This window comes from Pangasianodon hypophthalmus, chromosome 21, assembly GCF_027358585.1.
Source record: "Pangasianodon hypophthalmus isolate fPanHyp1 chromosome 21, fPanHyp1.pri, whole genome shotgun sequence".
Taxonomy (NCBI): Eukaryota; Metazoa; Chordata; class Actinopteri; order Siluriformes; family Pangasiidae; genus Pangasianodon; species Pangasianodon hypophthalmus.
In genome coordinates this window covers 3386633-3673228 of record NC_069730.1, presented here as the reverse complement: position 1 = coordinate 3673228, position 286596 = coordinate 3386633, and the positions used below count along the sequence as shown (strand labels likewise).

The following is a 286596-nucleotide window of genomic DNA, read 5'->3' as shown; positions in this document are numbered from 1 at the left end:
CAACATTTATTAGACTTTTTAAAAAATATATCTTAGACAAAATCACATCGTATAATTCAACCGCTGATGGAAAGCTCGTTTTTTGGTTCAAGAATAAATGAGACAACAGCTCCACCTTGTGAAGATTTATAATAAAGCATTTATAGTAATAGACAAAGCATGATTCATTCATCACTATACATATCCATCTAGAACTTTTTAGTTCCCAGAACAAAGCTTGAAAGTATGTCTTTGGTGTTAAATTTGTTATTTATGTAAATAAAGGTCACATTATCAGTTCATCCGTGTATTTCTCAGATGCTACAGCTCAGCAGTGTGTGCAGTAGGGGCAGTAGTGTGTAGTAGGGGCCGTAGGGGCAGTAGTGTGCAGTAGGGGCAGTAGTGTGCAGTAGTGTGCAGTAGGGGCAGTAGTGTGCAGTAGGGGCAGTAGTGTGCAGTAGTGTGCAGTAGTGTGCAGTAGGGGCAGTAGTATGTAGTAGGGGCCGTAGGGGCAGTAGTGTGCAGTAGGGGCAGTAGTGTGCAGCAGTGTGCAGTAGGGGCAGTAGTATGTAGTAGGGGCAGTAGTGTGCAGTAGGGGCAGTAGTATGTAGTAGGGGCCGTAGGGGCAGTAGTGTGCAGTAGGGGCAGTAGTGTGCAGCAGTGTGCAGTAGGGGCAGTAGTGTGCAGTAGGGGCAGTAGTGTGCAGTAGGGGCCGTAGGGGCAGTAGTGTGCAGTAGGGGCAGTAGTGTGCAGCAGTGTGCAGTAGTGTGCGGTAGGGGCAGCAGTGCGCAGTAGTCGTGGCCGAGTGGTTAAGGCGATGGACTAGAAATCCATTGGGGTCTCCCCGCGCAGGTTCGAATCCTGCCGACTACGACTCACTTTCTGTTTGTTCTCTCAACATGTCCAGATTAAGGGACTCACAGGGCCCTGGGGCTATGGTAATACTAAGGATCCCCCCCCCCAAATCAATCATGGGACCCTATGTAATTCAAAACACTAATTTCAAGCATTCACAAATGCAAATTACTTCTGGCAGTGTCTTGTCTTTTCATCTGAGGTTTTTGTTTTATTTATTGATTTTTTTTTTTTTTATATAATACATATGCTGGGCACTAGGGTACCAAGACTAGGGGGTCCTTGGTGTTAACATAGCCCCCAGGGCCCTGTGAGGTCTTAATCTGGCCATGCTGAGAGGACAAGCAGAAAGGGAGTCGTAGTCGGCAGGACCCGAACCTGCGCAATGGATTTCTAGTCCATCGCCTTAACCACTTGGCCACGACTACAACATACAAGAGCACAAGAAGCAGCAAACAGCAATGAAATAAATAAAACCAGTTAATAAATAAAACAATAACAATACGAAACCACAGATGAAAAGACAGGACAAAACGAAAGGCAAGATACTGCCAGAAGTAATTTGCAGTCTACCCTTTGGCTGTAATTGCATTTTGGTTAAATGTTTTACTATAACCTAGTATTTTATTGTATTTATACCACTTATATACAATACAGTTGAAGGTGTATAGGCTAGGACTATTAGAAAGTCTGGATTATACTGTAAAATACCTCACAGCATAAAGAGCACTGAGAAGCAGGGGCTAGGTACCTATAGTTTTTTTTATAATATACCCACTCGTACCTGAAATTTAGTGTTTTATTGATTCAGGGGGTCCTTGGTGTTAAAGTCCCAGGGCCCTGTGAGTCCCTTAATCTGGACATGTTGAGAGAACAAACAGAAAGTGAGTCGTAGTCGGCAGGATTCGAACCTGCGCGGGGAGACCCCAATGGATTTCTAGTCCATCGCCTTAACCACTCGGCCACGACTACCACACAAGACAGCCAAGTGCCAGGATCTGAAAATACACATGAACTGATCAAAGTAACTTTACTTACATATAAAACGAATTTAACGCCACGTGCCTGCCAAAGTGCTTTCCAATAAAATCAAAAGCAGCAACAGCAATGAAATAAAATCAATTAATAAACTAAACAATAAAACGACAAAACCACAGATGAAAGACAAGCTACTGCCAGAAGTAATTTGCAGTCTATCATTCAATGTCAGTCTGCTATTGTTGGAAAAGCATTTCACTGTGCACCCATTTTAACAGGAATCTGCCCAATTCACTACAAAGTGCACACAAAATGCTCTCAAAATCAAAAAATTACAAATTACAAATATATTACATACATACACATACACACTAAATAGTCCTATATTAGCGTAATTGATGATTGATAAACATGCCATCATAAGTTATGCTCTCTGTTCCATTCCAAGTAATACCTATCCCACTAACTAACATGAAGTTGTAGATTTGCCTGATATTTACTCTGATATTTGCCGACATGACTAAGACTGGAAAACCCAGCGCTTACTGGTCAGATCTCCTGCACAACTATGCCCAGGGGAAGTACCGGTTTACTACAGGCAAGAAGCCAGGCCTCAAGAAGTGGAAGGATGTGTTACAATGTATTGGTAACTGTCCATTACACAACCATTCGACATCTTCGGGAGTAGAATCCCTTGCAAATGTGGTTATCATAAGGTATGTAATGACTTACTTATATCACACTGGACCTGCCCTGGTGAATGTTGCTATAATTCATTTTGCTACAGTTGTCAATATTTTAAATCTCATAACAGGAAAATGCTCATCATTTGTGCTTGAATTGTGTCACTTTAAAATGTATGTATGAATGAATAATGTGGTTGACACTTAACTGGCAGTGTTTTTAAGATCTCAAGAAAACTCTTAACACTTATTTTCCAGACAGCTCAGCAGACAGGGTTAAGTTCAGGGAGTCAGCCTAAGAACCACAGAGTGAAAAGGAACAAATCCCACAGGCCAGTACAGGGAAGCACCCAGTCCCACAGGCCAGTACAGGAGGCAGCATAAAACCCCACCCCTGCTGACCAGTAGAGCGATTGTGCCTAGTGAGTCTGGTACATTAGAGTGCTCTCTATGTGGTAAAGAAGTTAATGCAGAGTGTTTCACTGAACAACTGTCAGACTATCTGTCTGGGGTGCAGTTTGTACGCTTCAACACATTGAGACTGACCATCTTTTGACTAGTCTCACAGACCCACACAGAAAAACTGTGGATCCACCTACAGATCCTCCCACAATGTCACTTGTGAATCATCCTGCAGGTGGCACACAAAATCCCAGTTACACACAAGAGTGGAAAGAAGGGCCACAAAATGCACCACACATCCACATACACACACACACACACACCACACATTAATATGAGGTCACCAGAAGTAAACTGGCTGAGTTTTCTTAAGCAGTTCTGTAGAGTTATTAAACTAGCAGACTGGAAGGGGATTGCACAGTGTCTTTAGGACAGGAAGGGACAGCTGAAGCAACAATTCTCACAGAACTGGTTTCATCCACCAAGGCCTTGCAAAGCCACATCATCTCCTCCTGATCCACACATTTACTTAAGACAGCTCATGTTTCTGTGGGCACCAATGCCAATATGGGGCATTCCTTTGAAATGCACACAGTGTGAAGATACACCACTCAGGAATCTACACAAAAGTGAGGGAAGTCACCAATATCGACTCAAGATATTACCTAGTTGGAGGGGTCTATCCCTGTTGCAGTAAGTGTATGATTTCCATCTGCCCTTGGAGTGTTGAGATTCTCAATCAACTCAATCCTTCCCATAGAAACAAATTCCCAGCTGTTCTCACCACTCAGCTTGCTCTAGACAGAAAAACATATGACTTTATTGAAACCAAGAACTATAGGGAACAGCTCAAGTTACTTGCAGCAAGCAATGAAGAAATTCATACTGAGGCATGGGCAAGACAGACCACAGACAACCTGTTGGATTGTGAGCTTATACTTTTTTAATTTTTGAAATCTTTCATATGTGGCCACCACCCTTTTCGCCCCCTCCCCGGCTGCTTGACCAACAAAAGAGAACTCCAGGACTCCTTGTGGCAAGGAGTGCAGCTTCCCCAGCAGGTCCATTTAGCAAAAGATTCCCTGCCAATTGCTAGGTGCAATCACCTGTTGAGCAGGTCATGGACATGCAGTCATGGAGTTCCAGGAGCATGAAAACCATGAGGGTGAGGCAATGATTTGCCAAGATCACTGTGGCAGAACTGGGAATGCAGTGTCTTCCACCATGCATACAGACACTGGGGTAGGAACAGCAAATGATGCTGGCTCCAGTCATGCAGTGTATGGGCATCTTTAATGGCCTGGGGCACAGGACTCTCCTATCTGTAGTCTGCATATACAGTATATAAAAGACTAAATCACATCCTGTAATTCAATAGCAAAGGAAAGCTGGTTTGTTGGGGTGAGAATAAATAAGGCAACACCGCCACCTTGTGGATATTTATGATAAAGCATTTATAGTAATAGACAAAGTACAAAGTTTCAAACTTTGTCATTATGCATATTATAGTTATATGATAAAATTTTCAGGCTCTCTCAGGTACAGATAAACATTTAACATACGCAGGTTTACAACTAGAGCAAAAAAAAAAAAAACAAAAAAAAAAAACAGATTAAGTATACTCTAGTAGATAAGTGGTATAAAGAAAAAGAAAAAAAAACCCAGTATGGCAGTGTATTAGAGTTACATTATACACAGAAAGCAACACCTTTTCAAAAAGTAAACACTAATGTTCAATTTTAAACTTTCAGGCCTTTATTCAAATAGGTTAACACTTGTTGACATTGTATTATATATAATCAGTTTATCAAAAACTGATAGCTGGTTTTTATAGTTTAGCCTGGTGAGCTTGAGCTCACAACATAACAGGCACTGAGAGGACAGACAGAAAATCTCTCAGTCAGCAGGACTCAAACCTGCATGAGGAAACCCCAAAGGATTGCTAGCCCCTCACCTTAATCACTTTGTCTTAGGTCCTCTCTCTTGTCCCTCCACTTTCTTTCTGCTTTTCTTTTCAGTTTCTTTTCTAATTTTTATTATTTTTTTAAAATCTTCCTTCATCTTTTTAATCCCCTTTTCCTCTTACTCTTACTCTTACTCTTACTCTTACTCTTACCTTGGGCAAGCCCGGACATACCATACCAGTCACCCCTCTACAAAGGCGCAACAAATAGCTGTGTCAAACGCTGGCCTTAAGTATGCTCCCTGGCAGGTGCAGGCAATCCAGGATGATCAGCCTGGAGAATTCTGGGCAGCTGAGTTCTCACGGATGACTCTCACTGTGCCCCACTGTCGCCCTCTGCTGGCTGCTGGCAGTGTAGCATGGCCTCTTACATTTGCAGATTGCAGCATGACAAGCTGCAATTTTTCTTTGAGACAGAAAAACAGAGGCTGGTGAGGAAACCAATGTTTATAGCTATTGTAACGTAAGTGATAACAGGAACTCACTTGTTTTGTTGACATTCCACAGCATAAAATGTAACTATAAGTGGATAAAAACTGACATGTCTTTTATTAATAAATAAAAAATTGTAATCATTGAAAAATTGCTGTGATATAAATTCCCAATTGCCGTGATATAATGTGATTTATAGAATAAAACACTTCAGAGTGATAAGAGTAACTGCTTTGTGCTGGGTCTCATCACACCACACTGTTGTGGATTATTTTCCTATAACACCACACATCACTGAGTGTTTTATTATTAGAGTTTTTAGTAGTGTTTTATTCCTTATCTAATGTAATACACAAAATTAGCCAGTCAAGTGAGAGTAGAGGAGACAGCATGAGATAGCAAGTGAAGACATGCAGCTTTTAGAGGTTTATGTGATAATAAAGAGATATTTGAAGAGGCCTAGTGACCCTGACCCACTGGCTCGTCCCCTCTCGCCAATCAAACAGAGATGGTTGTCTCTTATACTTCCAAGGTGCACTCAAGCACACATTAACCTGGCCGGACACACACACACAAACACACACCCTATAAGGTTTGTTGACATCCTCACTCTCTAGAAGCAGCGAAAGCCTAATTGCCCCTGGACTCTAGCACTTAGGTTTTGAAACCTTTCGAGTGCGACCCGGGGCACCATGAGGGCATCACTGATTATGACAGCGCTGCTATGCTAAATGCTTTGACCCACCACAGAGGTCAGCTGGCTATCACATGCTTATCACCCACTTTGCACCTGACTGGACAAGGAAGCCAGGCGGAGTGTGTATATTTCTAAAATCAATTTCAAACCTAAACACTTAAAATGAAAGGATTTGATTGAGGTTTTAACTTTGGACCTTTGGTCAGAGAATTTCCATTGTGTGTTTAAGGTGGTTTATTTGCATGTGCATTTGCTGAACGTATGTATGAACCTGAGCATGTGTGTGTGTGTGTATGTGTGTGTGAACATGTCACTGACTATTGCTCCACACCTCATTTAAAGAGAGAGAAAGGAGTGTAATACCTGTGAGAGTAATGACTCAGATAAGGCCTAACAACTAAAAGACTAATTTAGCAAATTTAATTAGACAGGGTCATATATGACTCTCGCACATCTTGCCCCACTTGTCAGTTTCTATAGTGACTCTGCCAGACATGATCCTTGATGTGTGTAGTTACAGGTTAACACGGAAGTACATATAGTCTTCTGTTACTGATTGTTTTATATACACCTTGAAATCCCTAGTTTTCAATGTGGGATCAATGGTTTTCCCATGAGTCTGTCACTAGGCATGTGGTCTGCAATTATTATTATTACTATTATTATTATTACTACTACTACATAATATCAAAGATGTTTTAGTTGTTACAGTTATTATTTTGTTATTATAGCTACAAGCCAAACCAACTGTTCCCTAAATTTTACTGGGTTAAGCCATTTTTTAAAATAGGAATTTCAACTTTTTTTATTTTTATTTTTTATTTAAGGTTACTTTGTGTTACATATTTTGTAATGCAACTTTGGGTGTTGGAAAGGCGCTACATGGTCTCTTAGGTCCCCCAAGGTTAGAAATGACTACTAATTAATTGGATTGGTTAATTTTCCTAACCCTAGAGTAATAAATGTTCACCTAACACATTTTAAGTGTTAAGCTAGCAAGTTAAGCTATGACAACAGTAGTCTGTTGACTTTATTTTATTTATTAATATAATTTACATGTTTAGAGATTTAATTCCTTTATTAAACTCAAGATAATGAAGTATTCATTCTGTTCATTCTTGCATGTAAAATAATGATTGGTGAGGGTGGGGAAAGTTGTCGCTTAGGTCTAAGAATGGTCAGAAACAGCCTTAAAAACATTACAGTGCTGAAAAGTCAACGCTTTGCATCGTATGAACAGCATGTTTCCTAGTTTTAGTAAAATTACAGATTCATTTTGTAATCTAAAGCTAATATACTGAAAGACACATATGAATGATGTCAAATTTGAAGTCATCATTTTAATAAAACTAGCAAAAGTGCAGTTCAGATGATACTTATTTAACACTGCCATTTTTGAGTTTTGGGTTTGCATGGAGTTTGCCTGTGTGTGGAGTATGCATGTTCTGCCCATGCTTCAGGGGTTTCCTCTGGGTACTCCAGTTTCCTCCCCCAGTCCAAAGACATACATTGTAGGCTGACTGGCATTTCCAAATTGTCTGTAGTGTGTGTGTGTGTGTGCAATTAAGCCCCTGTCCAGGGGTGTCCCCCACCTTGTGCTCCGAGTTCCCTGGGATAAGCTCCAGGCTTCCCCGCAACCCTCTGTATGATTAGCGGTACGGAAAATAGATGAAAGGGTAAATACACATTTGCCTAATGTGTATACTATTTTAATACTTCGATTATGTTTAAACAGTAAACCTCTGCTGCAGTCATAAGTGAAAAGGGTCATGTGTTTGCAAAAAATCTGTGGATACAAAAGAGTGGAAAAATATACAAGACAAAAGAGGCTAAAAACAAAACAGCCTATCCTGTTTTTGCTTCACCTTTTACGAGAAAGTGAATAATACTGGTTACTTTGTACAATACCATGCCAACACTAATAATAGAATATTTGTGCAATGACATGTCAACGCTGATAGGCAAGACCATGAAAAATTGCTTTTCAATGTTGCGAAGGTGTAACTGCTGCGTTTGCAGTGTGGGTGGGGGGTTATTCAGGACCGCGTTTCAGAACTACTGCTTTCAAGCTCGACTGATAACATGAGTCAGGGTGTTTTTCGATTTCTTTCTAATACAACATTTTTGTTCATATGTGGACAGTCTCAAGTAATCCCAACAATGATGCCATCTTTCAATGGGCTAAAAACAGCTGCATATAGGCTTTTAAAGTGGTATTTCATGTTGGTACATTTACATACAACAGATTTATTTGATATATGAGAATATTTGATGTTACCCATAAAAGCTTTCACTAGTTAACACTTCATTACCAGTTATTAGGAGGCCAAGCACTGAAGATGTGTAGTCACCCTATTGTAATTGTAGTTTTTTTTTTCATATTATTTATTATTATTATTATTATTATTATTATTATTATTATTATTATTATTACACTTTGATCAACCTGAATAAAACATACTTCTCATTTTTTGATATCCAGAACGGTTTGTCCTTAACACGCAATTTAACAGCAAAGTCGCCAAATAGGAAGTGAGGACATATCTTGGTAACAGCGTGACATACTATTCTTTATGATGATTCACTGGTAGGTGTTCTTGATGTAAAAACAGGAAGTCCACCATTTTAACAACACCTGCTTTCTTCCTCCTAAACCATAATATAATCTTTGGGAAATTTGAAACATTGCATTGTCTGACCATGCTGAAAAAAAAAAGTATTTCTTGGATTTTTGATATTCAACACTGTTCGTACATAATGCGCAAACAAATTTGATTGCAAATTCAACAAACAGGAAGTGAGGCCATATCTCAGCACTGAGCGTCCTAATGTCTTCTGGACTTTTACCATCACTAAGGGGTGGGGCTAGAAAGTGCTTGGTCCCTTACTCGCTGCATGCAGCTATATTTATTATTAACATTATTACTGAACTTGTTATTGGCTTAATATGAGTGCATGACTTTAAAGAATGCCTTGGAAATCCATATACACTTTAACACCCTCATTTCTGATATAATAATATTGGTTTAGACAGCCTTTATGCTGCAGCACTGTTGAATTCTCAAGATCAACTGATTAGAAGGTGCTGATTAATTTTCTATAAGAGCAGCTCTGACAGTAGTTGATTAGCAAAATGGTGTTGCTGAGCTAGAACGACAAGGCTAATATAGCTAACAAGTAAATGTTTGGCTAGTAGTTTAGCATTGTGCAAAATGCTAGACATGCATGCCAAACCATCACACTTGGCTGAAACATCTTTGTTAGTATTTCAGACCTGTTTATGTGACACTGTATAAGATGCTATTATCTACAGTATAAAAATGGATGTATAGCAATGCAGAGCAAAAAAACAGACATAGCTGCCATCTTGAATTCAAATCACTTTCTGCATCAGTTCATATCGTGGCATCAGACTCTGATAGGAGGTGCGGCCTAAAGTTCGAAAACAGAATTGTATGTTAGAAGTGATTTGGATGATAATTACTGGATATTCTGTTTTTTTTTTTTTAACAAAATAAATGGCTGTGCAGCATGTTTGTTTAGCATATCAAGTCTCATTGTTGCAGTCTCATTGTCCCTGTCTCTGTCTGATCTCTGATCTCTGTTTGACCTCCAGGTGGAAGGTCACAGGGCATGTCCACATCGTCTCTTCATTTTCATCCTTCATAGCTGATGAATTTTTCTCCCAGTCTTCCACTCTCTCCCTCTCTCTCTGTCCCTCAGCCTGCCGTACTGCGTCCTTCATCGCGTCTCTTTCTCTTTCACCCCCCTTTCCTCTGTCATCACTAAGACCTCAGTGTCTCCCTGTGACACCCCCACCCCAGTTCCCATCCTGTCTTAGGGGCTATCAGAGTCATCAGGAACTCCATCAGCAGCCGTATACATCACACAGCAGCTCTGCACCAATCACAGCCCTCCTCACAAACGCACGGCCCATCAACCCATCCGAGCACAGAGGCTCCTTCTGTGGTGACTAATCCGTTAAGACTGCTGTACATTTCTCTATATACACACAAACTTGATGCAATCATGATCTCTTGAAGATTAGCTGCAGAACCTGAAGTGTTCTTGGATAACTCATGTTCTAGGACAGGACAGGACATACGCCGTTACTGGAAAGTACATTTAGAAAAGAAATAAATCACAGCAGTAATGCGTCATCAAAGTGCCTCTTCTAGGCAATGACAAAGAACAAGAACCCGTTTAAGGAGGGTAAGAAGAGCAAATAAAGATTGCAGGAGCCAGAGTGTTTTCTCTGGTTGCACAACATGCACTAAATCAGTCAGAGATTTTCAAAATGGTGCCGTATTCCCTGAGCTCTAAACATCAACTGCACAAGAACTCTCATCATTTTTATTCCTTCTACAAAATGCATAGCATTCTGTCTTGTAGAGAAAATCAAGGATTTTTCATTGGGTTCTGGTGGGTGCAATACTATTGATCATGTAAAGAGTCTGTATGGTTTAACTGGGGACTCATTTTAATTCAATAGGATTAAAAGATGTCCTACAGGCATCTGGACTCAAATGTTGACATTTTTGACCCTGGAAACAATACAGTGCTGACATTTGGCATTCATATTTAACTGCCAAATATTCCATCAAGGTATGACAATTCAGTAAATTTCACACTGACTACTGTATATGCTGGACAATGAGTGGACTCTTAGATGAAGCTCATACTCTCGTGGAGTGTTTGGACTTTGACGTGTGTCCAACCCAGTGTCCTCTCTGACACAAGACTCACCTTCCTGCTGTGGTATCACCTTTCAGAGGGTCGCAAGGTCAAAGTTCAGCTATTACTGCTCCCCACTCAGCTCCTGACAGGGCTGCTAGGGGTCAGGCCGAGCTGGACGATAACACGGGCGACGGCGGGGCAGGAACCGTCATCACTTTTCTGCCGAGCATCAGTGGCCTCGGGGAGTTTGGATGCCCCTTTGCCCATACCAATCCTCTCCCTGTCACACATGACCCTATGAACTGAGAGCTTATAAATGCTTGGTAGACATTCTGCAGATTTTCTCTAATTTAATCTCAACCTTGATGAGAGAAAGTTTCAGACATGGCAGACTTGAAGACAATTGTTTTTACAATTGTAGATAAATTGTAGTAGTGAAATAGGACACGTGTAAAGCTGCTGGTGTAAATAGGTCAGTTTGGCCTATGAAAACATTTACACACTATTAAAATCTTGATAAGTGTGTCTCATTGTACATATCCAACCATGAAACCTATAGACAGGCAACCATACGAGTGATACATTTATTGCGTATTCTCTCCGTCATTACACTGTTATACTCCAGTGAACTACTGTGATTCTAGACACTCATTTCCCCACCGTATTAGTTCCTGATGGTTTTGTAATGATTGTTGATGGTATTTTGTGAGTTGCTATCACAATGTAAAGGGTCTTAATAGTAATCCATTGACTGATTTTAGACATGTCCAGTGGTTTTCTGGTGGGATTTGATAGTCCCACATGAGTCTGCTGGTTACTGTTTGAGACTCTGGTAATAGACTGTGGTTTAGTGGTGATATAATGGACTTAAATGACGTCTGAGATATTCACTTCGGTAATGAACCTGTACATAAAAGTGTTTTCTAGATAGATATTTATAGAATATTTTTAATATGTCGAATTCTCTATTCTGATTGGTCAGAAGGTGTTGATTAATTTTCTATAATAGCAGCACGGACAATAGTGAGTAAGCTTTATATCAATGCACTCATTCAAATATGTTATTATTCCTATAGGAACAGCTTATTCAGGGAATTATGGCAGTTTTACAACACAGAAAAGACTTCAAGAGCGAGAAGGAATGCCTGTTTATACCTGTTATAATATTCCACAACATTAAACGTAACTATAAATGAATAAAAAGTATGACATATTGTAATTTAATTAATAAAATATTGTAACTGTTGACAAATTGCTGTCGTATAAAAGGAATAAAAAACACTTCTGGATGTGCTGTTATTGGAATATAGTACTTTACAAGTATTTTGTACCTCACATATACAACTTTTTAATTAATTACATTCTGAATATTTGCTAGATCTGTAAATGAATCAAGAATGTTTGGAATATTAGGCACTATTAAAACCATTAGAATCAGATAGAAGCATGTTTACAACTGCTACACCATTTCCCATTAGGAAATACAACATTATTTTATCTTTTTCCCAGATGTGATTTAATACTGAATCAGTAAATTCCTTTCTTTCATGGGAAATACCCTTAAACATGCCACTCATTATCATATAAAAACTTAAGCTAAAATAGTCAATAAAATCCATTTAAACTTCCAAAAAATAGTAAAATAAAAACCAATTCCTAGTTCAGTAATCAAAATCATCACTCTCTTTTTTAATTAAAGTACATACAAACTGAATAAACTGATAATTTCCTGGAGTATTTCCTGGAGTATATAAGAATTTAAAAGACCCTCCTCTCACACATCATCCAGCCAAGTGAAGTGAAAACGTGGACCCATGATGCCATGTGAGTGTGAGCGCCTGCAGTGAAAGCCTTGTATCACTGGCCTGACAGCGCCGAGGTCCAGCCCTGATCTTTGGCTACAGTTTAATCTGGCCTCTAGGGTCAAGGAGGGGTCGAACCCAACGTAATGACTTCCTCCTAATAATAGTTTGATATATGGACTCTGTGATATGGTTTGCTGTTGACCAGCATGTCACCCCATCGGGTTCCGGGTTGAGGTGGAGGTCGAGGGGCGAAACTCAGGGCGAATAAGAGCACCCACTCATGGCTGCTCGTGCCCTCTGATTTCAGCCGGAAACACAAGTAAAGATGACTGAAGATGATAATAATGATTGATTCATTGGTTATTTTTTATTATATAGATCCTGTCAAATGTAAAATACAGCAAGTGAACAAACAAAAATGCAAAAAAATTTTGAATAATTACTAAAAATAACCATTAAATTCTAAAACAATGATGTCATTATTGTACAAGCTAAAGAATTCAACAGTTCCCATAAACACGGTGGTAATTCTGCCTCATTGCCAAAGTCCCTCTTATTATTAGGCAGAACAATGTGACTCTTGACAGGCCGCTTCCTGCCACCTCTGAAATACTCATTAATGTGCACGCACACACACACACACACACACACACACTCGACCCGCAAACAGTCAGATGTTTGCCTCAGCCAGTCCAGCTCTTATGAGTAGTGGTCTGGCGTGTGGCGTCATGCTTGTAAAGTTTTATCACTCCCGCGTCCAAGTGTGTGTGTGTGTATGCAGTTGCGCGGTGCTTGTGGGCAGACAGAGAGAGACACTGGACGCAGACTCATCACTCTGGCAGCCTGACTATTTACCAAGCATGTGATTACCCCCCAGATCTTGGTGTTAATGAGAGAGCCAAGGAGAAGAAGAAAGAGAGAGAGAGTGTGTAACAGATACTAATGAGGTCAGATGAACACAAGGCAGATGGCTGCATTTCCCAAAAGTGCCATAAGACAAAAGAGTGACATACGTTGGTCGAAAGAAAACTTTCGAAACTTTGAAAACTCTCTCAGTTAAGATGAGGTTAATATTACAGGAAATAATACTTGACTGGGAAGTGATATGATCGTAAATATGATATGATGGGATGCATGTGGATTGAATTACTGTTACAGGATGTGTATGAGTTTCCAGTAGAGGGCGACATGTCATCTCTCTCTCTCTCTCTCTGTCACACACACACACACTTTTTCTTCAATGAATGAATGGCAGACAGCCATGCTTGATTTGGCTGTGTGACTCCAACTGGTCAACTACCTGTTGAATGTATTCTGTTTTTTCCTGTAGTGTCAGAAATGCTCACACACACACACACACCTGCAACCACTCACAAGCTATAACACACACACACACACCACATGTTATCCACAGCTGTAGAGAAAGCCAGCCACATCCTTCTCCTCTTCCGCAGAAACAATGGCGGCGGCCTGAGAACACTGGGAGAGGCAGGTGCGGAGAGCAAGCGAGGGAGGACGGAAAAGAGAGAGAAAGGGATGGAGAGGGGGAATGGGGGATCTACTTCCTTCACCAAACATACAGATGGAGAACAAACGCTGTGCGAGAACACACTGCTCAATGTGTTGTGTGAGGCTTCAGGACTCAGTCTTCTCATGGGACAAAAATAAAATGTGTGGGACAGACGGTGGTGTTACAGCAGCCGAAGTCAGTTAACATTTCTGAAGGTCCAGATGCATATGTTTTTTTATATATACATATATATAATTTCTTGTCTGGATAAGCTACTTGACAGAATGGTGACAACAGTTACCTTTTAATGCTTAAACATTAACAATTAGTTCATGGTTATCAGTATGAAGATTTAAAGTGGACATGTTGTTTTACACTCGTGCGTCATGTTAGCGACTTTGACTAGGTGCATTCTTGTGATGAGACATTTGTTTTGAATGCATACTTCTTGGTCTAAACATTCTGTTTTCGTCGTCTACTCTTCTGTATACAAGCCATGTCAGCAGTTCGCTAATGAGATCAGAGAGTGTAAATAAAATGAAAAAGCTATGAAAATCTGTGAAAACGATCTTTTCTAACCTAATGCCTCAGTCACGTAGTTATTCTCTGGTTCAATGAGTTACCTTCAGCTAAACAATTAACATAAATTCATGCGATTGGATAAACTGCAATAAAGAATCTGCTACAGAACTAAATTAAATTAACTACATTTTCTGAAAATATCTTGAATATAGCCAAATTTATCTATTATTTCCTATTGTAATTTTACAATAAACCAAATATATTATTATTAAACCTATTAGACATTTTTTTTCCCTAATGTCAAGTTTGACATAGCATTTATTTCTAGAAATAGGCAAAATTATCAGACCATAGAATAAGACAATTTAAAACTTGAAATGGATAAGAACAGGCTGAATAATCACTTAATAAAGAAACTTGTTTTGCAATGTAGAACTTCTGCCAGTTTTTTTTTATAGGTTTATCAGCACTGCTACAGTGTGTGTTTTTTTTTTTTTTCCAAGTACTCTGGTCACTGAAATATTTTGCTGGTCCTCATCCAGACAGCAGTCTGCCTGTTGTAAAAACGTTGGGATTTAACAAAGGAGAATCTAAATCCAAAAATGTAGCCACATTAGAAAAATGCAAATGATTAACAAACTGTGTAGCATAGCTGAAAGAAATATTGCACCAAAATCTCTCAATAAACAGATAAAACAGATCTTTTCTGTCAAATGACAAGGTCTGAAACGTATTGTAGTCAAGTTATTATAGCGACTCCCATCTCTCCAAAGCCACATTTGACAACCTGACAATTTATTATATCATAAACGTTCAGGATACTTGACAGACAAAAGTTGGCACCTTTTAGGATTCACCAACTGTCTTTTGCATAAAACAACTGGAAATGAGGAACTAGATAGGAAGTTGGTGGTCAAGTGGTATGATTTGATTTGCATGATGGATTTGTGGATTTCAATCTGATTTGTGTATAAATGCATGTGGTTAAAAACCTTATCAGCCAGCAAGATACAAGAAACATCAAGCAGTCGGGTTGAAATGAGGTCAATATTGGACTGCTTATTGAGCAGAGACACTGAAAACCAATCACATACATTGCAGTTCTCGTGAAATTCTCATTAAAATACACACTTAACTGAAGAAATAGCAGACCTTATTCAAAATTTAGCACAGAATGATCTACTGTGGCTGCCTCGGTCCATATGAATGTATTTATTAGACTTTTACTGATGGCAAATCCTGATTCCAAGTGGAAAAAGTATCGGAGGGAAAACTAGAAGGAAGTAAAAGGAAGTAGGAAGGGAGAAAATGAATATACAGTCAGCATAAAAAGACCTCCACCTCTGTTGTGTCATTAGGACTAAGAGCCAGGGATTCAGGGGGAGAGCGAGAGGGTTGGGAGGAGGTGGGATTGTGTGTGTGGAGTCTGGCACTTCCTGGTTTGTTTATACTTCTCACACACTTTTCTTCCTGTGAAGCCTGGATTTAGATTTCCTCTTCCATTGATGCTATTTTGAGAGCTGTTTTTTTTTTTTTTTTCACCCTTGTTCACTTTCTGGTGCTGTGTGTGTGTGTGTGTGTGTGTGTGAGAGGGAAAAGGAGCCAGAGAGAGAGAGAGAGAGAGAGAGAGAGAGAGAGAGAGGAAGGAGAGAAAGAGCTATACAGCGGATGGAGAGTTCAGGAGAAAGGCACCAGGTGCTCTATAAAACAATTGTTCATAATGTGTGTGTGTGTGTGTGTGCCTGATATGCTAAATGCATATATAATGCTGCTAAGTCTTTTACTACTTGAGATATTTACTAGGAGCATCTGGCAGTGTTCTGTTTCCAGATCTCCAAAACTTTCCTTCTTTCCTTCCTTTCTTCTCTCTCTCTCTCTCTCTCTCTCTCTCACACACACACACACACACTGTCTGTCCCTTTGTCCCTTTTAACACACAAACACATAAAAAAGACCTTCACATACACCCTTGGGCATTACAGAACTGCCTTCCTGCACGTAAGAAGCATGTGTATCTGTGTTTGTGTGTATATCCACCTCTTGAAACATCTTTCTTCCTGTTTACCACTGTTTGCTCACCAGCCCAAGAATCCTCAGATCCCCTGCGATGGGCCTTCCTTTACGCTGAACTGTGAGATGTGTTAACCCATGTTAATAGGTTTTTTATATATATATATATATATAAAACCTATTAAACCTATTAACCTTTATTATATATATATATAATAAGAGAGAGTGAGAATTTGTGGTTAAGTGAAATAAAGCAAGGCATGCATTTTGTGTTGTTGAGAGTTAAGTTAAATTAAATTGCAAGAACTGCATTTTGTATTTGTGTGAAATAAAGTGATGAATGTGAGAGTTTTATGTTGTGAAAAAGAAAATTATGAATACAAGATCATTCTGTATTTGTGAGAAACATAAGAATGCAAGAAAAATGTCATTTTCTGAGAAGGAAAGCTATGAATGTGAGTGAATTATGAGTTTCTGCAAAATATAGTTATGAATATGAGAGCATTTCGTGAGAAATAAAGTGATGGTGTGTCACCTCAGACCTTGGGGTGTTTTGAGGTCATATAATATTTTGAGACGTTACTGTGAGAACATTTTGTGGTTGTACAAAGAAAGTGATGAATGTGAGAAAATTTCATATTTATGTGAAATAAATATATGAATGCAAGTCTTTTTTTCTAAATGTAATTTATAAAAGTATTAAAGTAAGAATTTTGTGTTTGTATAAAATAAAGGTATGAATGCATGAGAACTGTGTGTTTAAGAAAAATAAAGTGATAAATGTGAGAACATTTTGTGAGAAATAAAGCGATGAATGTAAGAGCATTTTGTGTTCGTGTGAAATAAAGCAAAGGATGTGAAAAAATTTGTGTATGAGAGAGATAAAATGATAAATGCGAGAGCATTTTGTGGTCGTGTGAAAGTACTGAATATGACAGCATTTTGTGTTTCCAAGAAATAAATGAATAGAAGAGAGAGCATTTTATGTGTTTTGATAGAGAACTTGATGACTGAGATAGCAGTTTGTATGTGTGAGATGTGAGCGCATTTTATTTGAATGTAAGAGTGATGAATATTACAAGCTATTTGATTTAAATCTCTATGTGGATGCGAAAGGTAGAACTGTTGTATGCAAGAGCATCTAGGTAATCTGACAGATAAAAAGATAAAAGTGACAGTAATTTACATGAATGTGAGAAGTAAAATGAGAGCATTTTCTGTGGATGTAAGATGTGGAGTATTGAGATAGTATATGAGAGCATTTTATGTGAAAGGAAGAAGTAATTAATGCGAGGCATTCAGGCAAATGTTAGAGCTAACATGATGAACGCAGACCATTGTATGTGTTTGTCAGAGATTGACTGATGAATGGTTGAGCATTTAATGTCTGTGGAACGGTCAGGTGATGTATGTAAGGGTATTTTATGTGAATGCAAGAGGGAGAATAATTTTACATAGGAACCCTTTTTATGTGTTTGAATGTGAAAGGTAAACGTAGTGAAAATTAGAAAATGTGAAATAAAATGATGAATGTGACGTAATTCTGCGTTTTGTGTGAAGTAACATAAAGAACCGGAGAGAATTTTGTGTTTGTGCAAAATAAAGTGAGGAATGCGAGAGCATTTTGTGCTTGTGAGAACTAAGTGTATGAATACAAGAGAATTTTATGCTTGAAAAATAATAAAGAGATGAAGGCAAGACCATTTTTGTCAACATGAGATATATATGACTGTGAGTGCAGTTATGTTCACACCTGAGTTGCGTCCATTTTGAACGTAACATGCTTCTCCGTTTTCTCGCTACAGCAGACTGGATATGGAAGTTCTAAAGAGAGACAGACAAAGCAGGACATTTTCTGTCCTGTGAAGTCAAAAATCCTCTAACCAGCCACATGAGCTGTGATGCCTTTGTGGTTTCTGTTTTTGAAAGCACTTCATCTGGGCAGATGTTCATGTTAATGATCATTTTCTGCTTCTTTTAAGAACATAAATACTTTATTGAAGAGGGGTTGCGGCTAGCCTCGAGTAAAAAAAAAAAAAAAAAATGAAAGCAAACGCAGGGCTCCTTCCAAAACCACTTGGTCTGTGAGTCAAATTAAAGCTTATTTTCACTCTCGTTTTGTTGAACAGTTCTGCGCACCAGTTCTGGCTGTCATTTGGATGACTTTTAATGGGACTGAGAATTAACAGAGTGACCGCCGAGTGGCCTTGCGACTCCTCACCTCATCTCTTCACACACTAATTACCGGCCTGGATGTTTGTGTGTCTGCAGGATCCTCCAGCGACAAAACAAAAAACCACAACAAAAGTTGTCCCCCTCTGTTTTCATTGAGCTCTGATGTTATTTATAGGCTTGTTTATTAGTCACCAGAGAGAAAGAAAGAAAGAAAGAGACAGAGAGATGGCACGGATTATGGATGACAGTTATAGCAACAAATTACTCACACGTTGAAAAAACTATATCATTCAACACACCCGTAGGACTGTTTAAGCCGGATAGTGACAATATTGCTAATCTCTGACGTTTAAATGTTGCGACATGAAAAAGTGGACCCACCTGAGGCTTGTATGTTTGCACTTGTTGACACTGATTTCGAAAGCTCTTGCTTGCGCTGACTCAGAGCCGCTCTGCACACAAACATATATTTATAGTAAACACCAGATCTACACTTCAGTCAAAAACACTGAGAATTTGTGCCATTTTTGAGGTTTTGGCCATCAAACGCTCCATTGAGAGTTGTCAAAGCGAAGCTGTGTGAAATAAGTGAGCCCACACAAACCGAGGGGCGTGTTACGGTTATGACAGCATGAATTCAGAACAACGGGCAAAGGCTCGCCTGTGTGTCATCCTGAAACAGAGCTTTTCTTCAATTCATTCCTGGAAATACCAATGACCACAGAGGCTAAGCTCTGGCTGCACGTCATTCCCGCAATGCATCGGGGGTTTACCAATTTGCAGGGGAAAAAATGTGCATTCGCATGCAGCGAGACTAGCAGAATATGTTGCAAGCAGCTCCGGTCATGTTTTTGAGCTTGTCATGTGGGCGGCAAAGGTGTTCCTTCAGGGTGTGGTATGGCAGACAAGCCGTGATTCAACGAGCAGCAAGAACAGCGAAAGCAAAGCCGTGTTTATTTTCCATGTTAAGTAATAGGAATGAGTGTGGGCTACAGAGATGACTGTGGAGTTAAGAGACAGGGAGTGTTTCCTATTGTCCATACCGGTGTGTTTTCTGTTGTGTTGCTTGGTGTGAAACTTATTTTTAGTCTAAAGGTAACCGAATGCGCCAGATGCCCATCATCCCGTCGTTCGGTCATTCCGTCATTCCATCATCGACTCCTTTTTAAACACAAAAAGAAGGGAAAATGGCAGGAAGGAAGTGACTTTTTTTGTTAAAAAAAGAGAAAGAATAGGCATATGGGCTATTTGACCAATTCTCCCCCTTTTACTGGCTCTCTTTATCTACTTCCTTACACTCATCATTATCGTCATCACTAGTATTTCTCCTATACCCAGAAACATTGCTCACTTTCCTTTCCAAGCTTTTCCTAAGATCCTTCTCTATATTCATTCTTCTGTTTCATTTCCCAGCTTCTTTTCAGTGTTACTCAGTCCATCCTTTTCCTCCCAACTCAAGTGGTCATCCTGTCTTCCAGCTAATCCATCCAGTAAGACACCCAGCAGGTAGCCGTGCACCTTGTCCCTTTTTTGTGATACACTCAGCAAACAAATACGTCAATTATGTATGACTCAGGTCGTATCATTGCTAGATTTATTACTGTTACCAAACCCAGAGTGCATCAATGACTGACGCTGTGATACGCTGGCCACTAGACATTCCTCGGCATCCGTAAGACGCATATTCTTGTATTTCAACACTGCTCCTGGAAGAGAAATGAAAAGTTAGTCATTATTTTCAGTCAGGCTAAATAGAATGTAAAAAAAAAAGCCATCTCACATCTGAACCACAAACACGAGCATAGACCAAACATATGACTGGCCCACACAGAGATGTCAGTGTTTACAGTGTCGCGAGTGAATTTCGGAACTGTTTACAGAATGGCAGAGGAACTCAGACAATCAATCCGGCCAAGTTTTGTTATTATTTGTCGGATAACTCTCACGTTGACATCAGGTTTTTTCCTGTTAATCAAGAGCCCATTAGCTTCTCAGAGTCCGAGACGGAAGCGTGAAAAGCGGATATGATTTATCTGGCGTCCCGAAGGACATCCTGAGTCATCTTCTTTTTAAGTGATGGCCTTCTTGAAAAGTGACGTTCACACTTTCAAATTTTACTTTCACATAGTTTTATTTCACAGGTGTGAAGTGACAAAATGGCAGCCACCACAGCATTCTCAACCCCTCTGCGGAGGCTGAAACGAGCCATCCCGAATCGTGGATTGAAAGAACGAGAGTAAAAGAGGTGTATGGGGGAGGGGTGGATTTGCGTGTTTGTGGGCTGGGGGATCTGTTGGAGGGGGGTGTTGGAGGGGTGTTAAAAATAACACACTTTTCAACAACTCATCTCCTATCAAGGACAATGACAGAGGGAGCGCCACTGAGATACATCATTCCTCCATGTGGGAAATCAAAGCGTCAAGTCACAGCTTGGTCAGGGCAAATATTGAACTTGGCGTGAACACACATGCACACACACACAGACACACACACACACACACAAACTGGCAGTTATATCGTTGGTGACTACTAATACATCTGAAAGGATGGCAGGCTGCAACTGAAAACATTGATGGGAACCTTTTAAGAGGTACACTCTCAGAGACACATCTGTGAACAAATGCGTGCACACACACAGACACAGACACACACACACACACAAATATCTCTCTCTATTACACAGACTTGCTTTGCTTTCCCACAATGAAGCACACTTTTTGTGTTTCCTGTAAATGCATTATTCCCAATTTCCTTCCTCCTAGCAAATAATAACACTTTCAAATAGTTGCTAGACTCTAACACACATACACACATTCACATAAACAAGTACACACATGCCCAAGCTGTCACAGGAACACATGCAGGCTTGTAATGTACAATAATTACCCCAAACAGAAACCGAAGATGACACACGCTGGTCATTTCAACACTGTCGGCTTAATCCGTTTTAAAACTCAGTCAACTGCAATGTGAAAAGTAAAAGGTGAACTTGGAGGAAAAAAAAAACAAACAATAATAGTAAAAAAAAAACAAAAAAACCCACGCAAGACAGCAGTGTTAATATTTGAACTCACTTTCATCCAAACAGAGCCTTTCCTAACCCAAACATACCAATCACCACCTTTGAGTTAACGCTCTGTATTGCATGAAATGTTTGCTGAAATGTGACTAAAGGAGTGCGTTCGTGACTTTCACACCTTTTTAAGAGTACAGTGCAGAAATATGAAAAGCATGGCCGAGAAAGAGAGGCGTGTGTGTGTGAGACTAAGTGAGTGAGTGAAAGAAATACAATAAGGAGAAAAGCAAAGAGAGAGACAGAGAGAAAGAAAGAGAGAGAGAGAAATTGAGGAAGACAGGATAGACATCAGGTTTCCTGTTGAATGATGATTACTGTCTACGCCAGGAGAGCTAATATTAGCCTATAGAGTAAACAAAACTATGGGCTGCACAGATACTGTAATCAAAGTCTGACTTCCGGAGAATCAGGGCCAATTACAGCTCGGAGAGACAGAAATACAAATAAGGGAGGTCGAGAGAGGGAGACAGTGAGGGAGAGACAAAGACAGAGAGAAGCCTTTAATTTAAAAAAGTGTAATACTTAGGCTGATACAGGACTTAAGAGGTCACGCTAATGACAGGAGAAGCTCTAATGGAGACGGAGCATGAAAGCCAGTGATTGGCAAGTGACAGCATCGAGTGACAGCTGAAACAGCCAGACTCGGTGGCACCCAGAAATACACGACACTCAATGAGTCATGCTTGCTAATTCATGGCCATAAATGTGCTTTTAACGAACACAACTTAAACAGCAGACCAAACAGACACGTGCCGTCCTAAGTGCATTAGTCAGGCCCACGTCCTAATCAGCATTCCACATCTTTGAAAGAAATGCTAGCACCTTTTATTGACTGTGATAGTCAAAGAGATTGATATTTGAGGGCCCGTGTGAGTGTGTGAGGTTGTGTAATGATAGGTTACGAAGCACGCAATGCATTCAGCTAAAAATCATGAGGCTTCGATCTGTTGACAGAGTGACAGATGATGTTACGTGTCTGGATCGCTCGACTTCCCTACGTACGGTAAACAGAAAGAAAGAAACAGAAAGAAAGAAACATTTGTAGTGGGAAGCCATGAAGCATGTGACCACACTGTATGCTTGGAGGAACTTCACATGTGACTTTTTGATTTCATGGGATATGTGACCTTTCGGTTTCGTGGGATATTCTGTCAACAATATTTATATTACAGTTTTACAATAAACCCTAGATTAGAGCAAGTCCTAAAGTAAAACTTTCTGTGGAGAATGTCTACAGACGGAAGTGTTAGGCTGAGACTTGAGCTTATCTGTGGCCGATATGGTGTTAAAGGAGGATATGGTGTTTAGAAGGATGTACTATTACTACTAGCTCTACAGTGATAGACCTGGGTGTAATATTAGACAGCAGCTTGTCTTTTGAAAATCATATTTCCAATATTACTAAAACAGCCTTCTTCCACCTTAGAAACATTGCCAAGCTTAGGAACATTTTATCTGTATCTGATGCAGAAAAGCTAGTTCATGCATTCATGACCTCCAGACTGGACTATTGTAATGCATTGCTAGGTGGTTGTCCTGCATCTGTCCTGCGTCCAGAATGCAGCCGCCAGAGTTCTTACTAGGTCAAGAAAAGATGATCGCATAACCCCAATATTATCATCCCTGCACTGGCTACCTGTTAAGTTTAGAATTGATTATAAACTATCACTACTTACATACAAGGCTCTAAATGGTTTAGCTCCCACGTATCTAGCCAGTCTTCTAACACGTCACAATCCACCACACTCCTTAAGATCTCAAAACTCTGGACTTCATGTAGTTCCCAGAATATCAAAGTCTACAAAAGGGGGTAGAGCATTTTTGTATTTAGCTCCTAAACTTTGGAATAGCCTTCCTGACAGTGTTCAGGGCTCAGACACAGTCTCCCAGTTCAAACGTAGATTAAAGACATATATCTTTAGCCAGGTATACACTTAACACTTAACACATACCATAACCTTGTACTTCAGTACATCTGATTAATTGCACATTATGATTTAGGGCTTACTAATATTATGAACAGCAGCTATGCTAATTCCTTTCCACTTGTTTCCCTTCTTCTACCCATTCCGAGGAACATAGAGATTGTGCCAGCTCCAGTAGACAGAGGCCAACCCTTTGGGTGTTCAAAGCAACGCTGCCAACCCTATGTGGACTTTGAGGAAGACAACAACCTCCAAATTAATATATACATAAAATTCTACATGACTATATATAAATGCAGAAAGGACATTGTTCATATCACACTCTCCAGTGTCACCCAAATGAGGATGGGTTCCCTTTTGAGTCCGGTTCCTCTCAAGGTTTCTTTCTCATATCATCTAAGGGAGTTTTTCCTTGCCACAGTCGCCTCAGTCGCCTCAGGCCTGCTCACTAGGGATAATTTTGTCTAACATCTAGGACTGTTTGCATGTTTTTGTTTCTGTTTGCCTGCTTTTTGTTTCTTATGTTCCGTAAAGCTGCTTTGAGACAATGTGCATTGTTAAAAGCACTATACAAATAAAATTGAATTGAATTGAAAAAATTTAACTAAATGATCTAGTAGTTAATTAATTGTTCTATGCATTATTATAATTAACTCTGATTTATTATATCTGAAGTAAAAGTAACTGTAAATATTGCAATTCCCTCTGTTATATACATGCTTTTATGTTATTGTATCTTATTGTTATTATCTTTTGTATACATGCTTTTTTTCATTAATGTAATTATAGAAAGCGTGCTATGTTTGTACATCAGATATTTAAAAGTTTATTTTATAGATAGTTTAATGAAAAAAAACCCCCACTACACTGCCTCCCTTAAACATGTGCAAATATTAATTTCAATTCAAGACAATATGCTACAGGTATTTTTCACCAGTTTTCAGTACTTAGCTTGCTACAAGCACCTTTGTCTTATTCTCATAAAAAAGGATGCAACCTTATTACTGATCATTACTATCATTACTATAATTAATTAAACCTGCCCTAATCATCACAATTTTACATTAATGATATTCAGTAAATCAGGATTTCACTATTCAGTTGCTGTTTCTTTCCCTAAAACTGCTTCTTTTCTTCTCAACAGCATCTGACTGAGTTAATTTGGACTGTCTGAATCAGTAAGAATCATAATTAAAATATTATAACTGCCTGTATTGTGTCTCACTTGTAAATGACCATTTGAATAAATATAATTATAAGGACGACGTTGAAACTTCCTGACTAGCACATAACTGCTGATTACACTAATAAATGACATGTTGATTGCTCTACTGTCTGATACTGTCTGATATATTGTATTTATAGCAACTAAATAGGTTAAAAACCTGTTTTTTGCTCTACTGACTGTTAAGCTGCTTTTATAAACAGTACTGTATTTACTATATTACAATTACTTGGCAACCTTAGACATACTTTCTTTTTCATGTGGCATCATTAATCTTTTTCATTTCTTGAACTTGTATCTTGCTTTATTGTGCTAGGAAGCAACTCCTGAGCCTTCAATTCATATAGTACATCTTTCATGCCACAAATAATTAAATCCATATTAAATTATTTTAACAGCTAAATTTGATAGCCACAATTGCATAGAGATTTAAACTGACATTGAGATAATCTGACATTGTGTCTCTGTTTCTACAATCAAGAGTAAAGGTTAACTTTAGAACTGATACTAAAGTTTCAGTAAAACTGATTTCATATTAAAAAAGGGGCGAAAAAAGCTGTGAACACTTACAGAGTTAATTTAAATCCACAACTAATGTTATATATCATGTTTTTGTCTTTCACCTACTTCCAGTGCTTTACTCTGCTAAAATATTTTAAGTGCCAGCATCTCATGCTCCTAAGTTATTAATTTATAAAGTAATTTATTAATTATTTTCATGAAACTACTTTACTGATTTGCTTTAGAACAAGTATACATCACAATTTTACTGTAGTTATTACTCAATAAATGAATTACTCAAATTATTATTCAATTTATTACTCAATTAATGAACTCAATAAATGAGCGAGTTTGCCACATCGTTATTACAATGTTATAAAGGACTGCTTTCTGCCGTTCTTGTAAATTGTTAAATAAATAACATAAAACATCAATATATCATTTATATTTTAATGTCAATGCCAAAATGCCTTTGCTGTATATAACTAGGAATACATGAGAATAAATGCTATTAATAGAAATCTATAAATATTATAAATAAAAATAAATTAATAAAAATTAATAGAAATCTATAAGTATTTCCATAACTGTATATTAGGTTTCACACACACACACACACACACACACACACACACACACGCGCGGAGTACAGAAAAGTAACTGGAGAACTCAAGCTGTGAGACTTCTTGATGTCCCACAAGTGACACAATGACCCTGCACTCAAACTTTTCAGCTGCATAGACCCCAAGCACACACCCACACACACCCACACACACACACACGCACACAGTGACACTGTACCCTTCCATTATCTGGTTTCCGACCAAGTTGTCTAGTCTCTCGTGCCGCCTGTCTGATATCAGTGCTGTGTATCAGTATCTGAAGTGTTTGTGTTTTGGTCTTACATATGTGTGTGTGTGTGTGTGTGTGTGTGTAAGGAGGAAGCAAGGCTGAGGTAAACTATATTTTGTCTCTCCTCAGCAAAGGGATATGTCGCCTGCGAGGTGCTTTTGATTGCCGGGCCTTTGATGTGTGGACGGAAGTGTTTGGGACGGAGGAGGAAGGCAGAGAAGGGAGGGGCGATAGGGGACAACACCGGCAATTTGGGCTACAGGTGTGCCCGCTGTTTTTCTGGAGAGACGCCAGCTTCAAAAAAGAAAGAAAGAAAGAAAGAGAGAGAGATAGAGAAAGAAGTGCTGCTGATGAAAGAGGGTCTTTCTTTAATTGTACGGTCAAGAGAAAGACACAACAAATAAAGACGACAGAACTTTCTAGTGGCTTTTTTTTTTTTTTTAGAAGTGTGTGTTCCTCACCACAACAGTGGGACAAAGGTATCAACACAAAAAAGCGATAGGTCCAGTCAAAAACCTACTACTGATAGATATTAGATTTTATCTTTCACGTTTATCATGATCATTATCATGAAGACAAGCATTAGTGCTAATAAGCAGAAGTGAGCAATAAAGCAATACACTCCCTCCTTTACATTTACTGAGGTAACTTTGAATAAACACTACTTGTAAAAGTAGATTTAATATAACTCTTTAGTCTTACTGAAGTAACTTCATGAAACGGTAATTACTTTCAACCATGCTTTTCCTGCTCTGCTCTTGTGTGTTCTGGTTATATAAATAACCATTGTTATTAATGCCAATTTTTTTTTTACCCTATTTTACTCTCCATTTCCTCTCTCATTCTTACACTGCAGTGAACTCATACCTTACACTCTTAACTCTGTTGTTTTAAAACTCAAAATATCGACAACAGCTGAGGGGCAACTTTATGAAGGAAGTGAGTAATTTAGCGCAGGCAGCTAGCTGCATAGGCTAGTGGAAATCCTTCATAGTTTCAGACAGTCAAAAACCAAAATGAGTATCCTTTATATTTAAAATAATTTTGAATAAACACTAATTGTAAATGTAGTTTTATTGATACTTCTTAGTCATACTGAGTCAATAAAATTTCTTGCAACTCAATTACATACAGCTGTGCTTTTCTGGCTCTTGTATGTCCTGCTAATTGTTAAAAAAAACTGCTATTGTTAGCATAGTCTTCTTTCCTTACTGAGTGAATTCATAGCTTACACAAGTCTGTTTTTTTTTTTTTTTTTTTTTTTTTTTTGCCAATCAAAAATATTAACAACATCTGAGAAGTGAATTTATGAAGGAAGGAAATAATTTAGCACAGACAGCTAGCCAAACTTGCAGACATGAGGCTTACTGTACTGTACATCATTTTCAGACAGGTCTTGGGTTCAAGATGTTATAGCTATACTCAAATCTGTATGTAATTAGTACATTTGACAAAGAGAAAAAGTTAATCGTACCTAACTTGGCACCAAATATCTTGCTAGGTTATCTATCAAGCTAGCTATGATACTAAAACCTTCATGTTAGCATAATTAAATGTTAAGATGATCTCTAAGAATATAAACTTAAAGGTTAAGTCAGTTAAATTAGTGTTTGATCCATGCATAAATTACTTCTGTGTGATGTCTTAAAAACTAAATGTGATTCATGGACTCCTTTAATCAGGCTTTCAGTTAGTTAAATAAATACTGGGCAGCTGTAACACCATGAGTATTCTTTGAAAACACACACACACACACAGCATTATAAAACCTTACAGTATTTGTCCAGATCATGTTGCACAATGAATTATTACTTTATTTCAAAAGGAGATGGTTACATACTAAGTGGATGAATACAAAAAATATATAAATTGGTAATCGTACAAATTTGCAATTAAGAGACTGTAATGAAGAATAAGGGATAACAGTGTCACACTCTTGGTGTCAAAAAAAAAAAAAGAAAAAGAAAAGTAAGACATGTCTTGGCTTGTTCCTTTAGCCAAAGAGCTGTGGCTCTAATCATACAGTCACCACGCTGCTGGAAACACCATGTGTGTCATCTCTCCTGGACAGTCACATGAAGACGTAGGTGGTCTGGATAGTTTGCTGAGCTTCATTTTATTGTTTCTCAGAAATGCTTCTTACATCTATGTGGAAAATCACAGGACCTGCACATAAGAAGTCTGGTTTACTCAATTTAATCACCATAAAAACTATATATTACATTATTACTATTTTTAATGTAATTTATTATATATAATATTTTATATTTAAATGTATTTTCAATTTATTTACATGATTCACTTCTTTTGCAAGCATGATTTCGATGAGATATTGCTGCTGCATTTGAATTATCACTAATTCATCACTAATCAGTTTCACCGTATTATGGTAACATGTGATTCACAGATCACACACAAATTAATGCCAAAAAATGCAATGAAGAAAATTAAGCTCCAAACAAACCATAAATGTGTCTTCAAGTAGACAGTGTGTTACTAGACTTATCTCACTCAGTGTTTGTGTTAGCTCTTATAAAACTTAAATGGCTTAAACTGTGTGGCCCAAATGAATACAATAGCAGCTTTAATCCTTTTGCTTCTGTTAGCAAAACACAGACATACTCCAAGCTTAAAGCGAGAACAGCAACAGGGCGACAAATCCCGACGAGCTTTACAGCTTAACAGCCAGACTGCGTGTACAGGGACGATTTTCAGGGCGTAGGCGTAGGGCAGTTCCACTGTGTCATTCTAGGGGATTTATCAGAGAGAAAGGCCACAACATCCTCCCTTCTGTATCTATCAGCAGAATGGAAAAGACACCTACTCATTACCTTATATGGCACAAATACTTTTTGGAAGGTAATCACAACAACACTGTTGATGAAATTAGCTAAACCAGTTTCTAGAAATGTTTTTAAGTCACTGTCTGGAGGTTGGAGAGTTTCAGCTTTAGTTGGTCTTGTCTGAAAAGTTGTATTTATTTTGTGCAACATTCCCATTTCCTATAGTCACTGTCTGTTTGACGCTGGTGACAGACTGACAGCATGTGAGTGACTTCAACGCGGAAACTGTCCTGATCAAGACCACATCTCCTTTTTCACGGAGAAGCCGTGCTAAATTAGGCAGATGCACTGATAATTATACACAAGCCAGGGTACAAAACAAGGGAGTTATGAAATGTAGGAATGAGTCATGCGTTTTCATGCTCGGGCAGCACGCGGAGAAATAAAACTCACTGTCTGACCTTAAATCAGACTTGTGCTCTTGAGTACACATTGAGTTTGAGTTATTGGATAGTCATTAGTGCATATAAATAACTGCGTGTGGGTGAATGAGTGGTTGTGTGTGTGTGTGGGGGTGTGTATATAAACCGTAAATGGACTTAGATGACGATAAATAGAACCAAAAGTATTTTCATGATTATCATGAGCAATGATGTGCAGAAACTGACAGGATATGGGCCAGATCTTCTAATGTACTAACTAAACCCACAGCCTAGCATTATTTCACTAGATAGAACCTTGAAACTTGTGACTAAGCAAGAAAACAGAGGAAAAAAGCTCTGTAGGACCTAAGTGGCATTATGGAGGTAAACGTTCTCCTCTCGGACATTCGTAATTAATTAGCATGGCATGTTCACAGCCTGAGATGCCTGCTGACAAATAAACACTTCAACATTGCTGAGATTAAGGACACTCCCTTTTGTCCACAGAGCCTTCAAAACAAATACTTGGGTAATGATGATGCCTGCAGAACCTTTCATGCCAAATGTTCAAGGCATGGCAACAAACACAGCGACTTAATTTGTGGAGGTTATTAAAAAAGGTGCTCATTCATTTTCTATAACAGCAGCTCTGACAGTAGTTCCGATTGCAAAGTTATATTAATACGTTTGTTCTAATATGTTATTGTTTCTATAGTAACAACATACACAGGAACTTGTATGGTGGATGCTCCATTTAACTGATTAAAACATATGAAATCATTGATATGGTGAAGTTTCTTGCCAGGAGACATTTATTTAAACATTTTTGGAAGGAGTCTCCAGTGACAGCACTTTGTAACAATCAGAAGGTAAAGTTGTAACTTCAAAAAAGTCTTCAGGCTTCAGTAACTTCAAGCCTCTTGTCTGGTAACTCCACACTTATTTGTCAAATACATTTATATGTAATGGAAATTTGTCTCAGTGTTTGTCCAAAAACAAGCAACATTCATTACAATGACATCCATAAATGTGGGATCTGTGTTATAGTTAAACATAGTTATAACTTACGAGTTAAGTGTGCAGAATTACACAATATACACTGACTAGCCACTTTAATAGGAACACCTGTTCCCCCGCTCATTCATGCAGCCATCCAGTCGGCCAATCAGGTGGCAGCAGATCAGTGTATAAAATCATGCAGATACAGGTCAAGATCTTCAGCTAATGTGATGTGATAATGTGATAATGAAGGCCTCCTTCACTTACATCAACACCTCTTTGGATCGCATATTGAGAGTTCCCATGAACAGCTGACAACTGCAAATTCAACACTTGGAATCAACCTTTTTTCTCCTTAATTTGTCATTAATTAATGAGAAAGCGGGTCACACATGGCCATGAAACTGCTTATCAGTCAATTGTCCAATTACTTTTGAGCCTGCGAAAATGGAGGAACTGTGTAAAAAAATGGCTGTAATTCCTAAACAGCTAATGCAGTATTTTTGTTAAACCACTTGAATTAAAGCTGAAAGTCTACACTTCAGTCACATCTTGACACATCTGGACCCTGCTGTATCTCTCTCTCTCTCTCTCTCTCTCTCTCTCTCTATATATATATATATATATATATATATATATATATATATATATATACATACATAGTGCCTTAAAATGACTGTGTGTGTGACTTAAAGTGAATTTTGAATGAATTACGGCAGTCATTTTACTTTGTAAATGTGTCATCATCCAGGTTTAATCTATGTCTGGAAAATGTTTTGTTCACCCACACACAAAATTCTGATTTGCAAGGAGTACTGAGTCAGAGTATTACTCTGCTTGGAATTGTGCCCAAAGCAGGTAACTGGTACACCTTAAATCCTGCCTCTCATCTGAAGGAATTTGTGTAACAAGTCTCTTAGTGCATGTAGTATTAGTGTAAAATTCCCTGTGAGACAATAAAGCTATGTGTTTACTGATGCTTAATGTGAGTGAGTGAGAGAGAGAGAGAGTGAATTTCATGCTCCAACCTGGAATTGACTTATGAGCGACAGCTCAAGGTTCACTAACAGAGCACTCTTTTGCTGTCAAGGCTTGTTAATGCTGTACCTTTTTATAGCACAACTGCATTTCTTCCACTTTATCACATTTTATTAGACTCATCCTTTGTTCAATACTGGTGCAAAAACTGGAAAAATATTAAACTGTCCACTACACAGGGACTCCTGAAATTAGTTTAGTAAACACCACAGTTGAGAAATACCCAGATTTGGATTTGAGAAGCAACCGAGGCAGAACTGACATGTCCCTCATCTTTTTTTTTAAACTAGGACCCTTCAGCCCCTCCTTCCTTTTGCCTCCATATCACCTGACTGTGTTTCAGCCCCATGATGCCTCTGTGACTCACACTTGACGGCTGGAAACAAACTCAGCTAGTGGAACGAGCCGGCCCAGTCTGAGACGCTGGGACTTTCCAGTAGAGCCGAGCTTTCGTTCATTTGGACTGACCCATGCAAATATTTGGCGGTGCAAAAATTTCAAACAGTGTTATAAGTGGTCAGCTTTTAAAGATCAAACCCATACTGCACACGAATTTGTGTTGTATTATTGAACTCAGGCATATGCTTTAATGAACTGTGAGATGTATATTTTTTTTATGTATAATTAAGATTTTTGTACATACTTGTACTGGAAATTCATGGCCAAAACAAATATCCATTAGCATAACTATAACCAATCAAATCTATACATCACTAAATGTAGCTATAAAGAGATAAAAAGTGTCATTCTTTAATAACCTGGCAAATTGTTGTGGTATAAGAGGGAAAAAACATTTTAGGACATCCTGTTATAGGAAACTTTGAGGTGGTATGGTTGTTCATTATTTTCCTACACACACACCATCATGTTTTATTCCTAACACATTTCTTTGTGTCATGAGCTTTTATCATGTACATTTATACAAAAACCATACAATAAATCTATTTGCAAATGATTAACTGAGTACTATGGAGTGGATGAGACATTTTACAAGGTGTATATTGAAGTTTGGTTGAAACACTTGGATATGGACATCTTTTTATAGTTTAGCTATAGGTTCAGTTATCATCAGTGCCTGACCTCAGTGCCTGACCTCACTAATGCTCTTGCGGCTGAATGTGCAAAATCCCCACAGCCACACATCCAAAATCTAGTGGACTGCCTTGCCAGAAGAGTGGAGGGTATTATAACAGCAAAGAGGGAATCTGGAATGGGATATTCAACAAGCACGTATGCGTGTGATGGTCAGGTGTCCATAAACTTTTGGCCATATAGTGTATCTTTTTTTTCAAAATATGGAAAATATGTAATGGTAAGAAAGACATTTAAGAAGAACTCGCATGGGATTATCTTTGCTAATAACATACAGTGTTCAGTCATCCATCTTGTATCCATCCAAATACTGGGTGATACATTTGGAGTCAATTATTGAATCACATTAAAGGCCAAAACCTGACAATTCAATTCAATTCAGTTTTATTTGTATAGCACTTTTAACAATGGACATTGTCACAAAGCAGCTTTACAGAAATATATAAATTCAGGATATAAATTTTACATTTAAAGATTTATTCCTAATGAGTAAGCCAGAGGCGACGGTGGCAATGAAAAACTCCCTGAGACCATATGAGGAAGAACCCTTGAGAGGAAGCAGACTCAAAAGGGAACCCATCCTCATCTGAGTGACAACGGATAATGCAACTATAAATAATTCCCTTCTATAAATGTGTACTACATGGTCAAAAAGTGCAATTGTGTAACCAGGAAATTCTTTCACATGAAGTCTATTTTGTTGAAGTTATCAACTGTTCACTGACGGAGACTTGAGTGTAAAACTGTTCATGGCAATTGCAGTCTTAAAGCTCCCATTGTAGCAAAACTGTTTGTATCAATGACAGATTTCTGACTGTTTCTTTAGACAGAAGTCTAACCTGCATCAAATGTAGCTGACATCCATTTGAATTGGTGCGTCAGGCCTAAAAGATATGAGCCTGTGTAAACTGTACAGAACAGACGGTCGCTATGCTACAGGTCTCCTGTGAATTCTTGACAGTGCAAGAATGTTCAGTAGTAGTGCTGTTACTGTAATGTTAAGATTTTCCTGTGATTATATAGTCTTCACTTACGGTTTTGGCTGTGCAACCCATTTTTTAAAAAAATATGTAAATATTAAAGTTACTGTGAGCTTCCTTTTTGGGTATAGAAATTATGTACAAACATATATATCTTTATACACCAAACTGAACCAAAAAGAAACTATTATAAAAAATGACCATATGTGAATTTCAATAACTTTCATATGTTAAGAAGCAGCTTCTTAGGAGTCCATTTTGGTTTAAAATTGAATTTACATTTTGCATTTACATTAATAGCATTTGTCGGGTGCCCTTATGCAGAGAGAATTACAGAAGTGCTTTATAGTCTCTATCAAAAACTCATCCCCATTCTACTTTACCAGGTCAGGGACTAAGATTAACATCAGTCTAAAAACCCTAGTGGGGAGTTTAGTACAGTGTGAATTGGTTTTCTGATACAACTTCAACCCGGCAAGTTTATCTGAGTCAGATCCAATGCTGATTTATAGAGTTAGCCAATTTTTTTTCGTTGTAGCCTAGGGGACAGTAGGAATGGCTGTCATCCAGTTGGCTCTATCCGTTAACCCCAGAGGTAAAGCAACACGTGTCGCATGATACATCTCCCCATTTCCATCTAGTGACAGTTCATCAAAGAGTTTATAACTCAAGCACTAAGGTCAATACGTGTTTGCATTATGCAAAAGCTTTTTGACAGCTCTGCTATAAAACTGATCAGTCAGCAGGATTTTTTTTAGTGCTGTTAATATTGTCTGGGGAGGTAGATTTTCTGACTCTGCCATCATGGCAATGATTTATTTTGGGAGAAATGACTCACCACAGCTTGAGATAACAGTTCCAACGTCACATAATCTTTCAAGATGGCTTGTTCAGCTGCTTTTTTGATTTAAAAAAATATATATATTTATTTATTTATTTTTTTTTTTTATTGAATCTGCTTCATAAGGTATCTCTCCAGCACACTAAATGTGATAATAAATCTTTACCAGTTAGGTAATCCCCAGCCATCCTTTTTGTCAGCCTTTTCCTGTTGGTTATACTGCTTTTTCTTAAGAAATTTAGTAGTTTTTTCCTTTCTTAGTTTCCTGTTATTTTGTCCAGCAACCAGATCTCACTGAAAATTCATAGGATACAAACCAGGGTGCTTTCATTGGTATTGTAAGAAAAGCAATGGTGGCCCACCAGCATAAATTAAAAATTTGGTAGGATTATATATATATATATATATATATATATATATATATATATATATATATATATATATATATACATACATATCTTGAAAGGGTCTCTCTGAATTATGTAGTACCTCTCCTGCTACTAATGCCTGCTCCCCTTTTGCTTTCTTCCTCTACCTGTTGCCCCCTCTCTTCCTCTCTCTGTCGTGGTGGGTGGTCTGTGCTCCTCCTTGCTTCCTGGCGACACGTTTCTGGGGGCAGTTACAGGACTTCCTCCTCCCCCTCACTTCCCGTGGAGCCCCTCTTGAAAGAACTGTAAAGCACCCACACAAACACATATGAGGCGATGTTTCTTCCTCTAGCATTTGGGGTTAACCACGAGCCGTCAGTATGGCCCCCACTCTTTCTTTTTACCCTGCCACCCCAAAAACCTGCACAGGACGCTTTCTAAGGAGACACATGTGGAGATTTTACATCTTATGCCATGTGGTTTCATGTCCCTCACCCAGGCTTCTCTTGCTCTGGCTTCCACTCTCGCCAGGGACATTAATAAAGTTTGGCACACAATTGCACACAACTGGCCTGATGGCATGAATAATAAAGGCAGCAGAGGAAACGCTTCAGATAAGCTGTTGACATCAATTTAGGCTATAGACAGAAAATATAAAGAGTGCGGTCGGATGACGTGTTCAGTCTGTTTGACCATTTAAATAGAGGAAATATGCTCAAGCAACATCAATGCCAGATGAAAGTGCCATGTGTCACATCCCAAACATTCAAATGTCCCAAACAGGATGTTTAAAAGCTAGCTGAGATTAAGCAACACAACATATATACATGAATAAAATAGTTCAAGGCTGCAAACAGTGCCAAACGCACAAATAAAAGAATAGCATCTTGCTGTGAGGAACTTCCAAACTCCAAATAAGAATAAATACCCAAATAAATCTAGTTGGGGCTTTAGCTAGAGCTGGATAATGGTCGGACAAGAGAACAATTCCACAAGGTGACTACATGATGCCTCATGCTGGAGGCATGAACGGTGTCTGGTGCAGACGAGTTTTCGCGCAACCTTCCAAGAATGAGGCTTTGTATGTCGGCCTAATCATTACAGAGGCTTTTTTTGAACACCCCCCCATTTCTGCCGGTGAACCAGACAGCCTTCTGAAAGAGAGAAAGTGGATATGCAGCGGTAGTGCTTTCACAAACATTAGTCAATCTGTCGTCCTGATGAGCTCATGAACAATAAAAGCTGATGTGGACTTTAAGTCCTTGATTACTTCACAAGCCATGGGAAACATTATGATGATAGTACATTTGCCTTTATTCCACAAATCTCTAAACTTAGATTAACTAGGGTGTGTTTGGTACATAGCATCAAAATTAGTTATACAATATGTTTAAGCAATGATTACAGAGCATCTAATGCTGCATTCTTAGAAAACGTTTGACTCTTTGGAGGAACCATTAAATGGTCTATGAAGACCTTACTTAAATAGAATCCCTTTTGGGAATCCTTAAATTATACAAAGAAGCCGTTTTTTTTCCCCTAAGACTGTATTTGCATGAGTATATATGTGCTATATGTGTGCTTTACTTATTTTTCTGTGGAGACACACACACTTTAATTGCAACAGCTCAGTTAGTATAGGCCGAATCTTCAAAGAAAAGTACAAAGTACTCTTCAAAACTTCTGCATTTGAGCTTCGACACAGAGTGTGGGAAGCAAAAAAAAAAAAAAAAAATGAATCAGACTATTTGGAGAGATGGCGTGAATGTGATGTCAGAACCGAGTTCCTTATTTTTCACACGCACAAGCCTTGTTTGGTCTGGGAACCGTCTAGCGGAATCACAACACTTGTTTCCCAATCCAAAAACTTGCGCCACGACTGCACTGGCCACACTATAGTTACTCTACTCACTTCTAACACACTTAAAATAAATAAAGTTAAGCATGTTTGATCAGCATGTTTTTGCAGCTGGTTTATTTATATATAAATGCATTACAATACAGTGCACTGAACTATAAGGACAGTTATACCACATAACTATTGAATGCTTGATTCTGATTGGTCAGAAGGTGTTGATGAATTTTCTAGAACAGCAAGGTTTATATTAATGCACTTTGTCCTAATATGTTATTATTTCTACAGTAACAACTTACACAGGGACTTGTATGGCAGAGCTCCACATGAACAGATTTTAAAAATAATTGTGTAATTGTTGTTATGGTGACATTTCCATGAGGAAAGGAAGGAGTCCCCAGTGTCAGAGCTTTGTAACTATCAGAGGTAAAGCTGTAACATTATGTTTAATGGGACAGGAAAATCTTCAGAGTTTGCGCTTTGCGGTTTTAACATGACAAGCTGAATGTGGAAACATCTGTTTACAGCTGTTACATTGTAAGGGATACTAGGACCTATCTTGATTGGTGGATGTTCCAAAACATTAAAGGTGACTATACATGGATAAAAAAAAAAATTGTTGGCAAAAGTGTTGGCAAATCGCTGTGGTATAAGAATGATAAAACCCTTGCGGATATACTGTTATTGGGAAATAATCAACTTTGGGTTGGTAACAGTAAATCTGATTCACACTGAAATTCATCATAGCACCCCATCACTGATTTTTTTCCCCCATTAAACACATCCTGTCATTTTTTTCTTTATTTAACCAGGCTGAGATTGATGTGATTGACATCAGTGACTCATGTAACTGGAGTAATTCTGTGTTATTAAGATTTCATATGTAAGTGACATCATTAAATCTGTAAATTGTCTGATGTCACTGTCCAGTGTTTGATGCACAATACTGCATGATGTAATAATTTATCGTATCAATTGGTGTGTTGATTATTTACAATCTGATGCACCAGAGTAGTAGCAATTTAAGTATTTTTTTGGAAGTCTAGCCTATTTTTTATTTTTTTTTTTACATCTCAGACCAGAATTGCGATCTAGAAATTCCAGATTTTGATGTAGTATGCACCAAGGTCTAATACTACAGCCATTTGCAATCTATGACTTGCCTACATGATGAAATGCTACTTGTTACATCTGCACTGTCAAAGTAAAGTTGTGCGCACATACACCTTCTTTCATATTTCCATCCGTATTTCGAAACATTCAGGTTTTTCTGAATTTTATGTTTTCATTATTATGCATTTAACACTCACTACTCTCAATATACAGAGTAAAAACATTGCAGTAGTTACTTGTGTGCACCTTTTACTTTTTTTTTGATCTCACGAAAGCGTATTGTGAGATAAAACATGAAGTGAAAATGTGAGAAAGTGAATCTTCAGCCGTGTCCCACTGATACACACAGGAAAAGTTCGCAAGGCTGTGGTTAAATCAAGGAAGCGAGAGTTGTCGTTCGTCAATGAAACGCTGACGTGGGAATGCTTTTTGCTGAATTCATTCTGTTTGGGCTATGGTCCAAATGTTAAAGTTAAATAATTATTGCCATAGGCAAGCTGCATAAGGAACAGCTTTAATCATATTTGTAGTAGAATAATTGTGCCACAGAATGAAGCATTATGAATCATACACCATGTGTTTTTTTTGCTTGGCCACAAATTATTTTATTAAGAATTAATAATAATAGTATTAGTATATTAATGTTATGCTTCCGTCGTTTTGCTTTTTTTCTTTAAACACTAAATATTTACGAGGTCTGTCCTGATTTTTGCCTTACTGCATGATAATGTGACCTAAAATTGTATTTGGTTTATCTGTGTTAAATGTGTATTTTAATGGTACTATCTGCATTTATTACTATTCCTAAAACATTACACTGCACGTGGTGCTTCTTTATTACTCCTGCTGATAGAGGACAATAATCAACAATGGCATGGTGTGATGCAGCCTGACATGAAGTGGAGCTACTGTTACCTCCATAAACATAATTATCTTCCTATAACAGCATGAACTGAAGTGTTTTATTGCTTTAATAAAACAACAACAAATTTTGAACAATTACAATGACACATCATGCATTGTATCCATTTATAGTTACACTTAATATTGTGGAACAGCCACAGAACAAGTTCGATCCTCTTATCACTTACTTTATAGCAGCTGTAACCAGTCTTTCCTTCACTAGCCTCTCCTTTTTTTCCTATTTTTTGAAGTTAAAAACTGCAGCTTGTCACAGAGAAACACCAATTCTCTGTCCTGAAGATGTCGAAAAGTTAGAGCTTTACATCTGACTGTTACAAAGCCCTGACACTGGAGACTCCTTCCATGAAGGTTATATAAACGCCACTTTAAAGAAAGCTTCATCATATCATATGAATCATGTATCAGGTTTTTCTTTGATAAATAACACATTTTTAAAATATGTTTATTATTAGATTTAAATTATGTGGAGCTTCAGAGATCAGATTTGAGAATTCAGCAGCACTGTGTGTTATAAAAATGACAGTAAGAGTAGTAGAAACAGGTTTTGACTAGAAATTAATGTGATCAGCACTCTTAATTTTGATATTTGAGATGTTAATTTTTAGGATCTCATTCTCTTTTTCTGACTCTGTCTGTCTGTCAATACTTTGTCATCCCAGAAACAGCACAATTTCCAAATTCTAAAATATTCAACAATTTTTTCACCCCTCAAAGATCAGACATCTTCCGACACATTATAAATATTCTATTAGTCATTTTCACTTATGGAAAACAGCCGAGCGTCACTATAAACCACATGTGCTATTTCTTTTGACTACTCATGTCCTCTTTTTGTTTTGACCATACTACAGTGTGAAAGACAAAAATCACTGATACGTCAAAGCTGTGACAAAGAAAAATTCACCAAAATTTCAAGGCAGTGTCAACTAACGCGTGAATATTAAACTGACCAATTCATGTTTGCTTGAGTATGCCTGTGTGTGTGTGTGTGTGTGTGTGTGTGAATGTGTGTGTGTGTGTGTGTGTGTGTGTGTACAGGCATATGCGTATATACATGTCCTGACACAATTGGGATTAAATAAGAACAACAGAACTGATTACTGTAGGATGTACTCAGGAAGATTAATTGGCTTTGGCAACGGATTGATTTGGCCATGTGTTGCCTTTTTGTTGAGCATATCTGTGTGTGTGTGTGTGTGTGTGTGTGTGTGAGTATGTGTGGGTGTGTGTGGTTGGGTGTCGGGGGATTTTTTTGGGGGGGTTTACCCATCTGTTGCACCCTTTCACATTGACTCAATGTTTGAAAACGTTTCGACCTGAAGCTTGACAGCACCATGCACACACACGCACACACACACACACACACACACACACACACACACTTACTTGAAAAGCCAAAGTCTATTATACTACTAAGTCTATTATACTATTATAAGGAACGCTCTGAAAATAGGGATTACATTTCAGCCAGAAGTGTGTGTACCTTGCATGGAATTTAGATTAGGGCAGCATGTCCTTGGATAATCTGTATTCATATAAAATAAACATGGAAGTTATTACTTTTAACAGGAATTTACTTGGTTGTAACCTCCACAGCACATGGCATAATATATCACAAATAAGCATTTACGATACCTCAGCCATTAGATATAAATTCTTCCCAAATTTGGCATTACTCACACAATTTCAAATGTTTATCAACATGCAATGTACATTCTACAGCTGGGAAACGTCCTGATCGGATGACGTGAGAAACCGAGGCACACGGATATTGCGTCTTCACGATGAGTCTAAATTTTCTCAGCAATGCAGTGGAGGAGCTTTCCCAGCAGGCTGTACTCACAGTTGATGATCAGCGTTGAGAAATCTCTGAAATTTCGGCCCCTTCAGCAGCACTGATCGACTGTTGCCCAACATGCCAAAGCCACACAAGGGAACTGAAAGCCGAACACTGCCGAAATCCGAACTCCTGGACGAGAGCCTAGATCGAATCCCAACTCCTAAATCATAACATCACACACACATACATCTGAACCATTTGTGCACATTTTTGCAGCCATCTGTGCAGGATGCCAATATTTTGAGGATATAAACACTTCTTGCATGCTGATATAAATCGATAAAATGCGATTTCATGCATTCCGAATTATGGTTTTCCATAAACAACACTTTTGTGCCTTTGTAATTGGTTTCAGGTGCTTGGTCAGGTGGCCAAACCATTGACGTACTTTTTTTTTTTTTTTTTGGAAAGCTTAACAAACAGCTGATTCTTTTGGCATTCTGGGAAAAACATTCAGCATGGGCAGGTTTACCAGAAAGTTAAGTAAATCACTATTGCTTCAGGCCACGCTACTTGTTTTATGTGTTACACACTTAAAAATACATAAAACAACAGCAACAATAATAATAATCTTTAAATTAGGTAAAAGATCACACGGTTATATATAGTTTTATATATATTATTTATATATTATTATTTAGTTATATATTTTTTTAGTTCGTTCTAACATGCTGTGCCGTGAAGAATAACATGACAGTTGTGCCTAATATTTTATAGTGATGAAGGAGTCCAGACTTGCACACCTGCACACACTTTCTTCAGTTTTTCCTCCTGTTCTTCAGGTATTCATCCTTGCCTCTGGTAAGACATCCCAGCCCTTTGTAGCTTCTCAACTTTTGATCCAACTTTTCCCCCAAAAAAGTGTCCCAGGCCATGTACATCCTAAACAAACCTTTTTATGCATATAAAGAACTGTATAACAGAAGGTTTTCCTATTCCTGAAGAATAGGAAATTTGAGGAAACTTTAGGTAATTGGTGCACTGATATGCTGTGTTAAAATTATAGTTTATTTTATAGTTTAGTGCTATAGTGTGAATCTGATGGACAGGCTGTATTCCCATCTCACATCCAGTGTCCTCAGGATAGCAACTTTTCCATCTGCTGCTCATGCTGTGTCACAGAAAAGTGCTATTTGCCCTCTTCCACATACGTGAGCTCCAAGTCACACACGATTGGCTAAAGCCCTGACTAAAAAGCAACATTTTTTGCGCCGGAAATTTCAACCCTAATCTTAATCTTTTCATTTAATTCTGCACTTTCCTGTTTCCAACATTCTGATTCAATTCAATCTTCATGTCATTTATACAAAATATATTGTACCAGAATTTTAAAGTTTTTTTTATGTATAATTTTAATGAAGTTTAACCTTGGCTTTTGGTTCTTAAAGTCTACAAGTTGTTTGCATCTTGTAATGGATTCCGCTCTTTGTCAGTGACTTTGTGCCTACACATACATACTGTGTGTCATTTTTCTGTTCACTCATCGACTAGTGTTTTTTGTCCTCATGATTATAGGTATTCATTTCACTGCTCTGTTAGATCATCTGTTACTGCCATGCGCCGTTTGCCTTTCAGGAGCTTCCTGACTCAGACATATTTCCTAAGATTTACTTAATTATAAGGTTTTAGTTATGCAATTTATTACTGACCTCATTTCAGTAAAACATCTGATCATTGTGTGTCATGTGTCAGGCCTGATGTGAGTTCATAATATATCATTTGAGAATGCAAATTGTGACCCTCTGGCCATAATCTAATCTATGTGCTGAAGAATATGTGTGTGAACATGTGTGATTGTGCATATATTGTACATACCTGTAGGGGTGTGTGTGTGTGTGTGTGTGCTTGGGGCAAATTTAGCAAATTATCAGACAAGTGAGATATTTATTATTGTTATATTACAGTTTTATTGTGTATTATAGCCAAACTGTGAATCAAAACCTTGTTTTGCCATTCCAATGTGCCTTTCTGAGCATTTTCTTTGGTTCCTGTTTTTTTACTTATTTGCTTCGCTCCTTCATTTTGATTTTACTTGCCCTGAATTGCTCTGTTTGCCTGCCATTCGATCCCTTTGTGTTTTCTGACCACAAGCTTGTCTTAATAAATGGCTTCCACTTACATCCATCTTCCTCTACCTCATGACAAATGTATCCAGTGAACACAGTGTTCAAAATTCTTGGATTCATTTCTCATTCAAATTCACCCGCTAGCAAAACTGTATTTCTACAGATTAATTTGCATGTGCACAGACTCAGTTTAGAAACTTCAGTCAATATCAAGTGGTTAGAAGTTCACTGAGTAACAAATCCTACATTAAATTATAATAATTAAAAAAAAAATCTAAAGCTATATACTGGTTATTGAGACAAAGTGGGCATTCTACACTTATGTATTCATGAATATTACAATTTAGATTGCTGGAACACAAATCCCAATTAGAATAAACAATCCAGATCGCACAGTATATTACCTCTATAGGACGCGTGAGCTTGAGGTAAGGAAGCAGTCCAAACATGGATATATTAGTGACATTTCACCATTGTCATTTAGTCACACATTGATTTACTGTCCATTCTATTATTGTGTCACTTTTCCTCCCTAGTTATTCACCGTACGGTAACTGCATATGAGTAGTGAAAAAGTTCATGATCGTCATCCTTCAGATGCTTTGTTTCACCTCATGGATCAACTCAAAGAAAGATCAAACATGCAGAGAATTTATTTCTCATCAAGATACAATGCACTTATTGTATCTGTAAAAGAAGTCAATAAAAGAAATCTCGTAAAATAATTCATTTTGATAAATGAATGAAGCGGCGGCATGGTGGCTTAGTGGTTAGCACTGTTGCTTCACACTTCTGGGGCTGGGGGTTTGAATCCCACTTCGAGGGTTTCCTCTGGTTCCTCCCCCAGTCCAAAGATATGCCTTATATGCTGTTTGGCATTTCCAAATTGTCTGTAGTGTGTGATTGTGCCCTGTGATGGGTTGGCACCCTGTCCAGGGTGTGCCCCGAGCTCCCTGGGATAGGCTCCAGGCTCCCTTGCCACTCTTTGTAGGATAAGCGGTATGGATGGAAATTAACTGATCAATAAATAAGCATTTTACTGCACTACAATATTGTGTGCAGTAAAATTGTGTGTAATCTTTATCTCCATTTCATATTCTCCGTTTCATTATTAATTATTTGTTTCGGTAGGATACTGAAATTCCATACAGCAAAGGTGTACACTTTTGTCTATAAAGAAAAAATGTGGTAAAAATAATTTAAATAGATAAATATTTGAATAAATAAATATACAGTAAATTTATATTTTACTGTATTACAGTATGGGAATCTTTACTCCTGGCACTTTCCATCCACAGGGCATGAGGGCTCACTGAATGGTTTGATGAGAATGACATTGAGGCAAATTATATGCTATGGCCTCAACCCAATCTCAACCCAAATAAACAATTATGAGAGATTTTGGAGAATTGTATTAGAGCGTGACAGCGTTCTCCACCACCATCATCAAAACACCAACTGAGAGAATATCTTTTTGAAGAACAGTGCTCCATTTTGCCATTTCATACAAACAACGTGCTGGTGTTTAAAAATCTATAATACAATGTATGTTTTGATGTGCGCATGGATATCAAATTGCGACATGCAGCTACAGTTTCTTTGTTGACAGCTCAGACTTTATAAATGTGTGTAATTATGTAAAGTTCGCATGAAATGTTGCAATAATCTGTGTGTACCACACTTCATGCAAAAAAAAGGAAGTGTTGGATGCCTGTATTTTTCCTTTTGTCCTTGAAAGTAGAGTTTGTTATTTATTAGTAAAGAAACTGAAACTAAATATGCATCCCTGATTCAACAGTTGAACTTTTAACTTAGTCAATAACCTGAATATTAGCTGTAATCCGGAAAATCATGTCTTCGATCTATGAATCAGAAAGTCAACATCAAAAGTAAAGTTTGCATCTGAGGTCATTTTTGTTTTGAGCTAATTAACAAGCTACACACTTCTCTAAAACAACACTGCAGGGCATTGTATTAACATCCATTCATTAGGTTAAATCAACGAATACAGATTTCAGACAAAACAAAGTAAATATGTCGCTGGCTGCATTGTAAATGTTTATATATGGCCAGTCATATTAATAAGATACTTTCTGTAGAAAGTAATACATTTCTTGTATGTTTCGTCTGAAAACGTCTATCGTTATTAATAACCGGAGATATAAATGTAGCATGATCAAAAAAGAATTTTATTTACACGTCCCTCATTGTGGCTTCGAGTGTAGCTAAGTATTTCTGGTTATTGTAAGAAAATAACTTCTGCTTTCGTTCCGTTTCAATGGTTAAGCTGGTTTTCTATGATTAGAAATACTAGAACCATAACTTACTTAAAAATCCAACATCGTCCAACAAATGTTTGCCAATAATCAAGATTCAATAACAAGATGTACCTTATCTATCTAGGTAAATCATAAAGTAAAATTAAAATGTTGGAGTGTCATTCTTCAGCATCATTCTTCAAATCAGTTCATTAAAACATCTGCAAACAAATGCTTCCAAAAATATTAAATAAACGTCTACTTTCAAAAAACATCACTGTATCAATGCTTATATGTTTCTCTTTGTTTAATTACAACACATTATTAAAATCTGTTTATTATTAGGCTTATATTATATAGACCATCTGGCATACATGTGCCTGTGTATGCAGTTACAATAGAAGCAATAATGTATAAGAACATTATAGAAAGATATATACACACTCTGACCAATCAGATTCAAGAATTTAACATTGCTGTGGTATAAATACCAGGTAAAGTGTATAACTTAAATAATTTGTGCCCTTATCAAGACTTGAACCATGTATTTATATTTTTACCTTTCTTTCAATATGAATTTTTTATTCTTTATATTATATATTTTGTTTTATATTTTCAATCCAATCTTAAAACACATACCCTCATCAACCCCGCCCCCCCCCCCCAAAAAATAAATAAATAAATAAAACCTATGTAAATACTAATAAATATCATATTAAAGTCTAAAATTCTTTACATGTATTCCAGGAATGATCAACAACCTTTTTTTTCACTAAAATCGATTAGAAAAAATGTATCCATATTGTATACCTGATATATTTTTTTCCCTTTGTAATGGAGTTTTGGGTGTGTCCTGATCTTTTTTTCAAGTGATAATTCATTGCATTAGGATGGGCAATGCTTTCACTAAATGATGACCCTGACCATGCCATTAGCACAGATATAATTTATGAACTACTGCTATATTACCTGACTCAAAAATTCTGTAAAATTCATGCAAATTTTTGACTGCTCCACCAGCACCCTTTCCAGCAAAGGCCTTTTATTATTATCCTGGCTTTAACAGGTTGGAGGTGTGAAGCTCGCAGCCACGTGCATTCCCCTGGGTGTTCAAGCTGCGATCAATGTACCGTGTTTGACTCAATAGAGCCGCTGTCACTTGGCGGGATCGTGTTCCTGCGGTGAACAACTCTCTCCTCCCATCTCACCCTCCTATTTTTTTCTCACTGTCTTTTCAGTCTTGCCCTCTTTCCATCAACTACTTGCGATGGATGAGTCTTATTGAAAAAGAGCAGAAGACAAACAGCTATAGAGTTACTCTCCTGATTCGGGCCGAGTTTGAATTTCCTTTATTGGTTTCCTCAGCTCTAATTAAGCACCGCGTCCTAATGGCTCCCCGTGAAATGAGATGAAAGCTAACACTGTCGGCCTCTTGGTTTACAAGCCGCTCTTTCAGTGAGGGTGGCAGTGGCGTGTGAGCCAAACATTGGACATGACAAGGATGAGCAGTTATGATCATTCTAAAGGAATACGTCACCCCAGAATGCTAATGGGGCTAATGGTGAATGACAGCTAATGAGAACCAGTTAGCATGACCTCATACCTCATCTGTAAACATGCTAAGTGCACAGTAAAACTTTCATTGTTAAAAGAATTCCTACAGTGAGAAATTAACTCCTGCCGAGTCCATGCTGAAAAAAAAATGTTCATTAAAAGTACAACTGAAGCTAAAACACTTTTGAACTGTTAGTTCCTCTTGGATTCTTAGCACTTATGAACAGATTCAGAACAGAAGTGGGTGGTATCTGGAAACTTTTTCCTCAGAATCTGCTTGCTAAGCTAGACAGCTAGTTAACTTAGCTAATGTTAGTGATAAACAAAATTTGTTACAGTTTGTTTCCACGGGTTTAGCTAGTGTTAAGTAAAAAGTTGAGAATATAACTATACAAATTGTGTCTCTGACCTGGGATCCATGACAAATAACTGCTAGCTTACTAGCAACTAGCTGGCTAGCTATTTTGGAGGCAGGAAAAACACTGGGGCTTTTATCAATTGCATATTCATGGACCGTGGCATGTTAAATAAGGGCAGAAATATAGACACGTAGAGATGGTGGTACTAGTAACTGTTTGCTTATTTGATTATTTTCCTATAACTGCACACTCTATTGTGTTGTATTCCTCACTTAGCGACATTAGTTTTCGTGGTAAAGCTGCTGATTATTTGATGTGGTAGCTATGCAAATATGGTAGCTTGGGCAAAATACATCTTCATCAGTAAGTAATTTCTGGGCTGAACACTTCTTATTGTTTTAATAGTGAATGTAAATAAGGAACAAGAGCTACATCTGTTAGCAAACACGGCAGTGTGGTATCTCTGTGGTGTTAACAGGTCACTGTCCGACTTTGACCTGAAGCCTATCTGAGGAAGAAAAGAGTGCTGCTCCATCTGCCAGCACCTCACACCACTGTCACACCCTGCATGAAAAATTCAGACCTATCGCTTACACTTAATGACGGCCAAATCGCTCTCTCATCATCAGTAACCTCGGTGGAAAGGCGAGAAGGAGAGAGAGTGTGATCGGCAGGGTGACAGGTGTGTGTGTGTGTGTGTGTGTTTGATGGAGTGTTTTAAACCAGGGTGGATGATGTTAGTTGTTAAGTCTGACTATATGATCCGGGATCATTCAGTGTATGGATAAGTGGCTGAATGTGTGTGCTCGAGGGTGGGAACCTGCCCTGTAGATAAACGTTTGGAAGGCTTTGTGAAAGACCCCCTCGCCTACTTAAGCCATAGCACAGTCCATGCTAACTGATAAATATATTTACTCAGCTATCCTTGTGCAATGCAAAAATTATTATACAAGACAAAAATAACACGGAAAAAGACATAAATGCACAAATATGTTTCTTGATGCAGTTTGTATGAGGTTGTTTAATGCAATTGTATTTATATCATAGCACTATTGAATTTACAATTCTGATTGGTCAGAAGTGTGTTGATTATTTTTTCATAACAGCAGCTCGGACATTAATTCTGGAGACATTTATTTAACATTTGTGGAATGAGTCTCCAGTGTCAGTCCACAAGAAAGTCTTCAGGAAAGAAGACTTTGTGCTTTCCAGTTTCTTCTTTGCATTTTTTTTTCCATCTTATTAACTTTAAGTGAAAAAGAAAGTCGGAGAATGACAAGTAAGTGATAACAGGAAATGTTTTATGGGTGTTTCACAAGATTAAATGGATAAAAAGTATGACGTGACTTTCTTTAATGAATGTAACTGCATATGTTTAACATCTTGATGCTGTAAAAGTAATTAGGTAGATTGTAACCAGAATGGGTGCTATTTCTGATACTGACACACACCAAATCTGCATTACAAAAAAAAAAATCTATAAAAATGTCACTATATATCCAACATGCTGCAAAAACTGTTCATTAAGTAATGTTCAATAAGTGTTCAAATTATTCCCAATGATCTACAGTGTAATTTCTTGCATTTTTATCATACTTTTCACTAGCTAGCAAGATCTCATGCTAGCTAGCATTATGTAGTCAAGATGTAGGAGAAATTTATGACAGGAAGTAGTGTTGGTAATACTTTAGAAACCAGACGGAATTGATTATTATCATGATTTAGTGTAGTTTCTGAAGTATAAATATCAAGAAGCAGCAACCAAATTGATTTTTTTGCCTTACTAGTTCCTTCACTGGGGCAGAGCAATAATCATGTGATCACAGTCACTCCTTGTCATATGATTTTTGCATGGAATGTTGTAATGCTAGCTAGCTATGTAATTAGCGTTTTGCAGATATGTGACAAGTGATATTAGGAAAATGGTGAGCCAAAAATCTGGTATAATAATTAGCTGTACCTCCATTTTGCTTTGACAAGCCAAAGACACCACAGCAGGTGAAATCTCAGGTATACGAACTTGTCTTGAAGCAAGATTAATTGCTAATGCAACCGTTTCTATTTTCATGCCCTACATTGTTTGGGCAAATAGACTTTTTTCGGCAAGCAAATTTTATTCACATTCACTCTGACTGCTGATGTAGAGTTAGCTATTATTCACCAGAATGCTATCATTACATTTCTTCTCATGTTACAACAAGTTTTTACGTATTTTCTGGAAAAAAAAAAATAAATTTGGTGTAGTTTTTTTTTTGATACGCTTAGTGTATTTAGCATATATTGTGATATATCCATCATGGAGTGTTAGTGATACTTTACACACTTCTTTACTGTCTTTCCAATTATGAAGATTGTAAAAAGAAGAACACACTAATTTGATTTTTCACTGTCAAACCACCCCTATTTCAGGCTTTTATTTTAGTCAGCATACCATCGAAGCAAAGAACTTTGAGGAACATCTATTCAGAGAGTCTTGCTTCTCCTTTCTCTCCTCTTTTTCTCCTTTTCATCCTCTCTTCTGTCCTATCCTTCCCCTCTCTAGGCATACGTGTGCAGCGTGAGGCCTGTGAGTAACGGCTCGAAGGAGGACTCAAAGTTAGTCACCTCTGAGGCATCACTTCCCCCTCTCTGCCTGAAAAATAAAAAAGGGAAGCGCTTTCTTCCTCTCCATGACCCTCTCCTTCTCCTTTCTCTGTCGCTTGGCCTAGGAGAAACAATGGCCTCCTCCAGAAGCTGACGGTCTTTAATATCGGAGAAGCGCAGATCAAAGCTGCGCATGTAACACGAGAGAGCCGAGGGTCCACGGGCAGCCAGCAAACAGCCACACGCGTTCAATGCAGTTCTTTATGATGGCAAGAGAGTGTGTGTGTGTATGTGTGTGTGTGTGTGCGTGTGTGCGTGTGTGTGGTGCGGGAAAGAGAAAGAGAGACTTCAAAGTGGCACGTCTCAGTCTTCACTGACTCATTGAGAAAGGGATGTGATGGGGGGGTGCACTCTTGATTTCTCATGAGATACTGAAGGTGGCATCACAAAGATACCATTTAGTGAGAAATGGTAGTTTGTGTGTGGGTGTGTGGGTGTGTGTGTGTGTGTGAGTGAGTGTGTGCGCATGTTGGTGGGGACTAAATGTCCCGACAAAGGGACATCTAGCTGGTCTGCGCATGAAAAAAAAGGTTTTCTTTCTTTTTTAATTAAAATAAATAAATAAATAAACTTAAATGTTAAATGTTAATGTTAGGGTTAGATTTTGGTGTAGTATAACATTAATTAGCTGCATTAAAATTATGTCAATGAAATGTCCTCACAAGAATAGCAAGAGACGTGTGTGTGTGTGTGTGTGTGTGTGTATGTGTGTGCTTGTGTGTGTATATGTGTATGTGTGTAAAAGAACAAGACAGTGAATCCAGGTGTGCAGCAGCAATGCAGTTGTGTGTCTGAGGAAGTGTGAGAGTGTTAATAAGTTTGGCAGGAGCTAACAGCAGAACTTGAGTGGGATGTGTGATAAAGAGGGCGAGATACAGCAAAATAGAGTGAGAGAGAGCGAGATATACACAGAGCTATCAATGGAAAGCCCCCAAATTACCCGGCCACAACAGGATGTTCAGTCAACAATGGTTAAGAAAATTGGATTGTTCCTACATACTCTGGAAATGTCGGGCGGATATTAATGTGGGAAAATCGAAATCATTTTCCCGGGATGAAAAGCGAAGGATTTAAAACCTTCTCCTGTGGAAAACGACTCATTTATCCTCCCCCCTTTCTCTTCATTGCTTTCTCTTTGTCAGTTCACTTTTACTTCATGAGAATTATTTTAGATAAAGAAATGTTAGTATTGGAAAAATTGATTAAAAAAATCATGGTCTTAATAATAAATGAATAAAGAATTTTCTATGATATGATTAAGACAATATAAGAAAGATATCTAGAAGATAGATAGATAGATAGATAGATAGATAGATAGATTTGTATATTTTGCAGTGGAATAAAAACATCTTCCAAACACTATTCTGTTTCAGATGAATCAGTAATATATATGAATACAAATGCATTTAGATCAAAGATGACATCTATGAAAATTATTAATATGCATACGCATGATATTAGCAATAAAACACTTCAGGACATACTGTTATAGGAAAATATTTATATACATATCATATAGTCATATACCAGCATGCTCCAAGTGTTTCACGCCTATGATTAATTTTTTTTAATTAAATAAAGAAAGAAATCATCATTTTCTATCCATTTATAGTTATATGTTATGTTGTGGAGTGTCCTCAGAACAAGTTAGTTCCTTTTATTGCTTATGTTATGGTAAGTATAAACATTCCCTCCCTGAACAGTTTCTCTTTTTTCTTTCGCAAGATAAAAAATGCAGTTTGTTACGTTACCAAGAAGCTGTAAAAGCACAAACTCCTCTCTCTTGAAGAATTTTTCAAAGGGCTGACACTGGAGAATCCTTCCATAAATGTTGAATAAACACCTTCTTACAGAAAACTTCACCAAGAAATACATTATTACATTAAATACCTTTATTAGCCTTAGATTATGTGAAGTCCCTGAATGAATGAATGAATAAATGAATGAGCTGTTACTATAGAAAACTATAGATTTATTGTGTAACGCTTTATTTTGTTTTCTCGGCAGCCTGGTTTTGCAACATCTACCCCCGCATAGGTTTGAGTAATCACTTGCCCTCTGCTTACCCTGAATCCTACTTCTCAGAACTGTTTAATATTCTAAATTATTAGCCAATGTTGCTATGTCTATCCAAAACAGCTGCTAGCCACTCATCACCAACGCTGGATTCTCCTCGGGGTCGGGTTGCCTCTGAGGATGACGGCCCGCATTGCCCTGTCGCTCTAGCTGTGCCACGGCCGTGACGTCTGTGCTTATTCAGGCCCCGCTGCCAGGCTCGTGTGGAGGATTAGGAGCTACAGTTTGGGGGTCGAAGGGTTATTGTGAGGGCCCATTTCATGTGGTCTGTAATGTTGGCCTTAGGTGTGACGCCGGGGATCAGGTTTGACCCGTGTTTGGACAGGAGCTGCCCAAAATGTCAGGAATCCAAGCGGCAGGAGGCGTCTTGTCATACTCTGACCCTGAAAAAACTACTGTTGGTGTCAGTTGTTGCAGAGGCCATTGTGGGGTTTTTTTTAGGTAGGTGGCTGAGGTGCCACAAAAGGGGAGGCTGGAGTGTGTGTGTGTATGTGTGTTTCTCTTTTGGCTTGGTGGGCCCTTGCTTGAGCTGTGTGGGTGTTCTCATGAAACCACCTCTGAGCATGTTTTGTTTCTCAGTTTTATTTTCAAGTTAGCTTCATGTGAAATACTCAGAAATTCATCCTGCATAAGCAGCGTTATGAGTCTGCAGACTCATAAAACAGATAATATACTGTAGATAGAGCTTTAGAAAACACATTACTGCAAATTGGGTTCCAGTTAAAATGTGTCAAGTGAGAGTGTGAAATATCTCGCGTTTAGCCCACCCACTCACTCAGTGTTAGCATCTTTAATAGAGAGCAATCATTAGAAGCTAGCTGCTACAAATAAGTGTCATTTTTCTGCTTCTTCTGCTTGGGGTAAAAAGCGGATTTTCTTTTGTATTTAAGGGAATATGTGTAATATAATGTGTATATAGTAATATTTGTGATGTGTTTAGTGATTGTGGTTTCGGTTGCCGCTGTATTTTCGTTTTTTTCTGTGAGAAGTTAGCGTCTCTGTGCAGCACTGACATCACAGGGGAGTGTCGTTATTGCTAACACAGTTACAATGGTGTTTAATAGGAGAAAAATACCTTAAATCTTAAACATAATAGTCATGATTAGATCAAAACAGTAAGATCTACGAGATGACGAACATAATTAGTATGAAAGTTGAAGTATCAGCATGAAAGCTGAAGCTTTGGCAGAGTGTACAGATGAGGAAGTGAGAGAGCTGGACAAACTAAAAAACTAAAGCTCTGCTGCATCACTCTCTTTGGGTAAAGGTGGAGTCACTGTCAGCAGTTAGTTGAACCACACTGTTGGTAATGTAGGAAATCAGTAAGTGAAAATGAAGTGAAAATAGAGCAAAATGTTGATGAGAAAAGTTTAAAACAGTAAAGTTAACTCAGAATTGAATCATAAAAGAAATCTTTTTGATTATAATATCAACCGAGTCATTCAGAGTGCATTTTCGAGAGTGGAATGTTGAAATGCTTGACATGGAGAGAAGCCGCACACACCCTACCTGTGTGTATGTGTGTGTATTTCTCACTGTCTCTGAGTGGTATAAGTGGTACTCGCTGTCTCAGTTTATGAACACAGTGTGTTATATAGTATAGTGCAGTTTTAGCCCTGGGCTGCGGAGACAGACTGCAGCAGGCGTTCCTCAGGTTACACAGCAGCCAAAGGTGAAAGGTTTATAGCATTGAAGTGCAGAAAAGTGAAAGTTGCCTCAGAACAAAACATGTGGGGAAAATATCAGCCTTGGACACCAAATGTATTTATTGAACTGGGTACAGAGGAAAAGAAAGTATTGCTTCACTTTTTCCACATTAACCAAGTAATAGACTATTCCAGGTCCATGCCTTTCATGGTGTTCCTTTCAGAAACCTTTTTTACTGTTAAGACCTGTAATTTGTTTTTGTCCCTGGAGCAGTCATTCAGTTCAATTATATATTTTAAAAAATATATAATTCCAAATATGTCATCATTTGATAGATTAAAGATTATAATTAGTAGATTACTGTATAATTCCAGTATTACCTTGTTTGGTGAATAAAAGTGAGTTTGCACTTTGAAATTAGCAGAAATTTGCATTGATAATAGAAATGTAAGCAATGAACTTCAGCAATGAACCTCAGCATTACCAAAATATAAAAAACTTTAACAAAATAATTAAGACTTGAAATGGTGTATATTTTTTTCAAATGATATATGAACTACACCAAATAACAAACACCCGAATTAAATAATTCTTATTATTTTCATTAAAACAAATAAGGCCACAGTGACCCATGTTAAGTAATGCCTTATGAATATGTTTAAGGTTGTTAATTTGCAAAATTAAGGATTATAGTTTGTTAATGCTAACTAGTGCAATAAATAATGTCAGATAAGGAAACCCGAATATAACTGTTACCATTATTGTGTTATAAAACTGTAAGAGAGAATTGTTATGGTCTCCCAAATCAAACTATTTGATGTTGTGGTGTTTATCTCTTTGTACCACGCCACATGGTTATTAGTATATCATAATGAAAGAAGCTTATTAATATTGTCTGATGCTGATTTCCTTTTATGTCTTTTAAAGGACTATTATTTAGTTTCGGTTGAGTGTAATGTGACAGCAGCTGAAGCAGAACAGGGAACACTGACAGGAAGAAAAGGTACTGTACCGGTACATTTTGGTACATTTTGGTACATTTTGTTCCTCAAGATACAAACAATGAAACTGAAGGTTATAACAGTGGTGCTTGAGGTTCAATTTTATAGCTTGATTGAGTTTTAATGGTACTTTGCCAGGTTCAAGATACTTGAGGAGACCTCAAGTGCCATAAAAGGTACAGCTTAGTATCTTTTTTGTACTAATTGCTTAAAACAACACAGAGGATGAATGCCAAATAACTAACTTACTGTGTATATACAGTGCACTATATACTGTATATGGTGGAGAAAACCATTGTCTTGTAGCCTGTATAGTGCCGGCAAATCATATTCTAAAGCTCAGTTCATTGGTGAAACCAAATTTATAATGTAACTATAATATGAAAATGTAGTCTCCATTATAAGTGAGACTTTTTTTCCAGCAAGTCCTTAAGAATTATTATAGATTAATGGAGTAGAAATAATAAATTAGTCCATTATATAATAAAATGCATTGACAGAGCATGTAAGACTAATGAAAGTCATGATTTAGAGAGTGCTGATGATCCTTTTTTTTGGCAATAGTAGAAAAATGTGGCTTAAACACCAAATGCACCAAATGGGGACTCCCTGTCTGTGGCTGACACACACACACACACACACTCATCTCATTTTATTCCTTGGACTCAATCTTTCTCCCCATACACTAATGGTAAAATGATTACTGATAAATAAATAAATAAATAAATAAATAAATAAGTGACATTCACTGAGTTGCCTTTTTATTAGGTTTTAGACAGATGGCAACTCAGGGTATAATAATTGACTGAGTGGGTGGGCTAAATGTCTGAGTTTTCACATTTCACACATCTACATGTTATCTATCTAGTGGATGAAGAGGTTTTGCATTATACACAAATTTCTCAAGAAAGAAAAATGACATTCTTCTGATACTCTAGTGGTTGTACTGGCGAATGTAAAGACTTCAAAAGGAAATGTTTTTTACTCAAGAAATTTGAGTTCAGAAAGTGAGCAACTTCTACATGTTTTACAGAAGTTCACATTACTTCCTTAATTTTTGTACTGGGTGACATTTGTGCCCACTGTCTATGTAAAATAATAGTAAAAGACATTCTAAACATAGCTCAAGAAAACAGTTAGAAAACTAAATTTATGCCTGTCCCATCCCACTATAACTACACTTTAACTTGAAGCATATTCTTTAAGATATTTTCCAAAAATCATATTTTTTTGCATTCATGTGTGAATCTGTATAACATCTCATGCTTGAAACATCCTTTTCCACGAGTCGTCTATTATAGGTTATGAAATGTTGTACATTTGAGTTCTACAACACACACTCACCCTTATTACTTGAACACATTCACTGATATGAAGAATTTGGAATATTTGGAGTATAAGTCAGATCTTTGTCAGCAAATTGCATTTAAATTTCCTGAAGATCATGGGAAGAAGAAAAGTAAGTTCTCTAAAAGTTCTCTAAAAAAGTTCTATAAAGTTATTCCTTTTTTCCTCTTTCAGTGACATTGTGATAATGACTGATGAGGTCACTTTGAAAGTAAAACCCCAAATTATAGTCAGAAAGTAAATTATTTCATTTTAAAAAATAAACTTTAAGTAAATCATTAGAACGTCCTTATTTGATAATTCTATTCTAAAAACTCAACCCTGTTACTCATTTAAGACCAAAATGCACCAAGGAAACCTTGTAAAAATGGGTTGTTGTTGCCTGAGATTTGTGAACACATTTCTGGAATAGTTAAATGGACACTTTCTTAGATTCAATGCTGGAAAAATAATTAAAAAATAAATAAAATGGGAAAATTTTACAAGTTACAAGTTACAAGAGCTCCAATCTTGGAATCACTCATAAACAAAAGTGAAGTAGAAACCTCCCCGTGACACAACACCAGAGCTATACCTTGTTTTCAGATGTCAATAACCCTGTGTAGTTATACATAGCGTTCTTGCATCCTTAGCATGTAGTTTCTGGGTGGCTGTTCCACTAGGCCGCTCTGCTGCCTGTCGCTCAGTAAGTGCACTGTTTACCCGGTACAGCCGAAGTGCTCGTAAATAAGCCTGCATGACAGGCGGAGATGAAAGCCTGCTTCTGTCGTCTGTTCCCCGCCAACCTCTTATTAAAAGGCTTTTACATGTAAACAGCCCAAAGAGGTGAGCTTGTAAAACACAAGTCACCCGGCCTTGCCTTTCTTTGGCTTTCTCCTCACTTCTTTATTCCATTGCTCTCTCGTTTTTGTTCACTGTCGTGACTTTCGGCATGTTGTAATGTTTGCTTTCCAGGACTCTGGGGTAAAGATACGGCCAGTGTGCTCTTGACCAACATGACACTGTTGTTAAGTCAAATTAAATCATGTGACAAAAGCATAATGTTACTGTATATGTAGGACTTACTATAGTATATGAATCAAATTATACAAAAAATACTTTGAAAACAATAAGCTAGTTTTGTTCTTTATGAGGTATGCATGCTTTATTATATCTCACGCATATCAACACTTATAGGACACAGATTAAACCTAATCTAGACACAATGGAGCCAAGTCCTGCACAGGGTCCTTTCTGTACTGCATAGTGTACAGTGCTGTTGATTTATCAAATCTGATAATTCAAAAGGTGTTGATTAATTTTCTATAACAGCAGCTAACAGTAGTTCTGGCAAATCACAGGTTTATATGAAGGCACTTGTTCTAATATATTATCATTTCTATAGTAACAACTCTTTTACAGGGACTTATAAGGTGGACTCGCCACATAATCTATGTCTAATAATAAACAGATTAAAAACCTGAGTTGTTATTTTACAAAAATAAATAAATAAATAAAATTGTACAATTGTTGATATGGTGACGTTTTCTGTGATGAGTCTCCAGTGTCAGTGCTCTGTAACAGTCAGTTTTCCGCCATGGGAAAGACTTCAGGACAGAGGACTTTGCACTTTCTGGTTTCTCTGTAACATGACAAGCTGTTTTTTTTTTTTTGCTTGTTTGTTTGTTTTTTGGTCTTATTAACTTCACTAGAAGTGAGGGAACGCATGTTTATAGCTACTATAATGTAAGTGGTACAAAGAAATATCTTGGATGGTCATGGATGATCAACAGTAAATGTAACTATAATTGGATAAAAAGTATACGTCATTTTTTTAAATAAATTGAAAATTGTAACTGTTGGCAAATTGCCATGGTATCTGTATCTCTGTTCTGCGTTGTTAATTACTAGTTAATTGTATAACATTTTGTATTGCTGTGTTTTATTCCTTACTTACACTTTGAGAACTGATTATGCAACCTCTTGGCTAATTTCTCAATCCATATATCTTGCATATAACTTATTAATAGATCTTAGATTACTGTAACAGTCTGAATAAACGTGTATGTGCAATGATTACATATAAATATGGGCTTTTTCCTTTAAATTGTCTACTCACAATGCTGGAACTAGTACCATTTTTCAAACTTCACTAAAGGCTATTAATGACATTAGTCTGACATTTAACAAAGCTACATGTCCTGCCAATCTTTACTCTTGCTCATTAGATTTATTAAGAAAACCATTCTAACACTGTCAAGCCAACATTATTTATCTCTCCTGAGTGCTCTCATGTGAAGCAAGTACAATGAAAGTTATTATACTGCACTTACACTTGATGTAAGATGTATGCGCACTGTTAAAACAAACATAACACGCCTTTGCGAAGTGAGCCGACTGGCAGCACAGCTTTTTTTTTCACCCTGATCTTAAGTACTCATCATGCTATATTGAGAAGAGCTTTCATTCTGTCACTCAAGGCTTCAACTTCAATCAAGAAAGTGTGCCCGTTTTCCATTAAAGTGCCTCAACACTTTTCCGTTGCTCTCAACATTGACCTTTCGCTTGCTATTCCCTGTAAACACTTCTCTATCTGTTTTTAACCTTTAGCTGAAGATGTTGGTCGGTAATTTGACATTCAAGACATGCATTTGATAAAGAAAGCAGTGATACTCGGTGAACAGGTTTCTGGAAAGCTACAGAGAGACCCAAAATGAGCCACTTTGCATCTTGGCCCTTTTCACACAACAAATGAGGCGAGAAAAAAAAAGAACTAATATGCCTTCAGCTTTATGCAAAAGACCTTGGCTAGGTTGAGAAATATTAGAAACTTTTTTTTTTTTTTTGCACTTTTTCTAACTTGAAAGCTCCAAAAGCAAGATAACAATCTCGCTGTGAGCACGTTTTTCTCCCAGCATCTCAGAAAGCGAAAATGCAGTTATTTCATGTTTTGGGGTAAGCAAATAAGCGAGGAATTAATGTTGAGAATGTTCTGGATTTCTGTTGATATCACTTCATTTGTGAAAGGGGGCCAGGCATTCTTTCAATCATTCATTCATTCATTCATTCATTCACAGTTTCATTAAATTATTCTTGTCAGGTGTTATCAGATGAAGTAGCTCATTTATCTTTTGCTGCTACCTTCCTTTTGTTCCAGATGACAATGGTGCGTTGAGGAGCAGGAAGGGTGGAGGTGGAGGTTGGGCTGGCTGTGAGGAAGGTGGTGCTCAGGCTGAGCTTTATGAACCTCGGCTCAGGTAAATGATGCCTTTCTCATGGGCTTTGTTTAGATCAGAAAAGGAGGGGGGAGTTAGGGCTATGAAGGGTTTCTGAGGCCCTGACCCTTCACCTTGCAGCACTGACCCCATTCCAACAACACACACACACACACACACACACACACACACGCACACACACCTATACACGTAGAAGCAGAAACGACCATGCATAGAGAAACCAATGAGAAATCGAATTCCATTGGCTTTCTTATCAACAGGACTGTATAATATAATAAAACCAGAGCAATTTAATATCACTGTGTTCTAGTGCACATTTTGTGTGTTTGGTTCCACTCATTGGTGTGTTTGTTTATGTTTGACCCACATTACCATGAAAGGGAAAGCATCCGTTCACTCACCTGTTTTGACCCCCAGCTACATTCCTCCCTCCTTCGCGTCTTTTCTCTTCTCCTGTCTTTCCTTTGAGCAAGTGTGTTAGCCTTTCAAGCCAGGGGCCTTGAGTCTGCTTTGAAGCAAAACAGTACCTGTGTGTGTGTCTGTGTGTGTGTATGTGAAAAAGAGTGGGAATTCTTTTCTCCTAGTGACCTGTGCTCCACTGAGCCTTCCCCCTTGCCCTAAAAAGCTAAAAATCATTGGACACTATATGAAAAGGAATTCTGAGTTAATCAGGCTATTAAAGAAGTTCTTTGTGTGTATAGACCCAGAGAGAAGTGTGTGTTTTGGAGGGGTGTGTGTTTGAGGGGGCAAGTTGGTGCCTCATTGTCACAGCATAATGAATGTAGCTAGTGTGTGTGTTCAAGGTGAGATCGTCAGCAGCTGAACTGATCGTAATCTGGAGTCTTTAACACTCAAATATTTGGTTGCAGGGAGAAAAAGTGAGGCTCTTCCTCTTTCCTCTTTCTGACCCCCCAGCCACAAGGAGGTCATCAACCACTCAGTTGTTCTTAGCATTAAGAGTGTGTGAATGCATGAAGACTTTGTGTGTTCCTGCGTGTGTGTATACGGTGAGTCCATTATGTGGTGGGGCTTCACCCTTGGTCTAAGGATGATTGGTGATGCCTATTTGACAAGCACAGGAAGTGGATAATGGAAACGGCGAGTTGGACAAGGAGGACATGACACACCTGCAACAAGACAATGTGATCAATTCAACATGGTTCATACCTTCCTTACAACTTCCTTTACATGAAAGTAAACAAAATCTAATCACATCTCTCTCGCTTGTTTGAGTTTCAACATTACCTCAGTTTAGTTTAATAAAAGAATCCTGAACTAGAAATGAAATATAAAACAAGTAGGAGGACATTGTGTAATTTTCATCATTTTCATAGCTTGCAACCTAAGCTAAAAAAAACACTTACTGGCATGCTTTATAGGAAAATTAAAAAAATTAATGACAGGGTGGTGTTGCCAAGGATTACATTTAATTATTAATGAATGAGAGTCATGTTTGATCTGTTTATAGTTATAATGTTTAATAATGTTTAATATTTAATGTCCATGAAACAAGACAAAAGAAATAATAAGACAGAAATTATGTTGTCTATTTAACACGTCTAATGTTAGCGAGAAACCGCTAAATGGAAAGTTCTCCATCCTTAGACTTTACCATGGCTGAAAATTTAGTTACAGCTTTACCTCTGACTGTTACAAAGCACTGACACTGGAGACTCCTTCCATAAATGTTAAATAAGCATCGTCTATATCTACAGAAAACAATTATACACATACACCACATCCATGACATACAAGCCCCTGTATAAGGTGTTACTATAGAAACAATAACATATTACAACAAGCTGCTGTTATAGAAAATTAATCAACATCTTCTGAGCAATCAGAACTGAGAATTCAACACCACTGATATATTGCACATATTCTATAGTGTATTAAATGATTAAAATTAGCTGATTTTATTTTCCTATTTAATCTTGTTGACATAATCTCTATATTTTTCTCTTTTTTTCTTTTTCTTGCTTGGGTATGCTGACAGCAGGAAGAGAGTAGAGTGCGATGGATGGATGAGGGTCATGGAAGCAACTGAGGGAGGAAGAGTAGAGGAAAAGAAAAAGAGAGGTGCTCTTTAAACAAACAGGTTGACAGGAGACTGATGGGCCAACAGATAGAGGTTTACTCGACACTTTTGAGACAGGAACTCATCTCCCTGTGTGTGTGTGTTTGTGTGTGTCTGTTTGTGTGTGTGTAAATCTTAATGCCTTAATGATAAATGACAAAACACAATCATGTATATCATTAGTAGCAGTTCTAAATGTCTCTGAATTTGCATTTGTACCTATGTACATAATTAATGAATATACACCTAAGCAAGTTCAATATGAATTTTATGTGAAGATAAAATACTTTTATGCATTCACAAAGATTACACTGTCGTACTATGTGTGAGTTAGATAATCACACATTTATTATTTAGACACAAGTGCATGTGTAGTATTAGAAAAACTGTGCATGTAAGTAAGTGCAGTGTATGCCTTGGCTAAGTGTGTGTTAGTCTTTATGCGGAAGTGAATGTGTGCTGGCCTCTTATCTTAATGGAATCTGAGGTTGGCTGTTTATCTAGCTGAAGGCTGGGGTGTGGTAGCCCCCATTATAGTGGCTTTGTCATGCTAACCTGTAGCTCATTGCTGGGTGTCCCTCCTGGCTCACCCCTGGGCCCGGGACCCATTGTATGTATTCCACTCTCAGCAGGACTGTGTCTACACTGCCCAGTGGGGTCAGGCTGGGGGGCATGGCTGCCCATGTCAGGCCTCCAGGCTTTTTTTTTTTGACCTTGCATGCTCCATGGGGGAGCCCCATTAGATCTATAATTACCCCACCCCCCCACCCCCCAGAAAACCTACTGTCAGCCCCAAGTGCTGTCTATCTCAGACCACCAGGATCCCCCTTCTCATTTAATTCCTTGTGTATCCATGAATATCCCAGGCATGGATATCTCTTTGGTATCTGCTTCTTGTAAAATACACATTACATCTTATATTAATTTCTGTTATAAGCAATATGAACAGCATTTATTTATAGAAAATGCACAAAATGAAATAACATGCACTTCCTGTTGGCAGGTGATAGTGCACAGGTGTGAATGCAAATAAAAGATAAAGAAAATGTAACATGAACTTAAAATCTTTCATATTTATGTTCCTCTGATACGGAAATTGGGTGAACATAATATTTGTGGAATTAAATTGATTAAAAAATTGTTTTCATGTTTTCTTTTTTTAAATTAGGGTGGACATCTTAACCTGGCCAGAAAGTTCCATGTGTGTGTCTAGAAAGTAACGCCTATACAAAGTAGTGTTGAACAGACAGGGACAGCATTTCTCAGACTAATTTGAGTGGCTTAGGGATTTGATGGTAGCTGGACCACCTTCCCAGTTCTTCTTAAGGAAATTAGCCTAATACAGTATAACTCGACCTTCATCATGATGGAACTTAATTTTAATCTGGCCCAGACAAATACAGTTTCCGTTACTATAGCGTGGGCGTGCTATCTCCGTCTCAATCTCGTTTTTTTGCCCTCTGGTCAGAGGCGCTGGCCTTTCTCCACTTCCCAAAGCTCTTCCTAAAGTCAATGTGGCTTTTCCGGGGGCAGTTACACTGGAATAATTCTCTGTGTGGGTTTTGAAATTGCTTTAGTTGTAAGTTTCCTCTAGCAATTTCAGCTTCTAATGGTAACACCTACAGAACCTCCCTAATTGTAAATATGCAGCCACTATTGTGTAGCATCACACTGTTTCTAGTTGTGTGAGACAGAGAGAGATAGATAGATAGATAGATAGAGAGAGAGAGGGAGAGAGAGAGAGAGCGTCAGACGTTTAATCCGCTGAGATTCTGGATTACACTGTTTGTGCAGGAACACCAGAGGAAGTGTGTGTGTGCTCTGAGCCCTTTGGGACTTTGATTAACTCCATTGTACTAATCATACACCCCCATAATGAAAGGTGTGGTCTTAACCCCTCCTACCCTCCACGGGGCCCAGGGTGGAATTTGTTGGGCAGATTTGAAAAAAGGATTTGAAAAGGGTGCAGACACTAAAACATATGTCTCCACCGAAGAGGCCATAACACTCATTGAGCCACAGCAGCACTGTTCCAGGTCTCCGTCCTGTTCATGCTGACTTTATGATGACCCAGAGGCATTCTGCAGACGGCGCTGGTCAATAAGTGCCAGAAACAAAACATAAGAGACGGAGAGTCAGCTGTCATGAAAACAAGTGGAAGAGCATGCCTGTTGTGTAATAGTATGATGAAATTTGCACAGGCTCAAACACCTTCTCCTGTTTCATTAGTTACTCTTTTGCCCTCTCGACCTGTCACCCCGGCCTTCTCCTTACCTCTTCGTGCTCCGATACACACTTTTTTCACCCTCATTTACACTCCATCCTCACCCCTACCTCATATGCCCAGGTCCTCAACCCCCTGGCGGTCTCCACCTCTTGCTGTCTCACCCTCGGGCACGCTCTCAGCTCTGATGGATTAGGGGACAGAGTGGTTCTATCCTGAGGGCTCCATGCAAGCCATCACATTGATTCATCTATTTGTTTGCTCTAATGTCCTCGTCTTACTACACCCTGTAGGGCGATGAGAGGGTCAGCGTCCATCTGAGAGTTATGGAGGTCAGGAAAACCTTCTTCACACCTTAAAGGAATAATTCATTCAAAAATGCTAATGTGGCACAGCATAAGTCCGTCTCAAATAGTATAATCCCATTTGCTTACTGCTAACTGGACCCAGTGCCTTCTATTCATTATACTGGATGATGGATAATGTTGCCTTCGGATTTTTTGAGACTAGTTCTGAGAAGACATCTTTTAAGTTTTAAGGAAGAATGTAAAATGTGGTTTCCTTGCCCCCTGCAGATGGATACAACTAAGACCGTTTATTGTGGTGTAACATCTGAATCCAGATGTTAGCAGACATAGGAGTAAAAAGACGAAGCAAGTCAGCTTTTGCCTGATTCTGTGTCACCCACACAAGAAGGCAATGATATGGTATAGAATACCTCAAGGTTCAGAATACCTCAAGGTTCACTTTGGCCCTCAGAAGAATTCCTAGTTGTGTGGGTGCACATTCCCATGGTGCTGCTCTCGGGAAATCATAAGGAGCTGTAATAAAAGGGATAGGCTTGGCTAACTACCCCTCCATATACCAAACTGCCCCTCGGGAATGCTAATGACAATAGGTTGGACAGGTAGGGTTTGTTATCTGAATTCCTCGTCCTACTCTTTCATTCATTAATTGAAAGAGTTTGTGAAAGGGAATGGCTATGAGAATTTAGGGATTTACTTCCACCATAGCCATGAATACACACACCACAGATCAATGGTTTCCATCTCTGTAAAATTTCCTTGCTCTACATTATATCAGAAAGGGCTGGTTAATTAGTTAGGTGAGTCAGCTGAATCAGGGAAGGTATCAGAGAAGGACAGGGTTTTGTCATGAACAGAATTGAACGACTAACATCGATGGTCAAAGAATGGAGATGACTCTGTTTGACACTGGACCCAAAAGTATTTCTGCAATCTTCAAATACTGCAAATATTTCAGCTAGCCCATTTGTTCCCAGCTTGATCACCTATACTGATCTTACTATACTGAGAATATTCCTTAAAATCTTTACAACTAAACTGATGGATGGACTTATCAAATTGTACAGGGTAACTGGGAGTGCTTCCTCACTCTGTCCAGGCTTGCAGATGGTGGATCATTAACTGACACTGCTTTAGGTGTAATTGCGTGGTATATTTGCCATTGACTGGGTGGTGTCCACTGTGTTTTGTTTGCTTCTTGTTGGGTATCAGAGCTGTCTGTGCTGTTTTACCTTTTTTACGAGCTCTGTGGAATTTACAGTGGAGCCACTCAGGATGGTCCCCCTACGCTTGGCTTTGTCACTCTCTCCTCTCTTATCTTCCCTCTCTTGGTCGCCGATCTCTTTCTGTCTCTGAGGCTATTTTTACGGCCTGATCTGCTCCCTGCTGGGGGGACAGCTTGTCCCAGTCTGGGTCCACCCTGTCTTCCAGAGCTGTGATTGTCCGGCACTAATCGGCAGAGGATTACAACTCTTTTACTGCTCTCCTGGGCTACCGTCAATGCAGTTCATCAATCAATCAACATTGTTAGCTGATCTACCAAATCAATGAATCTTCCAGTCTGTCAGAAGACAGGGTATAAAGTAAGGTGTTTTGCATGCAGTGGTGACTTGAATATTGTTCAGGAAATGCACATAATTTGCCAGTGAAGGAATCTTGCTTGACCAGATGCATAATTACAGTATTCTTTGTAGAGAGGTAGCCGTGCTGTCTGCTTCTGTGGCAACTGAATGTGCGCAGGACATGATTTGTACAAAGCTTCGGCATCTCTGTTTTTTCGCTGACTCTGAGTAAACAGATCACAGTATCAATTTCGATTCATTGTTTTATTAACCATCTCTGACTGTAATTTTTGTATAAAAAGAGAAGCAAATAAACAGAGGAGCAATCAGTTCCAAGCAGGCCCTGACCTTGGAACCTAGGGCCAATTTGAAGAGGAAATGCCTGTGGAACGAGCGAAAGATGGTATCATGCAAACAGCAAGCGTGGGAACCAGAGGAAAAAAAAAAGAAAAATCCCCAGACAGAAATTTCAAAGAAAGGAATCATAATGACGATCTCTCTTGCTGCGGATGTTCTCCTTTCACATACAGCTCACTTTCTTTTTCTCTTATTTCTTTATCACCCTCCAAAGTATCCCCCCCTCCTCTATCCAGTCCTCAGGTCATCTATCTCAGTCACTGGGCCCTCAGGTAAAGCTTGACCCCCCCATTGCTCAAGCCTGGAGCCCTCCATTAGTGCCGGTTTATCCACTAACCCCCCCTTGCTGCTTCAGGCTCCAGCTGTGGCGTTTATTTGGGGTTTGTTTGGAGAAAGGACTCTCTTAACATCCCACTCAGTGCAAACAAAGTGACATCTGATTTATTGAAATTAGCAATGAAGGAAATGCACTTTTATAAATCAATTGTCTCTCTCTGTCTCCCATCCTCCCTCTTTTACCTGCCCTGGCTTGTGCTGGGAATCCCATTTTTTTCCCCATGTGATGCACACAATGACAGACACACATGCACACACTCACACTTTTTGGCTACCTGTGTGCAGAGATCACTAGATGCCAATGTGATGGTCTGTGAAACAGCTTTAGCCTAGCTCATGGTCACCATTCTCTCTTTAAGCTCTAAGCCTCTTAACAGCTTAGCTCCTCTTTATCAGCCTCCCTCTTTCTCTCTTGCCCCTATCTCCCTCTCTTTCTCTCTCTTTTGGCCCTCGGGGTGCTCGGAAGGCACAACGTGCTTCCACAAAATACTCGCCCATTCCCAATGCCGTTATCAGTGAGATTGAAGTGAAAAAGACTTTCTTCGAATGGAACAAATCACCTCCATCAAGGAACTACATTGCCAAACATCTTTTATCAGTGTACTCAGAGACTTCACTTAAGAGAAAGTGCTTATTGTAGATGAATGAATTAATGAATTTATGTAATGCATATACATTATTGCTCTCATCTAGTCATAGTCATAAAGTCAACCAGCACTGAGTCTTTCAAACAGTGCATTATCCACAGCAACATGTAACACAGCTTTAGGTGTGTTTCCACTGGAGAAACCAGATTTTAGTTCCTAGTTCAAAGCTCCAGGAACATTTTAGGTCAAACTCAAGAGTAGATACCTTTCTGCAGATGGACTATTGAGTTGGAACTTGTCATACTGAAAGTATTTTGTGCATTAATTGTGGCAGAAAAGTAAAAAAAAGTACTTTCAGGATATGGGGCAAGTGAATGGACAACAGGCTCATGGTAATTTGAGGCTTAACTTGGAGGTTTCAACTACAGGAACCTATTCAGGAACACAGAAACTTTTTCATGATTGGTCTTTCCACTAGTGAAACCAGAGCTTATACTAGTTCCTAGGTCAAAGCTCCAGGAACCTTTTTTAGGTCCCACTCCAGAGTAGGTACATCTCTGCAGACTATTCAGCTTGCCAGACAGAGTGTTTTAATATTAACCTGATATTTGCATCCTATTTCATGTTTCATCATGGCATTCAGTGTTGTGCAAAACAAGAAACTCATACAGGAACTGTGTAGTTCTCATTCAGAAGACTTCCGGAACACTTTTATTTCCTCAAAATATTTAAGAGCCCTCGCAACTCAGTTTAGCAGCACACAGAATAAAATGTTGTAGTTTGTAGAATGTTGTAGAACTGTTGTGGAATAAACTTTTAAAAACTGGCATGTCTGATGTTTTGATTGGCATTTACATTAGAAGATAGGAGACTTTGTCTTTGTATCTCAACACTTCTTTCCCTGTTCTGCTACAGGCTTCCCAAATTGTTCCACTCTCTTTTTGTCTTTCACCATCTCTCATTATATTGTCTCCTACACACTCTTGCTCTCTCTGCCATACATTTGTTCACACGTGTATATATGTACACACGTCTGAACAGTGGAGACAGATCGGATGTGCTCAGGGTTGGGATGGGTAGGTGAAGTGAAGCCCCTTAGATTACGGGGCCATTCGTTGGGTTTAATCAAGGAAGGCCTTGTACTAGAAAAATTTGTGGCCCCCTTCTCTAATTCATCTGTCCAAGCTACGTCCTTGGGCTGTCTCACACACTAATGAAACAGTTCACACCCAGTGAAGGCCAACAAGGGCTGAGACATCATTCTCTTCTCTTCTCTTCTCTTCTCTTCTCTTCTCTTCTCTCTACATTGTTTAGCGTTAAGCTTCTCAATCTTTTTAAATTGGGTCTTTTCTCAAATCTTGTTATTTAAAATCTTGATGAGGATCTCACACCTTCTTATGTTGATGGTCTTATACCAGCCATAGTTACAATTTTTAAAAGTTTCTCATCAAAAAATAAAGAGTCAATGTTTTCTCATAAAAAGGGCAAGGAGAAAAAAGTGATGGAAGGAGAGAAAGGTGGATGAAAAACAGAAAGGTAGAAGTGACAGGGCAAAAAAGATTTCCCCTGGGTGCAGTTTTTGCCTTGATGTACTCCTCAGGGGAGACAACCCCTCCCCAACACACACAGACACACACACACACACACACACACACACACACACACACACACACTTGGCTTGAGTCAGTTGGTATGAGCTTGAAAACCATGGCCCCTTCTGTTGCAGCCTAATCAGAGCTCTGACTGCCAGGACGCTCCTTTATTTAATTAAGGGTAATTAGTGGCTGTCAAATAGCAGACAGGGTACGTTGTCCGAGAGAAGGTTGGAGATTTAGCACTGGAGCTTAATGTGTAACCACGGTGGTGCAGGAATACTGGTTGAGAGAAAGCTGTGTTTTCTGCTTTTACTTGAAAAACCAAGCGAGTCAGGATTTTGCTATGTTAGATAGTAATAAACAGCTCCATCAGGAAAATCCACAGTGGTAGAAAGTAAGTGTTTGAGAATGTGTGTCCTGGTTGGTGAAAGGGTTCTAGCATCTGTGAAAAAATGAAACGTCATCTAATCTCGGTGGAACATTATTAGTGGGATCAGTTCTTGTCTTCGTCCAATTTATAGTCGGGAGGTGCGTGTGAGCATGTGTGTGTGCTTGACCTCTTTATGACAGCTGAGATACAAATGAAACATTTGTCACGTCTGTGTCAACCTGCATCCTTCATCATGGCAAGAACATGTCTATAGCAGGAGATGGGATAGTCATATGATGTGCACACGAGTAGGTGTGTGTGTATATGTGTGTGTGTGTGTGTGTGTGTGAGTATACACATGGATGTGGGCAGGTCAAAAGCGATGCTGACGCAGGCATGGTTTTGTCAGTTGCTCAGTAGCCTGGGCAGCTCTAAAATACCAGCCAGGAGAGTCAAAAGACTCCCTGCGGTACCGCACACTCATTCACAACAACACACACATACACACACACACACACATACGCACACACTCAAAAACCTGGTAGCAATCGATTCTCTTCAGCAGCTGTTGTTAGGACAGGTGTCTTCACCACATTCGCCTCATACATAAAAAGAACTACAGGAATTCCTGCAAGCTCAAAGCTTTCCGCTCGCCTCTCCTCTTCTGTTGCGTTCCCTCGTTCTTTCTATCTTTCTGTCTCCCCTCTCACCTTGAAAGCTGGATTCGGTTTCAGCTTTTACTGCCTCTAAAAGTGGCATGGTGCTCCGGAGACCTTTAACCTGCACATTACGAATAGAGTCACAGTCAGGGGTCAGGTAGTGCAGAGCTTTCGTGTGTGTGAGTGTGAGTGGGTGTGTGTGTGTGTGTAGAGGGGGCTAATCCTCTTCTCAGATTCATTTGAGATGGCATTCTGGATTAAGCCTTGTTTCAGACTAAAGTGTAATTTCAACATTCAATTGTCTATCTAAGAAAATCACACTTTCAGAGTTATGTATTTATTTACTTTAGGGCCATATTTATTATTTAAGCTGTATGCACAGGCAAGAGAGCTGTTGTAGTGAATCTCAGCATGGTTGTGATTCGGCCATAGGCACAAGGCCGCAGGTAGTCACAGCCGTGCTGATATTCAGTACAATACAGCATGAACAGCATGATAGTGAGTGTGATATTGCTTTTAGACAACAGTTCTATAAACAAGTAATTAATATCAAGTAACTGACATTTCACAGACAATATGGCCAAATATTTTGGCTCCGCCAATGGAGATAGTTCACAAAGAAGCCACAGCTGGATAGAGTGTTGCGTTTATGTAGCGAACACAGACAAGCCGAGTGCTTGTTTACAGACTCTTGTTATTTTCCTCTTGTTCCGTGTAAAATGTAAAATGTTCCATTGCACCACTGGTTTTGCTAGTAAAACTATTGTCCAGTATTGTAGTATGATATTTTTGCCATATCACACACCCCTACTCAAGAAATCTGACCTATCTTGGATAATCCCTGTCATAAAAATTACGCAATTAAGAACATATTTGTTAACCTGTGTGTGTGTGTGTGTGTGTGTGTGTGTCTTCTACAGTATTAACTAGCAGAGGGGTGGCCCTGAAAGCTGATCCCTGCTGTGGCAAATAATGGTTAAAAAAAGAGAGACAGACACAGAAGGAGTGTAAGATTGTGTGTGCATGTGTGTGTGTGATCTCCAAAAAAAAAAAAATGACAGTGGCTGAAAGGTAGCAGCTTTCACTGCCCTTAAACAGTGCATGTGAGGGAGGGAAAGAGGGAGTGGGCTAAACGGGTTGAGTTACCGAGCGCAAGAGTAAGAAAAGGTCCAAGAAAAACAATGACGGCCGTTAAAGGGGACAATGTGAGTGTGTGGCGAGTGTGTCGCGTGACCCCTGACCTCTCAGCTGTTGCCTCGCTTGCTTTCCGCACGCCGCCGGCTGACAGGTGCCACTCTAATGTTTGCCAGCTTGGAATGGCTGGAGTGACTACACAAGGACAGGGTCATATACACACACACACACACACACACACACACGTAAACGTATACATGCGTAGATGAACACTTTCTACATGCGTTGTCACAGGCTTAGCAACACACACTAAAAATACAAAGGAAAGCAGGTGTGCGTGTTCTGAACGCTTTCAACCTCTCTCAACCACTGTGCGTTATGTAAAGTGTAAAGGGAGGGTGTGTAAGTGCGAGTAAAAGCCCTCATTCAGTGAGCACGCACATGTACACACACACACACACACACACACACTCTTTGGCAGGCATCCAGTGAATACTACAGCTCTGAGTGATAACATTATCACATGCTTACCACTCTCACCTACTGACACTGCCAATAAATGAGTAGGATTTCAGTTCGTATGTGTGTTCCTCTGTAATACCTCAGCGCTGTTGAATACTCAATTCAGATTGGTCAGAAGGTGTTGATTAATTTTCTTTAATAGCAGCACTGATAACAGTTCTGGCTTCAAGGCATTTATCGTGTCTATAATAACAACTCTTTCACAGGAAATACAAGTTATTTAACACATAATATTTCCACTTGTGGCAGTAGCGCAATGCATAAAGTCATGGAGATACAGGTCAAGAGCTTCAGCTAATGTGCAAATCAAACATCAAAATGGAGGATACGTGTGATCTCACCAACTTTGACCATGTGTCAGACAGGCTGATTCGAGTATTTTAGAACCTTCTGGGCAAAGAATGGTGCAAAAAAAAACAACTAAAAACATCCAGGGAGCATCAGTTCTGTGAGTGGAAACTCCTTGTTGATGAGAGAGATCAGAAAAGAATGGCTAGACTGTTTCGACCTGAGACAACCACTCTAACCACTCTTTAGAATTGTGGTGAGCAGAAAAGCATGTCAGAATGCATAACATACCAACCACTGTGGCAGGATGGGCTAGAACAGCAGAAGACCACAAGAAGAAGAATCTGATACTACAGTGGGCAGTGACTCACTGAAAATTGAAAAAAAATGTCATTTCAAGGCGTTCCCTTAATTAAACAAAAAACATATTAGTAAGAAACGACAAAATGCAACATCCTCTCAGTGTTCCAAAATGCTGATACTGGAGACTCCTTCCATAAATGTTAAATAAACATCTTACAGAAAACTTCACCATATCAACGATTGCATGTATCTGTTTATGCTGAGCATCTACCATATAAGTCGCTGTGATTTAGCTGTTACTATAGAAACAGAAAAAGGTATTATTAAAAGCAAATAAATATAATTCAGCTGGAACTACTGTCAGGGCTGCTGTTATAGAAAATTAATCAGCACCATCAGAATCAAGAATTCATCACTGCTGCGGTATAATCGAATAGAAATGTTGCGTTTCTCACATCACAGACTTGTGTCCTTTCAACATTTAACTCGTCTCTGTGTGTGTTCTGCGGTGGTGTGTGTTCCAGTCTGTGTGTTTGCTTCAAACAAAATCAATTTGCGAATTCAGCTGCTGATGGCACTCGGGCAGCTGCCGGTCAACATACACACGTCTCCGAGACGCTGTTATTGCAGGATAGCTTTGGTCAGTGTGTGGGGTAGAGGCAGGGGGTTTTGTCTGTGTGTGTGTGTGTGTGTGTGTGTGGCACTGTCTTTGACACCTTGTTCTCTAGGCCAATGGATTATGGGTGTAGTTGACCTTTCTATGATTTATCAGATGTGGACATTATCAGACAAAAGTAAAGCAGTGGATAGAAATGCAGTTCAGCAGTACCAGGCCAAAGGGGTGTGTGTGTGTGTGTGTGTGTGAGCATGTTTTTTTGGTGGGCTCCAAATGTCCCCACAATGATAGGAATATCTGGCAGTTTTGACCTTGTGTGGACATTTGGCTAATCCCCATGAGGAAAACTACTTTTTTTCCCTCATGAAAGAGGAAAAAAGAGAGGCTGGTGATTAAGTAATAACAGGACTTAAATTGTTTGATGGATGTTCCATGATATTAAATGTAGCTATAAATAGATAAAAAGCATTATGTTCCTAATAAATAAAATTTGTAATTGACAAATTGCTGTGGTATAAAATTAACAAAACACTTGGGGATATGCTTTTATAGGAAAATACCACCCTGTCTTTGATTATTTTCCAATAAAAGCATGACACAGATTGTTTATTCCTTTCATGCGTCATGATCATAAAAATGTTTCTCAATATTTTCACCCACCTTTGCACTCGTAAGTGCAATCTTCAGCTCCAATTCTTTCCAACTCAATAAAATAATTAGTGTGTGTGTGTGTGTGTACAGCACATGGGTTTCACTCATACTTAGTCATGTGTGTTTGCCTATCTTCATACTTTTATCTGCATCACAGCTGGCTCCAAGTGGACAAACACACATTTAGGGTCACATAGTTTTTTGTGTACGTGTGTTTGTGTGTGTGTGTACGGGTGTTTGTGTGTGTGTGTGAAAGAGAGATTGTCTCCTGTACTCCAGGTCACTGCTTCTTCAGGACGTTGTTGTGGTGAGTCACGCTAATGATTGCAGGTTTGGCTCTGCGACTTCCTGTGTTATTAGGCCTTGGCTCGTGTGTGTGTGTATGTGTGTGTTTGTGTGTGAGTGTGTGTATGAGTGTATGGCGTCATGGTGCCTCTCAGGGAGGGGTGTGAGTCATTCAGGTAAAGGTGTATTTTAAACAGAGTTACAGTGGCCAGTCAAGCGGTCTCCAGATTTGTTTGTCTTGGGTTGTCTTCTTACAGCAAACTCAACAGAGAGATTAAAGTTTGAAAAGTCTGTGTGTGTGTGTGTGTGTGTTTTCACATACCAGGTTTTCAGTTTTCACAGCTGAATATAGATACGAAAGTGTTATTGTGTACTCATGTACTCAGGGTTTCCTTGTGAACATGCTTTCTCTCTCTCTCTCTCTCTCTCCCTCTCTCTCTCTCTCTCTCTCTCTGTGTGTGTGTGTGTATATGATTCAGTGGTGGTAGATGAGTCTCAGAGAGATTGGGACATCCGCTCCTCCCTGTCCCGCGGGGGTAGTGTCTGTGTGAGTTTGTGTGTCTGAGCAGTGTAGTAATTACAGGCCTAATGTCAACGTTCAACAAATTAGAGGATCACACTCTGCTCTCTCTCTCTCTCTCTCTCTCTCTCTCTCTCTCATACATACAAATAGCATAAATATTCACAGTCTCTCCTAAATGATACTTTCTTACTTTCATATGTGAAAATTGTTGTCTCAGTTCTAATTATAATATTTGTGCATGTGTGTGTGTAGTTTAAAGGCAGGGTGTGTCTGTTTTGCATCTGAAGTCTGTTCTTTTTACAAAAAAATAATGTATTAATATCAGGGGCACGACTTGGCATGCTGTTATAGGAAAATAATCAATGATGAGGTGGTGAGATGAAGTAGACTTGCCCAAAAGTTTTCCTATAATATAACTTTCCTATAACAGCACATCCTGAAGTGCTTTACTCCTCTTCTACCACAGCAATTTGTCAGCGCTAACATTTCTATCTATCTATCTACCTATCTATCTATTCATCCTTAGTAGCTGCCTGGTCAGGGTTGCAGTGGTTTAAATTAGCGTTTGTTTATATTTTGGGGAGCCAACTAAATTTATTACACATTTATCGACAGATAGAAACTGTAAAAGCGGTATTAAAACCAGTCCTGTGTACATCTCTATTTTAAAAAAAAACCAAAATACAAAAAGAAAAACAACAGTTATGGTTCAGGACACGCCTAATTTGGGTTGAAATCTGACTACAGATATATATAAGAATATTTGGTGCACTAAAAAATGCTAAACTTCAGCTTCTGTCTCTGATTAGGAAAGAAAGAAAGCTCTTCATTTTGTTTCAGTCAGACTTCATGAGATCACATGCTTCTATTCATACACTTCACTAGACGCCTCATAGGTTCTGGTTCTGGTTCTGGCTCTGTTTACGTCCGGTTTTTAATCTGGCACAGAAGGACAAACATTCCTCATTTATGGCCATTTTCAGACAGACAAACTGCTTTCTGTCCTCTTTATTCTTGTTCTGGTGTTCCGGCCCTTTCCCCGATTCCTGCTTTTGCCTTTGTTCTATTGTGGTCTGTCTGATTTGGGAAAAGAAAAAACAGCAGGAATGTGAGCCGATGAGGAAGGAGAGAGTCATCAGTCCTCATGCTTTGCTGTCTCGATCTCACAAGCTATGCTCCCAACAAGTTGGAGGCAGCGTGCCCAAGTGTGCGCGCACACACACACACACACACACATACACACACGCACACACTCTGTACTACACTACTACACTAGCTATAATTAGTGCCGTGGAATGTAGTGACATAAGAGAGATGACTGCATCGAGCTGGCTTCCGCCTTTCACTATGGAAAGGGAAAGCAAGATGGAGAAGAATAATCTCATTAGAGACAAAAGTACTACTCAGTGAGAATTTGATCAAATCAGCACAATCTTCAAAAGTTGGAATGCTGCCATATTTTCTCCAACATGAAGTGCTTGATTGGCGTGAACGCTGCCAGTGAATGCTGGATGCCCGCGATAGGGGCAGGGACCTGCTGAGGTCATGTACAGGGCACACAGGGTTCGACAAGGGGGGGTGTGGGGGTGTATCAACATGCTGGATCATTCACGTCGGCCACTCCGGACACGCTTGCACGTTGACGGATAGTGTCTATTTGTCTCCATGGAGGCAGGAGAGCTCCTCTCCATTTCCTGCAAATATTTACAAAACGAAGCCTAATCAGACGAGGACGTCGCCATTGTAGCCTCAGAGCGGAGTGGAGGACATCCAAGACATCCAGCCTGAGAGCCAGATTAGCATAGCAGCACTGAGCTAACTTCAAACTCTGTGTATGATGAATAAGAATCAGTTTAATGAACACAATAAATGATTATGAATAAGGAGAAGCGTGATTTTTTTTGGTCTTTATTTCATCATGAACCAAAAGCTAAATTATTATGCTAAATTTCTCAAATATCAATGTTTGAATTAATAAAGGTCAAAAAAATGTACATTAGATTATTAACATTGGGCATCATTTAGCAAAGTGGATATGAATGATTGATCCACTTCAAATGCTATAATTAGGGAAGAGTTACTGCAATTTTATACACTGATTACCTGGTCAAGTTTAAATCACCTTATTTCAATGATGCGATTTTAGTGAAATTGTTGCGAAACTCAGTCATTTCATATTAATGAATGAAAGCAACAAAGTACAAATCAATACATTAACACAAACAAGATATAGAAGTTCAATTAGGAAATAAGTAAAAGCGCCCTATGAAAGAAGGAAGAGTTAGTGGTAGCTGAAGCGCTGCAATGGCTGAGCTGCATTGGAAGATTTAGCACTCGCTGAACATAGGATGCGCTCTTTCATCATTTGGGTGTAATTTTATTGTTTTCAGCTTTCTGTGAGCTTTTCCCTTACGTGGTGTTTTATATCACTATATACAAACATGCTTGGTAATTTACAAGTGATTGGCTTATATCAGCAAACAAACATGAACATGAAGAAAAGTGTGTTCAATTCAGTTGAATTCAGTCAATACTGCACAATCATTTACACACAACTTTACTAAAATATTGATAAATGAGGCCTATTATGTGTTAGGTAAATGATAATTATGGCCACACAACAATTTGGAGAAAAAAGCGAATGGTGTGAGAATAGGATATTCGGCTCGTAAATTCACACAGTAAATCCACAAAAATGAAATTGTTGCATTTTAAAGGAAGGGATTATTACGCAATAAGGTTCAACTAAGTATGAGTGTAAAGTGATGGCATCAAAACAGGTCTTGTTATTGGACTCTGCTGTAGGGCCACATGATGTTGTGAATATAGAAAAATGTGGCTGCAATTTCCACAAAATTCACACCATGATCAATGTCAGGAACTCAGAAAGACCCCTCAACAACAAAGTCATGTTTTAGCAGTTAAAATGGCTGAAAGTTGACGACCTCCCAGTTAAAAACGCTTAAAGTGAAACAGGAATGAGGTTCTTTTCAACTCCTCGATGGATCTAGAAATTTCCATCTTCTTTCATAAAAAAAGAGCCTAGATCCACAAAAAGGGAAAGTGCCATGTATTTTTTTTATTCCCCCAACACTTCATTGGGATTTTTTCCAAAATAAATGAGTGAAACATGTTGAGGTTGTGGAGAGGAAGTGGCTTTTAAACAGGCGAAGAGAGAGAGACACACACATGGCGGGCCACCATCGGAGCCAGCACTGTTAAACATACTTACTCCAAATCCGACTGTGTGTATTCTAACGGATAGACCACTGTTACTAAAGATGTATCTGTAAATGTGTGTGCGTGAGACACAGACAGAGTCTGACGGAGAAAAGTACAACAGTTGTCACAGTATGAGCAGTCCACTGACAGCAAGTAATCCACTCACAGAGTCACTTAAGACTGAGTAGTAAGTAAACACACACACACACACACACACACAGACACACAGACACACACACTAGGTGGGGTACATTGGATTGGGGGTTTTCTTGGCAAGTGGGGCAGAAATACAGTAAGTGTGAGGGACCTGACGCTTCCACAGACAATAGAACTGCATGAGACTCTCTTCAGGAAAGGAGGAGGAGAAAAAAAAGAGGGAAGAGAGTCGAGATAGATGAAAAAAAAATCCTTAAAATCTCAAGAATTCATTATATGTTATAGTAATATTCAGTGGTTATTTAAAAAAAAACATTATGAATCAGTGTTTTAACATTCTGCGTTAATAAAATTAATATTATACATTTAATTTAGATTTTATTACATTTTAATGAACTGTTTTTATGTTTTAATGTCTTATTGACTAAAATGTATGAGAGTGTGAATTAAATATTATTATTATTATTATTACTATTACTATTATTATTATTATTATTATTATACATTTGCATCGAAATGTTCTACTTTATCTCACATTTTTTCCTAATTTTTTTTTCTTTTCTAGATTTTATTTAACTGAATTACTAGTGTCATTTGTATTCATTTTACGTTTTTGATCAATTATATAATATCCGGGTCATTTTCTATTTTGTCTATGAATAGATGAAATAAAATAGAATTGTATAATATTCTCATCACTTGTATTCTTTTTACATATTAACTAACTGTATAATATTTGAGTTATTTTTATTTGTTTCCTACATTTTATTAATTAAACCTATAATATCAGTGGACTTTAAAACACACACACACACACACACACACATATATATATATATATATATATATATATATATATATACATATATATATATATATATATATATATATATATATATATGAATATCACGGTCAGTGGAAACACACAGTCCAGAGAAAACCTGTTGATGAAATCTACAGCTGCTGACAAATAAATGAAAGAATTATTCCCCAACTCGATTAAGTCTATCTTAAAGAATAAATCATTAATCAATGAACTGACCTGGTGGTAGGTGATCCAGCGGGCACGCGTGTCTGACCGCATGAGCACGTGGCGTGCATGCGTTTGTGTGTGTGTGTGTGTGTGTGTGTGTGTGTGAGACGGAGCAGTGATTGAGTGTCACTCATTAGGGGCCACCAGTAGGTTAAATAGGCTCATTGTCCCTCTGATGCTGATTAAGCAGGGACTCCGGGATAGTGGGGTCTCCGCTCCCCTCTCCTGTCATATCCATCCAAGACGTAATTTATCACCCAGTTTGCAGTTGAAACAAGCCCAGGATGGGCCACAAAGAGCTTAGGAAGGACATGGAAGACTTCATGTCTCAGTCTAATTTATGTCCAGGCTCCTTATAATACAAAAATCAATAATTTTAATTCAGCCTGTGTGTCTTGTTGTGGCTCTCCAGCTGGCAGTTACAGTGCAAATTAAGCTTCATATGTTTAATCAGGTCAAATAAGATAAAGACAGTTAATCTGTATGTAAATGAGTCAACGCTGATGACTCGCACCTACAATATATCGATAAGAGCATTACACACTCAGATTTAGCAGATGATTTTATGCACACCACAGCAAAAAAGGATCTTAGCAAGTAAGAATATCTTAAATACAGGTAAATTCATCAAATATTTCACTTTATCAGATTAGAAATATAAGATTATTAAGCCTATTTCTACAGATTGCTACTCATTTCAAGTGTTTCTAGAAAGAAGCAAAATTATCTGCCAATAAAATAAGATAATTTTAAGCTTGAAATAAAGTAAATTGAAGTAAATATGTCTAGAAATCGGTTTAATTGCCTTATATTTGTTATATAATAATCTCATAATAAGAAATATTAAATAATTTTTCTTTATTCGAGATATCTTCACTTGCTAAGATATTGTTTTTTTTTTTTTTTTTTTTGCAGTCAGGCAGAAAACAATTCAGGCACAGAGCTGAGCAGTTGAGGGTTAAAGGTCTTGCTCAAGGGCTTATTGGCTCTCAAGCAAATTTGACTCACTCACAACTTTCTGGTCACTAAATCAGAACCATAACCACAGAGCTACCAAACAGATTTTCTTTAAATGTGGCCATAAATGTGCGCTAAGGTTTGTGTGAGATCCAGAAAACAGACTAGCACCATAAACGACTTTTATTTTTTCAATTTTATTTATATAGCACTTTTAACAATAGACATTGTCACATAGCAGCTTTACTGAAATCCAGATGTAGATTTAGATCCTGAAATGAGCAAACCAGAGGTGACAGTGGTGAGGAAAATTCCCTGAGATGACACGAGAAGGAAACCTAGAGAGGAACCAGACTCTTCTGGGCGACGCTGGATAGTAGAATTATAAATCATTACAATATACAGGTGTCGAAGAGTAAAGATAAAGATTACTGAGTGTGCTGAAAGGATGTTCAATAAGACTCCTGGGCACAGGACAGTTTTTATGATTACAGCAGCAGCTCCTAGGTACAATATTACAGTATGCATGTAAAATGATCCACTCAAGTTAGGCCGTAACCAGCCCTCTTGCATCTCATGTATCCATTTTGCAGCAAGGAAATGGCATGGCTGAGTCAGCAAACCTTTGTATGAACTGAGCTGAATGTTTACCAGATTAAAATCCAAACTGTTATGTAGGGGAGACTGGGGATGGTTGGAAATCGTTGTAACACTTTTGAAAATCGTTTTACAACCAACCCCCCTTACACAAACGAGTAATAAATCATTATCTAATGCTATCATAATTAAAATATTATCACCCTATGCATATACAAAAGGAACATCATATGTACTTTGTTCATTTATTCACTTTTTTGTGTCAGACCTTTGAAATACAAGGTTCTTCCACTAAGCCAGTAAATCTGTTTGTCTTATGTGTTGGAGAGATGAAACAATCTGGCTTTCATTGATAACAAAAGGATCACCAAGCATCAATATATAGAAGCCAAAGGGTTCATTCAGCATGCGTGCCCTGACGCTAAAGGCTTCTACCCATGCTTCAAACTTTGGCGCAGTGGGAGTGAGAACAGGTTGGTTCAAAAGGATCAGCACCATGATATATTTAACAGTCAAAGACAATCAGCCCTGGTTTCCCCTAATGTTCTTTGGATATTGCAAGTTTCACTTCTGAATTTCAGACCATATTTTCCCAGGTAGCTCCCACTTAATTTCTTGCAATTGCAACTGCAATGAGGGTGAGTCAAATGAAATTTACGACAGAAATTAGAAAAGAGAAATCTGTGCACTTGTCAAGCGCTGGATCACATGCACTGAATCAAACGGACATTATGAAGAAAAATGATACACTTTTTTGACACCCATTTGCAATAAACAATGCATTCGACTCATATTTGTTCTCGTTGGAAATATTAATTTAACTCATTCTTCCAACAATGATGGTCATTCCTTGTGGACTACTCATGGCTTATTTTATTGGATGTCATATAAAAAAGTTGGCTTTTGTTCTCTGTCATGGTGATTAAATGACACCACCTTTAATATCACCAGTTCTTGGGTCCAGGTAAGATGGATTTTAGCACTTAAACTGAACCCCTTTTCCTGGCTGAAGGCTTAGCTCTTTTAAAACAGCTACCGGAAAACACTAAAGAACATTTTAAAGGAGTTTAATTATATATAAATGACAGATTGTTATAGGGTCTACATATCTTCCACTATGTAATACACCTCAAATCCAGAAATACACGTTCCAATATATACTTTATCTTTTTCTTTACCTCCTTCTAGCCAAAATGCTGCAAGACACAACTTTCATTTTTCCTCCTGCCAAATCTTAAAAGATTTTTATCACAAGTTCTTCACACATTGCTCTAACACACACTACGCAACTCGATCGTGTAGTTCTCTGGTTCAGGTGAGATCTGATAGCAACGTGTAAAGCGGTTTCTTTCCAGATGAAACATCTATTACGTCTATTATCTAGCGAAAGCTTCCATAAAAGAGCCAGTTTGTAACACAAACCCAGTGACCTCGAAACATATGAAAGTGAAATTGCTTTATTGCACTTCTGCGCTCTCCTTCGGGTTGCTTCATCAGGAGATTGAGCCGATAAGGTCTCGGAAAGCAAGGCCACCTTCCTCTGTTCACACACAGATAAAGAGAAAGGTAGAGGGATCGTGTTGCATGAGACACAATGCTGAAAGGAAGCATACAGTAGAGCTTTAAAAAGTCTCTGAACCCCTATTGTTTGTAATTTTCTATAAGTTGTTTATTAATAATCTGCGATGCAGGTGTTATTTGTATCTGCTGATCCTTGTTGATAGACACACACACTGTAGCGCTGGGCTGTGTCGGCGCGTGGCGCGTGGAAGGGCTGAATACTTGGCAGCTTTTGCTAAAGCTTTCTGGCAGCAGGCCAAGCCAAATATTTCTTCTGGATGAGAGCATACTCATACAAGTCCACAGAGCCACAGGGCTTCCCTGTGTTTGTGTGTGTGTGCGTGTGCGTATGTGTGTGTGTGTGCGTGTGTGTGTGGAGGGGGGGGTGTCTTTATGTGTGAAAAGATAAATGAAAAGAAGAAGAAATGTAAAAAAAAAAAAAAAACAGAAAAAAGTGTGCATGTTGAAGTGGGTGATTAGAAAAACGTGTGTGTGTGTGTGTGTGTGTGTGTGTGTGTGTGTGTTTTAATCACATTCAGACTTTTTGTGATTAGGAGGAAGCATGTCTGCTCTCAAGATGATAATTTGTTGCTCATCCCACACTTTACTTTGATGAGATCTTTGTCATCTTAATCTCTGTTGCTCCCTCTGCGTGTGTTTGTGTGTGAGTGTGTGTGAGTGTGTATGCAGTATGTGTGTATTCCTACAGGTCGACCTGTTAATGGAGATGGTGAGCTTTCGCCAGTACTAAAAAAGTAGTGCCACTAAGACAGATCAACTTTCTCGTTTTCTCTCTCTCTCTCTCTCTCTCTCCCCACAGTGTGTGTGTGTGTGTTACAGTGCTATAGGTATCATTGATCAGCTCTGCACCACACTCTTCAATTCTTCCCCTGACACAAACCTTCTTAATGCATTTAGACTATTCACACACTATATTATTTACAGTACACAAGATACTTTGTACAATTTATAAGAAACAGTAATCACCAGATGTAAATGCAGATGTGTAGATGAATCTGGATAAATGAAATCTCCATGTGTAATATGCCTTTAGAAATAATGAATAAAGTGCTATATAGCTTTGAGGCGTTCTTTCAATAATTCCAGATGTCTACAGAGATAGAAACTAATTTATTACTCTTTATTTATTCATTTATTCATTTACTATTGACTAGCCTGATTGTATTTAGGGAAGAGACACTACACTTCGTACAGTGAAAACACAAAAATAACCAAAATAATGAATAGATAAGACAAACAGCATGAGCCATTTTAGATCATTAGAATTTCAAAACAGACTCATTTGCGTAAAGTTCACATTAGAAATGAAGGATTTGAAGGGAAATTAAAGTCTCATTGAAATTTGACTGTTAAATACTGAAAAAAAAATCATCAAAAGGTGAAATTAGGCTGAGGAGCGCTTTTAATAAACGGATCTTTCAGTATTAGGTTTACACTCAGAGGTTATTTAAATTCCAGCCAAGTCGCACCCGCTTGTGAGAATGGTGCCAAACGAAATGTTGCGCGAGGTCGGGCTGCAGATCTGCAGGAATTCATTCATGAAATGGGAAGTTGTCCTAATTAACTGACTAAAATGGGAATTTTTCCGTTAGTGGAATTCACATTGATTGACAAATTAACGGGCCGATTTCGTTTTATTCCTATTAGCGCAGTGCGGGAAAAAAAAAGCTCACCTTTTATTTTTATATTGATTATTTATTTATTTATTTATTCATTTATTTATTTTAATCTTTGTATCATGCTTGCTTTAGATCTCCTGTGGTGATTAAATTGTTTTATGAGAACCCATACAATTTATGCAACAACAAAAAAAATTCTATAATTATTATTTTTTTTATTATTATAATTTTATTATTGTACTTCGAAGAATGGCAGAAAAACTGAGTACAAACTTTTTCACATTTATTCTCGTTTTGTTTAGTTGTTTTTTCCACACCTATCACCTCATCAGTTATATATTTTTACTCTCCATGCGCGTATTTTCACGCGCAATGCGCACGAAGGTTTGCGGTGTTAATTAGTGAAGTGTTGATCTTAATTACGGCGCGCTGGGAGGAGCTGTGCGTGTGTGCGCGTGTGTGTGCGTGTGTGCGCGCGTGTGTGTGTGTGTGTGTGTTATCCCTCAGCTCCTTCCTGGACCACAGTCCTCCTCTTCTTCTAAAGCTCTATAATAATCAGTGAGGTGCTGAACTGAGTTAAGACTCGTCCGGGATTTGAGACTTTTATGGAAATATCGACAGGTAAGAGTTTTTACCGGTGTCATTTGTTTATTTCTTTTTTTGATTTTGCTCATTTATTCTTTTCTATTTATGTATTTTTGGTATTTGATTTGACTGAATACACACATCAGGCAGCATATGCTGTTATCATCCGCGGACAGGGGGAAACAGAGTGGAGGTAGGCTAAATATATCAGTGTTTGTGCTTTTGGTTGATGAAATAAACTTTTGCGCGTTCGTTTCCGCGCGCGGTCACGTGTCTGAATCGATGCTTTGATTTCAGATAAACGGAAAGTTCAGAGGTTTGTCTGACTTTCCCCTTTTCAAACTGTTGAATCGATTCTTAAGTTTATAAAAAAAAAAATCCATGGGGGAGGGGGGGGGGGGTTGTGTGTGAGAGAGAGACACCGCTGGACTTAGACCTGGCTCACTAATAGGAAAATAGACACAAAAATATACTAGCTCCCCTCAGACTCGCTTCAATTTCATTACATTGGGTCAAACAAAATTAAATAATAATAATAATAATAATAATAATAATAATAATAATAATAATAATAATAATTTCTTTCTAGAATGTATTTTATTCGGCACCGTCTTTATCAGCGTTTCCCTGTTGAGCTCGAAGTGCGTGCGTGTGTGTATGTGCGCGGGCGCGCGTGTGTGCATGTGCATGTGCGTGCGCGTATATGTGCACACTGTGCGTGTATATATGTGTGTGTGAGATCCAACGCTGGGTAAGGTAATGTTATCTACAGTGTATTATCGACGTTTTGTGTGTGTGTGTGTGTGTGTGTGTGTGTGTGCAGAAACACACACTCGCAAAACTCACATGGCCATGAATGCTATGAAAAGTACACAATGAACGGAACAATTCCTTGTCGCTGGTCAGCTTATGCGCGCACCTTTTGTACCTTTCATATGTCTTTTACCAAGCAATATGCATGAAGTGTCCCTATAGGGCTTTACTCTGAAGGGTAGGGTGCTCTAAAAGCTAATATCAAAGGTACAAAAGATATCAGTACCCTTCCAGCAGCAAGGAAAGGTACAGTATAGGACCCTTTAAAAGGATCCAGGTGACCAGTTAAATCCAACATTACTGTGCAGCTTCTTCAGAAACCAGGTAGGGTACTGGGGTGCTTACTTTGTACCTTGAGTTAGAAGACCTAGAGGATGTGGTGAAGGCACAATTTGTAGGTATCCAAGATACAATGTAGATGTATTTTCCAAAGTACAGTAATTCTTAAGGTCCAATTATGTGTCTCATGACCCATGAAGAAACACTCCATCCTCTATCTAAAGGTACAGTTTAATACTTTTAGCATAAATATATAGCATATAGTGAAGAAAACAAATATATAAAAAATATATTAAAAAAAAGACTTCCCCCAGCTGTTGGTAGGTTACTGGTTTGACACAGATGTCAGGTATCACATATGTTCCTTGTTCCTCCTTACATGCACAGTAATTGTTCTGAACCCTGTACACTAAAGTCTGAGTGGCTAACCACATGCTCTGGTCTGTTTACTGGATAATGAACAGGAAATGGCTTATTTGGAGCTGTTGGGTCAAGGCCCATCTTTTAACAAAACGGTGTATCAGCCTCTAATTTTAGATTTCCTCTGTGATGATACAGTTAATGAGTGGTGTCCTTCTTATTTGGTCTGGGCTGTAGCTTTTGTTCAATCACTTTTTTTTGTGTGTGTTTTATGTGACGTCACAGTATATAATTGCAGCCATTTTGAGGACCGAATAGGGGATGAAGATTAACTTTCATTTATATTGATAATCAACTGCCCTAACACACTAGGCTACATGCAGCAGTTTCTCCCAGTCATGCTGCCTCATAGTTATGCTAGCTAGCTAGCTACTAGGAAGTTTATCTCAGCAAGTAGCAAGTAGTGCGCACATTAGCAAAAGTCGCAAAAGTTCACTTCATACTCACATTGTGCAAAATATGGAGAAAAATCATGTGACTGAAACGCTAGGCTAAGATTAGAAAGTATAGAACATGTATGTAAGAAATGCCTCTCTTGTGCCTAGTAGTTCAGCATCATATTTAGCCTTGATGAAAAGTAGAAGAACATCTTTTATGACAAAGTGACCATAATGCCAATGGGTTATAGTTGACTAAATGTACAGGGTGGACAGATTTGGCTAAGCAGGTCACATGTGCACATGTCCAAGAACATATGCAACGTACAACCTATAAACAGATCACATATAGAGAGGAAATGAGTAGAAGTGAAATACAAGTGTATGTAGATGAGGTGTAATACACCAGCAAGTGATAAATAGAAAAAAACTGACAAAAGAAGCATATTGTCCATAGCTGACTTGAACAGTGTCCCCAGATGGTGGGCATGGATTGGCAGGATTATAATCGAGGCTGGGGCTTTAGCCCTTCAAATGATGACATAAACTAGGGGGTTGGGTTTCTGGGGTAGCTGTCCTCACGCAAGGCGTGTGTGAAGCTAAACGTCCACAGACATTACGCTACCATTGTGGATTAACTTTCCCAGAACAATGGCCATTTCCCCCCACTTATCCACTCCTGAACACACACACACACACAGTCCCCCCCCCCCCGGTTCCAGAGCCACCACCTCCAACCTCATCCTGGGCTCATATCGGGAACGAAAGAGTCTGTTAAACTTTAGTGCTCCTACACATCTGCAATGCAACTCGGCAAAAAATTTTCTTTGAGATAACGTACAGTTGTAAATGTATTTGGAAAAGGAGGGGTGTGTGGTCTGGGCGTGTTGGGGACTGTTTGCTTGCAGGGGGGTTGGTTTAAATATAAATGCAAATAATCCAGTTGAGATATTTGAATGAAAAGGAGTCAAACGAGCACTTTTTTTACAAACATCATAAGACACAGATGGGATGTGGTTTGCCCCTAAAATGCCCACTGGCAAATAGATTGCACTGATACCTGATAGAAAAAAGTTGTTAAATGTTTTTTTTTTTAAATTTACAATGAAAACATTTCTATCAGAATCTCACATGCCAAACCCTCACTTCACGGTGTTTGTTTTTCACTGTCACTCACTCTCTCACCTGTGCTTGGAGCCCTACAGCCAAAGCCCAGCAGTGGGTTTGATAGCGACCCTCTGCAAAACTAACAAAGCTGCTGGAAGTCTTTCTGTCACTTTTGTTTGGCTCCTTTCTTTCCTTGCAGGCATGTAGGCCACATTAAAACCCACTACAGAAGCCAAAAAAAGCCCCATTTGAATTTGACTTCAGAGCTGAGAGACCCCCCCACCCCCGGCCTACTCTTTCCTTTATGACACGGGTAAAAAGAGAGAGAGAGAGAGAAAGAGAGAGAGAGAGAAAGGTATATCAAATGGTGGTAGGAGTTGGTGATGACGATAATGGTGGAAAACGCAAACTCCACTCTTTGCCAGATTGTTCCCAGTCGCCGAGTCCAGACCACATGGCAATTTCAAAAGGAAGCGCTCGTTTTTCGCTCAAAAATCTCAGAGCTTTGTTGTTGTTTCTCCTCTGCGGCTTGTTATTGAGTCAGGGCCCAGCTGGAGGCCAGATTCGGGTCGAGGCTGGAGGAAGAGACGGGCCTGCAGGGCCTCGATCTTATATGTCGTCCGCTGCCAGGAAGTAGGAGGCAGCAAACGAGCGAATGATGTGGTCAGATCTTTGTCACCAGCAGAGTTTGGGTGGGTTCTTGTGTATGTGTGTGTAGGGATGTGTGTTTCCATCTAGGTTTGTTCAAGGCTTAACCGTCTTCCATTCTCTTGTTGCAACCAGGCCAGTTTTTTCTTCTTCACCGCTCTTCCTCCCACAGATGGATAGATGGAAGAGGGGTCTAGGGGATTCCCAGGTTTTTTTTTTTTAAACAAAAAAGCATGCACAGCTTTGGGAGAGTCTTATAGTGGCAGGCTACCATAGATCCTTTCTGTCTGCTGTTTGGACTTTGCTCAGATTTTTTTTTTCCAAACAAATCTGAACTCTTTCATCTGAAGCCATGGTTAGGATTGTGTACAAAGCTTCACTTCAGTCACTTCACTTAGGGAGAGTGTTACATCCTTCCCTTTTATGATTATGGACCTCACTACCATCTCCTTTCTGATAAAACTGTATGGGTGTAGATGAGTTGAGAGGCAGAATGTAGCACCCCCTAGGGGATATCAGAGAGGTTCCAGAAGCTGTGGAACAGGAGGAGGAGGACGAGGAGGAGGAGGCGTGAGGAGAAACACAGCCATCAATCTGCAGTTCCGCTCTTAGTAAACAGCAACAGGTTATTGAGTCACTGGCGCAGGATGTCCTTCCTTCTCAGGAAGAGAGCCAGAGGAAGAGGGATCAACACCACCCTCCTCCTCTCCTCTCTTTAAACAAGACCATCTCTCATCAGCTTTGTTTCTGCTGCTTGATTTCACCTACTTCATTAGATATGACTCCTTTACTTTTATTGAGAATGAGTGAATGGATTATATAAAACATAGATTTTTATTCATGTGTGTGATGCATGTGACATGACCTTGGAGGGTGGAGAAAGACAGAGAGAGAGAGAGAGTGTGTGAGAGAGAGAGAGAGAGAGAGAGAGAGAAAGAGGGAGGGAGTGGAGGAGGGAGTGAGGGAGGGTGGAGGAAAAAGGTGGGAGGAGCCAACAAGGAGGGCTTCAACAAGTCAGAAAGAAACATGCTCAGGCAGTTAGTCAAGCTCGAGACACTCAGAGGAGAACACAGTTGCCATCTGGACTAGCGGCTGGACAAGAGAGGGTGATCTGCACCTGTCCCACGAACACAGGCTCTTTCTGCCGCGCACACACACACGCACACACATACACACACAGGCACACTCAGGGGAGAGATCAGACGGCTCTATGTGCGGCTGGAACCAGAGTCTGTCGGTGAGTGAGACTGCTTGACTGATTTTTCTCTTGAGCTTTGTTGAGGCACTGTTGGTGTTTATTGGCTTGTTTAAATTACATTGTTATGTTCTTTTGGTCAGTTTGGTCAGTAGAAAGAAATCTTTTAATTTAATGGTCACAAAATTAATGACATTGATATTTGTTTTCTGATTCTTCTATTTGTTTGTTTATTTATTTATTTTCGTACCAATTTGCATGTCAGTTAGCACACTTTATTTTTTTCTTCTTAGTCTTTTCAGGACTGCAAGTTGAGTTAATAAGTCTATTAACTTATACCGTGTAGTGAGGTTTTTGTGTGATTAGCCTGGAGAAAATATTGTTGAAAACAGTGTTTTATCTTTATGCTGTATAAATAGAAGTGTTACATTTTTACCATTTAAGATGTACTTTAAATTTAAACCCAAAAAAATTGTAAACATTGACTTTTATATTTTTAATGCTATATATATATATATATATATATATATAAATATATATATATATATATATATATATATATATATATATATAATTTTTTTTTTCTGTAAAGTTCATAGAATGCAAATGTCAAATTTAAAACAATCTTAATGAGGAAAAAAAAACTCTTTAGTTTTAGGTAAATTCTTAGGTTAAGTTTGGTTCAGTTTAAATTGGGTTTACTTGTCAGAAAAAAAAGAAAAGAAAAATAGAAAAAAATATGGTTGCCCAGTTTGTTCATGTTCAGTTTCTCGGTTTCAATATTAGTTTTGATCTTGCAGCTGTCCTACACAGAGAATTAAATGACAGCTTGCAGGATTTTTGTCTCTTTATCTTTTGACTCATGGAAATAGGACTGTATAAATAGATAATTTGAACGCCTGACAAATGTGAGGATTATTTTTTACAGGTAATTTATTAAATCACTTTATTTAAAAATGTTAATAATAATAATATTAATATTATTATTATTATTATTATTATTATTACTACAACATACATATTGTGTGTAATAGACGAAATGAAAATTGTAGATTTTGAAATAAGACGTCTTCATAACAGGCACTGGTGAGCGTGACAGGGTCTCTTGGCTCAGCCTGTGTGTGGGACTATCTTGGGTGGGAAACGTTTGAAGCTTGTTTGCGCTGCTGTGGCCCCCTTATGGAAAAAAGTTGTGATTCTTCCCCTTTTTTCTTCCACACACAAACACAGTTATTCCCTGGGATGTTTTATAGACTCCGACGCTTTACAACTCCGATTCCAATTTTAGCTCCATTCAGACGCAGACGACACTTCCTTCCTCTGTCGTCCCTGTCTGTGAGTTTTTTTTCCACGAAGTGGCTGTGATGGGAAAGGATGGAGAGAGTGAAAGGAAGACCTAGGCTAGGTGTACATAGAGACAATAATAGCTTTGTGTAAAGAGGTGTGTGGGATTGTTGTTGGATTTGTTTTTTTTGTTTTTTTTTTTTTTTTTGAGTCAGCATGATTTTGCTTTGTGTGTATTTTTTAAAACTTTTTCTGTTTAACTCAGCTGTGAATTTCCATTTTGTTAGCCTTCCATTACAAATGAATATTAGATGAACTAATTACTCTGGCAAATTATGACTTGTTGGAAAATTTGTAAGTGTTAGTATTTTGTTATTTCACTCAATTTCAGAATATGAATTTCCACTCATGCTTTCTCTCTTTCCTCTCCCTCTTTTTCTGCCCGTGTTGGGTTCTATCTTTCTCTCAGGCCGCCTCTCAGCATAGCTCCGTCATGTTGACCACTGAGGGCGCCCCGAACACTGCTGACCAGGTGGAACCGAAGATGACTGTCGAGGACGCAGACATGTCCAAGTGGACAGAAGCCGAGTTTGAAGAGAAGTGCACCTACATAGTGAAAGACCACACGTGGGATGGTGTGGACAAGCCAGATTTGCCCCGTGCCCAGACTTCGCTGCCGAGAAACCTGGCATTCAGATATGCCTCTGACTCCAAAGAGGTATGGCTGTAATGACTCACTGCTGCATCATGCACTCACAGACTGAGGAACTCATTGCCTGCAGCATGGCGTTTGGGTTTGTGGTGTCATATTCATGCGTAGAACTGTATACACCATCTGCTTGTAAAAAAAATGTCCGTGAGTGAGTTTACCTATTATTAGTGCGACAGCTCATATTGATGCAAGAAGTGTAAATTTATCAGCCATGAGAATAAATGAGAGAAAACGGCTGGGGGGGGGGGTCGGGGGGGAGTCCACGTTTGCGATTTGTCTATGATGTCTCTCAAACACATTAATCACAGAATTGTAATTAATCTTCTTTATCTACACTAATTGTGCTCTGAAAAATAGGAGCTCATCCTCTGTACGCTTGAGTGCCTCTTTGTGTCATTTCACATGTCTCTGTAAGCAGCACGACTCCCATCTCACATCACATCAATCGCCTGTTATCTTGGACAGACAGTGATGACTGTAGTAGTGACGATGCGCAAACTTCCCCTTGATTTGAAGCGAGGAAACCTTTGAACACCTTTAAGCACTGTCCTCAGATCAGCTGCATAGATTTTCCTCTTTTTTTTGGTCTTCTCTTTCCCCCACTTCTCAAGACACAAAACCAGCGATCCCACTTTAGAGATTCATTTATGATCTGATGAAAATGGGTGGGACAACAAGGGAAAAGAGAGAGAGAGAGGATGAAAGAGAAGGTGGAAGCGTGGCAAAAAAAAAAATGGTGAGAGGGAGCTGGCGCGAAGCTCGGGAGCCAAGCTAAATCTCTGTTAATGAGTTATCAAAAAGACGGCCTAATCTCCCCACTGAACTGCTACTCTGCTGTAGGCTTTCGAGAAATGTGAGGGGATTTCCTACTGCTTTATCCGCATGGCTGTTTGTGTTTCGGGGTGTATATGGAAGAAAGGTGGTGGGGGGAGGTGGAGGGGCAGTTGAAGAGCGGATCTTGGTCGAGGAGATTAGATTGAAGTCTGGCTGTTGTAATCCAAAGGGCCAGACAGCAGTGCTTCACTCCATCCGCCTTTGGGCTTTTTTGATGCCGTTTACCTCAAAGGAAGAAGCGCAAGCTGTAATCGTAGGTGTGGATTTATGCTTTGAGGGTTGTAGTACTGTTTGATGTGGTGAGGAAGGAGGCCTGGTAATGAGTACAGGAGGGAGGGTCTGGGCACTTAATGAGAGGTGAGAGAGGACAAATGAGACATCTTTTTCTCAAGCCTAAATGGATGTCAAGACAGAAACCGGTTGACCCCTGACTTCCTAGAGCTGTGAAAAAAATGTCCAAAAAATACAACACTTTCTGACTGCATCTTTAGTCTTATGAGATGTTATATAATTTGATTTGGATCTCCATGAATTTCTTTTTATTGATGTCATCCATCCTCATAAATGCTCTTGACCGCTAAATAGCACGATGGAATTTAATGTTGGGTCATAAAATTGTTGGTTTTATCTCCTGACACATTTCTTTTTTTTTTTCTCCACAAGGTGATTGGTGTTGTAAGCCGCGAGTACATACCAAAAGGAACTCGCTTTGGCCCTCTAGTGGGAGAAAGTTACACAGCAGAGAATGTCCACAAAGACGCCAACAGGAAGTACTTCTGGAGGGTGAGTTGTTTTTTTTTTCAGAAGCTTCACTTTCAGTAAAGGGGGAGCAAAAGAAATACGAGAGAAAAAAACACAAGCGAACAGGTCACTTCCTGTTCCACTGACTTACTTCCTGCGTGACATGACGGGTGCACGGCTTAAGCAACAGCAGAGCGTGCTTACAAAAAAAAATGCTGAGTTAGAGTGTAGTGTTTTGAGAACCACTGCTTGCGTCTTGCGTCGGCGGCTCTGGCTGAGTGAGAGAGTGAAGATTTATTTCGTCTTGTGTGATCTTGTTTTGACTGTGCTGTTTCTGAACGTCGAGAAAGGGCGAATGACTTGGCGGCACTCAATCTTGAGGTTGATGTCTTTTGACACGGGAAGATGTCAATCACTCTGTTGTACCACAAAGTTTGGCTGTTTTAAACCACTGGCTTATAAAGCTGTCACATCAGGTTGTCACCAAGCCACTGCCAGTAAGGCATGAGGTGTGCTCATACTCTCTTCCCTGCCTGTGGCTTTCAGCTGTTGCATACAGATGTCGTCATGGCGAAAGTGTCAAGTCATCCTAGTGCGATCCAAACCATGACCGTAAAATTTTTTTTTTTGCTCAGAATTGTTTTTTTGGTCTTAAGACCACAGAGATCCCCTTGTGGAAAGATGCTGCTCTTTAGCTGCTAACAAACACTGACATCTTTCCTACATTACTGGAGATCGGAGTAGTACTGACAAGAGGGCGGTGTGTGTGGAGGGGGTGGGATGGTACAGTAAAATGTGTAGCAGAAGCATAACATTGGTGTCACCGAGGGAAGCCTTGCCGGTGATGTCAAGGGTTCCTGGAAATGGTGAAGTTAGTGTGAACAAGACTCTAACCTTAGAACTACCCCAAAACAATCCGTTCCACTTCATAAGCCTGAGAGTGCAAGCGAGGGTGTGTGTGCATCTGCGAGTGTGTATGAGTGAGAGAGAGAAGACATGCAGATTCAACATGAGAGTGTGAGTATTGGTGGGGGTGTGCTTACTGAGTCAGCCATGTGGCTTTTATAAGAGATTGTAGCATGAGTGTCTCCCACTTGTCTGTCTGTTCGTCTCAAGGGCAAGCGTTTAGACAACAGTGGGAAACTGAGTAAAGATGATGTGAGATAAAATAATCGCTACCAATGTTAAATCACTGAAACCTCGCTTTTCGTCTGATTTTTCTCAGATTTATGCAGAAGGAGAGTTCCATCACTTTGTAGACGGCCTGGATGAGGAGAAGAGCAACTGGATGCGCTATGTGAATCCAGCCCACTCACAGCAGGAGCAGAACCTTGCTGCTTGCCAGAACGGCATGAGCATCTACTTCTACACGGTGAAGGCCATCCCTGCTGACCAGGAGCTGCTGGTGTGGTACTGCACTGACTTCGCACACCGTCTCCACTACCCTCCCTCAAGAGATCTCATGATGCAAAAGCTCAGTAAGTAGAACAAAAAAGGCCTTAATACAGTATAATGATGGTTAAGTTGTTTGTGTTGGTCCTGGGGATATTTTCCTGTCCCTTCTTACTTCAGAATGAACCAAGAGGAAGCGTGCTGACTTGGTCCGAGTCTGTCATTATCATACCAACAGTACATGCTCTTCTCCCTTTCATCTCCTCTAAAAACAGAATTCCTTGAGACAATGTTTTTTTGGTAATGTTTCTGTTTAGGCATAGTAATGTTGACCGTAATTACACAGAGGAAGATGCGATTGCCCGTCATCTTTCCTTAGACACTCTTTCAACATGAAAGCTCACTCTTCACGCTCAATCTGTTATTGCTCAACCAGCAATAAAAGTTTCAAAGTGAAACCTTTTGTTTCGTAGGAGAGAGAGAGAGAGAGAGAGACAGAGAGCGAGAGAGAGTGAGAGAGCGAGAGAGAGAGAGAGAGAAAGAGAGACGTAGAGGAGGAAGGAGACAATACTCAGGTGTGGCGGGAACAGAGCAGTCTCAGTGACTCCGCTCCCCTGGGTCATGCGCATACCCTCAGGGTATGGGTGCCTGGGCCCCTCCTGAGTTCCATGAACACACACACACACACACACAAAGTAGACTATAATTAGACTTTCTGACCCACTGCTGACACCTAAGCTCTCCTACCTGCTACCTGAGAAAGTAAGAGCAATCTCCTTATCTATTGCTGTCTCTCAACCTAGAGTCATAGCATGAACAGGCTTATAGCCACTGCACATATGACTCAGTATAATGGAATGGGCTGAGATGACTGGCAGGGCCTCCCACATGGGATTGATTTAGAAAAGCTTGAGCTGTCTCACTCCACGGTTCACTAAACTTCTTCAGTTTTCTGAAGTAAATTGATGCTTCAGCCAAGCAGACTTTTAAGAACCTTCATCCAGTCACTATTTTGTAACCTCTCCTTCACACACATGTGTACACAAGGGAAGTGCAGACAGATCTTTGGCGCAACTCCATAATTTATTTGGCACTTTAAGAGAGAGGCAAAGAGATAGTAATGCAGAGACAAAAAAATGCCCCATTGACTACTTGAACTTCCTGGCGGCGGGGCTGTGCTGACAGATTGATATCTGTTGGGATTGCTTCCCTGTTTGTTTTGCACAAGTTCTCTGGGGAGGACTGGGGAATGGCGCTATCTGTGGAAGAGAATTGGAAGGGGGAGGTTACTGATAACCTCTAACTGCGTTTACACATTGCTCATGGAGCAGAAGGATAGGGGCTCTAAGAACGGGGAGATTTTTAGGAGGATTCTCATCTTGCAAACCACACACAAACATCCCAGAGCAGAAAAAGACTCTGCTGAACTTTTAGTAAAGGTCACAGAAAAGGTAGCAGGAAGTGATTATGATTATTTATTTCCTCTTTTAAAGGTGGTTCTATTATGAGGTGTGTCACAGAAAATGAGATTACAAGAAAGCACGTAAATCATAAAATTTGATACCTTGTCAAGAGATTCTTTAATCAAAAGTGACTAATAGCAAAATGCAAATCCAACTATTAGGGCATTGATACCCTGTCTTCTCTTGAAAGTTTTCATTTAAAAATTTTAAACACCCCTATCCTGTATAAGAAGGTCTCCCACAATCATCAAAATTTTATGGTTTAGCTAAAAAGGGGCATCCAAGTTCACTTTGTTTTGAGCTGTCTTTGAGGTGTGTGAGGTGAGTGGAGTCAAGGCTTTGTGGCTTCCTATTAGAAGGAAACTTTCAATCATTTGCTGCCACATCCATTAGATAGTATCAGTGCTCTGAGCAGAATCCAGCCTACTCCACCACCCTGACTGGGATCTGCTGTCATGCCTCACATCCTGTCTGCAGCCCCTACCTCAGGATAATCAGTCAAACTGTCTTCCCTAATTGAACGACTAGGCTACTTTGTGATCTGAACCTTCTTTGCCTTAGAAAGATCTATGTGCTGTGTAACAATGGATCTCCTGTAGCAAGAAACCAGTAGTGTGGGGAGGAGCCCATTATCTTACCTAGCTCAGTAAATAAAGACATTAAGGTTATTTTATAGTAGTGGATGATGATGTATTTAGGATGTATGTGTGAGAGAGAGATCAGATGAACTCACACATAATAATGGTGCCTGAAGAATGTTGTCAGTGCTTTACTCTGTAGTCTAATGTACTTCTTTTATGTGTGTCTACAGAGCAGAGTCTGATAGAGGCAACGCAGCAGGTGTCAGAAGAAAAGCCTGTTGTGAAGAGAGAACATACTGTCTCAGAAATCCTCAAAGACACATGGCGGGAGCCCGCAAGACCACTGCCCACACGTCCCCACTGCCCTGTCAGCCCTGACAGACCCATCTACCCCCGTGTCATCTACCCAATCCGCCCGCAACCTCACCTCAGAGAGGATATCATGAAAGCTAGTCCAGGTATCTGTTTTGCCACTCGCTCGCCTGCACTGTCCTCAGCCACCCCTAGCCCATCAGCACGCAGCAGCCCTGAAACCAGTCCAGGAAGCAGTCCTGCCCCAGCAGATCCTAGGGATGCCCTGCCACTCTACAGTGGCAGCTTGGGTCACTTTCCTGGCTACTCCCCACCCAACCCCCTTTCCTCATTCTACCCCAACCCACATTACCTCTTTACCCCTTACTCCATGAGTGGAACCCCACCAATGGGGAGTGTGTTCTCCCGCATGTACCCCCTTTACAACAGCTTACTCACCCCTCATATGCCCCTCCCACCCACCATGCTTCCACCTGAGGGAGGACGGCATTTCCTGCTGCCACCCCACAGGGACTTCCTGCTTCCACCACCCAAGAGTGCCTTCTCTAGAGCGATGACCCCAAAAGACAAACCCCTGAATGGACACCCTCATGCCCCCATTAGTGGTTCTCCCACAGCTGGTTCTGCAGTCTCTGTCGATCAGCAGCCTGCTAACCCAACCTCAGCACAGCCGGGCATCCGACGTTCAGAGGATGAGGCAATCAATCTCAGCAAGATGAAGCGAGGCCCTGCAGGATACAAGACGCTGCCATACCCACTGAAGAAACAGAATGGGAAGATAAAGTATGAGTGCAATGTTTGCAGCAAAACTTTCGGACAGCTCTCAAACCTTAAGGTAAAAACTCAACTCTTTTTTTTTTCTTCAATCCTCCAGTACTACACACATACACCTCCTGTTATGAATGAGACACTGTCTCTAACCTTGCTCCCCCTCTGTGTTATTCTCAGGTGCACCTGCGTGTCCATAGTGGCGAGCGCCCTTTTAAGTGTCAGACATGCAACAAGGGCTTCACTCAGTTGGCCCACCTGCAGAAGCACTACCTGGTCCATACAGGAGAGAAGCCCCATGAATGCCAGGTGAGAGTAATCTCCTCTTAACTAAACACCTGTCAGCTAGCTGTGATTTGAAGGTTGAAGGTTCTTTGCCAGTCCTAAAGCTCCTTGTTCTGTTTCAACAGGTATGCCACAAGCGTTTCAGCAGCACAAGCAATCTGAAGACCCATCTAAGGCTTCACTCAGGTGAGAAGCCTTATCAGTGCAAGCTCTGCCCAGCTAAGTTCACACAGTTTGTCCATCTCAAACTGCACAAACGGCTGCACACACGAGAGCGCCCCCACAAGTGTCCACACTGCCACCGCAATTACATCCACCTCTGCAGCCTGCGCCTCCACCTTAAGGGCTACTGCCTGGCTGCTATGCCTCCCCCCCACTGCAGCCTTGATGAACTGAACCGCATTAATGAGGAGATTGAGCGCTTCGACATCAGCGACAATGCTGACCGGTTGGAGGAGATTGAAGGTGTTGATGTGGAGAGGCTGGTGGAAAAGCAGATCTTCAGTCTCATCTGCCGCGAAATGGACCTCAAGGCATCATACCACAAAGGCAGCACTGGAGGGGATTTACTTCCTCCATCACATCCGTCTAGCACCTACAGCCTGTATGAGCCAAGCAGTGAAACATCAGTTATCAAGCTCCTACCTGTCAAGGTCAAACAAGAGACTGTGGAGGCAATGGAATCTTAGCCCCAGCCCTAGCACACACACACTCACTAAGACATGCTGCCCCTCAGCCTCATCGGTTTGCCCGGTCTGGCTGTGGACAGCCACAGGTGTACACAATCCTTCTCATAAGGAAACAGGCTCAGGCCTTTGCTTTCAGGGACTTACCATACTCAGGGCTAAGAGACACTGCTCCAGGCCACTAGCGGTCCAGTGTGTCCTACACTTACTTTAGAGACAATCATCTATTTCTTTATTTCATAATAATGTTATTGTTGATGTCATTGATATTTGTTATTATTTTTGGTATTGTTATTCCTTAATAATATTTGGTTCAGTATGTTATGCAACCTCCTTAATTTATTGTCAATGTTTACAATGACTGGGTAATTCATTGTAATTCACTGTTCTGTATATTTTCTATTGTCACTCTTTTGTACATAGTTTGCAGCCTGTGCTAGTTGTTTGTTTGCCCTCTGATTGTGATGAACTAATGAGTAACAGATTTGAGGAGCTCGCCTTGATTCAGGGTTTTTTATTTGTATTTTTAATGCAGACAGGTATTTTTAAAAAAGTAGCTCTTTTGTGGAAGGCTGTTGTAACACAACCATAGTGGAATTTTGACAATGCCACCATCACCATGTCTTAAATGCTGGGAGGGGGGATTTCCTTTCAAATAACCTACAAGTCTTTCCCTAATTTCTAACGAGCACTCCTCTGTGTAACACAAAAAGGGCATTTTGTATATTTTCAACATGTTACCTCAAACTGTGAGTGTGTGTGTTTGTAGGCTGTGAGTGTATTCAGAAGGAAGTCAAAGGCATATATGATATTTATTGCTTTTCTACTTGAAGAAAAAAACCAAATGTCTCTGGAGTAGAGGTCTCTATGTGGTCCAAAAAAACAGGAGCCTGGTAGCATGTAGCACACTGGCTATGAAGCTGAGAGTACTTCTCTATTCACTCACTAATATTTTGGAGCAAGGGGTTGGGAGGGTGGGGAGGGGCTGGAATACTGAGCTAGTTACCAAAGTTCACTTAAAGAACAGTGAATGTCTATAGTGGTATTAGTCACTCTTTAGATGTTGTCTGTTCTACCGATTTTTGTTGTTTGCCCTTTCTACACTCATGGATGGCACAAATCAAAGTGCCTTGGTCTTTATATGCACTGGTTTATCTTCATTGGTCATTTTCTGTACTTTTCTAAATCCAGGTTTTGTGAGAGTCATCATTTTGATGGCTTAATCACTTTCTTTCCCTAAGGCACCAAAGTGTGCTGTAAAGTAGTAGCATCTCTTAATTTCTGTGTTCTGAAGTATGACCAAAGTCTTCCCCATATCTTCAGCTTTAAAAGAAATGTAAAAAAAAAAAAAAGAAAACAAAAAGAAACTCCTCTGTCTCTATGTTTACATACAGGTTTACATAGTTATTTAAGTGCAACTTGTTTAAAATGTAAATTATATAAATGTTCACTGACATAACGGAATGGTCTGTCTTTTCTTGTCATTTTTTAAAAATATTTTGTTTCAGTAAGAAAAATGTCCTTAAAGTATTTAAAGCCATAGGACTAATTGCAATTTCAGCTATATTTTCTGCCAATCTAAAATGTGCCAGACCAATTCTTAGTTTGGTTTGATATCACTGAAATGACTGAACGAATCATGGAATTCATCTTCTTACTCATCATTTTCAATTTGCCTTTGCACTGACACATGGTTCTCTTTCCAATTTCTTATTATTACTACTGGGGAAATGGAACATTCAGATATTAACACAGAAGGTTCCACTGCCCCAGTAAGGCCAAAAATAAGGAGAAGAGGCATACAGCTGCAGCCTGGCAGAGAGTGGGACATCTAAAGTTAGACTTAGTGAACTAAGATCATGCCTAATCGCTGAGGAATTTGATCCCACACCAGGTTTATCCTGTACATGTCAATATCAGACCAGAAAATGCAATTAAATTGATTAATTTTCTATAACAGCAGATCTGATGGTAATTATATGAGAGATGTTTTTGTTTCTATAGTAACAGCTTATACAGGCCGAGTTTTCTGTCATTTTTGGAAGGAGACTCCAGCGTCAGCGCGGTGTAACAGTCAAAGGTCAAACTGTAACCAAGTTTTCAGACACTGGAAATGCAGTTTTTTGTAGATAACATGAGAAGCTGCATTTTTTTGTCTCATTAACTTCAAGAGAGAAAAAGGAGAGGCTTGTGAGGAAATGACTGTTTATAGCTGCTATGATGTAAGTGATAACAGGAACTTGTTTCAGAGATGTTCCACAACATTAAATGTTACTATAAATGGCTTAAAAGTATGACACGTTCTTTAATAACTAAACGATAAGAGTTACTTCACTTTGCAACTTGCTGCATCACATCAATTATTTTCCTCTTACAGCACACCTCCAAGTGTTTTATTCCTGACATATTAGTACTTACAATACAGATAAGAACTATTTTCACAATGATGCTTAGATTCTGAGTTTGAATGCATATATAAAAAAATTAGATTCATCCAGCACCGGTGATTACTACTCACCAATTTGGTTCACATTTCCAACATCACGAGGTGATCCGTGTTCTCACACCCACCCCTAGCCCATGTTGACACAAACATTTTTTCTTCGCAAAGAATGCTCGTCTTTCAGGGCGCCTGAGAAATTTCCGGAAAACAGCCACTGCAAATGGCACTTACGGTAAACAGACGTTGCACCAAAGAATTTTTAAACACTGAATGACACAGTACAATCAACAGTGACTCAAGAAGACCCAGGGGGCCTTTCTGTAATGAGCCGCCCATGCATCCCATCAGGCCTGAAGTGTGGCCATACGCATTAAAGAAGAAACAGATGGGAACCAGGCCCAGACAAGGGGGAAATTTCAGGACATCCGTCCCCAACAAAGGCCTTGGATTTATATGGACCAGTATAAACGTATGATAAAGGCTGTTTTTCAAAACAAACCAATTCCTGAAATAGGGAAGCAAACAGGTTACTGCCACGGTGCTTCTTCTTAAAAGAACAGTTCCATCAAAATTTTAATATAAACTCATTTACCTCAAGAGTAGTCAATGTTTAATAATGTTTATTAAATGCATTTTTATTAACAATGTTTAATAAAAAAAAAAAGCCCCAAAACTATCAACGGCTAATGTTTCTAATAATTAAATCAAGAGCAACCAGTTTAGCACTGTTAAACTGTGTCTAACACATGACCGTAATAAATTTTTGCACAAAAAAAATCACAGAATGAGTCTATTCAAAATATAACACAAACAAACCAAACTGGAACATATCGGTATCCGAGTCACTTCTAACTTTGACGAATCATGATTCCTTGATTCTCGTTCACAATTCTTTGCCCAATTTTGTAAGGAACAATACATATCTTTATTAATAAGGTGTTCATTCTATCTTCCTAGCAAATGTTCATGAATGACATAGAGTAATAGCTTTAATCCCGAGCAAAAATAATAGCAATTTACTATAAAATTTATGCTGCAAGAGCACAATGTATCCTCTCATGGGTTAAAAAGTAGCAATTTTAACAGCTGGTTAAATAATTAGTGGTGACAAAGTTTCTGCTCTTCTGCAGAGGCCATATCATAAGCAACTTGTAGGTGACAATCGATGTTGACAAATGTGGTCTAGGTATAATGCGTCACTGGTGAGTTTTGAGTGAGATAGCATGTACAGTCATGACTCATTCGGCCCATTTGTTCATTTCATGCATTTAGTCATTTGTTTAGGAATTTGGAATTTAATATTCAGTAGAGAACCCTAAAAATTTGTTTAGCATACACTTCTTCATTTTCACTACAAGTGGGCGGTTGGGTCATTTTAAAATTCACTCAGGTTTACAATGTTGTTTTTCCCTTTTTTCTTCTGTAGACTCTAGAATAAGAAGGATTAGTGGCACTTTGTTTTATGCAATAGTTGGCCGAGTCCAAATGTTGCAGAACGGATGCTGTCCCTGAATCAAAAAATTGTGCTTTCCGTTTCAAGGAAGCTTCCATTACTTGTTAGCTACGTTAGCCTCGTACTACCAGTGCAAACTAAAGAAAATATGTATATCCCACACATCTTGGCTGTGTTACTGATTACATCTGGGGCAGTGACTGGAGCAATGATTACATTTAATTTTGGTCTCTTAAAAAGAAACGGTTGCTGTTCAATGGTGCTAAATAAAACCAAGCCCATGTATGCGCCAACCTTGCAGAAAACAATGGCTAAAGCATAAAAGGGAACATGATTTCCAATTCAAATTCCATATAGATTTACATGTCAGGTTATGAATTATGAGTGATAATAGGGTTTCTTCATTTCCTGCCAAGTCCCAGTACCAGCAGCAGCAGCAGCAGTAGCATGAGTCAGTGAAACCACCAGACTCGACAAGAAACACGTGCCCTTTCAAATACGAGCATTTCTTTCTAAATAAGGCGAGTGTTATTTACTGTAATGAAGATGTCCTGAAGCATGTTTTGAGTCGAAATTCTCTAATGGTTGGTAACACAGGGCCGGATTTGGTGCATGTTACAGGAGAATGTTGCTGACAAATGTAATTATTCCGATGGCTCATGACTGTTCAAAACATGTAGCGGTTTCACATTTAGCTCAAAAATTACTTTCAATTACCCTTTAAAAGATTCCAGTTGTTTTGTTTTTTTTCTGGCTGGGGAATTCAGATTCTTCCATTTTCATCTATGCCAAGACTTGTGTTATTTCGTTGTACAACAAATTGCAGTCTTCCTTTTTTCACAGCCAGCCAGGAGCCACAAACCACACATCCAGCCTGCTAAACAGGCAAACAAGTACACACACATACACACACAATGAATGCAATAAGTGTTTATTTTGACCAGAGGCCATAGAATTTTTTTTGTCTTCCAGCTGCACGAGGAATAGATACACTTTTTGACATGTAGAACCCAAGCAATGAGAGCGATGACTACTCCTGGGCAGGAGAGGGGGGCCTAAACAAAGAGCACAGCAAACTGCAAAGACGGGAATGAAGAGGCCTCTTGGTCTGTCCTCTTCTCTAAGTGATCACAGTGTCTCAGAGCCCCTCAGCACCTGCCAATTAGGGGCCCGGGTTAATGACAGGTTAGCTCTGGCCAAGTGGTGGTGGTGGGGGGGCCCTGAAAATGAGAGGGCGCCTCAGAAAGGAGCAGGGAGAGTTTTGTTGTTTGTACCTTAAGCTGTCCAACCCCCATCACGCTACTCCTATCCAGGTGTACATGAAGAGGGGGGAGCGAGGGAGGACAGAGGGGAAAGTTCTTCTCCTAACACCTCATATAAGTTCACAGGCCATGACTAGGTTATGGACTTCTAGCCATCTCTGTTTTGCTTTTACACTCCGAAATTGGTGGATGACAACGAACAGGGTGAAGCAAATGTGCGCGCAAACACACGCACACACACACAGAGTGTCCTGAGGCCTACCCACTTAATCATTATGTGAACTTCAAAGAGCGCTTCCGGGATAAAAGCACCATAAGTCTCCTCGCTCACGCAGGAAGGAGCGAGGCGGGTCGAGAAAAGGCATGGTGCAGAACTTATGGACACCTACGAGAGCTAAGAGAAATGACAGAGAGAGGAAGAGAAGGAGGAGACGGCGCCCTCTGATCTCCTTTAGTGACGGCTTTACAGGAATGAGAGAGCAAGGCCAGGACAGCGTTACTTAATGAACTCATGATGAGGACCTTTGATGTCCACTACAGCAAAAAAAAAAAAAAAAAAAAAAGGAAAGAAAGAAAGAAAAAGAAAAACACTCAAACACATACTCATCTTCTGTAGCTGGAAGAGAGAGCACGATGAAGAAAATATGGAGCAAGTTAGAAAGAGTTGACTCTCATTCCAACTGAATGACACTGCAGGTAGATACACTGGTTTTCAGCATTCAATTATCAGTATTCTAGTATTCATTAAAAAATTTCCAGCCAATCAGCCATCTTTAATCTTGTGCTTGAGCTATGAGGAGAATATAACCAAGAACTAATGGAACTAAACAAAGTCCTTTGTTCCAATAACATGAAAATTTATCACGTCTTTTTTTGAGTAATCCATATGAGCATTTCTCCATAAATAATGGAGCAAAGTGCCCTATATCTGCAAGAGTAAGTGTTAGGCGTTTTCTACACACCTTCACCAACAAGTAAAGGCAGAGAGAGTAATAGTCTCCAGACATTGCGCAGCCCCATTCATAACTGAAACGGTGGCCTGTCTCTACTCATACCATGGTCTAACTCACCCAAAATCTTACGCAAGTATTTGATGATCTGAGAGCTAACAATATAAAGCACACTATTTAAATAAACAATTTTGTAAAATTGGCTATACAGTATTTACAAATTTAGGTTAAGCTAATTAAAATACACTGAACCTCCAGCTTTCAGATTATTACAGACTGCATGATTACAGTGGTGTTTTATGTTTATTACGTCTCACCGTATAAGTTCTCAATAAAATCAAATCCTACAACAGACGGTACGATAAAGTGTTAAAGATCATCTAACGATAGACCTCCAATTAAAGCAAATGAGTTTCAGGTCATAACAATATTTTTCTCTCCATTAACATGCTTATGCTTTCGTCATTGCCACTAATGTATCTCCCTGAGTTTCACATAATCCTACGCCATCCTTCAATTGGTGGATTTTAGACAAGTGTTGTAGCCATTTTTTAGCCCTGTAGATTTTAATCAAAATTTTCTGACATGGCCAGAACTTTGTCATTGGCTGTCTTTGGTCATAATGCCACTAAATTGTTATGCATCCTAAAACTGCCGATCTCAACTCAGGACCAAATACATTTTTTTTTCTATGACAAAATCAGGCCAAAAACACTGTAAACACGCTTAAAGGATTCACACTGTATCTTAAACCACAGCAATAAGTTTGAGAAACATCACTGAAGACCAGATGTGGTTTGAGGCAGATATTTTTTTAAACAACAGATTTTGCGTGATATAGACTTGTTACTTTGTAGTTGTTAGCACATTTACTTCATAGCAGTGCGAAACTAAAGAAGCAAACGTCAGGCACTAACATGACATGGCTAAGATGGAATATCTCTTTAAGGCGAGTTAGCATATTGTAATTTTGTTAACTTTATTAAAAAAGATTCCAGAAATATTTGATCTCTTCTGATCTACACAATATTGATTCCAAAAACAATATTTTTATGGATATTTGGCACTGTATCTGTGTCTTCACCCCACGCACCAGCATTAAATTGAAGACAGTTACTTAGTTACAAAATATTGTTTTAATTATATATTAAGCACTTTTTAAGTAGCAAAAGACAGAAAAGCAAGCCACTGCATGAAAAAAGAAAGAAAGATTCGTTTGATCACATTTGTTCTGAAAGAATGTGGAGATTTCAGTATCGACATTTCAGCAGATTAATTACAATCACTGCACACATCTGGAGTCCAATAAAAAAAAAAAAAAAAAAATCCCCCAACACAAACATTTCAAAGATCCGAAGCCCCAGGTCTTCCAGTCAGTTTGCTGAGAAGTGACCTGGTGTGGTTTGAGTATTTGCTCTCCCCATCTGTCTGCGAGTGTACACTCACTTATTCCTATAAGCAAATAATCACTCTCAGCTGCTAATCGTCTGCTCCCTGCTCCAACCTCCTCCGTCACGTCCCCTCCGAACGAAATAAACACAAACAAATGTTGCCAGCCTAAACAGTTCTGTCTAGCGGTTGTATAATCAGAGCTGTTTAGATATTGTACTGTATCAGCTAAAATGTGTTAAATGTAATAAATCTCTATATGTACTGCGCTTCCAATCAGGAGATTATGGGGCAGTTCCCTTATGACAGACATCCAGTGTTAACCACAACAGACGAAGAACAGGCTGTCGTTTTTATTTATAAAAACAAAACAAAACAAAAAAAACCCAAACCAAAACAAACAAAAAAAAACCAAGACACAAGAACGTATGTCTTTATATTTGTAAGATGTTATAATAGTTTGGATTAGTTATTTTTTTATGCAAATCACCTGTCTGAATGACATTTCTGCTCCCAGACTGAGCCTACACACAGGAATTGAGCAATGACAGTTTGTGACCACAACTTGGACATAATTCCATTTGCAATTTTCAAATCTCTTTCAACCCCCTGCATGCACCTATAAAACATTGGTAATAACTTCCCACCCCAGAGATGCTGGGTTTAGTGGTTCATGATAATTAACCAAGTTCTAAGGGAAGATCTAAATGAATAAATAGTGTGTTAGTTAGCTGCTGTAAATACTGCAAAATGTGCACCGATGTGCATCCTCATTTTGCAGAATCACAGGCGTCCCTGGGGAAACGAGGGCAGAGCTTAATGCATATTTGAACAGCCAATCACAAACTTGATCGTATGGCATCACTATAATACATGGGTGGATATATGAGTAACCTGAGTACCTGGGACAAACAGGTTTTTATTAATAGTTGACAGGCATGTAGATTCACCGACTTGAAAAAGAAAATAAACCCTACTCCCTGTTGACTTTGCAAAACAAAACTTTTCATTTTGTAAGCATATTTAAATGTTGACTTTATTGACTTCATGCACCTCAATGCCGTAACTATAGTGCATGTTTCACGTTTCTTCGGATTAATTGCTTTACGCAGATGACGGACGATCTTTTCTGAGTCAGCAGCATGCAGGTATGTGGAAACACTGTTGAAATTTCAGAACAAAGTTGTCATATAATTTTCTTGCTAACAACGCAGTCATCTCACGAGTAAAGACATCAAACTAAAAATAAACACGCTAGCCTGACACAATTAATATTTTTACCTGCGACGCGAGTATTGAACACAATCTCATATCCAAAATATCACCAACAACATAGTGACTTTTTGTCAAGTTCGAAATAAGCGCCATCTCCTCTTCTCTTCTCTTTTTTGTCATTCGTCTCACTTTGCGTGTATTGTTGCACATAACTAGCTAACTGTTCGGTTTCTAGGAAATAAATACATGGGACTGGGCAAGGACATTGGAGCTTTCACTTGGCTAGCTAATAAATTTATTGTTTGTTTCCTAATGCTAGCTTGCATTCTAGTAAACCTTGTTACTAGTTTTGATTACACATTATAAAAGCAAGCATAGCTACTTAATGTTAGACCTTAACATTAAGTGCAGTGTTTAACGGTTTATTGTGGACATCATTATTTTATTGAGAGCACCGTAATGAGCTGACAAAATGAAAACAAAGGCTAGTGGCGACTGGCTGATCAAAACTTAAGCTCTGGCCTTTCTGACCCAGGGATACCTGTCACTCAGCAAAACCAGGACAAAATCAGGAGTGTGCCTCATCATGCCAGTGTGAAGATGAGTGAGTTCTAAGGCAACATGTAAAGAGAGCTCATCAGAAAGAGAGAGAGAGAGAGAGAGAGAGAAAGAAAGAGGGAGGGAGAGAGATGCATACCAGGGATGTAAAAAGGTTAGTTAGCATAGTAAACTTAGTGTGGAGAAAATATTTGAATCTCATCTGAAAAAAGAGATAATGGCAACATTTCTGAGCACACTGTAGTCACTAGTAGGCTAATTTGTTACATAAAAATACCAAGGTAATACTTGGATATTGAGACAGTAAACGTGTAATATACATCCCTATGGCATGCATAAGAAAGGAACAATATTTCCATTCCACCAATCTCATAGCAGTGGGGGTGGCGGGCCAGGTAGGCAAATGTTAATGCAGGAAGTGTGAGAAAGTGAATACACTCTTCTGGAAGGGTCCCTCTTCAATGATGGGAGCAGCAGAGTCATTCTTGGGCCACCTGGGCAGTTCAGGGTTCAGTCGCTCGGCGCCGGGACGATGCAGATGTGGAGGAAGTTGTCTGGATGGCTCAGGTGCTCACTGAGCCACTGGATGGGCGTCTCGAACAGCGGTTCAATGCCGTGAATCACCACTTGGTATTTCTTTGGATCATCTATTATGGGGAGAGACAAAGAAACAGAGAGAGAGAGAGAGTTCTTGGATGAACAGATGAACTGTGAGTGACTTTTATTAGCCTGTCGGTCAGTGAAGTGTCCATTTGCCTCCTTTTCTAAATGTGCCTGCAAGTCCTCTATCCATCATTTTGTCTGAAAAACAGGAGGGCACTCAGGGGTTCAAATGTTCACAGACAAGGACTAATGAGTCTCCCTCTGCTCCAGTGAGTCTGGACATGTTCATTTTTTAAATACTGAAAGTAAACCATTTTAATTTCCTTCTGAAAAATAAAATGCTGTAATATTTAGATTTCCATGCTTTTGGTGCTACCAGCTGGTGGACCATAAGCCCTCAACCACATCTCTCCATCTTGTACCCAAACAGCTGGCCAGCTCTCATGGATAAGGTCATGAATAGCTCCACTGTTTGTGCTGGAAAGTGCACAACAGCCACTGTCTCTCCATCATCTTTTACTCATGACGATCAGTGCTGAGCTCACACTGGAAAGTTGAGGGCGAATGCTGGAGGCAGGAACATTAGCCTGCTGACCTACGGGAAGGAGGTGAGGTTAACTAGCTAATGCAGCAGGGGGAGAGCAAAACGCCGGCTCAGCCACCGACGCACACACTGGATGACCTTCTCTTACTGATGACCTGAATTGTGATGTGCTCCAGCTTGAACTGACTCGGACACTTCCAACAGCCTGGGGTCTATATCCTGTACATTCTCCACTATAGTTTCCACTGAGGTTTGGGAAACTAAACGGCTCTGTGGCAAACCTTCACAGTTCTGGTATGAGTTCCAGACAAACTGTTATGTTCCAGATGACTGATATGACATTTCAATGCGTGGCTAAATTTTAGCGGCGCAGCAAATTTGAAGGTGCTTCAGAATGACATTATTTTATTGATTTTACTTTCTTGCATGAATTTGACTTAAAATTCATAGCTTTTTACTGCACATTCAAAAAACACTACATTTTCTAAATCTTTGTCTCTACAAGCATTTACAAAATGCATTTCCAAGAAAAGCCTACCTCCAATATAAAACAAGCACTAGCAATTGATTGTTTGCTAAACAAGTAGAGAGTTGGCTATTCTATTAAGTTCACATTTGACCAAAAAGATACAGTCAGGCTCATAAGTATTTGGACAGTGAATGAACTTTCTTAATTTTGTACACCACCATAGTGGATTTGAAATGAAGCAATCAAGATGTCATTGAAGTGTAGACTTTCAGCTTTAATTCAAGGGGTTTAACAAAAATACTGCATTAACCATTTAGGAATTTTTCACATAGTTCCTCCATTTTTCACAGGCTCAAAAGTGTCATGGCCAGGTGTGGCCTGTTTCCTTGTTATTTCATGACAAATTGAGGCGATAAAAAATCTGGAGTTGATTCCAAGTGTTGAATTTGCATTTGGTAGCTGTTCATGGGAACTCTGCCATCCGATGTGACAATGCAAGTGAAGGAGGCCTTCATTAGGTTGAAAAAACAAAAGAATTTTACAGAGGCAAAATTACAAAAATTGTGTCACTGTCCAAATACTTACGGACATGACTGTATATATGACAACACCAACCTAGTGATTCTTGATCCCAAGAAAAGCACAAACTTTGGGTGAGAAGCTAGAACGTTTCCTGAAAATGTAGCCCAGAAAATGATCAGTCTTGGTTCCTCCAATGGAAATGTGCTTAAGTTCCTGAAGTTCTTTCTGTTGTTGCTGCTATTTTGTTGTGTTGGGTTAAATTTCTGTGTATCCTGGACAGCATCCAAATTTAAAATGAAGCTGAATAACAACAAGAAACTCACATTATTATTAGTAAATATTTTTTTTTTTTACCTTTTTGATTTTTACGTTCAGTCGACGCGTGGTATACTGCTACTGTTAATTTTTTTTTTTTAATTTTAGGCTCAACAATAATCAAGCATATGTAAATACTAAATATTTTCTTATTTTTCTTAATTTTTAAGGATAAGTCAGTGCCACTTACAAAACCACACTTTAAGTAGTTCGATGTAATCAGTAGGGGTGGGCATTATGACAAGAATATTCAGATTCTGAGAAGACAATTTTATGATACACAATATGTATCATGACATTTAGAAAGGAATTATTTCACACTAAAGAATTTGTTTGAACTATACACACACACACACACATATATGTATTTATGTATGTACGTACTGACATTATTTATTATGATACTGATATTATATTGCAATATTGCTTCTATATGATGAAATCTGAATATCATATAGTGCATGCTGAGTCATCCACGATGTTGAACATGTTGGCAATTGACTCGTTTATGGCTGATGCTCATCTGAGTGTTCCACTGCAGCAGCCTGTAATTAACACCCACACCCACCCACACACACACACACACACACACATGCACGTCGTGCCATGGTAATCAGACTCCATCAATCAATCTGTGACAATTTTTTGCTATGAGCCAAGCATTGGGCCTGGGGTTAACACTAGGGCACAGAGAGTGAGAACAATGAAGGAGACACACATAGGACAAAGTTGGCGTCAGACTCCTGGAGGCCACACCCTATCGTCCACTCATACCAAACTTCAATTTGGTGTAAAGCAAGGGGCGGAGCTCTAGCGATTCATTATGACTAAAAGCTTTACTGTTTTAATCCCGGCCCTGGTGCAAAACTAAAATGCATGTACACATCATAACAAGATAACCGTTATAAGGGCGGTTTGGCCGTTAAACATGGCCCAACACTGAGACAGAAAGGTTAAACGGAAGCAAAAAAAAAAAAAAAACGAAGAGCCAAAACAAAACAAAACTATTTAACAGCTATTCACGATAATCTTTTACAGATATGTTATCTGAAAAAAGTTGTTTATGGCATGTTGAATAATCAGTCTATCTTAAACAAGCTGGATGGGTTCAATAACTGATTCCAAACAGATTCCTTTTCAGACAGAGAAAGTAACAGGACGATTCATGTAATGTTCCGCAATCACCAAACCACAATACCTGAAAATAGAGAGTAAAAGTTGAAGGGCGTTATAACAGCTTTTCTCTTGTAGTTAACTCTCATATTTTCTCTCTCATAGGGTGGGTGCGTTCCCCTCAATCACTCTCAGTATGACACAAAGGGGGAATTCAGTGACAGTGACAGAAAAGAAACAACACGGTCATACAGTGGATCCTAAAGTGAGCGCAGACACCCACAGGTGTTCCTACACATATCACTTCCATCACCAGTTTCTTCATTGACCATTTAAAATTTTTAATAGTGGACTTATATCAGAATGATATTTCCAATGTGAAACCTGGCCAGAGTTCTAAGGTGAAATAATAGTGTTTAAAATGACTTGTCTTTGTAAATATGAAACCAAACTGTGATTTAAGTCGTCGTCAAATTCCCTCCATCTCTCACCCCCACCTGCCAAGTGTTGGGTTTTTGGTGTCTATTTGCATCAATATTGCTTATGTTGATAGTAAATGATTCATTCACCATCAGCTACCACTTTATCCTAGTCAGGGCTGCAGTGGATCCAGAACATATCCCTGGGAGCGAGGCGGGAATTCACCCTGGATAGGATATCACTTCGTCACAGGGAACCATACACACGCATTAGGGGCAATTCACTGTAACCAAGCCACCTACTGACAGGTTTTCAGGAGGTTGTAGAAACCGGACAGCCCGGAACACAGAGAACATGGGGGAACATGAACAGAAACTACTCCCAGACAGTAACCTGAGCTCAGAATTTAGCAGGGGACCTTGGAGCTGTGAGGAGAAAGTCTTCCTGTGCCTCCTGATTTTTATAAATGTGCTGTTATAAAATCTGAAGATATAGCACAATTCAATCTATTGCTTAGTGTACAGAGCATGAAAAAAAGACATGCTCTTGTAATAGTATTATACTGATTAGTTAATTAAATAAATACCATTATTAATCTGAGGTACTGTGAAGGCATGTTGATGTCCTTGCAAGTATAAGCCAAAGAAGCCAATTCCACCAAGTAAAGGTGCATCAATACTATTACTGATATCAGGTACTGGTCCAATACTGTGCTCATTTACTCGTGAAGAAACTCCGTCAACATCCGATATCAACATGGCACAAGTCTAGTGTACTTTGTCATGCTACTGACAGACGAAACAAATCTGGATCTGGACATTTTTCACAATTAATGATGGCAAAGTAGACTGTAAACTGTGCTCTGCAAAAATATCCAAACATACTTTGCTTATTGCTGTACAGAATTGCTTTGCCAAAGTGGAACTAAACCCCCTCTTCATTGCAACTCTACTTGATCCAATGTAGCTAATGTAGCTAGTGAATGCACATTAACCAGCACTTTTTATGGCCAATATGTAAACCAGGAAAAGAGCTAAATAAAATGTTTTGTGAACTCCCTGATTGATTAATACAAAGTAGGTTACTAATTTCGGTCTCAGTATCAGTCTCAGCAAGTTCCAAAAACATGTACTTGGTCAGGAAAAAAAAAAATTAGGCTCAAAGTAGGAGGCACCATTTTTTATTTCTGTCTTATTTTTGTGTGTAAAACTATACAGCACACAGTCTGAAGACAATCAGGTCAAAGCCAATTAAGTCATCAGAGCTTCTTTTCTACCCACCAGTTTCTTTTCTATGCATTCTGAAACCGGTAACATTAAACCCAATGAAAATGGGTTCACTGGTACAAGTAAAACTTGACTGGGTAACAATTTCTCAGTATTCAAAACCATCATGCTGTGCGGCGGATGAAGGTTTGAGATTTCACAACACCTGTTGATTGCATTTACGTGGCAAGTGACTGATGACACCGCAGAAACAGGAAACCTTAAAACCAGCTCTGAATGCAGCGGGGGATGTGGCATCGGCACTCCATTTACTGTACAAACGAAGGACAATGGTCACAGAGTTTCATACTAGAGCCATAAATATGCTTATACTTGAACCACATAGACTTCCTTCCATTAGTAAGCTTTCTATAGATTCCATCGAATTACAACATAACTAAAATGATGCAACGAACGTCTCCTGTGAAGCTTATACCTGGAATGCACTGACAAGCACTAACACCTCCGGTTCTACTGAACAGCCTTACTACTTGTTTATCGAAGTTTTCTTGCTTACAAGCAGAAGAGGCATAACAGAACTGAAACCTGAAGTCATGGAGTACAGAGTACAGAGATGAGCCGGCAACACAAGAGTAGATAATCTGGAAGTGAGTACGTCATGGTTACTCCTTCAGCGATTTACTGGGAGAACATGGCCATTCTGGAGTAAACAGTCATTTTGTCTCTGAAGAAATGTGGATATTTTTATCTTATAAGCACTTGTATGAGTGGGAGATGGGTTTGCAACTAGTTAGTGTACAGATAACACCTGCCTATTCAAACTTACAGCTTGGGCCAAACCAGTAGACTTGTAGTTCAATACTATCTCAAATAGGGCCAAAAAAAGCGGAAAACTTACTTTTTTGATGTGTAAGCATTATTGGTTTTGAGTATTCAACGGAGCAGTTTGTCATTTTGAGCTTCCACCCACCTGTGAGGTTAATCACAATTGCAGTAAAAACACTGACACATCTTGTGTCTGGCCTCACCCATCACCTTCTCTTGGACTTATAGATTGCTAAGATGAGTAGCACATAATAAGGAGTAGCACACCTATGGAAGTGAGAACTAAAATACAAAGCTACAATGTCGAAGGTCAGTTTTTTGGCAATTTACAGACTTATCAACCCCAAAGGAAAAAAAAAAAAAAGAAGGAGAGGAAGGCGTGAAAAGTAAAAATGTAGCAAACAATGAAGAAAAATAACACAGTCTTTTTGATGACTGAAACCAGGACCGCAAAAAGGTTCCACACGGCCAAAGATTTTCACACTTGATCAAACTGCGAATATTGTGACAAACAGGATTATTAATCACTTTCTAATTATCATTGACATTACATTTATTTGTAAAGAGTTGGACTTTTTTATGCATTGGTTTTATGGTCAAAATTTCATCTTTTCTTCTCTTTTGGAAGTGCTGTTTTTTTTTTTTTTTGACTATTTCACCTGAAAAATTCAAAATGTTATACAAAAGATCTCAAAAAAATGTACCGTAACAATCACAATACTGATATTATATCGTTATATTGTGAAGCCCTGAATATTACAGACACTATTAAAAACTACTGAAAACTTATTATTATTACTGTTATTATTATTATTATTTAATTTTTTATTTTTACAATAAGCTGGAGTTTCAGAAAGAAAACCAGTAACTGAAAATATATTGTGGCCAATATGCAGTCCCACATGTGTGACAAAGACAAAAAACAAATCTGGCAATACTTAATAAGCAATTATTTAAAACAAGATAAAAAGCTAGAAATATTTATATAAATAGATATTCTAAAAATATAATCTAAAAAATACAAACATTCATATACACTGTCACTTTAAGCTATTGCTAAGGCAGAAGAATTCTCTAAGACAGGATCTTCATTCAACTGACAATCATTAAATCCAGATGTTAATCATAAACGCCAAAGAAAAAAAGGCTTCAGAAGAGCAGAACATTTAACTGCTTTCTCTAGCTGTGCCTTGAGGTTGATGTTGATACACAGAGCACACTGCGGTCGAGTACTGCAGAGCTGAGTGGCCAAACATTACAATGTTCTTGCTCAAGCATGGCCAACACTTTATTTGTTCAAACCACAACTCCTCATTTCTTGCCATTTACATGGCCCGAGAGGTCGAGCTGTACAAGCTGTACGAGCCGAACACAAATAAGGCATCTATGATGGGACGCTGTGGAACCCAGAAATTTTCGGAATAAATCTGACTTGTTTATTCCAGGCCTTAATACTTTTCTAAGAGTGACCCCTTTCCACTGCTATGGTCTGAGACGATCAATGAAATGCTCCGCGTGGCGAACTGGAATGCCCCATCTCTGTCACACACACTCAGCCCGAGAGATATGAAAGAGAGCACGCTCTTAGTGTGCTGTGAAGCTCTACAGCTCAGTAGTGAAGCAGAGTGTGGATAGGTGGGTGGGCCAGCTGTAGGTTTCCCCACTAACAGCGTAGGCTGATGTGAAGGTTTGATGGGCGGGGGCTTTTCTGAGCAAATCATTTATTTGAAATAATACCACCATTGCTCAGTTTCTAAAACGATGGTTAAAAATATTTAAAAATAAAACCAAAAAAATCTTTCACTGTTCCGACTGACTTATAAAGCGTGGGGATTTCTCAATTCTCAAAGATTGGCTTGTTGACGTTTTGAAATCTCACATGCTGAAAAGCGTAGGAGATGGTGCACTCGGTTGCATGTCTCTGCTTATCCCCTTAAAACTGCTTACAGCCAAATGAATAGAGTGTTCTTTTGTGTCTGAGGCCAGATGCTAATTAACAGCAATTGTTGATCTTAGCATTGGTGGGCGAAGAGCATTCTTGGCCCTGTCTTGCTGTTTTCTTTGTGGGAATCCCCGGTTAAATTAGCCCAGTGTGTTGTACTAAGTCATCCTTGAGGTTTTGCTGACATCAAAGCTTTTCCATGAACTATATATATAAAAACGTACGGGAAAGGATCGGTTGACCACTTATCACCAGAAAACACAGCCTTACTCCTCAACATTTACATCCATTAGACATACGAGTTGCAGAATATCCCGTACTTGTAAAGAGTGTGTGAACCAGAACTCTTTCCTCCTGATCTAAACACATAATTTATCTGCATCCTCCATCTCCTCAACATGGAAGTGAAGGAACCCAAACATACAGCAAAGGCACTTTCACTTTAATGCTACTGCTGGGAGAAATGGAGAGTGCATGTGTGTTTTTGTCTGTCTGTGAGTGTGTGTGTGTGTGTGTGTAGTGGTCCCTTTACTTTCATATGCCGTCTCAGATAAGAGGACAATGGCAGCGAGGAACACAGCACCCGCAGGTGGGACAGCCTGCATGGTGGAGCACATCTGACTTCCTCTGAGGAGAAAGCCACACAGCTCCTGTTTTGGCTGTGACCCTTATTCATACCTCCTGCCCTATTTTTCTCATTTCTTCTGTTTTCTTTTTCTCTCACCCTCTTTGTCACGCATATCTTTAATCTTTGGATTAAATCTGAGGAGCGCTGCTGCACAATAAAAATGATGATGCTTTGTGGAGATTCTTTGAACTTCCTTACAAACAAAACATCTTAGAAAATAGGATGTTTACCATCATACATCACTGTGTGTGTGTTTAACTGTGATGACCTACCATCCTGGCACATGGCAGCAGGGAACATCTCTTTGAGCAGATCTCCCAGGGTGAGAGCGTGGCCTTCGGAAGAAACAGGCCGGAACAGCTTCTGGATGAACGGCCTGTCGCTCAGCGTCTATAGCAGAGACACAAATAGGCAGTTGTTAACTGTAAGTGCTTCCAGCAGCTCTCTACAGCCTATCAGAATTTAATGCCCTTCTACGTCCTATTAGAATAAACAGAAACATACAGATGAGTATGTAATTAAAAGCAGTGGTTCTCCTATTTATTTATTTTTATGCACATGATTTGGCTTCATAGAATGAACATTCACTGCAAATCAATATTTTTGATTGATCACCTTTGTTTTATAAAAACACATTTCGATCCTGTTGTAGATTGACCCCGGCATTCACAGGGCAAAAGGCTCACCGAATGGTTTGACAAAGACTAAATTGATTATGCTGTGAATACACTTAGTAATTTACTACTGATTGGCACTGACATATGCCAGTATGATGAAAGCCAGCATCAACAAAACTTTTTGAATGTGGAGGGAACTTTTAGTTCAGTTTTGTCCAAGAAAACATTTACACAAATCTTGCTTACAAGATTGACCAATGATCCCGACTGTCTTTGATAATAAAAGTTTAGCTTTGACAAAGCCAAAGTTTAATTCAAACTGTCATTTCTAATGAACTCTATGTTCTTTAAGAATAACCTAACAAATAAATAAATAAACAAAATAATACAGCCAGAAATAGTTGAATGTTAAGAAATCTCTAATATGGGTTCCATGTGTTTATCAGTACCTCAGGTAACAACCCAGAGTGTGTTTGTAAATTTGCCATACTTTTCTTGTTCACATGAGTGTCAGATATCGTGGGCACAGTCATGACCATTTCAGCACCACTATAGAGAATATTCTTCATGCTCTAAATGTCAGCAAAAGTCGAAAAAGTAGTCAGAGTTCAAGTTTTTTTTTTTTTTTAAGTTAATTAATTCTAGATGGTTTGAAACTGAAAATGAAACCATTATCAATCATTCTCTTCAAAGCAATACCTGTCATTCTGCTCACTCCAGAATGAAGGAATGTTATTTCAAGAGGAGGAGCAACATGACTGACAGGAGAGTAAAGACGCCCCCTTGTCCTGATTGGGCAGATGTTGGCGATCCAGATAGTTTACTCTTTATAGACCCTGGGGTGCCATAGAGACTGGAGGCTCTCCTCTGAGCAGACATTTTAGTGACGTTGCCAGAACATGAGGAGACAAATATCTGATCATCAGCTTTAAAGTGATATTTAGTCAGGCCTAATGCAAAAGCATTCCTTCACTTCCAAAACCCCCCATAAAAACAAACAAACAAACAAAAAAAACCTTCATACACTTTTTGTTTCATATTTACACCCCATCAGCAGCAACTTAAAAAATACAATAAAACAAACAAAAAAACAGTAGTTTGGTTTCCAAATCAGTAAATCCATTTCACAATGTGTTGCTCCCCATTATCTGGCAAGTCATAGGGGAAAATGATTAACTATTTGTGGATTTGTAATCATACAGATGCGCCAGATCCGCCCCCGGCTGCAGGCTGAGCGGGAAGCCGGGGATCCCCACATCATCGTGACTGGGCGTGTGTTATCCAGCTTCATGCTAGCACTGTGCAATGACTAAACAGTGTCTAGCAAGATTTGTGTGAGAACCAGATCAGGGATCCACGAAGGAAACGGAAAAAAGAAAAAAGTAAAAAAAAAAAAACTTCCAACACATGCCAACACTACCCAAAACACATATAAGATGAAACAAATCCTGATCTAAGTGCAGTTACATTTCATAGATAAATATTAGGACAGAAATGAAAGCAAAAATGGGGCATGAACTGAGGCGTGAACAGAGCTCTTCAAAAGCACGTGTAAGGAGATTTTATATCAGTTTTAAAAATTTGTATGATCACTAGAAAAAAAAAGATTTGCATACACAGGAAGATAGAGGATACATTTTCATGTTGATTAGTTTTTCAGTTAGAGGGACTAATTATTAAACTGAACTTTCTGACAGCTGGCTTAAATTACAGCCTGTATTTATTTGCATTAAAAACAACTCGGTGCAATCAAACATGAACTGAGAAGCCTGGTTGGAAATAAAAAGCTCCTTCCGTGCAAGGCCTTGCCTTTTGATGTCTGAGGTGTCGAGTGCTGGACAAGGTTCAGTTTTTGGCCCGGTTTCACATGCAGTCAGTGACTGACAATGTCAAAGAGTAGGCTGACTAACAATACAAGCCAATGGTGTGAAATAGTGTGAAAAGGAAACCGGCGATATGGATGGCTCAGGTGTTGCAGCTGTAACTAAAATCCCCGAGCTCCAGGAAGAGAAGGTGGCTCAGGATGCGTCGTTGCAAGATCGCCTTACCAGAAAACCTGACTCACCATATGAGTTAGCGGCAACTTGCGTGCGATTAACTGTAGGGCCTGAGCAGAGAGAGTGTGATAAGTGACAGCTACTTTGATGCATTTTTAAAATGCCATAATCAATTATTAAGGCCGATACCGGCGTAGAGGCCTATTAATACTGATGAGAAGTGTGATACTGCGTGTGCAGACACTTTCTTTTCAGTTCCCAGACACATAAGCTGGCAAGAGACCACAGAGCCAATGAAGCATTGTTAGTCTTTATCCGAACACAGAGTGCAGGGAAGGGTACGCTTCAAACTGACCTTTTGTTCCTAAGTAAAGATTCAGCTTTGTGCTAGGAGGTGCTAATGTAGAAATTTACTTGGGGGAAGTGGAACAAAAGTCACATTGTGACCTTGTGTACCCTAATCATGTGATCCCACATTATACTGTAAACATAAAAAAAATTCAAGATTGTTATCACTAGCGTGTAAATATTTTAAACATGTACATTAAATTTGGATGTTCAATATGCAATTAGTCTACACACAAACACACACACTTTCGGCTCAGGGTAAGAAGTGAACTTTGATTCAGAACTGAAAGCCATTTCAGGTCACCTAATGTCACATGACAATTTGGAAAAGGTTAGCATGTCAGAAGGTTCAGATAAATGAACCCGCAACAAATATTTTTTGAGCAAATAAATTATAAAAAGGTTTAAAAAAACAGAAAGTATTAATTGTTATCAATACTTATTAGTCTAATTTTTCTTTAACTGACTCCAAAAAATTTCAAATGCAAAGAGGCATTATTTTATTTGTTGTTCAACTATAGGGTGTAAGACAACTGGGATTGATGCATTGTCATCGACTGAAATGAATTGAGGAAATTATAATTACATCAATAATTATATTATTATTATAATTTATATATATATTTTTAAAAGGACAGACAATGTTTACCCTGTGTTCACACAATTATTTTTTTTGCAAGTGTGCCACGATATACTGGCAACAGCGGCAAGTGACAAGGCCACAGATTAACAAGCAACAGTTGAATTGAGAGTCTCTTAAATCTATTCAAATTTGGAACTTGTTAGGATGTTCAGCTCCAATGTATTATATCCTACGTAGGGTGCAAACAAAGTGAACAGGAAGCCATTTGGAAGCCATTTTAGCCTAGAAGATGTCAGATTAAAAATGTGAAATCGCCTCGTTTAAACTTGCCAAGAGTAACAAATTTCGGCTAGCAGACAGCCACGATTAAACCTTTACTGAAAATTTTCTGTGCAGGTAGAGATGTGAATTCAGTCAGAGATGTTAATCAGGACGTCTGTATGACAGTGTTTGAGCAATTGCATTATTATTATTTTTTTTAATCTTATGCCATATATCTCAGCATGGCTTGCATGTTACCTGGACAAGAAGGGTAAACAAATGTTTTAAGTATGATGGTAGACATAGCAACAATGTGGAAGATTATAGACAAACTGGCAATTATATAATTTAAATTATAGAAACATTAGCAACACCAGCTCCACAGGTTAAAAACATTTAATCTGACATATCTGTAGCTTTTTTATTTTTATTAAATGTATATTTTTTTGCTAAAATTTTTTACATAATTACATCTAATATATTATTAATGCTTTCAGTGTTTCCTGGTAACATAAGTGAGGTCAGCTTCTTAGAAACAAATGGTGTAAAAATCTAAATGCACAATCTAAAAGTCTACACATTTACTTGTTGTAAAAATAGACAGACAGATCAAAGGATTTATAATCCTTATCAAAATTTTACCATATACTTTGTAAGTGTAATAAAACATCTCTTTAAAAAGTATTTTAAATCCTTAAACTCCTGACCTACTACATCTGCAATGGCAAGTGAACTGGTCCTACTTGAAGCGCTCAAAGCATGTAGAAATTAAGAAAAAAAATAACGAAACACAAGTCTACTTTAAAGGTTTTCCAATATTGTGAGAGGGCAGTTTGCAATTCGCTCTTCAATCATTTAGCGTTTTCTCCAGAGACTCCAGAACACCAAAGAGGAACACTAAAGAATAAACATACCCCAGATGTCTTAAATCAAACACCAGCTTTCTAGACAGAGAAGTCTATTCCGGGCCTAAATAATTCCATCAGTGATGATTTCCTATTCAATAAATACGAGTTTCCTTTTCTTTTTTGCCAACAACAAACTACAAAAACACAAACGAGAGCTCCATCTACTGGTAGAGTGTGTACTGCAACGTACAAATCCTGTGCGTCAGGATGGTTGCAAAATGCACTTCATAAGACATAAGACAAATTACCTGGTATATTCTGAAAGGAATATAGCGAAAGCCGCCCTCTTCGGTTGGATATTCCATCAGTTTGCGGTTCATGGCCCAGAACTGGTCAAATTTATCTGCAAAAAAACAGTAATCATGTGTAGTTATTAAACTAAAACAACAATTAAAAAAAGAAAAAAAAAAAAACACCAAAACCAAAAAAAAAATCACTAAATCCCTAATTTCACAGAATTCCAGGGTCAAAAGATTAAAGGGTTAATGAATTACTGCATTTCTGTCACATACCAATCCTTAGTGGATGTTCATGACCGACGTTTTCCTCCAGCCCACTGTTACCACCCCAAAGTTTATTATTTTCCAATAACAGTGTGTCCTGAAGCATTTTATTCCTCTTATACCACAGGAGTTTGCCAATGATTACAACTCATTTTATTAATTAAAGACATCATACTTTTTATCTCTTTATAGTTATGTTTAATGTTGTGGATGTCCCCGAAGCACATTATTAGCTGTAAACAGTCCTTCCCACACCAGTCTCTCTTTAATGTTAATAAAACAAGACAAAAAAAAAAACAAAAAAAAACATGCATCTTGTCATGTTACTGAGAAACTGGAAAGCCTGCTGCTCTCAAGACTTTTACCATGTCATACAACTTTAAGTTATAGCTTTACCTCTGACTGACACTGGAGACTCCTTCCATAAGTGCTAAATAAATGTCTTTTCACCATATTGATGATATTGATATTATATTGATTACACCCTTTCTTAAACCTGTTAATGTGGAGCATCCACCATACAAGTCCCCATGTAATTATTACAATAATAAAAAAAAAATTATATAATACATGTGTACTGTAGACACAGCCAGCACTATTGTCAGAACCTCTGTTCTAAAAAATTTAATCAACACCTATGGGGACTTGTATGGTGGATGCTGAATTGAGTGTTCAACAATGTAATATAAAATAAAGTGATATAAAACTGGTGTACGCCAGAAATCAACAGCAATGTGTTCACTTGTGTTTTTTTTTTTTTTTTTTTTTTTTTTTACTTTTGTGTAAACACTGTTGTGTTTTTTTTTTTTTTTTGCTATTGATTTGTTAAACTGCAGCTGGTGAAGGCAGGAAATAACAGAGAATAACAGAGATAGGTCTCAGCTGGTGAATTAAGTTACAATTCCAGGCCTGCTACTATAACTTTCACTCCTTTTCCTGTCCCGGTTTTCCTCCCTATCTATTCTTCCTGTTCTTTGGAGACATGCAAGGTCAGTGTGTTTACGACATGCTGCCTAGCTAACCATCACGACGACAGTTGTATCCTGAAACTCTGTTCAGCCCTTTCACTTTCCACAGTGAGTATTTTCACCTTAAATTAGATAGCAAGCTGTTTCTGTTTTTCCTTGCGTGTCTTGCTTTAGCTTTCTGAGTCTCAGACTGGAGTTTCGGCTGTGCACGTCTTTGTTTCATTATTTGTCCCTTTTTAAAAGAACTAAAGACACAAATTACTGCTCCAAACGCTATCGGAGCCAATGTGACTGAAATTGCTACTAAAGTTACATGACTCACCGTTCTGCAGGCCCATCCACAGCTGCTTGTGATCTTTTTTCTGCATGTCATTGATGACCTGGCCCTTGTGCTTAAATGCGTCTGCTTCTTTAATGGTGGACATAAAATGGGCTTCTATCACAGCGCTCGAGGAGCAGCGGAGCAAGTCCCGATCAGGAAAATGCTGTAAAACACATCATAACGGTCAAATATTAATTATGTGGAAATTGCCAAATAAATTAAAAAAAGCAATTACCAACTAGTGTTAGCAGATCACATACCTTAAAGTGCACAGTGATATTCCAGGGGAGAGCCGTATTTGAAGCATGAAGATCGAATAATACTCCGATTGGATAGTGCCTTTAAAAGCACAAACAAAAGCCCATACAAAATAAATTAGATTAGAATTAACGTAAGTGGAATGAAACAGGAGTCGTTACTTTAATATCATAAAACCTGGTCTGTGGTGCCACCTTGTGGTATACTTGTCAAAGTGTTCATTATAAATCTATGATCGCATAACTGACTTAAATATTTTCATGACACTTCTCTAAACAAACAAAGCATATCATGCAGTGAATCAGAAACTCTGTGATTTCCTACCATTTCAGAGGTGTGCCTTCATATTCAAACCACATTTCCTCTACATCTTCGGCTTTTACGACTTTCAGAAAGTGCTTCTTGACCTTGTCGGTCACTAGCGTCAGATAACTGACCCTCGGAAGGAGAAGCTGCAGAAAGGGTAGAACAAACAATTATTATGCAAGCTAGAGGATCATTTCAGCCTAAAAATAATCATGGCTAAAACACAAGACAGTAATATTTGCACAATTCATTTGTATAAATCTAACAGACCAGGCTGATAACTAGCTATAACATATTTTATACTGCAATATTCAGAAGAGGTCACAATTTCAAAAACATTTTAAAATGTATTGACTTAGCCCTGCTTTCCATTTCAGAAATCCGCAGCTCAGAAAGCTCATCCCATTTACATGATGGCATAAGAGTGCTTTCAAACTTGCTGTTTCCCCACAAAAAAGTGCTGGCTGGAGCGGCAAACACGCTGTAACCATAACGCTCTTACCAGTCCTAGCTAGTACTGGTTAACTAACTTGCTCACTGGATTAGATGTATTATCATCAGTAATGCAGATGAAATAAAGACTGGTGATAAAGGGGTTGTCTTCCTTCTCTGTAGCTTTGGAGAAAGAAAATCAAGAGAATATGTGCAGTTTGCGTGACTTAACTGTTTGCAATCAGAGTTAAAGTGCGATGTCTTGAAGAAGTCACCACTTTTGTAAAGTGTTAGTCAGCATTAGTGTTCGCTCTCTTTGATACAGGAGCCAATCTTATTGTTTTTTTATGATAAAAAACTTCTAATATTCCTGTATGGAGGAATTAAAGAACAAAAGAAGTTTTTATTTAAGCTGAGAAACCATAAAATGTCACAGTGTACTAAAAGTGAGGAATATTTGACTTCACTGTAAAGAATCCTGAATGTGACGTCTGCACCTGTTCATTTTCCTGTAAAAGGGTCAGGCGATTAGAGTGTTACATTAATCCCAGGCTTATACAGAGTGCTTGAGATTCTCACATAAAATGGTTCGGCTTCTCTCTCTGTGACTTCATCTGGATAAAGCGTGAAGCACGCCGGTATCCGGCCAAACCACACATCTCGAAGTACATCTTTGTCATCTGCCATTATCGCAGCCCTCCAGGTGACACATATGATATGTTCAGGTTTAACACTGTTGAAAAAACAAAATCTTTATGTTAAAAAAAATAATAAAATAAATAAATAAAAAAATACAGGTAAAACATTATTGTTTCACATGCTATTTAACGTGACAAATCCATGACAAATCCACTTTGTGTGATAAATTTTCTTCACAGGTGCAGCACAATGACAGAAAGACAAACAGTAAAGATGAACAGCTACTGAGAAATGATTTCAACTTTTACTCTGAGGAAAGGAAACCTTGTACAGCTTAAGCTAGGTCACTTTAAATAATTCATTTTACCATTATGTGAATTCTGTAACACATGGTTACTGTATATTTTCTTCAAGTCTCACTAAACTTTTGACATAACGGGTTAAAGTTTAAACAAACAAACAAAAAAATTATGAAAGGAAGCCGAAAAGAAACAGAAATTTTACTGACGAATCAGTTAGTGACAAGCTAATGTTATTGAGTCATAAAATCTAAGAGCCAGTCACGTTTTGGTGTGCAGATAAAGGCCAGGGAAAGAACTGTGTAGGGCTGGAGGTTTTTCCAATTTGAATAGTCTTATGCTGCATCTGACATAACTCGGAAATCGGAATCGTGTGTCATTTTAGAGTGTGTTTGAGTGACAAAGTGGAGACACGACATGCTGAGCGAAACTATGTCGCATTCTTGAACTCTGAGTCCAACATCTCCACTGTGATAGATTTCTTGTTCATATGACGTTGCTGGAAAATGCCGAGTGAGAAAAGAAACATGCTTTTTTAGCTCTATCTCCTTTTTTTAGGAGATAGAATTCCGTCCATTTTCTGCCCCGCTTATCCTACACAGGGGATAACCTGAAGCCTGTCCCAGGGAACTCTGGGCACAAAGCAGGGGACACCCTGGACGGGGTGCCAACACATTCACACACCCATTCACTCACTATGGACAATTTGGAAATGCCAATTAGCCCACAACGGCTTCCTTTCTTAATGTTTTTTGTTAATAATTTAACCAGTCCTGTCAGAAGTTTTTGCACTGGGGGAGAAAACCAGAGTACCCGGAGGAAACCCTGAAGCACAGGGAGAACGTGCAAACTCCACACACACAGGGCGGAGGAGGGAATCCTCAACCCTGGAGGTGCGGGGCAAAGGTGCTAACCACTAAACCACCGTGCCCTCCAGGAGACAGCATTTTTCATTAGTGAAAAAGTATTGACGTCATTGGTGACGTCACTAGCATCACTCCGTGACGTCAGTACAGCACACAAGACCCAAGTTCTCACAGTAACAACGAAAATACAACACCAACCAACAGATTAGTAGCTGAATCACTAAACACATCAAATAGTTCAATATAAACATATTTAATGTGTTTGGATGGAGTTTTCCTTTAATTAAGGGTGCAGATGGAACTTAGTGAAGTTAAAGTTTGTACAGTTACAAAGTGATTTATATGATGTGTTTTGCATGTTTCTAAACTAAAACAGGCACAAATTAGCAAACACTCCATATTTCTTCATAAACACAATGTCATGAGGCTGAGGCTAGTGAGTTACAATAATTCTAACTGTATGTTTAATGAAACATTGATTTTTGTTTCTGAAGTTTTTGCTGTGGAATGTAAAACAGGTAGGTGTGGCACAGCCAGGTTAAGCTAAGCACTGCTAGTTAGCTGAGTTACTAACAACTAAACCAAGTTTACTAGCTAGAGCTAAATAAATAAACAGCCTTGTTTTCATTATTATAAAAGTATAACTATAAGCGAAATATCGTTTATTTATCTAAGAAGTCTAAAAAACAAAAACAAAAAAAACCGACAGCCCTGTTTTGGTTATTTACTGTCTGGGTAGTTAGCTTAATGACTACTGAGTCCCGCTGTAACCAGCTAGCCAGCGCGCTAACTAGTCTTCATCCCTGCGGAAGAATTAACGATAATTGAACAAAATTAAGCTAAGCTAAGCTAAGCTAAGCTAAGTAGCTAGCACTGGGCAGTTAGCTCGCTCGCTTACCTCGACGCGCTTCTTCTTATCCGTGACAGCCGAACCCCCTTTACTTACAAACAACGCGAAAAAATACAAATATCTGGAAACATGGCTAGTTTGGAATATTTACCAAATATTTACCAAACACTGAACAGCTCTGTGTTTACAGAGAAGGTTTTAACCAGGCTAAGCTAAAGGAAGGCAACGAAAGCTAGCAAATACATTGACAGCGAGGTGTCAAGCTTAGTCCCAAGGTGCGTCCCAAATTGCTACACATCCCCTATACAAGTGCACTACATAGGGTACGTCAAACATAGTGCATCGCACACTACGTAGTCCAATAAGAAGCGATTTTGGATCCAGCCTTAGTTTCACTTTTTTTTCTTCTTCGCCAACGTTTTGGTAATGTGTAAGCAGGATGGTTGTAGTACCGGCCTCTAGAGGTCGATGTCCGAAACTGCACCCTATTCACTGCCCTACAGAATACAGAGAGCACAATTCAAAGTCAAGTCAAAGTCAAAGTCTGCTTTATTGTCAATTCTGCCACATGTTCAGCACATACAGAGAATTGAAATTACGTTACTCTCAGACCCTAGGTGCATACAGATAACACACACACACACAAAAAAGGATGTAACAATACAAATGGATACATATAAATATAGTATAAATGTAGATCCACAAGGCACAACAGATAGAGTGCTCAGTTGCTCAGCTGCTCTCACTATGCGTTGGAGGGTCTTTCGGCAGGACGCGTTGCAGGCGCCATAACACACTGTGACGCAGCTCGTCAGAATGCTCTCGATGGTGCCTCTGTAGAAGGTGCACATGATGGGGGCCGGGGCTCTGTCTCTCTTCAGTTTGTGCAGGAAGTAGAGACGCTGCTGTGATTTCTTGACCAGTGATGCAGTGTTGTCAGTCCAGGAGAGGTTTTCTGTGATGTGCACACCCAGGGACTTAGTGCTGCTCACTCTTTCCACAGTCGCAACGTTGATGGTCAGAGGAGCATGCTGAGTGTGCGCTCTCCTGAAGTCGACAACGATCTCCTTTGTCATTCATTCATTCATTCATTCATCCTCAGTGACCTCTTTATTTTGTCAGAATCGTGTAGTCGTGATGGGAATCCCGACTCTATTCAGTGAGTCACAGCATTTGACTCAGCTCAACAAGAAAGAGTCGACTCTTCCATCTCCCAAACGGCTTATTAACATTTCTTTGCTAAACCAAAGTTTGAACAAACAATTCCCACCAGTAATTCTTCTTCTTTGCCTAACTACGCCTGAAATTGTTTAATCAATTTTTACTCTACCATTCTAATTCACAATACTAACAAAAAAAACCCCTAATTTCTAAAAAAGATTTAAAACAATTGTTAAATCTGCAAAACAATGCAAATGTGCAGATTAATGACTAATTACTAATTATCACATCTAGTACATCTTCAAAGCGTAGTAGGAGATTATCTCGCTCATGCCGCCTCATACACACAACTGAGAGTCAAACACACTTTCAAGTTTATTGTCATGTGCACAAGTAGTGTACTATCCATCCATCCATCCATCCATCGATTCTCTGTACTGCTTATCCAGGGTCATGGGGTAATCTGGAGCCTATCCCAGGGGACTCAGGGCTCAAGGCAGGGGACACCCTGGACGGGGTGCCAACCCATCGCACACACACTCACACACCCATTCACACACTACGGACAATTTGGAAATGCCAATCAGCCTACAAGGCATGTCTCTGGACTGGAGGGAGGAAACCAGAGTACCCTGAGGAAATCCCTGAAGCACGAGGAGAACATGCAAAGTCCACACACACTGGGAATCTTTACTTGCATAGTCTCAAGCAAAAACATTACAAGAAAAGAACATAAATAACTACATGAGTGGTGAATACACAGTATTAAGATGAATTGCAAAAAGAATACACCAAAGTACACTAAACAATTCTCTCTCTTTTCTCTTCTGTCTCTTACTTATAGTGTATTTTGTTTATAATATTCTTATTGTACTTATTTTTATTCTCTTTTGACCATTTGTTTTGTTACATGTACCTGAGACTCACCAGAAGCATTTCGATGTACAGATGTCTCAGATTGTGCAAATGATAAATAAACTTGATGTGCAGTTACAGAAAATATCCACAAGAGGGCGCCTCAGGCTTACATTAAAACTGCACCGTGGCTTTGACTCCGAGTTTTTTATTTGATTAAAAAAAAAAAAAAAAAAAAATCTCTAAAATCTCCTTGATACTTCTCTTCATTTATTTAATGTAAAGGATAATAATAATAATAATAATAATAATAATAATCATCATCATCATCATCATAGCTCAGCTCAGATTTGGATATCACTTAATTTATTTAAATTATTTATTTTTCCTTTTTTCCAGCTGTGGAAAGAACATGAACATTCCACTCTGTGTGTGTATGTGTGTGTGTGTGTGTGTGTGTCTATGTGAGATCCATTTGTTATGATATTTGGATGTCTTGCCATAAAGTTGACAGTTCATATTTTGGCTCAGAGATGCCATTATATTCTGTAATTCACCAAAATCTTTCTCCTTCTCCAGTGATTATGACCCTGGGGTATTTCCTCCAGCTGATGGAGTCATGTCTGCTGCATTTACGTGGAGATTCCATCTGTGTGTCTGTCTCTCAGCCTTTATCATAGTTACACACTGATTCACACAGTGATTACTACGAGCACAAACTCCATCTGCAAGGCTCATTGTGCCCTGGATCACACTTCAGTCATGCGAGAAAGAGAGAGAGAGAGAGAGAGAGAGAGAGAGAGAGAGAGTGTGAGTGATTGAGTGTGTGTGTGTGTGTGTGTGTATGTGTGTATATACTATTGAAGCCACCACATATTCCCCAGCAGTGAGCTAGCCAATAGAGAGTAGGGAGTCATCTGGGAGTTTGACACCTCACCGCTTACTGTCCCTCGTAGACTTGCCTCAATTTTGTCACTGATTCCTTTAAAACATGTCTTTTTCTTTAAGATGCGCCACAGAATCCAAAATATTTTGGTTTTCTGCAGAGAACAAAATGGCTTAAAATAAATAAAAATTAAATAAATGACCCATTGTGACCTGACAAATTGCATTTATTATTACTTGTAAATTTGTCTGGCTGGAACAAGGACGTTTTCTGCCTTAACTTCAATCAAATAGCCCAATCCAAACATGCTAACATAGCTAGCTAATGCTTATACAGAAAATATGCTAGCTCATGTAACTAGCTAACTACCTCTGCGACTCATTCTTAGAACGGCGAAGACAACACAAGCACATGGCAATGACTTTCATAATTATTAAACATTAGTAAATTAAATAACATGTGTAATCTGCCAAGCCAAAGTAGCTAGCAAATGCTTGCACAGAAAATTTGCTAGGGTAATTATCTATCTAGCTATGTTTGCTAATAATTCTTTGAACAACAGGTATGTGTCAATGAATTTCATAACTATTAAACCTTAGTCAAATAAATAACTTGTGTAATCTGGCAAGCTAACATAGCTAGCAAATGTTTGACATAAAGATGGCTAGATACTATAGCTAGCTACATTAGCTTATAATTCTTTGAGTAACAAAGATAACGTGAGCGCATTTCAGTGGCTTTCAGAACTATTATAATATAGTTATATACATAGTTATAACATAGCTAGCAAATGCTTATACAGAAAACTGGCTAGAGGATATAGCTAGCTTGCTAACTTTGTTACTCGAAGAATTCTTAGCAAAGACAACATGAAAGTCACAAACATGTGCACATAACTGACTAGCATAGGCAATATTCCCTCAGTTAACTCTACACAAAACATCAGTGACTCTCAGAACTTTTAAAAGTAATGAAAGAAAACGTTTACACAGATACAGGAAAATGGCAAAGCATTTTTGTTTGGGAATATCTACATTTTGTCAGTATAGTGGCTAAGTAGCTTCACTCTTAGCTAGTTAGCCCTGCTGAAAATATGAGGAACTTTTTTTTTTTTTTTTTAGGAAAGATTCATTATTTTAGCAAATCAGCATGAGGCTTTTTGTCAATTATTAAATGTCTTTGTCAGATGTGCTTTTTCTCAGTTTTTCTCTCATGTGTCTGCTCACTTATCTTTGTGTATGCTCCGATTCACAGATTGTGATCTCAATTACAAAAACACACATGAAAAATCCCTTCTCTGGAACACATAGACCTGATTATTACACTCTGGACCTGATGTTACACAAGTGTCGCCTATCTGAGGTATCTGAGAGATCTGGAAATATCATGTCAACGTCCAAAAGTAGAAGAAGGACGTGAAACTCCAGAGGCATTTTATTAGTCTTCCAGAAACAGGGAGCAAAGCGCCTTCGTGACTCTTTTTATGTTACGAGCCTTCCTATAGACTCTGACAGACGGAAACATGTGAAAGCAATAGCAGCGCTGTCATGCAGTATAGTGTTAAGTCATGTCTGTCTGCGACTTTGCACGTCCTTCATATGCTAACTCTTAAAGACAAAGCTACTCTGAATGACCTGCATGTCAATATTTATAATCAAAATGTAATCTAATGTAAAAGATTTATTTTAGGAATCAGTTCCTTTGGCTTCATCTTCTTCAAATTTCATGCTAATACCACCATCAGCGCTACAATGCTTGTCATCTTGTCGATGATAACTAGCCGAGCAGAGTCTCTGCACTAAATCTGCACGACTGCAAACGTTGTAGTGGCATTGCATTCTGGAACTTTGAGTCCTGTGTTGGATTTCTCATTAACACAACTTTTTAAATGTCCACCACCAACTTACAAATTAGTGCTCGAATTGCTAAACACATCACAACTATTACAATAGAAACACATTTAACGTGTTTCAGCGTGGACTTTTCCTTTAAGAGAAGAGTGAAAATGAGCTCATGTTTGACCGCTGACCCGCGGGCCCTGCCACTCAGCCTAGCGGCTCAGCAGAGGCCCGACAGAATGCGCCGATCAATATCCGAGATGCCTAATGTTCCTCCTTGTTGTTTTTCAAGCTGCAGCTTTTAAAGCCTGTAATGTGCGTCACCTGGGCATTCTTGAATATAAGAGAGCCACGAACAAGAGTTCACTGGAGTGTGTTTGGTCTCTCAGAGAAAGAGAACAGGTACGCTAAAGATGCATCCATTTCAGGATGCTTTTGCGGTTTGGCTCAGTCGGTGCTGCTGAGTAACTTCCTTTAACCCTTGCTTTCCTTTACTATTTAGTATGGATGCAACCATATGAATACTTCAGATATGAACAGAGATACAATTTTTTTTCCAACAAGCTCACCAGGCATCGAATTGAGAGTAGAACCCTGGACGCATTGTTTTACTTTAATGCAGGTCAGATATAAAGCTTATGAGACAAAGAAAGACCACAAATATTAACATGAACATGCAGCAATACATGATGTATTTACAGTGTTCATTCATACATCCTTAGTAACAGCCTGGCCAGGGTTGCGAATCTTGCGATGGTTTACAATAGGCTACTAGTTTGCTCATATTTTGGGAAACAGAACCGACTAAACTGTTTAGAAAATATCACAGGCTCTGTGACAAACAAAAAATAACTGCATGTGGAGAATTAAAAAAAAAAAAAATACATTCACGTGCACATCACTAGCTGAGACCAATTACGAACTTGAGTGACGTAGCTGAGATTGGGGAACTGTCAGAGCCATGCTGATAGGTTTAGGCCACGCCTACTTTGGGTTTAAATCCGATTACAGACATTTGAAGCATTAAAACAGATGCAGATACAGATAGCATCATTGCCTTACAACAAGACTACCTAGCCACAGACATCCAAGTGACACTTATTTGATTTTACAGCAATACATTTGTAAAATGTGACTTTTATATTTTATACGAATATATATACACATTAATTCTCATCCCAACACACTGGATCCCACTTTGGGGAAGAATTTGACCTGTACTCTGATTTTCATTTTTTACTACAGTGGCACTTCTAATTAAAATATTAAAATGAGTCACATTTTTCCTTGCCATGTTTGCAGCCTGCTCAAAACTTTCCTGTACTTAATAAGGTCTGGTTTTTTGCCAAAACACACACACACACACACACACACACACACGGAATAAGAATCCGAGTTTCTGTTAACATAATAAGCTGCTGTTATGAATGTGCAGCGTGCTGCATGAAAAACTGTAGGGATTTTCATGAAACAGAATGTCCAAGCTGCGGTCAGAGTAGGAAATTCCTCCATGTTTACTGCACCGCAAACTGCAGAGATGCTTCCTTGGAGGCCTGCTGCAACTCGGGTGAAGCACAGTGTACTGAGGACCAGTAACCAGTCACAAAATGTTTTATATGATAGTAGTGAGCAGAGAATATGAATAGGGAAAAAAAACAGTAATGCTTTAACATTAACAAATCATGAACTTCAACATTATTACCTCATAAGTAATGTTAACAAGATTACAATGTAAGTTAGATTTAATTTTTGATAAATGACATACTGTATGTTAAAATGGTTATTCAGGCCATGACAAAAGATAAGTCCACATAAACAAGCAAATATTGTATTACATCAAGTTCCTAAATGTTGCTAACTTACTGAAGTCTGTTCAGGTTTGGCTTCTTACTTTGTAACTTTTTTCAACTAAGGGTTAGTTTATTTAACATTACTTATGTAAGGAATAAAACACTAGGAGGTGCGTCATTATAGGAAAATATTGGTGGTGTTATGCAACCAGACAAGAAGCTGCATTAATCTTACCACCCCAATGTTGATTGTTTTCCAATAACAGCATGTCCCATAGCATAATATTCCTTTAATACCACATCACTTTGAGAGCACTTACATTCTCATAATTTTTATCCATTTATAGTTACATTTAGTGTTGAAGTACATGCACAAGACAATTTACTTTCGTTATTACTCATGTTCTCATTCCCTCACTGCTCTTTCTTGAAGATAAAGGCAAAAAAAAAACCAAAAAAAAAAAAAACAGTCCTCTGTCCTGCAGACTTTCCTGTGTCTGAAAGCATGAAGTTACAGCTTTACCTCTGTCTGTTACAAAGCACCGACGCTGGTGACTCCTTATTAAAAGAAAATGCTATATAAACATCTCCTTACAGAAACATTCATATGATCAATTACACACGATTTTTTTAAAAGACCTTGTGAATGTGCTTTCACTATAGAAATGATATTAAATATTAAAACGAGAAGTAAATGAGGAATTTGAAGAACTTAAAGAACTCCGTGTACATTAGATGCTGTTTGTATAGCTGCCCAGTGGAGTGAGTTTGAATTTTTCAGTGTCACACAAACGTCTTCAGAGTTATCCATATCGGAGTTTGTAAATCTGAAAGCATGACTACCAAAAATAATGCAGCTAGCAATGAATAAAAGCTATTTGAAGCCAGTTAAAAGTATGGAAATGAAATTGTGTTTGTGAATCCATTAATTGCCTTTCATCATTAGCCACTTTAGCAGCTTTGTTACTAGATTCGACGACTTTATTGCAACAAATCTAGTGACTTTTTTGTGTGTTTTTTTAGCAGATATTAGTGACCGTGCTGCACTCTGTATGGCTCTCACATTACAGCTGCCGGTTATATGAGTTGAGAAAACATTCACTCGACTCATCATCAATGTGTAAAACCAATGACCAGTAACTGATCACTATTGTTCCTAAAGACCAATGACAGATCACTATTGTTCCCAACAATCACTGATCACCATTGTTTCCCAGCAACCCAATCACTGATAATTGGTCACAACAACTAATCATTGATCACCATCGTTCCCACTGATCACCATTGTTCCCCAATGATCAATCACTGATCACCATCGTTCCAAAAGACCACTGATCACTATTATTGCCAATGACCAATCACTGACCACTGCTGTTTCCAACAACCAATCACTGATCACCACTGTTTGTCTCACCCATTCTTTGTTCTTTATTTTAACCTTTCTTCTTAACAATATTTACAAGTAATAAAAGAGAGTTATTTAATCTGTTATGGGTTCATTCGTGTCTATTTCCTGATCAGTAATTACCACTGCTTTTTTTTGTAAATATGCAAAAATACTTTGTGGTGTCTTGATTAAATATTTCTTGACTAAAAGAAGCTTGACAATTCAGTGAACATGCAGATTAGTCAATGTCATCATCTGGCAACTTCTAGCTACTTTTTGAACATGTGTTAAATTCACTAACATTCTTATATAAATTGGATTTATTAAATTTTCTGATTCAATCATACTGAATGTGGATGCAAAAAGTTGGGTCATGGTTTGTAATAATGATGGAGTCAATCTCTGGTCAATCAGTCGAAAACAGGCAAATGAGAGCAACATCTTAAGGTGCCAGCAAGGTCTCTCGGTTTCTCTGGCTGTCCATTAGAGGAACTGTTGAGTGTATTTTGTCAGCGTGATTGACAAGCAGAAGAGAATAAAGGGTCATTACTCGAGCTCGGCCCCCTCCCTGCTCGGTAATCAATAAGCAGGCCTCATTAGAATGAATAGATGGACACTGGCTTCACTCTGGCTTCTCCCAGAGGAAATGAGGTAAGGAGTGAGGAGTGTGGACAGCTGAAAAGCTTCTCGAGTGGTCCAGCACTCATATCTAACGCTGAGCAGGCCCACAGTAAGTCTGTGCCTGATGGTGCGCGGTCAAACCATGGCTGCTCTATCGCTGCTTTTAAACCATTAAGAGAAAAGCTTGCTGTAATCAAATACTCAGGCTGGAAAACACACACAAGCGCTTATCAATATTGCAGGTGAAAACACAACAGTCATGTTTGCAGCTGATGTTTTGTGAAAATAAGGTGAGGAAAAAAAGCTTCGTAAAGAAGAAATCACAACAGGGCATGCTATTATACTACTGTCAACACCTTCTGACCAATCAAATTTGAGAATTCGAGTATAACTAAGAGTTCGTGATAGCTAGCTAAAAGTGATAGCTAGTAGAAGCAGATTAGCAAAAGGTAAATCATGCTAACCGAGCTATACTATATAACAGTAAGACCTTCCTTCATTGTTAGCAACTCTCTTATTTTTTCTTAAAGCATTTCATCATACACTCGATCCCTTCCACATTCACTGACAGAGTGCAGATGGAATAGAACGCTAACAGATGGAAACATCGTTGCGTTTCGGATATTTCCATGACATCTGGATGACTTTTCATTTTAAAGTGTCTTTTAATGTGTCATTTAAATGTGATTTGTGCGAGCGATTTTTTTCAGGATGTGGAAATGCTTAAAAATGGTTAGCTATAGAGCAGCTAGCACATGTACCAGATAGTCCATATAGTTCAGACAGCAGAGCAGATGGGTTAAAGCTGCATGAAAGAAGGATTATGGCTAGAGTTATGTTTTAAAAAAATGAATGCATTAAAATAAAATATATGAATCTAACTAATTAACACAAGTAAACACAGCCATGCTGGATACGCATACACATACACATACGGTTCATAATTTCCCCTTGGGTCATCTTTCAGTAAAGCTCAGGTCATAAATTAAAGTGGAAAGCTAATTAAGAACGTTTTAAACATGTGCAGTAAAAGCACATTTACAGTTTACCTGGGCATCATCTAGCACACAAATGTATTCATTTACTATAATTAGGAATTTTTTTCCTCTGTGAATTAGCAGTACTGCCAGATCCAAATGTCAGAGTTTTTAAAAAATTAATAGTTTTGTCAAAATATCTGCATCCATCTTTACTAATGTCATTCAAAACAGGTTGCTCTTAGTTCTCTAAAGACTGAAACATAACACACAGAAGACCAAGAGATGAAAAATGCTGATTCATTAGAAAGAGCTGATTAGTTCTCTAATAGCAGCAGCTCTGAAAGTAGTTCCGGCTTCAAGACAAATCACAGGATTATATGAGTGCACTCATTATAAAACATTATCATTTCTTTAGTAACAACATACACAGGAACTTGTATGACAGACATTCCACATAATCTAAGGCTAATATTAAACTAAAACTAAATGTTATTTGTTATTTAACAAGGAAAAACTTATAATCATTGGTATATGCTGTAGCTTTCTGTAAGGAGACATTTATTTAACATTTATGGAAGGAGTCTCCAGTGTCAGTGCTTTGTAACAGTCAGGGGTAAAGCTGTAACTTTAAGCTTTCCAACATGGGAAAGTCTTCAGGACAGAGAACCTTGCGCTTTGCAGTTTCTCTGTAACATGACAAGTTGCTGTAAGTAATAACAGGAACTAACTTGTTTTGCTGACGTTCTACAACTTTAAATATGAAACAGAGAAACACGTACAATGTTTTGTTCTTTAATAAATAGAAATTGTAATCATTGGAAAATTGATGGCTGTGGTTTAAAAGGAATAAAACACTTCAGGACATGCTGTTATTGGAAAATAATCATCAGAGTGGTAACAATAACTGTAGTGTTGATATTATCTACAGGGAGTCACAAAATATTAATAGCACAGCTGCCAATAATTTTAAAACCAGGGTTTGTAGAAAACTGCACTACTTCAACCTTTTTGTATTTGAAAAAAACAATCTTAAATAAAACTATTTTCAACTATTTTCAACAAACTGTCTAGAATAGGAGCAAAACAAACTTGATAAATAATCAAAACCAGAATATAATGTCACTCATGACTAGCTAGGAGTGATAGCTCACAATGAACAGACCACTGGGGTGTGTATATGAAGTGAACCAGTGATTTGAAACAGGTGTGTGTGAGTGATTAGAAGCTGAGGTTACAGGTCATGTGACAGATCAGGTGATAAGTTTTGTAGTGGAGGATTCTGGGAAATAGAGTTTGTGATTACAGAACTGCCTCAGTTCATATCCCATTAAAAATACCATTAAGCATGGTTAGGGCCATTAAAACTTTTCACATCTGATATTTACCAGGAATTGAAATGCATAACACGTTTGCTATTTTTTGTGAAGGGTGCCAATAATTCTGGAGAACACTGCATTTAATATTTGGTTTTTACTTTTTTTTGTCTTCAGTTTGCTCCAGCAGCCCAACCTGACTGAAACTGCCTTCCTGAGCTCCAAATTAAAACCATATTTCAACCATATTTCTATACAAACTGGCCCAAAATTCACAAAAGAAATGTGGCAGAAATATGGTTTTGTTTTGGAGTCGCACCATACAGCCCACACTGACCAAATGCTATGCAGTAGACAGCATATCTCATATCTCGGTTTAAAAAATATATGTTCTTTTGCTAAAAGATTATTAACTCCTATCTTCACTGCACATATTTTTCATCATTCTTCATTTTATGGGAAAATCATATGGGCATTATAATGAAACACTGCTGCTTAAAGGACACCATTTTGACTAGCAACAGCACTGTGTCCCAGCTTTGTAGTAGATTCTGATAGCATGTCTCGTGAACAATACAGGACTTTCTGGAATGTAACAAGCCCCAAATTAAATAGTATTAGGTGGTTATTGTTGTCAAGTCTAAGCAATAGTTTAGATTTGAGAAAGACCTGGCTAATTTGAAAGACAGTTAGCTAGCTTATTCAGTCACTTTAGATAGAAAACATGCCAGAGAGTTCCACAGTGTGTCTGGTTGAGACCAAATATGAACTTGAGTGATGTAGCTGAGGTTGAGGAACTGTTGAAGTTCGGGAGTTAAATAAAGTTATGTTCTGCAAACTGAGAACTGAGAACTTTACAAGGCTCATATACAACACACAACTTTTAGAAAGTTGTCATTTTACAGTTTAGTCATAGGTGCACAGTATGCAACAAATGAAAGAGATCTATATTAAAAAGCTAAAATAAGCACCCGGAAAAAGACGCGTGATTCAATATTGGACTAGATGTTATTTTTGGAATGCTATGGGCGTACAGGAGAGCGCTGCCCAGGCCTGCCTTCTGTCACCATGACAATGGCTGTTTTAGAGTACGACTGTGTGGAAAAAGTCTGCAGGACAGACAGGTGGTACACAGGAGAGTCCCATGGCACTGTGCCCATGGTTTTTCCCATGATCACCCCTTTTGCTCCCTGCTGGCATTTCAAATGCTCGCTGTCCCCATTTTAGCAACACACCTTTCACTTTACGCACATGGAACACAAAGTACAACAGGATAAAGGCTGTGCTTGATCCAGCTTTATCCATCCATTTCAAATTTGAGTTTGTTTATATCAAAACACTCTCCCAGAAGTTGTCCGGTTCAGTTTTGTAATCATGGAACATTTGAAACAAAGCCTTAGGCGAAGTTACAAAAAAAGAAAAGAAAAAAAGAAAGACTTGCTATTCAATCATGGCCAATCATCTAGAATGGAAACTATTGGTTTGCTTTTGGGACAGATCACTTTTACACTGTCAATGTTCAAAGGTGATTTTTTAGAGTTTTGAGATATGCAAGTGATTCACGTCATGTCTTGAATGCAGGTTGCAACGGTTGATTGAAATCATACTGAATAAAAAGGCTAGCAAACCATTTACAGACACTTATACATAGTATAGTATAATATCTGTATTCTAGATATGTAACCAAATTTGAATATATTATTTAGAATGAACAGGAAGTGCTCTAAACAGATATAAATACAGATATAAATACTAGGTGCACTATTCATGGTTTATTTATTTATTTATTTAATTTTATTTATATGCATCATGCCTGGGTTGCAACAAAAAAGTTGCATTTGTGGGAGGTTTCTACACTTTCATGTGTGCATGAGCAACTGGTCAGATATGAAGCTTGTGGAACAAAGACTATGATCATTAACATGCATTTACAGCATTCCTTCATCCTTAGTAACAGCCTGGTCAGGGTCATGGTGGTTTAAATTCTGATACTGTTTTGTTTATATTTTGAGAAATAAAACCAACTAAATTTGTTAAAAAACATAACGGGTAGTTACAAACAAAAATAATAACTGCGAATGGGATTAGAAAAATAGTCCATCAAAAAAACTGATGTAGGCCATGCACACTTCAGGGTTAAATCCAAATACTGATACAAATATTTGGAGCACTAACAAGACACAGTAACAGATACAGATAACGGCATTGTGTTATTGCTGTCTATGAGGAGATACAAAAAGCACTGAGCAACAAAATATCTTTTAAATAATTTTTTTATTCTTTTAATTAGCAGAAAGCATACTGTATACATAAAATACCCTTGAGATTTCTATAAATATTCCATATTAGAGAAGATACAAGATTGAATCCACCGTGTGCCTAAATTGAGGGGGAAATAAAGAATACAATCAGCTTGTTTAACAGATTAGCAGAATAAGGCACACGACCATGCGTTCATATACAACAGGAAGAAAAGTATCCCAAAGTATCCGTATCACAATAATGAACGAAACATTGGAAATCGATATTAAGTGCATGCGTTAGAAAGACATCTTTCGCTAGAAGAGAAGTGAGCCTTCGATGAGAGCAGACCTCTCAGTTTTGGTATTGTAGAAGTTTCTAGACAATCGTTCCCAGTTCCAGTCCTGGACACTGAAAGCTCTGGACGTGTCTGAGGTTTGTCACGTCTAACACGTCTTATTATTTCGTTATTAAGTCTTGGGTTGCCAAGGACTGGGATCAGGATATCCGTCAAAGAGGCAAGACGCTCAAATAAGGTCCACTCCTTCATCTTTAGGGACACACATCTGGTTATAGAAAACATCGATTACATAATAAATCCTTTGGTGTCGTCGCATCATTTATTGCTGGTCTTTGTCTCCATGAAACCCAACCTCAACCGCCGATTAATTACACATATTGCTGTATGCTTATTAAAGGATAACAGGCTTTGCTATATTATTCTAGTTCTGTTTGTGTGAAAGCGCTGGGGGAAAAAGTCCCATTAGAGAAATGATAGCTCAGTGCGCAAATGGTTTAATTAAAACAAAATGAGTTAGTTTGCCTGGAGCGGGATGCATTTGCTTGTTTGCAGGGCCAGTGTCCTTGGAGTGGTCACGCACCCTGTCGCTGGAGATCTGTCCCAGTTTGAAAGCCAAATCGAACATGCCTTATCCAGCTAATCGACACTTTATTCAAGCAGCTAGTGGTGTAGCAAAAACCGAGCGTAATTTTTAACTTTAAAGTTGTGCTTAGATACTCTCTCTCTAAATTGCACATGATTTAACAATAGACACCTAGCTAATTAGCAGTTCTCAGCCCACTTGACTAAATCCTGACAGAGGCAACTAGTATGAATATGCCATTCGTCCAAAGTAAGGAAAAACACAGTTGGTGTTGTACTGTTATAAGAATAATAAACAATGGGGTCGCATGTTCATTATTTTCCAGTAACAGCATATTCCACTGGTTTATTCCACTTACTCCACAGCAATTTGTTAGCAGCTATAAACAGTCCTTCCTTCACCAGGCTTTCTTTTTGTCTTTCTTATGACGTTAATAATAATAAAAACCCTGCAAAAAAGCCCTCAATCCTGACAAAAAAACCTTTACAACTTTACCGCTGACTGTTACAAAACACTCACACTGGAGACTCCTTCCAAAAATGCTAAATAAACATTTCCTCACAAGTAAAAATGACACGATATCGACAATTACATACGTCTTTTAAAATCTGTTTACGTGGAGCATCCACCATACAAACTTTGTGTTACCATAGAAACTATACTGTATTAGAATGAGTGCATTAATAAAACCATTGCATGCGGAGCCACTGTCCGAACTGTGTTGGTATAGAAAATGAATCAACACCCTCTGACCAATCGGAATGGATTACTGAAGAGTGCTGTGGTACAAAATTGTGAAATCAGTTCTGTTAAAGATGAGGAAGAGATGTGCTAACATTTAACATGAACACACAGCTACTATATTCTAATGTTTGCTAGTCTTAGACAAATGCTACAACTGCCATTTTGCCTAACTTGTTATGACTCCTAAAGTTTGGGACAGAGCCATGATCTCCAGGAAATTGGTTAGTGACCACTGCCACAGGAATAAGTGCTTTTCTTTTATTTCAACTGAAATCCCGCGATTCTTTGTCAAGGCTTGTTAACCACTTTGTTTCTTGCTATAGTTCTGGGGTAAGAGGGCATCGGGGAGGTAGTCCAATTGGTGGTTCGATTTCACCAAGAGACCATGCACTACACAGGGAATGACAAAGGTTCATTAATGCATATATACAGCACATTAAACATACACTTTTATACAAAGACAACTACCGACAATTTTATATGTATATGGTGTAAAAAAACATGGTCTAAACACAGGTCTACTTTATTCACACGTTTCCACACACATCTACACATTCCAGCCTTTCATATTTACTGTAAACAAATGAGCGACCAAAGTGTAAAGGTATAAAAAAGGAAGTGAAGTGAAGAAGATGAACGGAATTGCATCCCCATTTGTACTTGCAGCAAGGCACTGCAGAATCTGCCCTGTCTGATGAACCAGTTGGGATTAATCGCTACGAAACGCCATTCGGACAGCGTTTGTCCTGAACGCCAGCACGCACACACATCAAGAAGAGAAGAAGACGAAAGTCTTTGTGAGATCTTGGTCCACCGTAGAGCAGTTCTAATGTTTTAAGGCAAGAGCAAGAACAAGAAGAAGGACAACCAACAAATTAAACAGTCACTGCTTTTCATGGTGCTTTTTATACACCGTTGAATTTAAGGCCTTTCATGTGAAACATGACGTCACGTTGTCCTCGTAGAAGTTCCTCTAAACGCGAGGACTGATTGTCCAATTGCGGGTGGCTTCAGAGGGAAGACATCTTGGTCCCTTCTTTCGTCAGGCATTTTCATGGCCATCTATGAGTGACCGTGAGAGGAAGTGCAGGATAGGTCATTCCTGATAATCTCATTGACTGTGGAGATAAAAAAGAGATACATTTTAAGTTCAAATTGCAAACAAACAAAATGTCAAATTCAGTCATCATCTATGGCACCTGAAAACTACACTTTTCTGCTTGTTCAGCTAAAGTATCAGTTCAAATGCAAATAAAATTAAAAAATAAACCAAAAAAAAAAAAAAAATGCAATTCACTGAAGGGGAAAGGATGCAGGATGTGAAAGATGTGCAGTTGCTTCTAGTTGAGGTTCACGCCAAAAAACAAAAAGTCAAGACACAGACAGATGACATATTAAAGGAAAGAACGGTCGCTCTTTTAAGCTGTGGGGGGCATTGATTTCTTTTTGCTAGCATGATTTGGTTCCACTTGTCTCCTCAGATGGAAGCATCACTGCATATCAATACTGCAGTTGTTCTGACTGATCACCTTTATCCTATGATGAAACATTTCTATCCTGATGGGCGTGGTTTCTTCCTGGATGACCCTGCCCTCATCAACTGAATGGTTTGATAAGGATGAAAATGATGCAAAATTGGAAACTATAATAAATGGTACTGTATTATCATCCGAATAACTTTGGGAGGTAGGTCCAAGGGTGTGGAATGAGTGATCATCGGCCAAGATGGCCACCCCATAATGTTCGGCCACATGGTAACATTTTACTCATTTATAGGATCTGCTTAAATGGGATGTGGTTTGTGGCAGATATTTTGGGGAAGATTAACAACAGAAAAACCAAAGAAGCCAAACTTGGCTGACAAGCAAGCACAAACTGTGTAATATTTAAAAAAAATGGTATTATTGTCAAATGATGACAGGAAATATGCATCCTTAGATTGTCTTTCATGAGGTTTGAGTAAGCACTGGGCTGGGTTTTGCACCCGCACATTTCCCACACTCTCAGCCAGACTTCAGAGTGTCCTTATCTCTGTGTTCTTTGGCTTGACTTGAGGAAGTGACTACACAGAGAGGGTGGCTGACCCCGAGTGACCCTGATGACTCCTGAGATCATAGCCACCTCTAAAGGCTGTTTAATGATACACCAACACCGACAGTGGATGAAGCACAGGAAGATCTAGCTGCGCTCCATGCTACAGAATCAGGGCAGATTATAACTCACGCCTTTATGATCACAGACCACCAGCATGCCTTATCAGCTCCTCCAGCAATGGTATACACACATGCATACACACACACATAGACACACACTAACGCCCAGAACTCGTTTTCCTACATGAGGGAGTCCCAGTGGAAAAGTACAGGCTGAGCCAACACCACTGGCTGTTTGTGCCCGCCACAGCTCGGAGCAAAACAGGCATTAACATGCCGAAACCATGTTCTTTGTTGCACACACTGGCAAAAAAAAAAGGTAAACCACAAACCAGGGTCACAATTATGTGATTAAACTTTAATGTATATACATAAAAAGCCTCAGGTAACAAAAACAGAGTGGTGGGAGGGTTAAAAGAAATCAGCATACTAAATGTAAAACAAAGGGTTTTCTTGCAAAGGAAGAGTGCCCGCTTCCTTTTCATTCTTGTCAGTCGTGGTAACGGTCGGGCTTTCTCCGAAATTTTCACACCTACACAGCAACCACAACATTGCGCTGTTTTGCTTTATCAACTAATACTTTCCATTTCCAAGCCATCAGCTTTTCCACTGCAACAAAAAAAGCATGAGCTGGAAAAAAAAACTGATTTATGCCAGCAAATATGTCCAGATGCCTTTAATCACCCTTCTGACATTCAAAAAGCCACCGAAACAGGATGCTGTATACTGTTAAACCTCAATTCTCATGCATGGCTAATTATAGCATTCTATTAATATGACCTGCCAGTCTATTTATTAACACATTCAACAGGTACAGTACAAAAAAACATAAAGAGCAGTGAATTGTTTATGATGGTGAAAGAAGATGAATTGGTTGGATGTTGAGGTGTAGCATAGTCTCCTGGGCTTGAGCCCACCTGATGCAATGCATTGTAACAATGTCAGGCATTAATAAAGTAACCAGACATTAGGCTTGGAGAGAACTATTCCACATTTTGGAGTGCTACTACCTGGAACTGAAATTGACTTAATTGGGATTATATGTCAGGGATCTACACAAAATAACCCATTATACCGAATTGAGGGCGAAACACTATGCTACCACCACCATGCTTCACAGTGGGGATAGTATTCTCAGGGTGACGAAGTGTATCTTAGAAAGAAAGACCATTCTATAGTAAACGAATAAATAAAGACAAATGGTGATATTAAACAGTACCATTAGCTGAAATTAGCCATTTGTTAACTGAGCTTTAGCTATTTGAATGTAACCTGAATATTAGGCGTGAAAATAAAGCACTAGATTAAAGTCATGGCATTACAATACTGAGCATGCACTGTGATACAATATTATAAAAACTTTTGAGAATCTCTACCATGTCAACTCAATCCAGACTGTTAGCCATTGATGCACTGGCTGAGAAATAAATCATTGTTGCTAGCTAGCTTTAGTAGTTTAGTGCTTATTTTAATTGCACTAGTTTGTTTATTGAAGACATTTTAATGTTATATGATAAATTCATATTTTAGCTTAGCTACAATGGTGGAAAGCATGACATTTGCTGTGATGTATTTCAGGGATCTATCCTTGGGCCATTTATCTTTTAAAAAATTAAACATTCTAGCTAGAGTGTCCTTCTGATCTCAAGCAGATCTGCACATGATTATATGTTCATGCTGCTAGATTATATCCCAAATCAACACTTACACCTACACCTACAAAAGCAAGCAAGCATGGCTGGTTGCAGACGGAGCATTTCTAAGTGTGACAGTACACAGAAGGTGCTTTATTAAAACATGCATCCTCCCTGCAGTGCCCCAGCCTGTAATATTGGCACTGCCAATACACACACACATACACACACACACACACTCACACGTGTGTATAGGGAGTATAGCCAACCCCTCCCTCCTGATTTTCCTTTTGGGTGTGGTCCTGTTTAAGGCATCTTTTAATCTCATTCCCCATGCAGGGATCAGTGACTGGCAACTGACGTTTGCTGGTCTAAAAATAAACAATGCAGGAATTCCGGCTTTGTTCTCTTTCACCATGCTGACAACTATTATTGATATGACACTGTTTTCCTTTCAATACTGATGTGAAGCCATTTCACTCACTTTCCATTGTAGATTATTCATCACTTGGGTATGCAAGCTTTCATAAAGGTGGTGGAAAAAAACTTAAAACAGATAACAAGCTGTTAGTGAACATCAATTGCTCCTTGTCTATCTTGCATTGTGTCCCAATCATAATGTAGTTCCCTATATAGGCAGCTACTCATTTGTCGAAATTTGATGGAAACACTGCATATATATATATACTTCTATATACAAACCTATAACACAGCTAACTGTATCATGTTCCAAACAGTTTCAACAAACATGCCACTCTCACAAATATAGGTGAGTTACTTCCCTTATAACTAGGTAACTGTCATATGGTTACAGTTAATGAGAAAATGTATACAACTAGCTGAGTCTAACTTGCTCGTTGCTACCAAGCTAGCAAGACACTTTAATATGTAGCTAACTAGATGTCATTCAGCAAACAGTAATAAAAAAAGCAGATTCTTATTCAGGATCCAAGATCTTCAGCTAACCTGACTAGCAAGGACAGAGTGACACCAACCAATCATGCGCTCATGTGAGCTCATGTATGTGGAAGAGGGCATATAGTGTTTTCCACAGAGAGTGTTATGTTGCCCTGTGAGGTAGCGTGAGCAACAGTTTGAAAAAAAAAAATGGCTGACTTCACGTGTCGAGGAGGACGTACTGGTTAGCCCTTAAAGGATGTGACTTCCAAGGCAACGGACACAGGAGACAGCTAGTCTGGTCTATGAAGTCAATTTGACACTACAATTTACCAATTAATCAATGTTCTAGTCAAAGAAAAAACAAATCCTGCACGTCAACTCGGCAGAACAATTAGATGTGGCCAGAACTGTCCATTAATCTGAAATAAGCAAATATTATGGACACAAAAGTACTCCGAATTCCAAATTTTGCTATGCTGTAGCTTAGCCTACAGCCTTTCCAGCATAATAACTTTGACAAGCCCTATAATTAATAAGTTTGAAACAAGCATGATGAGTACAACTCACCTTTTAACTTTCTAGCTTATATTTAGCTAAATCAAAGCGACACTCAGGGACCTATTTTACTCTTACTATTGTCATTAATCTTCACAAACTAAGAGCAGGAAACACTACAGTAAGTATAAGTGAGACTCCCAAAAGAAGTGAGAGCAGAGAGTCTGTGGTTTGGTTCGAGATAGATGGTCATCACGCCTGGACAATCCTTAGCATGAAACCTGATACTGTGATGATGAGCATGAGGGGAAGCTAATTCCGGACCAGCTTTTTCAATCAGGTATGATGAGTTCAGCAGCTAAGATGCAACTCACCAGGCGCAGGTCAGTATTTTTAATGAACGAGGGATTTCATGGTCTACAAGCAGCTCTAACTCAAACTCTTTTGTAGAAATTTGCTAACAAAATGATGTGTTGAGTGACAAGAACTATCGCTCTTTCTCTCTACTGAATATCTACTGAAATTCAACAACATGTTTCTAGCGTAATTGCAAGATCACAATATCCCGCTCTGAAATTGTATATGTTCAATAGGGCGGCTTTCACAGAAATGCTCTAACCTTGTTTAAACCGCCCGTGAAATTGATTTGGCAAAGGAAGCTTAACTCTGAATTTGATGCTGTAGGAGAAGGGCAATTGAATTTCCTGCTACATATTACTTATTGTTTCCCCACAATATCAAATCTGCTCTCGCTTTCAGCCGAAACACTAATGGGCCATTCGCAGCCTCCCACGCGCGGAACCGCGCCAACGAGGGAGCTAGCATGCCAAGCTCCTGCCTTAACCCCATAGACAAAGACATTAGAAGGGTTAAGAAAGAGTACAAACACACGCATGCTGAAAAATTCCACTGGATCAGTCATTAGTCTACTGCAGTTATAAATAATTTAAAAAAACTATATGGACGGCATACCCCATCAAGAAAAACTCGGCTGATTCGGAAAGCCTGCGCTGGCCATGTGGAAGCATTCAGCTCAGAGGCTGACAGCAGGGGGACAGACAGAAGGAGGGAGAGTTTGTTTTAAAATGGCTTTGAATAAACTCTGGTGTGTTATTCACCAGCCCCTGGCAGCAGCTGCTGAAATCCTTCAAATCCCCACCATGTCCCACCGTGAAAGAGAGAAAGCGAGAGAGAGAGAGAGAGAGAGAGAGAGAGAGAGAGAGAGAGAGCCATTAAAGGAGTTTCTCCAGATTACGTGTGTGTACTTTTGGACAGCTGAGAGGCCTTAAGCCAGGGGCGTGGCCCCAAAGATGGCAAAGGAAGGCAGCTCTTATCCTTGGAATAAGCCTTGCCACCCCAGCTCACACCTTTAAGCTCTCCTTTACTCTTATGCACTCTTTAGGCTGCAGTTGTGTCTCCAAAACATCTGAGAAGAATACTTTTGTTTATACCAGTGGTTCTCAAAGTAGGGCCCATGGATCCCCAGGTAGGCTGTAGGACTCGAGTCTGGTCTTGTTTTCTGTATTGATTTGGACTTGTCTCAGACATATTGGCATTTGTACTTGGATTTGTCTCAGTCTTAGGCATTGGTCTTGCTAAATATGGCCTTGGTCTCAACCTAGACTTTATAGAAATAATGTTCTTTTGTTTTTGCATGCACAAAGTTTGTAAAGAAGTAATTCCTTGTTTTAGAAAACATGACCTAATCATTTTTTTTTTTCGTGTTGATGGCTTTCGTTTGGACTTGATTTTGATTTGGCCTTGACTCTCTTAAGACTCTGTCTTAACTAGATCTTGGTTAGTCTACAGCCCTACTCTTAGGTGTCTGTGAAGCATATTATCAAAGTTATAATTATTATTGAACTCAATAATTCAAAAACAAGCAATCCTATAAATCATGTTAACTTGAATCTAAGTTTGGTGGAATGTTCAGGAATAGAAAACTTAATGGCTCTAACAAATAGATAAAATATTATTGTACACATTTAAATAATGTTCTTGAAATAAATCTGATCTGAGGGGTTTCATCAAAATCAACCCTCTTGGCCAGGACAGGAGGTATTGTATAAAATCCCATGTCACCCCTTCAGAGACCAATGCATTCAAAATAGTTCTGCTACTGATAGAAGTAGTAAATGCATTTGCCAAAGGTGAACTGAAAAACAATTTAACTCGCAAAATTTATTTGTATCAGAGCTACAAAACCACGGATTGCGGCGAATTCCATCGAAATACATACATTTTTGCTTGTAATGTCATGTCCCTGGGCCTTTAGTGTGCCCCCCTTAGTGACTCTATGCCCTTCACAGCTCTATACACACACTTAAGACACTCTCACAGATCTTTATCTGCTTCAGGTGCAGTAGATAAAGCGATGATCTTTGGCACTCCACCTGTTTGATAGAGGCTGATGCTGAAGTGTGAGCTCTGAGGCTCCCTCGAGCATGATCAATTACAACTGTTGCCAGGGTGAGCAAGGAACCCCGGGGGATACACGAGTCTACTCGATCCAGACAAGAGAGAAAGAAAAACAAACCCCCGCACAACACATGCTGCCAATGTGACTCTCTGCCTACGCAGAAACAGAAAGGCATGGTCGCCAAAATTAGACGGTTAATCTAACAACAGTGGCTGTTTATATTGGCTCCATTTGAGACAGACCCTTTTCCCTTTGATCCACCAAGCCTCCGTTTGTCTCTCTGCAGCTCTCATCTTCTCCCCACCCCCCTCGTCTCTTTGCTATCTTCCTCTTCTCCTGCAATCACTTCCTCTCTGTCTCGGGGGAGGCCAGGGTGTATGTGTCGGGCGGTGTCCCCTAGGGTGGTGTATGTGTGTGTGTGGAAGGGGTGTTTACATGGTTAGGCCTGCTCTCCTGTGCCCTAATCAGAGATGTGCAGAAATGATTTACTATTTGCTCTGCTGCACACACACTCAATTCACGAAGCCCTGAAAAAAAACCATGACTACCTTTCATTCCTAGCTGGCCTATTACATCATCACAGGGCACGGTGCAACACCGAAACGAAGCCATAATGTGAGTGCAGATGTTTTAACCCCAATAAAAGTGCGCAACTTCCAAACTACACTTTTGAGAAATGTGTTAAGGATTAAAACGTCTGCATTTCCACATGTGGAGGTTCATGACAAAAGCTCGCCAGCCATCTGATAAGCAACGTTTGACAAATGAAACCTGGAGAGCCAAGCTGCAAGAAGAGGTTCGTCATCTCACATTCAGATATAGTGGAAAAGCAGGAGCATATTGAAGCAATCACGCTTGCGTTTAATGGGATTTATAACATCAGCATTTGTACACTGCCTCTTTAAATCACCTGTTGCCTGTCAGTCTTGATGTCAGATTTCAAATCGCTTTCTCTTTTCCTCCTTATATAAAAAAACATATATACGCCGTCGTCGTGGCGTCCAAAAGGATTACATCAGCCGGGGCTTTATTGGTCTCTATCCTTCACAGGGAGAGCACTTGGAGGAATCTTTTTGCCGAACCATTTCTTTCATTCCATCTCTCTTTTATCATGTCTCAACAGGGAGAATCCGTGAGTTCCTCTCCTTAGCTGGAGTTGTGACCTTTCTCTTGGGTAATGGAGCTGAAAGTGAGATGTCAGTAGAGCCAACCCATAATACTGTTCACTATTTAGCACTGGATGTCCCTTTGAGCATCCCCAGACCTTCATTTTTTTTATTTTATAGCAATTCAGCTTGCAATATAAACAATATTTTTTGAATGAGACCCAAAAACCATTCAGATTCTGAGTCCTTAGAATATCTGTTTGTCATTTAAAAATAAAAAATGACATTTTGCCATCCCTATTGGCTTGAAAATCTTGCAGAATCTGTAGAGTCAAGGTTTTTTAAATGGTTGGCATATTTTAATCCCATCTGCTAGTGTTTCCCCATCCTTATAATCCCATCACTCTGGTGCTGGCTTTTCCACTCCACTGTCCCATCCACCCCTTTTTAGGAATTCTTTAAATGCTTCTATGGCTCCTACATCTGGATGCTCTGAAATACCCATTAAGCAATATACAATGATCAGAATCCACTAGGGTCCACTGAGCATCTCCTCCAAGTCTCTCTCTCACACACACACACACACACACACACACACACGCACCATGCGTGCAGAGATAAAACCTTACACAGCACAGAGATATTCATAACTCATAAAGAAGACAAAGACGCAGTTTTATCATGTCCAAACACATACAGCTTGGATGCAGCGTGCATAAATCACAACCGTGCATTCAGCAATACGATTTCATCACCTGTAGGTTTTATATCGCTTCACGTTCCGAGCTCTCGTCGTCTAAGCGTCTTAGCAGAGGCAGGGAGTGTGATTCCAGTAAAAGTCCTGCAGGTTTAACATAAACACCAATGGTAAGCCTCGATGCTCACAACGTCCCCCACTGGTCCTATTTTCCTGAAATGACATGCTTAAACTCTTCCATGAGGAGGAAGATGGAGGATTGGGAATGACCACTGGAAATTGAGTGATCTGATACTGAGTATCTGGGCCTGAAATGCTGGATTGGTATTGGATCACAGATTTATGCTGTGAACTTATGAGACTGACTTCAGCTATTCTAGTTTGAGCAATAAAACACTTGGGGGCATACTGTTATAGGAAAATAATAAATGACATGGTGGTATGATGTGAATGCAGAGTTAATGTAAAGCATTAAGGAGTTAATGTTACCACCCCAAAGTAGATTATTTTCCAATAACAGCATGTCCCAAAGTGTTTTATTCCTCTCATACAACAGCAATTTGGCCACAATTAATTTTTTTATTTATTAAAGAACAAAGAGCCAGATTTTCAACTGTTTTTTGAAGAACAACTACAGTGACAATTTTCATATTTTGCATTTAAAAAAAAAGGTTTAGGATAACTTTAAAGCAGGCCTCTATCATCCCTCTATCATTTCATTATAAATTTAATTTAGACATTTCTGCCAATCACAAAGTTCACATTTAAATTCTATGCCACTAAATTTTAGCACTTTTGCCAAAAAAAAGACAACCATGAAAATTGCAAAGCTTAAATTCTTCCTCATGTTTTCGCTTCGCTCATAAAGATCTCAGTTCTGACTGTAGCGTGGTATAGTCACACGAGGAATTATCCAGCCTCAAAGTAATCTATATTCACTGAGTTATTAGTTACGTAAGTGGAAACGAGATGAAGTACAACATATGTGCGGCGGACACTTTTACGAGTCTAAGGCCTGAATGGGATTTGAAACGCGCCATGATTCATGAGGGAGCCAGAATACATTAAACAAGTGCTGTTAGAAGTCACTGAACTGAAGCGCACTCTAACTCCATCCACTACAACAGTGAAAAGGAGTATGTATGTATGTTACTTCCTTTCATTAAAGGAGTTTCTGCCTGGGTAACTTTGATGGAGTCAGTAGGACACGCTGAGCTCATATATGTGTGCTTAAGGATCACAGTTAAAAAAGTATGGGCGATTTTGGGTAGTGTGATGTGATTTGCAGTCAGGAACATTAGCTATCTAATTAATTTGTTTTGAGCAACATGCAATGAACAGCAAGGCCAGTGTAAGAAGTACACCCTCTTATCTTCTATAGGTTCACAAATATGCAAAGTTCACCTGCTATCAAAAGATGTCTCATCTTTTTTCCATTCATGTGAATGAAATTGATATAAAAGCAGGTGGAAACCCCACTTCTCTTATACACAGTTTGAAGCCAGAGCTCAGATTCCCTCTCCATCCCCATTTTTTCCTATCAGTCTGGCAGCCTTTTGCATATACGTGTGATTAAGTGTGTCTATGTATTGTCTAGATGGAGGCTTTCATGTGTACGTATCAGTCTCTTCTTGCTCTATCTGCATCCCAAGATTGCACTGTATGTCTCGTGAGCTTGTGGCCAAGAGCTCTAACTCTCATTCTGGCTGAGAGATGATGAAGGAAAGAAAGGCAATAAATTGAGCCGTGAAAATTCCTTCCGCTCTGTTTCGGGCCCCACGTTTACAGATCTCGGTAGGGACGTACTGTGTGTGGTTCTTTCTACTGAAATCAAGAAACAGCCAGCTGTGGGAGCTACAGGGAAGAAAAGTCCTTTTCATTTATGACGCTTTCTTTCTCGGACTTTCTTCTACTGAGTTTTGTGGAGAGAGAGAGAGCGAAGTGAGAGAGGAGGACAGAGGCAAGCCAAGATCAGCAAAGCGCTCGGCTTCCCCCGGCCTTGCAGCCTGCAGGAGCTTTGCCTGTTGACATCCTTCACAACGGGGTACTTTCTCGCAGTGATTATAAACAGGAAAAGTGATTAAATGGGAATTTTGAATTTTAAATTGAAGTCTTATGCAATGTAGCCTGTACTAATGGCATAATTACTCACCTCCAACTAACAAATAAAGCTTTAAAGTACATGGTGTGCTGAAGAAACCAACAGGATGAATTTAGGCTGTGGATTCAAGCGTGACCCGACTTGAGCCAAGCTTTTTCAAAGCCACAACTCTCAAACCCTCTCCTAGGAGTCGAGAAGTACCAACCCACAAACCTCCACCACATAAACTCATGGCATATGCCGACTCCCACTACCTCCCTCTGCGACAGGAGCTGCCATTCCCTCTTCCATCAAATGGTTTTAGACATTTGTACTTAATAATGTGGACTGCATGGATTAAGCATTCAGTTCTTCGAGCCTGCTATATTTTGACCAGAGAATAAAAGAACACCGTGACGAACCTTTCCCCCTCTAAAAAAAGAAAATCAGGTTTTAATTTTGAGGTTTCCTCATCAGACATGAAGAAAGCCAATTTGTTTAGACAGTGACGTCGTTACGCACCAGACAAATTCCATTGCCGTGACTCGAGCGCAGAGATAATGACGGAGTGGCTGAAACTGGACCACTCTGAATGAGCCGAATGAGCTGCGCCACAGAAACGAGCGAGAAGCGAAGGCTATGAAGTCAGACCAAACATTAGGAGACTGTTAACATCATCATGAAGCACTTTAGTACTTTGATAACTTCAAAGAACCAAAATCCAAATACTGACAAAGACTTTCACCAAGTCATTAACATACTGTCGGGTCCAAAGAGCTGGGTCCAATACAAAATGAAAACAGGCTACCACAATTGAGATACTGAAATAAATCATTTTGATAGCGCTTTCTGTGAGGATCATATTCATAAATCACTAAAACTGTGCTTGAAATTCTATGTAAGTTGGTATCTATTCCTTGTAATCATTTTTAGAAACTCTATGACTCATAAAGCCGTATATGATAATTTAAAATCATGTCATAATTCAAGTGTCAATATTCATCATAATACTGCATGCTTTAGTACTCATACAGACCTGTTTATAATTACAAAGCAGCTGTAATATTTATTAACGATTATGTAATGAAAACATTATGTAAGGAATAAAACACAACATGGTGTGCTGTTATAGGAAAATAATCAACAAAGGGGTGATGATAAAGCAGAGTTTCTTATAACAGCATGTCAGGAAGTGTTTTATTTCTCTTATACGACAGCAATTCCGAATTTTTATTTTTTAAAAATTTATTAAAGTACTATTTTTATCCATTTATAGTTATATTTAATGTTGTGGAATGCCTTTTCTTACTTACATTAAAGCAGCTATAAATATTGTTTTTTCACCAGAATCTTTTTTTGTTCTTTCTTCTGAGGTTAAGAAAAGAAACAAATAAAAAAAATTACCCTGTCCTTCAAACTTCCATAAATGTTAAATAAATGTCTCCTTACAGAAAACATATCAGTCAGTATGGAAATGCACGTTTTTATTTTGATTTTAAAGTTTTCAAACTGCAATAATGCGTCCTCTATGTTTGTTTTTTTTTTTGGAATAAATCCAGAATGAAATCCAGGATGAAATATATACAATAAATTGCCAGGGTATTTGGCATGTTATTCTGTTAACTAATACATCTGCAGCTTAGAATTTTCTGACACATTTCAGAGACATACAATTAGCAAAAGTTTTGTTTTAGTGAAATAGAAGCAGGACCCATACATTTGGAGCCCAGTGTATCTAATTAATATGCGTCGTGGAGTAGATTGGATGTACAACAATTTATCTAAATTGATCATAATTCAATCAATAAATGAAGATCAAGTGAACTACTGCAAATGGTTCTCCTTAAGAATCATTAAACTTCAGTCATCTAATGAACAGTTGTAACACATTGACATCTGCTCTTCAGGATGACTATGACCATATTTACCCATGCTTCATGCTATAAAAAGGCTGCGAAGGAGTGTATTTGTTTCATTTCCTGTCTCTGACATGGACGTTAGTAAAACAAAAATGAATCAGGTCATAAATTGTGGAGTGTTTATCCATAGCCGATAATAACAAAAGCAGACGTTTGAGGAAATTTAACTTAAAGCACCACTGGGTTCATATGTTTATTGGATTGGATTTATATTTCCAATGACGGAAATCACCGCGACAAATCCCAAAATGTGCTGTACTTGACAGTCTGGTTGCCTTCCTAGCCATCTAACCAACCCCAAAAGCCCTCTGTGGCCACTGTTTTGGTCTCTGGTAATTGTTGGAAAAAATAACGTAGGTTCCCAACGGTTCACTCATCTTCTAGATTCGTAATCCGAAAACATTGCAACTACAAAAAAAAAAAAAAAAAAAAAAAAACCAAACCATGTCCTCTCTGGTAATGAATAATGAAGAAAACCATCGCCCTCGTGTTTCACCTATCGATAAAGGCTGAGGGCACTTCACCAGAAAGCCCCAATTCCTGTTCGATAAACTCCGCCCTCTTACACCAAGCCACAGAGGTCAAAGTTTGAACACGGTAAAAGCTGAGATCCTAGCCTCAGGCCGTGTCTCAAGCTCCCTGTAGACGCTCTAGACCCTGCTATTCCCAAAATGTTTGTGACCTCCACCCCTTTAATGCAAGACTCAACCCCATCCCAAAAGCGCTATGCTACAATGTTAGCGACTCAGCAATTTCAGCACAGGCCGGACGCACTCTCAATCATCATTAGAGGTTCGAGTGGAGTCCTGCTGCCCTGGGCTTGCTGCCAGCACGCGTCAAAGTTTCCATGAGGGAAGCCGCAAATCGGGGAAGGGGGGAAGGAGGGAAGGAGGGGGGGGGGTCACAGGGATCCTCTGTAATTTAAGACCCCTGCTCCATTAGGAGAGAGTAAAAGAGGAGGAGATGAAGAGGGCTTCTACAAAAGTATACAACTTGGGGAGAGAAAGAGTTCAAGTATTGTCAAGTGTACCAGACAAAGATTTATGATGGTAATTGAGTGTTAAAAAAGCCAAACTATACACTTCGAGATTATGGCTATGTTCACATTACCAGGATGAAGTGACACAAATCTGATTTTTTTTAACCCGAGCCACTTTCGTATGTTGTCCTAGATCGGATCCATATCTGATAACTGGCCATCTGGCGTGAATGAGAACGGTCAGATCGGAATTCATGTGGCATTTTCTCAATGCAGTTTATCATATCACTGCACATATCACTGTCATCATCGTTATCCAGCGTCATCATTGAGGCAAAATAACAACGGAGAACAGTGTCAGCAGTGACTGTACTTGATACTTAGCCAAATGTATCAGCTGCTACCAAAACTGAGTGTCGTTCAGCTGTTCGCTGACCTCCAGAGAAAACTGCGACGTAGGCTTGGGCTACTAGTGCATTCATTTGTTGCATCTCAAAAATGAGACTTTTTTTGTTTGTGATGCATTTGAAACATGCAAAACTGATATCAGTGTGCACATGCAGAGCATTTCGAGGGGCAGGATATGAGTCACTTACAGTTATGAATGTGAATCGTCAAGAAAGGCAGCCAAAAAAAATTTAAATTGTATAAAGAAGCTTATGACGTAAGTGAACGTAGCCTATGGGTCGTGTGTATTCAGTAGCACAGCTGGAATGAATCCGTCGCACTGATTAGTCTCGCTCACGTGACTGAAACCTAATCAGCTCCTGATAACCCAAATGAGAGAAGATTTACACTTCCAAAATCATTAGCCACCCACTTTGAAAGATCTAAAATGGTAAAATTACAGATAGTGACTTAAGTCATGCATGCAAGCACACATATGAGGAGCATGATGTCACTCCTGTCCCACCGGCATCTCTTCCAGCCTTTTATTGCTTAATTAGTGAAAAAAAATGAGCCTGATGCAAATCCCACGCCCCTGTTTTTCAAATGCTCAACCAAATGCTATGTGTGTTTTTTGCTTCTCGTGCCATATACATTGTAAACCACTGTGAATATGAAAGGGAATGACCCAACTAAAACTGTTATTGGACGCTGCCCAGTTTGGAGACCGCAGGCTGGATTACGCAAGCGCTAGACACAGCAACAAAAAAAAAGGGAGACAGAGACGCTGTGAAAAAAAATGAAGTATGTTTTTGATTTCAAGTAGCAGTGAAAAATGTTCCCTGTGTCCTCAGTGTCTTGGCGTTGGACCTACCAGCCTTCAACACTCGAGTGGATAAGAAGTTGTTTATTTGGATCCTTTCAGCAAAGAAGCTACTGCGTTTGGAGTAGCAAACTGCTGAACCCAGCAAGAGTTCAGCTAGTGAAAATAGAGAGTGGTGATGATAACGTGTACTTTTGCTCCTGAACATCATGTCCTCTTGTGTAGTTAACAACAGTGCTGAGTGGTGGGCAATTTGAAAGGCTTTACACACACACACACACCACCTCAGATTCTCTTGCTAGACTCATATCCAGCTGTTGAGAAGTAGACTAATTTCTCGGGGGCTCACTCGACAGGACGTCTAATGAGCCTGGCAAAGGAGAGCTTCAGAGTGTTGGTCTGAACCACTGCACCAGCGTTGTTTATTTCATTTCTCGGCTCGTTTGAAAGGGAGAGAGAGCGAGCAGATTCCTTCAGAGGATGCAGTTACCACCGCACACTTACCGGGACTCCAGCAGCTGACCACAGACGCTTATTCAAGCATTAGAGTGCGCGAGATGGCGGCCCCAATCGAGCTTTTTTCTTTCTTTTTTTTTTTTTTTTAAGAGACGAGATCTGGAGGCCCCCTAGCCAATCGATATGCATTCCTGCAGCTCACTTAATGCGTGTGTAATCACAGGGTGAATGCATTTGGAGGCACAAGAGCTAAAGTGACCGAAGATGAGGTACAGGGTGAAACACAGAAAATGAGGTTACGCTTTTTTTAAAGTGGAAATCCGGAATACTTTCACATTGAGCCGAGTTGCGGGGCAGCTACTAGGTAAAACGATCCAATAACGAGCTTTCATAGTGCATTGAACTGAGCTAAAGTTTCAACTCGAGTCGCTTAATACCACCATAGTTCACAACACATGAATAAATATGTCCTTTGGCATTACGGACTTTATATGTGATGAAGCTATACTCGATATCCGTGAGGTTATTCAATTTCTTTTGTTTCCTGCCACATAAAGAATAACAGCATGGATCTGCCTGACACCGACAGATGATAAACTCTAGCTGAGTGTGAATTGACATGACTTTCAAAATGTCACATCTGACCATGTTTGAAGTCATTAACAGGGCTGATGACAAATAGATGACCTCGGTTCCCTCAGTGTTGTTTATTTATGAGTTGAGGATGTGGTGATGACAGATTTAGTGAAGGCTACATTCTAACTCAATTTCTGCTCAGCCCCTAAATACCCCCCACCTACACAGGCAGACATACAGACACACACACACACACACACACACACACTTAGAGCACAACAGGCATCTCTAAACATCCTTTCACTTCTTTCACTATTAGCAATATAAGAATACTGTTTATGACTAGCACTGAAACCATTTGAATAACCATATAAACCAATATTATGGTTATGGTACATCAGTTTCAATAAAATATTGCTTTATAGCTTTCTCTAATTTTCACCTTGTATGATTGTTCTTTAAATCAGTGGTGGATCGTGAAACGTATTAAGGGGGCCTATGATTTTTTATTTTGTTCCAGTGTTGAAAATCAGAATCCACCATTATCAAAGTCATTATATTTATTATTGACTTCTTAAAGTTATTACCATTTTCACTTGACTTCTACTGGTTTAATCCAATAACTCAAATACAAGCAGCCTAGACATAATGCCAACAAAAGTGTTCTGTTGGTCGAAATGTTCAGGAATTAAAAAGCTCTATGGCTCTAAGAATTAGCCAAATTTTGTACACATTATAAAATAATGAGGTCACTGTTTTTTTTTTTTTTAAATTTAATTCAGATTCTGTCCACACTCTTAGCCTGAAGCAGAGGTGCTAATAAACAACGCTGTCCTTATGTTCCCATTCTGGTTCAGATTAAATGGTCTCCTATTTATTAAAAAGCCAGTGGCTGCAGGTGACCGGGGAGGGGGGAGTGTTATGGGGGGGGCAAAGATCCCAGGTAATTATGAGAGAAATAGCGGGAGATCTCAGGTCCAAACATCCAATGGCCCCCTGAGCTTTGGCGGGCAAGGTGCCAGGGGGCACCCCAAGGCCCCCCAAGGTCCCTTGATGACGACAACTCAGAGCTGTAGGGCTCCATGGGGAGGCTCAATGAAAACAAGGGGCCACGAATCCAATTCTGGAAAAAAAAGATGGCCTCAGGAAACCCCTACCCATTGTTTTGCTTCCTTCATTAGGGCTCATGTCAACAGTCTGGGCTCGCGGCGCGTGTGCCTCTGTTTTTACTCGGCCGCTCCCAGCCAGACCCCTGACCCTGGCATGTTTGGACAGATTGTTTGAAATCCCGCTGTGCTAATTTACTGCTCTCACGTTAATGGGTGTATTCATAACTCCCCTATCTACGCACATACACGTGTCTATCCACCTGCAGCTGGTGGGGCCCAAATAAACAATGTGTAACAGGTTTTACTATAGCAAACTATGGGAATGGGTAAGATTATAGTAAACAGCAAATGCCCTGGATGCAACAGTCCAGTTGCCTATAATATATATTGCATCCCAGTTTGATCACCAGCATGAGCTCACCAAGACGTAAGTGGTGTGAAAGGGAAAGAGAAAGACAGATGGCAAAAAACTGACAAGACAAATAAGAACAGTCTCAAGACTTCAGCACAATCAGAAATGGATTTGTCTAAGGTGATTTTTAGTTATCCTAGCCTCAGGCCCTGTCTTAAACTCTATGTAGATGTTCTAGACCCTACTCCATAACCCTGCTATTCCAAAATGTCACTGAATGTAGTAACACGATAGGACTATAGCTGTCTAGAACTGTAATCTTGAAGAATATTGCTTTGCTGAACAGAACTGATGATTCCCCTCAAATTGGTGATTCAAGACAAGTTCAGTCAACTTACCGCTACTAGTAACTCATCGCCTTATCATGACTACCCTGCACTCTGACCCCAACTTCCTATCAAGCTGGGATATGTGAAGTAAAAGTTTTCTCTGTACTATATGAGTATATGTGACAATAAAGTCTTTCTTCTACCACTAGGTAAACCCAAACAGGTTTACCACACCAACCCAAACTTTAGTGTTGGTGTTTGGTGTGTAGGTCTGCTCTAGGCTTAACCTTTCTGTTCTGTTTACCACATAGCAGTGGTTGTCCCATTATGCAGGCCTTCACTTTTGGTTTAATAACAATGATAAAATTTTTGTATTTTTCTACTTTTAGCAAAAGTATTAGGAAAAAAAAAAGAACCCAAGGGTTGAGAGTGTGTAACATTTCAGCCAACTAGATGACAAGTTTATTATAGAAGAATTATGGTTTTGTAACCTACCATCATCCAGATACATTTGGTCGAGCTCCTGCGGCTCTTGTTTGATGGTAACAGGCAGCGCAGGGGAGGCGTGATCATCTGCTAACAGGGTGGGTGGGCTTCCTCTGGACTGGGCGGAGCCAAAGGTGGCCAGATAAGGGCTTTCAGCTGCAGCCCCTGGTGTTGAGGGATGGGAGGTAGGAGAGGAGGAAGGACTACTGTTGGGGTAGAGAGGGTGGTATGAGGGGCTGCCAAGGTGTGGACTACCCTGAGGGTGGTGCATGGTGAGGGAGGTGGGGTCAGGGGAGCTGGGCAGGGCCAGCCCATGGTGGGTGGGAGGCTCCTGCATGGATGCCATACCTCCAGGCATGGTGGAGTGTGTAGGGCTGTTGCTCAGGCACTTAGGAAAGGGTACAGGTGACAGGTCATGGAGCTTAGGGCTAGAGCTGGGGGAAGAGCATAGCATAGGGGTGGGGCGAGACGCACAGGGGGCATAGCTGGCCACCATGCAAGGCTCAGGGTCATCCAAAGGCATCATGGTAGGCAGTCTCTGCTGGCCGAAGTAGGGATTTGCATGTATGGACATCCGGGACTCATAGTCATCAGCCGGCTCTGTCTTTATCATTGGAACTGCAAGAGAAAGGGAGGGGGGAGGGGGACGGGCAAAGTGAGCAAGACTGTGGACAAGTAAGTAAGTAACTAGAGGAAAAAACCATAGAAGTGAGTAAGTAGGAAAGATGGTGAGTGTAAAACCAACTGTTCAGAATGAGAGCTGGAGAACTCTGCTATTTTAACACAGGACACAAAACAGAAGAGAAGAAACAATGAGTCATCAGGGATAGCTTCACAGCTGGCTCTAATATTGAAATTGTCTCCAGCTCTAATGTGCTATTAGAAAGCATATTGAAAGAGAGCAAGCTGCTGCAGGAGCTTTAGATCCCATGGGCTCCACATTGGATAACAAAATGTTGTCCTAAAGGACAAAAAAATGGGAAAGAAAATGATTTACTTTTGATTAGGTGCTTAGAGTTGGTTGAGTGAGTCTGCTCAGCATGTGGTTGTGGAGGCTTAGGAGAAGGAAAACTGAAGGAAGTCCACTGAACAGCCACCTCATTTCAGATAACCCCTCATTTGTTTCCACAGTACACTGATTCACTCGAACACAGGCAATTATTTCTAATTATCTTGCACATTTTGGGTTTCAAGGCAGACATATTCCACATTTCTATCTACTCTGTAAACAAAAAACAAGACTAAAATAATAGTTTCAATGAGTGAAAAATGACATTGACAACGCCAACCCAATACCTCAGAATTCAACGATCTTTTTGCGCCACATTGGCCTATTTAAAGCTGAAAATTATCGATAGATTAAATTATCGATAGATAGATTATCGATACATTGTTTCTTATTGAATTGTTGATTTGCCACAGCTTAGTGCAATGTTGTATCAGATAATATCATAGCTTTTGCACTTGCACTTGTGTAATCTCAAATGTAGAATCGGAGAACCTACAATCACATTAAAGTCAACTTGGCTAGACACATCTCTAATGAACCCGAGCAAGTTTCCTGTCTGATTTCAGACTATCTTGTTCCTAGGTTGTTAGTTTTTTAACGAAATGGATCTTTCACACCCGCGATCCCCAGCGCACCATGGATTTACGTCATTGCTGTCTGCTCTAAGTGGCGTGGGAGTGCTGTGGGCGTCCCCGGGCACCCTGCCTGGTGCTAGTCAGCTGCTCCCATGATCTCCGGCTCTCCCTAAGCACTTCCTCTGGAGACTACACCTACCAGCCCTGGCCTGGCTGTTGTTTGGTGCATCTGGAGTGAGGCTCTTCGCCTTAAGTCACCTTGGGATAAATATGTTCTATTTTTTTTTTTTTTTTTTTTTTTAATGGACTGTCAGACTCAACAGCATGCAACATACTGCAGTCAAAATGCAACGGCAAAATGTCCATGATGGCCAAAAAAGAAACAAAAAAAAAGAGCATCAACTCAATGAAATTTTGATAGTTTTATTAAAAACATTGGATTGGTGGATTAGTTGTGGATTTTTGTCCTGCATGTGATAGAATGAAAATGGTACATCTGTGAAGTATTCGGTCTAATCAAAGCTGATCAATATCTGGTCTAGATAAAAAGTAGTCTAGGACTAAATGTATTTCAGATCTAATCTGGTCCAAGACCAGCCCTTAATCTCCATTAGGGAAGACCAGCCCCAGACATATTATTCTGTTCTTTCATTTTTACTGGAGAAATCAGCCTCAGCCACAGCCTTAATAATTAAATCTGCACATGAACAAAAATGAAACAGAGGTAAACATCTATTTTCCTCTCATTACACTAACATCATGCTGTATTTCTTCTTCCAGAATTTTTTATTCATAGTGCCAGTATCTATTTCTCTCTTTTACTCTGTGATCTCTTTTTATCTCCATTTCGCTTCTATTAAAGTCACCAGGCCCGAAGTGGATGTTTACAAAGTGTGACTTTTCTCTCGAGTGCAGTGAGTATAGACGGAGTCCAGCAGTGCTTCTGTGCATCAGTGTGAACTGCGTTAGAAACCGAACGTCCAGTCATGCAAAAATTCGTCCTGCTCTTGCTGTAAAGTTACACCCTTTTTTAATGTCAGTAATACTGTCGGACAGGAATATTACAGCTTGTAATTCTTATCTTGGCTTAGCTCACTGGGTCTGTGCAATCGCTGTATTTCTTACACAAAAGGCAAATGTGATCTTTGATCAGCGCTATATATATATGTATGTATATATATATATATATATATATATATATATATATATATATATATATTATAGTAGAGTGCCAAAATCTGAGTCCAACACCATATGTTTTATACCACAGTATTGTTGAATGCTCAGATCTGATTGGCCAGAAGAGTTTGATTAATTTTCTATAGCAGCAGCTTAGAGAGCAGTTCCCACTGCAAGGTTTATATTAATGCCCTTGTTCAAATGTGTCATTGTTTCCTTAGTAACAATTTACACTATGACTGTATGGCTAATCCACATAAAAACAACATGAGTAATTGTTCAGATGGTGAAGATAACATTTTTGGAAGGAGTCTCCAGTGTCAAAGCTTTGTAACACTCAGAGGTAAAGCTTTCATTAAGTTTTCCAACATGGTCCGACAACTCTTCAGGACAGATTTTTTTTGGTCTTATTAATTTCAAAAGAGAGAAAAAGAGAGGTTGGTGAGATTGTTTAGAGCTGTTATAATATAGGAACTAACTTTTTGTTTCTTGGACATTCCACAACATTTAAATTTAACTATAAATGGATAAGAGTTATGTGTCATTCTTTAATTGTAATTGTTGGCAAATTGCTTCGGTCTAAGAGGAATAAGCCACTGCAGGACTGCTGTTATAAGAAAATGACGAAATCATATTCGTCGATGTTTATTTTTTAATAACAGCATGCCCCTGAGTGTTTTATTTCATACTTATAAAGACAATATACTTTTATGTTACAAACAAATGGATAGAAAGCTATTTTACAAACAACATACAATCATTCTTTACCAAAGTGTAAAAGTCAAAAAAGCTGTTTACTGAAAGCTTAAAATTTCATATATATTTCAAGAAACATATTAAGAAGCAGTTAGTTAGTATATTCCTGGGTAATAAGTGTTAGAGTTGTGAAAATTCCTATTATTTTTAGATAAAAATTATGAAAAGAACAGTGTATAAAGAGTGTATTAAAATACTAACAGATATATCTATCAGTGTACACCTACAATGTGTAACCAAAATACTTTTGCAATCTCACAGTTTTGCAGCTTGAGACAGAAGGAAAGGACGAAGGAGTCTCCGTGTGACACAGGTGACTCTTAATTACGTCACGAGGGCCTAGTCATAATTACAAGCCCCCTGGCAGGAGCAATCTGGTGGCCAATATGGACCAGTTGGTTGTGTCTGTCACCGGCCCAAAACCGTGCCAACTCCTGCCCTGCCAGCGCTAGTTCCAGTTCCACACAATCACGACAAACAGCATGTTCCCTCAAAACTGGCAAACTATCAGTCCCTAAACTTGGACTGCCACTTTTCACAGCTCATACAGGACAGAATGTCTCGATTTCTGAAGATCATCAAGGTGAAATAAAGGAGACGTCTCTAAAACTCTTACTTTTTTTGCATGGCGTTTGTAGGAGAAATGTCTGTCCTGCTGTCCTTTGTGAACAGACAAAGTAGACACTGTATGTATGAGACGGTCAGTCGGTCTTGGAAAATGGACACTCTGTGTGTTGTGGGTGTTATGCCACACACAGAGAGTTGGTTTTATGGTGCTTAGTCATGTTTTGGTTGCTGGACAAAGCCACAACTGGCTGAAACATCTAAAGAGTTACAAAACAAGAGGTCAACAAGCTTCCACTGACATGTCATGTGTTTCATTTAAACCCCTGTGTTCTGTTCACTGCTTAGAGACGTCCCATTGATGTCCATGGTCATTTAATTGTATAGCTAAAAATTCTATTTTAAAATAGCTAATATATCTTATCTTACTGTTTATTATAATCACTTAAAATATTCATGGATATATACAAAACCATTTTCCATGTGTGTGTGTGTAGGTGAGAATAAAAATTACATTTATTATTTACTACTATTTTTTTTATTTATACTTGTTCAAAGTTGTTCTCTTTCTATGTAAAAAAATATCCAGGCCATTTCAAGACTAAAAAGATCCCACATAGGCTTTTTCTTAAAAAAAAATATATTGTTTAATCTACAATTTTCTAAAGAATTTAGAGATTTTTAAAAAAAAAAATAATTCTCTAAAATCTCTAAAATTATTCAAAGACATTTATAATTTTCTAAAATCTATGATTAACTGTATAAAAAAATTGGAAAACATGAAGCGTGCTATGGAATGAGAGAACCTTACTGCCTGGAACCTTTAATTGTCAAATTGAATTAAATTTTCCAAATTTTCAGAATTTCTAAAATTTTCCAGGTCTGGTAATTCCTTTCCGTTCCATACTTTTCCAGATATCTTCTCCATGACTGCACAAAACCGTTTTGTTCCTCTCAAAATGACCTCAACATCATCTCTGAAATTTATATTTTACTAATAAAAGTTATTTTTTGAGCCAAGTACATTTTAGGAGTCCACATTTTTTTAAACAATATTGCTCCAATTATAGTCACAACTTAAAAGTCATTCTGAAAGGAATAAAACATAAAGGCCAAAAACACACCACCCTTATAATAAACACCACCCTTATAATAAGCACAACTTGAGCTGAAGAGACTGCCTTCGTTTGGGTTATTAATAGAACTCGATATTGTGAAGGAATCTTTGTTGTGCTTGTAAAAATAAAGGGATTCCGAGAAGCGACGGCTAAAGTGGGCTTTCCTCTGTTCCAGCCCTTTTTTGCCTCTGTTTTATGTGGTTAGTGAGAATGTCTCTTATTTGGAAGAAGCGAACAAGACGCTGCGTCACGACTTTGCACACGAGAGAGTTGTTGGAAGTGCGATTGGAAAAGTGACGCTCACGTCGGGAGCGAGAAAAGGGAGCGAGTGAACTGCACTCACACACACACACACACACATCCTGATTCAGCCAATTCAAACACACACACACAAACTCACACACTCACACACACACAAACCCACATTCCTAATACTTCTTTCACGCACAAAAGTGAGAGTTTTACAGTGTTGGATTTATCTCTCCTATATTTCATTTTTATATCATCCTAGACATCTTGGAACATTTTGAAAATAAAATGTATTTTCATTTCAAAGAAACTGCCAGCCATTATACCACCTAATAAAAAACATATTTAACTGTAAACGAGGTGAGAAAATATAGTTCTTCTTCTATATAGAGCAGCGAGCAAGAATAGAAATAATTCATTACACATATACACAGAGGTGGATGTTAAACTTAGCAGGTAGCACTGAGATTTAAAAAAAAGGGCTAAAAGAGTTATTCCTGATAAATGGAACAAAACTGTGAAAAGACACACAGAGTGTTTTTCCGTCTTGTTCATAAATTAGCAAGGGGAAATCCCTTAGTCACTCAGGATTGTATCACTAAGATGTGATGCTAACATTAACCCTCGTATTATTATGTAAGCTTTATCTGATTCATGAAGCTGAAAGGATTCTTGATCTAAACTTTTATTAACTATGACAGAAAAATGGGACTTATGTCTGATTTTTACCTCCTTTGAAATTCGCACATATATGCTCAAGAGCAAAAGTTTGCATTCCCTGATAATAAAATGAAGAAAACACAGAAAATAAGGCAGTTAGTGTGTTCAGTTTTACAGATGATCCTTCACCACATGTAAAAAAAAAAGGTCAAATATTCTATGTTATGATATTAGTAGTAAGTAATAGTGAAATCATTTGAAATGATATGATTTGACAGTTTGCATGTCATTTTCTGAATGTGATATGAATATTATTTGGTCAAAAATAATTTTACTGTAGTAATTTTGCTGTGTGTTTTGTACTGTTGCCCTATACCCCCACATTCCACTTGCAACACCTTGGAATTAATTGTTTTTGCAGATAAGCTGTAAATCATGATACATATTTCCTTTTTTTTTTTTTTTTTACCATTCAAATACCGGGGGTGGAGGGTGCAAACTTTTGCACTCAACTGTGTGCTTGAGAAGATGCTTGGGCAGGAAATCCTGTTTGATAGCGCACGCAAAAAAAGTCGTGAGAATAGTTTATGAATTACATAAATGTATTTTTTACATACTACCTCGAGCATGAACTATGAGTGCTAGGCCAAAGCACTTTAGGTGTGAATGTGTAACAGTTTCCTTCTCTTGAAAAAGCTCTTTGTTTATTTAGCATCTGTTTTTGTCCTGTCTCCATCCTTGTCTTGTGATTGGTTCATTTTCCGTGAAGGTGTGCACCAGTTCTTTCTTTCCCCTTAATTAGTTCTGATGCCTTATGATGGATTGCTGCTCAATGTTCCTGCCTCGTATTCCTGGCTCGGGAAAAAGAGCTTACTGAAGATGAATGAATGAATGATATACACCCTGTATTGACCTTGTCATATTGTGCATTCTCGCTGTTAATTCTGAGCCTTGTTTTTCTGTATTTGTTCCAATATGCTAGTTCTGTGTTTCCTGGGCTTCCTGGTTTTGATCTTGCCTGTTTGCCTGGTTTACAGTTATGGATTGCCTGTTTGTTACCTTGTCTGCCTGTGACTTAACCACTGGTTTGGAGTTATGATTTTGTTAGTAAAGCTGGTGCTAAGGTTACCACAACGTTACCGTAATCAGACACGCTTGCATGACTGATCAACCTAGGAATAGTACAATAAAAGGGTTTCTTTGCATATCCCGCTTTGTAGGAAAGTTGGAGTCAAACCACAAAACTCCACTAACCAACTGTATGTCTGTGGAAACTTAGTTATTAGTCATAGCATTGGCTAAGACCGTAGTAGCTCAGGTTAAGCTGTGCTAGCAACCAAAAAGCTGGCTCTTAACCTTCAAATGACCAGCTCCTCAAATTTTATGTCTTTTTAAATAAAACACATCTGTGGATGTAATAAATACACAGTAACTGCAGATATCATCAAGCAGTTATGCGCATTCTATGTGCCACTAGACACAGATAAGACAAACTGTCTCAGAATGACATGAACATCTCTCTAGAGATTAACATAAAAACTGAGCTTGTGAGTAATTACAAGATACTGGCCTTGATCAGAATAATGTCATGGTCATGGCTAGATCTGTTAGCACATTGCCACGCATATTTGATTTGTGTTTACAGGACGGATAGTACGTCAGATGAATGGAAAGTGATGGTTATTTTCAATACCTCCCACAGACCGCAGCCTGTTTGTGTCGTCCTTCCGCTTTTTAAAGAATGTGCAGCTAATTTTAGAGGCGGTTTTCACACTCAGTGGCTTTTGTGTGTGTGTTTGTGTGTGTGTGTCTGTGTGTGTCTGTGTGTTATGCATTCTTTTTTTTACGCCCTACACTATAGCGTGCGTGAGGCGTTCTTTATGAGAAACATCAACAACCGCAATTGTGCTTGAAGTGGTAGCAGGAGCAATTCACACGAGCACAGCAGGAAGTGATGACAACCTTTGTTGGCCTTCTCTCTCATTTTCACTGTCACACACACATACGCACACATACACGCATGTACATGCTCACACAGAAAAACCTCCAAATCCTCTTACTTTCTGGTGTCTATCACTGTATTCATGAAATTTGTGCTGTGTGCACTGTGGACACTGAAAGTGAAATTAAAAATGCAAAAAAGCAAAATCCTAGAGTCTCAGAAGCTTGGTGTAGATTACTGGGGTAATAAACAAAGTCAAGATGAGGAATCAGGAAAGAGATGAGCTGTTGTGTGAGGTGTGTTGTGTGTTTAGTTACCGTTGCACGGCAGGTAGGTAAAGCGTTGATACTGGCTCCTCTTCCTCTTGCCATTGCAGACGTAGAAGCTGACAGGCACGGCACTGGATATCCTCTGATTGCGGTAAGGAGGGATCTCTACCACCAAAGAAGTCTGTTATAAAAAGGAACGTACAGTGTATTAACTATAAAATGGACTGTGAAGAAGTGTAAATGTTTTGAAGGGAGACTTATGACAAAAGGATTGACAGCTAGTCAGCTAGCAGATTCAGTTACCTTTAGCAACATTAGCCTTTCTTGCTTTTGCCCAGGGCTCAAATTCATTTAGAATTAGTACATAAACATTCACCTCACAAATTTTTCATCACTCTTTTAATAGGATATTAATTTGGTGACCATTAATAGCAGTATAACATTTGAAATTGCAAAGCAAACCCTATTTTTAGGCTATTACATTAGTAGTCTAGTGAGCTAGCTAGCTAACTAACTGGATTGTGTGGTTCCTGTATTTTTTTTTTTTCTTAATTCCTGGATAGGGCTAAGATTAATTAATTTTTTTCTGCTGTAAAATTGATTTTAAGTCAATTCCAGAGCAATTTGATGATATTTAGGGGAAGTCCGGCTAGCTATGTTAACTAGTTTTTTTCTGACGTATCAGAAATCAGATAAGGTATCAGATAAAACAAGAAAGTCAGCTAGCAAATTATGCTAGCATTAAAAGTCTCAAAAGATATTAATATGGGCAGCTAAAAGGGGTTTCCCCAGAATTTTTTTTTTTTTTTGCTTGTGGTATCTGAAGGAAGGTGAGAAATTATCTGTTCACAAGCAATAATTGAACATTCAAATTGAACATTAAAAATTCTACATCCCAACTCTGTGCATTTTTTTCATAGATACAGTTACTACCTTTGTGACGTGTGTATTTGTGTGTATTATGGCATGTATTGTCTTTGCATCATGGTGTGTGATATTTCATCCTCTGCGTAGTGGGGGAGCAGTGATGACATCAGCGGTCGTCTGTGTCGTGATGGACGGATGGAGTGGAGGAAACCCTTTGTGCTGATTCTGCACCCTTTTAAACAGCTTGTCTGCATGTTGAGGCCATAACCATGGACTCGGGTATGTGTGTGTGTGTGTGTGTGTGTGTGTGTGTGTTTGTGTGTTCTCTGGCGTGTCAGGGGAAACAAAATGAGATGGCCATGTTTCCATAGGCTCTCAATAAACAACTATGTTATAATAGTCTTTACCGTTTTACCCATCTAACACACACACATGCAAAAACCCACTGTCTTTTTTCCACTGTGTGGGTCTGGTCCTATCACTGGCCCTAAAGGCCAATTAGCATTAAGGCGAAGGGTCATGATTAGCTGACGCAACGGCTCACAATGAGAAATGCAAAACCACACAATAATGACAAAAGACAAAACCAGAGGTTTGGGTTTGTGTAGGCAGAAGTTCTACAAGAGCAAAAGTGACAGTTGCTTTATAGTAAGCTGTAAAATGTGAGCATGTTTTTGGAAAAGTAATGATTGACTGGGCTGGAGGTATAGAACTCGCAAAAACGAAACCCAGGGATAGGCTATATGACAAAATTAGATTCATTATATTAATATCAAATGTTCTAGTGTTGTTTTGTTGGTTAGCAAAACCTCGGCAAAACTAAACACTGTATAATTTTGGATCCTGAAGATGTATTCTGATATTATATCGTTGCCCTGTTTTAATTCCAGACAAAACCAACCTTTTGGGACACAAATTAGCATAAAAGCAATAAAAAGCTAATTAGAGCATGTGGCTGTCTCTATTTTCTGAGTATAAATATAACCATGACACGGAACGGTTTATTTGTACATTATTTCCTTCGCGAAAAAAAAACCCAACATGTTTGAGCGGTTTGGTTAGTGTGTAAATATAAGCAACACCTCAAGTGTGTATGTATTATGAACACAACAAAGCAAGTGGTGTGTTTAAAGAGTTGTAATAGAGAAATAATGCTCGCGTTAAATATTCCTTGTTGGACTGCAGGAAATGCAGGTGATGAAAACAAAATAATCGAGGTGTCTAAATCAGACCTCCTTTTGTTTGTGCTACAGCAAATGAAACTGATGACAATGTTTGTGTGTGTGTGTGTGTGTGTGAGAGAGAGGGGTGGGGGGGTGCTGTTAGTATGTATGTAGTGGAAAAATGGGACACAATGAGCAGTAATTTGAGTCACTGAGGTGAGACCAGAGACTTGCAAATTGGTGAAAAGATCACTTAGTATTGCGCAAGCTAATCAGCGGCCTCTTTTACGTCGAGTAATGAATGAGCAAAGGTTACATCAGAGAGCGAAAGTGTGTATAATCCAGAAGCAGGGACAGGGTGCACAACTAAACCTTGCATCATCAAAATAATGTCTTAAAATGATATAATGCCTTAAATAAAAAGATATGCTAATCTAAGTGAATATAAGGAGAGAAAATGATGCGTATTGCTGGATGTGATACTTGAATCAAACTGGAAGAATACATCTGCACATGATTATTTCCAAATTACCCTTTGGGGATCAATCAAGTACATCTGTCTATCTATATATCTATCTATCTACTTACAGATTTGCGAGAATCCTTGTCCACGTTGGCTTCTGTCTCCCATACATGGTGTCCATCTGAAAATACAAAAAATGCACAAAATTATTTTTATATACATATATATATAAAACCAATAGGATGTTACAGTGGATGAGAAAATGTTTACAGTGTAAGGGTGAACATATAGAGCACATGTTGTAAATGATAAATACAAAATCAAGTATATAGGTAATTTTATTCTCATTGGTTGCTGACTTTTACAGTGTGTGTGTGTGTGTGTGTGTATATACATATACATATATACATATATACATATATATATATACATATATACAAAATATGTACCAAATCAGGAACCAATGAGAATTTAGATCAACTCCATGAAGCTATCGAATGCTAAAAATTTATAAAATATATTATTAAATATATGAGTAAAGAGAATAAAGAGATGTGTAGTGATGTTTCAAAATGTAGCAAGTAGAAATTACAGATTTTTCTCTGAAATGTATGAAGTAAAAGTCAAAAGTATTAGTCGTGTAGCACAGAAAGATCAGACATGTTGGTAAGCACTTTTTGGTGCAGTGACATAGATGTTTTCTTATTCTTATGCAGCTCTACATGTGTGTGTTTGGTGTGGAGTGACCTTTATAGCAAATAAAGATTAATTTGTTTAAGAACTTATTTATACAAAAAAAATAATTTTCAATCTTCAAAAGATCAGACCTTTAGGCACTAGATTATTAGAAAAGAAATTAAATATCAAGTTCATTGCATATAAAGTTAATTTGCTCTGATTCATCACAAGCTTTGTGCTTGTAGTTACATACTAAAGAAGCTAACATCTTTATTACTCTAGACCATAAAATCTAAATTTTTAGATCATTAGGTGCAAAACTATTGTCAATGTCTTTCATAAAAATGAATCATACGCACAATTATTTAGAAGAGGAAATCGTTCGTGTTAAAGAAAAGCTACTTTAGGTAAGTTTGCTATTATGTAAAAATTCAAATCATCATGTGTAATGGTTATATTACACAATAATTTTTGCTCGTTTTCATCTAGGGTGCCAATAATTCTGGAGATGATTGTCTGAATTACTTCAGGATGGGATTTTTCCAAGCAGTCATCTTCCCTGATGCAACAAATTTGTAGCTAAACACTGAACGATCATTATGTATTAGTGCTGATTATTAATGAATACGCCATAAAAAGATGAGACTTGCATACCCATCTTTCTATTTTTCTGAGTAATTAACTGTATTAACCGCATTGGTTTATTTGCTAAACTGAATGTGGGTAGAGAGTCTGATCAGGAATATTCTCCTCTACAGCAAGTGTACATATGGCATTTAGAGGTTGTGGTTAAACTTTCATTATCAGTACACTGACGGAGTCTGAGTCAGACTAAAACTGGGCCAGTGTATGCTTTTCCACTGATCTGTTCTTCTCATCAAATTCTCTCAAGAGCAAATCTCAGGCAGGTTTTTGTCCTATCAACTCCTAACGAAGTGTGTGTGTGTGTATGTGTGGGTGGGTGGGTGGTGTGTGGTGGGAAGTGGAGAAAGATCTACAGCCCTGCATGTGTGAAAGTGATACATATATGCTGAAAGCCAGAGATATTAATCTATTAATGGAACACTTTTACCAAATACGGTTACGTAAATAAAGAATGAATGAAACCGAATTCTAACAGGGAGCGGGAGGCATGATCCCAAGTGCGCAGTAGTGTCAGGTCTCGCCAACTCTCTGTTCCTTACTGTTGGATTTTTGGACACTTCGGAGGGGAAGTATTCCTTTAACAGCACTGCATCATGGGGGAATCTCACTCCTCTGTCTCCTCCAGCGGGGAAACCTTAGACATCCCCTTAAGTCCACTGCTGGTAAACATGTTTTTCAGGTGCTGCTCCCTCATCCCTCACTCCTCCCTTATCGTCTCTTTCCTTCATTCACAATCTCCTCCTTTCACTCCCTCTCTCTCCCTCTCTCTCTGTCTCAATTCAACTCAATTGCATTTAAAGTAGTTCTACTGGAATATTAAGTTACAGTGTACAATGCTTATGCATTTAGATCAGTCTGTATTATATATCAGTGCATTAATCAGTCAATAAAGATTATTGTTTTAATGAAAACAATATCAATAAAAGGTCTTATGACTTGTTTTTGTGTCTATATGTATCTATCAGTCTGCAGTAGACAGTTAGTTACCACCACTCTAAGTATACTAAATGATAATGCATTGTAATAAAGTCTAAATATGGTTCATATAGAGATACAAGAGACTTAGATTCAGAATGGGGAGTATAGAAAAATCTTCTCAGTGTGCATACCAACTTCAAGACGTGGCATGTTTGTGTAAATTGTCCAAGCTAAAGTAGCGGCGATATTATAATTACTGTAACACTACACTATAATAAAGCCTGTGTTCCTTAATCAACAGTTAAACTGCAGACCAGACATCCATCATGTGAACGTTGTGTTTATGGACCATAAATCAATCCCGTTTGTTCCATGAGGTCTGGTTCATCTAGAAGAATAATAAAAAGATTAAAGAAAAGCTAAATAATATTAATCTGTTTGTGGAATATTTGTGCACATTAATGTGCAGGAGCAGTATAGGATTGGGTTTTGTTTCTTTTTTCTATCTAATCCACTGTCATAATTTAGGTCATGAATGTGTGTGAAATGGATGGATGGATAATATGGAGAAAATATATTCTAATACATACAGTAATAGTTGATTTTCATAATATTTGTGTGGCAAAAAATGGTGCAAAAAAACAAAAAGAAAAAAACTCCAGTGAGTGGAAGTTCTGTGGGTGGACACGTCTTGTTGATGAGAGGGGTTAGAGCAGAATGGCCAGATCTGACTGGAAGTAACCACTCTTTACAACCGTGGTGAGCAGAAAAGCATGTGAATGTGTGTGTGCATCTCTAACTTTAGAACGTTTTAAAGTTTAAAACACATTATCTAGGAATTTCTGATAAATCCGTAACGTCCTGTTACAAATGCAATAAAAAGTTACAAATGCAATAAAACACTATTTTTAATAAAACAAAGCTTAACAAACAGGATTGTCCCTCCCCTTTACCTCCCCCTCCCCTGTCATCCTGTGTGTCTATCTTTTTTTTCCTCATTTCCCCATCCTGTCTCTGTCTTTCACCCTCCTAATATCTGTCTCCTATCTGTGGGTACCAAAATTAAACACAGCCGTTTTTACAGGGGCCCCCGTAGCCAGGAAAATTGCTCTACAGGATAAAACTAAAAACGAGAGGTCTTAATCGTCCTTTTCCTGCCCTTTGTTTTTTTTTTGTGCATCAGATGAGTTGGGTGAGAGCCACATATGTGGCATACCTTTTCATGTCAGAAAGAGCCGTAGGACTGATAACCGCAAAACTTTCCGTGCACTCCCTGCAACATCTGTAAAAATGCTTCTGCTCCTGCCCACGCTGATCTGACATCCCCAAGCCACACGCCCACACACACACACACACACACACACACACACACACACCTCAATGCTCTTTCATCAGTCAGAGAGGTTAGACAAATCACAATGATTATCAAAATCCTTCCAGAGATACAACACATAGTCGTTTATAGAAGTACACACACACACATACACACACACCCACACACCACCCAGCAGTCATGGAAGATAGATAGAGCAGCTACAGTCATGTCCTTACATGATTCACAGCTACACGTGAATTAGAAAGCACTGAGGTTACATACACACCAATCACTCATTCACACACTCTTCTAAAACACAATCATACTGTACCATAAAAAAGCTAACTAACATTTCTAACAATGCTAGACAAGGTAATGTGAAAGAATTACAACTTTTATACAGGTTCTTCGAAATAAATTGTCTTGATAAAACAAAAAAATAGGTGTTACTGCAAATAAATATGACACACTATTTTACAGAACTTCAGGTTCACTCATGCTAGCTAGCTGGCAAGTGTTAAGAGTGAATATGAGTGTTTAATTAGCTTACATTGGTCAGCTCTTTAGTGTTAAAAGTGAAGATTTTAAAAATATATTTGCATCTTACTGTATATTCTGTCAAAGAACCTGTCACATAACCTTATCTTATTCAGCTAACTAGTGTTAACTGTGAATATTGTAAACATTTATAATTATAGCCTAAAGATCCTGTTACTTTAGCACATTTTAGCTAGCTGACCAGCATTAGCAATGAATATTGGCATTTATGAATAACTTACAAAGTCAAATTAGCTTATGTTCGTCGGCTAGCTAGTGTTAGCTGTGAATATTGTCAACATCTAGAATTATGGTCTAAATATCCTGTCAGTTTAGCTCATTTTAGCTAGCTGACCAGTGTTAGATGTGAATATTAGCATTTATGAATAACTTACAAAGTCAAATTAGCTTATGTTAGTCTGTTAGCTAGTGTCCTCTGAAATCCGGGCAGTTTAGCTCATTTTGGCTAGCTGACTAGGATTAGCAGTGAATATGAGCATTAATGAATAACTTACAAAGTCAAATTAGCTTATGTTAGTCTGCTAGCTAGTGTTAGCTGTGCATATTGTAAACATAATTATGCATCAAAAATCTTCTCTAAAATCCTTTCACATTAGCTAATGCCAGTTTATGTACCACATGTAACACATAGCTAGTATTAGCATTAGCAGTAATGATATTGAACTTTTAGGAACATGACTCAAACAGTTGTCACAGAAATCCTGTTAGATTTGCTTACGTTCATCAGCTAGCTAGTGTTAACTGTGAATATTGTAAACATTTAGAATTATAGGTCAAACCTTTTTTTGAAATCCTTTCAGGTTAGCTCATGTTAGCATGATCAGTGTTAGCAGTGATATGATTATTCAGCTAACTAGTGTTAGAAGAATTTAAAAATTTGATTACAAATCCTGTCAGTTTATGTTAGTCACATAGCTAGCATTAGCAGTAAAGATATTGAAAATTTAAGAACATGACCCCAGGCTTAAGGCAGTCAGCTAGCTAGTGTTAGCTGTGAATACTGTAGACATTTAGAATGATCTTCTTGAGAATCCTGTCATGTCTCTTAGCTTCTGTTCAGCCACAGAAGAGAAGTTAAGCAGCTCGCAGATATCAAAGCTCAGAACCAGCAGCAACAGCACAATTACAGCTTTCGACAGCCAAAGAGTGTTCACACCATCCATTTACCAAATGGAAACATGACGGATGGTTAAATTACACACACCGTGATGGGAGCAATTCAGCCCTGACTTTCCCTCTGCACTTCTGCCCTGTGATCGCTGCTGAGTGAAGTTATTAATTTTAGCAGAGTGTTAATCTAGAATCTTAAACTAGCCGCCTCAGGTTGAGTTCGGATATGGCAGAGACAAGAGAAGAGAAAAGCTCTACACTGAAGATCCCTACATCAAAGTATGAGAACCTGTCCTAACAGTGAGAAGATAAGAGAGAATGTGTCCGTGAGAGAGTCTCTCTATTTAATCAAGGTGTCTCTTCATTTCCCTATCCTGAGTCTTTTGACCTCCTAATGTCTGTCTCTCAACTGTGTGTGTGTACAGAGGGAAGAGAGATAGAGGGAAAAAAACATTTAAAGACAGATACCAAGAGAAAGAGACAGGCAGAGAAAGAGAGAGAGATGCATACAGAGGGAGAGTGGGAGATGGAAAATGGACAGCAAGTGAGACTGAAAGAGTGAGACAGAGGGAATGAAAGAGACAGATAGAGAGAAAGATATACAGTGCAGCAGAAAGAAAAGGAGTGAAAAAGTTATAAAGATTAAAGGAGACAGAGAGACCAAAGGAACGAGACATAAGGAGAAAGAACAAAAGCAAGGAAAAAGACTGATATACAGAGAGAAACAGATGGAGAGACAGACAGACAATGGAGGGAGAGAGACAAACAGAAAGAGGACAAGGGAGAGACAGAAAGAGGGAAAGACAGACAGAGGGAGAGAGAGAGACAGACAGACAGTAAAGCGAGAGACAGAAAGAGGGAAAGACAGACAGGGAGAGAGACAGAGAGACAGTAGAGGGAGAGAGACAAAAAGAAAGAGGGGAAGGGAGAGACAAAGAGAAAATCAGAGTGAGAGAGAGACAGACTGACAGAAAGGGAGAGAAATGGAAATAGAGACAGACAGAATGAGAGACAGACAGACAGATGGAGAAAGAAAGACAGACTGACAGAGGGAAGAGAGAGACAGACAGAAGGAGAGAGACAGCAGAGAGAGTAAGACAGACAGCGGAAGATAGATAGAGGGAGGGAGACAGACAGGGAGGAAGACAGGTAGGGGGGAGATAGACAGAAAGAGAGAGAGAGGCAGACTGAGAACGAAGAGAAACAGATAAACAGAGTAAGATAGAAAGACAGACAGAGAGAGAGAGGGAGAAAGAGACAGGCAGAGGGAGAGAGAGAGACACATAGACAGAGGGAGAGAGACAGACAGAGAATAGAGGAATACAGACAGACAGAGGGAGAGAAAGACAGGCAGAGGGAGAGAGAGAGAGACAGACAGACAGAGAAATTCCAGTGGTGTGTGCAGGATCCAGGCACAGCTCCAATCGAACCAGATGTAAAACGCATCACGGCCACGAGGGAATTCCCTCCCCTCTGAGTCAGAGAGAGGCTTTCCCCAACACACACACACACACACACACACTCTCTCTCTCTCTCTGTCTCTCTCTCTCTCCTCTCTCTCTCTCTCTCTCTCTCCATGAGGTGTGCCAGGTATGCCTACAAGTAGCCCTGCCAAAACGGAGGGGAAACTCAGCTCTCTCTTACAGACCCACAGGCACACAAATGACCACACAATCACACACACTCTCAAATAACAAAATGCATTTCCATGCAAACTTCAGCCTCACCCTGGAAACATAAAGTTACAAGCACAGGAAAAAATCACACTCTTTTGGTTCTGGTCAATAGAATTACGGGTGAAGGACATGTGTCACGCTGCTGAGTGGTTTTCCAAAATAAGGGATTTCGGAATACAGCTGGGACAGACCTTATCACGTGGCACAAATCCTACCTAAACACGATTGGCACATGTCTATACTGGGTCAAACCAAGTACTGAGTACTGAGTATCATTAGAGCTGTGTGTGTGTGTGTGTGTGTATTCCTGAAAGAATGGTCTGTTCCTATTTGCCACTCTGAAGGGAATCCCTCACAGCTGAGACACTGAAAACACTTCCTGTTTAAGACACAAACACGCCTGCAGGCTAGCCACACACACACACACACACACACACACACACACACACGCATACATGCACAAGTAAACAAGCAAACACCCATAAAAAGCAGGCTATATTTAGATTAGGTTCTACACACACCGCCTGCATTGCTCCTTCAACAAGGACGACAGGGGACGAGCTCAGTCTTTGAGTGAATGGAATTATTATTTTTAAATGAAGCCTTAAATAGCTAACCAACTGACTGACTGACTACTTTGATTATTAGCAATTCAGTTGTTTCATATTACATCTGAACAAATTTCAGTTCATGTCATTAGAGTTTTAAAGAGCAGACTTTTTTAAATTGGCTAATAAATCACTTGTGTGTCAGTTCCACACAAAATACAATCTAATTAGCAACAATGTACACAAGTATGTACACCAAAAAAATCCAGATTCTACAACTATACAAAATGGAAATGTCCATGTGCCTTTTCCTAGAAAACCAAGCTTCATGCATACTGATAGTAGGCTAGTACGAGTTATCACTTAAACATTTTGGAATGATTAACAATTGCGTAGGTGTTTTGAACTCGCCTATATTAACTAACACCCCCTGGAAGCCCTGCCACTTTCCCCTCTTCTCACATTTGTAATCTAGGGGTGGGTGCTCTTGTTTCGAATTGACTTTCCTGCTTTAAAGATGTGGCACCTTCAGTTTCTGTCCTGGTAAGTGGAGAATATTTTGAGGTTATTGATGTATGTTCCACTTAGCTACCATTAGAGAAGGAAACAGTATAGTTGACATCAGTTAACTATATTTATTAAGGATGCATCAAAATTTAGGTCACCAAAAAACGTTTGCTCCAAAATGGACGTTTTAATACACTCTGCTGACATTTTCATGGCCTGCACTTGCATATTACAATCTGATTGGCTCTTATATTCTGTGATGCAATAACACCTGTCTCTTGCATGTGTACTAATACTAGCTCAAATTTTAAGCTCTTGTGATGACACTTTCTGCCAGGCTCAAATTAGTTCCCCACAAAAGTGGGGAAGTTTATAAAGAAAAAATTGTGTTTAATAAACCTCCTCACTTTGCTACTTTAGCGTTACCTCCTATATGGAGGAGAGAACCTTTTTTAATTGGCCTGATGTGATGTGCAAGAGAAGAATGCCATCTGTTGCTATTTAAAAGCTGGAAATTTGAAGAAGGTGTTTATTGGCATCCATTTTGGAAAGCTGGTGCTGCTCCTCAGCTTTGACGGCTGTGGTCAGGAAGCGTGAGTTTTGATAGTATTAAAGACATTCGCGTGAGTTTTAGTACTTGACAGTTCATTTGCGTTTTGGTTTTTAATTAGTACAATAAACTTTAACATGTCTTCTTCTTCTGTTTTCTCGCTCTCTTTTATGTGCTGTCTGTCTCGATCTCTCATGGATTCAGAAAAATGGGCTGATCTCTAAATGTTGAGAAGTTCTTCCACCAGACCCACTAGTTTTAGAGATAAAGAGAGACAGGTAGACAGATAGACAGCCATGTTGACCGGAGAGGATCCTCAGGAATTCTTCCGATCATGCAAAGAAAGAGCAGGAGGCTGCAAAGAGAGAAAACAAACTGTCTGCGATGGCAATAACAGACCAGCAAAGTGCTGTGGGCTGCACAAAAACAGCACACGACGCGTCAGTGTGTTAAACGGTCGGCTTAGGAAAAGAGAGGGAGAGAGAGAGAGAGAGAAAAGTGAAAGGAGGACAGAGGGAGGGCTTTCTTCTCTTGGGGATTCCCTCTCTTTCCACTCCAATCAAGGCTGAATTTGCATGCATAGCCTGCTGCTGCACAAACAGCTCACTCTGAGGCTGATGCCTGACGTGTCAGAGCATATGAGGTGCTTGTGTATAACGGCCTCTCCAAGCCTGAGCGTGTGTGTGTGTGTGTGTTGTGAAATCCAAAGCCTATACCAGGCTGGGGAATTTCTCTTTGCAGAAATGAAACCCACAAACCTGATGGAGGTAGGCATCTATCCAAATGCTTCAACGGATTTTTCAAATATTTTGGCAAAAGAAAAACTACAAATCGTTGAACGTCTTAACGTACTGCTGTAAAGTAATTTCTGAACTACCAAACACAAGCAGTCATGGACTACATCATAAACCACATGATCATTCAATTTAGTCCCTTAAAAGTTCTTCAGTTGATCCCTTTGGGAGAGCACTTAAATATTCTGAGGATTTCACTTTCATACAAGGTTCCCTGTAGAACTCCGTTAGAAAATTAGACTGAATGAAACACTATTAAAGAGCACTTTTGGTCTAAGACTAGGTACTTTCCAATCAGGCTGAGACTTTCCTGGTCAGCCTTACACTCTTAAAAAAGGGTTCCTCAAAGGTTCCTTTTCAAATTATGTTTAATTGTCATTCAACACTATGTGAAATGTATCCATAGATTCCAGATGAACTAAAACTGTGAAAGAAAAGTCGTGCAATTTAGGATTAATACAGTATATAAGGAATAAAACATGACAAGGTGTGCTGTAGTATGTACCAGTTTTACGTGTAGAATAATCTTTTCTCATCTGTTCATCCATACACCAGCTCTGAAAACCTTTGCAACATTTTTCCATTCAGGTTTTGCTATACACACCTTTAAAATAAGCATAAAATACAGATGGAGACACCACTACTGACTAAACATTAAAAAAATGCATTTACCAAATTTCTGGCAGTCAGTTTTCCCAAATGTCTCTGGATGTAGCTGTCCTAAACCAACGTTCTGGGACAGATTGGACCTATGGTAGGTATCCATCTTCTTTCAGGAAAGATCATTGTTTCTAGATTTCCATCCATCTTAATTCATTAGCGTTTAATGTGACGGTTCAGCACAACTCCTCTCTTAGGGGCCGGCAGCAGGCCAAGTGAAGTAAAGAGTTTACCCCGAGACAGTGGAGACCCCGCCGAGAAAGGAACAGCAGACGCATTCATATTCTTTGGGAAAAGCCTGAGGCAAGCAATGCCAAGGAAAACAAGGTAAAACACCACACAATGGTTTTTCGAAGTGATTTTTTTTTCACACTGACGTTCCAGCAATTCTATGCTGAAGTGAGATTCTGAAACTCCAGCCAGCGGGAATTGCGCAGGCTGAGCCACTGAGCCTAGAAAAACTATGTTTAATTGCTAATGTTGGGTTTCAACCTCCTCTGCACTGACAGATATTAAAAATGTACTGGCTTAAATTAGCTGAGATTTATAAATTACAGAAACAATAGGTGTGTGATCAAGACAAGCATCAAAAATCAGGAGTCCTGCAGATTTATTTTGATATCTGTGTGTAATCACGGTGGCGGAAGACATCTTATCTGTGCTCTCATCGTCATCGTTGCATGTGTATACAGAAAACGGCGGTTTAGGCCTCGCCAACAGGTTTCCAAATGCAATCAAGGAAACGACTTGTAGCCCTCGAATATCAACATCTTGTTGCGCTTTTCCACCCAGACAGCATATGTTTGACAAATAAATTCCAGTAGACAGATGAGGTGACTGAAATAATAGAGAGATCTATTATTTTTATGGAGACAGGAAGATGGAGGAAAATGGGGAAAGGGCTGGTGAGGGAGAAAATGAGTCTGCAAGACTGAAAGAGAGTGGAGAGGAGAAAGAGAAAGAAAGAGGGAGAGAGAGAGAGCATGAGCGAGAGATTGCACATGCCCCGTTTGTGATTCATTCCTCAACTTGCGGCTGAACGTCAGAGAACAGGCAATGGAAACTTGTGCAAATGTAAATACGTTTTGGTTTAAAAATATAGCGTCCTAATGCACACCACATGGGCCGCCTGGCAGGCCGCGCTCTATTTTGACGGAAGGACAGACCGAGGGAGCAGAAGGAGAGAGGCAAGGAGAGGGAATGGTAATAAAAAAAATGAGGGCAAGTGAGGAAGCAAATGGGAGGGAAATTAAAAAGAGGGAATGAAAGAAGACCAGCTTAGGCTCACCTTGGGCCTTCTCCACGAACATGACTTTGGATTCAGGCAGGAAGTTATGGCCGCTGAGGAGCATCCTTTTACCTCCTGATGCTGGGTAGCTGTCCAGGCTCTGCTTCTCCACCCAAGGCAGCTCCTGTGCTGAGCGCTGGGCTGCAGGAGAACAGATACAAGTCACCAAGAAGCATCAGGCCTCTCTAAACCTGATCTCCATCTGTCCCTGTGTGTCCAGAAACTTCTCTTCCAAGACCTCTATTTCTATTTGTTCAGTTGCTAGTAAACTCAGTGTATACAGTATATGTCATACTATATGTCTTTCTTGAGTCCTAGAAATATATATATATATATATAAAATTTATGGAAATAGACATCCAAAACCTCTCCCAGTGCTTGGCAATTTTCCGGATGACAGGTGTAGGAAGTGGGAGTGTAATTACCAGATGGAGGAAATCTGTCAGTGACTGAAATCCCCTTTTTGTTTCAGATTTACAGAAATCAGAAACAGATTTTTGTTGTGTTTGTGGTAATAAATAATCCGGGAACACAATGTTTATTGCTTCTTCCATGCATCATTATGTATAATTAGTAAAAAATGTGAAGTCAATCATGGAAGTTGTTTCTATACAGCTGTATAGCTTGCAATGTAGCTTTAGTAGTGGGTCTGAGCTAACTTGTAGCTTAGCTAACTATTTTTCTTGCTAAACACTGATAACATATGTATGTGTTAATTAAAAAAAATCCATGTCCATTAGGCCAAGCAAAAAAGTTTAAAGTTGGAAGAAAGCAGTGTCAGCATTTTTCCACTGTTAGGAATAATTGGGCTATTTTGAGCCACACATAACTCAATGCTTGAGCTTGCTATGACTAAAAATGAGCTATCATGAACACATTTCTTGTATCGATATGTTTATAGTCACTATTTGCCCATTAAGCAGCATTTTTTCTTTCTTCATCCTCATCAACAAACTCATTTCAATGATTACTTAAGCACCAGCTTGTTAATTTTTTGCCAAAGCTTAAGGCCATTTTGGTCATACTGACCCTTTCGCAGCCAGAAAACGTAGCATCAAATTCAGTTTACTGGTTTGTTATCAGGATCTTGGCATATTAGTCTCAGCCTTGTAAGAAGTTTTAATAAGTGGCAAAAGAGAGAAGAGTGTAGCCCATCTGTTTGCCCTGAATGTAGAGGAAGCTTATTATACTGGGGCAGATTTATGGGAATAGCAAAAAGAAATGAATAACATCATGATTTTTAAACAAGTAACAAGGCACCCTCTCTAAACTGGACAATTCCGGTTTCTCCAATCACAATGTGTTAGAGAGTGATCTTTGTAAAATGACCTTCCCTGGCCCAATGTAGATAGCTACATACGGACACAATAGCTGTTATACTGTAAATCTTTTAATGGGTTAGATAATGTTGTTGACTCATCTTTTGCTCGTGTGCATGGTTGCACGTTATTAGCATAAAGATTTGCAATTCCCAAAAATAATTTATGCCCAAGATTCATCTTTGCTTCAATGGATAATCTCACCTGGATACTGTAGATTTATACCTAAGAAATGCTGCTGTAATCATAAAGACTGTCCTGTCCTCAAACTGAGCATTCTTTCAGCACATTTATAACTGTAATGATTTATAGTCCCACTTCTGAGTCTGGTTCTGCTCAAGATTTCTTCGTCATGTCATCTGAGGGAGTTTTTCCTCATTAAGTCACCCCTTTTTTGCCCATTAGGGATCTACATCTACATCCAAGTTTCTGTAAAGTTGCTTTGTGTCAATGTCTATTGTCTAAGTGCTGTATAAATAAAATTTCATTGTATTCACTGTTGTTGTAATGATCTTGTCTTTGAGCTGGTTTTCAATGTGAGAGCATCTTCTTCAAAAAAGAATCAGAAACAGAAAAGAATCGATACCTGTGCTGTTTTGTTGTAGCAGTATCTGTGTATGGGTACTTACAGCACTCTATGGGGTTGGATGCGACTTGTAGAGACACAGTCCTGCCACTGGGCTGGTTGATGTGGACGCGGAACACCATTCGGACTCTGGTGTTTTTGCGGCCAATGTCCGTCTCACCCTTCCTCAGCTCAATGTCTGAGTTTCGGAGCTTCAGGATTCCAGCACAGTCGATTCTGCAGAATGGAAGAAGTATACGAAATCATTAAGTGTTTCCTTAATAAAAGCCTTTACTCATGCGGAAAGAATAAAAATGGGATGTGGACCAATCATTCAAACCACTGAACTTACAAATGTAAAAAATGAGCACTGAAATTTTTATTGATCCCAAACTAAGTGGATTTTGTGTGTTTATGGCTCATTTTGGACAAAAGTGATGGAACCAATGCATGTATTGGCTGTTTGTCATGACTAGCAATGACATCAATGCTGACTTCTACAATGCTATTCTTTGTAAGGGTGATGCATAACAGGTCAATATCTTCATCCCACTTGGTGCCCTCATACCCTGGAAGAGGGACTTCCCTAACCTAGCTTAATTGCCTCCCTAGTGTTCATGGAGTGGGGGATCTCTGGTGGCTATGTGTTTCCAGAGGAGAAGCACATTGGGCACCAAACACTTCCCCACAGGTGGTCGAGCATCTTAATCCAGCCTGCCTCAACAGAACTTCTACCAGACAAACTTTTACAGCTTCAATTCTGCTAACTAATGCCATATTTAGAGGCAGGAACTTTTTCAGTTTTTTATTTCATTCTGTTGCATGCCCACTCTCTTTCTCTCTCTGGGTATTTTTTTCATTAATGGGAAATTTGGGTGGAAAAAGGTCTCATGTTTCAAGCTGGCATTAAAAAAAAAACTAAATAAAACTAAAGCTGAGCTGATAAAATAAAACAGAGTACATATGGGATATGGGTTGGGATTCCAATTATTTTATATCTGAGTTTCAGGCCAAGTTTCTGGAATGTGGTAAATGTCAGATTTTACACAAATCTATTTTCCCCCACTTCAGCCAGTTTCAATTTGAATACACAGAAAATACCACAATAAGCATATAAGTAGTGGTGTCTGATGTCACTCTCAGGAAAACAAATTTTGAGTGAAATATATTATGATAGTTCTGTGACATGGGCAATTGAATTATATAAACGGGTAGTGATCATATATTATAATTCATCAATTGTAACTCTTTTTCTATAATAGTCTGTAAAGGGCAGCAAGATGCAGAGACCATCAGTGTGGGCTGACAGCCATTTCCCTGAAACCAGGGTTAAAAGTGTCTGGTGTCCTAACCATCGCTAGGCTCTTTCCGCTGTTAATACTTCTCTTAGCAATATAATTAATAAACAAGGGAAATGATGGGAAAAGAATGACCTCATTTGCTTCGACAGTGGACATGAACCAATTAGGGCCACACTTTCCACCTTGCATGCTCGGTGGATGTATTGAGGCACCCTTGAACCTACGGCTTCTTTTCAAACAAAGCTTGTTTTCACATTTCTATTCCATAATCTTGAAAAAAAAAATCAATACTGGAGACTACAGGAGTCTCCCACTGTGTTACTGAAATCCAGACTGAATGGATGCCCTACTGCTCTGCTCTGTTTTCCTTACACTTACATGCCTTCATGAATTGAATCTGTGTAGTGTTGTAGCCCTTATGGACCTGACTTGGGTAACATGGATCTCCTGAACCACTGACACATAGAAACAGAGAGATGGAGAAACAGAACTGGACCTGTGAGAAAAGCACTGGCTTCTGTCTTATCAACAGCCTGCTTATGGATGGAAAGACCACATCAGCCAGCCTCCACAAAACCTGGCCTTTAAAAGAAAAAGGTCCTCAACCCACACCTTCCTGTCTGAGATTGGACCAGAGAAAACCCCCTCACTGCTCAGACATTTCAGCAGACAATCTAGCCAAGGCTTATCGGGTCATCAGGACACGGAGGAACGTCTGCTGCTATCTTCAATCTCCTCCTGTAATTCAGTTAACCATTCGATTTGTTCATGACACTTCCACATTGGATAATCTGTCTTTCTCAGCACAAGTAAAAATGAGAATTTGGATTACTGTTTAAGGCTTTATCCAGCTTGTCCAAATTTTTAACAAATGAAGGTGGTAATGGGTGTGGGTTTGTATTCACTTGAAACCAACATGTTTGCCAATAAACTTCGACAAGTGGTGTATTACCATAGAAAACAACAAAAAGAGAGACATTTAAAGGTGAGGGAGGTTATGTAATGTCTGGGTTCGATGGCTTATTTCTTTACTCCGAAGCTGCTGGGACAAAAGCCAGTGGAGCTGTGGAGAAGGAAAGCCAAGCCAGAAGTGCTGCTGGCTGGACTGCGTGCCGAGTAAAAGCCCCAGGGACATTTGAGCTCTGGGTGGTGGTGGTGGTGAGGAGGGGGAGGTTGGGGACAAAAAGCCTATAATTCCTACAGCAAGAAGCAACAAATGTACTGAAGCATGTCTAGGGGCCAGGCTTGGACTTGGACTTGACAGAAAAACAGGGTTCTTAATGTATACTGAGTGTATCCTGGTGCAGGTTAGAGAAAAGGGTTCCTCAAGAGTTCTTTTAACTTATTAGAAAAAAAAGCTGTGATACCTGGAACTCTCTAAAAAAGAGAAACTCTTTCTTACAGGGTTCTAGATCCAAGGGTTCACTCCCTGGAACCATTAAGGATGAGAGATGGAACCTAGATTCTCAGTTGAGTGTCCTGGAGACCTTGATCCACTTAGATGTGGTAGATTATTTCATGTTGATTCACTGTTATAAATTTATATAATTTCATTATAAACTTACATCCAAGAAAGATGTCCTACACACAGTACATCTACATCTATGGAGCTATCATCTGTATAAGTTAATAGAGCCAGAAATGATAGGTAGAGAATGTATACAGGTGGGACAAACTCACATGGCTCTCATGTTGTTCTCAGGCAGCAGAGGGATCTCCAGCACCTTGGTGTTGGATTGCATGGCCTCATGGCTGGCAGTGGAGACAGTCTTGCCGGTGATGCGGTGAACCTGGTAGAAAGCATGTGGTCGCAGAAGTCGGTCATCTGCCGTGCCAATGAAGAGCTGGAGTGTTAGTGGCTCACTCTCCATGTAGCCGTAGAGCTGGCAAAACAACAAAGAGAACTAGGTGAGCTCTCCAAAAGCCTGCTACCTCTTAAAAGAAGCCCACTCTTAAAACCCCATCTCTTCTGTGCTGTAATTATTTCAGCACACTGCGGCTAAGGCTTCTAATGATAGCTTTTAGCCTCAGAGAGGCTCACTCATGCTAGCAGCACTGTATTTGTTTCCCTGGTCGGGCTGGAGACGAGCCACATTACCCTCAGCCTAGTTCTGTTTGCCCAATTAAGAGAGTTCCCTTTGGGGTTTGGGAGGTTCTTAAAGACAGGTTTGATCTTTTTTTCTTGAGGTTATGCAGCAGGAACTCTTTCATAGCCTCTGTTCTATAACACGTAGGGTAGAGGTTGGGTCCTGTCATGCTGCTGTTTGTGAAAATTTCTCAATGGCCATAAAAAGGATGCCCATGGAGAAGCAGGCCATCAGCATACACTGACTCAATGGAAACTGGCCAATGTGAGACCAAAGTCTTTAAACCTGTAAGTTAAACATATAAATTCAACATAATCCATCTATTTATTTCATGCCACCTAATAATGTTTGCAGCAATAAATGAAAGAAACTATTAATTTCTATGCTACTAAGATGTTGTGATCTGAGATAACCCTAACTAACCATTTTTGGTTAACAGAACATTTTTTTGAAATGTTGAAATATTGTGGTTCTAGGAACTCTTTCTTCTTAGAACATTCAGTCTGCAAAGTTTTATGTATGAATAAAAAATTATTCAACATTTATTAATTGCCCTACAACATTGCTACAACTGTTTTTTAGCTTTAGGAGCATTAGCAAATTTGTTACAGAATATTCTGATAACATTCCCCATTAAATCAATAGGATCTATACAATTTATTTAAATGTCACATAGTAATGTTTATGACAAAAACGAGAGAAAAACACTTTGAAATTATTGATTTTACACTTACTGGAATGAAATAAGCCTAAGAAAGAAACAGAACATCTATGCACTCTTCTCCCCATTGGTAGCCTGATTCAATTAAGCTACATTTTGGTGACGGCAGCATTTCTGAGCATAACTTGCTATTAACACGCTGCTAGCCTCCATAATGCTGCCCTGAGGGCTTTCTGACATGGAACACTATGCTGGTTATGATTTTCATTATGGCTAGCAAAGCTTTGGGCCAGAGCCAGAGACGGTGCCACACTGAGATAAAAGCACCAAGAGAATCAGAACCCCTTACTTCAAACAGGTACAACTTCCTCTCTCTCTGGTAACCACTTAGCCCTTCTGCTCTCTAATAAAAAACATTTCAGCACAGGCAGGGGGAACAAATGGTTGTTACACATAGATAGAAACCACTCGTCACAGTAAGTGGCAGCCACTGTATATCAGTGTGTTGGGTTGCTGTAGATCTGTGGGATCTGTAAATGTGGACCTATTCTGAAATACAGGGCTGTGGCTATCCTTGGCCATTTGCTGTGAATGTTGCATGAATGTATGAAGCAGTGGATTAAGAACTGTATGCTGGATGGGAAGATTGCAACTGCGGCTTTGGTGCAACCATAATGGTACAACTGAATGGACTTTGGTGTAACCAGATCTTTCAGTCTGCATGGCTACATTCTCCACACTGTGGGTGGGCAACTGGACTGCACCCTGAAAACAGTAAAAAAGAAAACACTAAGAGCAAAAAAACACTCTGAGGGGCTAAGATTAACCTCCAGAACTCAATCTAATTGGAGTTTACTGGCCACATGTTCAATTGCCATGAAAGCAAATAAGAACGACCTGTCAAAATAAAGTCCATGTGGTAAATCCAAACTGTGCAATTTCAGGTCTAGGGCTTATGAAGTTTCATTCAGTGACCGAGTCAAAATGGTAAGGATGTCAAGCTAAATAATAGGGGCTATGCTTATTTAAGTGATTGAGTCATCCAACAGAATGTAGACCACATGTAACCTATGACATAATCTGATTAATGCTTATATAATTGCCCCTGTTTGGTGGGGGGGTAATGGACCAGCAGAGGAGTGAGAGTGAGGCATTATTGGAAATGCCAGTAACTGCCAACTCCAACCTGATTCTTTGAAAAGAACAACCAAAAAATCATGAAATTGGGGTTCTTTTCCCTCACCACTCTCCTAACTGTGAGTGACATTCCCATTATTTGGTGGCACGGTGGCACAGCAAGTAATGTTTCAACCTTATAATTCCAGCTCGGGTCGATCCTGAGCTTGGATTACTGTCTGTGCAGATTTTCTCACGTTCTCTCATGTCCAGTGAGGGGTTCCTCCAGGTTCTCCCGGATTCCTCCAGCCTCCCACTTCAACAAAACATGCTGGGACATGGATTTGCTGCATTAAATTGCCCCTAGCTGATTGAATGTATGTGGCATCCCATCCAGGGTATATATATTCCTGCCTCACACTGAGACCCTGGCCAGACCAGGATAAAAAAGGTTACTGAAGATGAATGAATGAACTTCCATTATATATTATATAATATATTATATAATATATATTCAAATTTTACCATGTTGTATGACCTTGTCAACTTGCCATCATTAAATCGCCTGGTGACTCCCCCAACCCCACTGCCATCTTAAGAGCCATTCTCTTTGACTTTTTGCTTTATCTTCTGAAGGCAAATTCATCAAGTGACCTCTTAGATCGTTGAAGGATCATATCAGGAGCAGAATTGCAAATACTGACACAGAAAACTGTGTCAGACAAATGTTATATTAAAAACATAGTATTTAATTTGCTATATATGATTTGGATTTTATGTGACCCCATTATCCACACTTTGAGTGGCTAAAAAGAAGTCATAGTGTCTACACTTTATAAACTGACATAAGGCATTGAGCGGATATATTTTCTAAAAATTAATGGATTTCTAAACATGATATATTATCCAAAGTGAATAATGATACTCAAGACAAATGCTAACATAAAATCCATTATTTACTAGAAGGTCTTTCTAAGTGTCATTCACTGTGCTGAATGGTTAAGAATGACAAATTTTTAAGCCAGCAATTGTTGGCTAATGATTTATCCACACTCCTGGCTCTTTTTCTCCCTTCAGAGTCTCAACAGCTGTCCTGACCCTGAACGCTAGTCACATATGCTTGTCATCAACAAGGCATGCCGGGGTCAGGGGCTTCTTGAAGTCCTTGCTTCTCTAGAGAGCACTTTATCTCCAAGGTGATCTCACCAGAGGCACTCGCTCTGCTTATTATATTTTACTCGCTGTGTCACCGCAGCTAATTAGCTACAGGCCCGTGCGCTACCAAGCACTTCTAGACAAATGGGGAAAAGGGGGAAAATGTTGCAACTGTGTTTTTGTGCACTTGATCAAGAAGTCTAATCAGAAAATGGTCTTTTAAGTAGTCTTACGAATGTCTGACGTTTCTGCTTCCACACCACTTATACTACGGTATTATAGTCATTGTGTTCTGCCATGGTTTTGTGTGTTCTTTCAACCAGGCATTACCTCAGATTTTCTGTGTCTGAGGGAAATGATTTTTGATCTCACAGGTCTGGTGGTGTAGGGCGACAACCATGGCTGGCTTCATTCAAAGCAAAAGTGACCTCATGCACAAAGGGAAGTGATGAATAAGGTCAGGTAACTTGCAATGACGCTGGTCTTCCTGAAAGTAACGTAACATGTTTTGGTCCCCCTTGGGCAAACTCCCTAGATTCGTTTACCATATGTGTTCTCCTGAACTCTCTCTCTTTTTCTGTCTTTATCTGCACATGGTGAAATGCTGTCTAAAAGACACCATGAAATCCAAATGACTCTTTCAGAGCTTTGCGTTTAGGTTTGTTAGCTTGATGGGTGCAAAAGGCTTTATTTTCTTTCAGTGGGCCAGTATATGTCAAAAAAATTTATTTTAGATATGTGTTTGAATCTATCACTGGAAAATGGGGAAACTACTGATGACACTTCTGGACTCTGAGATGTGTATTAATTATACTCACTGACCACTTTATTTGGCTCACCTGTACATGTTTTTCCAATCTTCATCTGTCTAGATTCCTGTTCTTGGCTGAAAGGAGTCTTCTGCTGTTGTAGCTCACCATGGTTATAAAAAGAGGTCATTTGAGTTACCATAGCCTTCCTGTTTGCTGTAATCAGTCTGATCATTCTCCTCAACAATTCAGTTCCGCCCAGAGAAGTGCCACTCAATAGATATTTTTTCTTATTTTTTGCACCATTCTATGTAAACTCAGGACAGTTGTGTTTGAAAATCCCTGGAGTTCAGCAGTTTCTGAAATATCAGCCTATCTGGCGCCAACAGCTATACCACAAAGTGACTGAGATCACTTTTTTCTTCATTCTAATGTTTGACATGAACCTTAATTGATGCTCTTGACCTGCATCTACATGACTTTTATGCATTGCGCTGCTGCCACATGATTGGATAATTATATAAATGAGTGGGTGTACAGGTGTTCCTAATAAAGTGGCCAGTGATGGTATGTGCCTGTCCCCCATAACTACAACCATCAACAGCTAGCAGCTGTCAGTATTGAACCAGTAATTGTAGTTTTTAATATCAGCCTTGTTGTTACTAAAATCCTATACATTTTAATTGGTTACATAGGAAGAAAATGGTTGCTTATTTCCTTAAGGAATTATTCATAAGTCCTATTAAACTGGATATAGCCCATCCTCCTCACCAACCTCCATGTTTCAAATCAGGAATTTGAAATCAAATCATGGCTCGTGGTTCTTCTGACTCTTGTATTCGAGGTCTGTTCCTACTTTACACTGATTTGCCAATTTATTAGGTTTACCTATCTAATAAATAATAAACAGGCAACTCACTGTACATCGTTTTTTCCATATTGCCTGAGTTGCCAGTTTATTAGGTATGCCTATCTGGCAACTCAGTGTATAAATCAACAGAATTACCAAGGAAATGTGCTCTTATTACCCATAACTAATATGGCACATGACATGCTCTGCAGCAGACTTCCTATGGCTCCTAGGTATTAGTGAAATGTCCTCCCTGAAAACACATCAGTTCTGCTGGGTCACACAGCTCCAGGATTTGCAATGGGCACATTTGTTTAAGGAAATGAGAGGCTGATGAGTGGTGACATCAGAGAGCTACATTAAGTGAGCTACATTTTCACTTTTTCTTTCTCTGTATTACTTAACATTATGTAACTCGTTCTAACTCATTCCTGCTCTCATTTCTGTCTCTTGTACTCTCCACGGTGGTAAGTAGGAATGTCATGACTGGTCTAGTCCACGTGGCGTAGAAAGGGGGAGAGGGAGAGAAACAGTATGAGCACAAGGTTGGAGGAAAGGAGGGAGGGGGACCTTGGTCCATTATCACATTCGCTCATAGGCGCTGACAGTCACCCGGCGAGGCCTCTCTGTAGCAAATTAAATCTACACTCATCTAAGTCTTCTCTCTCCCACCCCAGAATCCCTTTTATTAGATATCTGTTGATTTACATAGTATTTGCTAGATATGTGTATGTATGTATGTGTGTGTGTGTGTGTGTGTGTGTGTGCATGTGTGAGTTGCTTTATTGTAATTGGCTGCCACAGTAATCAGTGTCGCTTTTATGGTTTTCGGCAGAGTGACAATAGTCTGTGGTGGGTATTAAAACGCAAATGCAAAATGAATGTCATTGAGGGCCAGAGATGTCTAGACCAAAGATCATAGAGATCATAAGCACTGTATAAATCGATGGCTTAAAAAGAAACGTCTTAGTACCAGAGTGCCTTGCCAAAGGCTACACACTGACGTGTGCAGGATTCCAGTGCCCCGTGATCTAAGTGGCGGCCAATGATGCCTTACCTCATAAATCTGTGGTCAGCACCTCAGACCAATGAAAATGTTGCCGTCGCACAGCATTCTTCAAGTTACTCCATGGTTGCAATTAGTGGTTTCCCAATACCAAGGTCTTGAGTAAGGGGAGCCCCTCAAAGAAAAGGAAATCTGGGCACGGAGTGTTTAATGGATCTTTACATAATAAACATGAGACAGTAATTATTTGCAAGATGATACTTTCTTGATTTTTTTAATAGAGCTGTCAACTGTGCTTCAATATGAAATAAAGATGGGGATTCCAGGCTTGTTCAAAGGGTTGCAGTAGACTTACTGGAGAAACATGTTTTCAGAGAGCAAATATCTGCTCTCCAACACATTTCATAGTATTCATCCAAACCTCAGGCTTTGAAATCAGAGCACTCAAGTAGTACCCAAAAAAGGGGGAATCACTCCACCCAAAAGGGAATCAAATTACTTGTCACCCTGACTATCAGATATTGTTTTTAAGTTTAACCAATGCCAGTTAAAGCCTTTAAAACATAGAAGCAAAGCTGTGAGTTATGGGAATATGTAGTGAGTCACAGCTTGGTCTTCACCCTCCTCAAAACATAATTCCATGTAATTCAGCACTGGCAAGCACTCACAATATTCATTTCAAATTGACGGAAAACCCATCATTCTTGAGGTGTTCTTTCCCTCAAAGGTAGACCTTGAGATTCCCCCCAGAATGCCTCTGAAAACCATCATGTAGATGTTGGCAATGGCTGTAATGCAGCAATCTGCCTTTTCCACATATGGACATCCCCCTCAATAGTATTGCGGTTGGCAGTAGCTAGAGAAGAGGAAAAGTGACTGCAGGGGTCAGATTTCTTGATAATAAGCCATACAGGCACATAAAAGAGTTGAGGAGATCCGGAATAAGGGCACAGGCAAAGAGGGACTGGTCAGCTGGCAAGTTCACAGATCCTTGTCTAAGTGGGGGAAAGAGATTTCTATCAACATGAGGCATCTCTCTCAAGCCTTGGTCTCCAGACTGCCAGTGGTGTAGTGGAGAAGGAGAGTGATGTCACCTCTATGAAAGGAACTTTCCTAAACAAAGGGAAGTCTGTGTGTTTGGCAGCAGCGGTGAAAGGGGTTAGAAAAACACCTCCGCTCATTACGGTGGAACCTCGATGATAACTAATGAGTATGCCAGGGGGCAGAGAAACAGTCCGGCCTGGGAGAAGGGGGGCCACCATTTTTTGTTGGTGTTCCAGCTGTTTACATCACATGACAGAAAATTAAAATGCAAACCCCATGTGATCACTATACAAATATAGTGTGATGTAGCTCTGTTTGACAAGGGGTGGGCACCACTGGTGGCTACCACTTTGTTTGTATTCTTGTTTTGTCAATGCTACTCTCCAGGAAAATTGTGTCACCACCACAATAGAAGCAGCATGTGTGTGTGTATTGATGCATGAAAGGAAACATTTTGGAGTGAGTGTCAGCCCATGGATTGACTTGGGAGCACTTTTGAGAGATGAATGCCTCACCAGAAATGACACCAGCAATGAGACAAAGGCCCCTGGAGTCCCAGCACAGTAGCATCAGCTGGGCTGTGGGACTCCTGTCCCTCTCTGCCCCTCATACCATGCCCTACTCCTCTGTAGGGGCTCCACTGGTGCCTAGGGTCCTTAATCAGCAGGAAGCAGAGGGTCCCAGAGGGGAAGGAGCTCTGCTGAGCCTCAGCTGCCTGCCTGTTGACTCCCTGTGCCCCACACACTCTTCCCCCCTGCTGCCGTTCTCCATGGCTGCCATCCACCCACCCAAAGCCTGCTCTTCATTACCGCCTTACCCTGGGAGCCATGACACAAATGATGCTCAGGCAAGGAGAGTAAGTAAGGGGGGGAATGGGGTCAAAATTACAACCCACTCTACTCTCAGCTTTGGATCATCTACGGCAAATGCTGGCAAGAGTTGAAGCGTGACTAAGCTGAAGCTCCTTTCTCCCAGCACCACTCTCACTGGATAGGATTGCCTAACGCAGTTGAGAGAGCAGCGAGTAAGCTTCTGCTGTCTGCTCGAGAGGCTGCAGGCTGATGAAAGCCCTCATATATTTCCCCCAAACTGGAGCAGTTAAGGCATTAAATCACAGTGAAGAAAAGTAAAAGTTGAAGCATGCTAACAATGCGAGCATGGCAGATGAAGTGCGTCAGTGAAGTGGTATTTTTCAACATGTTTCTACAGAGAAAATCAAATCACACTGTACAACTGAAATGGAATTGGAATACACTACATGGTCAAAAGTTTGTGGACTCCTGGCCATAACACTCAGATGTGCTCATTTGAACATCCCATTCCAGATTTAGTTCCCCTTTGCTGTTATAATAACCTTTACTCTTCTGGGAAGGCTTTCCACTAGATTTTGGAGTGTGACCGTGATTGTGCTCATTCAGCCACAAGAGCATTAGTGAGGTTAGGCACTGATGTTGGATGAGGAGGCCTGTGGTGCAGTCAGTGTTCCAGTTCATCCCAAAGGTGTTCAGTGGGGTTGAGGTCAGGGCTCTGAACAGGACACTCGAGTTCTTCCACACCAAGCTTGGAAAACAATGTCTTCACAGACTTCGCTTTGAGCGGGTATGATAGTCAGGTGTTCACAAACTTTTGGCCATATACTGTGGACTTGGAATAAAGGTTACTGAAAGGCTTCGGTCAAAACAGCTTAAAGGTACCAGTGGTTATATTTTTTGTTCCCACTTTTTGGAGGCCACTGCGATACCACTACACCTATAAGAGATGGAGTGGCACAAGCTTAGTCAGGTCCAGCTCTCAATACCAAGCATATGACAGGATACATTGGTTAATGTCTACCTCCCTGCAGGCCTGTGTTAACAAATTCAACTTCAACATTGAGACATGACTTCTACTGGGGGAGGAAATGGATTATAAATAACACCTGAGAGTTGATGAATTAGGTTTGAAACTGGCTGGGCGGCAGCTGCTGTGCTGGGAAGTGAAAGTGCCCATGTTCGACTGGGGAGAAAATAAGGGTTTGGAAAACAGCTGCAATGCCTCGACTACTGCCTTTACCAAGAGACGGCAGCACCGCGCCAGTGTGTCTGCGTCTGAATGTATTACATTATTGATTTCATGGCCACACGCACGTCACTCCCGACCACATACACATACACACACGCACACACGTAGCATTGCACTTTCACGTACACTTTCCACCTTGGATAAACCAAGAAGGGAATTAAGGGGCAAGTTCAAGACAGAGAAAAATAGAGAACGCTTTTTTCTAACACTTGTTAGGTAATGCAGGTGAGAGTGACGTGGGTCCCATAACGCCTGCCAAGCACAATAGTTAGAGGTGGTGCTCTTGCTCCATGGTAATTGTGATAATATGCGCCACTGAAATTCGCTTCTACAAATGGTGTAGTTGATTGACTTTGGACTTCATGGGCCATTAATAACACATACACACCAGCATGTCACTCACAAGTGCATACACACTCTCTTTTTGTTTCTCTCTTTTTCTTTCTGTCACTCTCAAATACACGCCTGCCCATACTGAAAGCTCACATGGTCAGCCAGCAAAAATGGGCCCTTTAAGATATTTTATAAAGAAAAGAACAAGGAGTCATATGCAATAAAACTGTGTTTCTTAATTTCAGAGTAAATGCAGCGCTAATTCCAGTTGCTAATCTAAATATATTCTGGATCCTAATGAGAATTATAATCTCTCAAAAGATAAGTAATGTCTCAGCATAGTTAATAATTAAGGCATTTTTGCTTAATTTTCCCAATTATACTCTATAAATGAGGTATATTTTGTTAGAAGATCTCTAAAAAAAACTGGAACCTATTTTAAACTGGATAAATAATAGCATAATTGTAATTCAAGCCTACATTTAGTTGGGTTAATTGAGTCAACTTACAAAGCCTCCATGACTACCAAATACAGACCTGCTGACATTATTATGCATTTCGCATAGGAGCACCACATGTTAACTTTGCGAGTCATCACTGAAAAATACACAAAAAGAACAGTCTTTTCCCCCCAATAAAAACAGCAGACAATCGACATGTGAATCTGGAATGATTGACTGTTGTGTAGGTGTTTTTAACTCTCCAATATTTACCCCTCAGACACCCTGGAAGCCCCACCCTCTTCCCCGATTCACATTAGTAATATCTCCTCTCAGTTTTCCCACTTAGATGATGTGGCCCCATTAATTTATTAATGTGACATCAATTCTATAAATGCATATTTAACCTAACTAACTTGTCCACACAACTACAGTTATCATCAGTTAACTTTTTTTTTTTTTTTTTTTTTTTTTTTTTAGAAATGCCACAAAAACCATCCAAAAATAGCCAAAATTACACTGTTCTGGCTGAAAGAGAAAAAAAAAAGTCCTACAATGAAATGTCAGATCTAACACTTTATGCATATAAACAGCACAGTCAAGCCTGTCACAGTAGAAACTGAAATGTATGTATATATGGTTATATGGTGAACACCATATATTTTCAGGGGAAAAAATCTGCCACTTCAGTAGAAACTGAAGTGTACGTATATCTGGTTATATGGTGAACGCCATATATTTTCAGGGGGAAAAAAACTGCCACTTGTCTGTTTTAGTTAGTTCTACTTCCCTGCATGTAAATTTTTTTACTTTCAGACAAGCTTTTTCCATCAAGCGACTGGTGGTTACCGTAAAACCTCATATATACACTGACAAAATTAGATGAGTGACTTATGAAAGAACTATATCGAAAATGTACTGTGTTACTAAATTACTAAATGTTGTATATTTAGGATTTATAGCACACAGGTAGTAAATGAAAACCACAAAGCCCCTCAGATGCCCCTCAAGCTCCTGATTAGCAGAATGAGGTGGATTAGACAGAAACTACTGTAAGGTAGATTTTTTTGTAAGGTCTTATTGTAAGGTTTTCTTGATAGCAGCAGAAAGGTTAGCATACCTGCACCACAGGGTGTCCTCCTGACAGGGCCTTCACTGCCCCTCGGCTGCCCTCTGTCTCATAGTGGGCACGGTGGTGGGATTTGGGCTGCACCTCGATCTGCAGATTGTAGGGACCTGAGCAGGACGGCAGCTGCCAATCAAGAGCCGGCAGAGACGGGCTGCCAAATTAGAGGACAGAACACTTCATCAAGATTTATGGATTACACACATACGCACACTCACACACAGTCTTGCAGGCATTAATCGGATGAGTGAAACCAGATTTTCGGCCTGCTCTGCCAAGGGTTTGGGACCCGGACCCCTCCATTTCATCATTGTCTCTAATCTAATCTGTTGTAGTCACATCCTGACATACTTAATTTCCAAAGTCTGGCAGCTAATTGTGGACGTTTTTTTTCTTTTAGAAGAATTAATGAAAGAAGCATGCTTTCCATTTAAAGTGTTCCATGCATTCTATCACGATCTGACAGCTCATCAGTCCAGGTCTCCGCAAAAAGGCTTATGCTTTTAAGTGGATGAATTTGGTTCCACCGAAATTATGAAACTTCATTCAAGTATAATACCAATTCAGAAACCGCCTTTCTTTTTTATTTTAACTGTGTTTTGTTTTGTGTTTGTGATTCTCCGTTGTCCTGAGAGAGTGAGCAATGGGAGAACACATTCCCACGTGAAAACACACAGAAAGCACACATTGACGGAACAAAATTTCAGCACACCCGGATGCCTGGACGATGCAACATAAAGCAACACAAATGGACACAATCTCAGGCATCCTCTTGGAACTTTTGGTGTGTTTGCTGACCCAAAACGAACCGGCTTCCCTCTGCACTTTTATCGACATTTTTATCTGGCTTTTATCGGCCTAATGCGTCTGAGAGGGAAGGAGAATCTGCAGCCAGCGCCACCAGCACTGACACCATCACTTCCTGTTCCACACTATCACCCTCAAACACTTGATTTCCGGCAGGAAAGTGTGCCGGCGGAGGAAAGTGCGCACACGCATACACACTCGTGCACTATGACCACAGGCGGACCCAGAGGCCTGTTAAAACCAGTAAAAACAACAAAATAATAAAATCGTGTGTTGGTGAGTGTTTATGTGTGGGTTGCTATGGGAACTGGCCCACAATCCATTGCGCCACCCTTCAAAAAGTGATTTATGAAATACGTTTGAATTTGTTGCATTCAGTCTCCTATTGCTATGACTAAATTTACTTTTAGAATAAATAAACTATTTTAGATACCAAGGAAGAGACTTTGTAGTAAGTTATAATCTGTATGTAAACACAAATTAATCATAAGATATATAACCATGTGCTTGAAGCCTGTGTGTCAATAAACCTAACATCAAATATTTAAATAGATCAGGACTTGGAGATATATTACTACTTCAATTCTGTGTATAATTTTTCTTGTACCTGAGGTAAGGTTTGGGCTTGGGCCATGAGTATGGATGAGGTGGCACATCCAGGAATCCTGAGCAATAGCTCTCCTTCTTGAATGGCATACGGTTGGAGTTGGTATAGTCCTCCTGTCCAAGTTCTGTGCCTACATCGTCGTTTGCTGGCTCCACCTTCAGGCTCATGCTGGCATTGTGCTCTACACTGGTCTTCCGGCTCTTGTTGGGAACACCATCCCCGAGATCGGGTAAGCCGTCCGTACTGAGGGCGTTGATGGCTGCCACAATGGCTGAATTGGTGTACTGGTTAGTGTTTCCCAGCCTGCTTTCTTCAAGCCTTGGTGAACCCTGAGGTGAAGCCCCGGGTGAGTGGTTGGGTGAGATGCCTGATGCGTGCCCATAAGGGGTGCCATTGAAGCTATACTTCCGCTTCCCATGACTTCCAATGTCATCGTTGGGGGAGGTGGAAGGGGAGTGAAGAGGGGAGGGACCAGGGGCATGCCCATGAGGTGGGCAAGACAGCATCGAAGAGGATGAGCCTTTGGGCGAGACACAGGGTGACTGCCAGGGTGAGTTCTGGGGTGAATTTTCATAGTTGTAGAAACCAGACTCATACGAGGCCTCTGAGTTGCAGCTACTTGCTGGACTCAGACTGCTCGGGTCGCGGTACCCATCAGCACTGGGCAAAGTCAAGGTCACGATGTTGACTCGCTTAGCCACAGGGCCCATGGTGCCACTTTCCTCCACCTCTTCCTCAGGCATCTGGCCATAGGAAGTGATCTCAATGCGTGGCCTCTCCAGAGGGGGTGCGCCATTGGGACGGAGCCCGGGGAAGTAGTAGTTCGGAGCCATGGAGCTGTCGTGGAGTCCATAGCTCGCTTGGTGGCATGACGAGATAACGGGGCTTGATTGAAGATTGTGGTACTGAGATGCCAGGCAGGGGTTGGCCATGCCAAGTGGGAGAGACAAACTAACATTTGGTGTATAGCTAAAAGCCTCTGCAAAGACAAAAGAAGAAGACTCTGATGAGCAAAAGACAAAAGTACACCATCTGGCTGATCTATTAGTGCAAGTTACAGAAAGCAGCACCATGGAGGCTTACTTCAAAATGTACTTTGGGCATGGAAAAATTTGCATGATGTATCATACAGAAAGACCAACATTTAAGGTTAGCTCAAGGAGATGAGTAAGGTTAGCTTATCTGTTCAATCATAGGAAATCCAACAAAATTGCTTTTGTTTCTTTGAGTTCTTATAATTATATTTTTTAAGATTAGGTTTGTTCGAAGTACCAATGATAAAACCAGAAATTCGAACAATCAGCCAGGGATTACTGATCATTTGTAACAGTTATTTTATTGCCTGCATTTACGTTATGTAATGATTTCACTCTAACCTGGTTTAAAGGACAAAACAAAATGAAATGAGTAAAAAAATGTCCCCAACATGACCCCGCCTTTGTACCCATCCAGATTTCTAAAGAAAACACTGTGTTCTGTTTGAGCAGTGACGCTTTTTTGTGGCCGTCCCCTTCACCTCAATCTATATTTGCTAACTGCAGCGGTACGCAACCAGGACACCACGTGAAATGATGAACCTGTCATGCACCACAGAATGCGTGGGCAGACTGACTAAAATTAGTGTGTGACAGACTATTTCCAGAAGCAGATGCACTGAAAAAAATAGCTGTCACTCTTGAATAGATTTTGTGGTATTAAAAAAAATGTATCTAAAAAAAATTAAAAAGCAACCTGATTTTAATAAGAAGAAAAATTAATATTTTACCTTTCTCTCTCTCTCTCTCTCTCTCTCTCTCTCTCTCTCTCACTCTCTCTCTCACTCACTCACACACACACAACAGCATATATCAAATAACTGTTTTTTATGGAATGAATCTGAATGAAATGTTTACTATATTTGCCATATTTGGATGAAACATACCAAATTATTTACCAAATCTGAATGAAACATACAAATTTTTATTTATTTCCAGTGTATTCCCCTGAATATCATCTTTTACAGAGATAAATAAACTAATGATACAATATATTTTTTATGCCAAATCTATCAAAGTAGAAAAATAGATTCACTCATAGACACTTTATACATACAAATATACATACATACACAAACACACACACACAAACACACATACAGACTCACTGCCACCTGCCCAACACACCTCTCTCCATTTCCATCTCTCCGCCTCGGCTGCCGTACTCAAACAGAAAGCTGAAATCAAATTCAGGCTCTTTATGGCCGGATCCCATCTTCAGCGTCTCCGGGAAGGAGTGTTTAAGCGCCGCTGTGTATCAGCAGCTCCTCGAGCAGAGCAGAGCAGAGCAGTGGCTTTTGACATCCTGTTCAGTCACACCAGAGCTCTTATCTCTTCCTTACTCTCGTAAAAAAAAAAAAAAAAACACCTGCCGCCTCATTCTGAGGGTTCTCTCACAGCCAGATCCGCCCCTTACTAGTTCCTTTTTCAACTTTGAGGCACTCTGTGATTCACACACACTCTGCAGCAAAGAGCAGCAGGTACATCTGCATATGTTGCGTACATGCACAAGGGGTTTTCTCCTCGTGGCATGACTTGTTTGCATTTCAGGCTCAGCGGAGCTGCTTGACAGGGAAGTGAGCTACTGTAGATTGCATAGCCGTCCACCACGCGCATGAACGCATGGTGAAATAAAGCAGAAGTTGCCCCTATTGTTGGAATTTTACCATATGCAAAGTGTCCACATGTGCGGCCTACAGGAGAGCCTGGAGTTTTTTTTTTTTTTTTTTTTAACACTCACCCATTGGCCTGAGTTGGGGAGAGTCAGCCTCTTAATTGTGCGTCTGGCAAAATTATGGGTATAAGAGACAGAGGTTTGGGCAAAAATATGGGACGAGGGGTGCAGAAAACTGCTGTCGTCAGCAGGCTGAAGAGCTGAGACGACACACACACACACACATGGGCTCAAGTGCTGAAGTGACACACATGCATACCCAAACCAAGCAGTCTGCTATCAATTATGAGGCTTAAAAGCAGAGGGCTGAAACGAATAATCATGCTCCCCTCACCACAGTAATGCAATCCCCCAAACCACACAGACAGACAGAAGGAACCCCAAATCGACGCAAAGCCCATGACATCAGTGCGCTTTAGTTACTGCAGTAAGTATACAAGACGGAGATCCATCATCCATCATAAAATTCCTGATACACATTTCTGTATCACAACGCCAAGCTTTCGTCCACCAACAAATGATGCGATATCAAGTGTGCACTCCTGATCCCAACTGAACTGAGACACTTGCGTAGAAAAAAAAACAGAAAGAAAACTGAGGCAGCAATATTGCAACATATTGATGCAACTATCACAGGCACGGGCGATTCTATTTGTGGCCATAACAGCTGTGTGCCGATGCAATAAAAAAATCTTAGGTGTTATAACGGACTGCTTGTGGTTTCATGACTGACAGCGAGAAAGAAGCAACTCATTAACAAGTATACAGCAAGACTTGATCAAAAGCCACACCTTCTAGAATACTATTCTCTTCATTTCTATTCAATTTTAAAGTAACTATATCATAATAGTCCTATCGAAAATGCATTTATCTCACTGGATTTCAGATATCAGTCCATTAACCTGTCAATAAACACATAAACATTTAAAATTCTACTAAAGACATGAACATGAAATTAATACAATTATTCTATTCTATTCTATTCTAGTCAATATAGTGGCATGGCTGTATTAGGTTTCAGTGTCATTAATGCATTAATAAAGTAATTAACAGGAAATTAATACAAACTGTATCTATTCTATTCGATTCTATTCTAAAGTAACTGTACTGTACCAGTATAATACACCGATAATGCATCTGACCTTTACTAAAAGCATTAACAAGACATTATGAAAAACTGTGTCTCTATTGTACTTTATTGTATTGTATTGTATTGTATTGTATTGTATTTTCTATTCTCTCCTATTCTATTCTACTTCAAAGTCAATATATTGGCAATGGCTCTATTAGTACTCTATTAGGTTTCAGTATCAATAATGCATTAATAAAGGAATTGACAGGAAATGAACACAAACTGCATCTTTATTCTATTCTATTCTGGGTTATAGTAAATATATTGACCTGCTCCTGTTAGGTTACAATATTGATAATGCATTTGACTTTTACTACAGGCATCAGCAGGAAATTAACACAAATTGCATCTCTATTCTATTCTATTCTATTTCACAGTAACTAGTGGTCCCATTACAGGACATGTCAACATAGTTACTTCGAAAGGACAGGTTACATTATTGATAATGCATTTGACTAACTGCATTTCAGATACCGGTAAATTAATTCTATTAAAGGCATCAACATGAAATGAATACAAACTGCATTTCTATTCTATTATTTTCCTTTTTTTATTGTATTCTATTCTCTTTTAAAGTAACTGTATTGGCATAACCAATATTAGGTTGCAGTATTGATAATGCATTTGACTAACTTGCAATTCGGATATCTGTCGATTAAACAGTCAATAATAATAATTTAAAACATTTTCGAATTCTGTTAAAGGCATCAACATGAAATTAATACAACCTCACATCTCTGTTCAATTCTATCCTTTTTAAAGCAGCTCTAATGGAATGACAGCATTCAACCGTATTTCAAAGCATTTCATTATATAAAACATGAGTGCATTATTCAGTGAATAACACCTCATTTACAGTTCTACTTAAAACTACAAAATAAAATTTGATACAAACCGAATGCCTATTCTAATTTTTTTTTAATCTCAAAACACCTTTATTAGCGTGACAGTATTAATGTACAGTGTTGCCAAGGCATGAGTCAATTAATCAATGAATAACAAAGCATTTGCGATTCTACTAAAGCATTGTGATGGAATCTATGATTCTAAATTTTATGTGGATTCTATTGTATTTGTTTTCTCATTCAAATCAACTTTTTGGCAGGAGCATATTATGTTACTGTATCACCACTGCATTTAAATAACTCCACTTCAGATATGAGTCCATTAATCAGTCAATAAAATACTACAGCAATAAAATACTACAGCAATTCTACTGAAAGCATCACTATGAATGTGCATTTAAAGAAGTGTGTTCTATTTTATTTGATTCTGAATTTCTATGTTCTTCTGTAAAGCACTACCAAAGTGTGGAGTCTATTATAGAAATGTTAGGTCTATTCTATTCTTCTGGATTGTCCAGTAGAATACAAGTTGCATCATTAGCCTGTTGAATGTGTAAATCACTATTAAGTCTGTTTTCAGTAATTATAAACCAATAATTATAGGGTTATTAAATGGTAGATTTGTTTTCTTTGAAACACAGTGCATCAGGTTGAGCTAAAGCAGGTTACATGCAATGAGCACAGCGCTGCACACCGGTGCGCGCGCGCACACACACACACACACACACACACACACACTCACTCACCTTCTTCCGCAGACTTCATGCTGAACTGAGGGGAGCAGCAGAGCTCGGATCCTCTCCGTTTGCCCAAAGCCGGCCGTGTGAAGTTGGCGCTCGAATCGGGACGCGTGCACGCAGGCGCGGGCATTCACCCTCTCGACACGGGAGCGCGCAAACTTTCCAATACAAAGTAAAAAAAAAAAAAAAAAAAAAAAAAAAAAAAAATGGCAAGCGAGCAAGCGAGTGCAACTGTGAACTGTGAGCGAGATCAGTGTAAACTGTGCATCCCGATCCGCTGTGTGGCTGTGACGCGTTTCGGTAGCGCGCAGCGCGTCAGGCGACAATCACTCCGTACGCGCTCTGGCGCTTCTCATAGTGAGGCTCTCCGTGTGTTTACCGGCGTTGTGTGACGCTACTATTTACGGAGCTCCCGCACCGCGCTGTATTTAAACCTGGAAAATACCCTCCTACCCCACCCCCGCCCCCACCCCGCCCGCCTCCCGAATCCCACGCGCCGCCCTCCGGTCGGTGACGGTCGCGCCCCCCGGCAGCCTCGCAGCGGCGGGAATCTCTCCGAGAAGGGATTCCGCCTGCGCACATCAAGATTTCTGGACGGATTTTTTGCCACGTCCTTGACATAGTAGACTATTAATCATAAGCGCAATAAATGTCATATTTTATTATATTTACTATTTTACTTTTATTTTGCACAAACTTCTTATCATTACGCACACTGATGCATGCTGAAATCATTACCTAGTTCCCTCAAACCATGTCGAGATGTTAAGCACTCTTAAATATTTTAAATCTTCACACCAAATCCATCACACCATTTTCCCTTTTGCAAGCCATTTTGCACAAAGAGGCACTTGATTTAATTTAGACATTCTTCTTATCTGTTGTTCATGTACTACAGTGCCTGCTTTTCCCTGGTCAAGGTCACAGTGGATCCGGGAATACTGGGCATGAGGCAGGTACACACCCTGTCAGAGTTTAGATCCTGAGCCTATCCCGGGAATACTGGGCACGAGGCAGGTACACACCCTGTCAGGGTATTGATCCTGAGCCTATCCCGGGAATACTGGGCATGAGGCAGGTACACACCCTGTCAGGGTATTGATCCTGAGCCTATCCCGGGAATACTGGGCACGAGGCAGGTACACACCCTGTCAGGGTATTGATCCTGAGCCTATCCCGGGAATACTGGGCATGAGGCAGGTACACACCCTGTCAGAGTTTAGATCCTGAGCCTATCCCGGGAATACTGGGCACGAGGCAGGTACACACCCTGTCAGGGTATTGATCCTGAGCCTATCCCAGAAATACTGGGCATGAAGCAGGTACACACCCTGTCAGGGTATTGATCCTGAGCCTATCCTGGGAATACTGGGCATGAGGCAGGTACACACCCTGTCAGAGTTTAGATCCGAAGCCCATCCCATTAACACTGGGAGCAAACTGGGAATACACCCTGTTTTCCTGATTCCAACCCATCGCCAGGCAGCTCTTACATGTAAATTATATTACAATAGTCATGCTTTCAATTTGCTTACAATTTTCATGCCACACTTACAAAACATGGGTTATGCCCTCAAAGTACACAAATACACATTTTGACTAAAGGTGGTGCAGTGGTGCAGGAGGTAGTGTTGCCACTTAAAGGTACCCAGGTTCGACCCAGTGCTCAGGTTACTGTCAGTGTGTTCACGTCATGTTTTTCCCTTGTCCACATGGGGTTACTTCAGGTACTGACAACTCTAAATTATGCCCAGGTGTGAATGTGTGTGTGCACGGTGCCCTGTGATTGCCCCATTCAGGGTATAGTTTCACCATGAACCCGGTGTTCCTGGGATTGGCTCCGGATGCACCATGACCCTGACCAGGATAAAGCTCTTGAAGATGAATGAAGGGTTTTGACTGAAATGTCTCAGTTTCAATCACAGAAAGCTATTCTGGAAATTTTGGTCTATTCTTGGGTGGAATTCCAGGACATGTTTTAGTTTCTGCTCTGGAATAAGTACTCTTCTGCGGACTAGAAAGCGCAAGGGGTTAAGACTTGGCAAAGATTGAGAGGGTTAGCGAGAGATGATACAGAGAATTCACACTGTTCTTATCCTGCTCGGATTGCTTAGCTGTCTGCGGTGACACTGACGAGTCATCTAGAGAGTGTTTCCCTTGTAGCAAGGGAAACTTTGGTTTCTTCAGACATTCCGAAATGCAAAGAACTGTGAAGAAAGCAATTGATATTTTCCATCGTAATATCAAGAAACTGTTTCCTTGTGCTTAGGCATGAGCCTAGCAACCACATGCAAGAAATCTTCTAGTCACAACGTCTTCTGGTTCTGAATCAGTCTGATCATGCGTAAGATTGTAATCTGATCATGGTACTCCATTTCTGATGCTCATGTGATAAGAGCCCTTGGTGCAGAAGAGCATTACAGGATATTGTGCATTCGGCGCCGTGGGGGCGTAATTAGCGCTCGTCTGACTAATAGAGTAATCCATTCAGAATTTGCATCAAATGCTTTTCCAGGTCTGAAAAGAGCTCTGGCATGTAAAGCAGAGAGGAATCATCATCTTATAATGATACATCTGCAGCCATTAGGAGCGAGAGAGTAAGTGCAGTCCCAGAACATACACACCACCACTCTCTGTGCTCATATTTGCTTTTTGGAGGCAGCTGCATTCCACAAGCTCATTTGCTTACAGTGAATGAGGCTTTCAATGCAAAAATGTGTGTCAGATCTGCTGTCGTGTATAAGCTTTTCAGAAAGGGAGCTAACTTTTTATTCCACATATCACTCCAGTGCCGTTATAAACATCAGAGACTACACTCTAGGTTCCATCTAGCATCTAAAACCATAAAGGGTATAATCCTGTGTAAGAGGTTTCCAAGTAGACCCCCTTTAGAAACTATCCAAAGAACCCCAAAGAAACCCTTTTACTAAGAATCTATTTCATCGTACGTCATGTCTAAATATGTTCATACCACACTGTTCAATTCTTGATTCTGATTGGTCAGAAGGTGTTGATTAATTTTTTATAACAGCAGCTCTCATGGCAATGCTACTGCACATCACATGTTTATGTTAAGCACTCCTTCTAATACATTATCATTTCTATTTTAACAGCTCATATACATGGACTTGTATCACTGATGCTCCAGATAATCTATGACTAATAATAAACTGGTTAAAAGAAGTGTTGTTATTGAACAAAGTCCACTTATAATCATTGATATGGTGAATGAAATGCATTTTTTGTCTTATTAACTTCATGAGGTGCTGGTGAGATAACGACTGTTTATAGCTGCTGTAAAACAGGTTATAACAGGTACTAGCTTGTTTCCCAAGCAACAAGCATGAGATATAATGTAAATATGTATAATAATGTATAGTGTAATCTATAAATGGTGAAAAAGGATGATTTTCAATTGTAAACAAAAACAAACAAACATGTAATTGTTGAATTGCTGTGGTATAATAATGGTTATTGGAAAATAATCAACTTTAGGGTGGTAGCAATGACTCTGCTTTACTTCGGACCATTTCACACCACCCAGTCATTGATTATTTTCCTATAACATCTGTTTTATCAATGAATTGTCTAAAATGATATCTCACATACACAACTGTGGAGTCCATGGTATCTCACAATACACAGCACGACCACCCAGACCTACCAGTTACACTTAAGGCATTTGGCAGACACGCTTATCCAGAGGGACTTTCATTCATCTCAATTATACAACTGAGCAGTTGAGGTTAAGGGCCTTGCTCAAGGGCCCAGCAGTGGCAGTGCTGAGGCTCAAACTCATGACCTTCCGATCAGCAGGCCAATGTCTTAACCACTGAACCTACCTGCTTTCAAAATTCAGCTCTTAATCTAACACACATGATCCAGCTAACCAAAGCCTGAAGTGGCATCTAAATATTAGAGCCAGGTGTACTAGAGCTAAACTCTGGCTGCGTGGTAGATCTCCAGGAATGGGGCTGGGCACTGCTTAGATCATCCACAATGCTCACTGCTCAAAAACAATAGATTTCCACTCCTTGGACAGATTTTTTTTGTTGATTTTTAGTGTCTCTTCCTTCATCACAATTATCCCTGCAAAGATAAAAACCACTAAGCTAAACAGATTAAAAAATCTGCAACTACAAAATACATTCTTAAAAGTAAAAATGCCTGTCTAGTAATGACAATAATTGCTTTTTTATTGTATTGGAGTGCAAAGATTGAGAAATTATAACCCCAGCACTTTTTACAAACAGACAAAAGTATTTAATCCTGGATTATGACACAATACTTGTCATGATATTCATTAAAACTTAATTCAGTAAGCGAAGAATGTGATGCTGCTGCTCTTTTCTTCAGCCGCATTTCTAAAAATGCATATTGAAGCGATGGAAGCTGGCAGTATTTCAGGCCAATGACAAATTTCCTCCTGAGGCCATAATTCATAGACGAGCCACATCTGCCTCGGTGTCCTCACACACACACACACACACACACGCACACACTCCCTCACACATGCACATATTTACAGTAACCGCAACTTGTCTGTGGAGGGCATGAATGACATGACTCATTCTTGCTGTGATTTGCAAGCATGAAATGATCAGTCTTACTCTTGTGTTGTCTTTCTGTCAGACCTTTTGGCAGTTCTAATGTGGTTTCTTATACACACAAACACACACACACACACATTTTGTGGATATATTGCCTTGTCTCCTGTCAAATATGTACGCTCTTAGAAAAAGAGTTCTTTGTAAAAAGGGTTTTTAGCCTCTTAAAAGGGTTCTAGTTTGGAACCCTTTCTGACAGGTATCTAAGGAACTAAGGGTTCCTTCAGAAGAAGTTCCTTCAGAAGTTCCTTCAAAGAACTCTTAAATGCTCCAGATTTGACCTTTTTTTTTCTATGAATGTCATTCATGAACTTTTCTCACTACTTGAGGTGTCCATTATGAAACATTTCCCTTCTGTCTGTAAGTTTCCTCAAGCATAGTTCCACAAAATGCAAAGAAATCAAATTCACTGTCGCTGTCAGGGCTTGTAGTAATAACAAAATAAAGTTTTTTGTAGCAGAGGGTGAGACAAGGAAGAAATTCTGTAACAGTGAGTCATGTCTCGATCAAAAATCCTTTCAGTCTTACTAATCAGATAAATAGCCCATAATAATACTCGGGTAATGTTAACATTATTTCCTACAAATATAATGCAAGGGATTTAACGTACCTAATTTATGAACCAGACTAAACGTTGATGTTTAGCATGTGGTTTCGGCTGGCAACAGTCTGCACATGGAAGAAAACAAAATCTCACTGATAATTTGTGTACTTAAAAAATGACATGCTGCCCTGCTTTCAGCCCCAGCCCCAGCAAAAAAGTGTGGTCTCTGTATGTTTAATTTCCAGACAAATTTCCAAAGAGTGTGGCCTCTCTGCATGCCAGTCCCAGTGAAGGAGGTGTGGCCTCTAGTGAAGGAGGTGTGTCCTATATACCTGTCAGTCCCAGTGAAGGAGGTGTGCCCTCTAGTGAAGGAGGTGTGTCCTATATACCTGTCAGTCCCAGTGAAGGAGATGTGGCCTCTAGTAAAAGAGGAGGGTCCATTGTACCTGTCAGTGCCAGTGAAAGAGGTGTGATCTCTAGGAAAAAGGCATATCCTCTGTAGCTGTCAATCTCAGTGAAAGAGGCGTGGTCTATATATATGTTTCTGGCCAAGTGAAGGAGGTGTGGCCAATATACCTGTCAATCTCAGTAAAAGGTGTGTGGTCTATATACCTGTCAGCCCTAGTGAAGGAGGTGTGGTCTATATACCTGTCAGTCTCAGTGAAAGAAGCGTGCTCTATATGCCTGTCAGTCCTAGTGAAGGAGGTGTGGCCTAAATACCTGTCAGCGCTAGTGAAGGACATGTGGCCTGTATACCTGTCACTCTCAATAAAGGAGATGTGGCCTTTGTGCAATGCCTCAGTGTCTTTGACTTTGTTTCTGTCAATCCAGGTAAGAGACATGGCCTCTCTGCTGGTGAGTCCCAGTGAAAGAGGGAGGTGTGGCCTCTGGGCTTGTTTGTTGTTAAGACTAATAATATATAATGATTATTGAAAGGAAGTCTCCAGTGTCAGAATGTTGCAACAGTCAGTAAGTATTCTGGCACAGAAATGTTTTCAGAAGAGAGGACATACGTTATGCTTTCTAGTTTCTCAGTAACATGACATGCTGCACCTGTTTTTTTTTTTAATCTTATAAACTTCAAGAGAGAAAAAAAAAGCTGGCAAGAGAACTGCTATAACATAAGTAACAGGAACTAACTTGTTTTGCAAACGTTCCACAAAATTAAATGTAAGTATTCATGTAATTTATAATATAATATAATATAATATAATATAATATAATATAATATAATATAATATAATATAATATAATATAATATAATTATTAATTAAAATACCTCATTGACAAATTACTGTGGTATAATCAATATAAAACATGTCATTTAATAGGAAAATAATCAACTTCTGTACTCGGATCGGCCCTTTGAGATATTTCACTCGGTAGTTCAGTGGTTTGGTGCTAGTGATCCAAGACGCTTGACCTTGGGAAATGCTTTTCACCCTGAACTGCTCAGAAATAGGCTTTAATTAGATTCTTCATATATCCAATTTATAGGTCTAATACCTGAAAATCCCCTTCAGTATCACTTCTCAGTCCTACACACAGCTGCAGGATGCCTCTGCTCTTCTGCTTCACATGTCGCAACACTGAAGTCTGAGTCCACTAAAGTGACTGTTTCATCCACTCATTCTATAGTGCTTCTCCTTTTCCTGCTTTGTCACTCCTTTAGCCATCCTGATGGAGAACTGCCTTGTCTGAGCTATCTCCGGCATGTCTGGTTCTCGCAGTATGTTTAGAAACGTCACACACTTCCCTTTTGAATATTCCTCATCTGCTGATTATGGTAGTGTATTATTTAAAGCCTCAGGACATACACTTAATATGAAAAAGGCCTCTATGTCCTCTAAAACACACGCACACACAAACAGACAGGTATTTGGGATGTAACCAAATATGAATACATTATTCAGAAAGAACAGATAATGTTTTCTGAACAGATACAAATGCAGAAAGCCAGAAAGGTTGGCTGAAACTAGAGGTGTGCAAAAATGGACTAGGCTCGTTGCTAGCTCATGGAGCAAAGAAAAAGCACATTCATTAACATGAACATGAGTCACTTAATTATACATCCACAACAGCATTCGTTCATTCATCCTTAGTAACTGCCTGGTCAGGGTCACAGTGGTTTAAATAAGGCTGCAAGTTTGGTTATACAGTACTTTGGGAAAAGGAACCAAATAAAATCATTAGAAAATATTGCTTTAACTGTGTGAGAAGGATTAAAAAAACTGTAGTTGTATCTTTGGGTTAGGCCACACCCATATAAAGTTCAAGGTTTATATGTGATTAAAACAAAAAAAAAAAAAAAACTCTGGTTTAGGCCACACACACCACCTACATCATTTTTAAATCCAGATATGAATATTTGGAGCACTTATCAGATACAGATAGAGATAGTATCACTGCATTACACCGCTAAAAGGTACATACGCAGTGACCACAATGACTGTGAACTGCATGATTGATATGACACACGAAAGGCCATTAATGACAAGCTGTAATTTTACGTGTTCCTCCACACACACTGACCGAAGCAGGTGGATGTGGTGTATAATATAAATAACAGTGAACATATACATAATTTATGACAGTATGGCTTCCATATGAAACCTAGCCTAAAAGCTAAGCAATGTTTGATGTGATAAATTATTAATCTTACTTTTAAAAGCTACTCCGCATCGACCAATGACCACTAAAGGGTTCTAATCATATTCTCAAGTTTAAAAAAAAAAGAACACAGTTTAGGGTCAGTGCTACCATTAACACTGGCTTAAATGTCAAGAAATCACTAACACCTGTAAAAGCATAATCATCCCAACATGAGGCCTAAGTATTAGCCGTAAGTAGTTCTGCGTCCACTGGCAGATCATTAATTTGTGATATTTTCCATAATTTTTCCATACACCACAATGGCCAAGGGCAGGCCAGATAACTATTAAATATTATTACATAATTAGATAATGATGATGTGCTGAATGGATATTAATGATGCTGGAAAAAGTTAAACGTATGATATATAATGTTTCATCATTGTTCTTGGGCAATTTAGGAAATGAAACTTTTAAACAGAAGTTATGAAAAGAAGTAGAGAAATGCCCAAGACTAGGACTGAGAACCAGAATCCAGCTATTGACTATTTTAAGCAAAAACAATAAAAAAATAAAAAAGGTTCCCCCAGTTCTATAATTTAAGACTTTTTAATGTCACATTATACCAGAACGCTGTTGAATTCTCAATTCTGAATCATCAGAAGTTGTTGCTCAGTTTTCTATAACAACTTTATGGTTTCTCGGTAACATGACAAGCTGCAATTTTTTAGCTTATTAAAGCCAAAAAACAGTTGGTGAGGGAACAACTGCGCATAAATTCAATACTGGCAGTTTATAGTTGTTATAAAGTATCGTAAGTTTCCCCCGAGTTCTCCGGTTTCCTCCCACATCCCAAAAACATGCCAGTAGGTGGATTAGTGACTCAAAATTGCTCATAGGTGTGAACGAGTGTGTGAATGAGTGTGTGACTGAATACATTCACACCTAATAGTTGTGTACCTTATGTTTTACTATGACTTGATTCAGTGTCAGTTATTCTGCTGTGAAGGTGGAATAAGGTTCTGCTTACAATCCCCAGAAGACTGATTCTGGTCCTGGTGGCAGTCGTTCCAGCTTCCCTACGAGACCCTCAGACTTCTACAAAGCTTCAAAAATCACTTAAGAATGATGTAGATTCTTTTTTCCCCCAAATAAAGCCAGTGGCCATTACATTAATACAGTTTTTAACCCCAGGAATCTTTATTTGTTCAGTATTGTAGGTCTGTTAACAATAAAAGATTTTGTGAGCAAATTGCCGGGATATGACTGTCAGACTAAAGTCTATAGCTATGATTTAAACCACAGCATATAAATGCCCAAGTCTGTTTTTATGGCTGAGCTCTGCAAGATGACCTGAAGTGCATTAAAGCTCCGTTAACACAGTTCAGCACAGTTCAGCACAGTGAGGGAGCTGCTTACACACTGCAGGCCTTATTACAGATACATTATGCATGTGACATCTGACAGTTTCACTTAGGATCTTGTTTAGAACAATAGCGATTACCGAATAACTTTTAGCTTAGCTTTAAACATCCAGTGTCATTCAGTGCATCATATTTTCCAAAAATTTATTAAGTATGATCCTAGAAAAAATTTTCTTTTGATAGAAATTCTCCACTGATTGTATTCTTCTATTATGTTTAAATCCAAGAATGAAAAAGCAGCCGTTAGTCATTTCCCAATTTGTTTTGTTGCAGTGGATGATTCAGAACGGTGCTACAGGCATCAAGTTCAGACAAGAATTGAGTCCTCTGTGTGTTGCACTCACAAACAAGTCCAAGATTTCATATATAATGTCCATCACACTAAGAAGATTTACATTTGCAGTGTTTACAGACACCCTTATACAGAGCGACATACAGGTGTTAATTCACTTGTATGGTGGATTAATGGAACATGTGCTATGTTATGTTAATGTTATTAACTAAAGAAAATGTATAATCATTGAGATTTCCATAAAGAGATATTTATTTAACAGTTAGGGAAGGCGTCTCCAGTGTCAGCTCTTTGTAAAAGTCAGTTACAAAGAGGATGGAGGACTGTCTACTTTCCATTTTCCTGTTTCTCGGTAGCATAACTTCAAGAGAGAGAGAAATAGAGGCTGGTGAGGGAACTACTGTTTATAGCTGCTATAACGTCAGTGCTAACAGGAACTAATGTGTTTCACAGACAGTTCACAACATGAAATGTAACTAGAAACAGATAAAAAGTATGTGCTGTTCTTTAATGAATACAAAATTCCTATAGTATAAGAGGAACAAAATAAAATTTGGGACATTCTGTTATTTAATGGAAAATAATCAACTTTGGGGTGGTGACAGTGACTCTGTTTCATGTTGGCCTGCATCACACCATCCTGTCATTGATTATTTTCCTATAACAGCATGCCCTGAAGTGTTTTATTCCTTTAGTCACTCAGACGTTGCCAATGTTGCTGACCGACACAAGCTATCATTTTTATTAACATTTTGCTTTTTACTTAATTTTTACCTTTCCAAATAATAATAATAAAAAAATCAAATAGTTGGCCTCAAGTGTTCCTCAATGGTTCTCTGGATTTTTAAGCATTCTAGCTTTGTAAAGGGTTTCAACTCGGAATCTTTACATCTGCTTGGAAAAAAGGGAAACTTTCAGTTGTAGAGTTTTACATGGACCCTTTACGGGTTCCCCCAGAGAGAGTGCAACTATAAGCGTTTCCTATGTGCTGTTTGGCTAATGAAAAGCCAAACAGCACAGCGGTGCTCGTATGGTGCACACCATAGCCTAAATGTGGAAAGAAAAACACTCAGTTTGGTGTTTAATTTATAAAGAGGTGTTAATAATATATTAATGATAACACACTGTGTTTGTATTAAGCTTTTTTTTTTTTTTAAACCCACAACCATCCAGGTGTAAACGCTTCAGGCATAAATAAAATGATCATTGGTGCAATGCACATTGTAATGTTTTTCTAATGCTAACAATATTCAGAACTGGCTACAAAATAAGTGCCAAGTGATAGGCCATAACTGCATGTAACTTCCTTCATAGCTCTCTTGGTCTTTGTTTCTGATACAGAAAGCCACAATGTGCCCAATTGAACCCACACGAGGCTAATGAACGCTCATTGGGTCAAATGTGAGGAATCTTTCTCCCCCTTTTCCGGTCTTCTCTCAATGCCTTCCCTTTTTCCCTCCATGTCACTGGTGGAATCCCCTTTCTGTTTCCTGATGTTTGGGTCCAGTCGCTGGGCTACAGTGGCCCCTCGCCAGCTTTGGGTGTTTACTGAACTGGGAATAATGGATAAGGCTATTAACAGCTGTATTTACTATACCCTCATGTGTCATTTATTTTAATCTGCATTTCATCAGATCAGGCATGCCAATCAGTCAAACCCACAAATGTACAAGTGTACCACTGTGCCAGGCGTGGGTTGGTCGTAAAGATTTCAGTTCTGGCTTGTTCCTTAAACACGCAAAAGGCACCGATGCCCAAGACCCCTATTAAAAACTGTGATTCACGCCACATTTATAGACAGCCAGAGGTTTGAGTCACATATATCCGTTTATTAAGACCAGAGGAAGTATCATATGAGGAAGACACAACATGTCCACAATAATTTTCCTATTTTGCTACAAACACACATTCCCACGCACATCCACAACAGTATCACATCTGTAAATAAATAAATAAATAAAACTTTTGCACTTTCTGGTTTCACGGTAAAATGACAAGCTGTGTTTTTTTGTTTTATTAAGAAAGAGAGACTAGTGAGTGAACAACTATTCATAGCTATTATAAAGTACATGAACTAACAGGAAACAGGAACAAACTTGTCTCACGGACGTTCAAAAACATTAAATGTAACTATAAATGGATAATAATATCACATGCCATTGTTTTATTAATAATAAAATGTAATAGTTTGCAAATTGCTGTGGTATAAAAGGAATAAAACAGTTATAGAAAAATAATTTTGGTGTGGTAATAGTAACTCCGCTTCATCACACCATCGCATTGTTGATTATTTTCCTTTAACAGCTTGCACCTCAAGAGTTTCATTCCTTATTTATTAGTTTCAAATAAACCAAAATATAAACTATGCAATGGAATAAGTGGTAACTGAAGATAAATGACTGAATATTGCGGAATATTTGATAATTCTTTTTGGCCATTACGCAAAGAACATTTGAGAAAGAAATCACATGCATGCAGATTTCCAGTTCTGATTGTGAGCTGGCTATCATACTGTACATGACTGGAAGTATGAGTCTAAATCCCACAACTCTTTCCTCTGGATGATTTGGAAATTCTGTGCAGGCTGAGTCCACACACTCACACGTACAGAAACACACACACACGTGTATGACGGCATCTCTGCCAAAGTGAACTAACTGGCATGTCACACTAACTCACATGTCATTCCATTCTTTACTGAACATTCAACTTTACACATACGCACACAGTCTTGTGTAAGAGCTATTGTGTTTAAAGGTCTTGTAAATCACACAATCTCCACAAGTTGGAGCTCTTACTCATGTAGCTTGTGTGTGTATTATTGTTGAAAAAGGCTATCATTCATTATAAAATTCTCCGCTACCTGTGAGGATAGTTACAGTACATTTCCAATAATAATACTGACAGGCCTTCTTAAACTTCTTATAGTAAAGTCTGTCCACTTGACGACCATCTTGGCAATGCTCCAGGGCAGGTCCTATCTACTTGAATGGAAAGAGAGCCATAGAGCTGGATCAACAAGAAGAATTTTCAAACACAGATGATGTAAATAATTTGTGGTCTTTGGCTCCAAATAAATCAACGTCTTAATATCACCAAACTTGTTTTTATGGTAACAGTGATCATCAGAGACAAGACCTCAGTATGCGCACTACATAGGGAAAAACATACATTGGCTTCTACACCCTATGTAGTGCACTATATGGTCAGTAGAAAGGCATTTAGGATTTGCCCTGTGGCATGGCTCCATGGAAGTTTAGCTAATCTAAATTTTATTGCATATTTCAATTACTATTCACAGATTTTCCTCATTTTCTGCATTTAAAGGTATAAGAGGACATAAGGTACATAAGGATGCCACCATCAGACACTTCAAACTCTAATTTTTGTTGAAAAGCCCGACACTACCAGTGAAACCATAGCTACCTACAAACAAAAAAACAACAACAAACAAATAAACAAATAAAAAAACAAAAGCACCCATTAGTGACAAACGTAGAGCATAGCATTAGCCTTCACCTAGCTAAATCGGTAGCTGTCGTGTGGTGTTAGTAGGTATGAACTGGGAGCAGACAGGGTTAAAAAAACAAAACAAAACAAAAAAAAAAAACAGAACTTTTACATTTGAACAAACATGTAATTCTATGTACCTGACTTAAAGTCTATAGAAACATATTTTCTGCTTATTGCGTAAAATCTATATTTACCATCCCAAAAGAAAAGGATCCCAAACGTTCAGACACATGACAGGAATCAGTGAATCACTCACTGAATACAGTTGATAAACTAGTGAAGGAATAAGAGTGTTCCTCTTAAAAAGCTTGTTTTAAAAACATTTTATAATATCGTTATTGCCCAGCCAAATCCCACAGCAAGATTTTCTAGTAATCTGATCCCCTTCGTGATGTGTATTTTTTGTGTTAATTTCAGCAAGGCGCCCTGCAGCTCCCGCAGCCACCGTGAACACTACTGATGCTGCGTTTTTATCCCGTGCCGGTAACATGAGTCTGTCTGGCTCGACTGTAGCTTACACATCAGCACGAGCGGTGGAAGTCTCCGGTTACTGACAGCTAAGCAGAGACACACGGCAGTTAGCCAGCTGTCACTCTTAATTAATCGGCTTGTATTCAGTGGCACCTTTTAAAATGCGTGTGTCTGTGTGTTTGGGTGTGGGAGAGATCAAAAGGGAGGTCTCAGAGGGCTCATGGCACATCCTGAAAGTGTGTTTAGGGGTGTGTGTGTCAGGAGTGGGTCAGAAAGCACCTTGGAGTGCAATGCCTGAACAGGATCTGTGAGAGCATGGGCAGGTAAATCCCTCTAAAAGCCACAAAGCTCCACTTTGATTGAAGAGGGTGGAAATATTGACATGGCTTCAGTACACCACAGCATGAGCCATAAGCAAACAACGAATACTCACTTCTCTCTATTATAACCTTCAGAGAAAATGTCATGAGTGTATGCCTTTCAGGATGGGTTTTGATGAGACATTTAATTTAGATTCTACGACCAAGAATTGTTTATCAGTTATCAAATACTACTACTACACTGTACTCAGGTGTTGTGTGTTATTCAAGGCTGAGACAGATCTACTCTGATCTCATAAGGAATTGATACAAATTTGAACAAATGAAGGCAATGTGCTTAGATTTCATAAAATATGGAATCACGAGAAAAGGTGCAGATACCTGGTTCAGGTGTGTTGGGGAAAATACTGAATACCTGATTCATGTGTGCTGGGATGAGTACTGAAAACCTGGTTCAGGTATGTTGCGAAGACTACTGTACACCTGGTTCAGGTGTGTTGGGAAAAATGCTGAATGCCTGGTTAAAGTGCGTTGGGAAGAATACCCAATACCTGGTTCAGGTGTGTTGGAAAGACAACTGAATATCTGATTCAGGTGTGTTGGGCAGTATAGTGAATAACTGATTGGGAAGAATACTGAATACCTAGGTCAGGTGTGTTGGGTTCAATACCGAATACCTGATTCAGGTGTGTTGGGTACTAGTGTAAATACCTGATTCAGGTGTGTTGGTTACAATACTGAATACCTGGGTCAGGTGTGTTGGGTTGAATACTGAATACCTGGGTCAGGTGTGTTGGGTTGAATACTGAATACCTGGGTCAGGTGTGTTGTTGCAGTATTAAATACCTGGTTCAGTTGTGCTAGGAAGAATAGTGCATACTTTGTTTAGGTGTGTTGGGTACAGTACTGAATTCCTGATTTAGGTGTGTTGGGAAGAATACTGAATACCTTGTTCAAGTGTGTTGGGTAGTAAACTGAATACCTGATTCAGGTGTATTGGGAAGAATACTAAAAACCTGGTTCAGGTGTGTTGGGTACAAAAGAAAATACCTGAATCAGGTATGCTGGCAAGAATACTGAATTTCTGGTTCAGGTGTGTTGGGTTCAATACTGAATGTCTTGTTCAAATGTGTTGGGTAATAAACTGAATAATTGATTCAGGTGTGTTCAGAAGAATACTAAGAACCTGGTTCAGACTTTTGAAAGATGACTGAAAACCTGGAAACACTGATCTAACAAAATTAATCCTTTTGGTAATATTTTCTTTGGTGAGTTCCATGTGTCTACGATGTTCATGGAGCAAAATGTGGACTTTTTACTGCATTCCACAAGAATGTGTTAGATGTCATACCAACTGACACTGAGGAGAGACATCGAGACCTGCAGTTTTGCCCACACATACGGGAACAACGTTCCTTTGGGGCTGTTAAAGTCCTAAAATAAGGTCTGACGTAGGAATATTCAGGAATGCTCGGTACACATGTTGGAGTGGTTGTGCAAATCTGCATAACTTCACTGATATGTTTTCCAAGCTGCACTGGCAGAAGGAGCCAAGGTTACTCAGCATCTTCCCGTCGTAACTACGTAAAGATTTCTGGGAAATTGACTGGTTAATCATCCTGGAAAAAGGGATTCTTTAAGGGGGTACCCTGTTAAAGACACATACACAAACTTTATGTGAAAATTCTTTTCACACTAAATAATAATTTTGTATGACAGAAGGCTATCAGAGACAATTTTAGCGAACTGGTTAACCTGAGTTTACTCAGCAGAACGTGTTTGCCATTTGGGTTGCTCTCTGCTGGATAACACTAACATCTCTTGCTTTCTTTTCCTTATATTCATGCTTTTTCACTGATTAATAATGGATGTCCTATTGAACCAGGTCATCATTTTTGTTTTTATCACTCCTATGGCAAAATTTATTCTTCAAATACCCAATAGACAGCAGCAAAGGAACTGCGGAATGACTTGGAGACATCAAGTACCAAAGTATGTACATCCACCCTTAAGAGAGCCCTACCTCATCATGGCCTGAATGGCTATCATGCATAGAAGATGATCACCAGCCTTTGAGAGGAGACTTCTCTGGTCAGATGAAACAAAAATTGAACTGTTTGGTCATCATGATCAGCGCTATGTATGGAGGAAAAAGGGTGAAGAACACCATCCAAACTGTGAAGCATGGGGGTGGCAGCATCATGTTGTGGGTGTGTTTTGCAGGAAAAGAGACTGGTGCACAGCATCATTTGGAAGGAGGATTATCTAGAAATACTGAAGCAACACCTCAAGACATCAGCCAGAAAGTTAAACCTTGATCGCAATCGCGTTTTCCAGAAGGACAATGATCCTAAACATCCGTCCAAAGTTGTAACAATGAGTAACAAATAATAAAGTGGCCATCACAAAAGCCTGACCTGAATCCCACAGAAGATTTTTGGACTGAACTGAAAAATCTTGTCTGATCAAGGAGGTCCACAAACCTGATTGAGTTACGCTAGTTCCTTCAAAGTTTTGTGAGAAGATTGTGGAAAGCTACCCAAGAGTTTAATTCAAGTTCAACAATTAAAAGGCAATACCACCAAATAGTAACAAAGTGTATGTAAACTGCTGACACACTGAAAATCTGATTTACTAAATAAAAGCTGAAATAAATCTGTCTCTAACTGACCTAACACAGGAAATGTGGTCACATGAAATGTTACCTGGAGTGTGAAAAACTGAGTTTGAATGTCTTTAGCCTAGGTGTGTGTAAACTTTTGGCCTCTGCTGTAAATGATATTTATGGAAATAGACCCCTAAAAGCCCTTCTTTGTTCAGGGATCGTCCTCAGGGCAGGTGTGTTTGGCCAAGTTCGAGATGGAGATGGAGGGTATGTAACATGGGCTAAAATCACCTTTTTGTTTAACCAATTCCCAGAAAGCACCAGTGTTTTAGAGGCCTGTTAGACATCAGCTCTGTGCCACTGACTTCAGAGGCTGCTGTCAGGCTAGATTAGTGCTCGTCCTGCTCCATGACTCTTAAAGGAGACTGAACGGTGGAAAACAGCTCCTGAAAGCAGTTACAGCTTATCATGGCCACTGGCGTCATGTCAGGCTTGTCTTGTATTTGGGGCACACTGGCATGACTGCTGTGGAAAACTGTCAAAATGCTTATGAAACAAGTTATTAGAGTACGTCAGGTTCTGGCTTTTGATTTGGAATCAAGAAAAGGGAACTCCTCATGCTGAAAACGATCTCTGAGGGATATTCCTGCTTCATAGGCAGCCTACTTAATGTATTATGTAGTTCTTTATGGGGCCAGTTTTCTCTGTGGCCACAATGTAAATTTTTGTTTTAAAAGTTCTCTCAGGGGTTCTATCAAACAAAATAAACACTTGGAGATATGCTGTTATAGGAAAATAATCAAGAAAGGCATGGTTTAATGCAGCCTGATATGAATCAGAGTTACTGTTAACACCATAAAGTGTGTGTATTTTTTTTTTTTACTAATTTCCTATAACAGAACATCCTGAAGTGTTTTATTCCTCTCATACAGCAACAAAGTACTACTGACTACTATTTTTTAACTTATTCATGAACAACACATCAGACTTTTTATCCATTTCTAGTTACGTTAAACATTGTGAAACATCTGGAAATCAAGTTAGTTCCTGTTATCACTTACAGTATAGCAGCTATAAACAGTAGGTCCCTCATCAGAGTCTGTTTTTTCTCTCTTGAAGTTAATAAGACAAAAAAACCCAGCATGTCATGTTACAGAGAAACCAGAAAGCATAAACTCCTCCATCCTGAAGACTTTCCTGTGATGAAAAATGTACTATTACAAAGTGCTGACACCGGAGACTCCTTCCATAAAAGTTAAATAAAACGTCACCATATCAATGAGTACATGTTTATGTACCTGTTTTTAAATAACCACACATTTTTAATGTAATTTTTATTCAGCTTACAACACATGAAGTGATTTTGCCTCATTTGCGACTCACATTAGGCAAAAAAAACTTCACAGACAGCCACTGATCTCTTTGACTTTCAACCCTAAAACAATAGGACCAAGTTAAGAAGGAAAAAAGGAGCACAGATGAGTGCAGGGTGTTGCAATATAGTCTCAAGATGTGCTTTATGTGGCAGACACAAGCATATCATGTTACCTCTCACATAAAACCAAGAGGGCCTACAAATTCTTAATCGCAGGATCAAGCACGAAAATGACGTCCTGGAAGCGTCTGCGAGTGTGAAGACCAGACCGATTTGCAAGTGGACGGAAAACCTTATTGTGGCCTTTAAATGGGATTTATTCTGAATTCCAGCAGTCAGGTCTGATTGGGGTTACAGCCTGGTTAGGAACAACTGAGGAGGCTGAAAACTGCACCAGTATGTCTGCCTTTCATCACAGTAAGGGAACATCAGAACCAGGCAACTCGTAGTGCCACATGAATTGTATGAACTTCATTCATATGGCAAGATTTATACATTTAAAATGAGCTAGCTTTATAATATGTGCATAAATAGACATGACAAATAAAAAAAAAAAATTCAAAGGATAACATTTAATAACATAATAGTAAAATAATCTAGAAATGTTTTAAAGTTGCAATAATTAATTTAAAATTTAGCAGTATGGTTAAAATGGGGAAGTAAACAACGACGATTTCTAAATTGTTTATTTAGTAAATTCTGCTAACTTAAAATAGAGAAACCTGATGAATATCAAGGGAAAAGGAGAATGGTCAGACTGGTTTGAGCTGACAGGAAGGCTACAGTAACTCAAATAACAACTCTTTACAACCATGGTGAGCAGAAAAGCATCTCAGAAAGCACAACATGGCGAACCTTGAGGAGGGTACATCAGGTTCCACTCCTGTCAATCAAAAACAGGAATGTGAGACTACAGGGGGCACTGACTCACCCAAACAGCTGAAGATTGGAAAAATGTCACTCACAGAACCGTTTCTTGGCTACAGAGTCTTTTAGTTCAAATGTCAATAATGAAGTTAAAGCCCATGTATATAATTATTCCTGAATCAAAAAGTAGTTTTAATAAGTTTTTGTTCACTGTACAAAAACACATATGAAAATCACTGTATATTTTCATATGTGTTATTTCATTTCATAGTCTTACTGCCACCATTATTATTCATAAACACTAGATAATATTAAAAATGAAGAGATCCCTAAAATGAGCAGGTGTGCAGATGTGTCTAAACTTGTGACTGGCAGTGCAGATGTGTAAACACAATGTACTTTTAGAAATCAACACAGCAGTCTGCTGCACAGATCACAGCAACAGCTATGTAGTAATATGTGATTCATCAGCAGTAGGAAGGAGAAATTGTTGTTTTTTTTTACTAGTACTTTTGAAATCCCCAGTCACATGTGCATGTACTGCCATCTAGTGGTCAAAACCTCTCACCACCTTCTGCAAAGGCGTTTATCAAAGGCACCTTGAAGCAGAATCCAATCTGAACATAATGTGTAATAAAAAAAAAGAAGAAAAAAAAGAGATAAATAATAATTAACTCAATTTTTTAAAAATAAATATATGAATGATATAAAACAACAAAACTACATGTGTTCAAATATTTTTTAACTCAACTGTATATGATTAAAGAATTTTCAGCTTAAGAGCTTTTTCTTATCATTAAATTTTTTAAATGTAATTAAATTTTATTATTATTATTTTTTGCTACTTTCAGTGATTAAAGCTGTACTTTAAGACAGATTTATAATTTATTATATATTATAAATTATTCATTATCTCTACACTTTGCAGTGATTCATACAGCAAGAGGTGGATTCAGAGCATGAACAAGTCAGAGAATAAATCTGAGCTTTGTATATCAGTTATATAAAATAAAGTTTTTGGTGACACACCATGGATACATTACTACATCTGAACAAGCAAACAAGGGCAGATTTGATCAGTGTTAATTCTATATTAATTTTCATACTTTCAAAATTCAAAAGCAAATTCCAGAGTCACAAATATCATTCCATACTAATGCAACATTTGTGAAAGTTCAGCAGTACAGTTAAAGTGAGTCTTACTAGACTGAGAATAATTTAATTTATCTTTTAATTATTTGACACATATTTTGTCCTTATGTTGCATGACTGAGTCTTGTGAGGAAACTATACTATATTTACTAAAACTGCAGCTTTATATTAAAAAAGCATTAGTGCATGTGTCATTGCATATATATTGCTATGTTATTATCTGTGTGTGTGTGTGTGTGTGTGTGTATTGAATAGCCAGACTTAAATAAATAACTTTTGCTTTTATTTCTGATCCATAGAGACCTCTAGTGGACTCTTTGTATACCACACTAAGCCAAACTTCTTGTTCATCCCTCTTAACCTCTTCACTTCTTTCTTCTTCTTCATCTTCTCATCTCTCTCTCTCTCTCTCTCTCTCTCTCTCTAATTCCTTTCCTTTGAAAGATCTGAGTGTGTGTTTATGTGCAAGTTAAGCCTAATGTATGTGTTTGTGTTTGTGTGTGAGTGTGTGTATGAGCTTATCTTTGTAGATCTATTGTGTATATGTGCAAAAATAGTTTTTATAAACAGTTTGGTGTACACAGGGAACATAAGGACACACAGATACAGAAAGCAGAGACACACTGAGGCTTAATAATACCATAAGATTCTCCCAGAGGTTCTGGGAGACTCAGAGGATTGTGAAGCATAGCTGGCAGTCTGTGATTTAAAAAAAAAATTGTTACAGCAGTAAAAATCACAACTATTATCCCTTGAACTGAATCCAAAACTGAATCACTCCAAAACTGGCCTATAAATAGTCATCTTGAAGCTGATGAAATCTAATTTTAATAAAATTGTGCTGTGTGGGTGGAGCTTAAAAAAAAAACCTTTATGGTTCCAATAAGTAGCCAAACTAATATTTGAGTAGCTGTAATATAATAAAATATAATATGATATAATATAATATATACTGTTGGAAGGGTCTCTTGAGAAAGAAAGTGTGTGTGTGTGTGTGTGTGTGTTCAGTAAGTGTGTGTGTGTGTCTCAGCCTAACAGCGGAGGAAACTTCAGCATCCTTTGGAATCAAGTGAGGAGTCTCTTGCTGTACCAACACAATCTCTCATTCAGAATCACAGCATGTGTGTGTGTGTGTGTGTGTGTGTGTGTTATATTATTGTATTCTATTCTATTCTATTAATACATTTTTAATTGTATTTTTTATTTTTTTATTTTTTTACATTCGGAAGAGTCTCTGGAGAATGTGTATGTGTGTGTGTGTGTGTGTGTGTGTGCATGTGTGTGTGTGAGGAAACTTGAGTATGCTTTTGAATCAAGTGAAGAGTCACTTGCTGTTCTGACACAATCTCTCATTCATAATCATAGTGTGTGTGTATGTGTGTGTAAAGGAAACCTGACCACCTTTTTTTTTTTTCTTTCTTTTTTTTTTTTTTGCAAATGCCACCTCTAATGTGTGTCAAGTGAAGAGTCACTTGCTGTATCAACACAATCTCTCATTCATAATCACGGGGCGCAAAATTGCATTTTCATAAAGCGGGCTGCATTCCGGAGAGTCAGACAGTGTGCAATAACAGAAATGTGATAGTGAGAGAACACACCTCTTTTTTTCCCCTTTCCCACTTTAATTAAAAGCAAAATCAGAGAGTGCAGTGTGGAGGATCTGCCTCTGGCAAGGTTCGAGGATGAAGCCAGGAGGATCAAAACTAGCCATGAAAAATATAACACCTTTCAGAAATAAAAATCATTTTAAAGTGTTAACTTCACCTCAAACTGTCTGAAATGTTAGAAAATATTATCAATATTATAAAGCTTGCAAAATAAAATCCCACTCAATATATAAGAAGTGTTTAAAATTATTTTAAAAAAAAATTGAAAGGTGAAAAGTTGTATGTGATTTGACCTTCCCGAAGGTCAAAACTTTATAACTCGATATTTTAAAATCACAGAATTTTCAGATTAAACCTTATAATAGGTCTTATTTTATAGCCACCTGTTGTGTTCATAACAGAACAATTACACAACAATAAGATAAAAACAATTAAAGCAGACTGATTAAAGGACAATAAAATATTATATAATTAATTCTGTTATAAAAAGATTAAACATATACATTTTATATAATAAATATAGTTTTTTATTTATTTATTTGATATTTATACAGCCTTAGAAACACTTTGCTTGCAAATCTAATTAAAAGGATTTTTGTTCTGAAACATCTCATTTCTCTGGAAACTGCTTAATTTTTTACTACATTTCTCTAAAAAATATTTTTATTATGTATTTATTTGTTTGTTTGTTTATTATTTTGATTAACATATCATGGATTGGAGAACATTGGTAGTCTGAAAGTTCACTCTGATGGCTCACGCTTTGACCTTTCTGGACCGAGTGTTCACGTTCATCTGATCTGTTGTGAAGTTGTGCGACTCTACATCTGCGTATCTGTGAGGAGGACACTCACGCTGACTGATGACTCCAGCGGTGCTTGGATTGGCTTCTTCTGAAGCAACACTAACTGGTAATGAGCGGACGCGTCCATCACGGCCTCGTCTGCTACATGACTAATAAACATGCAGCCTGCAGGGGGCTATTAATAGGGCAGAAATGAGGGCGTTCGGCCCGGGCTGTCTTTATCCTGCCCTCCCTCTAAGCCTGGCTGTCACTCTCGCACAACCTCGTGTCACACAAACACACACACGTACACACTCATGGGCATGCATGCACACATGTATGGCTGTGACTGATCTGATCTCATTATCGCAACCTAGTGGACACCGAAGCACACTAACACTGCTAAGTGTGAAATTAAGCTTTCATTGCACATCTATACACAACAGTACGAATCTCCCATGGTGTCATTCCTTAGGAACGCTGCATTACGTCTCGCTCTCATCACATAGTGTAATTTTCCTGATGAGGTTTTCTCTAGGAAAGACCAGGTCATAATGTGTCACAATAACGCAGTATGAGCACAAATCGCAGGAAAGTGCTCTTGTGAAAGCTCACATGGTGGGGAATTGTGGGTAGACGTCTGCTGCACTAATTTCCGTTATGTTCTTACGAGCATCGGCAGGCCACACAGGGACTTCCCACCACCTTCTGTGTGTTCGCTTTGTTGGAGGACGTAAATTGTGGTGTACACGGTCACTGCACATTTGGCACAAATACTTGCTATTTGTAAGAGCTTACATGGTTTTTTGGACAAACCACAACCAAACGTGTACAGAGAATCAAATCACAAACGCTACATTAAAGGAAAAATCCACACTAAACAGCTTTTATATTATTTTTTTATAATTAACATGTGATCTTAATTAACTTGATAGCCAATGAAATTCTGAGTTGTCTTATTTAGTTTAATATTCTTCGACTTAAAGTCGACTTCTTAAACTCATCGACTTTAGTTTCCTACATTACCCACAATGCCTTGCTGATAGTGGTGCAGTGGGATTTAGCCCTCGCTTCATCTCTACCTACAGATTTTTTTGTGATTTTTACACTAAATTAATTTATTTTCACATGATTTATGTATTTTCACTTTTGCTATTTTTCACATAAGTCATTTGGTTTCATATGTGATTTTTACACAGTTCATTTTTCATGGTATTTCTACACAATTTGTTTATTTCCACATGAATTTTACACTTGATTTATTTTTCATACAGTATGTGATATATTCACATATGAATATTTAAATTTCATATATTCACATATTAATTTTTTTTTTTTAATCCCATGTTTATTTTCTTGTTTTTACTTGAGTACACCTGTGCAGTCTCAGGACACAAAATGGTCAAAAGCACCTTCGTGTGTTTTTCACATGATCACATATTATAACATAATCACATATAAAATATTTGACTTGCCATTACAGATTCTACATATTCACCACCTACGCAATGTACACAATATTAGTTTAAATTACAAATACACACCCATCATATGAAAGAACACACACAGTCGAGCTCATTTGCTGTTTGAGTGACAGGGATGTTCCCGACACCTCCCTGTCTAGAGGTCCGAAAGAAATACTACATGAATATAATCAGGCGTATTAAAGTTCTAATTGTAAATTGTAGTCTCGAGGGTGCCATTTAACTTATTTATTTTCAGCACAAAAACGCATTTATATGTAAATTATATCTTAATAATTATGTCTGCAAATTAATTAGCTCGCTTTCGCTTAGCAATACTAGCTGGATTTAGGGCCTGTTAAAAAAAAAAAAAAAAAAAAAAAACATGCCGCACAACAAAAACACATTTTCACAACCGAGCGGAGACGAAATGTCAAGTTTGCCTAAATTTTGATGGGATTGGGTTTGGGCTCATTAAGCTGAGGAGTGACGGGGCCAAGTTCATCTCATTTTCATACACACAAGAACAGGGCCGGTGTGCAGCTCGAGTGATAGAAATATATTTCTGCTGGAGGCCACACAAACACATGTACACATTTTTTATCAACATATAACCTTTCATTTCACAGGGTGTAGTTCAACTAGCTAATTACGTAAATGAAAGAATTGGCTGTTTGAGGCAGGAAACGTATTTTGATTGTGCTGTGTTTGTAATTTATCCTTTCTCAAAAACGTTGAATATAACACAATTCTGTCCTTGTAGCAATGAATGATGAATAGGTTACACCAATATGAATTATGAGTATTAATATGAATCAAATTATAAGTCTAATTTTGATGCCAGTGGGGATTTTTCTGACTGTCCCTGTAAAAAAAATATTAGGCTTTTGAATCTTTTGGTAGAAAAAAGAAAGAAACTGAAAGGTACATATATATATATATATATATATATATATATATATATATATATATATATATATATATATATATATAAGCTAAATTTACATAAATCCATGATGTTTCGTTTGTGAATGAGTCGATTTTTTGAGTCAGCTCATTTAGACATTTGAATTTTGGAAGAGAAATGAAGTAAACTAAATGTTACCTGTACATGAAGGTAATATAAATATATTATTTATATAAGTTGTATTATAATCCATGTGTCATACCAATGAAGACACTAGTCATGTGTCATTTGCAAATGATTCAACTCACTGAGATATTTGAATTTTTTGGGTGAAACAAAATAAACTGAAAGGTATCTGTATATGAAAGTTATACTATATCTATAAATTTTATGAGTTAGATACATATACATACTGTATAATTCCTCTGTCAAGGCCAATAAAGACACTAGTGATGTGTCATTCATGAATGAATTGACTCTTTGAGTTGGGAACTCATTGGGAACAGATTCACATTTCAGAGTCATTCTCTAAAACCATTAATCACGTATGTCCAACTGTGATGGAAATCTAGTGAATCTTATCAACAACCGAGTTTCACAAACAGCTAGTGATAAAACACATGCTGTTGTAGGAAAATAATCAATAATATAACTCTGAAGTTGAATATTTTCTACTTACAGCATACTTTATTCCTCTTTTACCACAGTAACTTGCCAATTACATTTTTTTTAATATAAAGAATGACATGTCATGCTTTTTATCCCTTTAGAGTTACATTTAATATTGTGGAAGTTAGTTCCTGTTATCACTTACGTTATGTCAGTTATAAACAGTTGTTCCCTCACCAATCCTTCATTTTTTGTCTATTTTGAAGTTAATAAATACAATACCAAGGAATCCCACAGTGCAAAATCATCTTTTTTGTAAATGATCAAAGAAAAGTCTCTTTACAGAAAGCTTCAACAGAGAAACATTTATAAGTTTTCTGTTGTTAAAGAACACTTTTTACGTTTTTCTTAAAATTTTCTTAAAACTGCGTGAGCGTCCTCCATACACAGACAGAAGTTTGGGAGGGTTGGAAATTCATGTAGCTTCCTTAATTACTCGGATAAATCCTTGTATGACATGACGGGGGATGCAATTTTCATCTGTAATATGTACCAGTCGATCGGCCTGGCTCCATCCCCCCATCACGCACTTCCAAACCCAGACATTACAGTGGCCTGTGCATCATTAACACCCTCGCTATGATTATGAGGCAAAGCCCCCTCCACATGGGAGCATGGGCTAATCGGGCGTCTAATGAAATAAAGCTGCCCTCAGCTCATATCGACCTGCTAATATCACCAATACAATTATGAACATGGCGCTGCCAATCTTCTATCCGCGCCTAACGATTGTCTGGCCTTCGTTAGGCCCGGAGCAGTGGGACGGTTATGAAGCGATAAATATAAAGGTCATAATGTTCATAATGTGTATGCAAGAGGATGGTGTGTATATATATATATATATATATATATATATATATATTCTCCACCTCTGTTTCTCTTCACGTAAGTGTTGTGAGTGTCTCTCTCGTCTTCTGTTTGCATACAGTAATTACGGAGGTAGGCTGGAAAATGACTTGCTTTTCTTGAGAACTGAGGGCCTCATTAGTATGTACAATGCATCATTTCATCCAAGGAGCTCTCTCTGTACAATTATGCTGAAAGCTCTTAATCTCCTAAACTCTGCGATAGCGCCGGATACGTGTAATTATGTTATAAAACGAGCTCGTGCCGAGCGAGCCGGCTGTCACACGTCAGTGGGACCTTTAACCTGTCGCAACTTCTGATGTGCACACGCACACATACACACTCACACACACACACAAAAGCGCATACACAGACTTGTGTAATGTGTACTTAATGCATTCTAAACTGTTTCATCATGTTGTAAGCTTTATAAAAATGGATTTATATCCATATTAGACCTACCAGTGAGATGACATTTGATGTTGTCTTTTAAAAACTAGAAAATCATTTTCTTCCAACATTAAACTACCATGTGCACTTTTTAGGGGAAAAAATCATAGCTTGTCATTCTATTAAATGCACTTCTGTCCATAAAATTCTGTAACTAAATCCAGTTTTTATTCAGTCACATATACAAAATAGAAGATGAGAATTCATATGGTTTATTTTTTTTCTCTAATAGCTTGCACCACAGCCAATAAGAGTTTGTGGACAAATAGAGTATATCCAAATAAAGTGTTCATTATATAGTCTGAATTTATTCCCTAATTACTATGTAGGATTTAGCATTTTTTAGAAGGAGTCTCCAGTGTCAGTGCTTAAAGCTGAAAGTTTTCCACAACAGGAAAGTCTTCAGGACAGAGAATTTTACGCTTTGAGGTTTCTCGGTAACATGACAAGCTGTATTTTTTTTCTTCAATAGATAGAGGCAACAACTGTTTATACTTTACCTTCTATAAAGTAGGTGACGTTGTGGATGCTCCATAACATTAAAAACAACTATAAATGGATAAAAAGTACAGTATGTGTGATTCTTTATTTAATAAAAATCATAATCATCAGCAATTTTCTGTAGTATAAGTGGAATAAGACACTTCAGGATGGAATGTTATTGGAAAATTATCAACTTCGGGGTGCTAAAATGATCTCTACTGTATGTTAGGAGGCATCCTAGCACTCTGTCGTGGATTATTTTCCTGTAACAGCACAACCAGTCATGTGTTATTCCTTATACCACTTACACCACAAACTGTGTTACATATCCCACCACTCTATCATTGATTATTTTCCTATTACAGCACGTCCTGCAGTGGTTTCATCCTTATTTAATATGAGTATCTTTTCTGGAATGCGCATTAAAATAATTAAAATCATTAAAAGCATCTAAATGCTTTGGAAATGGATTTTTAAACATTTTACCACGTGGCTTCTTTCTTCAACTCTGGTAGTGAGATTACTCTGGGCACATATCCAGCCCTCAGTTATGTACAGTATTTAATACTAAGCGTGTAATCTGATTAAATATTATACAATTTAGAAATACTCTAAGAGCATTTAGAAATAACAGCTGAGCCATAATAATAATAATAATAATAATAATAATAATAATAATAATAATAATGAGAAACTCCTCTTACACTGCACTAATGGCATGCTTTCGTGTGTTCTCTCCTGAACTCTCTCCGACACGACATCGACATCCAGTGCATGACAGGGCCCGATAAAGGTCAGAGGTCAAATGTCAAACTGCAATTTATGTCGCAGAGATATTTCTGAGATGAGTCGAATATGTACATTAAGATAATGTGTTCGTGTCCTAATCTATAGAGGAACGTGGTGCTCTTCGCCCGAGGGCTCCTAATGCACTCAAATGTATTTATGGACAATAATTAAAAGGGAAAAGCATGCATTAAAACTGATCAGTACTTAGCAGATCTAAGCTAATGAGATTAGCGTAATGAATAGGCCACTCTACTGTGCCACAAAAACAGTACAGTGGATTTTTTTTTTTTTTTTGCTGAATATGACAAGGTTTGGATTAGAAGTGGTTCTAAATAAACGTGTTTACTCAGACCAGTGCATGGCTGGAAGATTTTTTTTTTTTTGCACCGTTGATTTAGAGACTGAGAAGCAGACTGCGTTTGTTGTTTGTGATCTCAGAAGGTTAAAAAGGTGCAACACTTTTTGTGAAGCCGGACAAAAGCTCAGCGAGCAGAGAACAGGGTTATTTTCAGTACATGAATGGCAGAAGGGCAAGTAGGAGAAGTGTGGAGTAGTGCACTCTCTCTCTCTCTCTCTCTCTCTCTCACTCTCTCTCTCTATCGCTCGCTCTTTCATTCTCAGCCCTGGCTCTCGCTCTGCTCCACTCACTTCCACTCCATCTCTCTTTCCTTGAGTCCGTGACACTCTCCCACCCTCTCTCCCTCACTGTCTTGCTGAAATCTTGGCTCCAATTTCTTGTCAGCCGTGCAGACAACTCCAACAGACAAGAAAGGCCTGCGGTAATAAATATGATTACGTTTCATCACTCTCTTCACCCCACCCCTCTTCTCCTAACCCCTTTCTTCCTTTCTATTCCCTTATGCCTTTTCCGCTTGGAAGAACGTGAGCAAGAGTTAAAAAAAAAAAAAAAAAAAAAAGTTGCTTTTTCGTGAACAGCATCAGCTGCAAATGATTCAATACCCCAAAGGTTAATTTTCAATTTGCACAGTGAAAGGTTACTATTACGATTTGACCTGCAAATTGTATCTTCTCCGCTAATACCCTATCATTTGATTTTCGGGTCCCTTTGTAGTCTGGACCGGGGCTTGCTATATCGGGTGACTACCATCTGTTTATTATTTAGGCCATGCTTGGCTACACAGCCTGTCTGAATTACACGCTGGTAATCGCTGATCACACTACCACCACCCCCCCCCCCCCCCCACCCCTTTCTCCAGCATTAGCGTGTACCTGTATTAGCATGTAGCTAATTTTTTTGATCCACTAAAACCGGATTTGCTTTGATAACGCCACTGCAGAGATCGTTACACACCGAGATGTGAAAGCATGACTCGCAGGTTGGAGTGGTATAAGTATGTATGGTTGGATAAACCGTGTATAAGTAAGTAAATAATCAAATTTGGGAGAGTGCTGTTATAGGAAAATAATCAACCATGTGAAGTGGAGTTACGCTTGCCACCATGACGTTGGTTATTTTTCTATAACAGAGCTTCCACAAGTGTTTTATTCCTCTTATACCACAGCAATTTGCCAATGATCACATTTATCACAAGAACATTTCATACTTTTTATCTGTTTATAGATACATTGTCTAAAAAAACAAGTTAGTTCCTGTTATCACTCATGTTATAGCGGCTATAAACAGTCGTTTCCTCACCAGCCTCTTTTTTTCCCCTGCTCTCATGACGTTAATAAGACAAAAAAATCAGTTTGTCATGTTACCCAGAAACCACAAAGCGTAAACTCCTCTGTCCTGAAGACTTTCCCATGGTGGAAAACTTCCCATGGTGGAAGGTGTTACAAAGCACTGACACTGGAAACTCCTTCCATAAATGTTACACAGACGTTTCTATTTATATGAACACACCATAAAAGTCCCTGTGAATGAGCTGTTACTATAGAAATGCTAACATGTTAGAAGGAGTGCATTAATATAATCCTGTGATTTGTGTTGCATCCAAACTACAGTCAGAGCTGCTGTTATAGAAAATAAATCAACACTTTCTGACCAATCAGAATCGAGAATTCAGCAGAAGATTGTCAGATATTTGTCATCAAGGTTTTTATTAAGGTGCTTTAGAATGATTTGGGGAAATAGATCTCATAGAAAGTTTCTGAATTAGTAATAAACATTTTTTTCAAAGATATTAAAACAAAGCACAGTCTAGCATAAATGGAAAATTGTTATTTCTTTACTTTATTTGAGGTCACGTGCAATTTCACGGCACTCATATAATCATGTTTATACAATATAATACAAAATTATATTGTATTAATGACAAGTGGTTGAATCTGTCTTGAGAGATAAATGGGCATATGAGATTATTTTTTTTTATTTCCAGTGAAATCAAAGCAGAAATAAATGCCAGGAAATGTGCACGTGGCAGGACGGCATCGTACATCTCATCCTTATCGAAGCGTTTTCCTTCTGGTTCAAATCTTCAGTGCTCACTTCCTTTGTTTTTTACTTTCAAAGGCGAGCCACACACTCACCAATGTGGTACTTTCAGCATATGTGTGTGTGTGTGTGTGTGTATGTGTGTGTGTCTGAGAGAGTTAGTGTGTGAGAGTTAAAATGGCTCCCAGTGGAAAAAAAGTAGTGGTGGAAATGAGTGAAAAACCAAACCACCAGCATGTGGAGTGGCGTTCCGGCGTGCCTTCTGTGTGTGATTAGCCCAAGGAATTAATGGAGGACTCAGGAACGGCCCTTATATGGTCTGCAGTGTGTGTGTGTGTGTGTGTGTGTGTGTGTGTGTGTGTGTAAAAGGCTCGCTGTATCATTGGGAGCCAGTACTGATAAGACAAGAAAGAGAGAGACGCTGTGCAAGAGTGAAGGGAGTAAGGGAAAAAGATTGGAAGAGAGACAGAAAGTGATGAGAGAGAGAGAGAGAGAGCAAGAGAGGGAGAGAGAGACTGGGAGAAAGGAGGTGAGAGAACAAGACGAGAGTGAAGCGTAGGAGAGATACAGTGTTTGGCAGAGAAACAGAGAGTCAAATAGAAGAGACAGAGAGTAAAGAGAAAGCAAGAGAAAGAAGTTAGAAAAGAATTAAGGGAATAAACAAGTGAGAGGGTGCAAGAAAAAAGGAGAGAGAAAAGAAAAAAGGAGAGAGAAAAGAAACAAGAAAGGAAGACAGATGGAAAGAAAAAGAGGAGACGAAACCTGAGGGAAGGATTGCAAGAAAGAAGCAAATGAAAGAATATGTCTAGGAAAGAGAGACGGAGGATGAAGAAGATGAAAGAAAAGAAAGAACAGGAAAAAATGGCATTAGAAAGAAAGAAAGAAAGAAAGAAAGAAAGAAAGAAAGAAAGAAAGAAAGAAAGAATTTTAGGGAAAGAATGAAACTGGGAAAGACTAGGAAAATAAGAAATGGTAAAACACTGGGAAAGAAAGTAATGGGAAAAAAACTGGGAAACAAGAGAATGGGAAAAGAAAGAAATAGAAAATGATTGAGAAAGCAGAAACTGGGAAAAGATCGGGAAAGAAAGAAAGTGTAATAAATAATAAAAGAAAGCAATAGGAAAAGATTGGAAAAAGATTCCTTTGAAAATTCCTCTAGCTTTCATAGCTTAAGGACAGCAGACACAAGCCTGAACAGAAAGAGAAATATTGATATGAGGCCGTATAGACGCTCAGGAACGGTGAATGGAATCTGGGGTTATTTATCCGGCGGAGGTCAGGACAGTAATGGCTTCTGTCACTGAGAACGATCTGCAGAACTCACGCATTGACAAACAGACATGATTAGTTGGATCTGAGTAAGCAGCTGCCGCTCCATCTATCGGCAGGATGCGGTCATTTCAGTGTCCGTTACTGATGCTGCCATTGCTCAAGGGACTGCATCTGTCCATCCATCCATCCATCTATCCATCCATCTATCCATCCATCCATCCACCTATCCACCTATACACAGGTGAAGGGACACAGTTTTTAGTTTTCTTTGGTTTTTTAGGGATCTTTGGATAGTTCTTTGGTTTGTAGTACAGGTGCGTATGGAATTGTTCTCCAACCCCAGGGATATTCTCTAATGAATTATTTGGTTCTATTTCCCCGAATATAACCCACTTAGTGCATAGCTTCCTAACAGAGTTCTACTTAGAACTCTTGAAGACAGAGAAAAACTCAGTGTTAGGTTGTTACATATAGACGATTCTATCTTTTAATGTTCGCTCCAGAATTAATTAATCCAGATTTAACCTTTTTTTCTAGTGTACAAATGCTTTCAAGTGCCATTTGTCACTGGATGTATAAATGTACATATTTTAATTTGGTATACCCCTAAAGCCTATGCAAAACAAAAGAAAAGAAATGAACAACAGGAATAGAAGGATATTAAGGGATTTTTAGATAAACATGAAATATTAACCTATAAAGTAATGTCCATGCCCAAGAAATCATTTTTTTCATCAGTTTTGGAAAACTAATAGATTTGTTTTTAATATAGCGATCTTTCTCAACCTATACTGCATTATTCTGCATTAATGTTGCTTGGTGGGTGTGGCCTGTTGTTACTTGTGGGCGTGGCCTGTCAGGTTCTGAAAAAATGGTAGATAGAGCATATACAGCTTACTGTATAATTTACACACAGCATTGTTATTTTTGTAGAAAAATAAAATATTTTAAATTCTAATAAAACCCAGAAATCATGAGACAATGATTATAAGTGATTTTTGTCCAGATTTTTACACCAAACACTATATAAATAAACAAACAAACAAACAAATAAATAAATAAATACCTTTCATAACTAATTTGTGTACATTTGAAACAATTTAAATGTCCTTGTTGCCATGTCACTTGTCGCTTAATTGCCAGAATTTCTCCATGTTGTGCATTTACAAATAATTTAACGAATATACAATATACAGTTTCTAGCATTTAAATCAAACACAGTGTTACCTAAAATCTGGAAAAATGATACATTTGGTTTAGGAATAGAGATTTTATTCAGTCAGCCATTTCTGACATTCGGAATGTCATCTTAAAAATTTATTTTCCTCCATAAAAATGTAATGTGCACGCTATAAAGTTATGTTTTTACTGTTTCTTAATTTATGACCTAAAACAAGACTTTAGCAGTGGACTTTAGCAGAGTTTTTGCACCAGATCATAATCAGCTCGATTAAAAGCATGCGCTGTGAGGATCGGGGTGCAGCCGTGACCCCCTGAGCCCTGATAATCCATTACGCAGCGTGTCGACACACTCGCTCTGATCACCCTGGGGTAAAGGTCATCAAAAGGTCGCATTCACATCTCAGGCTGGAGTCAACCTGACCCTTTCCCTTTACTCTCTCTCTCTCTCTCTCTCTCTCTCTCTCTCTCTCTCTTTTCTTTTCTTGGTTTCTTCCTTCATGAGTCTTCATCACATTAGGGTTGCCAGATCTGCACCCCCTTTGCTCCTTCTGACAACATGAATAATGGCCAAAACCTCCAGGACGTGCACACACTCCTGGCCCAGGAGAGCTTATGAAGATGGGAGAGAGAGATAGTGACTAGGAGAGAGGTAGAGAGTGAAAGAGAGAAAAAGAAGGCAGCTGAGTGTCACTGCCGCTTGATTCCTCTCTCCTAGAAAATTAAATATTGATCAATCTCAGAGGCCCACAAACAAAGAGCGAGAGATAAAGAGTAATATAGGAGATAAATAAATGAATAGATGGATAAATGCACATGAGTCCCACCTGCTCAGGACAGCGAGGAATAGCAAGGACGATGCTCATGTCCTATAAAAGTGTATACACACACACACACACACACACACACACCAAAATCCCGGAGATTGAAAAGAAACAATGAAGTGTGTTTTCGCTCTGATTTCTTTTCTCTAAACACAGATTGATATCTAAGCAGATTTTTAATGATTCTGAACATCCAAAAAAATCCTGATTGATTAAACCTGATGTCATCATTCCATTAAATAATAACCTGCCATTCAGGGTGAGTATCTTCTCATCACTCTTCTGCTGTTAGCTACTTAGCCAAGTGTCCCATCGACTCAGGTCATCTCTTTACATTTCATAGCAATTTGTTTTAAAGGAATAATTTGTCAAAAAAAAAATCATTTGCCTAATTTTCCTCTCACCTCAAATGTAGTCAATTAGGCAAGATCTCTTGATGCATCTCTTCAATCTGCCGTTTGCTTCTTTAATTTTGCCCTGGAGCTATGAGCTAATAAGTAATAGACGTCTACGTCTATGTCTGTGTCATATTTCACAAAAATATTTTAATTATAATATCTAATTATAAGGCACAAACATTATTTCTATTTGTTTGTTTGTTTATTAAAAATTAGCATGAACATATAATGGATGCCATCATCTTGGACAACCGAAGTCAACCATTTCTTGTATGACTCCACCCCCTACATCCCACCTCCCAAAGGTTAAAGGTGGAATTGTAGCTGAAAGGTGGAAATTATAATAAAACATGGACTGTCCCTGTTATTTTACAAGTTTATAAAGTAGACATCTATTCCTTGTAAGCTACATTAGCTGCATAGATCTACTGCAAAAATAAAGAAGAAGCAGGCATTGGACACCAAACATGAGCATACAGTATATTTGGTATATATAATTGGTATATATAATATATAATATATAATTTTTAAAAAATCTTGTAAGCTATTGGAATTTTTTATGAATTTTGTGCTGTTTACATTGTCAGCCTAAATTAAGAGCTTAACAGCGAGAAATTAAGAGTTTAATTTCCATATTTTATATTTTTTTTAAAAAAGCAACAAAAAAATTTTGTTGCTTTTTTAAAAAAATAAAAAAAAACATTTTTGTTCTTGTTACTCTTAGGTTAAAATGACATCAAATTATAATGTTCATTTTTCTGAGCTATATATGTAATGCTTTGTTGTTTTATTTTATAATTATTTATTCTTAGAATTTCTATTGCATTTTTTTTAGGTGCATTTCACTAAATGAAAGGTGCTATAGAAATAAAATTTATTATTATACATTTCTTGTTGGAAATGTTCCTCATTCATAAGAAATGTAGTTTAAAATGGTTTCTTTTGACCACTAAACAGCAGGCGAGGCTTAACCAGCATGTGGAAATGCCTGGAAGCCAGCGCTATCTCTCCACACTGCACTTACTCACGTGAGCAATGATCTGTTTGCATTATTCGAAACCCCCACCCCCCCGTGATGGGCATCGACGAGCTGCAAAACATCTATTGAATATGGCCTCTTAAACAAATTATGACAGGGACCTTCGTGGGCGATTGACCCCAGGCGACCCTGCATAGCCGGGATATTTATGGGGCCGATCCGATAGCGCTGTGCTTACATTATGCCAGGAGAGAGCCATATATTACAGAGCCGAGGAGCATAAATGCCATGGACATAAAGAAAGTCCTGCGTCTCACATACATGAGCACAGCGGAGCTGCATCATTCGCTTTCCATCTTATCTGTTCACTTACGAGGGGGAGGATGTGAGATTGTAGAGGAAGTTATATGTTATGTGCCGTCTGGGTCACAAATCTGAAAAAACTGAGGATCAGGAAGGAAAGTTGTCACTAGAGGATCGTTTTTGATGTGAGGATCTAACCACAGAACATGTTAGACTCAGAAAAACAAGGCTTAAACTTAACACAAAAAAGCACAATATTACTATGCAATGACAAAAGAATCAGCAGGGTATACATACACAAACTAATCAAGAGCTAACACAAAACAGGTGGACACACTCAGATAACAAACCAATGACGGGTCAGGGGTGGAGATGAGAACAGAAGCGAAAACATAGGCACATGGCACTTGTCGTCATGGAAACCATGATGTGAATGGGGGATAAGTGCCTAAAAGTGGTTCTTTGGTGTTTCTGGTATTTAAACTCACAACCTTCTGGTCTCAATATAACTCAATCCATTCTATAAACTATTCTATAAACTCAATCCAAGTTTATATTTTAATAATGTAAATTTTCTCTTTACCCCAAATAGAGTCAATCAACCAATACTGTTTTTGGGTCTTTTTTTACACTAAGATTACCAATGCTAATCTTGCTTACAAAAAACAAAAAACAAACAAAAAAAAAAAATCCCAACAACCCAACAAGAACCTTTTTTTCCCTAATAGAGTATTTACAAAAAAATCATGAAACTGAAATAACTCAAAAATGTGTTTCATCTAAGACAGTAGCAGGGAAACAGACACATGACATTAAGACATGACACTGTTTATATCTCACAGTAGTGTGTGTGTGTGTGTGTGTGTGTGTGTCAGCCACTACTCAAATATCTGTCGGATAACCACCTGGCCTCCCCCTTGCTACTCTGACAGATGCTCTGTGCTTGTCTTGTATTTACACAAGAACTCAGATGAAGTATAAAATGATGGCAGTGTGTAACACCGGGTCTATGACACACACACACACACACACACTCACACACATAGTACAGTCACACAGTCTCTATCTTCAACTCACACTCCACTGCCCTGGAAACACATACAGCCCCTTTTACATCTGTGCTGTCACGCGTCACACTGCGATTGCTCACACACACACACACACACACAGCAAACGACACTGGCGGGGGGAAAAAAGCGACACCTAGAAGTCTATTCATGTCATACGCCGGAGCGAAGGGGCTTTTTTGCCCGTCTTCCATCGCACAACAACCATCAATTTAGCTCGGTGGTGGCCGGTTGCAGCTCCGCCGGCCCAGCTGTGTTTGACACAATTTATCTGCTCTAGTGAAGCACATCATTTTTGATTATTAACCTCACGGCCCGGAAAAAAGCCGAAGCCCCTCCAGAGGTTAGAATGGGAAATGACAACCTCAGCCGCTGCCTTCCCCGGCACATCATGCGCTTGGCTCTGACTGTGGACTCGTTTTATTGGGGTCCTTCGCCTCTCCATAAACGTAATCTCAGCTCGCTGTTTCACTCGAAAGAGAGACAGAGAGAAAGAGAGCGAGAGCGAGAGAGAGAGGGAGGAGGGCGCTATGGATGCCTGTCCCATTAAATTATAGTGTTTTCTAATAAAAGGTTGAAGTTTCTTTGCCCAGTCATGTGCATGAAGAACGTGCCAGTCACCTGCTGGTCTGAACCCCTCATCACACACACTAACGCCTCCAAACACCGCAAACACCCCCGTGTCATGTAGTTAACGTCATGTATCTGTTTCTTGGAATCACACGTATCAGTGACGCTCACGCTTTCTTGCTACATTCAAATGTGTTTATGAAAAGATCTCATTAACGACTCACTGTGGTACTCATCACATCAGAAGCTTAATTGTTTGATAGCATTAAATGAATTTACAATTTGTGACTGTATGTTGCTATATTTTGATGCAAAATTATGTGTTTACTATCGTAGAAAGATTTGCTTAGCATTGATGCTAAGTTTAACTGGAGCCAAAAACAGTCCTTCCTTAGCAATTTATCAACACATCTAAATGAAATGTCGATATTCCTGACAATTTTGTCTTCTTTGCGCTGTCACTACACAATTAGCTTTTTGTATCAAAGACAGAATTGTTGTTCTTAATTAAACAATGTTTTCCATATGGCAGAAAGTTTCGGTTAGGATTGATGCTAAGTTAATTACAGCATAACTGTAGACAAACAGAACCTTTTCTTAGCAATTTACCAACACATCTGAGTGAAATGTTGATATTCCCGACAATTACATCTTGTTTTCATTGCCACTACACCTTTACAATGTTTGCATTGAGTACATAATTGCTGGTTTGATGCAAGATTAACATTTTCAATATGGCAGAAAGGTTTGATTAGCATAGATAAGTTAATTGCAGCATAATTGTAGCCAAAGCCTTTTCTTAGTAATTTTTCAACACATCTGACTGAAATGTTGATATTTCTGACAATTTTGTCATGTTTACACAGATTTAAATGTTGGTTCGATGCAACAATTGTAGAAAGATTCACTTAGCATTGATGCTAAGTTAAATAAAGTGTACTTGTAGCCAAACGGAGTCTTTTCTTAGCAATTTACCAACACATCTGACTAAAATGTTGACATTCCTGACAATTTTGTCTTCCATCCACTGTCGCTACACTTTTACATTGTTTGTATTGAAGACTTAAAATAACACATCAGTGTTTTTCAACCTAATCAATCTCTTCATTGTGTGAAGTGCGTATGTGAATACCAAATACCAAAAAGAAAAATTTCAACACGTTTTTCTGTACTGAGAAATGAACAGAAAACCTTTCTGCTTGAAACTCAAAACGTATAATGGAAATCTAGGGGCAGCTGTTTTTGTATTTATGCAAAACTTATTTTATATAATTGGAATGATTTCATGAATTATTAAGTCAAAGGGATTTGGAAATGAAGCTCTAAAATCTGTATCATTTGTCTTTTCAGACATAGGACTACTTTTTCAGAGGGAAGAATTTGTGGATATGTGTGGATAGTGTAGTCATGTGGCTCAGACGGCGCATGGATCCCACTAAACCTTCCGGAAAGTGTAAATTCCAACAGACTTTCTCTCAAGTTTGTTTCAACCTAACCCTTTTGTTGATACAGAGTAATAGCTATAAGTCATTATGAGGCATTTTAAAGAGTTATAAGAGTTCGTGGTCATTTTTCAGTACAGGTAAACATTAACTAAGGTAACTAACCATACAATACAAATGTGGTAGATAGAGAATATGTTGAAGGACACTTGCATATTCCTTTAACAGCTATGTGCTATCTAGCTAAATTATTTTCCTCAGTCATTAGCAAGCACTTGCTTGATGTCCATGTTGTTCATTCCATTCTCTCTCTCTCTCTCTCTCTCTCTCTCTCTCTCTCTCTGTCTCGGCTCACTCCTCTGCTCCAGCGTCTTCACTCTGCGGACACCGGTGCCATTACATCTGCCCGTCCAATAAATTAAGCCCACTTATCCTTCTGAATTATGTTATGTTTATTGATGCTCGTATAATTTGATTTTGTGCAAACTCCATTAAAGATTACGCCCCCCGTCACAGCGCGTGGCTGCCAGCGGAGGGAAATATAATCGGGTTATAATGGATCTGCTTAGTGCATTACAGTGGGGACCCCGACAGACTATTGTCATCTTAATAACACGCGGATCGATCCCTGCCTCAAGCCGCAAGTCACGCCGCACTAAATGACACACAGCTTTCATAACCTACAATCACACGCCTGGAGCATGTCACACATATCAGCACAGTCTATATGAGATGGCAAGTTTCGCCAATATGTTAGAAAACTGGCCAAGCATTTGTATGTATCATCGATTTACATGATGTACTAATGTACTGTCAGTTCATATTCCATTGTATTTCAGTTATTTAAATTGAAACAAGCCTTCATCCTTCACGTACATCTGGACCAGAAAAGTCCCACTATCCTTATATGAGGAAAACACTTTATGCTCACATCCTAATATCACTTTTTCCCTCAAACTGTTTGAAGAACATTGATTAGTTTCCATTTATCAGGTGCTACTAAACACAGATAGATTAGATTAGATTGGATAAGATTAGATCACTGATATACAAACCTGAAGGCCTTGGGGAGCTGCGGGGAAATGAGCAGAATTGATTTTTACTTTGTTTATAATAAATGTACTTTTGAGAACACACTTTTTCTTACTTATAGTTTAATATAAATATATTTTGTATTGGTTTTACAAATAAAGTAATACTTCTCAAACAACTTTATTCTCGAAATATTGTGAGGTTTTTTTTCATAATATCAGATATTATTACTTTTTTCTCAATATATTATGAAGTTGTCCTTGAAATATTATGACATTATTCTCCAAATATTATGACTTTATTCCCATAATCTCAGATATTAAGATGTTTTTCTTGAAATATTATGACTTTATTGCAGAAATCTTATATTTTCACATTTTTGAAAATAATGGAAATTATGAAAATAATATTTCACAGTGCTACATTAATTTTTTTGAAAGACTCGATGAGTGGAATATTGCTTGAGGATTATTACCTGAATGTGAGAGAGTCGCTAAAATATACTGAGAGGTCTGATATTGTGTTTTACTGTGAGTTCAATTGTGTTATCTATCTATCTATCTATCTATCTATCTATCCTTATTTCAGCAAAATACGACTAAAAAACAGGCTTTTGAGGATATCTTTGAAGGAGAAATGCTTGTGTAATTAATATTTTCTCGCTCTTGCTCTTAGTTAAATTGGTATAAATTTCTTATGAGATCCAGTTTTTAATTTTTAGCATATCTTGCATGATCATTCAAGCTATGAGAGATTGTAGTGCATCTACTGGAGTATGTTGCGTTGATGTTGATTTGCCTAATCCTGCTACATTCCTAAAATAACCACAACTCACCCATTATAGTACTTGGATTTTGATTTCCTCTTGAAGTCTGATCATTTAGTTAGCTAATTGTGGAATTTTGTCCCATTCCAAAGCTGAAATCAGTCTCTGTGTGAAAAGTATCTCCTGGAGCTTCTTCTGATCTGCAGTGTGTTAACTCTTTAGCGTGAGCCATTTCGCTGATATACAGTCTATAAAGCAAGTGTGATTCTATCACTCAAACTGCATGCGGTTTTGCTTAATAAGCAATCTGAATGCACTTTTAATTTCTACACACGTCTGATAATTCGTCCACATGCAGATGAAATGTCAGCGCTATGATGCTAAAGCTAATGACGCGTGTGGGGAATCGCTGTTTTCCCGCGCCGTCCCATTAAAACCAATACCCACAAACATCTGGATCTGACTGAGGCACGCGCCATGTGGTGCTAACCCGGGTGCCAAAAAAAATTGAAATTAAGCTGTCGGGATGTCAAATAAAAAAAAAAAGCCCATGTTGTGGAAGATTATGGTCTGGAGCCTTGAGTCAGGCTTGGCTGACATTTCACAGTGGCGCGTCACAGGATCATCAGCGAGTGCCTAATTCCAGTTATTATTCTGCTTCAACTGTTGCATGACGGGAAACGGGACGGCCGCTGTCATGCGAGGATACAGAAACCGCACATTATGTCACGGCACAGCGCGAGCCGACTGTGAGCCACTGACTTCCAGCATGAAAAACGTGACACGTCACGAAGCTCACTGTCTTCCTTACAGAATTGGTATATATAGTTACATATATCATGTCAGTTCAGCTATTTGCCAGTCTTAGACTTTGGATAAACTTCAGCGGAGATCAAAACTGGATATTTTATTTACACCAGATTATTTTGTATGTTTAATCATGATCTTCTTCTTATTTCCTTTTTTCAATTAAATGTATGTCTCTTATATTTGTTTGAGATCTGAACTGTGACAGACTGAAGATGTCACTTTTTCAGATTTACATTTGTAGAAAAAAACAGAATTGTTATTCTTCATTATTATTATTAATCAATCAATCAATCAATTTCCTTTTCCCCCTTTCCCAAATTTCTGTTACTTATATTCTGTAGGGAAACAAACAAACAAACAAACAAACAAATAAATAAATAAATAAATATTCACACTAACTAACTAGCTAACTGATTAAATAAATAAATAAATAAATAAGCAAGTAAAAAAATAAACAAAGAAATAAATGAAAAACAAATAAATAAATATTCACACTAACTAACTAGCTAACTGATTAAATAAATAAGTGAGCAAGTGAGTAAGCAAGTAAACAAATAAACAAAGAAATAAATGAAAAACAAACAAACAAATAAGTGCATAAGTGAAAAAGTAAACAAACAAACAAACATGCAAACAAACAAACAAATAAATAAATAAATACAGGAAGAAATCTTGTGGGGAAAAAAGATTCTGATAATTTTGTCAAAAATTACAAAATGCACTAAAAATATAAGATCCTTCAGCAGGGACCGCATTGTGTACATAAGCTTTTGAGTGATTTTGGTGCGTTGCAGAGAAAAGAAGTGACAGTACTTTGTGGTAATGAAAAAAAAAAGAAAACAAAACCTGTTACTTTTACTCTGTCTATCTTACCTGATTTCCAGTTAAACCATGCTTCCATTTTACAGAAATTATTATATTATTATAGGAGAATTGTAAAATAATAGAATATTAATATTAAGAAAGAATTAACCCTGCTCACTCACTTTTTTATGTGTAGGCTATGCTCCTGCTTACTACTTACAGGATCGCTTAACTCAAGTCCTCTATCAAGTTCATTGTGATCTATACGTCCAGCTGAAGATGTATAGCCCGTGTTCCTGTGGCACTTTTATTGAGAATAACCTTCCTCCTATCCCTCCAATAAGCCATTTATATGACCTGAGCTGGTGTTTATCAAGCGGCTTTAATAAAAGCTACGCCTCGCACGTCTGTGGCTGCTTTATCTTTATTTACCTGCTGTATGTGCTTTTCTATACGGCGCTCATTAGACACTTTAATACTGTAAAAGGCTCTGGTTGGGCCCCACCGCGCTTTAAAAGGAAGCTTTTTCTTCATTCCAGCACTTAGGTTTATTAGCGCACCTCGCTGAGTTAAGAGTGTGGCTCTCTCAAGGAAAAGGCTAATCGGGTTAACAGGACACCTGCTCGCTGGCATGAGGGCCATCATTTTGGAGAAAGGATAGAACCCACACACACACACACACACACACACACACACACACATATATGCCAAACTTTCCCACAGTGATGACTTGACTAGAACAAATGAGCAAAGAAATATCAGAGGGATAACAGTAGAAAACAGAGCTGACATGGCGTGATTCCTGAGTGGCGCTCTGGGTGGGTTTTTTGCTTCGTGAAGTGCTCATATTACCCCCAGCTGGATTAGCTCAGCTCTCTTAAACCGTGTGTGTGTGTGTGTGTGTGTGTGTGTGTGTGTGAGTGAGCGTCGTCCTCCAACCTGCACCTCCTCTTCCCCTCACCTCCTTCTGACTCCCCCTGTTCAGCCAGCGATGGAGTAATTCTGCTGATGATATTCATTATTATTGTTGGTCATTATGGCAATAATAACAGTCTGGAGAAGGCCTAAACAAGCAGCGGACAGTCGCCGCTTTTGTGTACATCTCTGACAAAAGTTTACAGGACGCCAGAAAACAAAAAAAAAACCAGGACAAAAGCCAGCCATAAACTAATGACTGCGGCACATCAAATCTATGCCACAAATAATACCTTCCGCTCTGAGTCACTTCCTGTTACTCACATGGTTTATTTGTGGGTTTTCGGAGGTTTTTGTCAGAAGCCTGAGATCACTCTTTAACTAATCCCCCCAACACCCAACCCTCGAGGCAGACTAAACCCCCAAACTACCCCCAAAGGTTCATTCCAAATGTTAAGTGACTCATTTCTGTATTTTTTTACAATATGATACTGTGCTCAAATATCTTTTACAGTTCAATACAGTCCCTTGCAGAAAAGTCACATGATTCACATGTGAAATTTACACATGGGGTTTTTAGATGCTTCACACATTAACATGTACTGGACTCTTCACATGAAATGCCTTTGTTTTTTTTTTTTTTCATGTGATTTTTTTTTTTTACTCATGATTCATTTTTGCATGTGAGTTTCCATTTGATTCATTTACTTTCGTCGTTTTTCATTGATTCATTTTTCCCCATGTGATTTGTACATGAATGTTGTATGTTCCTGTCATTTTTTTTACATGATTAATTTATTTCACACCTTTTTGTCTTTTTGTATGTGATTTGTACACACGATTCTTTTACTTTCATGTCAGTTTTCCACATGATTCATTTATTTTCACATGATGTTTGACATGATTCATTTTTCACAAGAACATTGTATACACATGAACACATATATTTATTATTTTTTCCCCATTTATTTCTATCATTTATTTCCATGTCATTTTTTTCACATGACTCATTTATTATCACACATGATTATCTTTACTGTTAGGTCATAAAATGTGAAAATATTATGAGAAAAAAGTCAAGAATAATTTCAAGAATAAAGTCATAATCCCATGACAGAATGATATATATCAGAGTAATGTTTGTGTATTACAATGAGAAATGTTGATGTTGAAGTTCTACATAAAGTTGATGATGAAGTTAAACACAAGTATAGATTTTATGAATTAAGAAATACTTAAACTTCTCCAAATTTTACAACCTTATTCTTGAAATATTGTGATATTTTATTATAATATCAGATATTACAACTTAATTCAGAAAAAATCTTGAATTGTTTATGTTTTAAACAGTGGCCTTTAGACACCGTCGCACCTCTCTTTTTGCGTGGACTTCATCAAAGTGACCTTAGAAAGGTGATTTCTTTTTTTTTTCATGAGACTTGTGAGCTAATAGGTAAAAGTAGGCGGGACTCTGTTGATTTTGGTCATTAAAATAAACAAAGTATCTGCTTATTATTAAATAGAGTACACATCTGGATTTCTCCTTGTTTTCATACTGTTGATTGGGGCACACGCAGTGGTTTTGTAGTAAAATTCAGATTTTTCCCTCTGCGTATTAGGATTTTCTTTCTAAAAATATTGGCACCTCTACATTAAGCAAGAGATTCCAAAGACTAAGGCATAACCATAATAAGCCATGAATCCGTACATTAGAATTGTAATGTAAATCTCATCTCTCTGTTTTGACTCCAAAGATTCTCAGAAGCAAATGGACCGAGAAGTTTAAGGCTAAATTGGTAACGGATACGGAGCGTCCTCTGCATTTATGCGCCGCTTCTTCCTGAATTTCCCCCAGCATGCCTGGTCCCTTGGGTCAGCGTGGCATCGAGCATTGGCACACACTTGGTTAACAGATGTCTCTGGGCGTCGGACGTGCGCCCGCTGTACATTTCACGCATGGCCGGCCGCAGATGCGAGTCACTATGGAAACATCCCTGATCTCGGCATTGCACCGGAAACACGCTCCCCCCAATCGAACCTAATTGTACCATATTGCTTTTCTTGTCTGACAATAAAGGGGGCGGAGCAGGAGGCCCGTAACGTAATTACTGACTCCCTCAGCTTTACAGAGAGAGGGGGAGATGCACCGTGATGGACGCCGCTCATCAAAATGAGTGTCAATGAAGTGTACAAGCTCAATTTGCAATCGTAAGTTGAGGAACTGACAATGATGTGAGTGCTGGACGGATTTCCTTCAGCACAACTACTGTGAGTTATGAGGTTTTCTTGGCGGGAGTGCACATCTGGGAAGGGAAAGGAGAGGAAGAGAAAAGAATATAAAAAAGAGAAAAAGTCAGGATCATGGATCACATTAAGATAATGATCTACTTGAGACTTTAAGAGAATTGATCCAACGCTATTTCAGTCTGAAACTATGAGCTGAAAAGATGACTTCTTTCTTTAATGCTTTTTTTTTGGACAAGAAAGAAAGAAAAAGCACAGTGAGAAAATGTGTGTGATCAGTTGAGAAAAGAGGAGAGAGTTATTTGGTGCTCAATTTTTTGGATAAGCATTTATATCGTTCAGTCATCCATCCATCCATTTATTCACACATTAGAGAAACAATGTTGTGTTTTGAAGCAAGCAAGTGCCAATTAAAGCAAGCAAGAAAGAAAGAAAGAAAGAAAGAAAGAAAGTGTACAATGGGAAAATATTTGTGATCAGTTCAAATGTGGCACCTCACAGTTTTCATTTATTCTTTCATTCCATCCATCCATCCATCCAAGTACTCATTTATTCACACATTAAATAAAGATTTTAGTGTCACCAAAATACTTTCTTTCTTTCTTTTTTTTTTCATTTTAAGGCCATGGTTTTAAAGGTGAGTCCACAGAAAGAAGGAAGGAAGGAAGCAATAAAGGAATGAAGAAAGAAAGAAAGAAAGAAAGAAAGAATAAAGAAATTTCCACCAGTAAGCTATGAGTTGAAAACACAATATCTTTTATTTATTTGCACCTTTCTTTTTAACAGTAAGAAGTAAGAACAGCAGAAAAAAAAGCACCTCGTGCATCACCAGCTGAACAAAAAATGAGGAAAAGAAAGAAAGAAAGAAAGACAGCAGGCTGGTGCATACTTTCATAGCTCAGCCCTAATCAATTTTTCCATGTCAAATTTGCAAGGGAAAGCATTTTGAGCGTGACATACAATCTGCTATTTCTGACATACAAATTGCAATTTTTTTAATCAAAACAAGAAACTTTCCACATTCCTTCTCACCAAAATCACATGGCTTAAAGTGAACATGCTGAAACACAGCAGCAGAAGAGCAAAGAGCTCCCACGCTGGAATAGCTGTCTGAGATGCATTCATCCTGGAGCATGAAACTTCAAGATGTGAAGAGGATGAAGATAAAGAGTGGACATAAATAAATGAGCTTACATTTCACACACACACACACACACACACACATGTATATATAAGAGCAAATTGTTTGTCCTGTCCATCTCAATGTATTCACCTGTGCTTTAGTAGAAAAAGACCTAAACTAACTCGCTCTAAAGAATCGAAGAATTGAAAAAGTACATTCTTCTCCAAAATCTCATTACAAGTGCAGCTCCAATTAAACCCATACATAAACGTTTATTGTTTGCAGAACGTATGTGCAATGTGTGTGTGTGTGTGTGTGTGTGCGCGTGTTTGTGAAATTAAACAAAGACCATATTTCAAAAGCTCTCGGCCTATGTGGAGTGATGAAAGCGAAGCGGTGAGATCTCAGACAGAATGCACAACAGGGACGCGCACGCCTCTTTCCCAGACAATGTCAATAGCTCAAGGGGAAAATCGTTTGTCACGCCGACTGAAATTGGTCTAAATGTATACATTTATTATTGTCTGTCTTTAATTGATCTCAGAGACGCCCCGAGAAATACCAAGGGCCCGTTACAGGGGGCGAGCTCATTTACTACACACACTCAGGGAGGATTCAAGGGCATCCGGGGTCCCGCTGAAAAAACTGCCAAGAAAATATACAGATTAATGATATGCTAAAATAGATAGATAGATAATCAGATAGGTAGATAGATAAAGAGAGAGAGAGAGAGAGAGAGAGAGTTCTTCAATTGAAATGAAACAGATTACATACAATGAACTATAAATGTTTTATTAGGATTAGAAGAGATAAGATGAATGGAAGAAGAAAGGTAAAAATAAAGTACTTAAAAAAGAAAGAAAGAAAGAAAGAAAGAAAGAACGAAAGAACAAACGAGCTGTGAGTTGATGAGAAAATATTTTTATAAAATAAGAAAGAAAGGGTAGTATCGTTGAATAACATCTATAAAATATTAAAAAGAAAGAAAAGATGGATGGATGGATGGATGGAAGAAAGCAGAAGATAGTAACAAAGGAGGGAAGAAGTATGAAAGCAAGAAGTAAAGCAAGAAAGAAAGAAAGAAAGAAAGAGCTGTGAGTTGATGAGAAAATGTTTGAATGAATAAATGAATGAACAAAAGAATGAATGAAAGGGTAAAGGACATTAACAGAATAGTCCATGGTGAAGGTAAGAAGGGCTAGATTTCTCTCTGTTACAGAGTACACAGAGACAGAGACAGTCCTGTAACAGTGTGTGTGTGTGTGTGTGTGTGTGTGTGTGTGTGTGTGGGAAGCAGGCTTCATGCGAGTAGAGCGATGTGCAGATTCGCTGCGTGACTTCCACACTTCCTCTGGAAAAAAAGCCACTGAGGTAAAGAGCGACTGTTGCAAGCGCAGATAAAGACCAGATGCTTGTCTCCGCTGGCAGACGGAGCGACGTGGTGATGTGGAAGAAAATATTTTGGTGATTTAACAATTATTCTAGCAGTTTGAAACTAATGGCACTAACTGGAAGGATGGTGAGTTAGCGATTAGCGCGTCCGTACAGGTTGTGGTGTTGATTGGAGCGTGAAGGTGTTAATTCAACACGGTTGGTCCTGAGCGGAGATTCTGCTGTGCAGCTTGTTTTTAAGAAATGTAAATGTTCTACTCCGAAGGCTATTAGAGGTTCTGTATCTCAGTGGTGCTGTGATTATTACCCCTCACCACACTCTAACCCCTCCATCCACCCCCGGCCTCCCTACACCGTCACCCCCCCCCCCCCCCCCCACCCCCGCCTCAGACCACCCAGGTTTGAAGTGACTGCTTCGCTAATGTCGAGCTGGTTCATGAGGACCAACCTTTATAAACTGACCTTGATTTGGGCTTGATTTTTTTAGTTTTTTTCTCAGGACTCTTCACAGTGCATGTCCATTAATAGCTTGCTGCATGTTTGTTTGTTTGATTGTTTTATTTTTTATTATTTGTGGAGGGGTACATATATGCCTTACTATATAAATGATAAAAATAAAAGATGTAACTATAATATAATAGTCTAATATACTTCCATCTGGATGGATGGAGGGATGGATGGATAGATGGAAGAAAGAAGACAAATAGTAAGAAATGCTGGCAAAAGAGGGTATGAAAAAATAACAGATAAGAAATGGATGGATGGATGGATAGATGGATGAAATAAAAAGATAAAAAAAAGAAAGACAGTAAGAAATGTTGGAAGAAGAATGTAAGAAAGAAGATGGATGGATGGATGGATGGATGGATGGAGAAAAGAAAGAAAGAAAGAAATGAAAGATGGATGGCAGGCTGGCTGGATGGATGGATGGAAGTAGAATGATAGAAAAGATAGAATAAGAGTAAGAAAGAAACAAACAAACAAAGAAAGAAAAAAGGCACAAAAGATGGATGGTTGGATGGATGGATGGAAGAAAGCATAATGATTTCTAATATACTGAAAGATGAGCCTGAAGAGGAAATTCAGCCGATAATAAAAAATAAAAAAATAAAACACAGCTTTTCAAACCAAATCTCTCTCATGTGTTACAATTCTAAAGAAGTTAATGCTGGGAATTTTTCACTATCCTTTAATGATAATAAACAATAGGGAAGTTTCCAGAAATCCACTGAAGTTAAACAACAAAAATATCTCCTCTTAAAAAACCATCATGTTGCTGGCCTTCTAATTAGAAACTGAAAGATTTCTGACCAGTGAGTGAAGCGACCCGCATCCAAGCATTTTCAATTTCACAAAAGACAAAAAGATAAAGAAAACGAGGCGAGAGCTACGGAAGAATAACAGGAGACAATCTGTTCGCATCTTGGGCCCGAGCGAGAGAGCGAGGCGGCATCTTTTTCGACGGCGATTATCCTCCAAAGTACTAATTACCAGCCATCAGAAAACTACAGCCAGTTGACACTCTACAATAAAGCCAATGATTTCCAGTCGAAAGGACAGAAAATGTTAATATGAGGGGTTGGGAGATAGGGGCGAGGCTCGCTGTAAAAGGAAGTGGCTAATAAGGTTTAATGATGCGTGACAGGAAGGCGCGCTATGCAGGGGAAACACAGCTGGCTTCATTTTGTAAACTATTTGATATACACATCTATCCAGCGCACAATTATCAGCTGCTCCGGGGCCACTGGGGACAGTTTAGGACCTCCAATCAGGCCATTTTACCCAGCACCCCCAAATTACAAGGAAAATACGTTAATATAATACCTCCAGTCTCCTTTAATTCTGGGGTGACCTGAGCGTAAATATAGGGGTCAAGGGTCATGGACGTGTCATTATTCAATTCGATTCAATTTTATTTGTACTGCGCTTTTAACAGTACACATTGCCACAAAGCAGCGTTACAGGAATTTGGATGTACATTTAGATCCCTAAAGAACAACTTAGAAGTGACAGCAAGGAAAAACTTCCTGAGATGACATGAGCAACCAGACTCAAATTCAAAGTTTTAAAGTAAGCCGTAACGCTCCAGAAAGGTCCAGAAGATCCAGAAACTTGGCGAAGGTAAAAATTCTGCTCATATCTGCGATGTAATGGACAGCAGGAACCAAACTTGTGGTCGCTGCATCACACAAGCAATCATGTTTTACTAGAAATAATGAAGAGCCAATCATGTTCCATCTTCTTTAATAGACGTCATGACATAGTGGTAACTGTAATCATATATGAGATAACTGTAATGACATATGCAATACGTGTAATAACGTGATAACTGTAATCACATATGAGGTAAGCATAATGACATATGCAATAACTGTAATGACATATTTGATAACTGTAATCACATATGAGATAAGCATAATGACATATGTGATGACTGTAATGACATATGCAGTAAATGTAATCATATATGAGTTAACTGTAATGACATATGCAATAGGTGTAATGACATATGTGATAACTATAATCACATATGAGATAAGTGTAATGGCATATGATAGCTGTAATGACATGTGATAACTGTAATCACACTTGAGATAAGTGTAATGACATATGCGATAAGTGTAATGACATATGCAATAACTGTAATGACATGATAACTGTAATCACACTTGAGATAAGTGTAATGACATATGCAATAACTGTAATGACATGATAACTGTAATCACACTTGAGATAGGTGTAATGACATTTGCGATAACTGTAATGACATGCGATAACTGTAATGACATGCAATAAATGTAATGACATATGCGATAACTGTAATGACATTTGCGATAACTGTAATGACATGCAATAAATGTAATGACTTATGCGTTAACTGTAATGACATGCGATAAATGTAATGACTTATGCGATAACTGTAATGGCATACTAAATGTGATTACAGTCATCACATATGAGATAACAGTAATTACATTTACGATAACATCAATGACATATCTAATTAGGTAGGGTTCATATTTAATTGAATTTTTTATTCTGGTTTAAGCCACACTCTCTTCGGGTTTAATTCCAAGTCCATATACAGATATGGATCCACATACAGATATGGATATTTGGAGCACTAAACAGATACAGATACAGATATAGATGTCGTTGTGTAATACCCCTAGTGGAAAAAATGTTCAGTAGGCCTTTGAGCAGGTTGTGAATAATGCTGCATTCAACTAAAGGTCATAACTCACAATTTCTGACCTCTCACTAGGAAAATCCAAAGAAATCCCTCCTCTGAGAATTCCTACTCAGGAACTTGGTATGGACTCCTCAACCCAGAGTTCAGCAAGTGAATCAGATCAACATGGCCGCTCACAGCGTAGTAAACAAAGTAGTACTTCTTACTTTTAAATGAGTTACAGTGTATATACAAGTATATGCTTTAGAGCAAATAGGAAAAGATGAACACGAAGGCATAAATGTTTTTTTCCCACTTTGGAGCTTGAACACATAGAGGTTGAAAATGACGTAATTCGGAATTCCCACACCTATGGCATAAAAGTCCTGGGATGAGCACAGGATTTTATAAGTGCACCAGTGGTTCTTAGGTACAAATCTCTGGAATCCAGGAAACTGTTCACTGAAGCACAGGTGAAACTTGTCAGCTATGGCGAGAATTGGCGCAAAAGGAAACTAGACTGCGGGAAGATCCTGTAAGATATTATCTAGCTCATGAGTCATTTATAAATTGACTCATAGCTTAGTCGTTAGGCGGATACTCATCTCCTGGGCACTTACTCTCTTCATTCTGAAGTCAAGACAAACCTCTAAAATTGCTCAAAGGAGGTCAGAGGATTGTGGGAAAGGAAAACGCTCAATTAAGAAATCGGAAGGCTTTATCGTTACTGAGACAATTCCTCGGACAAACCGCACTTCTGCAGTTGACAATTCCCATCGAATATTCCAGCCCTTGCAAAAAAGAAGAGCAATAAAACAAGTAAGAAAAATGACTGCCTTCGGAGCAACGTCTCTAATTTGCTTCCGCGGTGCCGTTATAAATATTTGACGGGGAGTATTTATCATTGCAGATGCTGTGTATGAAGCCTGAAGGGCTTCCTGTGCACTGAAAGGTCAGCATGTAAACATACGACTGGAAGGAGGTCGTGTGGCGCAACGTGGCGCGTGACAGCGTCGCTGCTGAGCGGAAGAGTAAACACGTTTGCTTCACATCATAACTGAGAAGAGGCAAATTTATGAAGATAAGACAGATTGTAGATCTTTATTTTCCCTCTGGCGTCTTTGAAAGTGGACAAACTTTGGATAATTGGGGGAAAAAAATAGAGGTCAAAAGTTTAGTTAGAACAACAAGACCACCAATACAGTAGAGGTTAAAGAGTCCACTAGCAAGAACTGTTTCTCATTTAATCAGATATGAATAGAAAATAGCAATGATAATTTTAAAGCAACATCACATCATTCATCAGTAGTTATTACTTCATAACCCCTTTCTGATAACTTTAACCAAAACCACTCAAATTTACCTTCAATACAGTGTCATAGACATTGTCATACAATTGTCATAGATTTGAATGAAATTACACTCAGCCACCACAGTTCTTGATTCTGATTGGTCAGAAAGTGTTTTAACAGTAGTTCCAGCTGTAATTCAAAATAACTGTGGTATAAGAGGAAGAAAACACTTCCAGCCATGCTGTCATTTGGAAAATAATGAACTTTGGGGTTTTAAAAGCAACTCATGTTTAATCACCCCACTTCATTGTTGATTATTTTCCTATAACAGCATGCTCCTACATCTTTTATTCCTCACATAATGATGTCATATATTATGACATATTTTGATGATGAGTATCAATTTATGGAGAAGGTTTTAGGTGAAATTAGTATTTCTTACGATTTATAGTTGCAGTATTAGACGTATAGCTCTGGTGCAAGCCTAAAGAAGAACATTTCAGAAAATTTTAGACTTCAGACATGTCTCACTTGATTAACTACATTCATAGGAAAATTGTGTAAATCTGATTTTTCGCCAAACCATTTATTTCCATTTTGGGAAGATGCCAAGTTCCCTGGCATTCGGCCTTCCCAAAGTGATCTTCATCACTGACCCCAGCTGTAGATGGCTGGATTGGTCTCTCTTTCTCTCTCTCTCTCTCTCTCTCTCTCTCTCTCTCTCTCACACACACACACACACACACACACCTTTCACTGCCTTGTACACGTTTGGTGGCTTGGAGTGTGTGATGAGGAGCTTAATTATGACCCTTACTGACTGCGCCAGCCCCTACATTACAAGCTAAAACAGGGTGCCTGCCAGTCCCCCTGCTCTAACCAGGCAGCTTACACACACACACACACACACAGTCAATGCTAACGGCCGAGTGTTTATCGTCGGCCGCAGTGTGCAGGTGACACTAATTATCAGCAGATGACAGTGGCAGTCCCTAGTGTGCACCAGATGGCCATGGAAGGGTCACATAGGAATCAGGAAGTGTGTGTGTGTGTGTGTGTGTGTGTGTGTGTGTGTGTGTTTGGGGTGGGGGGGAAACTGGCTTATGATCACTGATATCTCCTCCTTCTGCATGTCGAGGGCAAAACCGCTAATGACAGGCTAAGATTCACAGCAGGAGGAATGTGAAACAGAGGGAGAGAAGGAGGAGGGGTACAAGCAGCCTGTGGAGATTGTTATAAGATGAGGACAAAAAGGAATTGTCCTTGTTGCGCCACAAGTATGTTCAATTTTTTTTCTTTACAAAGAAATTCCTTCATAACGTGACGTTGGGTGTTTGAAAGTCGCTATGTAATTTGAACAATGAAAAGAAATAAACAACATATAAATCAATAACATCTGCTCTCAGTGTTTTACAAAGTTTTTCAAAAGGAGTGTAAATTTTGAGAACTTTTTTTAGAATCACATTTAAAAAAATAATCACATTAAAACAAATCATTTGATTTTTTTTTTTTTTTTTGCAAAAAAAAAAAAAAACCCTTCTCCCCCAAACAGTCCATCAATATTTATTTATTTATTTATTTATTTATTTATTTATTAATTTTATGTCATTTTCTCCTGGAACTACAAGGAAGTCAGTCTCTCACCCGAATCTTAAATCTCAAATTTAACTTGCTTGAAATGATGGTGTTAATCTACTTAATAATTTTTTTTTAGTGAATGTGATACAATGATAAAATAGCCAGGAAAGCCTGCATTTATGATAGCGCTCCACATTTTGCTCGATTAGTTGGTGATTGAAAGCGATAGAGGTGAAACACAACACGATATTCCTGGCCAATTTTATTTTTCCTGCTCATACATTCAAAATCAGATGATGTTTATAGAAGAAAAAGGATTTTTACATTAGCCAGGCTTACTTTTTATCTACATTAGCCTTGTAGCTTAAGTGGAAAGCAAAAGAAGCTAATGTTGGACAGCAAACAGATTGAAATATGTTGAAATTAATATTCAATCCAATTAAATCTGACCTGTTAGAATTTTTAGAGATCTCATATGAAGGCTATCCTGTGCCATATTGTAAACAGGAAAGTTTTTTTTTGTCATTTCACTCCAAAATGGTTAAAATATATGAAACTCTTTAGTATGCAGTATGTTAAAAGCAAATCTTATAGTGTTAATTATAAAAATAATTATACAAAAGCACTTGAGCTAATCTATATGACAGGGGTTCTCAATTTTTTTACAATTAAAATATCAAAAAATGTAATAAATGTGTAAAATGTTGCCTATTTATCCACCCATAGAACCCATTTTTTTAAATTAAAATTGTCTTTAGATTCCAGTTGATGTTATTTATAAAGACAATGTTACTTTGAGATTTCCATCCCTAACAAAATTAGAAAATCGCTGACCCCCTGGCTATACTTCACAGACCCCACTTGGAGAACCATGGCTCTAAGGAATTATTAACCCTGACACTAAACTCCATGCAACTTTGCTGGGCTGAGTCTTTTTTTTTTTAAAATAAACATTAATATGATATAAAGCTCATAATCACTGTGTGTTTTTCAGACACTCTGGAGAGCTGTGAATGCTCTCTCTTCAGCAGGAGGCAGTAATGGTCCAGGTATCTCATCACTACTGTGGACTAATTACACCATCTGACATTCGGAGATGTTGAACTCGGACACGTTTTTGAACTTGCGTTTTTTTAAACTCCTGAAACAGGTCAACGGCAGACACACGGTCATGTTTCTTAAGAAGAAGGAACGCGAAAAATGGAGAGGGTTTTAAGATTAAAGGCCTTTTGCAAAATGTCACTCCTAAACCCCTGGTTGGTTAATTTCCCTCCAGGTTAATTAACATCTGAGGATGACCTTTAGCACTGACAGGTGCAACTTTATCTAGGAAGTCAAGGTTACAAAACTATGTATTCACGGAGATTGATTAGCGAGTTGAGGCTCTCAGGAAGGAGTAACTCATCTCAGAGCATCGGTGGGTTAGCTTAACTGACCAGTGTGGGAAAAGTGCTGGGAAAAGCCTCGGATTGATCAAAGCTTCTGTTCTAGGAGAAAATAAAGGAAAGGGTTGGAAATGATTCTGATATGAATAATGTTATTAATAAATAACATTATTAATTAGTTAATTAAATTCAAGTGTGAGAACAAAAATAGGCTAGTGAGGGAATGACTGGATAGTTATAATTATTAACATTTACATTAAATGTAACTATATATGGACAAAACTAAAACATGTCACAGATTTCCAGTCTCAGCACACAATGCAGATCCCAGAACAACAAGCTCTGCTTTCTTTTACATTCCTATTTGCCTTTGGTTCTGTTTCTGTCCTGTGATTGGTTTGTTTCCCTATTGTGTTCACCTGTTCCATGTTTAATCCTTGATTTCTTTATGTTTACCCTGTTGTTTCTTTATCTCGTTGTCAAGCCTTATCATTCATTTCTAGCGTTCTAGCATTAGTGTTTCATTCTTTTATTGATTTTTATTATTCAACTGCATAAAATAATATAAAATAAAATAATGAATTAAATATTGACAGTTCAATTGCATTCTACAGTGATACAAATATTTTGAGGCTCTTTAGCTTTTCCGCACAGAGGGTCTTTTTGAGAGCGTGTGAGTATGTGAGCCACTTTTTAAATGATTGCAGCTTGTCAGATTTTTTCCAAAAACTTTGAGATAATTCGTTGTTTTCGATCCCTACCCACAAGATAAGTATGTAAGTAAGCAAGTAAGTGCGTTAAGATTTTTATTTTCATATCCACTGCATACCTAAAGGACATCAAGCTACTACTCTGTGTGTGAATGCAGGTGTGTGTATGTGTGTATATGTGTGTGTCTCTCAGGACAAGACCCTTAGAGCAGAATCATTTGTTAAGCAGCAGGTCAGGGCAGAGAGATCTCTCTCCTTCAGTTGAATCAAACCTTGTTGTTGCAGGGTTTCCCTCCCTCCACTTCATCCAGAACCTGCCGTTTATTTACGCAGGGCCAAGCCCCAGGCCGGCCCAGGGAAGTCCGTTTTAATTGTGAGCAGCTGTACTATCACAGGCTCCTCATTAAGAGGGCAACGGCTTTGCACACTCATTCATAATCCTCCGCGAATAAATAGTGGCAGCTCCTCTGCGCTACTGAATTACCAGATTGTTTGAGTGGCCTAATTTTTGGCCTCTTTGTTTATGAAAGCCTAAACCGCCTGACGTGATTAGCACCCACAACGGCGAAATTCTCTCTCCATGTTGGTCTCGAGAGACGACAAACTGATGGTCCTACTCCTGAAGAGAGAGGGAGAGCTCACATGGCATAGAGCCATAATAGCCACATTTGGCATAGCTCATGCAATATGCGTGCTGCCACATTCATTCAGCATCTGTCACTGTGTGTCAAGACTGGAGCAGCAAATATTCTAAGATTTTTTTGTGCATGGCTTAGTCTATTAGACATCCACTTTAAACATTAGGGATTACATTGAAAAAACAAAGCGGTCCTGCTTATGCTTAGACTTAGCTCAGTGGAGAGGAATGAAGCTTAGCAGATAAATAATAGCCTTGTGAAAAATTTCTTAACTGTTGCCTGGCATGGAGTGCTACTACCCCAGTCACAGGGTACTGAGCCTGAGGCCTGCAAGCTCCTACCCCCAACCAATCCTTAGGCCTATGAGTTCCTCCTCTAATCCAGATCACACACTTTCCATCCTGAAGGGTTCTTTGATTGTCCCTCAGTGGCACAGGTTCCTGTAGTCCTAGAGTACCCCATGTCCTGTACATTTTAGTGTTTTCCCTGGTGTAAAACAGATTAGTAATTAGTTAAATCAGGTGTGTTAGGAGTAAAGAAAATTGAAATGTGCAGGACAGGGGGTTCTCAAGGAGCAGTGTTGGGATTCTATGCACTGGTGGGCTCCTTGAAGATTCCATCTTTTCCTATTAGAAGGATTTCCAAGTAGAACCCCTTTAGGAAGCTAATGACCTTTAATTGCCCAATAAACCCTTGAAAGACCCCATTTTCTAAGAGTGTACTGTATACCAATAACAGCTTAGCTAAATTTTAAATTCCTGACAGGTTCTAGGTATTAAAAAGTAAACAGTTATCAATCATTTAAAGTTTGTACTAGGGACTTAGCTAGACAATAAAAAAGTGTCCTTCATGGGTTCTTTAAGGGTTCATTGGATAATCAAACATCCTCAGATTCCAAAAAGGATTCTAACTGGAAAACATGTTGGGTTTACTTTAAGGGTTCCCACAGAGGAGCAACCAAGGAACTCTTAAGGGTTTTTTTAAGCTCCTGCTCCCATCCAGATTCTCTTCATTTCTTTCTGAGTTCCACAAGGTTCTGTTGTATTCTGAAGTCTACAAGCCCTAGCTACAATCTGAATCCTAACCCCAGCATCCTGAGACCTAAATTTCCTGTTTCAACCTGGATCTTAGTCTTGCCATTCTGAGCTCCACAAGCTCCTGTTCCTATCCTAAGGTCTACAAACTCCTGCTTTTTTCAGGATCCTGTTCTTACAATAACGAGACTTACTTTAAGTTCCTGCTTCAATCTCGATCCTACTCCAGCTGCCCTGAGCCCTTCATGTTTTTTGCTTCAGTCTTGATTCTATTCCTGTCTATCCTGAGGCAAAACCCCCTGTTCCAATCGGGATCCTACACCTGCAAGTTCCTGTCAAGGTACTGTTTCCAGCAATACCTAAAACATTGGCATCCATATCACAGCCTATTTAATTATATCCCTTATAAACCAGAATTTGTAGACTCCTTAATATAAAATTATCTCAGTGCAAACTGGAGGATGGGCTCCCCCTACTGAGATTTGGTTCCTCCAATAATTTCTTCCACCCTAAGCAGTTTCTCCTTTGCCACCGTTGCCCTTGACATGCTCGTTAGAGGTTAACAAACAGAGATGATCTGTATGCCATTAAAATTTCCAACATCATGATTATACTTCACAGCTGACTCCTAAATGACAATATGTCAAATCAGTGGTCATCGATGACTCAGTAATCTTTGCACTTATTTGAAGATGAATTGATCTCTGCCAGCCAGGCCAGGACGAGAGTTGGTAGCTCCAGCTTGGCCTCCATTTGTTCATATGGTTTATGTGAGCGGTGGCAGGAGGCTTTGGATGCCCTTTTTGTCATATCTCTGTGTTGATATTTGAATTCGTCATTGTCTGTCAGGACTCCTAAATGTTTCCATAATACGGTTTTATTATAAGCAACGCTGGTCTGTGCTGAAAAATGAAGGCGAAAAAACAACAAAAGTGGCCGCAGTGGTGAGCCGCTGAGAAGCAGGACCACACACAGTGTTTCGGAGAAGGATTTCAGAGTGGACATATTCAATTCATTGCAAACAAGGCATTTCTGTGTATGCCTCTATTTGACTAAACAACAGTTACGGCAGTTGCTTATTTTTGGGTTAGTTGTTGTTAAATATTGAGCTTTTGTGCTCATCATCTAAACATCTAGACTTTGCGTCGCATTTAAGTGACATCCTGCCTTGATGTTAGGATGCTAAAAGCTAAGATTGTTTTGCATAACATCAGGAAACATTAAACCCATGGTAAGGTCACGTTCAGTGGTCAATCCCCATAGTGCCGGTCTTGCACATGTAACTGGGTGGGTGGCGTCCCAAGGTGGCATCCGGGGCAATAAGTGCAAAACTACATGCTCATTATCAGATACAGCTCTTCTTCTTCTTCTTCTTCTTGCTCGAGAACTATTCACATACTCCCTGATCAATATCACCCTCCTTCTCTTAATTTGGTCTTTCATTATCGAGGCCTTGTTCGGAAGACGGATGTGCTATTAATATTAGATGAAGATGATGGGCCATGCAGGAGGGCTGCAGACACTCTCTCTCTCTCTCACACACACACACACAGGCCACAGGAGGAAGACTCCCCCACTAAATGAGACAGCATAAATCAAGAGGCCATGCTGCTTGACAGGAAGGAACAAGAGGGGCGATCAGAGGAATTAAGGTCTTTAAGAGAGGAGGACGAAAGCTGGGTTGTGTTGGATATACTCGATTTGATGAGGTTGAAGGCAGAACTGTGGAGCACCATACTATATATATAGAATTTATACAATCGATCAATTTAGTTTTATGAGGTATATCAAAATTTATGAACCAGAAAGAATAAACTATGTGTAGTGGTCTGGGAAAACCCACCAAAAATGATGAAAACCAGCCAAAAAAAAAAAGAAAAAATCTGCTTCATGCTTCAGTTAATGTTCACATCAAATACCAAAATGGGGGGAAATTCAAGCTCAATGACTTGGGTTTGGTATTTCAGAAACTGTTGATCTCCACAATAGTCTCTAGGGTTTACAAAGAATGGCACGAAAACAAAAAAACAATCAGTGAGCGTGGAAAAGCCTTGCTGATAGGAGAGGTCAGAGCAGAATGGCCAGAGTTAGGGGTACAGGTGTTCCTATTAAAGAGGCCAGTGAATGTACTTTGAGAGTACTATTTTAAGAAAACAGAAATATATTTTACCAAAAACTTTGTGCTTTTTCCAAGCATTCACCAACCTATTATACTGTTTACAGTGAGAGTTTCTCCATCCTGAGTGTCTGTCGGTTCAGGTCAAGGTCAGGCCAGCAGTGACATGGTGCCGTAGTGTGTGTGTGTTTGTGTGTGGGTACGGGAGACGGTGAAGGGGGACACCACGGGGCTCCGGTTGCTGGCCGCAGATCGATGGGGGGAGGCGGGCGGACGATAGCATGGCCATCCGATGCACCGCACTGGGACTAGATGACATAAGCCCAGACGGCTAAGTGTCCCATTAGCAGGTCGGCGGTGTTGCGTGAAACATGTAAAGGACGAAGGATGTCTGGGGCACGAAGACAAGGATAAGAGCTCAAGGATGGAGGCAGACACTGTTTATACTACGACAGATGTGTCACTCAGAATGTTAACACAGTTAACGGTGAACCGATTAGCATGATCTCACTGGCATTAGCATTCATTTTTCTGTGTTGGTTTTCATTAGACAATAATTTAGATGAATATAAGGTATAGTATGTTTTTAAAAGAAATTTTATAGGTTTTTTGCTATAAATCTAAAGAGATGACCTGGGTCAATGGATTTTAACATCTATTGCTCCTAGTCACACTCACTTGAAATGCTAACATGGTTAATGATTAGCATTACCTCAGTTGCATATTCAGTTTTGTGTGTCTGTTTCCTAATATTTTTTTAACTTTTTTAATAATGATGAAGATAAGATATAGTAAATGTTTTAGAAGAAAATTTTCAAATGTTTGATATGAAATTTACAGAGATTTTTGTCAGTGAGTTTTAGCATTCATTGCTAACTAACCACTCAAAATGCTAACACAGCTAATGGTGAGGGGATGCTGTATTACCATTCACTGTTGTATGCTAACTAGCCCTGTCAGTGAGATTTACCATCCATGGCCAAGTACCACTTCTCTTGAAACGCTAATGGTGCTACCAGTGAATGAAAGCTCGTTTGGCCCAGCTAATAAGTTAATGTTAGCAGAATATTTTTCACAGGATTGATACTACATGAGGCCTGATGTGTGAATGACATTGTGCATTAAAATACATAACAGCCTAACTGTCTTAGAAACAGTCAAAAACTTTACTCAAATAGCATGCTCTGCTAGCTAGAAATAAGTTAGCATGATCTCACTAAAGTGGCCTCATTAGCGTTCATTATTAGCAATATCAGGATTGTAGAGCAGACTATCAGAAACCAAGCATGATGGGAAGATCATTTCGTTCACTGCTTTTCTTGGCACAGAGTAAATTGTATTATGAGTGATGATTCTCCTGTGTGTGTACTTAAAAATAGCTATAAAAATAAAAATATTCGCTCCAAGAGATTGCTGTCATGCTGTTTAATAAAAAGCACAGGCCTAAAGGCTGTATGTAAATGACTATTGATCCACATGAGGCGCAGAAATGAGGGATTAACACAGAAAGCCAACGCTCACACACTGCATTATTAGTGAATTGTAAGCTTGCGTGCTGTTTACACAAGTGATGAAGCTCATTTAAGGACGACTCCGAGTCCTTGTTTGTGCACACGTGTATTATTGTGTGTGTTGCAGATCCACGACATGTTGGGTATGCATGTGTTTTCGTGACACGCAAAGCAGCAGATGACACCCTGCGGTCTGATTCCTAAACATGGAGATAAAACAAGCAGGGCCACACACACAGACGGGGAGAGAGAGCGAGAGAGCAAGAGAGAGAGAGAGAGAGAGAGACTCTGAATACAGCATTGGTTCAGAGATGGTGTGTATATCTCATGTATATCTCAAAAAATACAGTGTAATACAGCACAGCATAAGTGTCTGTCCACATTACCTCAAAAGTTCCCATCCAGAATCAAACTATAATTTTAGACTGAACGCATTGCAAGGTTTTCATTCTTAGGAATCTTTTTCTATAGATAGGAATCAGGAATAGTTTTCATTCTTTTTTCTTTTTTTTAAAAATTATTTTACCCAAACATAGCTGATTAGCCAGGAGTCCTTTTGTATGAGGTTTGATTCAGTTTGATACTAGAGGAAGAGTGTAGAGCAATCTGTATCTGTATTTGGATTTAAACACAAAGGGAGTGTGGCCTAAAGCGGAATCACTAGGGATGAACTGTGAATTCTGGTTCTGACACTTCCTCAACCTCAGCTACATCGCTCAAGTGCATAATTGGTCTCAAGTAGTGGACTGTTTTTTGGGGTTTTTTTTGCGCAGTTATTATATTTGTTTGAACCTGCTTGTGATATTTTCTAACAAATTTTGTAGCTTTGATTTCAGAAAATATAAACACAATAGTAGCCTAATTTTACCCACCTCTACCCTGACCAGGTAATTACTAAGGACTGCAGCACATGAACCCTGAGAGGGTCATATCTGGAATGAAAATAAAAACCTCCCACTTGCATGACTTTTTATCAGTTTCACCTCTAATCTCAAGCATATGAATATAGCAATTACATCACTATACTAGAGCTATGAGGCTAATATTGATAACAACACACTCACATCTTAAACAATTCTTTAGCTTTGTTGCAAATTTGTACATAAATAATTTCGTAAAACAGCAGATGTGCATATTATAGATAAATATATGAACAATATTGTTATCCGAATAACTTTTATTGTACAATTCCACCATCAAATTGTGTGTGTGTGTGTGTGTGTGTGTGTGTGTGGTGCTCTGCGATGGAATGGTGTCCCATCCGTGGTGTATTCCTGCCACGTGCCCAGTGATCCACCTGAGATCCACCATGACCAGTAAAATGAATGAGTGAACAAAGAGGCAAACATCAGACACCAAATATGTTTTGGATGACTGTGTATATTTAAAATAAGGGGAAAATTGTGTATTTAATTTCTGGCCAATTCCATTGTATGATCTCAGAGACGAGAACACATCCTACCTGCCAATAATTTGAACTTAGTCCAATGGGAGGGTCCAAGAACCCAACTTGCTTTTGTTCTGTTTCACTTAGACACTGAAAAGATGTAGTGATGAAATGATTTTGGTATAATGTGAAACCTGGGGAATGAGGGTGACTTTTTTTTCCTCTTTTGCTAGTAGAGACATATGTTATGCAAACAATGGAGGGGAGAATGAATCAGGACAGGAAATGCTCTCTTGCTAAGGCCTGTGTGTGGCCAAGACTGAAGGCCATAAACAAAGCCTTTCTTTGTGACAGCACTCTCTCTCTTTCTCTCCATCTCTCTCTCACCCTCCTCTCTCTCTATCTCTCTCTCTCTCAAACACACACACACACACACTCAGATTCTTCTCTCTCTCTCTCTCTCTCTCTCTCTCTCTCCCTCTCCCTCTCTTGCTCGAGGCTAGCATGCTGATCTGACATTAATAACAACATCATGGAAACATGCTGACCTCAGAAGGATGGTGCTGACTCTTGAATCACCTGGGAGGGCTGTCTCTCTCTCTCTCTCTTTCTCTCTCTCTCTCTAACACACACACACAATACATTTGTATTTATGGGAATTACTGTGCAAGCAGCTGAATGTGATGGAGGGATGAAAGGCAAAAAAAAGCTATGAAAGTTATGAAACATAGTAAGGAGGGAGGGATGAAAAAGAAATGAAGGAAGCAATTAAGCAAAATTAAAAAAATACATCTTGGGAAAGAAAGAATGAAAGAAAGAAAGGACAAGTGGACAAAGAATAGTAGAAAGAATTACACAAAAAGAGTTAACTAGAGAAAGAAAGAAAGAAAGAAAGAAACAGGCAGACAAAGAAAAGTAGACCAGAAGGACACAAAAAGAGTTAAAGAAATAAAAAGTGAGAGAAATGAAGAATGTACGTGAATGAATAAAAGAAAAAGTAAGAGTTAAATAGAGAAACGAAAGAAAGAAAGAACCAGAGATAGATGGATAGAAAGAAAGAGAAAGAAGAGGGTGGATGAAAGAAGAGTGAAAGAGAGAAAATGAAAAAAAAAAGTGAAAGGAAGAAGACAGGGGAAAAGATGTAATACACTATGTTACATGTGAATGTCATTTTTTTTTAATGACTTCAAACACAAGTACGTATTCTACATTACGTTTCAAACACAAGTACGTATTCTACATTACGTTTCAAACACACGTACGTATTCTACATTATGCTTCAAACACACGTACGTATTCTACATTACGTTTCAAAGACACATACGTATTCTACATTATGTTTCAAACTCACGTACGTATTCTACATTATGCTTCAAACACACGTATGTATTCTACATTATGCTTCAAACACACGTACGTATTCTACATTATGTTTCAAACTCACGTACGTATTCTACATTATGTTTCAAACACATAATGTAACGTACGTAATTCTATGTTACGTTTCAAACTCACGTACGTATTCCACATTATGCTTCAAACACATAATGTAACGTACGTAATTCTATGTTACGTTTCAAACACACATACGTATTCTACGTTATGCTTGAAACACACGTACGTATTCTATGTTATGTTTCAAACACACGTACGTATTCTACGTTACGTTTCAAACACACGTACGTATTCTACATTATGTTTCAAACTCACGTACGTATTCTACATTATGTTTCAAACTCACGTACGTATTCTACATTATGTTTCAAACTCGTACGTATTCTACATTATGCTTCAAACACACGTACGTATTCTACATTATGCTTCAAACGCACATACGTATTCTACATTATGCTTCAAACACACGTACGTATTCTACATTATGCTTCAAACACATAATATAACGTACGTAATTCTATGTTACGTTTCAAACACATGTACGTATTCTACGTTATGCTTGAAACACACGTACGTATTCTATGTTATGTTTCAAACACATGTACGTATTCTACGTTACGTTTCAAACACACGTACGTATTCTACGTTATGCTTCAAACACATGTACGTATTCTACGTTATGCTTCAAACACATACATATTCTACATTAAGTTTCAATCACATGTACATATTCTACGTTATGCTTCAAACACACGTACGTATTCTGCATTACACTCCACAGTGAACACGGGAACATCACAGCGAGCTCCATCAGTCTCTCACTGGCATCAGTCCAATATAAACATCAGTTTCCAATATAAATTGTAAAAGCATAAATGTACCCATGCTTCCCGCAAGCAGGACAGGCAGAAAAAAAAAACGCAAATGAAAATAAATGTGAGGAAAAAACAAATAGTAGAAACATTATGGAGCGATAAACAAACAGAAGATGGTGGATCTGCCTGCGGCTCCGGAGCAGCGTGGAGCTCAGAAATAGCCCGGCGGCCTTTGATCAGCTCAGACAGATGTTCAGGAAGTGAGCCTCGACATCTCTGACCTCTCAGACCAGCAGATGAGTGCACGAAGGAGCGACTTGGACATCGGCCACAGCTGGGAAGAACACTCTGAGTCCATAACGCTCTGCAAAAACATAACCGACGAGCTTTTGGAAGATGAACAGAGAGATGATTTGTGCAGTTCAGCTATTTTAATCTGCTCTCATGAGAGAGTCGCAGAGTCGATCTGATAATCTGATCATGTTCTGTCTCTTTTCATTTTATAGTAATATAAATATAACAAACATTTTAAAATATCTAATATATCTTATTCATTTCATTTTCATTTTCATCTGAATTATTTTATATTAATGCAGGCAATATTTATGGAAATAGACAAACTTTGACAGCAGGTGCATGTGCACAGGTGGAATGGAGGTCATGTGACCAAAATTGACATTTGTTCATGTTAATTACACATTTATTAGTTAATAGTTAATAGATTAACAGGCTTACACCTAATATCTAATAAATGTATATACAAAGTGGCCAGCCTATTACATATATGGTGCAATTTAAAAATATATATATATATGTTCACGTCGATTTGTGAAATAATAAAAAAAGAAAGAAAGAAACAAAAAAAACTAAAAAATTATTTTATGATATTTTTCAGGGACAGGAGATTCCAAGTGATTCCTGTCCCTGAACAATATTAAATATTACATAATAAATATAATTTTATTTCAATAAATAAAAATGATTACTAATTACTAATTAATAGACCTTGCTATTTGGTTCGATTTTGTCTCGGGTGCCATAAGAAATAAAACTCTTGGGGGAGTGCGGTTAAAGGAAAATCATCAGTGGCGGGTTGGTCTAAAGCAGCCCGATGATAGTTTCTTTTAATAATTAAAGAACAACACATTTTTTTATCTGTTTCTCACTTATAACAGTTATAAACAGTCGTTCCCTAACCAGCCTTTCTTTCACTCTCTAAAAGTTAACAAGACCAAAAAAGTGCAAACTCCTCTGTCCTAAAGACTTTCCCATGGTGTAACTGACTGTTACAAACACTGACACTGGAGACTTCTTCCATAAATATGAAATAAATGACCCCTTAGAGAAAACTTCACCATATCAACGATGAATCTGTTTTTTAATCCATTTATTATTAGCATTAGATTTTGTTGAGCCATACGAGTTCCTGTAATTTCTCTGTTACTATAAAAACAATAGTGTATTACGGTGAGCGCATTGATATAAACCTGTGATTTGAATTACAGCCAAACTGGTGGTATAAAAAATTAACACTATAGATATTAATATAATATTATAGACATTAATATGATACTATCTTCATTATACAATATTGTACAGCACTCAAGATTGTATAGACACTCATGTAACTCTGTAGGCATTAATATGACACTATAGATATCAATGTAACACTGTAAACATTATTATTACTGTATGCTATAGACATTACTGTAACTCTAGACATTAATGAAACTCTGTAAATATTATTATGATGCTACAGACATTAATATAACTCTATAGACATTATTATGACACTGTAGATGTTAATGTAATGCTGTAGACATTAATGTAACTTTGAAGAGGACAATGTTTCGTGGTAGACATAAATCCAGCTTTGCAGATATTAGTGTAATGTACATGATGTATATAATGTCATGTTAATCTCTAACACCTTCTGACCAATCAGAATCGGAAATTCAATGGTGATGTAGTATAAGATGCAATAAAACAGTTCTTTGATGCATCTTGATTAAAAAATTTTTATTATTATTTAATTATTTAATTGATATGATTTTTTTTTCCTATTGTAGTCTTTTGTTGCTTTTAAAAGTTTGGTACTGTTGAGAAAAAAAAAAACAAAATGCAAAAGTAAAGCGTGAGAGACAGGATTGTTTGATGCATTGAACATTAATACATTTTCTTATCCTTATTATCATCTATGCTTTCACTTATTTTGGCTTAAACAGAACAATTATATTGTTTATATCATTTTAATATTCCTCTATGCTTTTCCTTTGCTCCAGCAAAATGTCTCCCAAGCAGGATGGCATTGATAGACAGTGGTGATGTTTATTCCCATTTCAGAGCCATTACAGTACCTTACCTTCAGCTACTGTATGTACTCTATAATGCTGTGAGAACTGAAACCACTGTGTATGATCTAGAGGACGTTTTTTTGCACCCTGTCTTACCCACAGCAGGACAGAAATAATTGATAGGGCACGCAGTGTCCTATGTCTGTCTCTTACCACCCACAACTGCTATAATCCACTCTGCCATTATGATGCTGCTTATTGTACAGAGTGATGTAGCAGCTTGCTGTCAATGTGTGATGGTGCGGCTGCGAAATCGACACCGCACTGCTGGGAACGTGCCAACATGCTTCTTCAAACACACACCAACTGACACACCATATTTACCAGATTATCAGTCACTATAAGTCACGGCTGAGTGATAAAAATGATTGTAAATATTGCTTTGCCTTGTAAGTAAGGAATAAAACACTTGACATGTGCTGTTATAGGAAAAAAAATCAACAATGTGTGTGGTGTGAAGTGGACTATGTGGAACAAGCTGTTACTTTAGAAAGGATCATGTATTAGAACGAGTGCATTAATATAAATATCTGTCACATTAATATACCAGGAAATATACCAGCACCTCAAAAACCCCTACTGGTACATTTGATGGTTGTGTTTTTGTCTAATTAATGTTACTGTTGGTCGGTGCTCTAGTGTTTCTTGAGTACAAGTTTTTATTGTAGTCCTGATCCTAGGTCTGTAGGATTTGAGTCAGATCTTGAGATGTTCTCTGTACTGACCTGGTCTTGTCCAGAACTTCTTGCATTTGTACTTGGATTGTCTCACTAAATATGGTTTCAACTGAGAGTTTGTGTTGTCTTTTTTTTTTTTGCATGAATGCAAAAATCTTTTTGACTTGGTTTTGCATTTATTTGGACTCAAACTTGATTTGATCTCAACCCCCCTTAGACTCGGTCTTGACCTGATCTCGGCTAGTCTTGGACTTAACAATGTGGTATTGACTACCTCCCTCTCCGATTCTTTTGTTTAAACCTTGAAAATGTCTGTCAGTTAATGCTGTCGTTTAATGCTGAAACCTTATAGTATAGCTTTCATTTGTCCAATCACTGCTGCTATGATACCACAAACTTACACTATTATGTCAGTGCCAAGCTAACGGTATTGAAAATTTTACCACATGTGCTGGCAGATTACTGTAACCTCTGAAATAGAAGAACTACCGTAAAACCTGTAACAAATGGGCATTCTACAAGTCTATGAAGTCATTGTAGTGTTATCTGTATTATCATAAATATAACTCCCTGAAATTTGAAGTTGTACTTTAACGTCTATTTAAGTCATAATTTCTAGGGAGTGTCACAGAAATAATTTAGACATCCAACTTTGGGACTTGTTACTGCCATCAACACATTTATCGTGGCTAACAAGACAGTTTTTAGAGGATCCAAAAAAAGCTTTGTTTGATTTTATAAAATGGAAATACAATTTTTCCATACATCATATGTAAAAATGACCTTATGTCACAAAAAAAAGCAGGCGGATTCACCAGTCATTATTGCAGCAGTTTTATCAGTTTATTAAAATGCATCACTACAATATGCACACATATGCACAAACAGAACACACACACACAATCTGTCTTCCTCTCCTTGCGTTCCTCATGTTGCTAAAGAGCTGCATTGTGCACATAGCTGTCAACATTCCCATGAGCAGCCTGCAACCCCCCCCTTCCAACACACACACACACACACGCACACACACACCCATGGGGGGTTAAAATTGATTGTAAGCTCTGAATTATTCAGTCCCAGTCCTCGGCCGTTTAAGTGAGTTTCTTTGGTTACATTCAGAATCGCTTTCATAGCAAAACACGGGAAGCTTATCCCCCCCGCAGGCCCCGGCGGACCGAGCTGCATCTCTCATCAACCACACGGCCCGAGAGCAGAGGGAGAAATTGAGAGAAACAAACACTGCAACTCAAAGACAGACGCAGACAATGACGAGTGCTTTTATATCCGAAGGAAAGCCACTGACTGAAGGGTATGATGCTGCTGTGACATGAGCGAAAACACTAGCAGACATTTTGGAAAGGGGCGAGTGGAAAGACCGTCTGGAAGACAATGGCTGAAATTGACAGCGGCTTCACTTGTGGCTACTTCAGAGGCACTTTATGACAACCTCAGACCCAACGGCTAACACGCTACAGCTGCAGCCGTCACATGGAGGTTTAACTCGGAGAACAGAGTGCTCCCATATGCTAACTGCTTACGATCAAACTTCTTCCTGTTGTTTTTATTAAATATCTGCTTTTTGTCCATGCATAAAATAAAATATTCATAAAATGAAAAATAACGACTCATATCAATGCATTTGTATGATTATACATTCAGTAAGGTGCTAAAACAGGTGTGTGCTAACAGTATACATTAACAAAAACTTAATTTAGCATAAAAGGATACAGTTTCAAGAGGAGACCATAGAGGCTATTTACATCTGTGTGAAACATGAAATTTCATTTCACATTTGCTGTGTTGTCACCTGGCTATTAACCTAACAGTCAGGCTAATTCTACATAGCTTGCTAGCTTAGCTGAGGTTAAATACTATGCTAGTGATCTAGGCTACTAGTTCACACTTAAAAAATAGTCTCATGTTAGCTATCTTGCAATTATAACATGGTATGATATTAACTAGCTTATTAGTGAGCTTGGCTGCTAGTTTATGTACTATAAGTGTTACCACAATGTTAACTACCTTGCCCATGAGGTGATAGTTACCACAGTATAATAATTAGCCTCATGTTAGCTAGCTTGGTAATGATTGGTTTTATTACATGATATAATACTTAGCTAGCTTGTTAGTGAACTATCTACTAACATCAAGTATCTACTGCTAAAGATATAGTATTAGATAATCTGGTTGGCAATATTTGTGCAGTGTTGTGTTTAGGGATCTGGCTAGTTTAGCTAATACTGCTAGATGTGCTAAGGATGTGCTAATTCTGTTAAGGATGCAAATAGCTGTACGGTGTGGCCAATGTTATTTTGCAACAGACTGAGGAAATGGTGTAACTATAAGTTTTGTACCATGGGAATGTCTTCAAGGCATATTTTGTCATATTAACTAGGCTAATGAGTGAAATATAATTTGATACAATTCCATTAGTTTCTTTGTAAGTACTAAAAAGCAGGTTCTACTAGTAGACATAGACCTTTGACTCTGCTGTATAGTTTGTAAGTGTTCTTAGCCTGAAAAGTCTTCTGCACTAAGCTAAGGAATAAATCCAGAGTCTTTATCAATCAGCATATTTCTGAATAATAGCTAATGACCATATTACATGTCCTCATCGATGTCATTTTCATATCGGCATGAGACATCATTTCAGGAAGGTCGAGGGCAACATTTGTTTTTCTTATTTAAAGATCATTAAAATATGCCCCGATCATAACACTGGGTGGACTTACAAATAAAATGGTCAGCAGTTCAATAAAACTAATTAAATGTAAATGCCATGGTTTACTGCCGCATAGATCTGTTAATACAATTCAGCCAAGGTCCAATTACAGAAAATCTGGATGACCTCACAGCCTGTAATAAATTTACCTGATCACATCAAACGCTGCAGAGAGGAAGAAACAGAAACAGAGAGAGAGAGAGAGAGAGAGAGAGAAAGAAAGAGAGAGAAGTAGCTATGACACTGCGGCAACAGGAAACCCAAAGCCAGCGTCCGAGCATCTTGGGGCCCGGGCTATCATGAAATGACCCGTTTGAAATTTTAATTCTCTGATCACATTAAGTGCTTTGGGAAGAGAGCAAAATCTGAAGCGAAGATCTTGCTGGTGTCATCTCCTGTTCTCGAGGAGAGATAAAAAAAGGTGCTTGTGCAGAGAGACGCTTCATTCCTGAGCATCGCAGAGGCTTAAATTACCCCGCAGGGTACGATGATGGGGCTGACAGTTCGTCTCATCGGCTGAACATGCTTCTGTCCATCACACGTGTGACTGACAGCTGTGAGTGGGTGACATCTCCTGATCTCCATAGAGCTTCAGCGATGCTCTCAGGTTACACATCAAAACAAAGACATTTTACATCCAATTTGCCATATTGAATATATAATTTCTTGTCGAAAGGCACCATATGGAAGGATTGCGGACAGTTTGAATACACCATCCTTCCTTACGGTCATTCCAATGTCCCATCTTTACGCCTATGACCTCATAACCAATTACAAGTGTTTTATTGAATGGATTGTGAGATGAATGCTGGGTGCATTATGGAAATTACTTCTCATGCATTCAACAGCATCAATTTCTGGTCAACCTCTTGACATTCGAGTGTCAGGTCAACAAAAGGACATATTTTTAGCATTACCCTTTGCTTATAGAGAGCAAAACAACTCATATGATTAAAGGTGTGAGCCATTCAGAAGGTAGCTGCATCAGGGCAGCATTGTAGCCAAAAAGAAACCTTGGGAGCCATCACGTTTCAAGGCAAGCTCCAGATCATATGACATTGAGTACATTAAAAACAAAACCAGTCTACTGTCTGATGAATACAATGATGCTGAGGTAAAAAGGTGGTTATTTTTTTAATAAGGTATGGCCATGACTTAATATATTGAGGCCACAGACTACCACAAAAGTATCTTATAGCCATGAATTATTATATTTGTGCCAGAAGACACCAATGTTGTTGCGAGAAATTGTATAAGTTTATCCCTTGACTTAATAGGTTAGATCAATTAGTCATACTTAATATTTAATTATTTTACAGAGATGGGTGTAAAAGTCTATTCAGTTCAAGAATTCACTTCAAGGTAGTGTGGGCTAATGGTATACTTGATCATATCCATGTCCCAACTCCAGTGTATGCTTTTATGCTTTATTCCAAGATTAAAAAGTGGTATTACCAATCATCTCCAAGCTTAGGTTCCTGTGGCCACAAAGGTCTAATTTAGTTAATTTTTCTCTATCTCAATCATTTTTTAAATACAATATTTAAATATATTGTGGCTACAAAATAAATCTCGAGACACTTACCTCCTGGCCTTACCTTAAAAAAAATAACCACCATTTCACCTCAGTGGCTCTGTAGCTGAACAACAATTAGCTGGCCAAATAAATCTAACCATGAGTTAGGTTTAGTAATCTGTGAAGTCAATTTTTTGAGAATTTATGAACACATATATCTGTTAAGAAGAACTATAAATAAATACTAGCTATCTATGGAACAAAATAATTCATTCATCTTCAGTAAGAGGTTTATTCAGTTCAGGGTCTTGGTGGAACCAGAACCTATCCTGAGAACACTGAGCATTAGTCGGGAATACACCCTGTATGGGAAGCCAGTCCATGGCAGGTTATCACACATACACATTCATACCTAGGGGCAATTTAGCTTAGGTAGTTCAGGTGGGATGTGGGAGGAAATGGAGAACCCAGAGGAAACCCATGTAGACACTGGGAGAACATGCAAAATTTCACACAGATATATACCCAGTAGCCTAAAGTCAGGGTCGAACCAGGTACCCTGCAGCTGTAAGGCAGTGATGTTGTACCACCCAACCAAGCCCAAAACAATTCTCCATTGGAGCACCATTGATCGGTCCCATTGGTAAACAGAATTATTGCCTATACAGAGAAGGATGTATGCAACTTTGGCCAAAGTAAGTTGCCTCATTGGGCAATTATCTTTCAAATAGATCGGTTCTTTTTTTAACTCACGAATGCTGCCCTCCTACTGCTGTCTACTACTGTCTGGTTTAAACCTAACACAAGTGTCTATTCAACTCGCTCTAGCCTTGTATTATGATCCAATTGTATATGGTGACGTCATGAATTTCTCAGTGGATGCCAATCTTGACAAAAAATGCCTAAAGCCATGTGTGATGTAGAATGAGCATCTGACTGTCCTTGTCTTCCCCCATTTCAGCTGGAAGGAGATTAAAAGTGCTGTTTGTGTAGCAGAATTACATAAATAGTCCTCAGCGAGGAGAAATTGTCATCCCCTCCTGCAGAGAGAGCTACATGGGAAGAGACGAGCCAGCGGCTGCAGCCAGAGGCCACACATGGAGTCCGCCATGACACCAGGGTTAAAATGAATGCAATGGCTCTTTTGGGCTGTTTTATTTTTTTTCTGTGACTTCTGACTTTGGTAAAGGGGAAATATTGGGGAGGCGGGGTTGACATCCAGCTATGAGCTAGATCTCTGCTCTTAAAATGGCATTCTGGGAAATGCACGGATCAGATCACTTTATGACCACAAAGCTAATATTGCTTCACATACTCTAACCTCTAACAGGATTTCAGCTATGAGATGGTTTCGAAGAAGTGATCCTGGTGAGATATTTATCATAACCATGATCTTTTTTTTTTCTTCGATTGGAAATCAAACATGTCATCTAGAGAGTTGGCATCCTTAAGTGATCTTATTTGATCTGAATGGAAGCTCTTTGGACAGAAGTCACGTTGGCTTGGTCTAACATGAGTGCCAGGGGCAATTAGACATAATTGGAGAGTTTATTTGGGCTTATCCAATAATTAATGTCATAATCCATTACCTGGGTCAGAACACCTACAGACAAGTACAAAGGTCAATCCCAGAAAACATTAGACATCCAACTTCAAAACTGGAGTCAGATAACACTGCACTAGATTATGGCTAGAAATAGCACTGCATCAATTCCAGTTCCACAGAGCCAAAAAAAGGTTTAGTACCAGCCAAAGGTTACCAAAGAATATTGTTCAATGGTTCTCATGTCAATAATTATTAACAAAGCCAAATTGTCAAAACTGTGGGTTATTAAACCAAGTGACTGGTATGACTGGTGTCATCACATTTGCTGTCATTTTTAACAGACAAACCTACAACCATATATTCATATATTCTATCATCTTCAGTAACTGTTTTATCCTGGTCAGGGTCACGGGGGATCTGTAGCCTATCCTGGGAACATTGGGCATAAGGCAGGAGAACTGACTCTGGATCGGACATCAGTCCATTGTACCACAGCACCATTCACACACATTCACACAGGCAGTGATCCAAGCTCAAGATCTAACTGTGGTCCCTGGAGCTGTGAGGCAGCAATGATACCCACTGCCCAACTGCCCCATATATTGAGAATACAAGTTTATAATGCAGAATTTATTGTTTAATGCAGCATTTACACCTGATATTGAATCAATGTGAAAAATGGTATCATCCCTACAGCATTCAGTCAATACAGATAAATTATTTTGTCTTACACACTGTCCATACAGTGGTCTTTGTACGTTTACTATGTAATCATTCACCTGGGGTGGTACCTTTAAAATGTATTCATACAACATTTGGTTCTGGTCCACTAATTCGATTGGGCAAACAGCTTTCCAAGAGTTCCTTCCTGTAACTGCACTGGGATGTTTCACTGTGTGTATCACTCCACTCCAGTCTGTGTTCACCACATAAATTCCCACTTCCTAGCTCACAATGGTTACTACAGTAGAGTTAGTGACATTTATGGCATTTGGCAAAAGTGAGTGGGGCTTTTCCGGGATCTGTTTCTGCTAGTGGAGCAAAAATAAACGAAACATTTGGCCATATTTTGTCCGAAATGTCACTTACTCAATATTAATTTCTTGTTCGTAGAACTGTTGTATAAAAGTAATAGTGCTATATTGCTTAATTAAGGTACATACTTACAACTTGAAGATAAAGTACAATCCCAAAAGGTGCCAAGACGTGCCCTTCAGAGTCAAGCAAAAGAAATGTTATTATGTTTGAGAAATGTTAGTTATTTCTATAACATTAGCTGGTATTGGACAGATTTGTAATCTAACACACTCAGTGTCACACAATATTGGATTTACCATTTGCCAGCGTGTAAAATTTGTGTGATATGATGAAGCATAGAGGATTACCAACACTCTCCATGTCATGCCAGAGATAGAGGTGAGAATAAATGCTCTTGGATAAGCAGGGCTTTTGTGAGGAGCGAACTAATCCGAAACATTAAAAACTGGATACGATATTTGTAGAATGTATAAATGTTTAACTGAACCACAATAGGAGAGTCAAATTTGATGATAAGTGGTGGAACAGGGTTGTAAATCAAGATTAGATGGAAAATTGTGTTTCTTTACTGGCACTACATGAGTTGAAATGTCCTAAAAAGTGCCAAATATTAAGCTGGTGATACATTTGGATGCCCGCTGGAGATCCAAACACCTGTCCTGTGTCAACACAGGGGTATGTTTACAACACTGTAATATAAAATGATAAATGTTAATCAAATATAATCTCCATGGAATGGATTAAGGTAAATAATGTTCCATGTGCTGCACTTTAAAGAGTTAGCTCAGGGAACACATCCCACATTAAAGCAGGCATTTGTATCAAGCAGCTAAAAAGATTACAGTAAATCCATTTCATGCGTTCTTGAATTTTAATTATTATGTAAATGTACAGTAAGAGCAGGTGATCAGTTTGCTCAAGCATGATAGTTTGTTACTGAAGCACATAATTATTCTCGTGGAGAAGGAGAAAGGCTGAGAACTTAATTAAAGGAATAAAAGAATACAAAAAAATCAATGTTTGGGGGTTTCACACATCTCAGTTCCATTGAAAAGCCACGAAAAGAGTCTTACACTGTAGAAGGATGTAAAGAAAAGACAAAACAAGAAACATCCATGTGAATGAGCAACCGAGAGAAGAATAAAAGTCTTAAAAACGGATTTATTTATTTTTTAAATTTGTCTTGTTCATAAAGGTGAACTGTACATAGAGAAAGAAAAGAGGGAGAGGATAAGAGAAGAAGAATTTGGAAGAGAATGAGAGAAAGTGACACAATGAGAGAAAAAAAATGAGAATGAAAGAGAGAATGAGAAAAGAGGCAAAAAGCTAGATGGTGAGAAAGAATGAAAGAGGGAATGAATGATTGAAAGGGCAAAAAAGAGACAGAAAGAAATCATGTGAATGAGTGTGAATGAGGAATTGAAAGAACTACACAAAGAGAGAAAAAATGAGTGTGAAGGAAAGTGAGAGAATGACAGAGTGAGAGAAAGAAAAAAAGAAAAACACAAAAATGAGAGAAAGCAAGAGAGATGGATAAAGAGAAAGAGGATGAGAGACTGAAAGACTGAGCAAGAAGAAGAAGACAGAGAGAGAGAAATAATGAGAGAGGAAATAAAGAAAGAATTCAACAGAGACAAAGTCAGAGAGAGAGAGAGAGAGAGAGAGAGAGAGAGAGAAATAAGAGGAAAACCAAAAAGAATAAAAGCTAGAAAGAGTGAATAAAAGGTCAAAATAGATATGGAGAAAGAGAATGAAAGATGGGATGAGAGACTGAAGGAAAGAATGAGTATGAGTGTGAATGAAAGAGATGGATGGATAGAGAGAAGAGAGAGAGAAGGAAAGAGAGATGGATGGAAGGAGAAAAATGAGAGAATGAGTGAAAAATCCTGAGGAGGAAAAGAGAAAATGAGAGGAGATGAAAGAACAAGATGGATGGAGTGATAATGAGTCAACACCCGAAAGAGGCAGAGTTTAGATTCAGTTCAGTTCTAGCTACACACACACACACACACACACACACTTTTGTATCCGTTTATTATTACACTTGGATTATTTGTCTGCCATACAAGTCCCTGTGAATGAGTTACTATGGAAACGATAACGTATTAGAACAAGTGCATTAATATAAACCTTGCAGCCAGTACTACTGTCAGAGCTGCTGTTAGAGAAAATTCATCAACACCTTCTGACCAATCAGCATCGAGAATTCAACAACACTGTGTGTATATGAGCCGTATGTATTGAGGGTGTATGCATGTGTATCCATGTGGAAAGTGTGTGTGTAAAGTGCACAGAATTGCATGCTGGATCATGTTAGCCCTCTCCCTTTCTCTCTCTCTCTCTCTCTCTCTCTCTCTCTCACTCGCTCTCCTGTGGCAGCGGAGAACAAACATAAATCTTCTTCAACAATCTATTTTCCATCATACTTATTCACAGGGGACGTCTCAAAGTGGTCTTTACCCTTTCTGTCAATGGCTGCCCTCATCCATCAGTTTCATAGAGAATTATACCTCAGATCGATGGGGTTCGCGACCGCCGAGCATTTGTTGGGCCCTCGTGAACGGCTCGCTGCCTCCGAGGAGGGTTCACTTCACCTAGCGTCCTTTTCACCAACCTCTCACTCCCTGCTGCGTGTTTCACTACTCACTTAACATCACTTGTTAGCTTTAATATCCTAATTAATATATTAACAATTCAACGGGACCTGATTCCAGATCAGATGCTTGATCAGTATAAATCCTGATATTATTGTATTGTATTATTAAAAACTGAAGATATATGTACATTACTTTGCGATTTTTAAGGACAAAAAAGCAGAGATGCTTTTAAAATAATGAAATTAATTTTCTCTACATAAAAATACCTTTAAAACTACCTTTTTTTAAAAATACCTTTAAAAATGTATCAGTAGTCTCAGGTACATTTTGTGCAATTTTTTAAAGAAAATTAGCAGCAATTAAGTAAGTTTAGGTAAGTTAGGTAAATTACGTACGGTTTTTAAGCATCCAGGAGAGTCTTGATTGACTGTCACACTTGCTTCTGTTTTTACAGGTAATGCCTGAAATAAAACAATAACAAAAAAAAATAATTGGAATAAAATATTTTTTTTAAATATGTGACACATATTTAAAAAAAATTATTGTCATGTCATGAGAATTTATAACTTTAATTTTCCTGTAAACACCTAGCAATTATACAGTATATCATAAAATATGCAGAAAGGAGTAACACACTTGGGGGCTTGCTGTTATAGAAAAATAATTAATGATGCACACAAAGTTCAGTTATTGTCTTGAATTTGATCATTTTTCAATAACAGCATGTATGAAATATTTTATTCTTCTTATACCACGATTACAGTGTTTTAGTTATTAAAGAACGACATGTACTTTTTATCCTTTTACAGTTACATGTAATGTTGCAGAAATAAGTTAGTTCCTGTTATCACTTGTGTTTCAGCAGCTATAAACAGTCGTTCCCTTCCCAGCCTCGCAGCTTGTCATGTTACCAAGAAACCAGAACCAGTCTTCTTTCCGAAGACTGTCAGAAAACTTCAAGTTATAGCTTTAGCTCTGACTTTGACAATGCTGTGACACTGGAGACTCCTTCCAAAAATGCGAAATAAATGTATTCTCAAAGAAAACTTCACCATATCAAAAATGACACGGTCTGTTTATGTGGAACGTCTGCCATACAAGCCCCTAGAAATGAGAACTTTTTCGAATGAGCACTTTAGTATGAACTTGCAATTTTGATTACTCAACAGCTGGCCAATCAGAATCGAGAATTCAGCAGAACTGAATATTTAATCATTTTATGTGAGAGATTGAGTAAAATATAAAAAAAAAAACACTTTTATAAAAACAGTTCATGGTAGTGGAATGAAAGTGCGGTCAATCCACAACAAATTGTGACAACATTGGCTTTACAAATGAGAGTGTGAGTTTGCCATGACCTTTCCTTTTATGTGATCATGATCTTCCATCATTGTCCTGCTCACCTATTGCTCATGGATTTCTGACCTATTGATCGATCTATTGGCAGGGAACATACGCTTTAAAACCTGCACAGTACGGACAATAGCCCGGGAATGGAGTTGTGTACCGAGAAAAAACACCCAGTGTGATCATTATGTTCTCAAATATAATAAAGACAAATTATAGATGTGCTTTAAAATGAGTGTTTCTGTCCTTGGCTCTGAGTTATGAACAGTGAAAAGATATGAATTAACCAATGGCAGGGGAAAGATCAGGTGAAGTGAAGTGCTGCATCGTGACATTTTTGTAGGATAAAGATAAACTTCATTTGATAAGGTACTATCTACCAGCCAATCGCCATCCAGGATGAACGCAACATAGGTGGCCTTGACTAATCGATATCCATGTTCTATTTATGCTTGGACAGAAAAGTATCTTTCAGCTGTGTATGTTCTACGTTTGCTCCGTGAGAGTAATAAAAACATACAAAATGTAAAGTGCAGGACTACTCACCTTCATGATGAATATATAAAAAATAAACCTTATTGAAAAGCATGTAAGACAGTAATGTGGTCTTAATACAGTCAAAATGTTTTTCCCATTTGTAACACAGCGCTTTGCACAGTGAAAGACCAGAAAGTGTTCTGGATGGAGGACTTTGTGCTTTCTGGTAACATGACAAGTTGCTTTTTTTTTTGTTTGTTTTGTTTTGTTTTGTTTTATTTTAACTTGAAGAGAGAGAAAAAAGAACCCGGTGAGGGAACTATAAATGGATAAAAAGCATGACATGTTGTTCAATAATCAATTAAAGAAAAACATGTTTTTTATTTTTTTTTTAGAAAACTAATCCACTTTAGGGTGGTAACAGTTGATTAATTTCCTGCTCCAGCATATTTATTACATATTTATTCCAGTATTTGATATTACTTGATAATAAAGTTCTATCTGCACTTGACCACTATTCAATGTACTTGCTAATTATAACAGAATTTTGAAAATGTAAATCTGAAGTAACTTTAATGTGTAAGCCTTGGTGAGCTGTAAATGTAAATTGCAGTATTTTTGGCCTTTTGCTAAAAGGAATGTCAAAACTTTTATGTCCCAGTTCTCAAAATGGCTCTTCACCTAGAGAGAATTTTAAGGTATTATAAATACTAAGGTCACATGGTACATGAAAAAGGAGTTACCTCAAAAATGACACGGGTGCAACCAAGGGCCTGAAGCTTACACACTGGTGCTCTTGTCATCTCGTCTCATCTCAAAAGAAAAGGAGAGAAAAATGACATGATCAAGCCCTCTTTAGGAGCATTATGGAATATTTAGCAATACCATTACACACCCCGTGACAAAGCACAGGCTCGATAATGGAGGCATGACGAGAGAAGGCACAATGCATAATTGCACCTGATGAAACATTGATGAATGAAATTAAAGGGGCGTGGGGATCAAATTCATAAATCAAATTACAGTACCTTTTACACTGGGCCCGCTTAAACGCTCAAGCACTCTTTAGGAAACAAGCTTTTCATCCGGCGAGACGCAGAGTAAATTAAGTAGGCATAATTATTCGTGCCTTCTCACTCTGGCATTGTCTGTGATGAATTTTTTACCGCACCGACCATTAGCTACAAACTAGTGCCAGTTAAGCCTCAGCAAAACTGAATTATTAAATCTGTCAGCCAATATCCCATTACCGCCTACTTATGAATACTTGATTTTATTTTGTATAATTGACAAGGCCTGTGACGCGGCCGGGCTTCAGGAGGCCCAGAGATGGATTGATATGTGCTCTGGCCGTCACAAAAGGCAGCGCACGCATCCCGTAAATTAAAGCCGGAGGTCGGATGGGGTGTCATTAGCCGCATATCACATGACCTGTCATAAACGGCCGATATGGAGGCTTGTAATATTAGTCAGCAGGTCTTACAATGGTGACATTCTGTGGGTCACAATGGAGGAAATATTATTGTGCTGGCTTATAAAGGACGGGTCAGAGCGAGAGGAGATGTGATACTGAAAAGTCGAAGCAGGATCTTAATATTTCAGGAGTTTAAAAAAAAACAACAGTGAACATGTATATGAAAAGTCCTCAATACAAATCCAACACAATACTTTGCATAGAGAACTGAATAATATGTGATACAGTTATAATAAATAATATAAAAATATTTTTAAAAAACACTGAAAGTGGAACAAGTTACAAATGCATTGTATGAAACACACACATATCTGACTCTCAGCACATCTTTTTTCCTCTCACACTCACACACTTAAGACATTAAGACCTCAAACCAGGCTCAGTCCGTGAGGCTTTATTGGCATGTGCACTAGATTGATGAAAATGACTTCCAAAGCATTTATTTCTCCAAATACCACTGAAAGAAGAGTGTGCACTCAGGAGATATTTGATCTGAATTAGGGCAACTGATGAAGCAATTGATTAATTGGAATTTAAGCCATCAGTCACCGGAGCCATCAGCAGCATCATTTACATTCCAAACAATCAGCTGATTGGCCAATAAGGAGGCCCGGTATTAATACACGGCCATCAATGTGATACCGCCGAGCCGCCAACGCTCCTTATTGACGAGCACAATGACGGCTTTTAATCCCTGCTTGATCAAATTGCATACATTTCGGGATTTCCACACAGATTCGATACATCTTATGAATCTTTAATCTGGCTGGAAGGGTCCATGGGTAGCGTTATCTCACACTAGTTGAGCAAATTTGCAAAAAAAAATAGCTTGAATCTGAAGATCTCTGAGGCAGAACGCAGGGCCTGTGTGCTCTCTTTTGTTGCTGTCTTGACTGATGAACGATATCAATTTACCCACCAGCACAACAATGGCTGACAGTTGATACTAAATAAAGCATATTCAACAATGAAAAGGAAAGAAGCAGAAATGAGGACAATAGCTGTGAGCGTTAATGGAAGTTTCCCAGAAGTCTCAGCAAAGTTGGCACTGGACCTCACAGCAATGTTTAAACTTTCTAGCATATAACCATAGGTAATACTGAAAAATCACACCAATGCATAAAGCATAAGCAATATAACTTTAAGTTCTTAGTAAGTGTTGATTGCAAGTGGATATTGCAGAAGACTTCATTGTTCTATTTCTGTCTTTCTCTCTCTTGCAGAATGTAGCAGTTTCTTGTAATGAGATCTTCCAGCCACTTCGATGTGTTTACAGTTGGTGCCTCTTTTTTACTGACTCCTGAGCAAGCTGGCCTAGAAGAGTCATGTTCACTCACTGAATGACTGACTGACACCCCAGTGTTAAAACATGCATGTACGGAGTCGCCTGGGATGTGAAATGTGCATCAGGACAGGGAAAGTTGCAGGAGTGGGCAGTTTCTGTGGGAGTAGGTGGGATTGGTCAAACCTTCAGTGGGAGTGGGTAGGATTGGGAGCTGGTGGGATTGGTCAAACTTTCAGTGGGAGTAGGTGGGATTGCTCAAACTGGGAGAGTGGGAGGGATTGGTCAAACTTTCAGTGGGAATGAGTGGGATTGGTCAAACTTTCAGTGGGTGTGGGCTGGATTGGTCAAACTTTCAGTGGGAGCTGTTGGGATAGGTCAAACTTTCAGGGAGAGTGGGTGGGATTGGTCAAACTTTCAGTGGGAGTAGGTGGGATTGGTCAAACTTTCAGTGGGAGTGGGCTGGATTGGTCAAAGTTTCAGTGGGAGTGGATGAGATTGGTCAAACTTTCAGAGGGAGTGGATGGGATTGGTCAAACTTTCAGTTGGAGTGGGTGGGATTGGTCAAACTTTCAGTGGGAGTGGGCTGGACTGGTCAAACTTTCAGTGGGAGTGGGCTGGATTGGTCAAACTTTCAGTGGGAGTGGATGGGATTGGTCAAAATTTCAGTGGGAGTGGATGGGATTGGTCAAACTTTCAGTGGGAGTGGATGGGATTGGTCAAAATTTCAGTGGGAGTAGGTGGGATTGGTCAAACTTTCTGAATGAGTGGGCAGGATTGGTCACTTTTTCTGTGGAAGCGGGTGGGATTGGTCAAACTTTCTGTGGGAGTGGGTAGGATTGGTCAAGGTTTCTGCTGGAGTGGGCGGGATTGGTCAAGCCTTCTGTGGGAGTGGGCAGGATTGGTCAAGGTTTCTGTGGGAGTGGGCAGGATTGGTCAAACCTTCTGTGGGAGTGGGTGGGATTGGTCAAGAGTGTTTTTGGGAGAAGGTGGGATTAGCCAGAATTCCTTCACAAGCGAATGGGTGTGGAATTCTATGCAAACCTCTACCTGAGACATGTGTTCACTAGGTGGTGGTGTACACAAAACAGCCAGAAATCCAAAAAAAAGAGCATTCACGTTACATAGAAATACAGATAATTATAAGCTTCTTGTAATAAGCATTCAAGTTTAGATCAAACCAGTAGAGAATTTTCCAAAATCTACCAGCTTAACAGTGTGTGAAGTCATATCATAAACAAACATGACCAAAACAATGACAGTTAAATGTAGGAATAATGTATTAGAATGAATACATTAATATAAACCTTGCAGTTGGCACTTCAATTGCTGTGGCATTTCACATACTGGATCCTGGCTTGAAGTATTATTATTATAGCTTATATGAGCTGAGGCACAGGTGTATTGGAGCATGACTGATACTTGATATTTGATTTTTTACCATCCCTTCAGAGATTTCCTTGAAATATGAGAACTTTCTCAGTGACACTTGTGTGAAAAATGCAGGAAAACTAGTGTGGCTTAGTCTCCCTCCTCTTTCCATTTTATTCAATGTAGAGCAGTCCATTGCTCTAATGACGTTTGCCCCAAATAACATATGCCTGTGCAGGGGGCAATTGTAAGAGTGAGGTGGCTGTGTGTAATATCGCCCCATGTGGATCACATATCTGTGACATTTAATAAGCTACTTATCATGTAGCCCTGGGTTAATCATTTATCAGCTCCTCATCAGATCACGCTGATGGATTATTTGCAATAAAAGGCGCCTTCCCGTGGCCTTCCTTTCCAAACCTAACGCTCTCGTTAAGCGTCCTCGGCATGGAGGAGGCCAAAAGGCAGCAGCATTCCGACCCTCACATGTATCCAAAACACTGACTATCTGATTTCGATCAGACACTGAGCCTGAAATAAGTGTTGAGAGTTTGTGAGGGAGAAAGATTAAGACGCCACGGCTGGATTGTTGGCAGCCACGCTTAGCCCAAAGAGCACTTTTTTCCTCCTGGTTGCTGTGTGTAACACTTTTTTTCAGCCATTTGTCATCCTCTGGAGCAATATGTTCCCAGGGTGCCTGCCTTTCTTGACAGGTACATAAAACGTGTTGGTTCGCCCCTAAAGTGGCCCTCGGTGTTGGCTTGCTGTTTAATCCCCATGCTGTTTAGATTACAGTTTACTCCGGGCG

General features: G+C 38.9%; 3 protein-coding genes and 3 non-coding genes across 12 annotated transcripts; 2 read left to right on the top strand and 4 right to left on the bottom strand.

Annotated features, from left to right (window-relative positions):
- The first annotated feature begins 770 nt into the window (after positions 1 to 770).
- On the top strand, positions 771 to 852 carry trnas-aga (transfer RNA serine (anticodon AGA)). Its single transcript has one exon. It is a non-coding gene; the product is annotated as a tRNA-Ser (tRNA).
- Positions 853 to 1191: 339 nt separating this feature from the next.
- trnas-aga (transfer RNA serine (anticodon AGA)) lies at positions 1192 to 1262 on the bottom strand. Its single transcript has one exon. It is a non-coding gene; the product is annotated as a tRNA-Ser (tRNA).
- Positions 1263 to 1724: 462 nt separating this feature from the next.
- Positions 1725 to 1806, bottom strand: trnas-aga (transfer RNA serine (anticodon AGA)). Its single transcript has one exon. It is a non-coding gene; the product is annotated as a tRNA-Ser (tRNA).
- A 58504-nt stretch (positions 1807 to 60310) lies between these two features.
- Positions 60311 to 125137, bottom strand: atg5 (ATG5 autophagy related 5 homolog (S. cerevisiae)). Of its 4 annotated transcripts, none has more exons than XM_053227546.1 (8): positions 124812 to 125137; positions 122689 to 122842; positions 121696 to 121823; positions 121374 to 121452; positions 121114 to 121276; positions 119569 to 119663; positions 114879 to 114996; positions 60311 to 60731 (listed from the first exon to the last, which is right to left on the bottom strand). In XM_053227546.1, exons 2-8 carry the CDS (start codon positions 122794 to 122796, stop codon positions 60613 to 60615), a joined length of 810 nt encoding a protein of 269 aa, XP_053083521.1. In that variant the 5' UTR covers positions 122797 to 122842; positions 124812 to 125137; the 3' UTR covers positions 60311 to 60612. The 4 variants fall into 4 exon arrangements, with proteins under 4 accessions (XP_053083521.1, XP_053083522.1, XP_053083523.1 ...); XM_053227547.1 differs by lacking the exon at positions 60311 to 60731 and adding an exon at positions 78701 to 78819 and having other exon boundaries at positions 124812 to 125136; XM_053227548.1 differs by lacking the exon at positions 60311 to 60731 and adding an exon at positions 95623 to 95747 and having other exon boundaries at positions 124812 to 125132.
- Positions 82729 to 97691, top strand: prdm1a (PR domain containing 1a, with ZNF domain). Of its 3 annotated transcripts, none has more exons than XM_026940821.3 (7): positions 82729 to 82868; positions 89425 to 89673; positions 91165 to 91284; positions 92468 to 92720; positions 94909 to 95825; positions 95939 to 96067; positions 96169 to 97691. In XM_026940821.3, exons 2-7 carry the CDS (start codon positions 89449 to 89451, stop codon positions 96730 to 96732), a joined length of 2208 nt encoding a protein of 735 aa, XP_026796622.1. In that variant the 5' UTR covers positions 82729 to 82868; positions 89425 to 89448; the 3' UTR covers positions 96733 to 97691. The 3 variants fall into 3 exon arrangements, with proteins under 3 accessions (XP_026796622.1, XP_026796621.1, XP_034153632.1); XM_026940820.3 differs by lacking the exon at positions 82729 to 82868 and adding an exon at positions 87461 to 87713; XM_034297741.2 differs by lacking the exon at positions 82729 to 82868 and adding an exon at positions 88579 to 89112.
- Positions 125138 to 137851: 12714 nt separating the features above from the next.
- Positions 137852 to 203465, bottom strand: LOC113543208 (nuclear factor of activated T-cells, cytoplasmic 1). Of its 2 annotated transcripts, none has more exons than XM_026941285.3 (10): positions 203084 to 203465; positions 197652 to 198630; positions 196232 to 196391; positions 185290 to 185492; positions 182373 to 182545; positions 180425 to 180565; positions 169303 to 169358; positions 166733 to 166865; positions 158373 to 158981; positions 137852 to 140581 (listed from the first exon to the last, which is right to left on the bottom strand). In XM_026941285.3, the coding sequence occupies exons 1-10, from the start codon at positions 203205 to 203207 to the stop codon at positions 140526 to 140528; spliced, it is 2634 nt and encodes an 877-aa protein (XP_026797086.1). In that variant the 5' UTR covers positions 203208 to 203465; the 3' UTR covers positions 137852 to 140525. The 2 variants fall into 2 exon arrangements, with proteins under 2 accessions (XP_026797086.1, XP_026797087.1); XM_026941286.3 differs by lacking the exon at positions 203084 to 203465 and adding an exon at positions 199814 to 200539.
- Between the last annotated feature and the right edge of the window lie 83131 nt (positions 203466 to 286596).

Coding starts and splice junctions, on each gene's coding strand:
- prdm1a (XM_026940820.3), top strand. CDS start 87,687: ATGTGCGGCTGGAACCAGAGTCTGTCG. Junction 89,674..91,164: donor ATGCCTCTGACTCCAAAGAG/GTATGGCTGTAA, acceptor TTTCTCCACAAG/GTGATTGGTGTTGTAAGCCG. Junction 91,285..92,467: donor ACAGGAAGTACTTCTGGAGG/GTGAGTTGTTTT, acceptor GATTTTTCTCAG/ATTTATGCAGAAGGAGAGTT.
- atg5 (XM_026941367.3), bottom strand. CDS start 122,796: ATGGCAGATGACAAAGATGTACTTCGAGATGTGTGGTTTGGCCGGATA. Junction 121,453..121,695: donor GAAGGCACACCTCTGAAATG/GTAGGAAATCAC, acceptor GTGCTTTTAAAG/GCACTATCCAATCGGAGTAT. Junction 121,277..121,373: donor ATATCACTGTGCACTTTAAG/GTATGTGATCTG, acceptor TGTGTTTTACAG/CATTTTCCTGATCGGGACTT.
- LOC113543208 (XM_026941285.3), bottom strand. CDS start 203,207: ATGCCCGCGCCTGCGTGCACGCGTCCCGATTCGAGCGCCAACTTCACA. Junction 185,493..196,231: donor GAGGACACCCTGTGGTGCAG/GTATGCTAACCT, acceptor TTGTTTTGCCAG/CTCTACGGCTACATGGAGAG. Junction 182,546..185,289: donor GAGAACAACATGAGAGCCAT/GTGAGTTTGTCC, acceptor TCCATTCTGCAG/AATCGACTGTGCTGGAATCC.